At 44.4% G+C, this 234,943-nt stretch overlaps 5 protein-coding genes, 2 long non-coding RNA genes and 2 pseudogenes across 32 annotated transcripts in view; 4 read left to right on the forward strand and 5 right to left on the reverse strand.

Moving 5' to 3' along the window:
* Positions 1-2,174: 2,174 nt before the first annotated feature.
* sub1b (SUB1 regulator of transcription b) lies at positions 2,175-21,248 on the forward strand. Its single transcript, XM_085909690.1, has 5 exons — positions 2,175-2,375; positions 5,105-5,174; positions 5,336-5,455; positions 17,630-17,738; positions 20,767-21,248. The coding sequence occupies exons 2-5, from the start codon at positions 5,106-5,108 to the stop codon at positions 20,844-20,846; spliced, it is 378 nt and encodes a 125-aa protein (XP_085765816.1). The 5' UTR covers positions 2,175-2,375; position 5,105; the 3' UTR covers positions 20,847-21,248.
* Positions 6,977-11,059, reverse strand: LOC147057609 (E3 SUMO-protein ligase ZBED1-like; annotated as a pseudogene). The gene is made up of 3 exons (XR_015065832.1): positions 7,485-11,059; positions 7,115-7,313; positions 6,977-7,046 (listed from the first exon to the last, which is right to left on the reverse strand). The product of XR_015065832.1 is annotated as an E3 SUMO-protein ligase ZBED1-like (transcript).
* Positions 21,249-23,121: 1,873 nt separating the features above from the next.
* Positions 23,122-43,393, reverse strand: LOC147057610 (uncharacterized). Of its 4 annotated transcripts, none has more exons than XR_015065844.1 (5): positions 43,219-43,393; positions 40,856-40,975; positions 40,171-40,310; positions 26,037-26,115; positions 23,122-25,951 (listed from the first exon to the last, which is right to left on the reverse strand). It is a non-coding gene; the product is annotated as an uncharacterized LOC147057610 (long non-coding RNA). The 4 variants fall into 4 exon arrangements; XR_015065842.1 differs by having other exon boundaries at positions 40,856-40,979; XR_015065845.1 differs by having other exon boundaries at positions 23,122-25,975; positions 40,856-40,979.
* Positions 43,394-43,463: 70 nt separating this feature from the next.
* Positions 43,464-47,074, forward strand: LOC147057611 (uncharacterized). 9 transcript variants are annotated; one of them, XR_015065834.1, is made up of 4 exons: positions 43,484-43,847; positions 43,965-44,133; positions 44,704-44,821; positions 44,921-47,074. It is a non-coding gene; the product is annotated as an uncharacterized LOC147057611 (long non-coding RNA). The 9 variants fall into 9 exon arrangements; XR_015065841.1 differs by having other exon boundaries at positions 43,489-44,133; positions 44,921-45,108; positions 45,205-47,074; XR_015065836.1 differs by having other exon boundaries at positions 43,492-44,133; positions 44,921-46,077; positions 46,195-47,074.
* Positions 47,075-50,703: 3,629 nt separating this feature from the next.
* Positions 50,704-134,064, reverse strand: LOC147057612 (histone-lysine N-methyltransferase EHMT1-like). Of its 10 annotated transcripts, XM_085909674.1 has the most exons (24): positions 133,841-134,058; positions 133,514-133,665; positions 126,147-126,271; positions 125,733-125,815; positions 123,896-124,085; positions 123,656-123,792; positions 122,600-122,743; positions 119,644-119,726; positions 119,461-119,571; positions 119,298-119,363; positions 118,413-118,501; positions 118,187-118,293; positions 108,468-108,590; positions 104,106-104,207; positions 103,838-103,942; positions 87,421-87,575; positions 75,209-75,376; positions 61,140-61,284; positions 56,874-56,951; positions 56,656-56,771; positions 52,473-52,559; positions 52,304-52,382; positions 51,390-51,565; positions 50,704-51,226 (listed from the first exon to the last, which is right to left on the reverse strand). In XM_085909674.1, exons 2-24 carry the CDS (start codon positions 133,639-133,641, stop codon positions 51,133-51,135), a joined length of 2,691 nt encoding a protein of 896 aa, XP_085765800.1. In that variant the 5' UTR covers positions 133,642-133,665; positions 133,841-134,058; the 3' UTR covers positions 50,704-51,132. The 10 variants fall into 10 exon arrangements, 7 of the variants coding, with proteins under 7 accessions (XP_085765800.1, XP_085765798.1, XP_085765796.1 ...); XM_085909672.1 differs by having other exon boundaries at positions 119,461-119,726; positions 133,514-133,648; XM_085909670.1 differs by having other exon boundaries at positions 119,461-119,726.
* On the forward strand, positions 105,275-106,444 carry LOC147057613 (L-threonine 3-dehydrogenase, mitochondrial pseudogene; annotated as a pseudogene).
* A 7,753-nt stretch (positions 134,065-141,817) lies between the features above and the next one.
* arrdc1a (arrestin domain containing 1a) lies at positions 141,818-177,860 on the reverse strand. 4 transcript variants are annotated; one of them, XM_085909686.1, is made up of 9 exons: positions 177,633-177,860; positions 160,118-160,228; positions 157,194-157,265; positions 157,015-157,065; positions 155,214-155,368; positions 152,170-152,352; positions 148,811-148,987; positions 145,156-145,675; positions 141,818-142,415 (listed from the first exon to the last, which is right to left on the reverse strand). In XM_085909686.1, exons 1-9 carry the CDS (start codon positions 177,748-177,750, stop codon positions 142,378-142,380), a joined length of 1,425 nt encoding a protein of 474 aa, XP_085765812.1. In that variant the 5' UTR covers positions 177,751-177,860; the 3' UTR covers positions 141,818-142,377. The 4 variants fall into 4 exon arrangements, with proteins under 4 accessions (XP_085765812.1, XP_085765811.1, XP_085765813.1 ...); XM_085909685.1 differs by having other exon boundaries at positions 157,194-157,316; XM_085909687.1 differs by lacking the exon at positions 157,194-157,265 and having other exon boundaries at positions 177,633-177,859.
* A 7,038-nt stretch (positions 177,861-184,898) lies between these two features.
* On the reverse strand, positions 184,899-225,169 carry nelfb (negative elongation factor complex member B). Of its 2 annotated transcripts, XM_085909683.1 has the most exons (14): positions 224,832-225,169; positions 215,973-216,068; positions 200,028-200,188; positions 198,706-198,805; positions 195,187-195,417; positions 194,827-195,012; positions 194,545-194,657; positions 194,308-194,410; positions 192,179-192,274; positions 191,938-192,080; positions 190,872-190,978; positions 188,774-188,915; positions 188,526-188,634; positions 184,899-185,219 (listed from the first exon to the last, which is right to left on the reverse strand). In XM_085909683.1, the coding sequence occupies exons 1-14, from the start codon at positions 224,943-224,945 to the stop codon at positions 185,064-185,066; spliced, it is 1,857 nt and encodes a 618-aa protein (XP_085765809.1). In that variant the 5' UTR covers positions 224,946-225,169; the 3' UTR covers positions 184,899-185,063. The 2 variants fall into 2 exon arrangements, with proteins under 2 accessions (XP_085765809.1, XP_085765810.1); XM_085909684.1 differs by lacking the exon at positions 215,973-216,068 and having other exon boundaries at positions 224,832-225,162.
* Positions 225,170-231,818: 6,649 nt separating this feature from the next.
* The window catches only part of LOC147057616 (fibroblast growth factor 17-like), a 7,882-nt gene continuing 4,757 nt past the window's right edge, over positions 231,819-234,943 (forward strand). Inside the window, 3 exon segments of the mRNA XM_085908831.1 lie at positions 231,819-231,850; positions 231,947-231,983; positions 232,177-232,354. Coding sequence (XP_085764957.1) covers positions 231,819-231,850; positions 231,947-231,983; positions 232,177-232,354 — 247 coding nt within the window.

Consider the following 234,943-nt stretch of genomic DNA (forward strand, 5'->3'; position numbering starts at 1 on the left):
GGGCGTGGGAGGAGTTTGGCGAGGCCATGGAGAATGACTTCCGGACGGCTTCGAGGAAATTCTGGTCCACCATCCGGCGTCTCAGGAGGGGGAAGCAGTGCACGGTCAACACTGTTTGCAATGGAGATGGTGTGCTGCTGACCTCGACTCGGGATGTCGTGAGTCGGTGGGGGGAATACTTCGAAGACCTCCTCAATTCCACCGACACGCCTTCCATTGTGGAAGCAGGGCCTGAGGACTCTGAGGCGGACTCTCCAATCTCGGAGGTCGAAGTCACTGAGGTAGTTAAAAAACTCCTTGGTGGCAAGGCCCCGGGGGTGGATGAGATCCGCCCGGAGTTCTTAAAGGCTCTGGATGTTGTGGGGCTGTCATGGCTGACACGCCTCTACAGCATAACGTGGACATCGGGGACGGTGCCTCTGGATTGGCAGACTGGGGTGGTGGTTCCCCTCTTTAAGAAGGGGGACCGGAGGGTGTGTTCCAATTACAGGGGAATCACACTCCTCAGCCTCCCTGGTAAGGTCTATTCAGGGGTGCTGGAGAGGAGGATCCGTCGGGAGGTTGAACCTCGGATTCAGGAGGAGCAGTGTTGCTTTCGTCCTGGCCTTGGAACAGTGGACCAGCTCTACACCCTCGGCAGGATCCTCGAGGGTGCATGGGAGTTCGCCCAACCAGTCCACATGTGTTTTGTGGACTTGGAGAAGGCGTTCGACCGTGTCCCTCGGGAGGTTCTCTGGAGGGTGCTTCGGGAGTACGGGGTGCCGAGCCAACTGATAAGGGCGGTTCGGTCCCTGTATCACCAATGCCAGAGTTTGGTCCGCATTTCCGGCAGTAAGTCGGATTCGTTCCCAGTGAGGGTTGGACTCCGCCAAGGCTGCCCTTTGTCACCGATTCTGTTCATAATTTTTATGGACAGAATTTCTAGGCGCAGCCGAGGCGTTGAGGGGGTCCGATTTGGGGACCTCAGCATCACGTCACTACTTTTTGCAGATGACGTGGTGCTGTTGGCTTTTTCAGTCCATGATCTCCAGCTCTCACTGGAGCGGTTCGCAGCCGAGTGTGAAGCGGTCGGGATGAGGGTCAGCACCTCTAAATCCGAGTCCATGGTCGTCGGTCGGAAAAGGGTGGAATGCCCTCTCCGGATTGGGGATGAGATCCTGCCCCAAGTGGAGGAGTTCAAGTATCTTGGTGTCTTGTTCACGGGTGAGGGCAGGATGGAGCGCGAGATCGACAGGCGGATCGGTGCAGCGTCGGCAGTAATGCGGACGCTGTACCGGTCCGTCGTGGTGAAGAGAGAGCTGAGCCAAATGGCAAAGCTCTCGATTTACCGGTCGATCTACGCTTCTACCCTCACCTATGGTCACGAGCTATGGGTCGTGACCGAAAGAACGAGATTCAGGATACAAGTGACCGAAATGAGTTTCCTCCGCTGGGTGTCCGGGCTCTCCCTTAGAGATAGGGTGAGAAGCTCGGTCATCCGGGAGAGACTCGGAGTAGAGCCGCTGCTCCTCCACATTGAGAGGTGGCTCGGGCATCTCATCAGGATGCCTCCTGGACGCCTCCCTGGGGAGTTGTTCCGGGCATGTCCCACCGGTAGGAGACCCCGGGGACGACCCAGGACGCGCTTGAGAGACTATGTCTCTCGGCTGGCCTGGGAACGCCTTGGGATCCCCCGGGATGAGCTGGATGAAGTGGCTGGGGAAAGGGAGTCCCTCTTAAAGCTGCTGCCCCCACGACCCAGATAAGCAGAAGAAGATGGATGGATGGATGGATGGATGGATGGATGGATGGATGGATGGATGGATGGATGGATGGATGCATTTTTTGCAAGAGGGCAAACGGCACTTTTCATTTTGACCACTGTAGCATGTTTAGTCCTCTGCGTTATCTCTCTCTCTCTCTCTCTCGCTCTCTCTCTCTCTCACTCTCTCTCTCTCACTCTCTCACTCTCTCGCTTTCTCTTTCTCTCTCTCTCTCTCTCTCTCTCTCTCTCTCTCTCTCTCTCTCTCTCTCTCTCTCTCTCTCTCTCTCTCTCTCTCTTTTCTTTTTCTCTTTCTCACGCACCACACTGTGAATGTACGTAGGCGACCACAAGGTTTCTGTGCACGTTTTTGGACAAGGGCTATTTGTTGGTATCCAGTAAAATATTTAATGATCAGCATGCGTGATTTACCTTTTTACCGTGCGATACGACGTCCTGTACTATACTCCATCTCCATCCGTGGCGGTAATGAAGCAATGTCGATTTACCAAGGGCACGAGGAAGAACAACCGTTTGAAGACGAAGATTTGGAAGGCGAGGAAGATTTTGAAGAAGAAGCAACTTTGTACGTGACGAAGCATTGCAAACCCTAACTAATAATCTACAAAATCATGTGAGTATTTCCCATTTGAAATCGTTCGTTATGTTTTTATTCGTTTATAAGATTTGGCGTTTTGTCTCCGAAAGTACATGTGATTTACTGTTCGTGTATTTCATATTTATACAGTAATGCGAGGTAGTTGAATGCCGACAATCGTGGATAGGCCTGCACATGGTTTACTGCGGTGCATGTAGGGTTAAATATTGACCTACATGTTCAAGTATTATTTTAGGTTTTATATCTGTAGCGTCATATTGGTGAATTAACCAGTTGATCTCCACTCGTCTGTGCTCTTTTTACGAATTAGTAAATAGATTCCCAAAAATTGCAACAATTTGCACACACACGAATGCAATGATAACTGATTGATTTCACATCCGTAACGTAAAACGTTGCCTGTCTCTGTACCAATCCAACATTTCTTGCTGAGCTCTATAAACCCTTTCAAATGGTGACAAATCAAGATAAAATCAGATATTCGCAGTCTTTTGTTTGTTTGTTTGTTTGTTTGTTTTTTCAATTGCCATGACCTTCGACTTGTCTCCTAGCATCACGGAAACGTTTTTGGCACTGCCAAAGAGGCGTTCCTCTTGTATGCTTTAAATACACAGAATATTGTGTACATGCTGTATGTTGTTGTTTTTGGCCTCAATCTGATACAATGCATGGAATTACAGTTGTAAAAACAATGCTTATCATGTCCAGACAATGACACTGTTATTGTCCATCACTTTTGAGAATGAACATGCATGTGCAAAAATTAATATGGTAAAAAGAACTATCACAATTGCATAAAACAGCCTCAAAATTTCATTTATGTCCTGGCACGGGGAAATGCACCATTTTAAGAAGTGAAGCACACAGACTGCATTCACAACAGTTTTAACAGGACCAATTCGACTTTGTACTTAAATAAGAGTTTTAAAAAAAAACACAGGCTTGTAATGTACTCAAGTTTAAAAGTAAAAAAGTACAGTAATCCTTTGTTTTTCGTTGGGGTTTCATTCCGAAATGAATCGTGTCCCACGTTTATAGTAGGACAAATTGTGACTCAGGCATATTTCACTGCGACTCCGCTCTGTAGTATCTTTTTCTTCTGAAGCCATAACACAATGCACTGTGAGAAAAAATCCGTGAAGCTGTAGCTGGTAGCTGTGAGCCATGATATAGTGAGGGATTACTGTATTAAAATTAATTTTGAGTCACAAATAGGTCTAGTATATATTGTATTTGATATTCAATCTAAATTGACCTGCACCCTCAAAAATAGCAGTATTTACTTCGTACTTAGCATATCTCCATGGGAATTGACTGCACCAAAGTAAAAAGCTTTCAATAACTTTTCGTCCTTAACATGTAACATTCAAACTTTAAAACCAAAATTCAAACGATAAAATCTCTTGGAGGCGTTCGTTAAAATATCATTTTTGTAAATGTGCAAAAATGGACCACAAATCTACTTTCAAATACTTTATAACTCACTTCCTCTATATGTTAGGGGATAACTGCCAAAGACATCTTTGCATATCTGAGTTTGCCTCACGTGCCTCCCAGTTTTTGCAGTCATAGGGCAAACGCACTACAGGGCTCCGATGAACCACTCTCGTGGACACTACAAATCCTTTTTTTTTTTTACTCGTGGATGGTGACTTTAAAATATAATTATTATTTTTTTTATCAAGCCCAATGTTTGTGCAAAATTTGTTGCGTTTTCATTCATGTTCAGTTCCTCAAAAATGCGAGTCTCTATGGAGAATAATAATAACTAGAGCTGCGAGCAGCCATAAAGGGCCCTCGCAACCCTGGTCACCATGGAGTTCTTGTATGCTTATGGTACTTGCACTTAACACAATAACTCTTAAATTTGGCCCACGTTCAGACCCTCAAAAACAGCTTTTTTGTTTGTAAACAGCGCATTGCCACGACAACCTTGTGCGACAAAATAAAAAGCTTTCAATAATTTTAGTCCTCATCATGTTTAGATAAAGTTTGAAAACAATCTGTTAAAACCTTAGTAATAGTAGTTTTTTTTATTTATTAAATAGATAATAAAAAATAAAAAAAATAACCCCTGTAAAAGGCCCAAAATGCAGCCTAATTCCAAAGTTAAAATGGCAGATTTATTGGTAGCATATGGCTACACAGTACATTTTTGGAAGTCTTGGGCTGTTCCATATGTCTCCCAAATTTCACAGATTTAGATGAAATGTTGAACCGAGAATGCTAAGCTAAAAAGCCTTTTGTACGTCTTAGGGTACGCCACGTGCCTCCCAGTTTTCATAGTTGTAGGTCGAGCTGGCGTTCACCCACACCCATGTAGCGGCGCGGGAGAAGGGGTTTGTTATTGAGTGTTCTTGGTTTATGGTTGTTCCATGCGGCTAACTAGGAATCGAAGTTCAGCGCCAAACGAATCTGAAAGATTGCGGGAGAACCAGAATGATGGTCCCGGTTCTCAATCCCCAACCCTTATAATGACATGATTTTATTTTACACCTATGTATATGCAGAGTTTAATCACTCACTCTTTGCCTGAGCAACACCTCTGCATATTCTCTTACATTGGTCATTTCAATGTGATATACCTTGTATAATTAAAGTCATGGTTAACGGGATTGTATCTTTATGCATATTACATGTAGTTTTAGTCCTGTTTACATGTGTACTGCGTGTATATCCACGAAAGGTGAATGCTAGCTGTAGGTTCAAACATCTGTCTTAAATATTTATCATTTCCTCTGCAGAATGCCTAAATCAAAGGAAATGCTCTCCACCACATCTGGGAGTGACTCTGATGGTGACGTTGAAACAAAGGTTTGGGTTTATTTCGTTTTTTTTTGTTTTGTTTTTTTAACCATTTGGAATGTTTGAGTGGTCATTTTTTGCTCTTCTAAATGTAAACCCCTGTATACTCTACAAGTAATTTCCCATTGTGTCCCTATATATTGAAACTGTAAAATGTGACCATCTTTTAGGCAAAGAAAAAGAAGTCAAGTGCACCAGGAAAAATGGCTAAGAGGCCAAATTCAGGAGAGAGTGTCAAACCTGGCGGGTCTTCCAAAGGCAACAGTAACACTGGTGACAACATGTTCCAAGTGAGTGTGTTAAGCAGCCATAAACGTTGCATCCACAAAGGAAACAAAATTTTTTTAGGAGACCAAAAAGGAAAGTTTGTCTTTTATTTCTTTCCATACATCATCAACATTCAGTTATGCTGCTTGGGTCCTTCTGTCAGTGCACTCAAACACAAGCATAAGCACTAGGGATGGAAAGGCTTTTGAAACCCGTTTAAACAGTTTGGTTTTATTGTTTCAGTATGGGTTGCCTGTGTCCTTTCAGTCCATAGGCAGGTGCAAGTTGTATTTGTTTCATTTATTTATGAGGCGTAGCAGTGAACACGAGCGCTAATTAATCGCCCTAGGAATCTGCAATTTTACAATCGCAGTATTTACAGAGGAATTCAAAGCTCTCAGTAGAAATCAAAGCAGTCCGGAAATCCTGGTGAGACGCTGAAAATTACAGCACATGTAGTTTTCATCCCGGCAGCTCACACTGCAAGGCGCAATGTTAAATTTGGATTTTACGTGTGTTAAATCCGTTCTTTTCATGTTCTTGTTCACGTTCCAAAAACAAATATGACATCTGGTAACTGAATTCGTCCGTGATGTGACTCGCATGCGCATCAACCACAATGTCGAGTGACATGCACTATAAAAAACAGTGACATGTGGCAGTGGATACTAGGGGTGGGAATTTTGAGGCACCTCATGATTCGATTACGATTCAGAGGCTACGATGCGATTATAAAATGATTATTGATGCCTTTTTAATCTATGTATATGATGCACTTTTTCCACATTTTTTTTGTCTCACTGAATGAGCATTGATCACTTGCAGTTCAAAAAACACCATTTGTAATAAGAAACAGAGTTGAATTCATTTCCATTATATTTTATTAACCTTTATGGAAATATCCATTGGAATGGAAATGCATGAACATTTAAACTCTAGTGTACAGCTCAAGGTGCTTTTTGTGTTTCATGTGTTACAAATAATACAAAAGTGCTCTCAGGCTTAAATGAGCGACTACTTCGGTACCAACTGCTCAAAACAGTAAACAAAAAACTCAACTCATTTTGTATCAGCAGCTTAACAGTGAATTCAATTTTCAATAAAATAGATGGTAGCATTTTGTAGAAAAAATATTGTTTTTAGCAATTCAAAAGTGCTCTCAGCCTTAAATGAGCAACTACTTCAGTACCAACAGCTCAAAACAGTAAACAAAAAACTCAACTCTCATTTTGTATCAGCAGTTTAACAGTACATTCAATTTTCAATCAAATAAATGGTAGCATTTTGTAGAAAAATATTGTTTTTAACCACTCAAAAGTGCTCTCAGGCTTAAATGTACTATTACTTCAGTACAAACGGCTCATAAAAGTGCTTTTCTGCTTTTTAAGTTGTGTAAACATGAACTAGTTTCCCTGAGGTACAAATATAAAAACTCAAGTCCATTTGCAGCCGAACCTCAACAATATGTATGATAGGGCAAGTGTGCTAGTGAGAAAATTTTATGTTCTTGTATAAGAACAGGAGTTGATCCACATGCTCAGATGAGTGTGCTACGTTGTCCAGTGATGATGCCTCCTGCAGTCGAAAAAACTCGTTCTGCAGCAACACTGGTGCCTGGAATACACAGGTACCTCTTGGCAAGCCTAGAAATAAGAGGAAAATGTACTGCATTTCTTGCCCACCTGTCAAGAGGGTCCTCAGAGAGACGGAGAGCTGGAGTACTAGTACAGTACTTGTTAACTTCTTCTTGAGCCCTGGCGTAGGCAGATCGAGGCTGTGGCTGCCTTTCGGCAGATGCCTTCCTCAACAGATCCTCCAAAAAGGAAGATGACAAAGCTCTGTGTTCCTCTTCCATGTCTATGTTTGGTGGGTCCTCTTCCCCTCAAATGTTTATCACAACTTCATTGTTAAATTGACATTTGATACAAATGATTGAATTTGATATTTAATTATGTACAAAATAAATAAATGGTATATTATACAGAATTTGCACAGAGTAACACTTTACAGGGAATATTATATAATACAATATAATAAAAGTTGCAGAATTACCTGGAGTTGTGCAGCAGCCTCAACAGCCACTTTGTCATAGTCTGTCCTCCTGCGACAGAAAGGGCAGGCTTTTAAACTGAGGGTCAAGGGCAGCAGCTATCTGAAGAGTTTGCTTCTCCTGCTCGCTGCTGTATCTCTTGCTGAGGTCCTCGTGTATGGCTCTCTTCATTTCCCTGATCAATGGAGACATCCCAGGACCGTCCTTTGTCTCATTGAGGAGTTTAACTTGCAGAGGAGCAATTAGAGAAATGGTGGGGCTTCTCTCTGTGGACATTACGGTTGTTGCATCCCTCAGGGGCTTGAGGGCTGCTCTGATATCCTCAGCATTTGTGACATCAGCCTCACTGAGTGTACATAGATCTTTCTCTGATCTTCTCACCTGAGAGGAGAGGAGTGTGGCGGTGATAGCAGGCCGCTGTTCCAAAAACCTGCTCACCATTTCAAAGGCACTATTCCATCTAGTACAACAGTCCCCAGTTTTTGCTTGGGGATGTTAAGCAGCTTCTGGTTCTCTTCAAGCTGATGTGCACCGAATATTCTGCGGTGGAAAAAAGTGCCGATGCGTCTCACTCTTCCCAGCACTGGCCACACTTGGCACCTTCAGGGCATGTTGAGCCGCAGGGTTCAGCATGTGGGCGTAGCATTTCAGATGACTGAAGTTACTGACAACCATATTAGCTGCATTGTCTGTAACTAGAACAACTTCTTTATTTGCAATGTTCCATTCATTTAAAGCACTGCTTAGCAGCTCAGCCATATTAGCACCCGTGTGGCTTTCATGCATTGCTCTTGTTTGAAGCACGTGTGCTTTCAGCTCCCACTCATCGGTTATGAAATGCGCAGTTAGAGTAACAAATGACTCGCTGGCTACAGACGTCCACGCATCACATGTAACGGCGACTCGGTCTGCATTCAACAGCGATTATGTTATTTCTGCTTTAGTCTGCTTGTAGAGTGCCGGGACGGCCGTGTCGGTGAAATAGTGTCGGGGTGGGATGATGTACCTCGGCTCCGTTGCCTCCCTCATTCTCCGAAATCCCCAATTCTCTATAACCAAGTACGATTGCAAACCCATTGCAATGAATTTCGCGATGCCTTTTGTAATTTGCTTGGCCTTTTGCGATGTGTTAGGCAGCTTACTCAGAGCGTCCTCAATTGTTCTCTGGCTCCTAGTAGCGACAGCAGCAACCGGCTTTCCCATCTCCTCTGTAGGGTGCAATCGTGCTGTGTGACTTCTCATATTTGTTGTGTTGCCAAAGTATTTTATTTTAGCACCACAAATATTGCATACAACGTAGCTTTTGTCCAATTCATTTCCTCCGTCAACATTGTAGAATCCAAAATGATTCCACACGTCTGCTTTAAAACTTTTAGGAGCAGGTCGGATCTCTTGGCGAAGTGGGTTAAATATCTCAGGCTCAGCCATGTTTGTTTTTTTTTTTTTCTGGAGGAGTGTATTGCGGAAGTGTGCTGAGTGTGCCACTGTGCTCTCGGTTCGTTCCGCATAGCGTCTCGGAGAATGTGCTTACTGTATTTTAGTTCTGCTGTTCTTGGCATATTTAAATAATCGGAATTTGGATGTTTGCGAATTGTTCTCGATTCTTCCACGACCGAATCGCGATTAATCTAAGAATCGGACATTTCCCCCACCTCTAGTGGATACTGAAGTAAATATGATCCAACAAGGGCTCATTTGTTTTTTCATCTAATATCGAAACGGGAGTAATGCAGCAAGTGGTGGAATTATGTTGGGGAAATGAGGTGATGGCTTTCTTTCTCTTCAGTTCATGGAAACGTCCAGTGAAGATCATGTCACGTAAGGCCATAGACGACTAGCCATCTAAAGATGATATTGCGTCATTGCTGTGCATAATAAACAAACTGTGGTTGAATTACATTAATTATCACATACTCCATGCAGTGTAGTTAGTTTTCCAGGTCAAGTCGTTAGTTTACACTTAAAATCTTTCCTGTAATATCACATACTCTATGAAGTGTGCTAACAATAGTTTTCCAGGTCAAGTCGTTAGTTTACACTTAAAATCTTTCCTGTAATATCACATACTCTATGAAGTGTGCTAACAATAGTTATCCAGGTCAAGTCGTTAGTTTACACTTTAAATTTTTTCTTTAATGTCACTTGTTCTGCCTCTAATCCAACAGAACCTCGATTTAACACACGTTCTACGTGACTTTCTGTCTAACAGGGTTTGAATCATTTCGTTGCTACTTTCAGCAATCCTTGGGCAGTAGGCACTGTACACCCTGAACTGCTTGCCAGCCATTTGAAGGGCCCACATAGATAAACAAGTATTTACACCCACAATCACAACTATGGACAATTTGGAGTGGTCAATCAGCCTGCAACATGCATGTTTTGGGGAATGTGGGAGGAAACTGGAGCACCTGGGTAAAACCCACGCAGGCATGGGGAGAACATGCAAACTCAAGTCAAGTTTATGTGTAGCCCTAAATCACAAGCAATCACAAAGGGTTTCACATAGACAATCAATTGACAATTATTCTCAAAGCATCCCCTGATCTTGGGCGCCCAAAGGGGCAAGGAAAAACTCAAAAACCCCTACCAGGGGAAAAATGAGAAACCTTGAGAAGGGACCACAGATGGAAGGATCTCCCTTTCAGGATCACCAGGCTGCAATGGATGCAAAGAGGGCACATAAAATACATAATATGGAAATCAAAAAGTGGATGTCCAGGCCAAAGCGAAGAGCTGTCGGAGGTGCCTTCGATTGTCCTGGCAGTGTCCTCTAGGAGGGTAATCCGCTGCAGTTCCCTCATGCTGAATTGGTCCACGAGAATCTAGATAGCCGCCGTCAGCTTGGGTGTCACCTAACCACCTCCCCAGCCGGGGAGGGGTGGGGGGAGTGGGGTCGGGGAGAGGGAGCAAAAACAAACTCCAGCCGAATCGGCTACTACAGGTCAATTAAAGGCCATATCATAGAAATACGTCTTTAAACGTGTCTTAAAAGTTTCTACTGAGGTAGCAGTTCTAATATCCATTGGTAGAGCATTCCAGAGCTCTGGAGCCCGAATAGAAAATTAGCCCCTGCAGACATTTTCTTGGCCCTCGGTGTCACTAAAAGACTAGCATTTTGCGAACGAAGGTTACGAGACGGAACATAAGGAACAACTAAGTCGACGAGATATGAAGGCGCTAAGCCATGCGACGATTTATAGGTTAATAGAAGAACCTTGAAGTCACATCTTAAATGGACCGGGAGCCAGTGTAAATTGGCTAATATTGGGGTAATGTGATCAAATTTTCTTGTCCGTGAGAGCAGCCTTGCAGCAGCATTTTGTACTAACTGTAGACTTTTGATGCTGGACTTGGGAAGACCAGAGAATAATGCATTACAGTAGTCCAGGCGCGACGTGATAAATGCATGTATAATAATTTCCGCATCACCGGTCAAGAGGATTGGGCGAATCTTAGCAATATTACGAAGGTGAAAAAATGCTATTCTGGTTATATTCTTAATGTGCTTTTGAAAGGAGAGCGTTTGGTCAAATATTACCCCGAGATTAGTTACAGTATCACACTGAGTGATAGTACGGTTATCTATAGTTATAGTGGTTTCCTTAAATAAATGTTGATAACGAGCTGGACCAATTATCAACATCTCAGTTTTATCTGGGTTCAGAAGAAGGAAGTTGAGAGACATCCATTGCTTGATCTCCGCAAGGCATGCCTCAAGATTACAACAGTCCCGCGGATCTGTCATTGATAACGGCATATATAATTGGGTGTCATCCGCGTAACCTTGAAAACTAATATTATATTTACGTATTATGTCCCCAAGCGGGGTCATATAAATATTAAATAGAATTGGTCCTAGTACCGATCCCCGTGGGACACCACACGTAACTTTATAGAGCTCAGAGGACGCATTGCCATGGACCACTCGGTGCGTCATGTCTGATAGATACGAATGAAACCAGCCTAGTGCTGACCCCGAAATACCAACACAATCTTTAAGACGCTCTAATAAAATATCGAAGTCAACAGTGTCGAAGGCAGCACTAAGATCCAGTAGTAACAATACCGATGAAGTGTTTGAATCCATAGCTATGAGGAGATCATTGTCACTTTAGCAAGTGCTGTCTCAGTGGAATGATTAGCTCTAAAACCAGACTGAAAAGATTCATATCGATTATTAGCGACCATGTAATCAATAAGCCGTTGCGCTACTACCTTTTCAAGCAGTTTTGCTATGAATGGGAGATTTGAAACTGGCCTATAGTTACTGAGACAGTCCGGGTCAAGATTTGGTCGCTTAAGTAGCGGTTTAATGATAGCGGTTTTAAAGGCTGTTGGCACTATCCCAGAGGAGACAGACAGATTAATTATATTTAAAACAGACGGTCCAAGGATTTGAAATAATTCTTTAAATAGTTTAGCTGGAAGCGGGTCGAGTAAACATGTTGTTTGTTTAGCCGCACTAACTAATTGTGTAAGCCTTTCGAGGGACACGCTTTTAAAATTTGAAAGGGTTATTGCATGATCGTCAGCGCCGGTAATCGGCGGTCCCGACTGAGCGATCGGAATGGTCATCTTGATCTCATCCCTAATGGATTCAATCTTTCGAGCAAAGAATTTCATGAACTCGTCAGCCGAGTGAAAGGAGCTATTGGGGGTTGGCTGGCGTAGTGTTAGCTTTGCCACTGTATCAAATAGGTATTTAGGATTGTTCTTATTGAGATTAATGACCTGCGAAAAATAACGAGTTTTTGCTAAGATAAGCGCATCTTTATATTTCAGGAGGCTGTCGCGCCATGCCTGATGGAAAACCTCAAGTTTGGTTAAACGCCATTTGCGCTCATGCTTTCTACTTAATTGCTTAAGCGAACGTGTTTCATCTGTGAACCACTGAGTAGGCAATCTACGGCGAGTTTTCAGACGGAGCGGCGCCACAGAGTCAACGGCATTTAACAATGTAGCATTGAATTCATTTGTAAGATTATCAATAGAGCCGGTATATGAGGGAAATACGGCAGTTGCTGGTGGCAGTAGCCCAGATAGCGCAGTCGCAGTCATGGAGTTAATATTACGGCTGCTATAATTCTGATTGCTCTCTTATCTTTGACTAAGAACTAAAATTTCAAATTTTATTAAGTAGTGATCAGACAAAACAGTAGGGTATGGCAGTACTGTTATATTAGAGGTTGCCAGTCCTCAGGATAATACCAAATCTAAGGTATTACCATTGTTATGCGTTGCTACCTGTACGGCTTGCGTAAAACCAAACGTATCAATTAGAGTCAGAAACGCCAAAAGTGGCTCTGACGGTAAATTCATGTGGACGTTAAAATCGCCCATGATTATTATATTATCCGCTTTTGTCACTAGATCAGCCACGAATTCTGAAAATTCATCCAGGAAGCCAGAGTAAGCCCCAGGTGGACGGTAAATAACAGCAAGATAAAATGACGGTAAAGCAGTGGATCGGACAGTGAGAACTTCAAATGTTTTAAATATGTTAATCGAACGAGGCGTAAACCTAGATCGGAATTTGAGATGAGGGCAACACCCCCACCCTTTTTTCGAGGACGCGCCACATGCGAGCTCACAAAATTTGGAGGCAAGGCCTCATTAAGCGGTAGCAGTTCATTAGGTGTTAACCAGGTCTCGCAAAGACCAAATATATTTAGATTATGTTCCGTGATGAGGTCATTAACGAGAACTGCTTAAGCGGTAGCAGTTCATTAGGTTTTAACCAGGTCTCGCAAAGACCAAATACATTTAGATTATGTTCCGTGATGAGGTCATTAACGAGAACTGCTTTCGTATGAAGCGATCTAATATTCATAAAACCAAGTTTAAGTGTAATCGGTTGATCAAGGTTTGTATTTATCAAAGGATTTTTAAACAAAATGAAAATAAGATTGTGTTCTCTAGGCCTGACATCACCTCTCAATTGTTTATTAGCGCGGTGGGACGATACGACCGTAGGAATTTGATAGTAAATATTTGGTACACACGTAATATTATCTGAAACAGGCACCATATCATCAGCTATACCGGTCGGGGTAGAGCTGGCACCATTTGTCTGCCACCTCAGTAGAAAGTGTGTTCATGTGTACTGTAGCACTATTCAAACTGTGACGCTCTAGTCTACACAAGGAGCTATGTGCATGCTGGAAGTCTAGCCTAGCGCTAGTTAACTTTAACTTAACTGACTCCAAACCCATCCTGACAGGTGGTCTAGTCACCTGTGCTCCGGCCTGCTCTAAGGTGACCTGTCATGAGTGGCTCAAACAGTAATCTATATTCCTAGAAAGAGTGAAGGCGCCTTCACGGTTAGGATGAAGGCTGTCCTTCCTCAGCAGGTCGGGGCGGCCCCAGAAGGAGGAGCACTTATCTATGAAATACAGTCCCTGCTTTTTACAGAACCCAGCCATCCATCAATTAAGGGAGACTAATCTACTAAACCTCTCCCAGGCAGGGGGGCCAGAGACAAATACTCGATGCCGACTCATCTTTCTGGCGAGATCACAAGTCCTCGCTATGTTTCTCTTTGTGATCTCAGATTGCCTCATCCTAACATCATTGGCGCCGACGTGTATCACTATATCAGAGTAGCTAGTGTTGTTGGAACTACGCTGTTGACTAGTCCTATTGCGAGTCAGCTCCCTAGGATTAGCTTCTATGTCGGGTGCTCTGCCCCCAGGAATACACATTACCGTGGCTGGATTTTTAAGCGTGATATTTCGGGTGATGGAGTCACCTATGACCAAGGTGCGAGGGCCAGTAGACCGAGATGACTTTGGACGGCTATGTGTCTTACCTGGCTCATTGCGATTAGCAAGCCGCTTGGGGCGAATGCTAATGGGGCTAGTGGGCTGACTACAGTCCGCGACTGTGTCCGCCACATCTACTGTTATCGCACCTCTAGCAGGGACAACCTCTCTAACAGAAGGGTGCAGTTGGTGCACGAAGCAGTACAAACCTCTTGTTCCGCAGCCATACTTACGTGTCCGATGATCGACGATAGACAAATGGCCACCACAGTAGCACAGTAGCAACCCGGAAGTGAGATCTCCACACTTTCCACACAGGAAATCTGGAGACAGAATTGAACCCTGCACCTCTTCCGGGCCGCTGTAAAGAAATCAATAATTATCAATATTGACTGATTGAGAAACGTTTTTCGCATATATCACTCAACTCTACTAAGCACAGTATTTTTAAAAAGGCATTATATTGGCGAGTTTGATTTTTTCATAGCTGCATTGTATTACATATTAAAATAAAATGTAATACATTATCTAAACTCAGGCCTTCTAAAGGTCCTTATTTTTTAATCATTAAATTGAAAATAAATAGAATTCAATATAGATTGATAATGACCAATATGAAATACTGTATTTTCTGGACTATGAGTCACTTCGGAGTACAATTCGCACCAGCCATAAAATGCATTAAAGAAGAAAAAAAGCAAATACAAGTCGCACCGGAGTACAAGTCGCGTTTTTGGGGGGACTCTATTTGACGAAATCCAACACCAAGAACAGACATGAATAAGCAACCACAGGCTAAACGATACAGCATGCTAACGTTACATAAACAAACGAAGAACTGAGAATGTGCCTGGCGTAATATATTAACAGTTTTTCAAATAACTATAACACAAATAACATGTTTACCAAGCCATCTGTGTCACTAAAAATCATTAAATCTATCGAAATCTTCGTCCTCTGTAAGCGACTCCACTGCTTACTCCGGAAGTACATGTGGAGCTGAGGTCAGACTCATCGTCAGCTGCGGTTCTAATTATTCCACAGGCCTATATAACTATATATAAACTAGATATTAAATAACTATAACATAAATAACATTTTTATTTAACCATTCGTGTCATTCCCAATCATTAAATCCACTGAAATCTTCGTCCTCTGTGTCACCTAAAAACTCCGGAAGTACATGCTGCGCTGACGTCAGACTCGTCAGTTGCGGTTCCTGTTATTCCACAGGCCTACCGTATTTTCCGGACTATAAGGCGCACCTGAAAACCTAAAATTTTCTCAAAAGCCGACAGTGTGCCTTATAGTCCGGTGCGCCTTATATATGGATCAATTGATGAATTTGTTGATCCATACTAAATTTTCAGTACGTTTTAGTACAACTAGTAGATTACAAGGTCGCATCGCTTACCAGCATGACGGCAACCGTGGTAAGGGGGCGTCACTGAATAGCTGTTGTACCCGCGAGGCTATTTCATGTCAAAATAGGCTACTCTGTTAATGTTTTGAGTAAATTTACGGATTGATATGGAAGGGAAACATAGGTAAGCAGTACCAAGGTGTTAGATCGAACTTTAGTCAGTTCCGATCATTTTTTTAGCCCTCGTTTGAGAAACGCGATTGTTTACACTTTGCTGAGGCTCATGGGAGTCTGCGAGCTGAGGCTCATGGAAGTTTGCGGGTGGCTAATGCTATAGTGATAGCTGCTATATGCACGAGGCTATTTCATGTCAAAATAGGCTGCTCTTTTAATGTTTCAAGTACATTTACGGATCGATACGGAAGGGAAACACAGGTAAGCAGTACCAAGTTGTTAGATCGAACTTTAGTCAGTTCTGATCATTTCATAGGATAGTTTGAGAAACGTGATTGTTTACAGAGGGCTTATTGGTTATTGGCTAGTGGATGCATATTGCAACCCTAGTCAACCGCAGTTTGTTGCAGTATAGCTTCTATTTTGGGCGCCTTATAATCCGGTGCGCCTTTTATATGGACAAAGTTTTAAAATGCGACGTTCATTGAAGGTGTGCTTTATAATCCGGTGCGCCTCTTGGTCCGCAAAATACGGTATATAACTATATATAAACTATATGTCAAATGACTATAACCTAAATAACACTTATAAACAGCGCCGCTGGTAACTCCAGAAGTACACGCGGCACTGAGGTCAGATTCATTGTCAGTGGTGGCTCCAATTATTCCACAGGCCTCGTGCGCCTTTATGCTGTTTGAAGTTAAAATAACATGTGAAGTGATCAACTATATAATAGTAAGTAATGTGTTAACGATCAAGTAATAATGTATTAATAATTTCACATATAAGTCGCTCCTGATTATACGTTGCACCCTCGGCCAAACTATGAAAAAAACTGCAACTGGAAATAGTTGGATATAGTCCAATATATAGTCTGGAAAATACGATACTTGTATCTAGGAGTGGAACAGTTTACGAAATCCATGGTCTGATTCTCGGTTTTGTGGCCATGGTTTTTGGTTCAGTTCGATACACATTGACGCTTCAAAATATTATTAGTACTATAATTATTCTTATATTGTTATTTTCATTATTATAGGTTTGCAACCAACCTTTGTATTTATCTGTTGCCATTCATAAGAGAGAAAAGATGTGGTTCCATCTGGACACATCAGCTTTGTGTTCAATTGTACAAAGCTAAACTTCACAATACCAATAAACTGAGATAAGATAACATGACATTTTTTCTTACACAAAATATGTGCTTTTGTTCCACAGGTTGGAACACACTAATCTTATAATTACTGGACTCTTAAATCCCTTACTGTTCCTTTTTTTGCTCTTGCGCCTGTCTGATTTAAGTGCTCCCTGAGTCTGCAGATATTATTGTATCGTAAATTGGTGGCCATTCTCCAAGATTTTTTTTTTTATATATATATAATGGGTAACCACCTGACCGGGAAAGTAGCCACACACTTGAACTTTTCAGCTTCCCACATGCAGGACATGCTGTTTTGGATTCATCTGCTCTTTTGAGAAATGTCGGGCATAACATGGTTGATGGTTGTGTGTGAGTGAGAGGCACCCACAGTGTCTTTTTTTAGTTGATTATAAAATATATTATAAAATGGATGTACGTATGTATAGACGGATGGATGTATGGACAGATGAATGGATTTCAGCCTCAGTAGCTGCCAGTTTTATATTCAAACAAACATGTTTTCATCCAAAAACTCAACTCATTCCACTCCAGTTGTTTTAGTTTAGGTTTGTTGTCTACTTTTCATCCCAGGAATTGCATGAACTAACATATCTTTAAATATTCCTTTGCGTTTTCATCTTGATAATATTGTACGTTGTTATATTGTTACTAGACATACCTGATCAGTTTTTTTTCTTTTTTTAACAGATTGGAAGAATGCGATATGTCTCTGTCCGGGACTTTAAAGGGAAAGTTCTGATTGACATCAGAGAGTACTGGACGAATCCAGATGGTGATATGAAGCCTGGGAAGAAAGGTAAACCAATGATAAAATTGTCTTGTCTGTACAGTGAATGGTCATTGTGTAAAGTCATGTGACTTCAAACTAATGTTGAATGGGCGTCCGCACATACAGGCCACCATTTAAAGCAGTGGTCCCCAACATTTTTTATACAAGTCCATACCCTTGGGGTTTTTTTATGTTTCACCAATATTGAATAACCTTTTAGCATTAGCAATGCAGTTCGCCCCAAAGTATGACACTCTCAATAGATGCTTTGATCGATTAGTGACCAATCATCATCAACCAATCATGAATCATTCATGAAAATATGCGCCATCAGTATTTCTGACCAAAGACATCCACAGCCACTCATCGCAGCTTAAAGCTTAAACACTTGTGGTGGATGTCTTATGTCTTTCAAAAACAAAAAGGGTCTGTGGTACTTCTTAACCATGTTTGCGCTCGCTTCCACAACCTATCTTTGGTAGACCTGAAAGTCTTCTGGTTGATGCAATATTCCTTTTGTCTTCTGGCTGAGATAAAACCACAAACCAAGTACAACAATCCAGTCACACTCTTCAATGTTTGCTTCAGTGTGCTTTGAACGAGTCACTGCACACTGGCTGCAGTGCGCCAGTTGAACGTCACCACAGTTATTTTTATCAGGCGCCGTATGTGTATTTTCATGAAGCGGAAGAAATTACAACCTACAGACTTTCCATATCAGCTAACTACCTAGCTTAAGTATAAACCAATGCGACCTCGTGGGTGGAGACGTTCCAGAGACGTAACGTAGCCATTTGCAGCCGGTATGAAATGCAGTCGCGGGTCATCCGTGGGAAAAAAACGCACGCAGCCATTCCACAGCCAGTGGAAATTCAATCAATCAATCAATTAATCAATCAAATGTTATTTATATGGCCCTTTACAATCACCAACTAGTTCCCAAAGTGCTCTACAACAGGATAAAGAATGGGAAAAAAACTAAACGATTCAAAAGTGCTAAAAAGAGTGGTACAGTGTATTAAAAGCCTTCCACAAGTGCAATAAAATGAATTCAATAAAATTTGTATAAAATTGAGATAATTAAAAAGAAAATGATGGAGTGAGTATATAGTGGCGCCACTCAAAGTTCGAGTGTCAATCTCAACAAGTGGGTCTTGAGCTTCGTTTTAAAAAAGCCTGAGATCTCAAGTTCATTTCGCAGTTCAGGAGCAGCAATGGCGAAAGAACGATCGCCCCACTGTTTGGATCTCGACCTTGGGACCTACAAAAGAAACTGACCGACAAAAAAAGTGCAAGGTTCTGCCTTAATTGCGAGAAAATAGTTGACATGTTCGAAATAAGAGGGGCCAAAAAATTTTGGGCGTTGTTGAGGCGGCCAACGGGACATTTGGCCGTCACGTGGCGGGAATTACCGAGCCTGGTGGTGGACATCGGCGAAAGTGATGCAGTCAAACTGAAGAGTCCTATTGGGTCTTTTTGGCCTGTGGAACTCTAGAGACAGCTGACAGATACTTTTTGGGCAAGTAGAACGCAGCTTAAAAACACGAGTGTGGCAGGACTCTGCAAACCCATGGACAACGACTTTCTTCGAGGAAGTTCTGGTTTACAATCTGGCATCTCAGGAGGGGGGGAAAAGTGCACCGTGAGCATTGTGTTTGTGAACCTGACCTCATCTAGGTACGTTCTCTTGCATAGAAGTCGCCCAGGTGGTTTACAAACCTCCTCTGTGGCAAAGCCCCGAGAGGTGGATGAGATTCATCTAGAGTTTCTAAAGGCTGTAGATGTGGGGATTTCCTGGTTGACACAACTCTACAATATCACTTACACATCAGGGACAGTGCCTTCGAATTTTCAGGCCGTGGTAGTTGTCACTCCTTTTAAGAAAGGGTGTGTTCCAACTACAGAGGTGCTGGAGAGGAGGGTCTGTCGGGAGGTTGAATCTCAGATTCAGAAGTAGCAATATGGTCTTTGTCCTGGCCGTGCAACAGTTCAACTGCTCTATACCCACGGCAGGGTCCTCAAGGGTGCATGAGAGTTTGCCCAACCAGTCAGTGTACATGTGTTTTGTGGACTTAAAGAAGACGTTTGACTGTGTCCCTCGCAGAGTTCTAGAGGGGGCACTTTGTATGTTTATGGGGTACAAAACCCCTTGATAAGGATAGTTGGGTCCTCATACAGTATAATTCAGTTTGGCCAGCATTTCTGGTAATACATCAGATTCATTTCCGGTGAGGATTGTACCCTGCCAAGGTTGCCCTCTCTCTGATTAGGTTCATGACCTTTATGGACAGAATTTCTAGGTGTAGCCAAGGTTTTGAGGGGGTCCGGTTTGGTGGCCTTAGTATTAAATGTCCACTTTTTGCAGATTACTTACTTTTGGCTTCTTCAAGCCATGATCTTCAACTCTCACTGGAGCGGTTCGCAGCCGAGTGTGAAGCGGTTCAGATTAAAACCATCACCTCCAAATCTAAGACCATAGTCCTGAGTTGGAAAAGGGTGGAATGCCCTCTCTGGTTTGGGAATGAGATTTTGTAGGAGTTCAAGTCTTGTTCACAAGTGAGGGCAGGATTCAATGTGAGATCTTCAGGCGCATCAGTGCAGCGTCTGCTGTGATGCGGTCTTTGTACCAATCCGTTGCAGTGAAGAGAGACCTGAGCTGAAAGGCAAAGCTCTCGATTTACCGGTCAATCTAGTTTCACCTCACCCTCACAAGCTCTAGGATGAGCTAGATAAAATGGCTTGGGAAAGGGAAGTCTGGGCTTCCTTGCTTAAGTTGCTTCCCTGGCAACGCGACTCCAGAAGAGCATGAATGAATGTTAAAAAAAATCTAACCTTAAATCAAAGTTTTTATTCAGCAGGGGGGAAAAATCCTGCATTAAGTAATTATATTACATCAAATAATGTGTGCCACAATCAACACTTCTGATGGTAATCCTTTATATGTATGAGAGTGTGTGAGAGAGTGAGATATGTGGAAACATGTTTATTTTCTTATTAAATCTTGCTGAAATCACATACCTCTTTACCTTTTGTTGTGTTGTTTCAAATTTCACAGGCATCGCCCTGAATCCAGAGCAGTGGAACCAACTGAAGGACCAAATTTCAGAAATTGATGATGCCATTAAGAGTATATAAACAATCCTTGGAACCTTTGGAAACTTGGTTAATTCATTTTGTAAAAAGCCTGTGATTCTTTTGAAACTGACTTGGATGAAATAGTTCATTAGTTTGTTAGTTCCATGTCATTGTTTTTTTTTTTCTCTCCCCATGATAAGCTTATTTAGCCGTGTACCCCTTGAGGTTTTGTAATGATGAGAGTAAATAGGGGTTGCTCATCATAGTGCGGCACATCACTTTTCATAGCAAAACTAAGACGGTTAATTGCTTCCCTATTAAAGGTTTTACAGTTATATAAATTCATGTTTATAGTTTGACTTTCGCATTAATCAAAACTTGTTTTTAAAAGCTCTTTAAATTAGGGATGCTAGTTGATACTGTGTTTACTGGGTATTAATAAATTGAATTATTGAAAAAAAATGTGACTCATGAGAACAAGTGGTACAGATGATGAATGAATGAATGAATGAATGTTACTGACTCAACCTATTAGAGAGGCACAATAATGGCAAAATATGCAATATGGATTTCAAGCAGTGTAAAGCAAATTATTATGATTATGCGGTATGAGTAGGAGAATTGAGTATCTGGGTTCCAGTCCTAACAAAATTGCCAAAACTCCTGCCTGTCCCCAAATGAATATTTTTTTGCTATTGTGGGGGTGAGCATTGTCATCTTGGAGGGAAAAGTTTAATTTGGACCCAAACTGTGGAGATATGGACTGTGGAGGAGCCACTGCTTGAAGAATCTCACTTCAACATCTCCACATTGGGATTGCCTCTGATGGAGCCAAGCCTCATTTCAAGTGAAATGCCGACCCACGCCATGAACCCTGCCTTCTAGTAAAATGCGTGTTTCTCAACTCAATATTGTTCTTATTGCCAGTTAATATAAAGTTTTTTTTTTTCAAGTTAGACTAGAAATTTGAAAGTGCAACTAGCATTATTTACCACTATGATAATATATTTAGAAAAGGCAACCAAGGCAGATACGAAAGAGTTCATTAGATACTGGTGACGCACAGTGCATAAAAGCCAACCTGCACCTCACAGGAGCTGGCACATCATCATCTGGTGAGCTGGACTTTCACGGATCTTATAATCCTACTCATCCATAATATTTTGCAAACATTGTGTCCTGCCTGTCAATCTTATCAAATATTTCATTGTTTCACATTCATGTCAAATCACATCCATCGTATATTGTATTAATCATGCATTCTTTACCTGTTCAGGTCCAGGATATCAATTTTGAATGTTGACGCCTGCTGAAGCCTCCTCAGATTTTACTTATTTGCTAAAATATCTCTCTGTGCATTTGTACCAGTTGAATTTCTCTTTTGTGTTATTTTTAATCAAAATCATATTTTAAAAAGCAACAACAAAAAGTTAGCAGAAGTATAAATGAGCAGAATAACTGTTAAAACCTGTCTTTGTTAGCATATCCACAGAGCAAAGCACTTGTTTAAATTTTCATTGAGCTGATGGGCAAGTAAACAACAGTTTTCAGGATATAAAGTAGTAACACACATTTCAGTTAAGTACAGTGTTACAAATATAGTACACTTTAAATATCTGTAAAGTAGGTGTTTATTAACCCCAGAGGTGGCCAACCACTGGCATGCCTCACTCCTCGCAACTGTGGTACCTGTAAAAGATTCACTACCTCGGTCTCGTCGGACCCCACATGTGGCCAGCCTTCGGTGTGCCCAGCTTTGCCATGAGGATAGTGCCATCCACAGACCCATGAGTTGTTGGTTAGGGTAAAATCTTAACACCTGGAAGGGGGGTAGGAAAAAATTAGTTCAAGATTTAACTGGCTCTAAATAATTTGAAGCGCAGAACCCAAGTTGCTTTATATGAACATACCGTAATAAGTCTAACTATAACTATAAGTCGCTCGGGAGTATAAGTCGCACCAACCATAAAATGCACAATAAAGTGAAAAAAAAAACACATAAGTCGCACCGGAGTATAAGTCTCACTTTTGGGGCAAATTTATTTGTCAAAATCCAACATCATATGACAACAATATTATCAAACCATCTGTGTCACTCCTAATCATTAAATCCATCGATCAAATTCCTTGTCCTTTATGTCAACAACGCCGCGCGCGCGCGCGCGCAGATCTAGTATATAACTATATTGTAGCATTAACAAAGTACCAGGAAAGACGTGGGTTTGGTAAACGGCTCTTTATTTAACAAAACAAGAGTTCAACGAGCCAACAACTACTGAACTGTAACGATAAAAACATATACAAGTTGCTACATGAAATAAGATATATCAAATAACTATAACATAAATAAGTTTTTCAAACCTTGTGTCACTCCAAATCATTAAATCCTTCAAACGTGGGGCCCTTCGTCATCCCGTGATCGAATCCTTTGTCCTTTAAGTAAACAACCGCCGTGCGGCACCAGTGACGTCTTTTGCAGTTCAAATGACAGTAATCCCATGCTACATCGTGGTTCATTTATCGCGGTTTCACTACATCACGGATTTTTGAATTTTGAAAATTTGTGAATAAAATCACCTAAATCGCTCCTGAGTATAAGTCGCCCCCACCCAAACTACGAAAAAACCCGCGACTTATAGTCCGAAAATTACGGTACTTGATTGTTTTGTATCCCCATCATAGCCATTCATACTATCAGGGTTGCCAGACAAGCAGGACGACCAAATCCGTCACACTGTTTTATTGGATAGAGGGAAGTTGGGTCGGGCTGAGTCATCATGACACAGGCGTGGATCGAGGCAGGCAGCGTTGGCGCTTGGTTGTAATGCGGGCAATTGGTCAGGATGGGCGTCAATCGGGCTTGGTTGGTCGAAGCACGGAACAGGGTGGCAACGAGATCAGAGGGAAACAGCGCAAGGCACAGGATCGGACGGGTAACTCACATGGACGATCTACCAAAGAAGTGACTGGAGTGAGGCGTTTAAATAGTGGACCGGTGAGAGGCAGAAGCAGGTGTGGGCGATTGACTTGATGGAGGGGGCGTGGCTGTGAATGGTATCCATGGCGGTAAGGGGATAGATTATGGGGAAATAACAGGTGGCACAGTACGTGACACATACATGGAAAATGTCTTGAATCTCTCCTCTTTCATCTATAACCACTTCAAACAACAAGGCACATGGAGGGATACTGATTATTGTACTTTTGCCATTTTATTGTGATATGATCTATTGCATTACTATATTGTGTTTTGTAAAATGTGGTGAACTGGTTAACATGTCTACCTCACGATTCAGAGGCGTGGGGTTTGATTCTGACTCCATCCGATGGGGGGCATGTAACAAGTTTTGTATGACTACAGATCCAACTTATTGGATCAGTGTCAATGTTAATCTTGACATCTGTGATTGTTTTTGCCTTAATCTTGACATCTGTAATTATTTTTGCCTTAGCGCTATGTAATATTAACATGTAACAATGTTGCCGTCTTGGATACTTTTTCAAACAGGGCTCCGGCATTACTACCGATATTAACTGTGATGTTTTGCTGACATCAAACAAGTAAATGTGCAGGTTCCCAAAAACACGGTTTTAATATATCCTGAACGCAACTCCACATGCACTGACGGCCATTAACTATCACACTTCTCGTTGTCCAAACACGCCTTATACTCGCGAGAGTTAACTGTGTGTGAACTTTAGGTACCATAGAAATTTCCATACATTACATCTCCCCCTTTTAAAGTCATAACATGCTTTCAGTACAGACTGTACAACGAAAATCCCTCGACTTACCTCATGAATCAAAATCAATCCTATTCCTTATGTCGAGTTTACATTCAGAGCAGATAAATGTAACTATTTTCTTTTCATATTCTGGAAAAAATGTTTCAAAACAAATTTTCAATCACTCATCATACAACCAGTTTTGAATTTTTTTTTCCATTTTTTTTTTATTTTTTCCACATCAACAATCTTCTCATAAATCCAGTCTGTTGGCTGGTTTACTCACTCTTCTGGAACGAGTGATGGTGACTGTCTCCCGGGTGGGTGAAACAGATGATCCAGTGGCAGGTGTCTCTTCCTGGTTGGGATTCATACTCACATTTGTCCCAAAGTCACCAGTCCCTTCGGCTGTGAATTGTTGTGGAAGCCTGTCATTACCCGAATATAATGAGGCGCTTTCTGTAGATCAAGTCAAGTCAAGTTTATTTGTATAGCCCTAAATCACAAGCAGTCTCAAAGGGCTTCACATAGACAAACAATTGACAATTATTTTCAAAGCATCCCCTAATCTTGAGCTCCCAAAAGGGCAAGGAAAAACTCAAAAAAACCCTACCCGGGGAAAAATGAGAAACCTTGAGAAGGGACCAAAGATGGAAGGATCCCCCTTTCAGGATCACCAGGCTGCAATGGATACAAAGAGGGCACATAAAATACATAATATGGAAATCAAAAAGTGGATGTCCAGGCCAAAGCGAAGAGCTGTCGGAGGAGCCCTCGATCGTACTGGCAGTGTCTTCGAGGAGGGTAATCCGCTGCAGTTCCCTCATCCTGAATTTTGTCCACGAGAATCTAGATAGCCGCTGTCAGCTTGGGTGTCACCTAACCACCTCCCCAGCCGGGGAGGGGTGGGGAGAGTGGGGACGGGGAGAGGGGGGCAAAAACAAACTCCAGCCGAATCGGCCACTACAGGTTAATTAAAGGCCATATCATAGAAATATGTCTTTAAACGTGTCTTAAATGCTTCTATTGAGGTAGCAGTTCTAATATCCATTGGTAGGGTATTTCAGAGCTCTGGAGCCCGAATAGAAAATGCTCTAGACCCTGCAGACATTTTCTTGGCCCTCGGTGTCACTAAAAGACTAGCATTTTGCGAACAAAGGTTACGAGATGGAACATAAGATACAACTAGGTCGATGAGATATGAAGGCGCTAAGCCATGCAATGATTTATAGGTTAATAGAAGAACCTTGAAGTCACATCTTAAATGATGATGTCTGTTCCGTCCATACTGTCCTCCATCAGTAGACTCCATCAAGTAGGACCTTGGAGTCGAACTGGCTTATACCACCGTACCTGGGGTTGTCCATTGTCTCTCATCATCCTGTTTCATGAGAATCTTGTCCTCTGGACTCAGCTGCGAAAGATTCCTCACTCCATTCCTGCGATTGTAGTACCATATTGGCCTGCATATAAGATGATGTTTTTTGCATTGAAATGAGACTGAAAAAGTGGGGGTCGTCTTACATTTGGGGTCTAGACATTATACCCATTCAGAACGCTAGATGGCGCCAGATACCTTAACTCCCCAGGCCAAAGCGAACCCCTGTAACAAAAAATAAAAATAGCTGTTAGAAAGGTTCCTATGTTGATGTTAAAATGTTGGAAAGATACGTCACCGCGCCTTAAGTCTCGCGTGAGTTACCTCAGCTTATCACGATTGTTGGATCTTATGCGCACCGGTAAATTAAAGGTTGCTGGTATCGACTGAGTATGTTGCTGTGATCGTGTGCGTCTTTGACACAAAGTGAGTGTATACATTTCATTGTTACTACTGTCTACTGTTGTGCCATTTGTCTGATCGCGGTTTGTTTCGTGTGCGCATCGTTTGATTGATAGCTTTGGCGCGCTCCTTTAAGTTTGCCTCGCATCGTACGAGTAGCCGTTACGCAGCCGCACTGCGACTAACGGTCGCCAGCCAATGTATTTTGTTGTCTTGATGACTTGTTTAGTGTGTTGCAGAGAGTATTTCGTTTATGGTTATTTAGTGTAGCGGAAACGTTACGCGCAGTTAGTATGTATTGTGTGCCGTCTACGAGCGTTGTGTGATGTCAGACGTTGAGCGTTGACGTGCTGTATTTCTGTCTGTTGCAGAACCACACACACACAACTCACAAACCACACACACCCTTCACAGGCTTCACACAATACCCTTTTGCCAGTTCGCCTGTATGCCCCTATGAGCCACAGTGACTGTTACTTTTTTGCTAAGAATTCATTAAAGCAATCAAAACTTCCCTCCTGTGTTCTGACTGACACCCGGGGGCGAAAAGAGCATAACCATCCAATAACCATCCAAGCCAACCCCCAATACAGTCTTCAGGCTCCCCAACAATAGCGGTAGCTGTTGCGGCGACCTGGGAGGTGCGCACCTGTCTGTGGGTGCATGTGACCACAAGGGGTCACTGCAGGTGTACGACGTGAACGCGCAGCACGCAGTGGAGCTCCTCAGAGCGGCTCAACAGCTGAGCGCAATCTATCCTGATTGGGAGCACACACACACACACACACACACACACACACACACACACACACACATCTAATTGTTGATTGGTCTATGTGTTAAAGAACATTAAGCTGCATTGCTTTATTTGGAAAAACTCATCCTTTTTTTTATGTGTTTTAAAGGTTTTTCACCTTGATTGTTTCGCTCAATAAAAAACCTGAGCAAAGAACAAAATCCCAGTCTGATCAAGTCCTTCCTTTTCAAGTGTGGAAACCCATGATGTTAAAGTGCACTTGCCAGTTGCAGTTTACATTATTTTATTGCAATGTTTTTCCTTACTAAAGGGAAATGTGCTTTTAGCAGTTTGCAAACATATTTTTTAAGGTTGTGTGAAACATATAATCATATCAATATAATATCTAGTATTGGAGTGCTTGTGTGGAATGGTGGGGGTGAGGAATGTGCAGGCACACTGCATGAACTTGTTTTCTGAAAAGTGTTGTAAAACAGGCCCAGACAGGGAGTACGGGATGGTACGGGACGAAAGGAGTACCGGACGATAACACCTCAAGGTCGGTGAGGAACAAGAACAAAGAACAACACCACGTCCAGGTGGTTGGGCTTCGAGAGGAAAAAACCCAACCCCCTGACCACAGTGATGACACCTCGACGGGGAGGAGATGGCCATCGACCAATCATCACACAATATTTTGCACGCTTTAATATTCATATTGTGTTTCTTTAAAACTGGCCAACCCGGAAGAATGTGTCGTCTTTTGGTGGTCACAAAAACGCATGAGTTTTAGTGTGAGGGACCCGGGACCCAGGCCTGTATTAGTGCGCTTTGTTAGGAATAAACAATTGGTAAATTTGGTCCGATTGATCTACTGGTCTTCTCTTTGACAGAACGAACTCGCAAAATTGTTAGGTGCGCCAGTGTGTGGATTGGGACATAGAAACTTGTGTTAAGTGTTGATCGCAATTTGGAGTCAGATCAATAGCTAAAAATCCGTATCCTAACATTACTCAGATTTGTTTCAAGATTACAGTTACAGTTAGACTTGACTTTGATGGTGAATGCAGTCATTGCAATTTTGCTGTTTTATCACAGTATTTATTTACATTTCAAAAACCAGACACAAATGTGATTGCACTTTAGTTTACATATTTAAATGTTCAGATATTAAGATGTGATAGACAGTTTTTGCATGATTTGAATGAGGCAAAATAACATGCTTTTTCTCTCGAATATATTTTTATAATCATTTGTTTCAGATGTACTGTAATTATTTTCTGTATAAAAATTAAATGTGGTCTTCCAAAAGTATTTTTTCAAACTTGAGTCTTGAAAAAGAGGGGGTCATCTTATAATCAGGGTCATCTTATATTAGGGCCAATACGGTATTAAGCTTGCATTTGCTTTGCAATTGCATCCCTTCGTCGAAGTTTGTCTTTGGCCGGCCATCCTGGATCTAGGTTCTTGAACAAGGTTGGGAGAGTTGTTCTGATCTTTCAACCCATCAACAGCTCGGCACGACTCACTCCCGTGGATGATGATTGTCACTCTGTATGTCATCAAGGCCAGGAGAGGATCTTCCTTTTTAAGAATAGCTTTTGCTACCTGCAGATCCCTCTCTGCCTGTCCGTTACTTTTAGCATAATGTGGACTAAATGTCAAATGGATAAAGGCATATTCCTTACTGAACTACCTGAACTCCTCTGACACTAATTGACGTCCATTATTGCTGACTAACACTTCTGGAATACCATAACATGCAAATATGGCTTTCAGTTTACCAATGACTTGCTTGCTTGTGATCAACGGCACGGTAAGAATCTCAATGTACCTTGAATAGTTGTCAGTCAGTACCAAATATGACTGCTTCCTATGCACACACAGATCTATGGCTACATTTTGCCATGGGCTGGATGGTAACTCACTTGGCATTAAAGGTTCTTTTGAATCTTGAATCTTTTCTCTGTGTGGCTCTGTTTTCTCTGCAAAAGTTACATTGAGTTACTTTTGTCTTGATGTCCTGTGAGATTCTCGGCCACCATACTAACTGATGAGCTCTTTCTCTACAGTTTACCAAGCCTTGGTGCCCATCGTGAATCTTGTCCATTGTGTATTTTGGGCTAATCTAAGTTTCATAGTAAGGAACCTCCGGAAGTGGGATGGGTTACTTCTAGGCGGCATTCTGTGTTGTGCGCCCTGTTAACGCACTGCGATTAAGGAATAAACCAGTCAACCTTCACATCGCTGTCCGACCTATTCTTGCTAAATAAGGACCTGGAAAATAGTAAGGATACAACAAAACTGGCAATGAGGACGTCTGGACTGACGCGTGCACACGCAGCGGCCTCTCTCCGTCCCAACCGATCGGTGTTTTGTTCATTTAATAAGTGTTTGTCAGACAGTTTTATGTATTTATCTGATCGTACCACGTTGTGCTACAAGTAGAGCGGGCAGGTTCTGCTTGACATCGGCCAAAGCGAGTTTTGCGGCGTTTTGGACTTTGATACGGGAACATTAAAGTCACTGGGACTACTCCGGCCTGAATCAACGCCAGACTCGTCTGCTACTCGCGTCGGAAGCGGTGTGCGAGGAGGCAGAAGAGGGGAAAGCGCGGAGGCGTCCGGGCCAGGCTAGCGGCGAACCCCAGTCGCCCGGCCGTGCCTTCCATTCTTCTGGCGAATGTCCGGTCGCTGGACAACAAAATGGATTACATTCGTCTGCTGAGATCCACAAACCGGGCAGTGAGTAACTGCTGTGTGCTCGTGTTCACGGAAACCTGGCTGAATGTCAACATTCCGGACTCTGCTGTGCAACTGGAGCGGCTAGCGTGCTATCGAGCGGACCGGGCAATTGAAAAAGGAGGAAAATCGCGTGGAGGAGGTATATGTGTCTACATCCGCGACGAATGGTGCCGGGACTCTGTAGTGGTATGCAGACACTGCTCGCCACTGGCGGAGTTTGTGACCGTTAAGTGCCGTCCTTTTTACCTACCAAGGGAGTTTACTGCGATTCTGCTTGTCGCGGTCTACATCCCGCCTTCCAACGTTGGAAGTGACAGGATCACGGCCCTTAATGAACTGTATCAGCTGTCAGTGATCAGCAGACGGCGCACCCTGACGGTCTCATCATCTTTGCTGGTGATTTTAATCATGCTGACCTGAAGTCTGTCTTTCCAAAGCTTCACCAGCATGTTACTTTTCCAACGCGTGGTGGCAGCTTCCTGGACTTGGTCTACACTGCACATAAAGGAGCTTTCAAGGCCCCCCCCCCCCCCCCCAACATCGCGACTTTCTGACCACGTCACCGTTCTACTTACCCCCGCATACAGACAGAGAGTGAGAACTTCCAGGCCGGTTCGCAAACGAGTTAGGGTGTGGCCTGAGGGGGCCTCTGATGCTCTTTGGGACTGCTTTGGCACTACAGACTGGGAAATGTTTAAGCAGGCAGCCACTTGCGACAATCGGACAGACATTGAGGAGTATGCTGACTCTGTGACCTCTTACATCGCTAAGTGCATTGATGATGTGACCCTCACGAAGTACGTCGTCACTCGGGCTAACTGGAAGCCATGGCTGACAGGGGCTGTCCTCGGGCTGCTGAGGGCCAGGGACAAAGCCTACAGGGCTGGGGATGAAGCGGGCGTGAGATCCCGCACCACCAGACTCAGAGACAGCTTCGCGCTCCAAGCTGTCCGGATCCTGAATTCCCTCCACCCTCTGCTACATGACGTCCTGTTCTTTTGCGCTATGATCTGGCTGTCTGCTATTATCGCGTTTGCTCCATTTTGCTGCTCTTATTTGTCTATTTATTTATTTATTGTTTATTTATTTATTTGGGTTATTTGCTTATTACTTATTCGTTGCTCTTGTCTGTTCGTTTTTACTCTTTGTGCTATTTGATGTGAGTGTTGTGTACTGTGTCTAGTCACCGTGGGACGGTGGGAAACGTAATTTCGATCTCTTTGTGTGCCTTGACATGCGACGAAATTGACAATAAAGCGGACTTTGACTTTTGACTTTGTGTTGTCCGCACCGTGAAAAAGGGAAAGTTATTTCTCTTCCCTGCTGATGCCTCGCACTACTGCGGATGGTGGGCAAGTAGTCGCTGTCACCACGCCAGGTGTGCTTGAACCGGACAGCCAGCTTCAGCTCGAGGGGAGGAGTGGATCGGTGGACTATCGACAACGTCGTGCGTAGTGTGGTGAAGAGTGAAAAGGAGTAACCTAGCCGACTGGGGTGGGGGGACTTCTGTGAAGGGAAAGCAGCGGCATACAAACAGGACCTTAAAATGGCTGGAATAATTGGCTCAATTGGTCCCTTTGACTTAAGTGTTGAAGAATGGAGCTCCTATACCGAGCCTTTTGATGACTTCGCCGTGGCTAATGATATAGAGAAGTTAGTACCCACTTTTTTTAGTGTAATAGGGCTGAAAACATTTAACCTGCTGCGCGACCTACTACAACCAGCAAAACCAGGCAGTAAAACATACCAAGAAATAGTGGATGAACTGGCAAACCATCTTTCACCGAAACCCCTGGTAATCGCAGAAAGATTCCGATTTCACAGATGCAGCCAGGAGGAGGGTGAGTCGGTCACCCAGTTTGTAGCAGCACTACGTAAGCTAGCTGAACACTGTGAGTTCCAAGATGTGTTAAATGACGCTTTGAGAGACAGGCTGGTATGTAGACTCGGAAACGAAACAGCACAGAAGAGATTACTCACAGAAAGTAACTTGACTTTGGAAAAGGCCATTAATATCAGTGTAACAATGGAAATGGCAACACGGCAAGCCCAGCAACTAAGTGCCACAGGAAGAGTGCACCAACTCAACAGCGATAAACCAAACGTGCAGGGGACATGTTTTCGCTGTGGCATGATGTAAGGCTTACATCAACATGTTGGTGTAAAGAGATGGACTGTCGCAACTGTTGAAAAAGAGGGCACATAGAGCTGGCATGCAGAAGTAAACAGGGCACAGGCAAAAGCTCAAGGGCTGGAAACAACAGTGACAATGTGAAATATAAACAGAAAAGGGATGTTCGCACAGTTTACCATGATAATGAAAGAAATAGTGATTCTTCAGAGGAAGAAGTGCCTGTAAATACGATACGGGTAATGAGTGTAGGTGAGAACTCAGATGGCTACTGGGCTGAACCCAAGTTGGAGGGACATGTGGTGAAAACGCAGATAGACACGGGGTCAAAGGTATCACTAGTGTCACACAAGATCTATAGGAAGCACGAGGCACCTCCCACTACGTCCATCAGACACAGTGTTTAAGGCATATACGGAACATCGAGTGCACATGGAAGGGATAACAGATGTGATTGTTCAGTGCAACGGGCAAACCAAAAAGCTTCCCCTTTATGTGACCAAGGGAAATCATCCTGCTATAATGGGGCGTACATGGCTACAGGGAATCCGGCTGAACTCGCAAGCGATAAGGAAGCTGTCACACAGTTCTTCTCCGCTACAGGACATACTGGAGAAACATAAAGAGGTTTTCCGTGACGAATTAGACAGCATGAAAGAGGTTAAGTTGTTACATGTCAAACCTGATAGCAAGCCTGTGTTCATGAAAGCTAGACCAGTGCCATACGTAATCCGACCCAAGGTGGAAGCTGATTTGGACGCCCTGGTCAAGAATGGGGTTTTGGAATCAGTGACCATCAGTGAGTGGGCCACGCCCATCGTTCCAATACCAAAAAAAGATGAGTGAATCCGGACCTGTGGAGACTTCAAGGTAACACTTAACCCTGTGTTAGCAGCAGAGCAATATCCACTTCCCCCAATTGACAACTTGTTTGCTGGACTGAGTGGGGGACAAAAATTCAGTAAGATAGATCTCAGTCAGGCGTACCTACAAATGCATGTAGAAAAAGAGTCACATGAAATGTTGACCATTAACACACATAAGGGACTCCTTAGATACTGCAGACTGCCGTTCGGCATCACATCAGCCCCGGCACTGTTTCAGCGAGCAATGGATCAAATCCTTAGTGGGTTGCCTGAGGTACAGAACTACCTTGATGATATCCTGTGCACCGGATCAAACGATGACGAGCACCTGCGCAACTTGGATGCTACTGTTGGAATAATTTAGGTGAAGGCTTGGCCTGCCAGACCTGGGGGCCTCATCTTTTACGAGTTGAACTCCTTTCCGTTTAACTAAGTTCTCATCTAGTTCCAGGGATGTCCTTTGACCCCCGTCCGTTTTATGTATCCTTCCATTCCTTATCTTTCTGTAAGAGGTCTTCACTAGCAATCGGTCCCCCCAATGATCATCGTCACACACACATCTGGGTGTGGTGAAATTTGTCCTCTGCATTTAACTCATCCCCATGTGATTTTGGTCCATCCCCTGGGGGAGAGGGGAGCAGTGAGCAGCAGCGGTGCCGCGCTCGGGAATCATTTGGTGATCTAACCCCCCAATTCCAACCCTTAATGCTGAGTGCCAAGCAGGGAGGCAATGGGTTCCATTTTTATAGTCTTTGGTATGACCCGGCCGGGGTTTGAACCCACAACCTTCCAGTCTCAGGGTGGACACTCTACTACTAGGCCACTGAGCTTCTTTGCACAGATTGTTGTTGATCGAAACTGTTTTTCTTTGCTAAGTGTTATATACAGTTTGAAGTAGTTGCATATAAGTTATCCCATATTGACTCAATGTTTGTTTAAGCATACCAGTTACCTCACATTTACTTAATGTGTGTTGAAGTGTTTAGGGCTAGTTACTCATTATTGTGTGTTCTGTTAGTTTACCAAGAAGATAAACTTAGCAAAGGTTTAGTTGCATTGTTCCACAGGAAAGCGGCCTTCAACGTGCTTCAAGTTATCTGATCACAGTCGAGGACGAGTCAGCCAAACATGGAGAATACAGCTGGTTGAGGAAACAGGACAGACTCTGCAATTCCAGTGCTGGGGTCACGGGCCGACAATTAAATGCTGGATCACACCACACTACATTTCTTAGATAGGCAGTGTTGCTGCAGTTCCAAACCCCCTTCCTTTAGTGTAGCAACTTCTCTGTAGCCAGGGCAACCAAAACATTAAAAAGAGGAGTACGCAGAATAAGGACTCAGAATTGATGGAGATTGTAACTGAGTTTCCTTTCTCTATCGTTCTCCTCGCGAGTAAGCCTATCCTGATTGTCTTCTCTTTGTTCCAGTGTGTGATTTAATGTCTGATCATACTTAGACCTGACAGCTACCCTTCAAAGGCTGAAGGACTACGGCTTGAGAGTCCGTAAGGACAAATGTGACTTCTTCCAACCATCTGTGGAATATCTGGGGCATGTGATCGATTCAGAAGGGCTGCACACTGCACCATCAAAGGTGGCAGCTGTCGTGGATGCATCCCCACCACAAAACAACAGCCAACTGCGGTTCTTCTTAGGAATGTTGAACTACTACGGACACTTCATCCCCAATCTGTCATCAGTGCTACATCCGCTGCACGAACTGCTACGGCAAGACAAAACATGGAAGTGGACAGCCAGCTGTCAGGAGGCTTTTGAAAAGGCTAAAGGAGTGCTGACTACATCCAAGGTCCTCACTCACTTCAACCCATCACTTCCACTTCAGCTCGCCTGTAATGTCTTTCCTTACTAAGTTGGGGCGGTTCTCTCTCATGTCCTGCTGGGTGGTGAGGAAAAGCCAATCGTTTTTGCATCAAGGACATTGAACAAGGCAGTCTAACTATGCTCAGCTGGAACGAGAGGCACTGAGCATTGTTTTTGGAGTTAGGAATTTCCATCAATACTTGTATGGAAGGAAGTTTATGCTCCTAACCGACCATTGACCCCTCACAACCATCCTCGGTCCACACACTGGGATACCGTCTCTTGCTGCATCGCAACTGCAGAGGTGGGCTTTGTTGTTGTGGGCACATGCATATGACATCAAATATCGCAAATCAGACTTCCACTGCAATGCGGATGGCTTATCCAGACTGCCATTACCTGTCATGAAACCGGATTCAAATACGGTGGACATCTTCTACTTCAAGGAGGTGGAGAAATCACCTGTCTCAGATGTACAGGTGAAAAGGGAGACTCGAAATGACCCAGAGTTATCAGCGGTCATGGACGTCGTGGTCAGGGGTCAACTTGCTGGCGATAACGCAAACCTGAAGCCCTTCCTCGGGAGGAGGTTGAAACTGTCTGTCCATTCGGGGTGTTTGCTGTTGGGGAGGAGGGTGGTCATTCCACGGTCACTTCGCGCAAAAGTGCAACTGCATTCGGGACACAGCAGAATAGTACGAATGAAGGAAATAGCAAGAAGCTATTTTTGGTGGCCGAACATGGATAAACAGATTGAAGAGTTGGCCAAAAGCTGTCCATCATGCCACAAAGTCAGAAACAGTCCTCCACTAGCGCCTCCTCACCCCTGGGAATTTCTACAAGGACCATGGCACGGTGTGCACATTGATTTTGCAGGACCAGTGGAGGACAGAATGTTCCTTGTTGGTGTTGATGCACACAGTAAATGACCAGAGGTGGCTATCATGAGATCAACCACCGCAGAGAAGGCAATCAAAAAGTTAGGAGAACTGTTTAGTCGGTTTGGATCTCCTGCACAGCTAGTCTCTGACAATGGACCCCAATTTGTCTCACAGGAAATGGCAGGGTTTCTACAAGCTCACGGGCTTCAACACATTAAGTCAGCTCCCTACCACCCTGCAACAAATGAGCTTGCTGAGAGGTTTGTTCAAACCATGAAACATGCCTTGAAAACATCACAAGGACCAGGAACACTCCATCAGAGACTGCAAAACTTTCTACTAACCTACCGCAACAGTCCACATGCAACCACCAAGACATCTCCTGCTAGCCTGATGCTAAAGAGAGACCTGCGCACCACATTTGACCTCTTGAAGTCCTCAGCGGTGAAGGACATTGTCCAATGTCAACAGGAAAAACAGGTTAGGTGCAGAGAACAGAAGGGCAAAGAACGAGTTTTCAAACCAGGAGAATCTGTGCTGGCAAGGAACTACCGTGGCGAACCGAAGTGGATTCCTGCCACTGTTATTGCGCAAACTGGACCAGTATCCTACAAACTGTCCAAACGTCTGATAGTGTATGGAGGAGACATGTTGATCAACTCCTACAGACTCCGTCAGTGCCAGTGAAGCTGTCCCTCAAAGATTTCCCTGATGCCCCTGTCAGTGTCAACACACCGGTTCACATACCCTCACAAGTGCAGGACTCAACCGCACCAGAGCCAACAGTCCCAGCTGGGGATGTGACCGAAACAGGGACTGAGACATCTTCCTTTACAGAAACACCTGCAATGAGTTCACCATTGGACGACCATAGGGCTAATACTGTGCCTTCACATAGAAGATATCCTACCAGAAAGCGGCGAGCTCCTGCACGCCTGGACTTATAGGTTAGTGAATGACCCGAGTTATGGGGGTGCAGAATATCCCCGTGGTATAGTTCAAGGTAGTCCACCCTCACCCAAAGTTAAGGTTTCTTGGGAACATTCTTGTCATAATTAGTCTGAACCATATGATAATTGTTTTATGGTAGTTATTGATAGATCTTGGGGCATAAGACTGTTGTTCATGCATGTAGCACGTTCATTGTAAGAGGGGAGGAGATGTTGAGTATTTTGGGCTAACCTAAGTTCCGTAGTAAGGAACCCCCGGAAGTGGGATGGGTTACTTCTCGGCGGCATTCTGTGTTGTGTGTTGTGTGCCCTGTTAACGCACTGCGATTAAGGAATAAGCCAGTCAACCTTCACGTCGTTGTCCGACCTATTCTTGCTATATAAGAATGTGGAAAATAGTAAAGATATAACATCCATGATCTCATTCCTCATTGATTTGGGAATAACAATATGATTTCCTCTGGTGATCAGTCCTTCTACCAGTGACAGTTCCCCTCTCTCTTAGTAAAATTCCTTCAGTGACTCAGGTACCTGTTCTCACACTCAGGCCACCCCCTTTTAATAAACTCACCAGCTGAAGGTGGGAGTCCTCAGCAGTGTGTTCCTTTATCACCATTCTTTGTGGGGTAGCTGGGAGATGCCTCAAGATGGAGTCTGTATGCAGCAACATCATCATTGTACGTAGCATCACCCTCACCTTGAATAGGGCCTCTGAAAAGAGCATCTGCCACAGCTAGTGTCTTTCCCTGAGCATATACAGCTTCTGCATTAAATCGCAAATCGCATCATTGAAATGGTCCAATCCCAACAAGTATTTATCAAAATGTTTGCATGCCCACACACTGGCAAGGCATTCTTTCTCTATTTGTGCATATCGCGTTTCAGCAACTCAGAGTGTCCTGAAACAAATGCAACAGGTTTCCAATCCTCACCTTGTTGTTGAAGCAGAACTGCACTCAGCCCATATCTGCTGGCATCGGCTGACACCACTGTCGGTCTGGTTGCATCATACAAGGTGAGTATAGGTGCTGACGCTAAAGCCATCTTCAAATTTTGGAAGGTTGACTGTTGCGCGGGCCCCCACTGTCCCTTTGAGCAGCCCATACAGTGGTTGACCTCTGGTGGATAAGTCTGGGATGAACTTGGCCATGTAGTTCACCATTCCCAAGAACCTCTGGAGCTCTGACACATTTTGAGGTTGTGGAAAGTTATTAATGCCAGCTATCCTTTTCCTATCAGGTCTGACACCATTCTCGTTGAAAACGTGTCCCAGAAAACAAATCTGACGCTGTTTAAACTTGGACTTGGCTTTGTTTAATTTAAGACCTGATTCCTCAATTCTCTTCAGCACCTGCTCCAGGCGTCTGTCATGGACCTCCTCGGTTTCACCATGAACGAGCAGGTCATCCTTGTAGACTTCAGTTCCGTCTTACCCCTGCAGGGCCTCTGCCATTTTCCGTTGGAAAATTTCAGGAGAACTTGTTATCCCAAATGGGAATCTTCGAAAGGCATACCTCCCAAATGGCGTAATGAAGGTGGTCAGTTTGTGGCTTACTTCATGCAATGGGATCTGATAAAACCCACTTGCAGCATCCAATGACAAGAACATCTTTGAACCTGAGAGCCTTGGCATAATTTCCTTGACTGTTGGCAGCATGTACTTTTCACGCTTTACGGCTCGGTTCAATCTTCTCAAATCTGCACAACAACGAACCTCCTTTTTGTTTGGCTTTTGAACCATTATCAAGATGGCACTGCAGATGGCCGCCTCTGTGACTCGCTCTCTGCTACTTTGTCTTGTTTTGTGTGTTTTCTTCATCTTCTGCTACCCATCCCGGATCACATTGACCAGAGAAGAACTGTTGAAAATCTGACAGTCTTCTCCTGGTACTTGCTCTCCAGTTTTTTTCGGACCCAGACTGTTTGACAGAGATTTTAGCTCTACAAGCTAGCATGCCGAAGACGGCGGCGTGGCAACCACGCCGGAGCCCTCGTGAAGCTGAGGCAGAGATGGTTCTTTTCTCCCCTACCATCAATTCATATGGCGAATGTCCACTCCCTGGCGAACAAGATGGATGAACTGCTGCTTCTCATCCCATGGAACCCGGACGTTAGTGGTTCCGCCGCCCTGTGCTTCACTGAATCGTGGCGCTCCGAACTTGTTCCTGACCATGCCGTGCAGCTGCCTGGATTCAGGCTAGTCTGCGCCAATCACACCATCGAGCGCTCGGGAAAAGCAAAGGGAGGTGGTCTATGTTTCTATATTAATGTACGTTGTTAAGCTGATGTATATAATATCTAGTGTTTTTTGTCATCTGTCTGTAACATAGTGTTTCTTTACATGAACAAGATGGCTTTGAAAAGAGACTGTCACGGATCGAAATGGAGCAGGGCGACCATATGCATCTTGGACCAGGGTTTATTGAAGTGAAAAGGTAGTTGGGAGAGGGGATACGGGGAACGAGACAGCGAACAAACTAACATGACTTCCTAACCAAAACCAACAAGATGAGTGACCGACAGGGACGTTGTCGGGGCAGGCGGCGATCGAAGCATGGTCAAGGACGGGCAAATAGTCGGGGCAGGAGGCGATCGAAGCGTGGTCAAGGACGGGCAAGTAGTTGGGGCAGGCGGCGATCGAAGCGTGGTCGGTCAGTTTACAGAAGCGGTTGGCAACAGAGCAAAGGCGTAGGCTGATAGGTCTAAATAAAGCACAGGGAGCAATGGGTAACATACAGGAACGAACTGTCAAAGGAGTGACTGGTTGACAGGGTTTAAATAGAGAGACTGACAGGTGTGGGTGATTCAGCTGATTGGGGCGCGGCCGAGTGGCAGGTGACACAGGAACGTGACAGATTTTGGAGCTGTGCGCTCTGTTTTCGCTTCTTGTGAGTGTATTTTGAGTAGTTGCATCAGATAAATTGCATCGAAGGTGCTGTATTATTCTTGGGGAACACATCAATGTGTTAAATGCATTTGTTAGCTTCTCGCTAACGCTAGCGCTAGCATTAGCTTACTTCGTAGCTTGATGGCAGTGCTTGTTTACAAGATGTGTTCATAAAAATTGTGAGAGGATTTGTTTTGTTACGTATTATTTATGCATGGACAAGTCCTCTGCCGTTGATATCTTGTAATCAATCAAAAACTTTAAGTCAATCAAAAACGCAATCTCGGCTAAAAAACTACAAATATGTCCGACCAGAAAGGGAGGTGAACATCTTGGAGTGGGGTGTGAAGTATCTAATTTGCATTTAAAGAGACTGCACCAAAACGGCTTGCTCTGAGCTGCACCTCAGAACAAGTAGAAAAGAGGGACGAGGAAAACAACAAAAGCGAGGAATTCAGACAAAAACATCGCTGTTCCACTTTATATACGTAGACCACAACTGAATGAGTAAAACGTAAAATAGTAGAATTTGTTACTGTGATACTTACACCTAAACCCTAACATTTACCATTAACCCCTTACTCTAACCCTCATCCCGAACCTAACCCTTATCCTTGTTTGAAACCCTAATTTTAATTTGAAACAAATTTGAAACTGTAACCCTATGATACAACAACAAAACCCAGAAAAGTCTACAAAACAGAGAGTTTGCAAAGGCAATATAGCAAGATCTTGTCCCCAAAATTGATTAAATCTACAGTACCTTATGCCAGTGTCACATATGGATGGGGAAGCCAAATAACCTTGGTTGTCTATTTTTAGATTTCAACAGATAAAAACAAATGCAATACCATTTCTTACATGTTCAGCAAATATGACCAAGGCTTCTTGCTGAGCAGCCAATTCGCTTAGAAATCCAGAGTTTAAGGCAAACTCCCAGATGTCCTCCTCATTTCTGGTGTAGAAAAAAACTGGACCATATCCAATCTTCCAGTATTTATCTGCAGAGGGAAGCAGGACAGAAATAAAGAACCATTATTGGTTGTTTGAAAAGTGAAGAGGAAGCAACAGCAATGTGGACATGTTCTATTAGGGTGGACAATCTGTACAATATGATGCTCATATATGTACAATTCTTTTATTATTTTATGCAAACATAACTGCTCAATCAGAACACGAATACAACACACATAACTGTATGAACACACACACATTGGCAAACACAAACACACACACGCACACACAGGGGGGTGCCGCCCCCCCACACTCAGGTATGAAATGGTCATGTGACAAGTTTCCGCCTCAGGTACGAAATGGTCATGTGACAAGTTCCCGCCTTTCTGGACAGTATAAAACAAGCTGACCTGGAGACAGAAGTTGTTGTTTCATCTGCTGCCGTGCCGTGTGTATTGGCCGCCATTAAACAACCCAAGATCTTGCCAATAAAGAACCAACTCTAAACTCCACACCTTTGTTTTCCTGGCTCAACAACGGACATCCCGCACAACACGCAACAAAAGTAAAAATGTCATTTGTCAAAAGTTACCATTGATCAGGCATCGCAGAAGAAATGTCCCATTCCCCATAGAATTAAAATTGAAAAGGTCGAAGCTCTGGGCGAAATCTTTTTCTTTGAAAAGGGGTTGTGTCTGGTATGCATGTATTCCTGTCTAACAAAACACAGAACATTTTTTCATTGTTATGCGCCAATTTACACCAAAACAGTAATTGAATAATATGGTAATTGAGTAAAACAGTAATCAGTTAAAACAATAATCGAGTAGTACAGTAATCAAATAATACAGTAATCAAATAAAATAATCGAATAGTATAATGATCGTGAAATGGAGTACCGTAATTTCCGGACTATAAATCGCGGTTTTTGTCATAGTTTGAGTGGATTATACTCAGGAGTGACTTATATGTGATTTTTTTCACAAATTTTCTAAATTCAAAAATCTGCGATGTAGTGAAACTGCGATAAACGAACCGCGATGTACCAAGGGATTACTGTCATTTGAACTGCAAGTGACGTCACCCGTGCCGCGCGGCGGTTGTTTACATAAAGGGCAAAGGATTCGATCACGGGATGACGAAGATGACGAAGGGCCCCACGTACTACCGGCATCATTAGCGGCTTTGTTTGTAAGTGACACGGAGGACGAAGAGTTTGAAGGATTTAATGATTTGAAGTGACACAGAAGGTTTGAAAAACTATTATGGCTTTTACGCATGCCCGGTCCTTCTCGACGGGAGCTCTCTTTCACCTCCGTGGATGGAAGTCGGGGGCCAGCGCTCGGCCGGATGGCTGTCCGGGGACGGTGAATGGGGCTCGGACATGGCTTTTACGCACGCCGGGTCATACTCCACGGAGCTTTCTTTCACCTCCGTTGCTGGAAGTTCAGTAGTTGTTGGCTCGTTGAACTCTTGTTTTGTGAAATAAAGAGCCCTTTACCAAACCCACGTCTTTCCTGGTACTTTGTTAACGCTACAATATAGTTATATACTAGATCTCTGCAGCGCACACGCAGCGTTGTTGACAAAGGACAAGGAATTTGATCGATGGATTTTATGATTTGGAGTGACACAGATGGTGTGATAATATTGTTTTAATATGATAGTTATTTGAAATATACTTTATATATCGTTATATGGGTCTGTGGAATAATTAGAAATGCAACTTACAACGGGTCCGACGTGAGCATATGCGGCGATTACGCGGCATTGTTTACATAAAGCACGATCGATGGATTTAATGAATTGAAGTGACACAGATGGTTTGATAAACGTGTTATTTATGTAATACTTACTTGAATAACTCTGAATGTTACGTTAGGCCCGTTTTCAGCTCGTCGTTTGTGTATATGTCACGTTAGCATACCGTATCATTTAGCCTGTTGTTGCTGGTTTATGTTTGTTTTTGGTGTTGGATTTTGACAAATATATTTGCCCCAAAAGTGCGACTTATACTTCAGTGCGACTTTTATGGGTTTTTTTTCACTTTATTGTGCATTTTATGGCTGGTGGGATTTATACTCTGGGCGATTTATAGTCCAAAAATTACGGTATGTTCATATAAAGCAACCTAGGTTCTGTAATTGAGTATTACAGTAATCAAAGTAAAAAATAGCCCCCAAACAGATCATAAGTTTCAAGAGTTTTTATTCCCCATGTTTGAGCGTGCCAAACAAGGAATTTGACTTCGGTACATCACAGCCTCTGTTCAACATTTAGGTGACTAACAACACTCAGGACATGTGAAAAATGACAAATGTTCTCAAACATCCCCTGATCTAAATATATCTGCAACACCTGGAGGGGTAGATGACACTTTCCTACAATCTTTGAGACTCCAAGTGCACCATAAAATGAATATAAAAGAAAAAACGTGGATTTTCCATTTGGTGTAGTATGTATCTATGTGTCTCGAAGGTACAGTGACAATAAAACCCGCTTTTTTATAGATTATTTCTTTGTAATTTATTTCTTTTTACATGTCTCTGATATAATGCTTCTTTTTTTTTGCTATGTGTAATTATCTGCAGTATTTATTAAGGAGTTATTAGTGTGTTTCTTGTTTTGGGGCTAATTAAACGAATTACAGTGTATTCCTATGGGAATATTTGATCCAACATACTAGATTTCAACATATGAAGTAGGTACCGGTACAAATTAAATTCGTATGTAGAGGTTTGACTATATCTCGGTGGTTGTACTGGCCAAATCCCAACATTTGCTGTTGAACCCTGCCTCCATGAAATCAGGTTTCCGACGGCTGCTAAACCTCCAAGCATCAAATGAATGATGTAATTTCAGAAATAGCGCTACAGTTTCAAAGGTTGTAAGCAGGGACGATCAAATAAGCCTGTGCAAAAAGTGAAATAAAAACGACCGTGAAATTCATATTACCGTAGCACTGCTGTGTGACAGCGTTTGTATAAGATCTGCAGTTAACAACGTCAACGTTAATGCTACAAAAGCGGACTTCATGTTGGAGACAGACGCCGTTCCGTCCGTCTCATTTCGTTCTTGATGTTTTGTTGGTCACCGAACCGTGCTCCTTCACGTGTTACTATTAGTTATTACATAGAGAAGGCGACTACAGATGACACGCGTCACTGGCGCGTATCACGAGTCAACAGTCTTTCGTGCTAGAAACGTATTTACTTGACGTGACTAAATGCATTTGACAAATTTAAATGAATCTGTTGACTAATGTAATCACGGAATGACTGAAACAAAATTGAGTATTTAAAGAAAAGTGTTGAAAGAAAATCCACTTTTTTTTTTAGCTTTAAAAAAAAAAAACATTTTATTGTGCACTCTTCCGTATTTATATGCTTTTATAATCTGTTTCGGGGGATATTCTTCAATCCGTTCAATTTTATCTATTCTCTATTACGTATTTTGAATTATTCGTGTCAGTCTTTGAGGCGAGACTGCCAAACAAGGTGACGGGTGTGGCCAAACGGTTTCGCAAATTCGCCATCTTTATTACTCGAATGCACTTAAATTGCCCAAACTCCAGGATGCCGAAGGTACGCGTGGAGAAATCAAAATGTTCTGTAGTTGGATGCCTTAATCCACACATCTCATTACACCGCCACCCACCATTAGAACCTCAAAGAAGTGCCTGGTTGAATTTCATTTTTCAGGACGAAGTTCCCACATCTGTGGGCAAAGTCCTGTTTGTCTGCGCGAAACACTTCAAGGACGAGTGTTTCAGAAATCTCCGTCAATATAGAGAAGGATTTGCCGAAAGACTTCGTCTCATTGAGGGTTCAATTCCCTTCAATGTATGGAAACTACGGACACAGTAAAGCGGTGAGCTCGAGATGACTATAATGGTAAACTGTATTTTCCTCTTGCGTTTGTACGATGCCCTCGTTTTCATACATTAGCATCAGTCTTTCTGCTGATTTCAGCGCTGTGCGCTTTGTTTTCACTTGTGGATGTATTTTGAGTAGTTGTATCAGATGAACTGCGGTGGTGTTTTATTCTAGGAGAACACAGTAATATGTTCAACGCATTCGTTAGCTTCTTAATTCGTTTGTTTCTCACATACATTCACACCGTCATATGCGCGAATTGAACTCACGATGTCAGTGATCATCAGCGACTCCCGCATCAGTTTACTTCTTAACTTGACTGCAGTGCTTCTTTGTTGTTCATAAATATGAGGGGATTTTATTTTGTTACGTGGAATCTCAGATGTAGTTTGTGTTGTCAGCAATATCAAAAAGGAGTCTTTGTTGCTGCTATGTGTTATGCTCCTGTTGTGCTACATTTAGCACATTGCCAGGGTTATATTTTTTGTATATTCTTTTTGGTTATTATACTGCAATCGTTGATATTGTTTGTGGGGTGTTAGTTATTCACCGTTTTGTTTTTCAGAAGGCTACACCAAAGAAGCCCTCGTTTACTCACACAAGTTGTCAATCAAAACCCCAAATGTGCTCAGTTGGGACACAGCTTTCAATAAAAACCTTCCAGCCACATGTCAAAAGTACAGGTTAGGGCATCTACAATACTGTACATTGTACTACAATAGCCCATAGAAATCTGTTTTTGTATCATCTAGCCAGTGAATGTTTTATTTTTCTACCCAAAGGCGTACAAGTGGCATTGAGGAAGAAACACCAAAAAAGAAACCCCGTTTTGAGCACACCAGTGGTGGTGAAGACAGAAGAGGAGTGAAGCAGAAGGCACCTCTACAATGAACATACCAATCCCACAGGATACCAAATATCATCCCAAAGACTCAACAAGTACTACTATGTCAGAGGTGCCTGCCCATGTGTAAGCAAAGCTATCCCAGCAAGTATTTTATGCAAATACATGCAGAAATCAGTTGTCGATTGTGTATGTTAATTTTTCCCCATATTTCTGCAATAGAATGGACTCAACACTAGCCTACAGAATGGCTACGTACGTACTATATTGTCTATAAAAAAGTGCCTTTTGGGAAAAAATGTCAGTGTGCCATTGCAGACGGATCAGAAAAGTTGGAACTTTGTTTGTATAGAGCAGAAATGCCTGAACGGTGTTTACATTAGAAAATGGAATAGTCAGCCACTACTTGGAGGAACTCCAGCAGGGAATTTTCCAACTTTCAATCGCTGTGTATTCCAATGAGGGCTTATTTTTCACAGAAGAAAAAGTAACGAATTTACAATAAATGCTTCACATTTGTAACTGTGCATATTATAAAATGTCTTTTTGATCTTCCAGGCAATGAGGCTAGCAATAGCAATGTTCCAGCACAACACCTACAGAAGACATGCCAGAATTTTTATTGAGACAGATATTACATGTGGAAGTCAACACAGGCTGGAATAATAGAAATACTTAAAGCACAAAATGCCATACTTAGTTAGCGGTGACACGAGGGCTGATTCTCCAGGTATTATCACAATTTTATTTTTTATTTTTTGCTCAACTCTGAAGCTTCAGTAGTGTGCTTAAACGACACTCGGCAAAGTTTGGACGTTACATTATGATGGAGCTGAGGAGAAAGATAATTGATTTGCAACTCATTCAAGTAATAAAAAAATATATTAAACTGAGATTAAACATCTGATGTTTGTGTTGCACTTGCAGAGCAATGAAGTGGATGGGTGTTACGACATGGAGCTTGAAGGTTTGAAACGCAGCTTTGGGTTCTGGAATGGTCACAATTTGTCTTTGCACAGTACACTGATCCAGGTTTTGCGGGAGATGCGTTCCAGACCAACCTGAAAAAAAATGAAAATCTGCCAAGTAGATACGGTATATGCATTACTTAGAAATTTAAATACATATGTATTGAAATTTCCAACACAAATTGGGTTTTAAATGTTACATTGGACTGACTAAAATTTTGTTAAATCGTATTCTGTGTATAAGGCTTTACTTGGCTGCACTGCATTTTATTGAAAATGTCTGCAAGCTACAACTGCATCTGGAGAACCCATGTACCGAATGTCTTGTCCCAAGAACAAGAAGGGAGAAAGAACAGCCCAGCCGATAAAAACACCAGTTACCTTGAGTAAATCTAAATTGCATGTGTGCTGAGCTCATTTCAATAAATCAAATTTGTTCTCGTGGCTGACTATTATATAAATATGTATATTAAAAAATAATTATGTGAAAAATACCCTAAAATGACTAAATAAATACAAGTAATGCCACAAACAGCAGTGCAAAGGAACCTAGTTTAAAAAAAAGAAATTGTAAACAAAGTGATTATTTCTGCAGATTACATGAATGACATAATGGAGCTAATCTTTGAACAGGTTTACCATGACCCAGCTCCCTCACTTTAGATGGGGTTGATAAAATGGCCAGCCCATGAACTCTCAGCATCCACAACCTGGCAAGGCAACAGTGGTCTCTGAATACATCTCCCGCTTCAATCCAGGACAAGACAAAACAGGACTATGCGCATTCTACATCCTAGATAACCCGAGCGACAAGACACAAAGCACCTGTATGCACAGTACCGTTACAGGCTGGAATACAAAAAGGAGAAATTACTAAAAGCTTAATAAATACAATTATCATTAAAGTATTTATTGTTCAAATGTTATTTTTAACCGGTCCAGGGTGTCCCCCGCCTACTGCCGGGATAGGCTCCAGCACACCCGCGACCCCTGTGGGGACAAGCGATATAGACAATTGATGGATGTTATTTATAAAATGTTTATTCTTTGTATTTAAAAAAATGTGTGATGTAACTTTGTATTTAATATAAATATCTATTTAAATAAATAATGATAAAGAATCACTTATTGTACAATTCCACTTAGACGTCATGATCCACACTGCTTTATAAACATTGCATTCTGGAGTGAAAACCCATTGAGACAGATGCACTTGATCTGTTTTCTAGCTGTCTTGGCATAAAACATGCATGCATCTGGAAAGGATTCACACATTTTATGTTACAGCCGCATCCCATTTTTCTTCTTTTTTTTACACACATTCCATGATGTCAATGTGAATTGTATTTTTTGTGTGTGCAAATTTAGACATCACATGCCCATAAATATTTACAGGCTTTGCTCAATAATTTGGCACCATTTGCAGTAAATATAGCATCAAGATTTCTTTTATTTGATGCCACAATCTTGACACACCTTTCTTTGTACAGTTCTGTCCATTTCTTTGCAGCACCTCTCAAGCTCCATCAGGTTGGATGGGAAGCGTCGGTGAACAGTATTTCGAGATAGCTTCAGAGTGGTTCGATCAGATTCAGGTTTTGACTCTGGTTGTGCCACGCAAGAACATTAAGTTCTTATGAAGTCACTACTTTGTTGTCTTGGCTGTGTGCTTAGGGTCGCTCTTCTGTTGGAAGGTAAACCTTCACCTCAGTCTGAGGTCTTGAACACTCTTGAGTAGGGCTGCACAATATATCAAAGATATGTCAATATTGGTCTATGCAATATGTATTTGTCAAAGACATGCTTTAGGTTTCTTATGGAACTGTATACTTTTATCTGAATTTGACCAGTTTAGATTGGCAACCAGCTCTCAGAAGAGTACTGGTGGTCGGGAACTTGAACTATTTACAGAGGACGGAGGCCACTGCATTCAATGGAAGCTTCTCTACCCTTCCTCAGATTTGGGGCCGACCACTGAGGCTTCCAGATGCTTTAAAGATCAAGTGTGAAATAAACTTGAGCAACCATCTTTTTGGGTAATAACACCTAAAATTATTCTACACGCATTAATTAGTTGTTTAACTCAACCTACCCAGGCTCTTAATTAAACCCATAGTAACGCACTTAACAAAAAAATGCACTTGTACACCAATCTGGTAAACTTTGTTATTTAAATAACTAACTGGGAGGGGGCGGGGCATGACACTCAGGGGTGTTGGGTGCAGAATATTGGGGAAAAAAAACATTCTATTCAAGGTCCATTTAATGTGAAAAAAATGAAGTACTGAACACTTTCCTGCATGCTTATGTTTTCAAGACAATTGATCATGTCTCTAGCTAGAAAAGTCAAATATACATAAAAACATGGAACAAAAATGTTTTTAATAATAATAATAATACATTTTATTTATAAGGCGCCTTTCAAGGCACTCAAGGTCGCCGTTTATTATCCTAAACATTGCTGGCCTCTGGTAATATCCTGCATGATCAAAGAGAGCAAGTCATTTTCAACACTATACTGTAGGGCCTGAACTCAGCGGGGGTAGGGGTTTTTGGCTACGTATTTTCCGGATAATAAATAAAAAGTCCCAAATAGTAATTGCAGAGTTAGACAGTAATCCCTCGTTTTTGGAACCAATTATCGCGGATAATAAATGTAGGGATTGCTGTAATTTGAATTTCAAGTGATGTCAGCGGCGCAGCGGGTGGCTGTCCGGGGACGGTGGATTGGGCTCGGACATGGATTTTACGCACGCCCGGTCCTACTCTACGGAGCTCTCTTTCACCTCCGTGGATGGAAGTCGGGGGCCGGCGCTCAGCCAGGTGGCTGTCCGGGGACGGTGGTTGGGGCTCGGACATGGCTTTTACGCACGCCCGGTCCTATTCTATGGAGCTCTCTTCAACCTCCGTGGCTGGAAATGCCACCTCCGGGGATGGAAGTCCACGCCACCGCACCCCTGGAAGTCCACGCCGGTGCTTGAGGCCGTATGGCGGTGAACTATTTATCTTATAGTTACTTGATATATTTTATTTCGTGTAGCAACTTGTATATGTTTTTATCGTTACAGTTCAGTAGTTGTTGCCTCGTTGAACTCTTGTTTTGATAAATAAAGAGCCGTTCACCAGACCCACGTCTTTGCTTGTACTTTGTTAACGATACAATAGTTATATGCCAGATATGAGGAATAACGACGAGACTGACGTCAGGGCGCATGCGCGGCGTTGTTGACAAAGGACAAGGAATTTGATCGATGGATTTAATGATTTGGAGTGACACAGATGGTTTGATAAAATTGTTGTAATATACTTATTTGAAATATATCACTTTTTTGGTTCTTTTATCACAAACAGGGTATTCTGGTTGTCTTACCTGACATGTTTCGGCATGAACTTCCGCCTTCATCAGAGTGTCACTGTTGTAATCGTGACGCGTCTTTATCAGCTGATCGAAGAATGAAGGCGTGACTCACCTGTCAGATTTGACAGGTGAGTCACGCCCTCTGCTGTCCCTTCACCTCTCCAAAATGCTGCTCCAGGTGGTAGAGAGCATGTAGGCTCCCTCGTCTCTGTTGATGGTCCTCGGGCCTCGTTTACGGATCTCAATGGCCTCCCTGATCCAACACTGATGTTTATTTTCTTCGGTGCGGATGACAGCTGATAAAGACGCGTCACGATTACAACAGTGACACTCTGATGAAGGCGGAAGTTCATGCCGAAACATGTCAGGTAAGACAACCAGAATACCCTGTTTGTGATAAAAGAACCAAAAAAGTGATTGAAAAAAGGAAACAGAATGAACTTAGTACAACTATTTGAAATATACTTTATATATCATTATATGGGTCTGTGGAATAATCAGAAATGCAACTTACGAGTCCACGTCAGTGGCGCATAAAGCATTGTTGACATAAAGGACGATCGATGGGTTTAATGAATTGGAGTGACACAGATTGTTTTATAAACGTGTTATTTATGTAATAGCTATATGAATAACTGAATGTTACGTCAAGCCCGTTCTCAGCTCTTCTATCGGTTACCCTGTTGTTGCTCGTTCATGTCTCTTCCTGGTGTTGGATTTTGTCGAATAAATTTCCTCCAAAATGCGACTTATACTCCGGACCTATGTTTTTTTTCACGTTATTGTGCATTTTATGGCTAATGCGACCTATATTCCGGAGCGACTTTTAGTCCAAAAAATATGGTAATTTGGGGAAAAAAAATCCGCGATGTAGTGAAACCGCAATAAACGAACTGCGATGTAGCGAGGGATTATTGTATAGCACTTTATCCACACCATATGCTGCCCAAAAATAATTACAAAGCCAGACATTCAATTATTTGAAAAAATAATAGATAAGACAACAGCAAAAGTGTTTATGTTTGGCTTACTTCATCATAACTCATTGAATTCTTTAGCAATATTGACACGGATTGGGTTGTTATTTGTAACATCAGACACGTCGCTATGATACAGGCCACGTGTCCTTTTATAATCTCGACTTTAACAAAGACGCCATCGCAGGACTCCCTCTTCAACAGTGCAGTATAGGCTCAATCTACTGATGTCTATTCAGGCTGCCTGCCTGAATCATTCATGTTAAGTTTCCTTTTTCCTGTTTCTGTTAGCATTTTAGAATGTTTGGGGCAAATCGGCACCTTGTTGCGTTGTTGGCGTTTAGACTAACAACCAGGGTGGGGAATATGATCAACGCGCATTTGTTTACTTTACATTAAATCACCAGAGAAGACTTGCTGGGTGCCACAAAAATATTTATAGTAGATTAAATACAACATCAGGTATGATTTAATGTGTACAGTCTCTACACATCTTAAGATCTGTCAACTGGTGCTTTAAGTTTGTGTCATAAGTGGACTTGCAGTACAGAAACCTTGAAAACAAAATGCTGGTTCCAGTGACGACATCATATAAATTCCATTATCAATTTGCCGAACAGCTCTATTAATTTGTAAAAGAAAAATATATTTTTTAAAAGAAGCACGCATGCACGCACGCACGCACACCAATAGTATAGATTTGTGACAAAAATGTGAAGGTTTGCTAACTTGACATAGGAGGCTTAGGCCTGACGCCAGCAATATGGAAAATGGTACATTTCATATGTACAGAAAGGGACCAAAAAAAAAAAACCTCCTGTTATATTACAATGCCGTCGTCAATTTTTCATATTCCAGAATAGTACCGACACTTCGGTGAACCACACTCGCAGCTGAAATATTTACTCTTCACCATCCAGTAGTGTTCACCGTAGTCAAACCTGATGAAGAGAGGTAATGAGATATGTGATCTCAATTTTAACAGTCTAAAAAAAGTTGGCACAAAATTCTTTAAAAATGTTTTACATTGTTTTCTTCTGTACTGATTCAGCAATGTACACAATAATAGGTCATTAGGGCTCAACAGACTGTTTCATCACTCACCCGATCTGGTCACCAGCTTTAATGGTTCTGCTGGAGAAGAAAGCAATCCTTGGAAACCGCAAATCTTGATGCATGGTGAATACCTTCAGGGCCAATAGGTTGGGCTCACATAGATGGTTAATGAAGCGGCCAATGTTACCAAAAAGTCTTGCATCAATGCAATGTATGTCATCTACCTGTACAGAATGACAAGGACAACAAGCTTTACTTGATCTCAATGTGTTGATTCGGAAAAAATGCCAAATTAAGCCAAGGGCTGTAGGGTGCACCAATTGGGGTGCACATATTTCAGAATGGTACAGAAAAAAAATCTGAAACTGCACCATGCACAACCTGCTGATGGAGAACAGAAAAAAAGTCTCCTCAACTCTGGTAAAGCCTCACTTAATGAACATGCATAAAATGGTCTGAGCTAATCAAAAAGCCGGATGACCGGGACCCTCCTCAAATTGGCAAAGATGCAGATATTCTTATGCTTTTTTTAAAAAACTTTATTGAAGACTGAATGCGTGTAGCTGCACCTCCGTCATGCAGCAGGCAGCACAGACACAAAGCGCAGTGAAATAAAAACAATGTGTTACGATATCACTGCTCTATGGGACTATGAGGAATACAACACAACCAGTCTCAAATAGCTGCCAAAAATGAGCAACAAGGAAACATCTGTATCTATTTGACCACTAGTCTGGACATTCTTCCAGTAGGCTGCAGCAACAAGTTTCTAGCAAATCTTCAGCTCGTCCAAAATGCCGTGGGGTCCAGAGTGCAGACTAAAACAATGAAACGGGGTGCTCTCAATTGCAGCGCCTCAGACAACACTGACCTGATTACAGGCCACTAAATTGCCTAAGCCTAACTTGTAGAATATGCATTTTCTCTTCATCAGAGAACTATGCAGTTGGAAGTCAACCCACCTTATCGTTCAGTGTAAAGAGAAAAGAATCATTCTCTCTTGTGTCAGCTTCTGTGTCAGTTATGATCTCACCAACATACCTGCAAAAATTGAAAATGACAGTTTTATACAATTCATGTTAAAAACAAGTCACCAAATGTATTATGTGAATTAAGAAACATTTTCCTCACTCGCAAATAAATGTCCCCTGCGGGACATCCTGCATGAGTCTCACTCCCCAGCCCATTTTCTCTGTTTTGAAGAGCTGAAGTCGGACTCTAGGAACAAGGAGTTATTTAATCAATAATTGCATCAGACATTTTTTTTTCTGACTTAATATTCGGAAAAGGTCACCTACAAAAATAACTGAAAGGAATTCTGTGGTTGATATTATTCCACATGCTACGAGACACTTTGGTTGCTTCATTAAAACTTGTATAATGTCATGGTGCGGGCGATTATTTGACCCACATGCAGAACAAACTCAGAGAGACCAAAGTGATCGTTAAGGATTTATTGAGATACGGTCAGTAGTTGAGCCGGGTTTCGAAATGGGAGTGGCCGACCTGGTTCCTTGATGGGGGAGGGTGTGAAGCGTCGCCAGAGAGGAGTGGATCTTAGTGGAGATCTGCAGTGGGGTCCAGGAGCAGAGAGCCAGGAGTCGTGGCATAGGCGACCAGGGTGGGGAATGTGGTTTCAACAACTGTAGAGGTGACCAACAGCATCTAACACTCAGGCGCCAAGTTGTTGACAGCAAGCTCTTTAAGAGCCTCCCCTTGACGAGCCTGATCAGTGGCACCTGTGGATCCTCAGCCACCCTGCTCACAGATGCCACCTGTGGACAGAAAGGAAAAATCCCGGACCCTGACACCACCCCCCCCAACGGCCGCCACCTGGCTGCCCAGAAGAGGTAGACGGGAGTGATGACCAATAGTTTGAAATCAAGCAAGGGTCGCAGATGTAGGAACGGAGCACCCACTCGGGACCATAGCCTTCCCAGTCGACGAGATACTGCCAACCACGGCCCCACGGACGGGGGTCCACAATCCGTCGGACCGGGTGCCCCTCCAAGTCACTGGGGGGGACGTGCTGGACCGGACAGGCTTTATCTGGGAGACATGGAATGTGGGATGAATCCGAAGGGTAGGAGGAAAACGGGGACGGACTGCAGAGGGACTGATGACGGACACGATCTCGAACGGGCCAGTGACGTGCGGTCAGAGGAGGCAAAGGAGGTCGTGCCTCTCCTGCCATCATGAAAAGGGGCAAAAACAAATTCAATTGTATTTATTTTAAAGCCATTTTCCTTTTAATTTCAGTAGTTTTGTATCATTTTGAACCAAAATTGCTGATTTTATACAGTTATTTTAAAACCAAAGACGCTTGGAGGAGCCAACTTTCTGCCTTGCCTCCTCTGAGGATTGCGTAATCACACGGCTGCCTACGCTGACAGGCTATGCAGTTAGACTGAACTTCTGTCTGTCTCTATGTCGTTGTTAAAGTGTTCAAACACTGGCTATATTAACTAATTTCCGTAGTTAAGCTGATGTATATAATATCTAGTGTTTTTTGTCATCTGTCTCTAACGTCGTGTTTCTCTAGATGAACAAAACGGCTTTGAAAAGAGACCTTACGGAGGCAACAAAAAAAAGGTTCTCCAGCCTTATGGCAGGGGGTGCTAGTGATCCCGGGATGCTTCATGCGCCCACCTGTAGAATAAGTGATCTCCAGTTCAAATTTACAGTGAACAACTGAGGAGCAGTTGTCCATTTATTTTGTTTGACATTCTTTTTTTTTTTTTTTTCATTTTTACATTTCGTTTTACAATGGAGGATTACATATCCAAACGATTTTCAACTATGTGGGCCACAATCTGAGAGGATCTCTTGAGGTATCCCATGGAGACGGAAAACGTGTTTGACCAAGACTTGAGCAGTCTGGAGAGCAGAGGGGAGCTTTCTGAGGGGAACCAGATGACAGGACTTGGAGAAGCGGTCGATGATGGTGAGAATGGTGGTCATCCCCTGAGAAACGGGCAATCCAATGCGATATGGGACCAGGGGTGTTTGGGTGTGGCGAGGGGTTTTAGAAGTCCAGCAGGGGGTCTGTGAGTCGCCTTATTGCGTGCACAGATGGGACATGCGAGCACACACTCCCTAACGTCCCTATGGATGGATGGCTACCAGAAGCGTCTGGAAAGCAGACCGCCTGTGCGAATGGTTCCAGGATGGGCTGAAAACTTAGCCGAGTGAAACCAGCGAATAAGCCCGGAGCAGAGGAAGGGACGTAGGTTCTTCCTTGTGGACTGGTAACAGGATCGGGTTCATGGAGCTGAGCCTGTGAGACCAGTTCTTTGATGTGCCAGGAGAGGGAGCCTATGGTGCAACCGGGGGGAAGGATGGGAGCTGGTTCCTCTTCGGACTCGGGTGAGAATTGTCGGGACCGGGCATCTGGTTTGGTGTTCTTGGAGCCAGGGCGATAGGAGATGGACAAATTGAACCGGAAGAAGAACAAGGACCAGCGGGACTGTCGAGAATTCAGACGTATGGCGGACTGGAGGTTCTTGTGGTCGGTCCAGACCAGCACGGGTTGTTCAGTACACTCTAGCCAGTGGCACCACTCCTCGAGCGCCAGCTTAATTGCTCTCATAGTTTCTCTCTGCGGGTGAAAAATGCGCAAGGGTGAGGCTTCCCATCGGAGTCCATGAGTTGTGATAGTATCGCGCCTACTCCTGTGTTGGATGCGTCGACTTCAAGGGTGAACTGTTTGCAGGGGTCTGGGTGGATGAGTATTGGTGCCTGTGAGAACCTCTTATTTAACGCTGTGAATGCGGCATTGGCTTCTTGAGTCCAGGTGAATGTTGTTTTGGTTGAGGTCAGGGTTGCTAGGGGAGCCGCTGTTTGACTGTAATTGCGGATGAAACGGCGGTAGAAGTTGGCAAACCCAAAAAACAGTTGGACCTGGTTACGGGTTTCCAGGACAGGCCAGTACAGGGCTGCTTGGATCTTGTCAGGGTCCGGCCAAACCTGTCCACCCTCGAGAATGAATCCCAAAAAGGTGACGGATTGTTTGTGGAACTCGCATTTCTCGGCCTCGATGTACAATCGGTTCTCCAGGAGGCGCTATAGCACCAGGCAGACATGACGGCAGTGTTCAGAGGGGTTTTGCGAGTAAATGAGGATGTCATCCAGACAGACAAAAACGAATATATTGAGAAAGTCTCGGAGGACATCATTGACCAAGGCTTGAAAAACTGCGAAGGCGTTGCAAAGTTCAAAGGGCATGACGAGGTATTCAAAGTGGCCTAGCAGGGTCTTGAAAGCGGTCTTGCGCTCATCTCCCTGGCGGATCCTGACCAGATAATATGCATTTCGGAGGTCGAGCTTGGTGAAGATGGTTGCAGAGAGAGGGACCATTTCAATCTGGGCTGGGGAGATGAATTCCTGGTCGATGAGGTTCTGTTCACAGCCAGAGTCAACTAGGGCAGATAGTTTGAAAATGTTATTGTGGACTGACATTATGGCGGGTAGCGAGAAGCGAGGGGTCTTAATATCTGGACAATGGTCCCGCGGTCTACCCTTCACGACCGGCGGACCCTCTCTTTTGGGGCGGATCGGACAGAGGGCGACGAAATGATCTAGAGAATCACAGTGCAGGCATTGCCTTGACTCTCTGCGCCACTGCAGTTCCTCAGGGGAAAGTCGAGTCCGACCCACCTGCATAGCCTCGGGTTTTGGAGGGAAATGGTTAGGCAGCAGTTCTGATTATTTTTTAAGCCCTCATTTGAGAAACGCGATTGTTTCAATTTGCTGAGGCTCATGGGAGTTTGCGGGTGGCTAATGCTATAGTGATAGCTGCTATAAATCGGCTGCTCTGTTAATGTTTCGAGTAAATTTACGGATCGATATGGAAGGGAAACATAGGTAAGCAGTACCAAGGTGTTAGATCGAACTTTAGTCAGTTCTGATCATTTTATAGGATAGTTTGAGAAACGCGATTGTTTACAGAGGGCTCATTGGTTATTGGCTAGTGGATGCATATCCCAACCCTAGTCAACCACAGTTTGTTGCAGTATAGATTCTATTTTATGCGCCTTATAATCCTGTTATATGGACAAAGTTTTAAAATGGGCTGTTCATTGAAGGTGCGCCTTATAATCGGGTGCGCATTTTGGTCCGGAAAATACGGTACATGCGAACTGGAAATGACAATAATAACACATAGTGAAAGATAAATTGAGCAAATTGGCTATTTCAGAAGTGTATGTCAAACTGGTAGCCCTTTGCCTTAATCAGTACCCAGGAAGTAGCTCTCAGTTTAAGAAAGGTTGGTGACCCCTGCTATAAGCCAATTACTTGAAAACATTTGTCTCACCTCAGTCCATTTTGAACAACTCGGTTCTTGCAGGTCCTCCAACATGAGCAAGCATGGTTACACTCAAAGAGCACTGGAGGAACTTGCTGAGCAAAATCCAGTAACAGGTGGCCATCCTACATACAGACAAGTTTTGTAAAATTGCTACTAATGACAAAGTAGAATGTGGGATGTGCACTAAATAAAACTGAGGAAACATTTAGTTGTGTCAGACTTACACTATCATACCAAGATTGCTGACTGAGCTGACCACAAGTGCAGGTACTGGATGAGCAGTCATCTGTGCAACTGCAATGCTAAATGAGACAGTTAAAGAGCCGTTACATAACCTCCATAAATGATGAAATTGTAAATTGACTCTTGACTCAGGGATTTGAAAATAAGTGACTTTAGCTGCACCCAAGATTATAAAACTAACCAAAGATGTGGCATTACCACAAGTAGTAATAATCAGCACTAATGTCCATAAAAATATGGTCTGTCGGGTCATGTAAAAATGGAATTTAAAACTGTATACTATAGTGATAAAGCTAATTACATTTTTTTAAATATTGTAACGGGCATACATACATTACTTTTTGACTGAAGAGGATATTATGATTGGTAGAATTTCCAATCTGGATTGGTTCTCAGAATTTACTGGCAATTGCATAAATCTATTTTTCTCTACTTATCCAGAAGTGAGTCATGGGCGAAAAAATCTAATTAGGTATGGCCTGACTTCACTTTTTCAGGCCATCTATTCAAGGGGGACACCAAAGCGTTTTAAGGCCAGATGTGAGACATGCTTCTTAAGTGCGCCCTAACTCCTCCTGGCCCGACATGCATGGAACACTTTACCAGGATGAAAACTGTTGAAATGGGGATGGGGAGTGACTATATGATCTCGTACAAAAATGGCAATTCCGTGTCCAAACCAAATGACGGTATAATGGTGCAGTGCTGTGTCCTGTGTTGTATCCATCCATCTTCATCCATCCATCTTCTTCCGCTTATCCGGGGTCGGGTCGCAGGGGCAGCAGCTTTAGGAAGGACTCCCAGACTTTCTTCTCCCCAGCCACTTCATCCAGCCCATCCTGGGGGATCCCAAGGCGTTCCCAGGCCAGCTGAGAGACATAGTCTCTCCAGCGCGTCCTGGGTCGTCCCCAGGGTCTCCTACCGGTGGGACATGCCCGGAACACCTCCCCAGGGAGGCGTCCAGGAGGCATCCTGATGAGATGCCCAAGCCACCTCATCTGGCTCCTCTCAACGTGGAGGAGCAGCGGCTCTACTCCGAGTCTCTCCCGGATGACCGAGCCTCTCACCCTATCTCTAAGGGAGAGCCCGGACAACCTGCGGAGGAAACTCATTTCGTCCGCTTGTATTATGGATCTTGTTTTTTCGGTCACGACCCATAGCTCGTGACCATAGGTGAGGGTAGGAGCGTAGATCGAGCGGTAAATCGAGAGCTTTGCCATTTGGCTCAGCTCTCTCTTCACCACGACGGACCGTAACAGAGTCCGCATTACTGCCAACGCTGCACCGATCCGCCTCTCGATCTCGCGCTCCATCCTACCCTCACTCGTGAACAAGACCCCAAGATACTTGAACTCCTTCACTCGGGGCAGGATCTCATCCCCGATCCGGAGAGGGCATTCCACCCTTTTCCGACCGAAGGACCATGGACTCAGATTTGGAGGTGCTGACCCTCATCCTGACCGCTTCACACTCGGCTGCGAACCGCTCCAGTGAGAGCTGGAGATCACGGCCTGAAGAAGCCAACAGCACCACGTCATCTGCAAAAAGCAGTGTCGAGATGCTGAGGTCCCCAAACCTGACCCCCTCAACGCCTCGGCTGCGCCTAGAAATTCTGTCCATAAAAATTATGAACAGAATCGGTGATAAAGGGCAGCCTTGGCGGAGTCCAACCCTCACTGGGAACGAATCTGACTTACTGCCGGAAATGCGGACCAAACTCTGACGTCGGTGATACAGGGACCGAACCGCCCTTATCAGTTGGCTCGGCACCCGTACTCCCGAAGCACCCTCCACAGAACCTCCCGAGGGACACGGTTGAATACCTTCTCCAAGTCCTCAAAACACATGTGGACTGGTTGGGCGAACTCCCATGCACCCTCGAGGATCCTGCCGAAGATGTGGAGCTGGTCCACTGTTCCACGGCCAGGACGAAAGCCACACTGCTCCTCCTGAATCCGAGGCTCGATCTCCCGACGGAACCTCCTCTCCAGCACCCCTGAATAGACCTTACTAGGGAGGCTGAGGAGTATGATTCCCCTGTAATTGGAACACACCCTCCGGTCCCCCTTCTTAAAGAGGGGAACCACCACCCCAGTCTGCAAATCCAGAGGCACCGTCCCCGATGTCCATGCAATGCTGTAGAGGCGTGTCAGCCATGACAGCCCCACAACATCCAGAGCCTTTAAGAACTCCGGGTGTAGTTTTTTAACTACCTCAGTGAGTTCGACCCCAGAGATTGGAGAGTCCACCTCAGAGTCTCCAGGCCCTGCTTCCACAATGGAAGGCGTGCCGGTGGAATTGAGGAGGTCTTCGAAGTATTCTCCCCACCGAATCACGACGTCCCAAGTCGAGGTCAGCAGGACACCATCTCCACTGTAAACAGTGTTGACTGTGCACTGCTTCTCCCTCCTGGGACGCCGGATGGTGGACCAGAATTTCCTCGAAGCCATCCGGAAGTCATTCTCCGTGGCCTCGCCAAACTCCTCCCACGCCCGGGTTTTTGCCTCAGCAACCGCCAAAGCCGCGTTCTGCTTGGCCATCCGGTACATGTCAGATGCCTCCGGAGTCCCGCAGGCCAAAACGGCCCGATAGGACTCCTTCAGCTTGACGGCATCCCTTACCGCCGGTGTCCACCAGCGGGTTCGGGGATTGCCGCCACAACAGGCACCAACAACCTAACGGCCACAGCTCCGGTTGGCTGCCTCAACAATGGAGGCGCGGAACATGGTCCACTCGGACTCAATGTCCCCCGCCTCCCTCGGGACGTGGAAAAAGCTCTGCCGGAGGTGGGAGTTGAAGCTCTTCCTGACAGGGGATTCTGCCAGACGTTCCCAGCAGACCCTCACAGAGCGTTTGGACCTGCCAGGTCGGACCGGCATCTTCCCTCACCATCGGAGCCAACCCACCACCAGGTAGTGATCAGCTGACAGCTCCGCCCCTCTCTTCACCCGAGTGTCGAAAACATGCGGCCGCAAATCTGATGACACGACTACAAAGTCGATCATCGAACCGCGGCCTTGGGTGTCCTGGTGCCAAGTGCACACATGGACACCCTTATGTTTGAACATGGTGTTCATATAATCCGTGTTGAGCACAGAAGTCCAACACCGCTCGGGTTCAGATCGGGGGGGGGGGCGTTACTCCCAATCACTTCCTTCCAGGTCTCACTGTCATTGCCCATGTGAGCATTGAAGTCACCCAGTAGAACGATGGAGTCCCCAGAAGGAGCGCTCTCCAGCACTTCCTCCAGGGACTCCAAGAAGGGTGGGTACTCTGAGCTGCCATTCGGTGCATAGACACAAACAACAGAAAGGACCCGTCCCCCCACCCGAAGGCGGAGGGAGGCTACCCTCTTGCTCCCCGGGGTGAACCCCAATGTGCAGGCGCCCAGCCGGGGGGCAATAAGTATGCCAACACCTGCTCGACGCCTCTCACCATGGGCAACTCCAGAGTAGAAGGGAGTCCAGCCCCTCTCGAGAGGGCTTGTACCAGAGCCCAAACTATGTGTGGAGGCAAGTCCGACTATGTCTAGTCGGAACCTTTCTGCCTCACACACCAGCTTGGGCTCCTTTCCAGCCAGAGAGGTGACATTCCATGTCCCTAGAGCCAGCCTCTGCAGCCGGGGATCGGACTGCCAAGGTCCCCGCCTTTGGCCGCCGCCCAGCTCACTTTGCACCCGACCCCTTTGGCACTTCCTATAGGTGGTGAGCCCCATGGGCAAAGGCCCGGCCACCAGGCGCACGCCTTCAAGCCCCACCTCCAGGCCTGGCTCCAGAGGGGGGCCCCGGTGACCCCCATCCGGGCGAGGGAAAACTAAGTCCATTTTTGTTTGTCGTTATAAGGGGCTTTGGTGAGCCGTGCTATGTCTGGCCCCTTACCTAGGACCCTTTTGCCATGGGTGACCATACCATGGGCATGAAGCCCCAGACAACATGGCTCCCAGGATCATAGGGGCACGCAAACCCCTCCACCACGACAAGGTGACGACTCACGGAGTTGTAATAACATAAATTACATTGCTACAACTATATCTTGCTATTGCGTTCCTCTGAAAGAAAAGGAGTGCAGTAAATGGCTGGCACTGATCTGGTCAATTGGTTCACTAATCGTAATAAACATGTTTAAATGTGGGTTAGCACCAGCAGCTAACACTAGCTAGCTAGCGCTGTGCTCTTGTTCTGATAGTTCTGAAAGTTTCTTCATTTTTATTATTGTCATTTTTTCATTATTCAATGCTGAAATCTTACCCGCAGGTGAGTTATGTCCTTGCTGACATTTACTGGGGAAGTGACACAGTTGTCTGGTATGTATTTGAAGTTTCCAGGATATTGTTCATTGTCAATCCCGTTGACACAGTTTATGGGAACTGTCTCATACCCCCGAGAAATATCCCTAAAAGAGGGAAAGTTATACAGGTATCATGTTAAGAACAAACCTTAGTCATCTCAAATCTTTATTTAAATGTAAACTCCACAATTTCAGCCAAACATACTTTAACTGTAAACGTGTTCTTGTAATATCTATTATTTGCAAATATATTTGCTCACCTGCTAATTTCGTTAATTTGCCCACCTACAAGTTAACAGTGTAAAGGTACCTTTTAAGGTGAATGTAGTGAACCCCTGCGTTACCATCCAACTTAAAGGAGACATAGCCTAGCATGGAAAATTAACTTTTTTTGCTTTTAAATTCATTTTCTTGTGTATTTGGAGTCTCCAAGAGTGTAGAAAAGTGTCATCTACCCCTCCAGGTGCTGCAGAGATACTTTTATGATCTGCTTGAGGGCTATTTTTCACTCTGTTCAGTTTTCTCCATTTTTTATTACGTATTTTTGTCTATTACATCACATCCGTTGGAGCGGGACAAACCAAACAAGGTAATAGGTGTTGCCAAACGGTTTTGCAAGTCCATCATTTGTATTACTCGGAAAGACTTTTGGAGTCCTAACTCAATGTTCCGTTGTTGGAGGCATCAATCCACACAAATCATTGCACCGTCCCCCAACATCATAATCTCAAAGACGTGCCTGGTCAAATTTCATTTTTCAAGCAGTGTACCCACATTTGTGGGAAAAGTCCTGCTTGTTCAAGGACGGTGTTTCAGAACTCTTTAGTCAGTATAGAGAAGGTGTTCGTATCTTGAAAGGTTTGTAAGTATAGGCCTTTTTTAAGTAGAGGTACCACTGTAGCTTTAATTTATATACAGTGATCCCTCGGTACTTCGCGGTTCGCTTATCGCGGCTTCACTGCATCACGGATTTTTTTTTCCGCCAACAAAAAAAAGAGTTCTAAAAACAAATTTGCAGTGCTGTACTTTGTTGTAAAAGAAGTTGTTATAAGACTTCTGAAAACATATTTACAGTATTGTACCTTGTTATAAAAAGTTGTTTTATAATATAACAGTCCGAAAATCACATTTACATTACGTATACTTTAGCTACATCTCCACATACATCTACAAAATGTGCATAGTGCTCCTATGGTAACTTGTGACCACTAGAGGTCACTGTTTACCCAAGGTTAAAAACAGAACATCACATCTACATGTTACACACACACACACACACACACACACACACACACACACACACACACACACACACACACACACACATAATATTTATATTTTCAATATTTATACAAAATTTTCTGTATGTTAGTTATACTATTATTGTATTATTTACATTTTCAAACTATTATTTAATGTTCTAATAATAATATATGCACTTAAATGGTTCACTCTACAAACTGGATTCGGTTGAAATTGGGAAATTGTGTAAAATGTAAATAAAAAAAAAAATACAATGATTTGAAAATCCATATCAAACCATATTCAATTGAATACACTACAAAGACAACACATTTAATGTTCAAACTGATAAACTCGTTTTTTTCACCAAATAACAATTAACTTTGAATTTCACGGCTGCAACATGTCCAGTAGAAGTTGGGAAAGGTGGCAAAAAATACTGAGAAAGCTGAGAAAAGCTCAAACACCTATTTGGAACATCCCACATGTGACCAGGCTAATATGGAACAAGTAGGTACGATGATTTGGGTATAAAAGGAGCCTCCCCAGACATGCTCAGTCATTCACAAGCAAGGATGGGGTGAGGTTCATCACTTTGTCCACAACTGCGTGACAAAATAGTTGAACAGTTTAAGAACAACATTTCTCAAAGCAAAATTGCAAGGAATTTAGGGATTTCAACATCCACGGTCCATAATATCATCAAATGGGTCCCCTGCTTGACCCCCTCCAGTTTGCCTACTGGGCAAACAGGTCGGTGGATGATGCGGTCAACATGGGACTGCACTACATCCTGCACCACCTGGACACCCCAGGAACGTACGCCAGGATCCTGTTTGTGGATTTCGGCTCGGCGTTCAACACCATCGCTCCTGACATCCTCCAACAGAAGCTCATCCAGCTCGCAGTGCCTGCCTCCACCTGTCATTGGATCAGCAGCTTCCTGACCAACAGCGTGTGAGTCTGGGGAGCATCACATCTGGTTCCAGGACCGCCAGTACTGGCGCCCCCCAGGGGTGTGCTCTCTCCCCACTGCTCTTCTCTCTCTACACCAACGATTTCTCCTCAGGTGACTCTCCATTGAAGCTCCTGAAGTATGCAGACGACATGACTCTCATCGGACTGATCCGGGACGGTGATGAAACTGCGTACAGACAGGAGGTGGAGCGGCTGGTCCACTGGTGTAGCCAAAATCACCTTGAGCTGAACCCAGAAACAGCTTCTTCCCCCAGGCTGTTGCTCTGATGAACTCACACCACTCTAAGAGTCTCAGAGTCATTGCTGTGCAATAACATCCTGCTCTCCACACCCTTTTGGATTGTCTACACTGCTTGCACTATGTGTCTTCTCTGCATCCATTGCAGCCTGGTCATCCTGGAAGAGGGACCCTCCCATCTGTGGTCTCTTCTTAAGGTTTCTCACTTCCCCTAGTCGGAGATTTGAGTTTTTCCTTGCCCTCATGGGAGTTTAAGACCAGGGGATGGCTGAGAATATTGTCATTGTATTTTCATTTGTCATTTTCACATGTCCTGAGTGTTGTTAGTCACCTAAATGTTGAACAGAGACTGTGATGTAACAAAGTCAAATTCCTTGTTTGGCACGCTCAAACATGGCTAATAAATTCTTCTTGAATCTTGAACCTTGAAAAGGTTCAGAGAATCTGGTGAAATCACTGCACGTTACCACCACGGCCGGAAACCAAAACTGAATGACCGTGAACTTCAATCCCTCAGCAGGTGTGGGCATACTTATTGCCCCCCGGCTGGGCGCCTGTACGTTGGGGTTCACCCCCGTGAACGAGAGGGTAGCCTCCCTCCGCCTTCGGGTGGGGGGACAGGTCCTGACTGTTGTTTGTGTCTATGCACCGAATGGCAGCTCAGAGTACCCACAATTCTTGGAGTCCCTGGAGGAGGTGCTGAGAGCGCGCCTTCTGGGACTCCATCGTTCTACTGAGTGACTTCAATGCTCACGTGGGCAATGACAGTGAGACCTGGAAGGGCATGATTGGGCGGAACCCCCCCCGATCTGAACCCGAGCTGTTAGGGTTGAATAGATTAGGTTGATCATATTATGTTGGAATGTAATCAGTAATAATTAACCTAAGCTTGTCCTGTCTTAACAAAGTAGTAGAACAAAGTGCTAAGATCCTTTGCACTGATTGACCAACTGTAGAAAGACGCAATCAAAGTTGTTCTGTCTACTCAACATTGTAAAACAACCCCTGCTATGATGTGATCAGAGGCCAGGGGTTTCACCCCCACCTTGGCCACCACACATGTAAATTGTCACCCCCACCTTGGCCACTCTCACCCCCACCCTTCTTCTCTCAATAAATACTGTCTTGCATGAATGCAACGGCAGACTTTGTTCGGACATTGCTGTATCTACAGTAACGAACAAATTCTCCACTTGCAAGTGTTCAAAGGGCATACTGTCTCCCGTGTGGTTCTTGCAAAATAAGTTAGAGTCGGAACATCTCTAACATTTTGGTGCCGTGACCCGGATCCAACATACCCACTGCTGATCGACGGAGGACGACGTGCTGCATTGTCGACAAGCCAGCGTCCATTAGGAGGACCTGGTAAAGAAAAGACCTGGCAAGAAAATTCTTCGCTGGGCCAGCATCTTAGGTCTGCCTTCGTCGAACAACAGTGGATTGACGGGATCCGGCAGTGCAACGAACCAGGGGACAAGTAAGTTAAAGCCCTAAAATTGTGTGATTGTGTTGTTGTGAAACGCGTAAAAAGTTAAAGGTGCACAAGGTTGTGAAAGGTGCACAAGATATACGGCTTTGGTTTGTCCGAGCTATGAGGTTTACGGTTTGGTTTGTCCAGGCTAAGAAACAGCTGGGGTTCTAGACCCAGTGGATGGAACGGGTTAAAAAAGACAGAGATTATTTTTCTTAATTGGAGAAGGGCGTAGGTTCTTTTTTGTCCGTTTTTTTCCTAGCTGTTTGGAAGGGTTTTTGCACCCATCCGAGATAGGCCTAAAAGTTAAAAAGCGCTAAGTTGTGTGGTTGAGTGTGTGACTGGTACTGCTACTATCCTACTCCTACTTTTGGTTTAAAACATTTTTTTTAGGTTATTAGAACTCCTGTACATACAAGACGTATGACTGCGGATTGTATGCCCAACGTCAAATGACGAGGGGTCAAATTATGTGTGCACACTGAAGTTAAAATTTGCAAATCAAGTGGTAAAGTAATACAACTTGTTTCTAAAAGATAAATAGAAAAATTAGAATGTGCTGTCCTCGCGTGCGTGGGTGGGACCAGCTTCATGATCGACCGCGAGAAATGGCCAGCTTGTGACGAATCATTGATGCCAGGTCCCCTCCCCTCGCACCGAGAGCTGTGCATGTGTGTGCATATTTGTTAAACTGATAAAATTGGCTAAACCTGTGTACAAAAGAAATTTGTTAGACTGTGGTCTATTCAATTTGCGCCTCTTCAAAAGGCTCTCAGGGACAGACGGGATTTTTTTTTTCCTGGTCCGCCATGGCGTCCACCGAGAAAGAGTGATTTTGTGCGAGTTAAATGCTAAGAAAACAAAAACGAAAAACCCAAAGAAAATGTTGTTTTTGGATTGCTAATTACCAACGAAGCGGTGAGGAAGTGGTGTGGGTGTTTAGAAAGGCACGCGCTTATGCGCTTCCCTGGCTCATCAACGTTTGTTTGACTGATCAAAGGAACCATTTGTTACAGGACTTAACATCCAAATCCAACCGGGTTCAGAGAATCTACTTTAAACCAGGAGGCAATAAATGGGACAGCCCCTGTCATAAATGGTCTTTTGTCAGGAGGAATCTTTAGGAAGTGCTTGGATTCTCCTTGCAAGACTCCTGTTTTTCCAGTCCAAAAGGACCAATAAAATTGATTGGCGAATCTGCACCTAATGTGCCTGACCCACACACGCTTCTAAACACTTTTTAAGGCAGCAGCAATTGCGACACATGGGCCTTGCCATGTGTCGACAGGAGGGATGAGGTCAATTCACTGCCTTTGGTTTAGATGCTTACTTAAAAAAAAAATAAAAAAAATAAAAAAATAAAAAAAATTTTTTTTTGTAAAGCATGTCCTGTTTGTGTGAAACATAATCCACAAGGAAACATGAGACCTAAGAGAGGCTCCTTTCCAAAACCGTCTTACCCATTCCAAATCATGCATATAGATTTTATTGAACTCACACAAAGTGGACCTCACAAATACTGTCTAGTGATGATTGATGCATTTTCCAAATGGGTTGAAATAGTTCCATCTAAACGAGCAGATGCCTTAACAGTGGCAAAAGCCATTTGCAAAACCGTCATACCGGTTCATGGCATCCCGCAGATCATTTACAGTGACAATGGTCCACACTTTGTGAACCAAGTTGTACAAAACATGGCTGTACACCTTGGGATAACGTTAAAAAACTACTGTGCTTGGCACCCATCCAGTGCAGGCCTGGTTGAACGAGCAAACGCTACTATCAAAAGCAGGTTGAAAAAATGCATGGAATCAACAGGCAGAGCCTGGCCAGAGTGCCTAGACTTGGTGAAACTCTATATGAGAATCACCCCCAATTCAGAAGGGCTAACGCCTTTTGAAATTATACATGGGAGACCATATAGACTACCTGTGTTCCCTGCAGATTTGCAAAAAGCAGATGAAGAACAGACCTTGGCAGATTACATGATCAGAACGCTCAAAATGAAAGATGTGTTAAATGCAAATTTACTGCCGCCTGGTCTTCCTTCCCCACAGGTTGACAACCTCATCAAGCCAGGAGACTGGGTCTACATCAAGGTCATCAAAAGAAAGAACTGGGCCAGCCCACGGTGGGAATGACCATTCCAAGCCCTACTCGCCACACCCACTGCCGTTAAGATTGCAGAAAGACCCAGCTGGATACATCTCAGCCACTGTAAGCTGCAGAGAGTGCTTGGCTCCTAGGCCCTGGTCAGGGTGAAGTCTGGCTACAAAGGGGGTGTCAATTATAGTTTGGCATCAGTCTCAAACCAGTGAAACACTCAGAACCCTGGCCATTTAGCTCCCTAGGGGTTCAGGTGTCTTTGTGGAACTGAACAGAAAATGGCACTCAGAGGAGTGCTTGTCTGTGCTGTGGCTGTAGCATGCTTGCAAATAAGTGTCCAGGATCCCAAAGGGGAAAGTGGAACTCCCGCTTGAATCAAGAGAATGACGACCGAACTGTTGACAAAGTATATAAAACTAAACCCAGATATACCACATGCAGACAACATGTGGTACCAGTATGTGTCAATGTCGACCAAGGACAAAGATGGTCACATGATGAGAACTTTGAGGACTGGTCATGGGACCCCAGAAACCCATACAAAACCTACACTTGGTACCGGTGTGTAAAGTTCACTGTGAGAGCTCACACACAGGAGGAATGCTATGTGTGTGTTCCAAACTCCCCCCTTCCTCCACAAAAGTTTACCTGGAGGCCAGAACAATGACTGTCACTGAAGCAAATGCATGGCCTTTGTGGGAGGGGTTTGAATTTCAGCACCATGCTGTCACAGTCAGTGATGCTACCCCTACCGCCCTGGACTCACAGAAAAGCACCTGTGATCAAACTCTTTTGGATTAATGTCAACGCAACTGTTAAAGGACGAACGTTGCCGCAAGTGGCCTACACAGAGAGACCAGATGAAGTGAACTATACATGTTACATCCAAGGAAACAAGACCCACAAATGCATCAACGACGACTGCTCTCCAGGAAGACACTGGATGGGAGCTTTGGAGATCACCGCTGAGTGTCAGGATAAGAGAGCCATTTCAAGTGGTTGTCCGATGCTGCCCGCCAACTGGACAAGAGTGTGTGCACCAGTGTGGGTGACAGACCACACCTACAGAATACAACATCATCAGTTGACGACAGCACGCAACTCTTCTGGACGTCGACGCAGGGCTGTTGTGACCTTTGACTCTCATGATCCTGTCTGGGGTCAGTGATGGACAAAACTGAGCGATTCAGGCTATTAGGCTAATGGTCTTACAAAACAGGATGGTTCTGAACTTGATGACTGCAACACGACGGTTCCAGCAAGGAAGCAGATCCACCATCGACAGCGTCCCCGCCCCCAATTCAAATAGAGGCAGAATAATCCTCTTCCCCCTTGGTGGCCAGGTAGTCTATCCTGGCCACTGAAGACTGAAGACGACAACCGCGCGGCAGACACTTCCAAGTTCTCCCCCGACAAAGCAGTGCTGCAGAGGGGGTGAGAATTGTGCTCACCCTCCAACAGTGGGCGTGCCAAGCCTCCGACGGCTGAACAATCACGAGCAATTTTTGTCTTGACTGTTGTTATTGGTAACATTCTGGTCGCCTAAGGCAGAGGGACCGTGTGAGACTTTTCCTGCATTATAACATCTTGCCGCATGTTTTTCACTCACACACTAAAATTGATCTACGTAGATTGCGATGATGCTGTTTAGCCGTACATGTCTTACAGAAACTTAATGATTTGGCCATCGAAAATGCTTCGCAAGTGATGGGTACAATGATATGCTGTTTGTTTTTTTTTTAAATTGTTTTTCTTGACAACATCATATGATAAACAGGAGGGATATGTTAGGGTTGAATAGATTAGGTTGATCATATTATGTTGGAATGTAATCAGTAATAATTAACCTAAGCTTGTCCTGTCTTAACAAAGTAGTAGAACAAAATGCTAAGATCCTTTGCACTGATTGACCAACTGTAGAAAGACGCAATCAAAGTTGTTCTGTCTACTCAACATCGTAAAACAACCCCTGCTATGATGTGATCAGAGGCCAGGGGTTTCACCCCTACCTTGGCCACCACACATGTAAATTGTCACCCCCACCTTGGCCACTCTCACCCCCACCCTTCTTCTCTCAATAAATACTGTCTTGCATGAATGCAACGGCAGACTTTGTTCGGACATTGCTGTATCTACAGTAACGAACAAATTCTCCACTTGCAAGTGTTCAAAGGGCATACTGTCTCCCGTGTGGTTCTTGCAAAATAAGTTAGAGTCGGAACATCTCTAACACGAGCGGTGTTCTATTGTTGGACTGCAGTGCTCGACACGGATTTTCTACAATGAACACCATGTTCAAGCATAAGGGTGTCCATGTGTGCACTTGGCACCAGGACACCCGAGGCCGCGGTTCGATTATTGACTTTGTAGTCGTGTCATCGGATTTGCGGCCGTATGTTTTGGACACTCAGGTGAAGACAAGGGCGGAGCTGTCAACTGATCACCACCTGGTGGTGGGTTGGCTCCGATGGTGGGGGATGATGCCGATCCGACCTGGCAGACCCAAACGCTCTGTGAGGGTCTGCCGGGAACGTCTGGCAGAATCCCCTGTCAGGGAAAGCTTCAACTCCCACCTCCGGCAGAGCTTTTCCCACGTCCCGGGGGAGGAGGGGGACATTGACTCCGAGTGGACCATGTTTCGCGCCTCCGTTGTTGAGGCAGCCGACCGGAGTTGTGGCCGTAAGGTCGTTGGTGCCTGTCGTGGCGGCAATCCCCAAACCCGCTGGTGGGCATCGGCGGTAAGGGATGCCGTCAACCTGAAGAAGGAGTCCTATCGGGCTGTTTTGGCCTGCGGGAAAATCTGGTCCACCATCCGGCGTCTCAGGAGGGGAAAGCAGTGCACAGTCAACACTGTTTACAGTGGAGAAGGCGTGCTGCTGACCTCGACTTGGGTCGTCGTGAGTTGGTGTGAAAAATATTTCGAAGACCTCCTCAATTCCACTGAAACGCCTTCCATTGTGGAAGGGCCTGGAGACTGAGGCGGACTCTCCAATCTCTGGGGTCGAAGTCACTGAGGTAGTTAAAAAACTCCTCAGGTGGCAGGGCCCCGGGGGTGGATGAGATCTGCCCAGAGTTCTTAAAGGCTCTGGATGTTGTGGGGCTGTCATGGCTGACACGCCTTTACACCACTGCGTGGACATCGGGGACGGTGCCTCTGGATTGGCAGACTGGGGTGGTGGTTCCCCTCTTTAAGAAGGGGGACCGGAGGGTGTTCCAATTACAGGGGAATCACACTCCTCAGCCTCCCTGGTAAGGTCTATTCAGGGGCGCTGTAGAGGAGGGTCCGTCGGGAGGTCGAACCTCGGATTCAGGAGAAGCAGTGTGGCTTTCGTCCTGGCCGTGGAACAGTGGACCAGCTCTACACCCTCGGCAGGATCCTCGAGGGTGCATGAGACTTCGCCCAACCAGTCCACATGTGTTTTGTGGACTTGGAGAAGGCGTTCGACCGTGTCCCTCGGGAGGTTCTGTGGAGGGTGCTTCGGGAGTACGGGGTGCCGAGCCAACTGATAAGGGCGGTTCGGTCCCTGTATCACCGATGCCAGAGTTTGGTCCGCATTTCCGGCAGTAACTCGGATTCGTTCCCAATGAGGGTTGGACTCCGCCAAGGCTGCCCTTTGTCACAGATTCTGTTCATAATTTTTATGGACAGAATTTCTAGGCGCAGCCGAGGCGTTGAGGGGGTCAGGTTTAGGGACCTCAGCATTGCGTCTCTACTTTTTACAGATTTACTCTACTTTGCGGATTTCACTTATCGCGGGGTGGTTTTGGAACCAATTATCCGTGATAAACGAGGGATTCTGCCGGAGACAACGGCGTAGCAAGCGCGCTGGAGCCCTCGTGAAATTGAGGCAGAGAAGGTTCCGTGCTCTCCTACCATCAACTCATCTGGCAAACATCCTCTCCCTGGCAAACAAGATGGACGAACTGCTACTTCTAATACCAAGGAACCTAGACGTTAGCAGATCTGCTGCCCTGTGCTTCACCAAAACGTGGCTCAACGACCACATCCCTGACTACGCCGTACAGCTGCGTGGATTTTGGCCCCTACGCGCGTATCACGGCACGGCGCGGCGCGCACAGGAAAAACATAGGGAGGTGGTCTATGTTTCTATAATAATGATGGTTGGTGTACTGATGTCAGAGTGTTGAAAGAGTCTTGCAGCCCTCTCCTGGAGAAATTTTTCATAAACTGACGGCTGTTTTATTCACCACGGGAGTTCTCCTCAATCGTAATGGCGGCTGTTTACATTCCACCACACGCACGTGCAATCGAAGCCACGCAGCTGCTGGCTGACATGGAAAAAAGACTACCAAACTCACTGATCATTGTTTTCGGTGATTTTAACATAGCGAACCTTACACACAAACTCCCCAAATACAGACAGCACATAACGTATCCACCAGAGGGACACAGACACTGGACCACTGCTACTCCGTAATAAAGGACGCATACCGCTCTGTGCCCCGTGCAGCTTTAGGCCTCTCGGACCACTGTCTAGTTCATCTGATCCCTGCCGACAAGCGGAAATTAAAAACTTCTAAGCCTGCGGTGAGGACTGTGAGGAAATGGACAGTGGAGTCAAAGCAGGACTTCCAAGCCTGCTTTGACTGCACCGATTGGGGTGTTTTTGAAGCTGCAACTTCAGACCTGCATGAACTCACCGACACTGTGACATCATACATCAGCTTTTGGTGAGGACTTGTGCATGCAAACTAAGACCTTCTGCACGTACAACAACAAACCGTGGTTTACACCAAACCTCAGGATGCTGCGCAAAGCCAAGGAGGAGGCCTACAGGAGTGGGGGCCGTGACCTGTTCAGGCAGGCCAGGAACACACTGACCCAAGAGATCCGGAAAGCTAAGAGGAGCTATGGGCAGAGCTTGGAGAGACGCCTCTTTGCCAATCCTGATCCCTCATCAGTGTGGAAAGGCCTGCCGAGCATCACGGGCTTCAAGAGGCTTGCAAACCAGCTAAACAGGTTTTACTGCAGGTTTGAACGGTCCAACCACACAATGGGACCGCCTGCATCACAATCAACATTCACACCTCCCCACAAATTATCACCTACAGTATCTCACAAACGTGATTACACCCCTCTCATTTCTGCAATATTTTAATTATATATTGTCATGGGACAACACTGAAGAAATGGCACTTTGAGACAATGTTAAGTAGTCACTGTAGAGCTTGGATAGCAAAGTAAATTTATTGTTACTTCGAAGTAACTCAAAATACAACAATGAATGTGTAAAATGCTGGCAACAAAAAAAAGAGTACACCCCAACTGAAAATGTCAAAATTGGACCCAAATGTCAATATTTTGTGTGGCCACCATTATTTTCCAGCAGCGCCGTAACCCTTTGAGGCATGGAGTTCACCAAAGCTTCACAGGTCACCACTGGAATCCTCTTCCACTCTTCCATGATGACATCACGGAGCTGATGGATGTTGGAGACCTTGTGGTCCTCCACCTTCTGTTTGAGGATTCCTCACAGATTTGCAATAGGGTTTAGATCTGGGGACATGCTTAGCCTGTCCATCACCTTCACCCTCAGCTTCTTTAGGAAGGCAGTGGTCGTCTTGGAGGTGTGTTTGGGGTTATCGTGTTGGAATACTGCTCCGTGGCCCAGTTTACGGAGGGATGGAATCATGCTCTGCTTCAGTATTCCACAGTACATGTTGGCATTCATTGTTCCCTCAATGAACTGTAGCTCCCCAGTGCCAGCAGCACTCATACAGCCCCAGACCATGACGCTCCCACCTCCATGCTTGACTGTTGGCAAGACACACTTGTCTTTGTACTCTTCACCTGGTTTCCGCCACACACGCTGGACACCATCTGAACCAAATATGTTAGTCTGCTTGTCTTCAGGATATGGATATGGGTTACTGGAACCATGTCCTGTGGTCTAATGAGAACGAGATAAACATATCTGTTCAAACTACTCCCTTCCAGACAGCGTTACAGAGCGCTGTACGCCTCAACCAGCGGACACAGACACAGCTTCTTCCCCCAGGCTGTCGCTCTGATAAACTTGCACCACCCATAGAGACTCAGAGACATCGCTGTGCAATCCAGCTCTCGCCATTTAAATGTTGTTAGTTACACCTGAATGTTGTCACTCATTTAAATGTTGTACAGAGGCTGGGATCAACCGGAGTCAAATTCCCTGTTTGGCATGCACAAACTTGGTCAATAAAGCTGAATCTGATTCTGATTGCAAATGAGAATCTGTTCTCAATTGCACTACCAGAAAAGTTAAAGATTAAAATAATAAATTAAATACAAATGAACAATTTTATGAAAGTTGAATTAATTTTTTATCCGATATATTAAGTTTGCTTTATTATTGTTTTTGTTGTATTAATATTTTTAATCCAAATTAAATAATTCTCCATTTTATCTTTTATTTCAAATTCATACGCAACAAATTACTTCATAATCACAAAATAATAATCCATAGTCTTTTTGTTGTTTGCGATCACTGAGTGGGCGGCGCGGACGCGTAGTAGTGTGTAGAGTTAACACAAAGTAGACAGCTCTCACCAGTAGTCCGTGTTTTTTTTTTTTTTTTTTTTGCCTTTCCCTGTGCAGCGTCACTTGCAGCGTCTCTGATTTTAGCGTCGCCTTAGTCCTTGGTGTGTGGACATTTGAATGAGGAAGTGTCTGTGTCACTGATTATCTTGCAAACGGACACTTGTGTGCGCGTGAACTGGGAAGGGACGGAGGAGACACAATCACAAACGATCATGAGCGCTGGCTCGTGCGCATTCCTGTTAGGACGAGTTTCATTTCTGTGCCTCGCTCTGGGGCACGCAAGTCCCCGCGACAGTGCCAGCGGGTCACTTGTTATTGATTTCATGACACAATGCTTCGGGCCGGTTTAAATTTAGACGCGGGCCGTTTTTGGCCCGCGGGCTGGACTTTGGATATGGCTACGTTAAACACAAGTGGCGGAAAAATGGTCTTCTTGGGTCAGACGTATCCATTCAAACTGTGAAAGCGCACCCAGTGAGGAGTATAATGCAAATAAATTTTCTTTTAGCACCAATGACATGAACTTGCTGATCCTTCCTTGTCTGTTATCTATCCCCTCATGTCTATTCAAGTCGGCAAAACTCTCTCCTTCTCTGAGCTGCAACGAAGCTAGATGCTAAGGCTCGTTTGGCTAATGCTCGCTAGCGGTTATGTTCCCGTAGCCAATGCATGTGCTTTGAAAATAGGGCATAGCTTGCTGCTTTTAGAAAAAGGAAACTACCAATCCGGAGACACTGTCCGCAATGTCCATGTGATGTTGCAGAGGCATGTCAACCAGGAAACACCCACACAATACTGAGCCTTAAAAAACTCCAGAAGGATCTCATGGCAGATGGATTTCACCTACCGATGTGTCAAATATCAGACTGATAATTCTTTTTTCAATTTTAACCTGACTTTTCAAGACAATCAATTTTACTAACACTCAATGTAGAGTGATCCCTCGCTACTTCGCGTTTTGTTTATCGCGGCTTCACTACATTGCGGATTTTTTTCCAAATTAAAAAAACATTTAAAAGCCAAAATAAAACTTCTAAATTTAGGATACGTGTCTACCCTTTAGGACAATGTAGTATTGCTCCAAATGTTCATTTACATTCCTTTAGAAATCCGTTTTCACGTGTTAGCACGATCACGAATAAGCATTTTTCAGCTAACTCGTTAGCCTGCCCAGTACTTCTTGTTGGTGACTGTACTTCGTGGATTTTACTTATCGCGGGTGGTTTTTGGAACCAATTATCCGCGATAAATGGGGGATTACTGTATACTGAACCAAATTCCATGACCACAAAATGCGATAAAAACTGTGTATTTCGGGAATCATTCCACCACTAAGAACAGAGGTGGCAAATACAGGTCAAACAAAACTTGTCACACAATTCACGGTTACTTCTCCTTCCATTACTTGTTACTAAAATCTGAATTTCATTTGTGCGTACACATGAGAACTCACCTTAAGAGTATCTGCTCTCCAAGACAGTCCTGGTTCATCCTGGTATCAATCATATTTTTGCTTGCATTAATGGCCACCCATACGTTTGAGCCATTAATGCAACACTCCAAAGCAGTTTGTCCTTCTTTGTTCTTGTGATTCATGACAACTCCATAAGACAAAAACAACCTGCAAATTAAACTGAAATCTGAGAGCTATACAGATTTTGACGCTCTCAATCTGAAAGCCACAAAACTCCAGTGTGAAAATATATTGAAATCGGCTGAAAATGAGTAAAACCTTGATTTTAGGCAGATTTTGGCGTCCAGAGGGAGTCGCTTTAACCCCAAAAGCATGTTATTTAGAAAATCTTGAAAGCAAGTTTTTAGGCAACCTCTGTCACGTTAATTTACGTCAGGCATCTTGTTGGGCAGCTAAGAGGTCCGTTCGCCATTCGTCACTATGAATGCTTCTCCTACATCGACATTTGTTGACATTTATATTAAAAGAGAAGCAATATGCAGATAACAACATCAAGCAGATTGAGTAAGTCACTCTGATATATGAATTGGATGGAACAGAGATTAAAGCAGCCACTTCTACATTCTACTACATGGACTACAGGGGAAATGTAAGTCAAATGAACCCTTACCAATTTTAATTGACTGTCTAACGACGTGTCAACAATTCATATAAACAGATTACTGTAATTTTCGGACTATAAATCGCAGTTTTTGTCATAGTTTGGGTGGGGGGGGGCGACTTATACTCAGGAGCGACTTATATGTGATTGTTTACAAAAAAATTCAAAAATCTGCGATGTAGTGAAACCGCGAAAAACGAACGAATTTGAACTGCAAGTGACGTCACCCGTGCCGCATGGGGGTTGTTTACATAAAAGACAAAGGATTTGATCACGGGATGACGAAGAGCCCCACGTACTACCGGCATCATTAACGGCTTTGTTTGTAAGTGACAGGAGGACAAAGAGTTTGAAGGATTTAATGATTTGGAGTGACACAGAAGGTTTGAAAAACTATTATGGCTTTTACGCACGCCCTGTCCTTCTCGACGGGAGCTCTCTTTCACTTTCGTGGATGAAAGTCGGGGGCCGGCGCTCGGCCGGGTGGCTGTCCGGGGACGGTGGATGGGGCTCGGACATGGCTTTTATGCACGCCCGGTCATACTCTCCGGAGCTGTCTTTCACCTCCATGGATGGAAGTCGGGGGCCGGCGCTCGGCCGGGTGGCTGTCCGGGGACGGTGGATGGGGCTCGGACATGGCTTTTACGCACACCCGGTCCGATTTATGGAGCTCTCTTCCACCTCCGTGGCTGAATGTTCAGTAGTTGTTGGCTCGTTGAACTCTTGTTTTGTTAAATAAAGAGCCGTTTACCAAACCCACGTCTTTCTTGGTACTTTGTTAACGCTACAACATAGTTAGTTATATACTAGATCGCTGCAGCCCACCCGCGCTGTTGTTGACATGAAGAACGAGGAATTTGATCGATGGATTTAATGATTTGGAGTGACACAGATGGTTTGATAATGTTGTTGTAATATGATAGTTATTTAAAATATACTATATATACCGTTATATGGGTCTGTGGTATAATAAGAAATACAATTTGCAACGGGTCCGACGTCAGCATATGCGGCGCATACGCAGCATTGTTTACATGAAGCACGATCGATAGATTTAATGAATTGGAGCGACACATATGGTTTGATAATATTGTTACTATATGATAGTTATTTAAAATATACTTTATATATCGTTATATGGGTCTGTGAAATAATTAGAAATGCAAATCACGACGAATCCGAGGGCGAGCGTACTCTGCATTGTTTACCTAATAGACGATCGATGGATTTAATGATATGGAGTGACACAGATAATTTGATAATGTTGTTGTGATATGATAGTTATTCGAAATATACTTTATATATTGTTATATCAAAGTCAAAGTCCGCTTTATTGTCAATTTCTTCACATGCCAGGCACACAAAGAGATCGAAATTACGTTTCCCACCGTCCCACTAGTACACAACACTCACATCAAATAGCACAAAGTAAGCAGAACGGTGACATGGTTATCTTGTTGTCCAGCGACCGGACATTCGCCAGAAGAATGGAAGGCACGGCCGGGCGAGTTGGGTTCGCCGCTAGCCTGGCCCGGACGCCTCCGCGCTTTCCCCTCTTCTGCCTCCTCGCACACCGCTTCCGACACTGCTTGTCCGGGGAAGGAGTAGCAGACGAGTCCGGCGATGATTCAGGCCGGAGTAGTCCCAATGACTTTAATGTCCCCGCATCAAAGTCCGAAACGCCGCAAAACTCGCTCTCGCCGATGTCAAGCAGAACCTGCCTGCTGTACTTGCAGCGCAACGTGGTACGATCAGACAAACACATAAAACTGTCTGACAAACACTTATTAAATGAACAAAACACCGATCGGTTGGGACGGAGAGAGGCCGCTGCGTGTGCACGCGCCGCCATCTTGATCCAATGAAATGAATTATATGGATCTGTGGTATAATTAGAAATGCAAACAAATAGTCCGACGTCAGCATATGCAGCGCATACGCGTACTGCAGCATTGTTTACATAAAGCAGATCGATGGATTTCATGAATTGGAGTGACACAGACGGTTTGATAAACGTGTTTTTTATGTAATACTTACTTGAATAACTTTGAATGTTACGTCAGGCCCGTTCTCAGCTCCTCGTTTGTGTATATATTACGTTAGCATACCGTATCGTTTAGCCTGTTGTTGCTGGTTCATGTCTGTTTTCGGTGTTGGATTTTGACAAATACATTCGCAGAATTCAACGAGCCAACAACTACTAAACTGTAATGATACAAACATATACAAGTTGCTACACAAAATAAAATATCACAAATAACTATAACATAAATAAGTTTCTCAAACCTTGTGTCACTCCAAATGATTAAATCCTTCAAACGTGGGGCCCTTCGTCATCTTCGTCATCCCGTGATCGCATCCTTTTGTCCTTTATGTAAACAACCGCCGTGCCGCTGACGTCACTTGCAGTTCAAATTACAGTAATCCCTTGCTACATCGCGGTTCGTTTATCGCGGTTTCACTAGATCACGGATTTTTGAATTTTGAAAATTTGTGAAAAAATTCACATATAAGTTGCTCCTGAGTATAAGTCGCCCCCCCACCCAAACTATGAAAAAAAACGCGACTTATAGTCCGAAAAATACGGGACAATGATTTTCAATGGGGAAGTTGTGATCGCTTCCTTCCATGACATAGTCAGGATAATGTGTCAAATCAAGCAGACTCCACCCAAATAGTGGGTGTTAGTAAATCCACCATCAATCTGTTCCAAAATACCATTAAATCTCTTCTGAGTTTTTTTCTAAGGGTGTAATTGGAGTACTGAGATAATTTTTTTAATACTGTATTGGCCCGAATATAAGACGACCCTGATTATAAAACGACCCCGTTTTTCAAGACTCAAGATTGAAAAAATTATTTTTGAACACCAAATTTTTTATTTTATACAGAAAATGATTACATTTGAAACAATATATATTCGAGAGAAAAAGCATGTTATTTTGCCTCATTCAAACCATGCAAAAACTGTCTATCATATCTTAATATCTGAACATTGGATATGTAAACTAAAGTGCAATATCGTTTGTAAATGAATGGCTTCTGGTTTTTGAAATGTAAATATATACTACAATAAAACAACAAAATTGCAATAACTGCATTAACCATCAAAGGGAAGTCTAACTAATGGAATCAGGAAAAACATTGCAATAAAATGATTTAAACTGCTATCGCTATTAAACAATTAAGTAGAAAGCATGAGCGCAAATGGCGTTTAACCAAACTTGAGGTTTTCCATCAGGCATGGCGTGACAGCCTCCTGAAATATAAAGATGCGCTTACCTTAGCAAAAACTCTTTATTTTTCGCAGGTCATTAATCTCAATAAGAACAATCCTAAATACCTATTTGATACGGTGGCAAAGCTAACACTACGCCAGCCAACCCCCGATAGCTCCTTTCACTCGGCTGACGAGTTCATGAAATTTTTTGCTCGAAAGATTGAATCCATTAGGGATGAGATCAAGATGACCATTCCAATCACTCAGTCGGGACCGCCGATTACCGGCGCCGATGATCATGTGTCCCTCGAAAGGCTTACACAATTAGTTAGTGCGGCTAAACAAACAACATGTTTACTTGACCCGCTTCCAACCAAACTACTTAAAGAATTATTTCAAATCTTAGGACCGTCCGTTCTAAATATAATTAATCTGTCTATCTCCTCTGGGATAGTGCCTACAGCCTTTAAAACCGCTATCATTAAACCGCTACTTAATCGACCAAATCTTGACCCGGACTGTCTCAGTAACTATAGGCCAGTTTCAAATCTCCCATTCATAGCAAAACTGCTTGAAAAAGTAGTAGCGCAGCAGCTTATTGATTACATGGTCGCTAATAATCGATATGAATCTTTTCAGTCTGGGTTTAGAGCTAATCATTCCACTGAGACAGCACTTGCTAAAGTGACTAATGATCTCCTCTTAGCTATGGATTCAAATACTTCATCGGTATTGTTACTACTCGATCTTAGTGCTGCCTTTGACACTGTTGACTTCAATATTTTATTAGAGCGTCTTAAAGGTTGTGTTGGTATTTCGGGGTCAGCACTAGGCTGGTTTCATTCGTATCTATCAGACAGGACGCACCGAGTGGTCCATGGCAATGCGTCCTCTGAGCTCTATAAAGTTACGTGTGGTGTCCCACAGGGATCGGTACTAGGACCAATTCTATTTAATATTTATATGACTCCGCTTGGGAACATAATACGTAAATATAATATTAGTTTTCAATGTTATGCGGATGACACCCAATTATATATGCCATTATCAATGACAGATCCGCGGGACTGTTGTAATCTTGAGGCATGCCTTGCAGAGATCAAGCAATGGATGTCTCTCAACTTCCTTCGTCTGAACCCAGATAAAACTGAGATGTTGATAATTGGTCCAGCTCGTTATCAACATTTATTTAAGGAAACCGCTATAGCTCTAGATAGCCGTACTATCACTCAGAGTGATACTGTAACTAATCTCGGGGTAATATTTGACCAAACACTCTCCTTTCAAAAGCATATTAAAAATATAACCAGAATAGCATTTTTTCACCTTCGTAATATTGCTAAGATTCGCCCAATCCTCTCGACCGGTGATGCCGAAATTATTATACATGCATTTATCACGTCGCGCCTGGACTACTGTAATGCATTATTCTCTGGTCTTCCCAAGTCCAGCATCAAAAGTCTACAGTTAGTACAAAATGCTGCTGCAAGGCTGCTCTCACGGACAAGAAAATTTGATCACATTACCCCAATATTAGCCAATTTACATCGGCTCCCGGTCCATTTAAGATGTGACTTCAAGGTTCTTCTATTAACCTATAAATCATTGCATGGCTTAGCGCCTTCATATCTCGTCGACTTAGTTGTTCCTTATGTTCTGTCTCGTAACCTTCGTTCGCAAAACGCTAGCCTTTTAGTGACACCGAGGGCCAAGAAAATGTCTGCAGGGGCTAGAGCATTTTCCATTCGGGCTCCAGAGCTCTGGAATGCCCTGCCAATGGATATTAGAACTGCTACCTCAGTAGAAACATTTAAGACACGTTTAAAGACGTATTTCTATGATATGGCCTTTAATTAACCTCTCCCCGACCCCACTCCCCCCACCCCTCCCCGGCTGGGGAGGTGGTTAGGTGACACCCAAGCTGACGATGGCTATCTAGATTCTCGTGGACCAATTCAGCATGAGGGAACTGCAGCGGAATACCCTCCTAGAGGACACTGCCAGGACAATCGAAGGCACCTCCGACAGCTCTTGGCTTTGGCCTGGACATCCACTTTTTGATTTCCATATTATGTATTTTATGTGCCCTCTTTGCATCCATTGCAGCCTGGTGATCCTGAAAGGGGGATCCTTCCATCTGTGGTCCCTTCTCAAGGTTTCTCATTTTTCCCCTGGTAGGGGTTTTTGAGTTTTTCCTTGCCCTTTTGGGAGCCTAAGATCAGGGGATGCTTTGAGAATTATTGTCAATTGATTGTCTATGTGAAGCCCTTTGAGACTGCTTGTGATTTAGGGCTATACAAATAAACTTGACTTGACTTGACTATTGTTGGGGAGCCTGAGAACTGTATAGGGCAGGCATGTCCAAAGTCCGGCCCGCGGGCCAATTGCGGCCCGTGGTCAAATTTCATCAGGCCCGCAGCCTCTGTGATAAAATCTTTAGTATGTGGCCCGCCGCCATTGTTGACCAGCGCTTTAATACACACGTACCAAAGCTATTTTATATTTATGCCGCAGAAATGTAATCTCGCGCGACCCGCCGTGATTTCACAGCGAGAACATGACTCCAGCTGTCCTGCTATGCGGAGCATGCACAAGTCAAATGCGGAAATAAACCCGATGTAAAAAGGGTACGCGCGAACCGGCTGCGTGAACCCTGTGTGAAATGTTCACGAGGCGAAAATAATTTTAAACTCATGTAAATTTAAGGTATTTCATACAGTTTGTTCAATGTTATCGTATTTTATGTATTACTTATAACTCCTGTTTAAAATGTTCATGAGGCGAAAATAATTTTAAACTCATGTAAATTTAAGGTATTTCATAGTTTGTTCAATGTTATCGGACTCTTCAGATATGAATGAAAGGCAGAATTTGTGTTTTTAGAGTTGTTCACATCTGCCTGAGTGGCTTATATTTGGTTATTTTGTCATTTAAAAAATAAAGACAATTGGGAGAATGAAATTTGTTTCATAACAGTGTTTATTTGGATGAAATTGTAGTTTAAAAAATGTCCGAAAAAACTACTAGCCCCCGGGCCCCTTCACTTTATCAAATCTGGCCCTCCTTGCAAAAAGTTTGGACACCCCTGGTATAGGGGGTTGGCTCAGATGGTTATGCTCTTTTCGCCTCCGGTTTTCGGTCAGAACACAGGAGGGAAGACGTGGTTCAGTGTAATTGCTTTACTGAATTATTGGCAAAAAAGTACCTGGCACTGTGGCTCATAGGGGCATACAGGCAAACTGGCAAAAGGGTATTGTGTGAAGCGTGTGAAGGGTGTGTGGTTTGTGGGGTGTGTGTGTGGTTCTGCAACAGACAGAAATACAGCACGCAAGTCAACGCTCAACTTTTGACGTCACAACTAGTAGATGGCACACAATACTTAACTAACTGCGCGTAACGGTTTCACTATACGAAATAACCATAAATGAAATACGTACTCTCGGCAACACACCAAACATAAGTCATCGAGACAACAAAATACATTTGCGTAACAGCCACTCGTACGATGCGAGGCAAATTTAAAGGAGCGTGCCGGAGTCAAGTCAAGTCAAGTCAAGTTTATTTGTATAGCCCTAAATCACAAGCAGTCTCAAAGGGCTTCACATAGACAATCAATTGACAATTATTCTCAAAGCATCCCCTGATCTTGGGCTCCCAAAAGGGCAAGGAAAAACTCAAAAACCCCTACCAGGGGAAAAATGAGAAACCTTGAGAAGGGACCACAGATGGAAGGATCCCCCTTTCAGGATCACCAGGCTGCAATAGATGCAAAGAGGGCACATAAAATACATCATATGGAAATCAAAAAGTGGATGTCCAGGCCAAAGCGAAGAGCTGTCAATCAAACGGCGCACACACGAAGCAAACCGCGATCGGACAAACGGCACAACAGTGGACAGTAGTAACAATGAAATGTATATACTCACTTTGTGTCAAAGACATATGATCACAGCAACATACTCAGTTGATACCAGCAACCTTTAACCTACCGCTGCGCAGGAGTGAATGGGTCTCATATCTAGTACCCGAATGTAAGACAACCCCCACTTTTTTTTTCTTATTTCAATGCAAAAAACATTGTCTTATATTCGCGCCAATACGGTACAGTCCTATCACATAAGTGCCAATGTTGGGCTCGCTTTACTGTCTCTTTAAAACAGGCTTAATAGGGGCTCTTGAGGAGTCTAAGTCCTTTAGGCACCGCTGCTCTAAACAATTTTTTTTTTCAACCTTTATTTACCCAGGCAAACAATTAAGAACAAGTTCTTATTTACAACTGCGACCTGACCCAAAGAACAATGGCACTTTGAGGGGGATGGGGGATAGAGTGCTAAAAAATAAATAAATACGTAAAACAAGGTTATATAAATACACAATCAAAAATAAAGAACAACCAAGAACAATAAAAGTATGCAATATAACAACATATCTAAACTAACAGCTGCAAGAGTCGGTTAAAACTTGTCCCAATTTTTGTTTGAAAACTGTAAATGATGTGATGACACAATGAAATTTAAGGGTATTTTGCATAGTATTCCAGTCATAAACTCCAGAGAAATGGAATGAGTTTCGACCGAAAACTGTACGTACTTTGGGTATGGTGAATTTAATAAGATTACTGGACCTTAGATTGTGGGAACAATGATGCCGGTGCAGGAGGGAAGAGAGATAGGGAGGGGACATCCCAAGTATAGATTTGTAAATGAGGTGAAACCAATGGTGAAGTCGTCGCGCATGAAGTGACGTCCAATCAATTCAAGAAGAATTTATTCGCTATGTTTGAGCGTGCCAAACAAGGAATTCGTTCGTTACATCACAGTCTGTTAAACATTTAGGTGACTAACAACACTCAGGACATGTGAAAATGACAAATGACAATATTCTCAGCCATCCCCTGATCTGCTGGTTTTGGCGTACAGAGCTCTATAACGCCTGGTCCTGGACAGGTACAAGTCTTGGATAGATGGGAGGTTGATTCGAATGATCTTTTCTGCAGTCCTGATTGTCCGTTGCAGTCTGTGCTTGTCTTGTTTGGAGGCCGATCCAAACCAGACAGTGATGGAGGTGCAGAGGACAGACTGGATAATGGCAGTGTAGAAGGTCTTCAGCAGCTAATTTATACAAATCACAGTGGTGAGTGGAGAAGTGCGCACCTGTGGCAAAGCGGATAGCAGAGTGGTGAAGAGGGTCCAGCTTTTTGAGAGTAGAGTGGGATGCCATCTTATGGTGTCGCCATAATCAAAAATGGGCAGGATGGTCATTTTGACAGAGTGTCTAGCTGCACGGGCAAAGGAGGCCTTATTGCGATATAATAAGCTATAGGAAGCTAAGACGAGATTTGACTTTTGACTGTAGGTGTTTTATGTGGGTAGTGAAGGAGAGGGACGAGTCCAACCATAAGCCAAGATATTTGTAACAGTTTACAAACTCGAGTTCAGTACCATCTTCACAAAGTATTTTAGGGGTATTGTTGGGAGCACGAGACCGGTTAAAAATTATGCATTTGGTTTTCTTAGTGTTAAGAAGGAGACGAAGATTATGGAAATATTGTTCAATGGAGGTGAGGCTAAGTTGTAATGAGGATGCTGCAGAATGTAGAAAAGGACCTTCAGAGTATAAGATGCTGATGATACTTCAGCATAAAGTTGGATATTTGAACTGCTGACATACTTGACTACATCTTTAATGTAAATGGAGTACAACAATGGGCCTAGGATCGAGCCTTGAAGAACCCCTTTGGAGATGGTGAGAGGGTCAGAAAGAATATTTTCCCATTTAATTTGCTGGAGTCAATTATTTAGGTAGCTAGCAAACCAATCACATGCGTGCGATGACAGGCCAATAATAGAGAGCCTCTGCAGGAGGATGGAATGGATGACCGAGTCAAAGGCTTTAGTCAGGTCAATGAAGGCAGCAACATAAATCTGCTTGGAATCCAGGGAAATAATGATATTGTCTAGGATCTTCAAGTAGCTGTCGTGCATCCATAGCCAGGCCGAAACCCAAACTGCATTTCGGACAAGATGTTATTTGAGGCCAAAAAAAAAGACTGAGCTGTTTATGGACCAGTTTTTCGAAGACCTTAGCCAAGCAGGGCAGGATGGAAAAGGTCTATAACAGTTGGGGTCAGAGCCAGAACCTCCTTTAAAAAGTGAAGTAATCAATGCGGATTTCCAGTCTGGAGGAAAGAAAGACAACTTCAGGGACATATTAAAAAGCCGTGAGATTGGGGCACTAATAATGGGAGCAGCGATTTTTAAAAATCTTGGGTCGAACTTGTCATAACCCGCCGACTTATTAGTGTCCATCTTAGAGAGTTGCTCAAAAACCTCTGAGGCCAGGATGGGTCTAAAGAAGAACCTCACCAGGCTAGAACACATAGATGAATGTAAAATGGCAGGGGTGGGGGGTATGACTGGGAGGTTAATAGCTGAATTAACAAAATGTTGATTTAAAAGAGAGGCCATAAGAAATGTATTGGTAACAACAGTGTCACCAAAAGTCATAGCACTGGGAAATAGGGGAGGTGTCAATTTATTTTCCATGGATTTGACTGTTTTCCAAAATGTTTTGGCATCAGAGGAACAGGATGCAAATTTATCCAGAAAATAGGTGACTGGTTTTTCTAATTGTCTGTGTACATTTGTTTCTACATTGCCGAAAAGCAAGCCAATCACATGGAGACTGGGAGGAACGGGCTTTCCGCCATAAGGTGTTCTTTTGATGGATGAACACAGCCAGATCTTGGGAAAACCAGGGATTGCAACAGTCTTTGATTTGCAGTTTAATGAGCGGAGCATGTTTATTTATGATCGGTCCAAACGTCGATTTGATATAGGACCAGGCAGCATCTACAGTAGAAAAAGTGTTAATTTTTTTCCCAGCACACTGCAGCAATGTCCTGGAGAAAGGCGTCTAGGTTAAACTTCAGGGAGTGTTTATAGACCATCATAGGTGGGCGTTTAACCGAAGAACCAGAGCGTATGCAAGAATAGCACAATGATCACTCAGATCTTGGCTAAAAACACCAGACTTGTAATTAGAGGGAGCGTTTGTAAGGATAACATCTAGCAGTGTGGCAGAAGAAGGAGATTTCAGGTTATTTCTAATGGGGACAGATATTATTTGAAAGAGGTTTAGGGCATCAAATTGTTGCACAACCAGTTCTGGTGGGTTAATCATATCCCAATTTAGATCACCTAAAAGAATGAACTCAGAGGAGATATGTGGGGCCAAGAGTTCACTGAGGGTAGTTAAAGATGAAACGGGGCAGAAGGTGGTCTGTAGCAGACAGCAACAGAAAGGGAGAAGTTATAAGACAGTTTTATCTTTACCACTAATAATTCTAATTGCTTGGGGACAGACTTTGATAGGGAAACAGTACATTGCAGATGGTCTTTCATATATAAAGCAACACCACTCCCTTTGGTGGCTCTGTCCTGACGGAAAACAGTGTAACCTGGTATATAAATTACAGAATTGACACTACATTTTCAAAGCCATGATTCTGAAATAGCAAGAACATCAGGAGTAGCAGTTTGATTCCATGATTTCAACAAATCAAATCTGGGTAACAGGCTGCGAATGTTAATATGTAAAAAAAAACATAGATGTGCAATCACAAAAATCAGCAAATGAAAAAATAGAAACATTCTGTTTAAGAATAACGGGACCTGGGTTTGGATGTATATTGCCTGAGATAAGCAGCATGAGAATGACTAAATTGTGCCTGAGCCCAAAGATAAAAGGTTTTTTAGGAGTATTGCAGTTTTCTTTCAATGAGGTTTTAACATATAATAGAAAGGGAGAGTCAATGAATTTCTGCAATAGAAAAAAGGAATACAGTGGAGATTGTAGCCCAGACAGAGTAGGAAGTCCTGTAGTTCTAGTGATCCAGAAAGTGAGAATGTCTCTGGACAATAGCCTGTAGTCTATCGTGCCACCACCATAGTAGACTATGGCTGGCCTGTGCTGCCAGTGGTCCTTCCGGATTGATCCAGAACGCTCAGGTAGATAATAGTCAATATAGGCCAAAAGACCATAGGCAATCGACTGTAATAAAACATGTTGAAAAGCGCACAAAGTACCAAGGCACTGAGAATAGTGTTCACCCTTTGGGGGGGGGGGGGGGGGGTGCCCCCCGGTACCCCAGCAACAGGGGTCCCGACGCTGCCGTGGGTCCCGAAACGGCGGTCGCGAAGGGAAGCGACGAGGGAGGAGAGGCCCGACTTGAGACTCGCTCTCCGGACCTCTGTCGCCAACTCACCGGCTCAATTATTAAAATAATGGTTGAATAATCGATTCATTTTGACAGCTCTTATTCCAGTTATGGTCACGCATAGCCAAGTAAAGCTTTAATAGTATACTCACATTACACATTCGAGATGGTTTTCTCTGGCAGCAACATGAATTGGCAGGTCTCCATGAGCATTGGCAGCATTTTGGTCACAATGTGCATCCAGCAAAGCCTGGGTGATATTAGCACACCCCGACAAAGCTGCCCAATGCAAGCAGACGTTCTGTTCCTATAAAAGAGACAGTATTTACATAATCTGTCCATAGTAACCAAGATAGGAACATAAATGATTCTATAGTTAATAAATATACAACAGGGCTCAAGAGTGTGTGCAGTGTGTTAGCAAATGAAGGCAACTTTTCAGTGTGCATGTAAAAATGTTATTCAGTTGCTCTAATGTGAATGTGTATTTTAATGCTGCGACTATTACTTGGGGAGGAAAAAAATAATGCAAAACTGCACATACAAGGAGGAAGCCAGTCTGTGAGCTGCATCATGTTAAATAGTTCCAGTATAAAGTAAATAAATAAATATCAGCATCTGGGTGTGTACTTTTGCGATTTTCCTAATTTAAAGGCATGACAGACGATCTTTCAGACGGCTCAGACACCAGAGCCTATTTGTCTGTTTTTGATAGATAGATAGATAGATAGATAGATAGATAGATAGATAGATAGATAGATAGATAGATAGATAGATAGATAGATAGATAGATAACAGGACATTCAGGCGATAACAGAACAAATGTCTGCCTTATGTGGATATGTTTTTTTTTCTTTTCCCCTCTCTTTTCTTCTCTTCCTTATTCCTGCTGGTGGACACTATTAAGCCTTCTGACCGAAACTATAACATTGTTTCATCTGCTGAAGTGCATTGTGTACTGACTGTCGTAAAACAACTGTTACTCCACATCTTTGTTTTCCTTGCTCGACGACGGATATCTTGAACAAAACGCAACAGAACTTTCTTCATCATGACATTCATCAGCCTTTTTCACTCAGCAGTCAAGCAGGGAACACAACAACAAAGTCAGAGTGTCCAAAATTTGCTGAATTTTAATCACAATACGCGCATGCGCAGTACTTGGCGCAGTGACGGGACCAAGCATGGATAGATAAAACTTTTTGCCTTTTATTGCAGCTAACACAGCCTTCAAAGGCTGTGCTGGAGAGCGCTTCTGCTGGGCAATGACAGTGAGATCTGGGAGGGCGTGATTGGACTGTCCATAACAAACACCATGCGCAAACATAGTCCATATGTGCACTAGGCTCCTGGACACCCGAGGCTGCAGTTTGATGATCAACTTTGTAGTTGTGTCCTCTAAGTTGCGGCCGCATGTTTTGGACACTTGGGTGAAGAGTGGGGCAGAGCTTTCAAATGATAACCACCTGGTGGTGTGTTGGCTCTGATGGTGGGGGAAGATGCCAGTCTGACCTGGCAGACCCAAACATACTATAAGGGATTGCTGGGAATGTCAGAATCCACTGTCAGAAGTAGTTTCAACTCCCACCTCTGGTATAACTTTGCCCATTTCCGAGGAAGGCGGGTACAGTGAGTCTGAGTGGACTCCATTGTTGAGACAGCCGATCGAAGCTGCCGCCATAAGTAAATGTTTCCTGTCGTGATGGCAATCCCCGAACCCGCTGTTGACCAGCAGTCAGGGATGCTGTAAAGTTAAATAAGAAGTCTTATCAGAACTTTTTGGCCTGTGAGACTCTGCAGGCAGTCGACATGTACCTGGGTTTGGAGTCAGTTAAGTTAAAGTTAACTAGCGCTAGGCTAGACTTCCAGCATGCACATAGCTCCTTGTGTAGACTAGAGCGTCACAGTTTGAATAGTGCTACAGTACACATGAACACACTTTCTACTGAGGTGGCAGATAAATCCAAACGCTCCACCCCGACCGGTATAGCTGATGATATGGTGACTGTTTCAGATAATATTACGTGTGTACCAAATATTTACTATCAAATTCCTACGGTCGTATCGTCCCACCGCGCGAATAAACAATTGAGAGGTGATGTCAGGCCTAGAGAACACAACCTTTTATTTCGTTCAAAACTCCTCTGATAAACACAAACCCTGACCAACCGATTACACTTAAACTTGGTTTTATGAATATTAGATCGCTTCATACAAAAGCGGTTCTCGTTAATGACCTCATCACGGAACATAATCTAAATATATTTGGTCTTTGCGAGACCTGGTTAAAACCTAATGAACTGCTACCGCTTAATGAGGCCTCGCCTCCAAATTTTGTGAGCTCGCATGTGGCGCGTCCTCGAAAAAAGGGTGGGGGTGTTGCCCTCATCTCAAATTCCGATCTTAGATTTACGCCTCGTTCGATTAACATATTTAAAACATTTGAAGTTCTCACTGTCCGATCCACCGCTTTACCGTCATTTTATCTTGCTGTTATTTACCGTCCACCTGGGCCTTACGCTAGCTTCCTGGATGAATTTTCAGAATTCGTGGCTGATCTAGTGACAAACGCGGATAATATAATAATCATGGCCGATTTTAACGTCCACATGAATTTACCGTCAGAGCCACTTACTTCGGCGTTTCAGACTCTAATTGATACGTTTGGTTTTCCGCAAGCCGTACAGGTAGCAACGCATAAGAATGGTAATACCTTAGATTTGGTATTATCCCGAGGACTGGCAACCTCTAATATAACAGTACTGCCTTACACTACTGTTTTGTCTGATCACTACTTAATAAAATTTGAAATTTTAGTTTTTAGTCAAAGACAAGAGAGCAATCAGAATTATAGCAGCCGTAATATTAACTCCATGACTGCGACTGCGCTATCTGGGCGACTGCCACCAGCAACTGCCGTATTGCCCTCATATACCGGCTCTATTGATAATCTTACAAATGAATTCAATGCTACATTGTTAAATGCCATTGATTCTGTGGCGCCGCTACGTCTAAAAACTCGCCGTAGACTGCCTACTCCGTGGTTCACAGATGAAACACGTTCGCTTAAACAATTAAGTAGAAAGCATGAGCGCAAATGGCGTTTAACCAAACTTGAGGTTTTCCATCAGGCATGGCGCGACAGCCTCCTGAAATATAAAGATGCGCTTATCTTAGCAAAAACTCGTTATTTTTCGCAGGTCATTAATCTCAATAAGAACAATCCTAAATATCTATTTGATACGGTGGCAAAGCTAACACTACGCCAGCCAACGCCCGATAGCTCTTTTCACTCGGCTGACGAGTTCATGAAATTTTTTGCTCGAAAGATTGAATCCATTAGGGATGAGATCAAGATGACCATTCCGATCATTCAGTCGGGACCGCCGATTACCGGCGCCGACGATCATGCAATAACCCTTTCAAATTTTAAAAGCGTGTCCCTCGAAAGCCTTACACAATTAGTTAGTGCGGCTAAACAAACAACATGTTTACTTGACCCGCTTCCAACCAAACTATTTAAAGAATTATTTCAAATCTTAGGACCTTCTTCACCTTCATCTTCTTCCGCTTATCCGGGGTCGGGTCGCGGGGGCAGCAGCTTTAGGAGGGACTCCCAGACCTCCCTCTCCCCAGCCACTTCCTCCAGCTCATCCCGGGGGATCCGAAGGCGTTCCCAGGCCAGCCGAGAGACGTAGTCTCTCCAGCGCGTCCTGGGTCGACCCCGGGGTCTCCTACCGGTGGGACATGCCCGGAACACCTCCCCAGGGAGGCGTCCAGGAGGCATCCTGATGAGATGCCCGAGCCACCTCATCTGGCTCCTCTCAACGTGGAGGAGCAGCGGCTCTACTCCGAGTCTCTCCCGGATTACCGAGCTTCTCACCCTATCTCTAAGGGAGAGCCCGGACACCCTGCGGAGGAAACTCATTTCAGCCGCTTGTATCCTGGATCTCAATCTTTCGGTCACGACCCATAGCTCGTGACCATAGGTGAGGGTAGGAGCGTAGATCGACCGGTAAATCGAGAGCTTTGCCATTTGGCTCAGCTCTCTCTTCACCACGACGGACCGGTACAGAGTCCGCATTACTGCCGACGCTGCACCGATCCGCCTGTCGATCTCGCGCTCCCTCCTGCCCTCACTCGTGAACAAGACCCCAAGATACTTGAACTCATCCACTTGGGACAGGATCTCATCCACGATCCGGAGAGGGCATTCCACCCTTTTCCGACCGAGGACCATGGACTCGGATTTGGAGGTGCTGACCCTCATCCCGACCGCTTCACACTCTGCTGCGAACCGCTCCAGTGAGAGCTGGAGATCACGGACTGAAGAAGCCAACAGCACCACGTCATCTGCAAAAAGCAGTGACGCGATGCTGAGGTCCCCAAACCGGACCCCGTCAACGCCTCGGCTGCGCCTAGAAATTCTGTCCATAAAAATTATGAACAGAATCGGTGACAAAGGGCAGCCTTGGCGGAGTCCAACCCTCACTGGGAACGAATCCGACTTACTGCCGGAAATGCGGACCAAACTCTGGCATCGGTGATACAGGTACCGAACCGCCCTTATCAGTTGGCTCGGCACCCCGTACTCCCGAAGCACCCCCCAGAGAACCTCCCGAGGGACACGGTCGAACGCCTTCTCCAAGTCCACAAAACACATGTGGACTGGTTGGGCGAACTCCCATGCACCCTCGAGGATCCTGCCAAGGGTGTAGAGCTGGTCCACTGTTCCACGGCCAGGACGAAAGCCACACTGCTCCTCCTGAATCCGAGGTTCGACCTCCCGACGGATCCTCCTCTCCAGCACCCCTGAATAGGTTCTTATCTTAGGACCGTCCGTTTTAAATATAATTAATCTGTCTATCTCCTCTGGGATAGTGCCAACAGCCTTTAAAACCGCTATTATTAAACCGCTACTTAAGCGACCAAATCTTGACCCGGACTGTCTCAGTAACTATAGGCCAGTTTCAAATCTCCCATTCATAGCAAAACTGCTTGAAAAAGTAGTAGCGCAGCAGCTTATTGATTACATGGTCGCTAATAATCGATATGAATCTGTTCAGTCTGGGTTTAGAGCTAATCATTCCACTGAGACAGCACTTGCTAAAGTGACTAATGATCTCCTCTTAGCTATGGATTCAAATACTTCATCGGTATTGTTACTACTCGATCTTAGTGCTGCCTTCGACACTGTTGACTTCAATATTTTATTAGAGCGTCTTAAAGGTTGTGTTGGTATTTCGGGGTCAGCACTAGGCTGGTTTCATTCGTATCTATCAGACAGGACGCACCGAGTGGTCCATGGCAATGCGTCCTCTGAGCTCTATAAAGTTACGTGTGGTGTCCCACAGGGATCGGTACTAGGACCAATTCTATTTAATATTTATATGACTCCGCTTGGGAACATAATACGTAAATATAATATTAGTTTTCAATGTTACGCGGATGACACCCAATTATATATGCCATTATCAATGACAGATCCGCGGGACTGTTGTAATCTTGAGGCATGCCTTGCGGAGATCAAGCAATGGATGTCTCTCAACTTCCTTCGTCTGAACCCAGATAAAACTGAGATGTTGATAATTGGTCCAGCTCGTTATCAACATTTATTTAAGGAAACCGCTATAACTCTAGATAACCGTACTATCACTCAGAGTGATACTGTAACTAATCTCGGGGTAATATTTGACCAAACGCTCTCCTTTCAAAAGCACATTAAGAATAAAACCAGAATACCATTTTTTCACCTTCGTAATATTGCTAAGATTCGCCCAATCCTCTCGACCGGTGATGCCGAAATTATTATACATGCATTTATTACGTCGCGCCTGGACTACTGTAATGCATTATTCTCTGGTCTTCCCAAGTCCAGCATCAAAAGTCTACAGTTAGTACAAAATGCTGCTGCAAGGCTGCTCTCACGGACAAGAACATTTTATCACATTACCCCAATATTAGCCAATTTACACTGGCTCCCGGTCCATTTAAGATGTGACTTCAAGGTTCTTCTATTAACCTATAAATCATTGCATGGCTTAGCGCCTTCATATCTCGTCGACTTAGTTTTTCCTTATGTTCCGTCTCGTAACCTTCGTTCGCAAAACCCTAGTCTTTTAGTGACACCGAGGGCCAAGAAAATGTCTGCAGGGGCTAGAGCATTTTCTATTCGGGCTCCAGAGCTCTGGAATGCCCTGCCAATTGATATTAGAACTGCTACCTCAGTAGAAACATTTAAGACACGTTTAAAGACGTATTTCTATGATATGGCCTTTAATTAACCTGTAGTAGCCGATTCGGCTGGAGTTTGTTTTTGCTCCCTCTCCCCGACCCCACTCCACCCACCCCTCCCCGGCTGGGGAGGTGGTTAGGTGACACCCAAGCTGACGATGGCTATCTAGATTCTCGTGGACCAATTCAGCATGAGGGAACTGCAGCGGAATACCCTCCTAGAGGACACTGCCAGGACAATCGAAGGCACCTCCGACAGCTCTTCGCTTTGGCCTGGACATCCACTTTTTGATTTCCATATTATGTATTTTATGTGCCCTCTTTGCATCCATTGCAGTCTGGTGATCCTGAAAGGGGGATCCTTCCATCTGTGGTCCCTTCTCAAGGTTTCTCATTTTTCCCCTGGTAGGGGTTTTTGAGTTTTTCCTTGCCCTTTTGGGAGCCTAAGATCAGGGGATGCTTTGAGAATTATTGTCAATTGATTGTCTATGTGAAGCCCTTTGAGACTGCTTGTGATTTAGGGCTATACAAATAAACTTGACTTGACCAGCTGGCCAAGCGGAACGCAGCTTTGGCAGTCGTGGCAAAAACCTGGGCACGAGAAGAGTTTGGCGAAGACATGAAAAATGACTCCAGGAATGCTTCAAGGCTATTCTGATCCACCGTCTGGCGTCTAATGTGGAGGAAGCAGTTCACGTTATCACCAACTAGAGGAATCACATGCCTCAGCCACCCTGGTAAGTTCTATTCAAGGATGCTGGAGAGGGGGGGTCCATCGAGAGGTCGAATCTCAGATTCATGGGGAGAGGTTTTTGTTTTTTTATTCTGGTCATGGAACAGTAGACTAGTTCAACACCCTGAGCAGGGTTCTTGAGGGTGCATGGGAGAGGTGGGCTTCCAACCCCTTGATAAGGGCAGTTTGGTCTATATAAAACCGATATAAGAGTTTGGTCCGCAGGAAATCGAATTTGTTTCCAGTGAGGATTTGACTCTGCCAAGACTGCCCTTTGTCACTGATTCAGTTCATGACCTTTCTGGACAGAATGCCTGGGCACAGCCAAGACGTTCAGGGTATCCGGTTTTGCTGTTGAAATATTTTTGCAGATGATGTGGTACTATTGGCTTCTGCAAGCTGTGATCTCCCCCTCCGTGAGTCGTCACCTTATCGTGGTGGAGGGGTTTGTGTGCCCTTATGATCCATGTTGTCTGGGGCTTCATGCCGCTGGTAGGGTCACCCATGGCAAAAGGGTCCTCCTAGGTGAGGGGCCAGACAAAGCACGGCTCACCCAAGCCACTTATGATAAACGCAAATGGACCTCATTTTTAATCGCCCAGACGCAGGTCACCGGGGCCCCCCTCTGGAGCCAGGCCTGGAGGTGAGGCTCAAAGGTGAGCGCTTGGTTGCCGGGCCTTCGCCCATGGATCTCGGCCAACCATAGCCCGAAAAGAAAACATGGGTCCCCCTTACCATGGGCTCACCACCTGTAGCAGGGGCCAAAGGGGTCAGGTGCAAAGCGAGCTGGGCGGCGGCGAAAGGCGGGGACCTTGGCAGTCCAATCCCCGACTGCAGTGGCTGGCTCTAGGCACATGGAATGTCACCTCTCTGGCTGGAAAGGAGCCCGAGCTGGTGTGTGAGGAGGAAAAGTTACGACTAGAAATAGTCGGACTTGCCTCCACACATAGTTTGGGCTCTGGTACAAGCGCTCTTGAGAGGGGCTGGACTCTCTTCCAGTCTGGAGTATCCCACGGTGAGAGGCGTCGACCAGGTGTGGGAATACTTATTGCCCCCCGGCTGGGCGCCTGAACATTGGGGTTCACCCCGGTGAGCGAGAGGGTAGCCTCCCTCCGCCTTCGGGTGGGGGGAAGGGTCCTGACTGTTGTTTGTGTCTATGCACCAAACGGCAGCTCAGAGTACCCACTCTCCTTCTGGGGAGTCCATCGTTCTACTGGGTGACTTCAATGCTCACGTGGGCAATGACAGTGAGACCTGGAAGGGCGTGATTGGGAGGAACGCCCCGCTCCCCCCAATCTGAACCCGAGCGGTGTTCTATTATTATTATTATTAGTGCTTGACACGAATTTTCTATAATGAACACCATGTTCAAACATAAGGGTGTCCATGTGTGCACTTGGTACCAGGACACCCTAGGTCACGTTTCGAGGATCGACTTTGTAGTCGTGTCATCGGATTTGCGACTGCATGTTTTGGACACTCGGGTGAAGAGAAGGGCGGAGCTGTCAAATGATCACCACCTGGTGGTGAGTTGGCTCTGATGGTGGGGGAAGATGCCGGTCCGACCTGGCAGACCCAAATGCTCTGTGAGGGTCTGCTGGGAACGTCTGGCAGAATCCCCTGTCAGGAAGAGCTTCAACTCCCACCTCCGGCAGAGCTTTTCCCACGTCCTGGGGGAGGCAGGGGACATTGAGTCCGAGTGGACCATGTTTCGCGCCTCCATTGTTGAGGCAGCCAACCGGAGCTGTGGCCGTAAAGTCGTTGGTGCCTGTCGTGGCGGCAATCCCCGAACCCGCTGGTGGACACCGGCGGTAAGGGATGCCGTCAAGCTGAAGGAGTCCTATCGGGCCGTTTTGGCCTGCGGGACTCCGGAGGCAGTTGACAGGTACCGGATGACCAAGTGGAACGCGGCTTCGGCGGTTGCTGAGGCAAAAACCCGGGCGTGGGAGGAGTTCGGCGAGGCCACGGAGAATGACTTCCGGACGGCTTCGAGGAAATTCTGGTCCACCATCCGGCGTCTCAGGGGGGGGAACCAGTGCACAATATACACTGTTTACAGTGGAGACGGTGTGCTGCTGACCTCGACTCGGGACGTCGTGAGTCGGTGGGGAGAATACTTCGAAGACCTCCTCAATTCCACCGGCACGCCTTCCATTGTGGAAGCAGGGCCTGGAGACTCTGAGGCGGACTCTCCAATCTCTGGGGTCGAAGTCACTGAGGTAGTTAAAAAACTCCTTGGTGGCAGGGCCCCGGAGATGGATGAGATCTGCCCAGAGTTCTTAAAGGCTCTGGATGTTGTGGGGCTGTCATGGCTGACACGCCTCTACAACATTGCGTGCACATCAGGGACGGTGCCTCTGGATTGGCAGACTGGGGTGGTGGTTCCCCTCTTTAAGAAGGGGGACCGGAGGGTGTGTTCCAATTACAGGGGAATCACACTCCTCAGCCTCCCTGGTAAGGTCTATTCAGGGGTGCTGTAGAGGAGGGTCCGTTGGGAGGTCGAACCTCGGATTCAGGAGAAGCAGTGTGGCTTTCGTCCTGGCCGTGGAACAGTGGACCAGCTCTACACCCTCGGCAGGATCCTCGAGGGTGCATGGGAGTCCGCCAAACCAGTCCACATGTGTTTTGTGGACTTGGAGAAGGCGTTCGACCGTGTCCCTCGGGACGTTCTGTGGAGGGTGCTTCGGGAGTACGGGGTGCCGAGCCAACTGATAAGTGTGGTTCGGTCCCTTTATCACCGATGCCAGAGTTTGGTCCGCATTTCCGGCAGTAAGTCGGATTCATTCCCAATGAGGGTTGGACTCCGCCAAGGCTGCCCTTTGTCACTGATTCTGTTCATAATTTTTATGGACAGAATTTCTTGGCGCAGCCGAGGCGTTGAGGGGGTCCGGTTTGGGGACCTCAACATTGCGTCTCTGCTTTTTGCAGATGACGGGGTGCTGTTGGCTTCTTCAGGCCGTGATCTCCAGCTCTCATTGGAGCATTTCACAGGCGAGTGTGAAGCGGTCGGGATGAGGGTCAGCACCTCCGAGTTCATGGTCCTCGGTCGGAAAAAGGCGGAATGCCCTCTCCGGATCGGGGATGAGATCCTGCCCCAAGTGGAGGAGTTCAAGTATCTTGGGGTCTTGCTCACGAGTGAGGGCAGGATGGAGCGCGAGATCGACAGGCTGATCGTCGGCAATAATGCAGACTCTGTATTGGTCCCTCATGGTGACGAGAGAGCTGAGCCAAAAGACAAAGCTCTCGATTTACTGGGTGATCTATGCTCCTACCCTCACCTATGGTCACGACCTATGGGTTGTGACCAAAAGAACGAGATCCAGGATACAAGCGGCCGAAATGAGTTTCTTTCGCAGGGTGTCCGGGCTCTCCCTTAGAGATAAGGTGAGGAGCGCGGTCATCCGGGAGAGACTCGGAGTGGAGCTTCTGCTCCTCCACGTTAAGAGGAGCCAGATGAGGTGGCTCGGGCAGCTCATCGGGATGCCTTCTGGACGCCTCCCTGGGGAGGTGTTCTGGGCATGTCTCACCGGTAGGAGACCCCGGGGACGAGCCAGGATGCGCTGGAGAGAGACTATGTCTCTCAGCCGGCCTGGGAACGCCTTGGGATCCCCCGGGATGACCTGGATGAAGTGGCTGGGAAGAGGAAAGTCTGGGAGTCCTTCCCTAAGATGCTGCCCCCGCGACCCGACCCCTCCTTAAGATGCTGCCCCTGCGACCCGACCCTGGATAAGCGGAAGAAGATGGATGGATGGATGGATGGATGGATGGATGGCTGGATGGATGGATGGAAGCTGTTATCTCCAACTGAGTGGAGTGATTCGCAGTAGAGTGAACCAGTTGGGATGAAAAGTAGCACCTCCAAATCTGAGACCAGGATGCCTTGTCCGGGTTGGGGATTAGATCCTGCCCCAAGTGGAGAGATCTTGGTGTCTTGTTCACGAGTGAGGCCAAGATGGAGCGGAAAATTGACAAGCAGATCTTGCGGTTTCTTTGCATTAGAGCCGCGACTGCAATTTACACCCGCGGCGAAGAGCTGCGTTGCGTCTCTGGAAATCTCCACCCACTAGACCATAAGATCAAGGGGGTTCACGCGATCAAGAGTTGAGTTTACACAATAACAACCATGTAAAGAAGAGCTATTTGTGAATAGCCATCCTTTTGTTCATATTGATATGCTTTTGGAACATCATTTGCGCGACTTTGGCTCTTCTACCATGAGTAAGTATGTTTTGTGTTTATATAGTGTTATTTTGTTTAATTTATTTTTAAGTTCATGTTAAATTTATTTCGAGCTGTGTTTTTACATTTTAAATGTTCGACTCATGTAGATATGATATATGTTTTCATGAATTTAAAGAAAAATAAAAGTTCGCAGAATTTTTTTTTTGTTTTGTTTTAATATATCGGATCTACCTTATACGCCGACAGATGATTTCTTGTCTGAGCTGTGTAAATTCTTCACCCAAGCGGCATCCGATAGAAATAGAAGGCTTGGGGAACGCTAATGAACGATGGCCACGTTCTGGTGACGTACTGCAGCAAGTGTGAATTGACTCCTCGACTCCATTTTTTTCTATTTCTTGCGGCATTCCGAAGAAGACCACAGCCATTCCACACCCAGTAGGAAATAGGCATTACCCTCACCTATGGTCATGAGCTCTGAGTCATGGCCAAAAGGACAAGATCTCGGATACAAGTTGCCAAGATGAGTTTCCTGTGCATGTCTCTCCCTTACAGATAATCTCAATCATCCAGGAGGGACACTCAGTTGAGCAGCTGCGCCTCTGCATTGAGGGTAAACTGATGAAGTTTCGGGGGGGATCTTCTTACGATGCCCCCCTGGATATCTCCCGAGTGACACACTTAACTTGCTGTCACATCCATGAGCTTCTGTACTGTTGAGAATGTAATTGACAGTTAACAAAACCACGCCCCCAAACAGTTGAGGTCCATCAAGCTCCTATCCGGTAAATAGATTTACACTAACATTGATCCATATATTTTCTGTCAGCAGCCATAAAACATGATATGCTAACCTGTGTTTTCAAGCGAGCGAACTGGATATTTCTGCCTCCATCTTAGCTACACCCCCAAAATGATGCCACATTGTTCCCAAACTCTAAAGGGAAGAGTTAATGAGGCAATGCTTCACTATCTAGTTAGAAAGAGTTACCAACTCAGCAGTAAAAGAGCTGATTGAGCTAGAAGGCTTTGCTGGTTGTATTTGAGATATTTGTCATTTGGTTTTCTCAGACTAATCTTGTAGCTTCAAGATGGCGGCGCGTGCACACGCAGCGGCCTCTCTCCGTCCCAACCGATCGGTGTTTTGTTCATCTAATAAGTGTTTGTCAGACAGTTTTATGTGTTTGTCTGATCGTACCATGTTGCGCTACAAGTACAGCAGGCAGGTTCTGCTCGACATCGGCGAAAGCGAGTTTTGCGGCGTTTCGGACTTTGATACGGGGACATTAAAGTCTCTGGGACTGCTCTGGCCTGAATCATCGCCGGACTCGTCTGCTACTCCTTCCCCGGACAAGCAGCGTCGGAAGCGGTGTGCGAGAAGGCAGAAGAGGGGAAAGCGCGCAGGCGTCCGGGCCAGGCTAGCGGCGAACCCAACTCGCCCGGCCGTGCCTTCCATTCTTCTGGCGAATGTCCGGTCGCTGGACAACAAGATGGATTACATTCGTCTGCTGAGATCCACGAACCGGGCAGTGAGCAACTGCTGCGTGTTCGTGTTCACTGAAACTTGGCTGAATGTCAACATTCCGGACTCTGCTGTGCAACTGGAGCGGCTGGCGTGCTTTCGAGCGGACCGGGCAATTGAAGAAGGAGGGAAATCGCGTGGAGGTATATGTGTCTACATCCGCGACGAATGGTGCCGGGACTCTGTAGTGGTATGCAGGCACTGCTCGCCACTGGCGGAGTTTGTGATCGTTAAGTGCCGTCCTTTTTACCTACCAAGGGAGTTTGCTGCGATTCTGCTTGTCGCGGTCTACATCCCGCCTTCCAACGTTGGAAGTGACAGGATCACGGCCCTTAATGAACTGTATCGGGCTGTCAGTGATCAGCAGACGGCGCACCCTGACGGTCTCATCATCTTCGCTGGTGATTTTAATCATGCTGACCTGAAGTCTGTCTTTCCAAAGCTTCACCAGCATGTTACTTTTCCAACGCGTGGTGGCAGCTTCCTGGACTTGGTCTACACTGCACATATAGGAGCTTTCAAGGCCACCCCCCCTCCCCAAAATCGGACTTTCTGACCACGTCACCGTTCTGCTTACCCCCGCGTACAGACAGAGAGTGAGAACTTCCAGGCCGGTTCGCAAACGTGTTAGGGTGTGGCCTGAGGGGGCCTCTGATGCTCTTCGGGACTGCTTTGGCACTACAGACTGGGAAATGTTTAAGCAGGCAGCCACTTGCGACAATCGGACGGACATTGAGGAGTATGCTGACTCTGTGACCTCTTACATCGCTAAGTGCATTGATGATGTGACCCTCACAAAGTACGTCGTCACTCGGGCTAACTGGAAGCCATGGCTGACAGGGGCTGTCCTTGGGCTCCTGAGGGCCAGAGACAAAGCCTACAGGGCTGGGGATGCAGCGAGCGTGAGATCAGCAAGGGCGAAACTGTCCCGGGGCATCAAGGATGCCAAAAAGGCGTTCTCTTCCAAGAAGACTGCTCACTTCAAAGACAGCAAGGATGCTCGGAGCCTGTGGCGAGGCATACAGACAATCACGGGCTACAAGCCCGCGCCGCAGAGCTGTGAGGGCGACGTCCCTCTGCTCAATGAACTGAACCGCTTCTTTGCTCGCTTCGACGCTCAGAATGACACTTGCCCGCTGAAGACCCCTCCCCATCCGGACGAGCAGCCTCTGTGCCTCTCTGCCGTTAGCGTGAGGAGGACGCTTGCTGCTATCAACACCCGTAAGGTGGCGGGCCCGGACAACATCCCGGGACGGGCGCTGAAGGACTGCGCTGAGGAGCTGATGGATGTCTTCACGGACATCTTTAACATTTCCCTGCGGCAGGCTGTCGTCCCGTCTTGCTTCAAGGCTGCCACCATCATACCTGTGCCGAAAAATCCTGCTCCCTCCTGCTTCAATGACTACCGCCCTGTGGCACTGACCCCCATCGTCATGAAATGCTTTGAGAGGCTGGTCTTGGCGCACGTCAGATCTGTTCTTCCCCCCACCGTGGACCCCTTCCAGTTTGCCTTCCGACCCAATCGGTCCTCTGAGGATGCCATCTGCTCTGCCCTCCACTCTGCCCTCACCCACCTGGAGAACAGGGACTCGTATGTGAGATTGCTGTTTGTGGACTTCAGTTGTGCATTCAACACCATTGTTCCACAGCGTCTCATTTGCAAACTTGTCAAGATGGGCCTCAGTACCTCCCTTTGCAACTGGCTACTGGACTTCCTCTGTCAGAGGCCTCAAGTAGTGCGTGTGGGCGACAGTGTCTCCGGCAGCATCACGCTGAGCACGGGGGCCCCTCAAGGCTGCGTGCTCAGTCCGCTGCTCTTCACCCTGCTGACGCATGACTGCACTGCGACCTACGGCAGCAACCGCGTGCTGAAATATGCCGACGACACGACTGTGGTGGGTCTGATCACCGGTGGCGACGAGACTCACTACAGATCGGAGGTCGACCTTTTGGCCGCTTGGTGCAGGGACAACAACCTTCTGCTGAACGTCAACAAGACCAAGGAGATTATCATTGACTTCCGGAAGGGTCACGCCCACCACCTGCCGCTGACCGTCGACGGAGCTGTGGTGGAGAGAGTGAGTAGCACCAGATTCCTGGGGGTGCACATCAGTGAGGACCTCTCCTGGACCACCAACACTGCGTCGCTGGCGAAGAAGGCCCAGCGCCTCCTGTACTTTCTGCGGAAACTCAGGCGGGCAAGTGCTCCTCCCGCCGTCATGACCACATTCTACCGTGGCACCATTGAGAGCGTCCTCTCCAGCTGCATCGCTGTGTGGGGTGGTGGCTGCTCTGAGTACAACATGAAGGCCCTGCAGCACATAGTGACCACTGCGAGTAAAATCATCGGGGCTCCACTCCCCTCCCTGAAGGAAGTTTACGCCTCCCGTCTCACCCGCAAAGCGGCTGCGATTGTGTGTGATGAGAGTCACCCCGCTCACTCTTTGTTTGTACTTCTGCCCTCTAGGAAGAGATACAGATGCCTGCGCTCCCGCACCACCAGACTCAGGGACAGCTTCGTGCTCCAAGCTGTCCGGATCCTGAATTCCCTCCCCCCTCTGCTACATGACGTCCTGTTCTTTTGCGCTATGATCTGGCTGTCTGCTATTAGCGCGCTTGCTCCATTTTGCTGCTCTTATTTGTCTATTTATTTATTTATTGTTTATTATTTGGGTTATTTGCTTATTACTTATTTGTTGCTTTTGTCTGTTCGTTTTTACTCTTTGTGCTGTTTGATGTGAGTGTTGTGTACTGTCTAGTCACCGTGGGACGGTGGGAAACGTAATTTTGATCTCTTTATGTGCCTGGCATGTGAAGAAATTGACAATAAAGCGGACTTTGACTTTGACCTGGAAGCTTTTCCCTCAATACTTGTAAAATAAGCTTTTCTGTATATTTTAATGTTAAGAATAATTCTTTCCACTGCGTATTATACCATTTGTCTCAATCTAGAAGCACTTGAATTGGTCCACAAACATTCCATTACATAATCTGGTATGTTCCTATCATTGTAAAGTCCCAATGATCATCGTCTGGGTGTAGTGAAATTTGTCCTCTGCATTTAACCCATCCCCATGTGATTTTGATCCATCCCCTGGGGGAGAGGGGAGCAGTGAGCAGCAGCGGTGCCGCACTCGGGAATCATTTGGTGATCTAACCCCCCAATTCCAACTCTTAATGCTGAGTAGGGAGGCAATGGGTCCCAATATCATAGTCTTTGGTATGATGGTTTGAACCCATAACCTTCCAGTCTCAGGACGGACACTCTACCACTAGGCCACTGAGCTGGTAAGTGTCCAGAAAAAAAGTCAGACCAAGAAGAGTCAACTGAGGAGGGGTGGGGCTTCCGTAAAAGGTCAACTGTGCCTAGATCTTGAACGCTAAATGAAGGCAAGGTTTCATTGAGACTCACAATTTCACATAAAAGGGGAAAAAAAATGTAAAAACCCAAAAATTATATCCCATTTGTGTTTATGTATTGTTTGGAATAAGTCATAGTTCACTGTAAGTTAAGTCAAGTCAAGTTTTTATATAGCCCTAAATCACAAGCAGTCTCAAAGGGCTCTGTCCTCTGCATTTAACCCATCCCCATGTGATTTTGATCCATCCCCTGGGGGAGAGGGGAGCAGTGAGCAGCAGCGGCGCCGCGCTCGGGAATCATTTTTGGTGATCTAACCCCCCAATTCCAACCCTTAATGCTGAGTGCCAAGCAGGGAGGCAATGGGTTCCATTTTTATAGTCTTTGGTATGACCCGGCCGGGGTTTGAACCCACAACCTTCCAGTCTCAGGGCGGACACTCTACTACTAGGCCACTGAGCTGGTTGTAAGCTGGTTACAAGTTATTTGTTATATGACAAATGTGGAAAAACTACAAAGATAAACACTGTCCAAAATTACCTTATCTCTGATGTTAATGTCTGCCCCGTTTTCGAGCAACAGGTAGAATACCTTCTTGTGCTTGTGCTCAATTGCCCAGGTGATGGGTGTCCATCCTCCATCATCCTGTTCAAGCACAAGTTACACTATGAATGTAAAACTGAACAGATTCATACTCATACAATTACTTGATTTCATTATCATTGGGATGGATAGACGATAGCATGCAGAGCTGAGTATTTTAAGTGGTTTTTGGGAGCTGTTATTAAATGTAGTACAATTTGTCTACCTGACAGTTGATAAACTTGGATGACCTGGTGAGCAGATGTTGCACAATGCCATAATGTCCCAGTTTAGAAGCCAGATGCAGACAGGTGAAACCCATTACATCCTGATGTAAGATACGAATAAACAAAATGGGACAACTAAAAGGATATTTCCTCACATTAAAGACAATTCATTGAAAATGGTGTCAAAAATATAAATCACTCACTCTCACTCTTCCTCTCTCTCCCTCCTTCCCCCTTCCTCCCTCACACTCTCACTTTCTCTCCCTCTCCGTCTCGCACACTCTCTCCCTCTCAACTCTCTTTTCCTCCCTCTCGCCTAAACCTCTTGCGCTCTCTCCCTCTCTGTTTCCCCCTCTCCCCGCCCCCAACTGAAAGACCATTTCCTCACATTAAAGAAAAATTGAAAATAGTGACAATATCCCGTATTTTCCGGACTATAAGGCGCACCGAAAAACCAAAAATTTTCTCAAAAGGCGACAGTGTGCCTTATAGTCCGGTGCGCCTTATATATGGATCAATTGATGAATTTGTTGATCCATACTGGTTGTACACAGTGCTTTGGCAAAATGTTTCAGTACGTTTTAGTACAACTAGTAAATTACAAGGTCGCATCGCTTCCCAGCATTACGGCAACCGTGGTCAGGGGGCCTTCACTGAATAGCTGTTATACCGGTGAGGCTATTTCATTTCAAAATAGGCTGCTCCGTTCATGTTTCGAGTCAATTTACGGATCGATATGGAAGAGAAACATAGTTAAGCAGTACCAATGTGTTAGATCGAACTTTAGCCAGTTCCGATCATTTTATAGGAGCTCGTTTGAGAAACGCGATTGTTTACACTTTGCTGAGGGTCATGGGAGTCTGCGAGCTGAGGCTCATGGGAGTTTGCGGGTGGCTAATGCTATAATGATAGCTGCTATACGCACAAGGCTATTTCATGTCAAAATAGGCGGCTCTGTTAATGTTTCGAGTAAATTTACGGATTGATATGGAAGGGAAACACAGGTAAGCAGTACCAATGTGCTAGATCGAACTTTAGTTGGTTCCGATCATTTTATAGGATAGTTTGAGAAACGCGATTGTTTACAGAGGGCTCATTGGTTATTGGCTAGTGGATGCATATCGCAACCCTAGTCAACCGCAGTTTGTTGCAGTATAGTTTCTATTTTATGCGCCTTTTACTCCGGTGTGCCCTATATATAAAATAATTTCTAAAATAAAAGATTCAATGAGGGTGCGCCTTTTGGTGCAAAAAATACGGTACTAAATTACCGTATTTTTCGGACTAAAGGTCGCTCCAGAATACAGGTCGCATTAGCCATAAAATTCACAATAACATGAAAAAAGACATATAAGTCGCTCCGGAGTATAGGTCGCATTTTAGGGGGAATTTATCCGACAAAATCCAACACCAAGAACAGACATGAACGGGCAACAACAGGCTAAACGATAGGTATGCTAACGTGATATAAACACAAACGAAGAGCTGAGAACGGGCCTGACGTAACATTCAGAATTATTCTAATAACTATTACATAAATACCACGTTTATAAAACCATCTGTGTCACTCCAATTCATTAAATCCATCGATCGTCCTTTATGTTAGCTTAGTTTTAGTCCTTTTCTTTCTTAACTTTTTAGATCATTAAAGTTATTTTTAAGTTAGTATTTTAGCGTGTTTTTTGATGCTTTTTGGCGGCCCTCTGCAGCTCCCTGCGTCTTTTGGCTGCCAGTGGTGGCGGTAGCCTCAACTGCCAGCTGCTGGCTGCGAGCAGCCCCTGCCACCGCATCCTGGCTGGCCTGGTTGGTGACGCTCTCGGGAGGGGCAGGTTTGGGTGCTTCCTACGGCCCGACACGTGGCTTCCCGTGGTGTGTGTCGACGACTGCTTGAGCGCCACCCTTGGGGTGCTGGAGGCAACTGCCGACACGCTGGGCATACTCGGCATGCTGCATCGGCGCCATGAGCCTCTCACCCGAAGAGCGAGTGCGGGAGCTGCAGAGGCACGTGCCCGAGCTGGAGGTCCCGTACAACGTGGACCCCCCCCCCATCCGGCAGGCCATCGCCGACTCCTGGCCGATGGACTTTGACGACTCCAACGCCAAACGCAACTGGGCCTGGAAGCACGACTACGACCTGCCCAAGCTGGTGCAGACCATGCTCAACTTCCTCAGCGACGACACGCGCATGGCCTACGCCAACTAGCCCCGCGACGCCTGAGCTAAGCTAACGCAGCTTTTTGTACATGGGTGTATAAATTGGTCACGTTTATTATCTTGATAATCTGTTGTAATTGTGTATGTAAAGCGACTTTGAGTGTCTAGAAAAGCGCTATATAAAGCCGATCTATTATTAGTGTGAAGGTGAAGACCTTCACACTATTGTTATTAGTGTGAAGGTGAAGACCTTCACACTATTGTTCATCCTGTCCTTTATTAGTGTGAAGGCGAAGGCCTTCACACTATTGTTATTCTACTTTATTTATTTTTTTCTTCTTATTAGTGTGAAGATGAAGACCGAAAGAATTTCTCGTCCTTTGTCAACAAAGAGGTCAGCCTTGTCGTTATTCCACAGATCTAGTATATAACTACCGTATTTTCCGGACCAAAAGGCGCACCGGATTATAAGGCGCACCTTCAATGAACGGCCCATTCTAAAACTTTGTCCATATATAAGGCGCACCGGATTATAAAGCGCATAAAAAGCTATACTGCAACAAACTGCGGTTGACTAGGGTTGCGATATGCATCCACTAGCCAATAACCAATGAGCCCTCTGTAAACAATCGCATTTCTCAAACTATCCTATAAAATGATCAGAACAGACTAAAGTTTGTTCTAACACCTTGGTACTGCTTACCTGTTTCCCTTCCATATCGATCTGTAAATTTACTCGAAACATCAACAGAGCAGCCGATTTTGACATGAAATAGCCTCGTGCGTATAGCAGCTATCACTTTAGCATTAGCCACCCGTAAACTCCCATGAGCCTCAGCAAAGTGTAAACAATCGCGTTTCTCAAACGAGGGCTTAAAAAATGATCAGAAATGACTAAAGTTCAATCTAATACCTTGGTACTGCTTACCTATGTTTCCCTTCCGTATCGATCCGTAAATGTACTCGAAACATTAACAGAGCAGCCTATTTTGACATAAAATAGCCTCACGGGTTCAACAGCTATTCAGTGACGCCCCCTGACCACGGTTGCCGTAATGCTGGTAAGCGATGCGACCTTGTAATTTACTAGTTGTACTAAAACGTACTGAAAATTTTGGCAGAGCACTGTGTACAACCAGTATGTTTCAACAAATTCATAAATTTATCCATATATAAGGCACACCTTAAGGCGCACTGTTGGCTTTTGAGAAAATGTTAGGTTTTTAGGTGCGCCTTATTGTCCGGAAAATACGGTATATTGTAGCGTTAACAAAGTCGACTTCCAGGCGTGCGGCGGTGTGGACTTCTATCCCCAGAGGTGGCATTTCCAGCCACGGAGGTGGAAGAGAGCTCCATAGAATAGGACCGGGCGTGCGTAAAAGCCATGTCCGAGCCCCATCCATCGTCCCCGGACAGCCACCCGGCCGAGCCCCGGCCCCCGACTTCCATCCACGGAGGTGGAAGAGAGCTCCATAGAATAGGAGCGTGAATGCGTAAAAGCCATGTCCGAGCCCCATCCACCGTCCCCGGACAGCCACCCGGCCGAGCGCCGGCCCCCGACTTCCATCCACGGAGGTGAAAGAGAGCTCCCGTCGAGTAGGACCAGGCGTGCGTAAAAGCCATAATAGTTTTCAAACCTTAAGTGTCACTCCAAATCATTAAATCCTTCAAACTCTTCGTCCTCCGAGTCACTTACAAACAAAGCCCCTAATGATGCCGGTAGTATGTGGGGCCCTTCGTCATCTTCGTCGTCCCGTGATCGAATCTTTGTCCTTTATGTAAACAACCGCCACGCCACTGACGTCACTTGAAATTCAAATTACAGCAATCCCTTACTACATCGCGGTTCGTTTATCGCGGTTTCCTTTTTTTTTTTTTTTTTTTTTTTTTATATTTTGAAAATTTGTGAAAAAATTCACATATAAGTCGCTCCTCAGTATAAGTCGCCCCCCCATCCAAACTAAGAAAAAAACGCGACTTATAGTCTGAAAATTATAGTATTCACTTTCACTTTCTCCTTTCTTCTCCCTCCCTTCCTCACACTTTCTCTGCTCCCCTTCTCTCTCGCTCTCTCACGCTCTCTCACAAGTACACAGACAATTATATATAATAAGATAAAATAATTATATCTACACATACTGTATAGATGGATACTATAAGCATGTGTGCAATGTACAGTGTAAGTACAGTACATTTTAAGTACCAACCTTGTGGTTTGTAGATGCTCCAGCCCTAATCAGGTACTTTACTGTCTCTAAATTGTTATTTTCACAAGCTGCCATCAGGGGTGTTCTCTGCGCTTCATCAAGCATCTCCAGGTTGGCTCCAGCCTCCAAACACACACAAAGTTTTAAACCCAAACAACATGTGCTAAAACTTTAGAACCACAGAATAAAGATGAACATCTTTGATTTGATGAGGTGTATACATTTCTTTATGATGGAACCAATGCAAATTCTTTACTCATCATGTAATTGCCGTGTAGTTTGGCGACAGACTGAACACAAAACAAAAAAATGTGGGGGGACTGCTTTGTATAACACAAATATTTGTGTCATTTTAAACAGAAGAACCCAATTTGGAGGGATTTTTCTTAGAAGACATAGACACCCCTCTGTGAGTAATCACCTTATTGTGGTGGGGTTTGTGTCCTAATGATCCTAGCAGGGTCACCCATGGCAAAAGGGTCCTCGGTGAGGGACCAGACAAAGCACGGCTCACAGATCCCTGATGATGATTAATAAAAATGGATTCCGTTCTCCCTTTGTAGGTCACTGGGGCCCTCCCTCTGAAGCTAGGACTAGAGTTGGGGCTCGAAGGCGTGCATCTGACCAGCTTCTTGACCCTGAAGCAATCTGAGGAGAGGACGCTGGCACTGATTGTTCGCCGCTTCTCCACCAGAATTAGTTTAGTTTTAGTGTTTTTAGTGTTGTATTTAATTACTCCAGTACTCCAGGTGGCCTGAAAAACATGGTGTGGAGTCCACTCTTACACGGAGCGGGCTCCGACTCAAGACAGACACCAGGTTGCCGGGAAAACACGGAATGGATATCTCTCTGGCACGGAACGGACTTCAACACGGAGCAGCCCCGGGGTGGCCAGGACAAAACGAACTGGATTTCACTCCAACACACAGTGGACTGCACTTCATGTGGCACAGAAGACGTGGAGTGGATTTCTCTCTTCACCCTACCTAAACGCAGCCCCACATCCACAATAAAAATGGATCTCCTCAACATCCAAGCACTCACCCGTAAATCATCATTTATTCACAACCTCATCCTGGACAAAGGCTTAGACATAATGTGCCTGACTGAGACCTGGCAACCACCGGATGTCTATCAATTCCTCAATGAAGCCTGTCGCTCTGGTTATAAATACATAACTAAACCCCGCAGCACTGGCCGTAGCGGTGGCCTTGCTGTATTCCATCGTCTTGATCTAGATCTGTCCCCCCTCCCTCTAGCTGATCACTCCTCATTCGAATCCCTTGCATTAAAATGTAAACCTCCATATCCTGTCACAGTTTTACTGATTTACCGCCCTCCTAAACCAAACTCATCAAACTTCATTCCAGAACTATACGATCTACTCACTACCCTCTGTACCTCCACTTCCTCTAATTTAATCATATTAGGTGATGTTAACATCCATGTCGACACCCCCTCCCGCCCCCTGCCTCTGACCTGTTGCAACTATTGGACTGTTTACACCTCACTCAACATGTAAATGTCCCCACCCATGACAAAGGGCATACACTTGACCTTGTCATTTCCTCATCGGCCATAAGCAACCTGCAAGTTCACGAGGTTGGTGTGTCTGACCACAAACTTATTCAAATGGAACTGCCTTTCCCACGCCCCCTCTCCAAACCCAAGCAGCAAATCTCTTTCAGAAATTTCAAATACATCAACCAAGACACTTTAGCACAGGACCTCCTGCTTCTCTCCTCCTCCTCCGCGACCTTTCCATCAGTCAGCAAGGCAGTGGACCATTACAATAACTCTTTGGCCAAACTTCTAGGTTTCCACGCCCCCATAAAAAACAAAACAGTCACTTTTTCACGCTCAGCTCTGTGGCTGATGAAGTCAACTGGACGCATCCTGGAGCGTCGTCTCAATGCCTCAGGTCTGACCGTGCACAAACAGGCCTATAAAGAACATCAGAAGGCCTACTCAAAAGCCCTTGGGATTGCACGTGCCCAGTTCTACTCCAACATCATAAACAATACCCCTGGAAACTCAAAACAGCTATTTTCAACCATCAACCACTTTCTCAAACCCCAACCCACCACTCCAACGGAATCCTCAGAGGTAGTGTGCAATAACTTTATGACCTTCTTTACCGCTAAGGTTGACAACATCCGCACCCAGCTCCTCTCCTCTTCTGGCCCCTCCACTTCACCTCCACTCCCCTTCCTTCCACCTGGTTCAGTCCAGCCTCTCCGCTGTTTCTCCCCTATCTTGCAGTCGGAGGTAGAGGACATCATCAAAAAGATGAAACCCTCCACATGTGCCCTGGACCCTTTCCCCACAGCCCTCATTAAACATCAAAGCTCAGCCATCAGTCCCCTAATAACCAATGTCATCAACCTCTCACTCCAGTCTGGCTCTGTACCCCCTGCATTGAAGACAGCCATTATTACCCCCCTGCTCAAAAAACCCTCGCTTGACCCGGACAACCTTTCCAACTACAGGCCAATATCAAACCTCCCATTTCTCTCCAAGGTTCTGGAAAAAGAGGTAGCTGCCCAACTTCACGCCCATCTCACCCGCAATAACATCGCTGAGAAATTTCAATCCGGTTTTCGCTCTGGCCACAGCACTGAAACAGCCCTTGTTAGGGTCACCAACGACCTTTTCATGGCTGCCGATCCAGGCTCCTCATCACTCCTCATTTTGTTGGATCTGTCCGCTGCATTTGACACTGTCCACCACAACATCCTCCTTAACCAACTTCACTCCACTGGATTCTCTGGCACTGTTCTAACCTGGCTTCAGTCCTACCTCTCGAACCGAACCGAGTACGTTTCCCTGGGAGGGAAAAAAATCAGACACACACACAGTCACCTCCGGTGTCCCCCAGGGATCTGTACTCGGTCCTACCCTCTTCATTTTCTACATGCTACCCCTTGGCAATATAATCAGGAAGTTCGGCATCTCATATCATTGTTACGCGGACGACACCCAGCTATACCTCAAACTCAACCCCCCACCCTCTGCAATCCAGCCAAGTCAAGTCAAGTCAAGTCAAGTTTATTTGTATAGCCCTAAATCACAAGCAGTCTCAAAGGGCTTCACATAGACAATCAATTGACAATTATTCTCAAAGCATCCCCTGATCTTGGGCTCCCAAAAGGGCAAGGAAAAACTCAAAAACCCCTACCAGGGGAAAAATGAGAAACCTTGAGAAGGGACCACAGATGGAAGGATCCCCCTTTCAGGATCACCAGGCTGCAATGGATGCAAAGAGGGCACATAAAATACATAATATGGAAATCAAAAAGTGGATGTCCAGGCCAAAGCGAAGAGCTGTCGGAGGTGCCTTTGATTGTCCTGGCAGTGTCCTCTAGGAGGGTATTCCGCTGCAGTTCCCTCATGCTGAATTGGTCCACGAGAATCTAGATAGCCGTCGTCAGCTTGGGTGTCACCTAACCACCTCCCCAGCCGGGGAGGTGTGGGGGGAGTGGGGTCGGGGAGAGGGAGCAAAAACAAACTCCAGCCGAATCGGCTACTACAGGTTAAAGGCCATATCATAGAAATACGTCTTTAAACGTGTCTTAAATGTTTCTACTGAGGTAGCAGTTCTAATATCCATTGGCAGGGCATTCCAGAGCTCTGGAGCCCGAATAGAAAATGCTCTAGCCCCTGCAGACATTTTCTTGGCCCTCAGTGTCACTAAAAGACTAGCGTTTTGCAAACGAAGGTTACGAGACGGAACATAAGGAAAAACTAAGTCGACGAGATATGAAGGCGCTGCGCCATGCAATGATTTATAGGTTAGTAGAAGAACCTTGAAGTCACATCTTAAATGGACCGGGAGCCCGTGTAAATTGGCTAATATTGGGGTAATGTGATCAAATTTTCTTGTCCGTGAGAGCAGCCTTGCAGCAGCATTTTGTACTAACTGTAGACTTTTGATGCTGCACTTGGGAAGACCAGAGAATAATGCATTACAGTAGTCCAGGCGCGACGTAATAAATGCATGTATAATAATTTCGGCATCACCGGTCGAGAGGATTGGGCGAATCTTAGCAATATTACGAAGGTGAAAAAATGCTATTCTGGTTATATTCTTAATGTGCTTTTGAAAGGAGAGCGTTTGGTCAAATATTACCCCGAGATTAGTTACAGTATCACTCTGAGTGATAGTACGGTTATCTAGAGTTATAGCGGTTTCCTTAAATAAATGTTGATAACGAGCTGGACCAATTATCAACATCTCAGTTTTATCTGGGTTCAGACGAAGGAAGTTGAGAGACATCCATTGCTTGATCTCCGCAAGGCATGCCTCAAGATTACAACAGTCCCGCGGATCTGTCATTGATAATGGCATATATAATTGGGTGTCATCCGCGTAACATTGAAAACTAATATTATATTTACGTATTATGTTCCCAAGCGGAGTCATATAAATATTAAATAGAATTGGTCCTAGTACCGATCCCTGTGGGACACCACACGTAACTTTATAGAGCTCAGAGGACGCATTGCCATGGACCACTCGGTGCGTCCTGTCTGATAGATACAAATGAAACCAGCCTAGTGCTGACCCCAAAATACCAACACTACCTTTAAGACGCTCTAGTAAAATATTGAAGTCAACAGTGTCGAAGGCAGCACTAAGATCGAGTAGTAACAATACCGATGAAGTATTTGAATCCATAGCTAAGAGGAGATCATTAGTCACTTTAGCAAGTGCTGTCTCAGTAGAATGATTAGCTCTAAACCCAGACTGAAAAGATTCATATCGATTATTAGCGACCATGTAATCAATAAGCTGCTGCGCTACTACTTTTTCAAGCAGTTTTGCTATGAATGGGAGATTTGAAACTGGCCTATAGTTACTGAGACAGTCCGGGTCAAGATTTGGTCGCTTAAGTAGCGGTTTAATAATAGCGGTTTTAAAGGCTGTTGGCACTATCCCAGAGGAGATAGACAGATTAATTATATTTGAAACGGACAGTAGTGTAAGGCAGTACTGTTATATTAGAGGTTGCCAGTCCTCGGGATAATACCAAATCTAAGTAGCGGTTTAATAATAGCGGTTTTAAAGGCTGTTGGCACTATCCCAGAGGAGATAGACAGATTAATTATATTTGAAACGGACGGTCCTAAGACGGTCCTAAGAACTCGTCAGCCGAGTGAAAGGAGCTATCGGGGGTTGGCTGGCGTGGTGTTAGCTTTGCCACCGTATCAAATAAGTATTTAGGATTGTTCTTATTGAGATTAATGACCTGCGAAAAATAACGAGTTTTTGCTAAAATAAGCGCATCTTTATATTTCAGGAGGCTGTCGCGCCATGCCTGATGGAAAACCTCAAGTTTGGTTAAACGGCATTTGCGCTCATGCTTTCTACTTAATTGTTTAAGCGAACGTGTTTCATCTGTGAACCACGGAGTAGGCAGTCTACGGCGAGTTTTTAGACGTAGCGGCGCCACAGAATCAATGGCATTTAACAATGTAGCATTGAATTCATTTGTAAGATTATCAATAGAGCCGGTATATGAGGGCAATACGGCAGTTGCTGGTGGCAGTAGCCCAGATAGCGCAGTCGCAGTCATGGAGTTAATATTACGGCTGCTATAATTCTGATTGCTCTCTTGTCTTTGACTAAGAACTAAAATTTCAAATTTTATTAAGTAGTGATCAGACAAAACAGTAGTGTAAGGCAGTACTGTTATATTAGAGGTTGCCAGTCCTCGGGATAATACCAAATCTAAGTAGCGGTTTAATAATAGCGGTTTTAAAGGCTGTTGGCACTATCCCAGAGGAGATAGACAGATTAATTATATTTGAAACGGACGGTCCTAAGATTTGAAATAATTCTTTAAATAGTTTGGTTGGAAGCGGGTCAAGTAAACATGTTGTTTGTTTAGCCGCACTAACTAATTGTGAAAGCCTTTTGAGGGACACGCTTTTAAAATTTGAAAGGGTTATTGCATGATCGTCGGCGCCGGTAATCGGCGGTCCCGACTGAATGATCGGAATGGTCATCTTGATCTCATCCCTAATGGATTCAATCTTTCGAGCAAAAAATTTCATGAACTCGTCAGCCGAGTGAAAGGAGCTATCGGGGGTTGGCTGGCGTAGTGTTAGCTTTGCCACCGTATCAAATAAGTATTTAGGATTGTTTTTATTGAGATTAATGACCTGCGAAAAATAACGAGTTTTTGCTAAAATAAGCGCATCTTTATATTTCAGGAGGCTGTCGCGCCATGCCTGATGGAAAACCTCAAGTTTGGTTAAACGCCATTTGCGCTCATGCTTTCTACTTAATTGTTTAAGCGAACGTGTTTCATCTGTGAACCACGGAGTAGGCAGTCTACGGCGAGTTTTTAGACGTAGCCGCGCCACAGAATCAATGGCATTTAACAATGTAGCATTGAATTCATTTGTAAGATTATCAATAGAGCCGGTATATGAGGGCAATACGGCAGTTGCTGGTGGCAGTAGCCCAGATAGCGCAGTCGCAGTCATGGAGTTAATATTACGGCTGCTATAATTCTGATTGCTCTCTTGTCTTTGACTAAGAACTAAAATTTCAAATTTTATTAAGTAGTGATCAGACAAAACAGTAGTGTAAGGCAGTACTGTTATATTAGAGGTTGCCAGTCCTCGGGATAATACCAAATCTAAGGTATTACCATTCTTATGCGTTGCTACCTGTACGGCTTGCGTAAAACCAAACGTATCAATTAGAGTCTGAAACGCCGAAGTAAGTGGCTCTGACGGTAAATTCATGTGGACGTTAAAATCGGCCATGATTATTATATTATCCGCGTTTGTCACTAGATCAGCCACGAATTCTGAAAATTCATCCAGGAAGCTAGCGTAAGCCCCAGCCTCATCCATCTCCCTCATCCATCCTCTCACTGTGTCTGGAGGAGATAAAGGCGTGGATGAATCTCAGCTTCCTACAAGTCAACAGCGATAAAACCCAAGCCATGTTATTTGGCACTCCCCATCAGATCCATACCTGCCCAATCACAAGCATCTCATTCGCCGGTCACACAATCCCCTTCTCAGCCACTGTCACCCACCTGGGTGTAATACTGGACTCTCAACTCAACCTAGAGTCACACATAAAATACATCTGCAAAACCTCCTTCTTCCACCTCAGGAACATTTCCAAACTCCGCCCCACACTTACCCTGACAGATGCTGAAAAACTTGTCCACGCCTTTGTCTCCTCCAGGCTAGACTACTGTAACGCACTCCTCATCGGGATCCCTAGCAAGAGCCTCCAGAGGCTCCAGTACATGCAAAACAGCGCTGCTAGGATCCTGATGAGGGTGCGGAAAAGCGACCACATCACACCCATCCTCCGTTCTCTACACTGGCTCCCCATCAAATTTCGAATAAATTATAAGATCACCCTCCTCACTCACCAGTGCATCCTCGGACATGCTCCCCCATACCTCAAAGAACTCCTTGCCCCAAAATCTGCCACCCGAAGCCTCCGCTCATCCAATTCTCATCTTCTCCATGTCCCCAACACTAAGCTGCGCACCATGGGCGACCGGGCCTTCTGCCATGCAGCCCCCACACTGTGGAACTCCCTCCCCGACCACCTAAGAGCACCCCAATCCACTGACTCTTTCAAAACCGGACTTAAAACTCACCTCTTTACTTTGGCATTTCTGTAATTCCTGTTTTTATATCCTGGTTGTCGTCCAGTTGTTTTATACTTGTCCTTGCTTTTTATTCTTGTTTTTACTTGCCATGTAGCACTTTAAGATTCCTCCGAATATAAAGTGCGTTATAAATATAATTTATTATTATTATTATTATTATTATTATCTGGTGGCTGGGCCTTCACCCATGGGGCCAGGCAGGGCACAGCCCGAAAAGGCAACATGGCCTAACCCCTTCCTATCGGCTCACCACCTGTGGGACCGGCAAAAGGCGCCGGTTGCAGAGTGAGCTGGGCAGGGGCCAAAGGTGGGGACCTTGGCAGTCCGATCCCCGGCTACAGAAGCTGGCTCTTGGGATTGTATGTCATCTCTCTGGCAAGAAAGGAGCCCGAGCTGGTGTGCGAGGCAGAAAGGTTCCGACATGGCTCTGAGGTGGACTGAGGTCGTGTTTTTGGCTTCTTTAAGCCGTGATCTCCACCTCTCACTGGAGCAGTTCACAGCCGAGTGAGAAGCGGTCAGCATGAAAGTCAGCACCTCCAAATCTGAGACCATGGTCCTCAGTCAGAAAAGGGTGAAATGCCCTCTCCAAATCGGGGATGAAATCCTGCCCCAAGTGAAGGAGTTCAAGAATCTTGGTGTCTTGTTCACGAGCGAGAGTAGGATGGAGCGTGAGATCGACAGGCGGATCGATGCAGCATCTGCTGTGATGCGGATTCTACCGGCCCGTCGTGGTGAAGATAGAGCTGAGCCGAAAGGCAAATGATCTACCTTTCGATAGTAACAAAGATTACCATTAGTAACATACTATGTCGCCAGGGACTTAAACCCTAGAGTACCAGACGCGTCCCCCTGCTTAAGCCAGTGCATGTCCAGGCCCGTCTGAAGTTTGCTAGAGAGCATTTGAATGATCCAGAAGAGGATTGGGAGATTGTCATATGGAATGTCAAACTTTGGTCCCAGCTCACTGCAGGTCATTCATTAGGTCTCGCCGTGTGGTTCTGGAATTTTTGTTCACTGTTCTTGTGATCGGGCGGCTCGGTGGAGCACTGTGTAGCACGTCCGCCTCACAGTTAGGAGGGTGCGGGTTCGATTCCACCTCCGGCCTATGTGGAGTTTGCATGTTCTCCCCGTGTCAGCGTGGGTTTTCTCCGGGCACTCCGTTTTCCTCCCACATCCCAAAAACATGTTTGATAGGCCGATTGAGCACTCCAAATTGTCCCCAGGTGTGAGTGCGAGTGCGAATGGTTATTCGTCTCTGTGTGCCCTGCGATTGGTTGGCAACCAGTTCAGGGTGTCAGGGTGCCTCCTGCCCGATGGCGGCTGGGATAGGCTCCAGCATGCCCGCGACCCCCGTGGGGACTATGCGGTTCAGAAAATGGATGGATGGATGTTCTTGTGATCATTTTGACCCCGAAGGGTGAGATCTTGCATGGAGCCCAGATCGAGGCCATTATTGACCAAATACTTATTTTCCACCACAATTTGCAAATAAATTCTTTAAAAACCACCCAATGTAATTTTCTGGATTTTTTTTATTTTGTCGCTCATAGTTGATGAAAATTACAGGCATCGCTCATCTTTCAAGTGGGAGATCTTGCACAATTGGTGGCTGACTAAATACTTTTTAGCCCCACTGTACGTATGTACGTACGTACGGACTGACGGACAGGTGGACTGATGGACGGGCGGACTGACGGACAGGCGGATGCATGGACACATGAAATGTTAAAACTGCGACAAGTTTGAGCTGCATCTTTCATGCATGAAAATGTTAGATGTGTGTCATATGCACAGCAAAAACAATGCGACAGTAGCCACTTATGAATGCTTTGGCTTCTGTGATATCACATCTCCAGAAATGCCAAGATGAGAGGGTGCTAGATTCAAACAGCAGATGGCATATTCTGAATTGTACAAAGTATTCAGTGATTAAAGTGCTGTATACCTATGATCTTATCACTTTTTAACAATAGTTACTCATTGAAAGGGATTCAAGAAGCCTCAAGAACTTTTCAATGTTTGTTGCCTGACCTTTAAGAAACCGAGGAAAGCAGTGAGACTCCTCCTCACCTGAATTAGCATATGGCAAATTTCTTCATGCCCTTCAGTCGCAGCAGCATGTAAGGGTGTTCGTTTGTTTTGGTTATCCATCAGACAGTTGGGATCCTTTCCATCAACTGCAATAGACAAATTTAGTAGTTGACACTATGCATAATGGCACTAAAACATTCCGTGAAGTCAGACAGCTTGTGTCGCTCATAAGATGGAAAAAAATAGAAAACAATATTGAAGTTACCTAATAGATGAATGACCCTCTGGAGCTTTCCTTCTTCTGCAGAAATGTAGAGCTGTCCAGTAGGGTAATTTACTTTTGTTGATTTCAGGCTACAAAAACATGAAGCTCAATAGATTGTCTATAAATTGTCTATAAATTGTCAAGTGCAAATAGTTTCCAAGGCAGTGCACGTTTCCAAAATACAGTAATCCCTCGTTTACCGCGGTTAATTGGTTCCACGCCCACCCACAATAGGTGAAAATCCGCGAAGTATGTACATGTATTATTACAATATCCACACAAGGATTTTATGACCTTTTATTTCATTTTTAAATACTTTTATGTGCACTTGCAAAGACTTTTAAAGTCAAGAAACATTATAGTTTACTAACTATTTAGTAAACATGTTTGTGAAAATTTTAAAGAGAAACTGACTTTCAGAGACATTCTTATTTACTAACTACTTAAACACTATTGTAAACATTTTCACTAAAGTCTCAAAGTAAAAAAGACTTCCGTGATGAAGCTCAAGTCTGATATGTTGACACAGGTAGGCTGAGCTAAATTGTAGTTAGAACTGCTAAGCTGCAAGGACACAGCAGCCATTAGTGTCATATGGTCAGACAAAGCCGCGCACTCCAGGCTCCAAGTGACGCCCAATGTCGCTGATGGTGGAGGGGTGCACTTGCCTGGCTTGTTGCCTTTCTTGTGTGCTTCACTCCTGCATATGACTAAGTGAGTGTGTGTGAGATATAAAAGAAATAAATAAAAAATCTGCGATGCACCGAATCTATCCACAATATTTGTGTCGAAAAAAATCCGCGATAGAGCGAGGCCGCGATAGGTGAAGAGCGAAGTAGCGAGGGATTACTGTAATCAAATGCTGTAAATCAAATGTAACCTTACTTTTCATCATCTAGTCCCATCAGTATACGCTCTAGTGATATGTTAGAACTTCTGCCTGCAGAAACACTGTAGCAAATGAACAAATCCAAAGAAAATTAGATCTTATTGCCTTCTTGATAGTTTTTTGATTAGATGATTAAAAAGAAAACAAATTAAATTTTACCTGCCGAAGTTCAGCTCCCTGCTCTTTTGTGGCTCGCAAGTCTTTTTAGCCCTGAGCATCTGTGTAGCAGGTCTTGGCAGAGGAGATGTAGGTGATGGTTCCTTGTTTGACCTTTGAAGGGAGAATGAGGGCATTGTGACCTCTTTCGCCCGACTGGCATCCTCTCCACAGTGAGGACAAAACCTGCGATTCTTCAAAACGGAGGCACAATCTCTGTGAAAGCGGTGTGAAATGCTACCATGAGCCTGGCACTCCATGAAGGTACCCTATGGGAAAATCAGCACAACAAATGAATAGAAATCTACAAGACCGCCAACAAAATATTCATTTTAATTTCTGTATAAAGTGGAACATTCCAAACTGGAGCCCCGCGACTTTTTTGCATCTACTTACGTACCAATTTTTGACTTCCAAACCGACGCCGCAGCCACCCACCCCCGGTCTCCTTTGCTTTTCCATTCCCTGTTTGTCTTGGCATGTTAGCAATGTAAAAATCGAATAGAATATGTCTACTAAGACTACTGATATGAAACTCTAAACCATAAAGGAGTATGGCGAATACATACGTATTGTTGAGCTTGCGACAGAGTATGGCTGGTGTTGCGCCAAAGTAGATACTCTCTGCTGCAGGAGCACGCAAGTATTGAGTCAAAGGCAGAGGTTGTTGCCGTGCGGCAGACAGTACCAGCTTGTTTTCAATGAAAACATTAACACACTTTTGTGTTTGTCAATTTCCATCTTTAGAAGCTAGGTTCCTTTACTTTTATTTTCTTTTTTTAAGTTTTCACTTGTGTTAGGGTTTATAAACTATCTTGATCGTATGATTATGTTGGGATGTAGACTAGAATGAACTTTGTTTGAACCTTTTACCTTCCCGTGATTCTGAACAGTTGAACCATTCAGTTGTTGAAGCTCTCCAGGTGGTGTGGAGGCGTCCTTGTTTTGCTCCACTAGAATTTATGTCCACGGCCTCGTGGAGAGATAGACTGGGACCCTCCCAAGTGGTTAATCATTTGTTGAGGTGCCCACTACACATGTCAAATGTCACCCCCACCTTGGCTGACTCTCACCCCCACCCTTCTTCTCTCAATAAAGACTCTCTTGCATGACTGCAACGGCAGACTTTGTTCGGACATTGCTGTATCTACAGTAACGAACAAATTCTCCACTTGCAAGTGTTCAAAGGGCATACTGTCTCCCGTGTGGTTCTTGCAAATTAAGTTAGAGTTAGAACATCTCTAACAACTTGCATTCTGTGCAAGGTGCGTTCAATGACAGTCGGAAAGCTCACTAATTGTGCCAAAAAGTAATGAGTATGTGTGCACATTGCAAGCGGTTCGTGGAAGCATACAATAATTTATTAGCCTGACTTGTTCTGTGTCTTGTCAGGGGTATATTTAGCAAGTGTAGAATTTTAGAACTGGTTCCCCCCTCCCCAAGCAAACCTAGGAGCTCAAGAATAAAGTGACAATAGCGAAAATAAAACTGTTGTTTTGATTTTCTGTGTTTTACAGAGCAATAGGTTCAAAATTGTGACTTTTGGGATAGTCCAGCACGCATTATTTGCTTTTACATTGATTCCTTAGGGCAGGCTTGTCCAAAGTCCGGCCCGCGGGCCAAATCAAGTCCCCGGTCAGATTACATACGGCCCGCAGCTTTGGTTTTATATTGTATTATTTATGGCCCGCCTGTACTGTCAAACTGAATAAAAAACTTGAAACTGTAATTCCTCCTATTACCAAAAGGTGGCAGCACCACCCCTCTCCGCTCATTTCTGCCATGGCGACTGCAAAGAAAACGAGGAAAGTTCACATTGAGGGCCATCGCTTTCAAGAGAAACGGGAATTATGATACGTCACTGAAAATAAAGGTGAAGGTGTTTGCCTACCGTATTTTCCGGACTATAAGGCGCACCTAAAAAACCTAAAATGTTCTCAAAAGCCAACAGTGCCCCTTATAGTCCAGTGCGCCTTATATATGGACCAAATTCCTAAATTTAAACTGGCCCGAAGCATTGTGTCATGAAATCAATCACAAGTGGCCCGATGAAGACTATGAATCATGAATCAAAAAGACTATGTTGTGACATTATTTTGTGATTATAAAATAATTATAATCACCTTAAGTTGAACTAAAAAAGATAAAATGGAGAATGATTTGATTTGGATTAAAAATCTGACACGATGCATTAATGGTGCGCCTAATAGTCCGGTGCGCCTTATATAAGGACAAGGTTTTAAAATGGGCCATTCATTGAAGGTGCGCCTTATAGTCCGGTGCGCCTTATAGTCCGGAATATACGGTAAATTGAAAGGAGACGGTTGCCTTGTTTAAGGATTTCAACCTAAAGAGACGCTATCAGACTAAAAATGCTAACATTTACGACAAGTTAACAGGGAGTTAATAAAGTGAAGCAGCTCCAAGCTGAACTGGCATCACAACAATGATTCTTCACGCAGAACTGTGAGTCAAAAGTAAATATTACTAAAGCAAGCTACGAAGTGGCCATGTTAATACTGTTGATGTTATGAACCTGTAGAAGTGACACAAACTATTACTTTCTGAAAGATATTGTAAATGACAAGAGCAAAATTCACTTGTTCTAAGTTTTAATATTAACAGACACCTTTGTATTGCTTATAACTCCTGTTTAAAATGTTCATGAGGCAAAAATATGTTTAAACTCATGTAAATTTAAGGGATTTCATACAGTTTGTTCAACGTTATCTGACTCTTCAGATATGAATGAAAGGCAGAATTTGTGTTTTTAGAGTTGTTCACATCTGCCTGAGTGGCTTATATTTGGTTATTTTGTCATTTGAAAAATAAAGACAATTGTGACAATGAAATTTGTTTAATAACAGTGTGTATTTGTATGAATATATTTGCAGTTAAAAAAAATCCAAAAAAATGATTGGCCCACGGGGCCCTTTACTTTATCCAATCTGGCCCTCCTTGCAAAACGTTTGGACACCCCTGCCTTAGGGAAACGTTGCTTCTATTTAAAAACGTTTCTACTTACAGACCCGATCGCGGAACCAGTTAAGTTTGTTAACAGAGGTACCACTGTATTCAGTTTTCATGCAGTTAGATGGGCGAAAATTAAAGTATATTTGTAACGCTTTGGGATTCTCCTCACCACACTACAGAAGAGTCCGCAGCCGGGGCAGCATTGGTGTTTAACCATGCTGGCCCTGTGATTCTCACACAAAACCAGCAAATGGACTAAATTGGAAGGCCTCATCTTTTCACGCTTCATCACATGTCTCTGACAACGATTCAGCTGAGGAGAGAAAACAAGATGCTGTTCATGATCAAAATTGTTTAAAGTTATCATACACTTGAATATTAGCATAAAAATTGATTTTGAAAAATAAAGATTACATTCACAGCCACCCACACACCCTGATGTAGTGTTCTGTTATTGGACAATTGTGCTGTACTGTTGAAGATAATGAAAAAAACTGCAAACATAAAGGCTTGCATCCATTCATTTGGCACAAAGAGACCTTTGCCACTGGATACAGGTGGTGAGGAACGCCAACAAGTAGTATTATGAATTTTGTTTCAGGAGGAACAGTGTGGTTTTTATCCTGGCTGGCTCTACTTTCTCAGCAGTGTCCTCAAGGGTACATGAAGGTTTGCTCAACCAGTCTTCTTGTGTACTGTGGACTTGCTCTGAGAGTCGTGTGTGTGTGCGTGGGAGGGGGGGGGGGGTTATGCAGCTTCTGCAGAGCTTGCTAATTATCTGATCATTTGAATCAGCTGTGTTGCAACAGGGAGACGTAGAAAACATGCAGGACGCCGGCCTTCGAGGCCCGGAGTTGCCTACCCATGTTTTAAGCGATAGTCTGTACAATGATTTCTAATGGGGAAATTGTGATCGCTTCCTTCCGGGATGTCATCAACCAATACATGGAGGAGAGGGGTGTGTGGCCCTATTCCTCATTAAAAGTGGGCATTTTTAAAGGTATTCGATGTTTCATTTATTTCTCCAAAATGAATGGTTAAAATAGAAAATGCTAACTTTTAGCATTTCACTGACAAAAAAATAATAATACATACACCAGGCTTGTTAGTGAAAAATGAACCATCTTCACTTATGTGTCTCTTTAAGGAATAAAATAATTGGCACATTTGTTGTAGGCAGTGTGGAAATGTCACTCCAAGTGTTTTGCTCATGTTGTGTTTTTACCATTCCGTCTATGCTCTCCACGGCCATACAGGTCTGATCCTGTTCGGACAATCTGCCTCCCCAGGGAGGGGTCTCCATACGACAGCAGCACAATGGTAACTCCTCAGCCAGGTCTAAGTCTGTCACCTCAGCAAGGTCTGGTCAAAATACAAAGATATAGTTTACATCTATACAAAATCGTTTTTCAGTATTGATGGAACACGAATGCAGTAAAATACTGAGGTCTGGCCGTTACAGTACCTGTTGAGTGTGGTAAAAGCAGCTCTTCCTGACTTTTCAGATCAAGACTGTCTAAATTCAGCTCTGTGTATTCAAAATGGTTTGCTTCCCCAGATTGGGCTTCAGTCAAAGATTCACGTCTCATACTTGAGGTGTGTCCTGATTTTGTAATCCCATCTTCTTCAAAATGGCTTATCTGCACAGCATTGTACTAATAATACAAAAACAAAAATGTGTGTTGATAAGCATATGGGGGTTGGATTTAATTTCCATCCACCAATATTCAATAAGCAACGCTTATTCTATTCAGCGTCACAGGTAACTGGAGCCAATCTCATTTGACATTGGGCAAAAGGCAAGATGACATCCTTTACTGGTCACCGGCCAACCGATCACAGGGCACAAATAGACAACCATTCATGGTCACATTTACACAATTATTGAAGGAAACTGAACAGACGCTGCCTACACTGAAGTCCAGCAAGTGAACCCCTATACCGGAGCAAATGACATGAAGTATTCCTATTTAATGTATTCATAACGACTGTCCAGGTCTTTGATGATGTAAAGTTTGACTTGCCTTCCATCCATAGGAGCAGTGTTACTTCAGTTCCCACTCAGTGACTGTCTGAAACTGAGGTGTAAATGGCTGTTTTTCCTATGCTGTATGTGCCCCGTGACTGACTGCCAAGCAGTCCCGATGTCACCTGGGACCTCATGTGCCTAGCAGTTGAGTCTTTCAATTTGTGAAAGAAACAGCTAAACCTGGTTATGTCAAGTTACTTTCCATCTAGTTCATCAGAATTCAGAAATAAGAATAGAATTCCAAAAGTATTGAAAGGTAGAATTTTTATCAATCAAGAAGGTGTCAGGGTCCGGGAGGTTTTCTCTCTTATCCACAGGGGGCAGTCATGAGCAGAGTGGCCGAGGTGTGGCTCGTTGGGGTAGGCTTTTAAGGAGCGTGCTGCTAGCGGCTCGTCGCCTGAGTGTCCTGCCTATGTGATCTCCTCTACGGCTATTCCTCAAGCAATTATCAAGTCAACCCTACTCGTCTACGCTGCGTCTCCTGAGTCTCCGCTCTTGGATCTCCTTCTACGGACCTCCGACTGGCTCCACTCTGCTCAGACCGAACCGCTCACGCTCTACCATCACAGCTCCAATTCCGTACCCCTGGCTCGGGCCCTCCAGTGCTATTGCTACCTCACTCCCTTCAATAAAACCTCCACATTCATCTGGGACTCCTGAGTTGGTTTCTGCATGTGGGTCAAACAATCGCTAAAACCATGACAGAAGGCCTGTGGAGAAATTGAGCGGTTTGACTGATCACAATGCAAAACATTCTAGGCAACACAATGTTGTGCAGCTTTGATCTTGTAAACACAATCTGAGAAGAAAAATCTGTTTGGGACACAAAAAACCTTCATACTATTTTTCAGTGTACACAAACGGTTAGGGTTGATAGATTAGTTTGATCCTATGATTGTGTTGGAATGTAACCTGGAACAATTAACCAAGCTTGTCCTGTCTTAAAGTAGTAGCACAAAGTGCTAAGATCCTTTGAACTGATTGACCAGCTGCAGAGGAAGCAATCAAAGTTGTTCTGTTTACACGACATCGTAAAACACCCCCTGCTATGATTTGACTAGAGGCCAGGGGTTCACCCCCACCCTGTCCACTCTCACCCCCACCCTGCTTCTCTCAATAAATATGCTCTTGCAAGAGGCCTAAGTCAGACTTCGTTCGAACATCGCTGTGTGCACAGTGACAAACGACCTCTCGACTTACAAGTGTTCAAAAGGCATTCCCGTGTGGTTCTTGCAAAGAAGTTAGAGTGAGCACCACTCTAACACAAACTTACATTTTTCAGGTGTTTCAAAGGCTTTGCTTTCTTTTTGGAGACAAAGTTGTAGAGTCCCATCTTCCTTTTCTTCTTCTTCATAGCTATGAAGAAAAAATTTATAAATAAGCAGCCATTGGAAAAAACAGTGGTGATTTATTACCCAAAATGTTCAGTCAGCTACTATGACTCCAGAAATGCAGTGATGGACTCAGGTGCCCAGCTCGGTAGTGTGTAAAATTGCAAGTTAAAAACAATGGCTAATAAGACATGTTTTTGATATATGTAATGTCATGTATTTTATATAATACATATGATATATATGATGATAAATGATGACATATGACATGATGTATATGATATGATATATGATATATGATATGAAACAATATAAAGTATTACTGATTAACCAGAGAACATTGGATGAAACAAAACCTGAGTGAGGTTTAGCGGAGATGACGACTGCTCTCTTTTCATCTTTAACACAAATCTCTGTGACCTCAGGTGACACTGAAGTGTCCATGTCTGTCAAGACCAAATTGGTTCTCTTTCCAGCAGACCTTTGACAGAAGATAGCAATGAACATACATTAGTGCATATACAAATTTCCCCAAAAAACAAAAGTAGGTCAAATTTAACCAAGTTAAAAGATCAAACTCAAAAGATCAAGGAAGAAGCAGCTAGATGAAAAAAGTGAAAAACAAGTCGAGTGCCCCTAATGCCGACGTCAGACTGCACAGATGTCGCACGATAATGAGCCGACAGACATCTCGCAGACAAACTGTTGGGTCTTCAACATTTACAAAGAATTTCACAGAGGCAGAGAGTTGTCTTCAATGGCCGCAAAGCTTCTTTTGCAAAAGGACGGTTATTAAACAACAGCAAGTGTTGCTCAAAAACCGTGCCCTTCTTCAGGCTGGCCGCTTTTTATTGAGTAAATACAATGGGTGGGGTTTACACAAATGCACAGCTTCTCATTTGTTCACAGCAGTCAGTTTAACACATGAGACAGAAAATACAGATGTTATTACTTAAGGGGAGCAGTATAGACCTCTCAACGGTGTCATCATTCAAATCCAGTTCTTGCTTAACGACTCAGGACTGTAAACATATATATCTCGACTCATGGCTCCAGACATGACTGTAAACATATATATCTCGACTCATGGCTCCAAACATGTACATCCCAACTCACGGAAGAGCAAACCCAGATGTTTTTGCTTAACGGTTGGAAGCTCCCTGGTCACAAGGTCAAACTGCCATACAGCGAACATTTTGCATTAAACCCATGGAATCTAATGATAATGTAGAACATTTTTCCCAACACAAACAAAGCTTTTCTTGACGGTTTTTGAGTAGTCTTGACGTGTCAAAGCCTGTGTAGTGTGACAATTACAGCTCAATTACTATGTTAATTGTGGTAACGCTGTTAGTGTTACTAACAGTACAATGTGGCACATTATGATGATACTTGGGACACGTTGACGCACAACACTAAAACCCTTCTGGCTTTCCAAGAACTAACTTTTGACTTACGACGCCTTGCGTCAGCCAATCAGCTTCGGGAATGTGTTCTGCGCCACGGAGGGCCGAAAACATAAACAATCAGAGGAGTTTTGCCGTAAAAACTTTTTAAAAGTGTGCGGTGTGCGCGACCGGCTGATGTGAACAATTATCTGGAAGTTGTGTCACAATTGATTATTTATTTTATGCTTATTTTATTTTACATTGTTCAATAAGTATTAAGTTAAATGAAGGTATATGTTGTTCTATATGCAACTGTATAATAAAGGGAAATGTGCTTTCAGCGGTTAGCAAACATATTTTTTAAGGTTGTGTGAAACATATAATCATATCAATATAATATCTAGTATTGGAGTGCTTGTGTGGATTGGTGGGGGGTGAAGAATGTGTAGGCACACTGCATGAACTTGTTTTCTTCTAAGAGTTATGGAACAGGCCCAGGAAGGGAGTACGGGACGGTACGGAACGAAGGGAGTACCGGACGATAACACCTCAAGGTCGGTGAGGAACGAGAACAAAGAACAATACCACGTCCAGGTGGTTGGGCTTCGAGAGGAAAACAACCAACCCCCTGACCACAGTGATGACACCTCGACGGGGAGGAGATGACCATCGACCAATCATCACACAATATTTTGCATGCTTTAACATTCATATTGTGTTTCTTTAAAACTGGGCAACCCGGAAGAATGTGTCGTCTTTTGGTGGTCACAAAAACGCACGAGTTTTAGTGTGAGGGACCCGGGACCCAGGCCTGTATTAGTGCGCTTTGTTAGGAATAAACATTTAGTAAATTTGGTCTGATTGATCTACTGGTCTTCTCTTTGACAGAACGAACTCGCAAAATTGTTAGGTGCGCCAGTGTGTGGATTAGGACATAGAAACTTGTGTTAAGTGTTGATCGTAATTTGGAGTCAGATCAATAGCTAAAATCCGTATCCTAACAATTGACATGCTCAAAAATCTGAATTAGTTTACATAATCAAACCTAATGCAATAATTACTTTCCCTATTAACGAGTTACATTTGTGAAGGAGTAAGTGAATTGTTTTATTTTTGAAAGATGACTAGTAACTGTAACTAATTACATTTAGGAAGTAATTTGCCCAACCAACACTGTTTATTGGTGGTTCTCTCTATCACAGAAGCACAGACAACCTTAGCCTAAAAATATGGCATTACATTTTCCCGAGGTATAACATGGGGCCGGCGTTTGACAGTGAGATAAGTTAGAAAAACAGTGTGTTTCGAGCATGTATTGTATTCTGTTATATTTGTGATTTATTCTTAGTTCACTCTCTTACGCGTGAAAATACACTTTGTGACAGATCCTCTGCTCTCGCATATCCTAGGAATTCTGAAACATAATATCTTGAAGTCATACAGTCATACTCTAAAACCCGAATGTGTGTGTCGATCTGTTTTTTCTTTGAACATATATTGGGACTTTCACCGAACATGAGGACGAGCAGTCTAGCTTTATTGACACTCTAGTATCCATGGATGGATGGATATATATATATATATATATATATATATATATATCCATCCATATATATATATATATATATATATCCATCCATCCATATATATATATATATATATATATATATATATATATATATATATATATATATATATATACCCCTCCGTGAGTCGTCACCTTATCGTGGTGGAGGGGGGTTTGCGTGCCCCTATGATCCTAGGAGCCATGTTGTCTGGGGCTTCATGCCCCTGGTAGGGTCACCCATGGCAAAAGGGTCCTAGGTGAGGGGCCAGACAAAGCACGGCTCAGAAGACCCCTTATGATGGAAAAGATAAATGGATGCCGTTTTCCCTCGCCCGGACGCGGGTCACCGGGGCCCCTCTCTGGAGCCAGGCCTGGAGGTGGGGCTCGAAGGCGAGCGCCTGGTGGCCGGGCCTTCGCTCATGGGGTCCGGTCGGGCATAGCCCGAAAAGAAGACGTGGGTCCCCCTTCCAATGGGCTCACCACCTATAGGAGGGGCCAAAGGGGTCGGGTGCATAGTGACCTGGGCGGGAGCCAAAGGCGGGGACCTTGGCGGTCCGATCCCCGGCTGCAGAGGCTGGCTCTAGGGACATGGAATGTCACCTCTCTGGCTGGAAAGGAGCCCGAGCTGGTATGTGAGGCAGAAAGGTTCCGACTAGACATAGTCGGACTTGCCTCCACACATAGTTTGGGCTCTGGTACAAGCCCTCTCGAGAGGGGCTGGACTCTCTTCCACTCTGGAGTTGCCCACGGTGAGAGGCGTCGAGCAGGTGTTGGCATACTTATTGCCCCCCGGCTGGGCGCCTGCACATTGGGGTTCACCCCGGTGAGCGAGAGGGTAGCCTCCCTCCGCCTTCGGGTGGGGGGAAGGGTCCTGACTGTTGTTTGTGTCTATGCACCAAACGGCAGCTCAGAGTACCCACTCTCCTTCTGGGGAGTCCATCGTTCTACTGGGTGACTTCAATGCTCACGTGGGCAATGACAGTGAGACCTGGAAGGGCGTGATTGGGAGGAACGCCCCGCTCCCCCCAATCTGAACCCGAGCGGTGTTCTATTATTGGACTTCTGTGCTCGACACGGATTTTCTATAATGAACACCATGTTCAAGCATAAGGGTGTCCATGTGTGCACTTGGCACCAGGACACCCTAGGCCGCAGTTCGTTGATCGACCTTGTAGTCGTGTCATCGGATTTGCGGCCGCATGTTTTGGACACTCGGGTAAAGAGAGGGGCGGAGCTGTCAACTGATCACCACCTGGTGGTGGGTTGGCTCCGATGGTGGGGGAAGATGCCGGTCCGACCTGGCAGACCCAAACGCTCTGTGAGGGTCTGCTGGGAACGTCTGGCAGAATCCCCTGTCAGGAAGAGCTTCAACTCCCACCTCCGGCAGAGCTTTTCCCACGTCCCGGGGGAGGCGGGGGACATTGAGTCCGAGTGGACCTTGTTCCGCGCCTCCATTGTTGAGGCAGCCGACCGGAGCTGTGGCCGTAAGGTTGTTGGTGCCTGTCGTGGCGGCAATCCCCGAACCCGCTGGTGGACACCGGCGGGTAAGGGATGCCGTCAAGCTGAAGAAGGAGTCCTATAGGGCCTTTTTGGCCTGCGGGACTCCGGAGGCAGCTGACAGGTACCGGATGGCCAAGCGGAACGCGGCTTCGGCGGTTGCTGAGGCAAAAACTCGGGCGTGGGAGGAGTTTGGCGAGGCCATGGAGAATGACTTCCGGACGGCCTCGAGGAAATTCTGGTCCACCATCCGGCGTCTCAGGAGGGGGAAGCAGTGCACAGTCAACACTGTTTACAGTGGAGATGGTGTGCTGCTGACCTCGACTCGGGATGTCGTGAGTCGGTGGGGGGAATACTTCGAAGACCTCCTCAATTCCACCAACACGCCTTCCTTTGTGGAAGCAGGGCCTGGGGACTCTGAGGCGGACTCTCCGATCTCGGAGGTCGAAGTCAAGTCAAGTCAAGTTTTTATATAGCCCTAAATCACAAGCAGTCTCAAAGGGCTCTGTCCTCTGCATTTAACCCATCCCCATGTGATTTTGATCCATCCCCTGGGGGAGAGGGGAGCAGTGAGCAGCAGCAGCGCCGCGCTCGGGAATCATTTTTGGTGATCTAACCCCCCAATTCCAACCCTTAATGCTGAGTGCCAAGCAGGGAGGCAATGGGTTCCATTTTTATAGTCTTTGGTATGACCCGGCCGGGGTTTGAACCCACAACCTTCCAGTCTCAGGGCGGACACTCTACTACTAGGCCACTGAGCTGGTTTAGTCACTGAGGTAGTTAAAAAACTCCTTGGTGGCAAGGCCCCGGGGGTGGATGAGATCCGTCCGGAGTTCTTAAAGGCTCTGGATGTTGTGGGGCTGTCTTGGCTGACACGCCTCTACAGCATTGCGTGGACATCGGGGACGGTGCCTCTGGATTGGCAGACTGGGGTGGTGGTTCCCCTCTTTAAGAAGGGGGACCGGAGGGTGTGTTCCAATTACAGGGGAATCACACTCCTCAGCCTCCCTGGTAAGGTCTATTCAGGGGTGCTGGAGAGGAGGATCCGTCGGGAGGTCGAATCTCGGATTCAGGAGGAGCAGTGTGGCTTTCGTCCTGGCCGTGGAACAGTGGACCAGCTCTACACCCTCGGCAGGATCCTCGAGGGTGCATGGGAGTTCGCCCAACCAGTACACATGTGCTTTGTGGACTTGGAGAAGGCGTTCGACCGTGTCCCTCGGGAGGTTCTCTGGAGGGTGCTTCGGGAGTACGGGGTGCCGAGCCAACTGATAAGGGCGGTTCGGTCCCTGTATCACCGATGCCAGAGTTTGGTCCGCATTTCCGGCAGTAAGTCGGATTCGTTCCCAGTGAGGGTTGGACTCCGCCAAGGCTGCCCTTTGTCACCGATTCTGTTCATAATTTTTATGGACAGAATTTCTAGGCGCAGCCGAGGCGTTGAGGGGGTCCGGTTTGGGGACTTCAGCATCGCGTCACTGCTTTTTGCAGATGACGTGGTGCTGTTGGCTTCTTCAGTCCGTGATCTCCAGCTCTCACTGGAGCGGTTCGCAGCCGAGTGTGAAGCGGTCGGGATGAGGGTCAGCACCTCCAAATCCGAGTCCATGGTCCTCGGTCGGAAAAGGGTGGAATGCCCTCTCCGGATCGGGGATGAGATCCTGCCCCAAGTGGAGGAGTTCAAGTATCTTGGGGTCTTGTTCACGAGTGAGGGCAGGATGGAGCGTGAGATCGACAGGCAGATCGGTGCAGCGTCGGCAGTAATGCGGACTATGTACCGTTCCGTCGTGGTGAAGAGAGAGCTGAGCCAAATGGCAAAGCTCTCGATTTACCGGTCGATCTACACTCCTACCCTCACCTATGGTCACGAGCTATGGGTCGTGACCGAAAGAACGAGGTCCAGGATACAAGCGGCTGAAATGAGTTTCCTCCGCAGGATGTCCGGGCTCTCCCTTAGAGATAGGGTGAGAAGCTCGGTCATCCGGGAGAGACTCGGAGTAGAGCCGCTGCTCCTCCACGTTGAGAGGAGCCAGATGAGGTGGCTCGGGCATCTCATCAGGATGCCTCCTGGACGCCTCCCCGGGGAGGTGTTCCGGGCATGTCCCACCGGTAGGGGACCCCGGGGACGACCCAGGACGCGCTGGAGAGACTACGTCTCTCGGCTGGCCTGGGAACGCCTTGGGTTCCCCCGGGATGAGCTGGAGGAAGTGGCTGGGGAGAGGGAGGTCTGGGAGTCCCTCCTAAAGCTGCTGCCCCCGCGACCCGACCCCGGATAAGCGGAAGAAGATGAAGGTATATATATATATATATATATATATATATATATATATATATATATATATATATATGTACACACAATTTATTTAATTTATAATATATAAATTATCCATCCATCCATTTTCGAACCGTCATCGGGCAGTAGGCGGGGAACACCCTGAACTGGTTGCCAGCCAATCGCAGGGCACACAGAGACGAAAAACCATTCGCACTCTCACCTAGGGACAATTTGGAGTGCTCAATCAGCTTATCAAGCATGTTTTTGGGATGTGGGAGGAAACCGGAGTGCCCGGAGAAATATATAATTCGATGTAAATAATATATATATAATTAAAACTTATTGTGATAATAATCGAGACCAAAAGATATGGGAAAAACTAAACCATGATGAAAATGTTTGCCATATTTCCCAGCCTTCCCGCAAGGACAGAGGTCTGAAAATCGCTTATTGGTTAACGGAACTTTTTTCTGCCAAATATGGAATCTGCATCGGCCTGAAAAATATCCAGATGGTCTCGAGAGCACAGTTTAGCAAAGTCTATTGCGAAGCATTTTATAAGTGTGATAGTACCAGGATGTCTTTTCACTTTGCATGTCAATAATATTAAATTCACTCACGCAATTATTTATTTATTGAACATTGCACACCATGTCTTTAGGACTCAGTCGGTTGAAATGATCATGGGGCACAAAGGGCAAGGTCAGATCAATTCATCAGATATCTATGGAAGTTGGAATTCTGCTACACTTTCTTCAAAAGCACATTAGTAGGTTCTTACCTCATCTCCACGTGTTCTTGTATGCGTATTTTCAAATGACGTGACGTGAGGATGTTTTGTATTGGTTGTGTGCGCGTCTGAAGTTCCGACGGATGCTGCAAGATGCACATCCGTCGTGCAGCATCCGTCGGAAGTTGAGTCGTGACTTGTCCAGTAGTGCTAAGTAACAAGATGCCGGAATATCCAAACCTTCTTAGAGGGGAGCCAGCAGGCCTTGTGCTGACCTGTGGAACAGAGTTGCTTTTACTCTTGACCTGTCATCATCCTTGACACTGGTTCCCATGCCTGTCCCCAAATTATTGAAGGGTCCTCCGTCTGGCCGATGACCCTCCGCTGCTCCATTACGGTCCATGAGTGTTCTGAAGAAACTCAACTGCTGTTCAAATAAATATTAATCTACTATGTTACTATAACTACACAAACATTTGCAGCAGGGTGTTCAGCAAATGGGCGGACTCTGAACTGACTTCCTCATGAACCGAACTGTATGGGAAGTATGGACAACGCGTCTCTCTAGCTACCTAACAAGCGTAACCCTGAAGTATTCTCACCGGTCTGTGGAGGTTGTGGTATGGCGGGTAACGGTTATGATGTAGTTGCGATATTCCCCGATGTCTTCCAAAATTATCCTGAACAGATCTTGTTCAACAGCGTTTGTAGTTCACTTTTTTTTATACATGCGCAGTTCTGTGATATTTTTCTTCTTCTTGTGTAGTTTATTTGGTAGTTGTCAAACCACCGTTTAGGTCCATTACCGCCATCCATCGGACTGGAGGTGAAACTCTAAAGTAGGGCTGAAGTTCACTTTTTCATACATGCGCAGTTCTGTGATATTTTTCTTCTTCTTGTGTAGTTTATTTGGTAGTTGTCGGCCCATTACCGCCATCCATCGGACTGGAGCTGAAACTCTAAAGTAGGGCAGCACATTAACGTGTACGTAAATACTCATATTGTTCTCATTCACCCTGTTTCCTTAATAAATTACACATTCACTGTTTCTGAATTTTGGTCATTGTCCCAAGAAAATATTTTTTTTACCTAGACCTATTCCGTAAATGTATATTGAGGTAGAGGTAAGAAACATGACTTTAATCCGCTGACTGCCAACAAGTGAATGAAGACTCAGGTAAACAAGGGACCAAAGAATACAAAGTATAAACATGCTTAATAGCTAATTCACTCAGAATTTTGGTTATTGCTTCATTCCCAAGAAAAGCAAGTTTATTTTCCTTTTCCACAATTGTTAATGTAGTACGATGTCAATGGACTTGTCTCTTTTTTTATCATAAGCTCTGCATTCCATCAGCACATCTCAACTGCCATAAGGGTGTTTTCCATTTTATAAAATGTGCAGTTCAATGTAGTTTGCCTGCTCCAAAGAGAAGTGACAAGATTATTGGTCAATTGGTAATTCACACCCTTCCAATGTCACCAGGAGATGGTGCTAAAGCTTGACTGAGGGACCTAAGGGGGCCTAAGTAAGAGTTACGGTATTGGCCCGAATATAAGACGGCCCCGATTATAAAACGTCCGATCTTTTTCAAGACTGAAGTTTGAAAAAAATACTTTTTGAACACCAAATTTAATATTTCTACAGAAAGTAATTACATCTGAAACAAATGATTATAACAATATATTCGAGAGAAAAGGCCTGTTATTTTGCCTCATTCAAATCATGCAAAAACTCTCTATCACATCTTAGTATCTGAACATTTAAGTATGTAAACTAAAGCGCAATCAACATTTGTAATTGAATGGCTTCTGGTTTTTGAAATGTAAATAAACCAATCTACTGTGATAAAACAACAAAATTGCAATACTGCATTAATCATCAAAGTGAAGTCTAACTGTAGTCTTGAAACAAATCTGAATAACCACTCGTACGATGAGAGGCAAACTTAAAGGAGCGCACCGGAGCTGTCACTCAAAATGCGCGCACACGAAGCAAACCGTGATCGGACAAACGGCCCAACAGTGGACAGTAGTAACAATGAAATGTATATACTCACTTTGTGTCAAAGACGCACACGATCACAGCAACATAGTCCATTATGAGCGCGCCAGAGCTGTCACTCAAACGACGTGCACACGAAGCAAACCGCAATGGGACAAACGGCTCAACAGTGGACAGGCGTAACAATGAAATGTATATACTCACTTTGTGTCAAAGATGCACACGATCACACCAACATACTCAGTCGATACCAGCAGCCTATCACTTAACAAGTGAAAAATGGGTATAATGTCTAGACCCCAAATATAAGACGACCCCCACTTTTTCCGTCATATTTCAATGCAAAAAATCTCATCTTATATTCGGACCAATACGGTACTTTCACATGCTATCCTAAGACATCTAGTAATTCCAAATGTCACCAGGAGATGGTGACAAAGCTTGACATAGGGGTGACCTGTTTTGAGCCTAGTAAAGATTACCTTGAAGTTAGTTCCTCAAAATTAATTTTTGTTAAACTTGTAAAAGGTTGATTTAGTCAACCTCTGTTGCAGTTCCAAAATTTCACCAGAAAATGCCAAAGTCAGATTGACCTGACCTGACATAGTAAAATAATAGTTTGAGTTATTGACTAAATAAACATGTTCTGAGTGACACAGCGACACACAATTTTGGATTATTTTATATTATTTAGTTTTTCTATAATATACTTTGAAAAAGTCTGAGTATTTTAATTTGCTAACTAGGAGAACCCATGATCATAGTAATGGATATGTGTTAAGTTGGTCATTACTCAACAAGATGTATGTGTTATTATTGATATTATGTAATGATGCAATGTTTAATCGATATCAAACATGTATCTAATATTGATGTTCCATTTACACATGAATGTATAAATGTGAACAGAGACAGGAAGGGACAACAAGGGTTAATGGTGATGCTACTTGGTGGAGGACTGCGGATGACTCATGAGCCTGACCCAGAGCTTACCTCATCCGGTCGAGGCCGGACCAGTTGCACCTGCAGTCTATTCTAGAAGCATTTTAGGTTGTATGAGGACAACATCAATCATGATTGATTGATTGATAGAAGCATTTTAGGTTGTATGAGGACAACATATGACCTAATGGAAAAAAACTGGTATGTGACTTAACGCACGTAGGGCAAGGTATATATGGTTCGTTCCGAACGAGAGCAGGACTCTTCCTCCCCCGTCAGGGCTTTGCCCTGCGGGCTGCCCGTGAGCCAAGAACGCCATTTAGACGAAGATGGATTTTTCATTCTTTTTGAGATTAAACCAAAATCTACTAAAATGAATTTCTAATGTCTTCGAATTGGACTTTGTCAAATTTTCAGCTTCGAAATAGTCGAGGAGTAAGCTGCTCCGGTGGCAGTAGGAGGGGGATGCCATATTAGGGTGTTGGTTTCCTTCTCAAGACCGGGCTATCTTTTTGAACAGAATTCGGATTTTTGGAACAAGGAGAACTGATCACTTGACTTTTCCACCAAATAGCATTTTATACCTTGTCTTTTTCCTCTTTTTGCTATATTTTTTGAGAGTTGCAATCAAGAGAACTTCGAGACTGAATAGTTTTGCTTTTTGAAATTAATGAGTGGAATTATTGTTGTTTGTTCAAACAATTGACACTTGTAATTCTTTTTCTTATTCATTAAATTTCTACTTTATAATCATTTAATTTCGATTAATGATTATTATGGTCTTTTAAACTTTAAATCTCTCTTGTTTCTCTATCATAGTCATACTGTAAACCATTCAGTTCTTTTTAAAGTGAAGACAGCTTTAATCCTTAACATCAGGAAGTGTCAGATCTGGTTCCAAATAGTTATCTTAAGCTCAGCTACATGCAGGTGTGCGCTAGTGTAAATTAACAAATCCCTTTTGTCTTAACAAAGACCGCTAAATATATCCGAGTTTTAACAAAAGCGCCGAATCAACGAAGAGAACCGTTTTGAACGCGATCATTCTGACGCTGTATCTTAGAATAACTCTCGTCTCCCCACGAATGCTGCGTTAGAGCAGCGGCGGGCCTTAACGGAGAGTTTTAACCGTTTAGACGGAGAGCCGGTCGCTTACGTTTGATAAGTGCAGGATTTGTGCATGCGTACGCGTAAAGGGTCCAATGTACAGATATTTGGATAGAAATGGAAACCAAATTACAAAGCAGGCCAAAAATAACTACCGGTGTGAACCCCAGCAGAGCTGCAGGCCCCGACAAAATACCAGGAAAGGTACTCACAGGATGCGCCAACTAGCTGTCAGGGGTCCTCACCAAAATATTCAACCACTCACTATCACAGGCCACTGTCCCTCCCTGTCTAAAAACATCAACAATCATCCCAGTCCCCAAAAAGCCATCCGTGGACAAGCTGAAAACGCTCTAACACCCATTATCACAAAATGCTTTGAGAAAGTGGTTGCTCAGCACATCAAAACAAACCTACCACACAACCCCCACTGGTTTGCATACAGAGCAAATATATCCACCGAAGACGCCATCGCCATAACCCTCCACTCAGCACTAAGCCACCTGGATCGCCAAGGAAACTATGTGAGGATGCTATTTGTCGACTACAATTAAGCATTCAACACCATCATCCTGGACATCCTCATCAACAAACTGATCCTCCTTGGCCAGCCCATCTCTATCTGCAGATGGCTAAAACATTTCCTAACAGACCGCCAACAAACAGTCAAATTTGGGCCTCACCACTCACCCACCATAGCAATCAGAACTGGATCCCCACAAGGATGTGTACTGAGTCCCTTACTATATTCACTGTACACCCACAACTACACTCCATTTCATCCCTCAAACTCCGTCATCAAATTTGCAGATGACACTACCGTAGTCGGGCTCATCTCAGGAGGACACCAGTCTGCCTACAGGGATGAGGTTGAGAGACTGTCAGTGTGGAGCCAAGAGCACAACCTTACTCTGAACACCACAAACACAAAAGAACTTATCCTGGGCTTCCCCAACACAGTACAGACATGGCCCCACTCATTATCAACGGCACTTGTGTTGAAAGAGTCCACTCATTTAACCTCCTGGGCGTGCACATCTCCTGTACTGTCAACACAACGGCGGTAGTTAAGAAACCACAACAGCAACTCCACTTCCTGAGAGTGGTCAGTAAAAACCATCTTGAGAAGCAGCTACTAGCGACCTTCTACCAAACAACCATCAAGAGCATCCTAGCGTACTGCATCATGGTGTGGTACGCTGGGCACACTGTCGCAAAGAGGACAGCGATGCAGAAAGTGATTAACACCGCTCAGACAATCTCGGGCTGCCCTCTTCCTCTATATATTTGATTGGTGCCCATCATGAATCATGTCTATGACCTATCTCTTTTTTTTTTTTTTTTCAGTGAACTTGGAATAGCAATATGATTACCTCTGGTAATCAACCCCTTTACCAATGACAGCTCTCCTCTCATTTGGTAAAAGTCTTTAATTGACATAGGTATCTGTTTTTCATACTCAGGCCATCCTGACTGAACAAACTTCCTCACTAACTGAAGCTGGGGGTCCTCAGTAGTGCGTTCCTTTATTTTTTTCGATTGTTTGCGGGGTAGCTGGAAAATGCCTCAAGATGGAGTCAATGTGTGTAGCGACGTTATTACTGTACATGTCATCCCACACCCCTTGAGTAGGACCTCTGGAAAGAGCATCTGCCACAGCTAGTGTCTTTCAGGGAGAATATACAGCCTTTGTGTTAAATAGCATCAACCTCATGAGAGGGAACATTATCCAAGTCTTGTTGTTCGTCAGTGGTACTTAGGGCTTGTGGTGTGTGAGAAGCTTGAAATGTTCCAATCCAAGCAAGTATTTTTCAGTTTTCCCATGCCCAGACACATTTTGAGGTCGTGGAGAGTCATTTATGACAGCTACCCTCTTCTCATCAGGTCTGACGCCATTCTTATTTAAAAACATGTCCCAGGAAACAAATCTGCCGCTGTTTAGATTTACATTTGGCTTTGTTTAATTTTAGACCTGACGCTTAAATCACCTTCAGAACCTTCTCCAGGCGTTTCTCTTCAGTTTTGCCATGAACAAGGATGTCATCCACGTAGACTTCTGTTCCCTCTAGTCCATAGGTGTCAAAGTCAAGGCCTGGGGCCAGATACGGCCTACCACATCATTTTATGTGGCCCCCGAAGACAAATTGTGCATCAACTCCGTCAATACTAAAGTTACAAATTGTCTTCACTTTTAGAAAATACTGATATTGCTAGCAATTTTTTGTTACCATGGATCTTTTAAAAATATTTGAACAATTTTTAGTAGTTTCTGGTTTCATTATTTATCAGTTTGTTGACGGTCGTAACGGCCCTCTGAAGGAAACTATGACTATGATGTGGTGTTAGATGGTCGGCCTGACCAAGGGCCTCATAATTTACGAGTTGGAGTCCCTTAGTTCAACAAAGCCAGCTCCAAAGAATTCCTTTAACTCCCTTCCTTTCTTATCTCACTAGCTATGAGGACAGCTCCTTCGCACCTGAAAAAGTACTCTGTTTATTTCAAAGGAATTTTGTAGCTTTTATCTATGGATTGTTGTTGATCGAGACTGTCTCTAAGTGTTACAGAAAAGACATATCTGTTGAAGTAGTTGCATATAAGTTATCCCATATTTAGTCAATATTAGTATTGTGTGAAACTTAGCAAGAAAGTTTAGTTGCATTGTTCCACAGGAAAACGACACAACACGCTTTGAGATATCTAATTAAAGGACAAGTCAGCCAACATTCTGCCAACCAGCTGAGGAGTAACAGGACAGACTCTGCACTGTCATGAATCGGCCAAGGCCTCGCACCACATAACATTCATTAGCTAATCAGCGTTGCTTCAGCCACAATCTCCCCTCCCTTTAGTGTAGCAACACCTTTGTAACCAGGGCAACCAAAACATTAAAAAGAGGAGACCGCAGAATAAGAACCCAGAATTGGTGGAAGACTGTAACTGGGCCTTCTGCGTAATTCTCCTCGCAAGTAAAACAATACTGGTTGTCTTCTCCTCTTTCAGTGTGTGAATTAATGTCTAATGGTATTTAGACCTGGCATGTGGCCCGTGCCAAAAATAAGTTTGACACCCCTGCTCTAGCGCTCAAGTCAAGGGTTTCTGCCATTTTCCTTTGGGAAATTTCAGGAGCACTTGTTATCCCAAAGGCATACATCCCAAAAGGGGTAATGAAGGTGGTCAGTTTGCATCTTTCTTCGTTCAATGGGATCTGATAAAATCCACTTGCTGCATCCAATGATGAGAATACTTTTGAACCCGAGAACTTTGGCATAATTTCCTCGACTACTGGCAATACGCACTTTTCGCGTTTTACAGCTCTATTCAATCTTCTTAAGTCTGTGTAACATCGAACCTCTTTTGTTGTTTGGCTTTAGGAATGCAACCATGGCAGCACACCACTCTGTTGGCTGTGTTACCTTCACTATGATGCCTTCTATTTTGAGTTGCGTCAGCTCCTTCTTCACTAGTACTAGTGGCAGTGGTACTCTTCTAGCACAGGGGACTGCATATGGCTGGGTATTCTCGTTTAGAATGATTTTGACAGGTTCTATCTTTAAAAGACCACTTGTTCCAAAAAACGCCCTTACTTTGTCTAATCTCTGGACAAGACCCATTTTCACAGTTTCTGGTCAGCTGAGCAGACAACTGCAGTTACTCTCCATTACATACACAAGAAAAGTGTATTCTTTACCCTGTATACTGTGTTGGTTGTGAACCACCCCCTACATCTGGACCGACAAAGGGTCTTTTTACTTGACTTAATTTATGGGATGTAGAGAGCCTCTTGAAAGTTCTTTCATTTACAACAGCCACATAAGCCCCTGTATCAAATTTAAATGTGAGTGGCACCTTCTCCATTTCAAGTGTGACAGTCCAATTATATGAGTTGGCCTGCTTGCTGACTTCGCCCAGAAACTGTCCCTCGTTCTCAGTAACTTCATTCACTGTTTTAGTATGACACCCAATGTCCTCTTTTGTTACACTTTTTACATGTACTTTTTTAAGCAGGACATTTACCCTTTTCCTGGCACTGAGCGGCACACCTGCCACAGCTTCAGTTTTTCTGTCTGTCTGTGGCTTTACCTCGTGGCTCATTTTATTTTCTCCCATTATAGTTCATTTTTTTGTGCGGACATCATTTTTAAGTCCATAAATTTTCCATTACTACCAATTTGGCAAATTACTAAATGAACGTTTGCTGCCATGGCGTGTAGACTTCTTTTGAGCTTTCATAGCTTTACTTGGAAATTTTAAAGCAAGTCGTCAAATATAATATTTTACAGAAAAGTGCAAATGAAAAATGCTGCAATAATTAAATCTACACCTCAGTTACCATTTCTGCACTGTTTGCATAGTGCATTTAAGTCATTTTGGTTTTCTTCCAAATTTGTATTTTTCACAAAGTTACCCTATGTGTCTTAATTTGCTAACAAGCTGCTCAGAATAGTTTTTTTTTTTTTTTTTAGATCAAGTTCATGAGAAAAAAACAAGTACATTTGGTTTTGTCAACAGTGCAAAACATCCACATTGTGTTGATCTCTGTCACAGATCAAGCCAATCCTTTATTCATGGAAGCATAATCTGTTTATGTGGTGAAATACATTGAAGAGATGTTAATCATGAAGTGCTCACAATTATGAGTAAAATATGTGACAGTGTTTGTGGAAGCATATTTTATTTTTTCAATTTTGGTGAAAACAATTTCATTTCACTTCATGATTTAACTGTTAAAAGATTATGCTCTCCTATGAATCAACTTTCCTACACTGAGTATTTATTAGTTCACAACAATTACAATTGGCTAAGATGAATTTTCCAAGACATTGAACAAGGGCACCGCATGCAAACAATCATCTGACCTTATAGACTTTGATTCCAATTTAAAAATAAATTAAATGTGTGCTGACCTGTTCTAGTTTAAAATGTATGTACATATTAGAAGGGAAAAAGGCAAAGTACACAAGTACATTAAAAATACCAATTTCTTTGATCAGAAAACAAATCTGACCCAACTGTAAACATGTATTGCCAATACATCTATCAATTGATGTAGTCACGCTAGTGTGGTTCCTGTTCCTCCACTCAGTTTAGGTGTTACAACTTTCGTCATAGGAAGGAGGAGCTTCTGAAAAACAAAACACGACATAGGCTGTTAATTTGTAAAAAAAACATTCTTGTGTACCCCACTATTAGAAGGATTAGATAAAATCGTTCCTATTGAGGGAATCAATTCAATCAGTTTTCTTTTCTCCTTATAAAATGTTTCCCGTGCCACTGGCTGCCCATACAATCACAAAGCATGATTGATCCTTCCTCATGCTTAACAGTTGGACACAGGTTCTTCGCATTAAAATCTGTGCCCTTTTTTCTCCAAACATACACATACACAAACAACCATTTGCACTCACACTCGCATCTACGGGCAATTTGGAGTAGTCAATTGAAACCGGAGTACCCGGAGAAAAAACACGCATGCATGCGGAAAACATGCAAACTCCACACAGGAAGGTTGGAGCCGGAATTGAACCCTCCACCTCTGAACTGTAGATACACATGTAGGTAGACATGATAACCAGTACTCCACCATGTTGCCCAATTATTATGAGTTTATTTATCAGTCATCTAAATACAGTTACTTTTAAACATCTCATCATATTAGTTTGTATCCCCCCAAAGCTGGGTCAAAATATTACAGTATTACTTTGTATTCCCCCAAAGCTGGATCACAATTGATGATATGGATTTTGATACTGTGATTTACTCTCTATCTACCGTACACACATTCTTTATAGTTGGTTTAAATTTGCTATTATCAGTCTTGAAAATACAATTCATATGAACTATTTCTGAATGTGGTAGACTCTTGCACACATCGTTCACCAGAATGCAGCATTGAGTTAAATTTAGCCAAGCAGCCCTTCAAGACTTGCTTGTGATTTAGGGCTATATAAATAAACTTGACTTGAATTCAACTAAAGCAGACATGTCCAAAGTACGGTCGATGGGCCAAATCCGGCCCGTGTCTTAAATTAAGCATCGTGTCATAAAATCAATATGTGGCCCGCTGGCACAGTCGCAGGGACCTGCACACCCCAAAGCGTGCCACAGAAATGAAACGCGTACGAACGGGAACGCGCACATGAGCGCGCGCTCATGATCGGTGTAATCGCGTTCTTCTCTATCCCTTCCCAGTTCACGCACACACAAGTGTCCGTTTGCAATATCAACAGTGACACAGATACTTTCTCGTTCAAATATCTGCACACCAAAGACTAAAGCGACGCTAAGATCAGAGACGCTGCCACTGACTCTACTCAGGGAAACGTAAAATAACCCGCCGACCACTGGTGAGAGCTCGGTCTACTTACTACTAATTCTACAAACACTTCTGTGCATTTACGCCGCCCACTCACAGTCATTGCAAACAACAAAAAGACTATGGATCATTATTTTGTGATTATAAAGTATTTTGTTGTGTATGAAGTTAAAATAAAAAAGATAAAACGGAGAATGATTTAATTTGGCATGATCTGGCCTGTTTACTGCAGTCGAAACACCAATATTAACCTTCTTATTAATACAATGATAAAACAAACTCAATACATGTAATAAAGAAATCATTCAACTTTCATAAAATCGTTCATTTGTATTTATCCATCCATTTTCTGAAACGCTTTGTCCCCACGGGGGTCGCGGGCGTGCTGGAGCCTATCCCAGCCGTCGTCGGGCAGTAGGCGGGGGACACCCTGAACCGGTTGCCAGCCAATCGCAGGGCAGACAGAGACGAACAACGTTCCGCACTTGCACTTACACCTAGGGACAATTTAGAGTCCTCAATTGGCCACCGTCCCCGGGCAGCCACGCAGCCGAGCGCCGGCCCCCGACTTCCATCCACGGAGGTGAAAGAGAGCTCCCGTCGAGAAGGACCGGGCGTGCGTAAAAGCCATAATAGTTTTTCAAACCTTCTGTGTCACTCCAAATCATTAAATCCTTCAAACTCTTCGTCCTCCGTGTCACTGACAAACAAAGCCGCTAATGATGCCGGTAGTACGTGGGGCCCTTCGTCATCTTCGTCATCCCGTGATCGAATCCTTTGTCCTTTATGTAAACAACCGCCGCGCGGCACGGGTGACGTCACTTGCAGTTCAAATGACAGTAATCCCTTGCTACATCGCGGTTCGTTTATCGCGGTTTCAATACATCGCGGATTTTTGAATTTTGAAAATTTGTGAAAAAAAAATCTCATATAAGTCGCTCCTGAGTACAAGTCGCCCCTCACACCCAAACTATGACAAAAATCGCGACTTATCGTCCGAAAATTACGGTAATTGGGATCAAATTCATCATTTGAATGTACTGAATGCTGCTTTTGTTCACAAGCTTTTGCAGTTTTATTTCTAAGTATTGCTCTAAAACACAATGTACAATATATAGCTACAGGGATATTGTAGCGATGGTGAAGCCGCATACCCTCGGTCATGATTTGATTTTGGCGTGTTGCCGCTGGGTGGAGGTGAGCCACGGCAATGGGGGAGTCCTCTGCTCGACGCTTGGCTGAAACATGCTATAATCTATGTAATTCATAAAACGTATTTGTTTGGCTTGCTTCCAGACTTGGGAATGTACTTTCAGCATTTGTGATGGGCTGTATGAGTGCATGGTGTCATTACGCCTGCGTGCGTACACTGCTGCGTTCATCACGTCGTGGAAAATTAACAACTACCGCACAGTCACAACATATTAAGACATGTTTTGTATCTCCATTGTTATTTTAACGTACAAACAAAATAAGAACCCAAATTCAACCAACCACTTCACTTAATCCTGTGTGCACAGCCTAAAAAAAATAAAAAAATAAAACTAACCTTGTGGGTAGGCTGAGCTCCTGTAGTCGGGGGGCACGCTAACAGGCGTTAACGCTGGGCTAATAGTGTTCTCATTAAAAGGACGAGCTGGGGTCCTGGTGGAACCAATGATTAGAATTCCTTCAGGGTCTGTGCTTGCCCGGTTCTGATGACTGTCAGAGAAAGAGAGGCCAGGCGCATAACTAAATCCACTTGGTGACACAAGTTGGGCGTGCCGCTGGTTTGTGACGCTGCCCCTCATAGGTGTACCACCTTCAGCGCCTTGGTGACATTCAGTCGGGAGAGCAGTTGGAGTATTGGCATACAAAATTCTGGACCGAGGAGCAGGACGAAGAGTTGGTTTTGGGGCAAGAAGCGGTGGAAACATTGTAGTAACAGAAGGTGAGGCAGATGATGTGACTTCAACGTCGGTAGAAGAGAGACGAGCTTCATTTTTGGATGGGTGATACTTCTTGTCCAAAGAGACATTTCCTATGTAGAGGGGTAACGTCAGGAGGACATTCGGAGACTTTAAGTTGACCTGGTTAAACAGAAATGAATCAATGTCAAGTCACCTGAAATTACTTTCTCGGTGATAAATTATATGGAAAAAATACTGGTGGGATACATCACCATAGAAAACACAATTTAAGAAAATACAAAGCCTCTGGATTACTCTGTTTGGAAAATGCACAAGATAAACGTTATATGAATTAAACCAGCACGTGCAGTGGGGAGGTCCTCTCGGTGTCCGAGCACAGGCCCTTTGGGCACTGATACGCTAAGTGCCCTTTTGTCCCATTTTTTTGTGCATGTGTGAAAGCCAATTCATCCATCCATCCATTTTCTGTACCGCTTGTCCTCACGGGGGTCGCAAGCGTGCTGGAGCCCATCCGAGCTGTCATCAGGCAGTAGGTGGGGGACACCCTGAACCAGTTGCCAGCCAATCGCAGGGCATACAGAGACGAAGAACCATCCGCACTCTCACTCACACCTATGGGCAATTTGGAGTGGTCACTCGGCATACCAACCATGTTTTTGGGATGTGGGAGGAAAACCCACACAAGTACTGTAATTTTCTGACTATAAGTCGCGGCTTTTGTCATAGTTTGGGTGGGGGGGCGACTTATACTCAGGAGCGACATATATGTGATTTTTTTTTTTACAAATTTTCGAAATTTAAAAATCCACGATGTAGTGAAACCGCGAAAAACGAACCGCGATGTAGCAAGGGATTACTGTCATTTGAACTGCAAGTGATGTCACCCGTGCCGCGCGGCGGTTGTTTACATAAAGGACAAAGGATTTGATCATGGGATGACGAAGATGACGAAGGGCCCCACGTACTACCGGCATCATTAGCGGCTTTGTTTGTAAGTGACACAAAGGACGAAGAGTTTGAAGGATTTAATGATTTGGAGTGACACAGAAGGTTTGAAAAACTATTATGGCTTCTACGCACGCCCGGTCCTTCTTGACGGGAGCTCTCTTTCACCTCCGTGGATGGAAGTTGGGGGCCGGTGCTCGGCCGGGTGGCTGTCCGGGGACGGTGGGTGGGGCTTGGACATGGCTTTTACGCACGCCCGGTCATACTCTAAGGAGCTCTCTTCAACCTCTGTGGCTGGAAGTTCAGTAGTTGTTGGCTCGTTGAACTCTTGTTTTGTTAAATAAAGAGACGTTTACCAAACCCACGTCTTTGCTGGTACTTTGTTGACGCCACAATATAGTTATATACTAGATCTGTGGAATAACGACGAGGCTAACGTCAAGGCACACGCGCGGCTTTGTTGACAAAGGACGAGGAATTTGATCGATGGATTTAATGATTTGGAGTGACACAGTTGGTTTGATAATAATGTTTTAATATGATAGTTATTTTAAATATACTTTATATATATCGTTATATGGGTCTGTGGAATAATTAGAAATGCAAGTTACAACGGGTCCGACATCAGCATATGCGGCGCATACGCGGCGTTGTTTACATAAAGCAAGATCGATGGATTTAATGAATTGGAGTGACACAGATGGTTTTATAAACGTGTTATTTATGTGATACTTACCTGAATAACTCTGAATGTTACGTCAAGCCCGTTCTCGGCTCCTTGTTTGTGTATATGTCACGTTAGCATACCGTATCGTTTAGCCTGTCGTTGCTGGTTCATGTCTGTTTTTGGTGTTGGATTTTGACAAATGAATTTGCCCCCAAAAGTGCGACTTATACTCCAGTGCGACACAAATATATATATATATATATATATATATATATATATATATATATATATATATATATATATATGGTTTTTTTCACTTTAATGTGCATTTTATGGCTGGTGCGACTTATACTCCGGAGCGACTTATAGTCCGAAAATTACGGTACTAGGAGAACATGCTAACTCCACACAGGAAGGGCCGGAGGTGGAATCAAACCCGCACCCACTGAACTGTGAGGCGGACGTGCTAACTATTGCGTCATCATGCCGCCTGCCATTCTTTTCTTATAAAAAAAAAACCTTCAACAAAATCATTCAAATACCTTCGATCATAAGATCTACGCAGACAACATAATACTAAGAGACGCTACGCTCTTTCAAAGATGAGCTGCCACTGCACCTGCCGTCGGTAAGTCGGTCGCTACTCGCTTGTTTAGTAGTCGCACAGAAGACCCACACAAAATTCCAAGTGTTTAATGTAGACAACTCATTAAACTGTATCGTAATTTAATAGTACACATTTGCACAATCTTATTGTGAAAGCTAACTCCAATTAAAATCTAGTGACAAGATGCGGTAGGGATTTTGGAACTGTGGGGCTAGAAACCTTTTTAAGACATGCATTTTTTGTCCCTCTCTCGCTCACTTTCACATTTTCCTTTAGTGAGAGCAGTGCAAATTCTTCCATTTCTGGTAGAACTTATAAACATCACCCATTGCAGCACAACATGCACTTTGCCTATGAACACACGTGTCTTGTTCTTTTATTCAACTTTGAATGGGTTTTACCATCTTCTAAAATTGACATTGTATTGATTGAACTACCACACAAACTGGACTTACTATATAGGGAAATGCACCAACAGAAATGGTTAGCCTGCATTTGGTCTGATCGCAGCATTAGAATGCTAAATTTCAGAATGACTCACAGAAACCTACTTTGAAATGTCGCAGCAAACAGAACTCTTCTCAGTCTGCAATTTCACAATAGATATGAAGCCAAATCAGGGACCCAACTATTTATGTGCAAGCAATTAGAAAGAACATGTCTGGTACTACGTCATATAATTTCTAAATCTAGGGTAAAAACAGGTAACATACGAATATAGCCTCTGCACAGAAATGCTACCTTATTTTGCCAACTCTTGCAAATGCCAGGCCAGAGTCCCTGTCAGACATTGTAATGTTGAGGTAATTGATGTGGGGCTGTTGAGTATTATTTAGCACGTTTTCTTATTTTTCTTCTGAGATCAAGATTATGCAACCACTTTATATTGGTCAGTCCCATAAAATCCCATAAATACTTTGGGGACTGTACTGTGACAAAATGTAGAAACCTTTAGGGTACGAATGGCTGAAATGGCCTTTGAAAACCACTGTAAAGTCTTTGTGTTGGGGGAGTCAAAAATAACGAAACCAGTGGCTTTGTGGGGAAGCAAAATTAAAAAAAAATGTTCTCTTACTTTAACATAGTATTCAATCTTTATGAGGTCAGAGCCAACAAGAGATGACTGAGGAAGAGGAGGAACAATGATCTGCTCCTTCCACTCTATCTCCTTGCCAGCCTTAACTTGTCCCCCCTCCAACTCTGCAATGACCCTCACGTCATGGGTGGGTTTTTTTGTCTGATAGGTCACTCTCTGAAACAAAAGGACATAGTGATTTACAAACTTAACTTACTGAATAATAGTGATTTCAAACCATCATGTTTTAATTTATCACATTACTGAAACTTTATGTTCCTTATTAAAAGTGAATGAATGAAACTTTATTTTTTCACACCATCATTAGTATTTATTTCATATACAGTGGCGCCTCGGTTTTCGAACACAATCCGTTCCAGAAGGCTGTCCGAGAAGTGAATCGTTAGAATTCCGAATCATGTTTTTCCGTTACAAATAATGGAAAAACATTTTTTAATCCGTTCCACGCAAAAAAAAAAAAAAAAACCCCGCAAATGAAAGCGCATTGATCGCGCAACTGCAGCGCACCGCCGAACGCGCAACCATAACTGCACCGGGCTAGTCGCATTATTGTGACAGAGCGGCCGCTGAAATTTAAAAAATGTTTTTAAAGTCCTGATCTACTTTCTAAAATTTAAGTGGACCTCAGTGCGCAGGAAGTTTAATTTTGTCCGATCGCGCAACTGCAGCCCACCGCCGAACGCGCAACCCTAGCGCGTCACCGACTGCGCAACTGCTCCGCGCTGGTCGCATTATTGTGACAGAGCCGTCGCTGAAATCTAGAAAATATTTTTAAAGTCCTAATGGACTTTCCAAAATTTAAGTGGACCTCAGTGCGTAGGGAGCTTAATTTGGTCCGATCGCGCAACCGTAGCGCGCGGGGTGCTCACTGTCGCATTGCTTTAGGAGCATCTTTGTGTTTTAGGATGGCTTGACTGCTCCCACTTGCTTCATTTGGAGGCATGATTAGAGTTGATGCAATCCTCAGAGTAACGAGAGTGTGATAACGAATGGAGTCAGTTGGCATGCGGGTCTTCTCGGCTCATCTCGTGAGGTTCGACAACCGAATTTCGTCCGACATCCGAAACAAATAAAAAAAAACGTTTTTGTTCGAATACCGAATTGTTCGAGAACCGGGACGTTCGAAAACCGAGGCTTCACTGTACATATAACATGACATTTTAATAGCATGAGGAAAAGGGTCCCCGAGCGAAGCTAAGTATAGGGAGAGTGGGGTAATTTGTACCAATGGGCAAGTAGTGCCACCCCTGTTTTCCAGAAAATCATAGAAGTTGGTCATGTGACCACCTATTTTTGAAGGGGCATCCATTTCACTCATCCTGCAGAGAAGGGCGACACATGGCTTTAGAGGTAAGCAAATTTAAGTTCAAAAAACATGTTTTGCCCTCAAAAGTAAAATTTCTATGATTAAGCTTTTTTGATTGCTGTGTTTGAACAATTATAAACAATTTGGAAAACAGTTCATACGTGTTTTAGTGCTTTAGTAAGCTACAGCATGAGTCCATACAGTTAGCATGATGCTTGCTCAAAACAGCAGGGGGATACATTTTTTTCAAAATGGTGGGTCTGGGGTAATTTGTGCCAAAGGGCCTGGGGTAAGTTGTGCCACTGGCACAACTTACCCCAACTTATTAAAATTTTTTTTTTTACTATATATTACTTAATGGTATTTTATAGTTATTGTACATTGTATTCTTACATTTGATCACTAAAACTATAATATTCTAAATTTTAGACCATCATGCCACGCAACTACAAACAAGACAGACAGGGTTTCAACTCCTCTTGAGGAGTTGGAAAGAGCAGTGAAAGAGGTGCAAGAGGGAAAGACCATACGTCAGGTTGGAAAAGGAGATGAAGATCTGCAGGATGACCATATGGACAAGAAAAAAAGTAGGCGCAGTAACAAAGCCAGGATATGAAAGAACAGCAGCTGCCAAATCTCTCTTTACTGAGACCATGGAGAAAGAGCTTGTTGACCATATTAAAACCCTAGAAGCAATGTTTCATGGCATAGATGCCATGAAATGCCATGAACTGGCTTTTGAATTTGCTCAAAGGAATCACATTGACATGCCTGCCAGCTGGACCAGAGACAAAAAAGTAGGTTGGATGAAGTATAGGTTATGTGATAGTTATTTGCAGTGGATCGTTTCAATTTAGCCTAAATCTGAATGTAAACTAAAACCTTTAACCTTCTCTTGGACCTTCAGTGCCTTTAAAGCACAATACCATTTGGCATGCCGTATTTCTGAAGCAACCTCTCTTGGAAGAGCTACTGCCTTTAATAAGCACAATGTGTGGGAGTTCTTTGATAACCTCTAAAGTGATGGACAGGTAACTTAATCATTATCTGGTTTTGACATGCTGAGTAGCCTGAGTTCACACCACACTACAAAACTTGGTGGTATAGCCAGAAAGGAGCAGAAGTTAAAGTAAATAAAAGTAATTTGTATTGAATTTGTCTTTCTTTTATATAGCATTATCATTTGTGAGATTAAAATGATCTGTTTTACTTCAACTATCAAGGACAAAATTTACCCCAGTGTATTTTCTGTAATGTCCCAAGAGCCAGCTTCTGCAGGCGGGAAGCGGACCGCCAAGGTCCCCATTTTTAGCCGCTGCCCAGCTCGCTTTGCACCCGACCCCTTTGGCCCCTCCTACAGGTGGTGAGCCCATGGGAAGGGGGACCCACGTTTTCTTTTCGGGCTGTGCCCGGCCGGGCCCCATGGGCGAAGGGCCGGACTGGGAGATTTTTTCAGGCCAGGAGTCAGTTATGTAACCATGACACGTATAGCTCCAGAGTAGACGTGACCGGGAAATAAAGAAAAGGGTAACCCTAACCCTAACCCCAACACACACACACACACACACACACACACACACACACACACACACACACACACACACACACACACACACACACACACACACACACACACACACACACAGATATATTATATATATATATATATATATATATATATATATACACGCACGCGCACGCACGTACGTACGTACGTATGTATATATGTATACATACATACACACACACACACACACACACACACACACACACACACACACACACACACACACACACACACACACACACACACACACACACACACACACACACACACACACACATACATACATACATATATATATATATATATACATATATATATGACCTTACACATGTCACATTATTGACATACAACGATGAAAACACTTGTGTAACTCTGCTCAACTGCTTCATGGCAAATAAAATATAACAGTACTGAGTGGTGAAAATTTGGCAGGAGAGTATTTGATGTAAGTAGAGGGAGTTTTACCTGCACGAGAGAGGCCTTTATATTGCTTGTTCTCTTCTCTGATTTATTGTGGATGACAGCGGACAGTTGAATAATCTGGCCTGGTGTGTAACCCTTTTTGTCAATCTGGGCTTTCAGTGTCACTGTGCCAGTTTTTAATAGCATGTAGCTGAATTCCTGGATGACTGAAGAGGAGCAGGGACCCTGCAAAGAGCGAGGCATTACATCACATTGGTGGCATATTTGTTAAACTACGTTTGTGTCCATATCTCTAAATTCTGCACTATATGGATGGGCCTGTACTGTCCATGCTGAAACCTTCAAACAACACATCTCATCCTACCGTGAAGCTCTTCTTGCTCCCAAATCTACTTACTTCTCATCTCTCATTAATGACACAAACCGGAACCCCCGCTTACTGTTATCCACCGTCAACAAATTTCTCCAGCCACCGGCCACCACCACTTTCCCACTGTCTATAGGCTTGCAGCCATCACCATCGTCCTCAAAAAGCCCACCTTGGACCCAGTCAACCTCTCTAACTACCGTCCCATCTCCAACCTTTCATTCCTTTCCAAAACCCTCGAACACATTGTCTCCACCCAACTACACACCCATCTCCAGTCCAACAACCTCTATGAACTGTTCCAGTCCGGATTCCCCCCACTTCACAGGACCGAAACAACTCTTGTTAAAGTCACCAACGATCTCCTCATTTCTGCAGACTCTGGTGCCCTCAACATCCTGGTACTACCCGACCTTAGCGCAGCCTTTGACACTGTGAACCACTCCATCCTCCTTCAAAGGCTGCGCCAACTAGGTGTTGAGGGCATTGCACTCGACTGGCTCACCTGCTATCTCACCAACAGAAACCAGTTCATCTCTCTCTCTGGCCTCACATCCATCCTCTCCCCAGTTACACAGGGGGTCTTCATCTCTCTCTCTGGCCTCACATCCATCCTCTCCCCAGTTACACAGGGGGTCCCCAAGGCTCAGTTCTTTCCCCCTTCTATTCATCTGTTACCTCTTTCCCCTTGGTAATGTCATCCGCAAACTCAATCAGGACTTCCACTGCTACGTTGATGACACCCAGATCTACATACGCACCACACCAACCCAAAACCCTCCCCTCACCTACTTTGAAACCTGCATCTCTACGATAAAAACATGGGTGACCCACAACTTTCTCAAACTCAACAGTGACAAAACAGAGCTCCTCCTCATAGGCACTAAATTCTCCCTCAATAAAACTGGATCCATCACACTCACCATTGACTTCTCAACCATCACTCCCTCCCCTCTGGCACGCAACCTTGGTGTTATTTTCGACCCTACACTGTCCTTCCACCCTTATGTTCGCTCAGTTGTTAAGCCCTCCTACTTCCACCTCCGGCGCATCGCCAAAATCCGACACTGCCTCTCCCTCTCCCTCCGCTGAATCCCTCATCCACGCCTCCATCTCATCCCGGTTTGACTACTGCAACTCCCTTCTCACTAGAATCACTGCTCACTCACTCCATAGACTTCAACTCGTCCAAAACTCTGCTACCCACCTCCTTACCCACACCAGGACCTCTCCTGGACCACCAACACTGCGTCGCTGGCGAAGAAGGCCCAGCGCCGCCTGTACTTTCTGCGGAAACTCAGGCGGGCAAGTGCTCCTCCCGCCGTCATGACCACATTCTACCGTGGCACCATTGAGAGCGTCCTCTCCAGCTGCATTGCTGTGTGGGGTGGTGGCTGCTCTGAGTACAACATGAAGGCCCTGCAGCGCATAGTGACCACTGCGAGTAAAATCATCGGGGCTCCACTCCCCTCCCTGAAGGAAGTTTACGCCTCCCGTCTCACCCGCAAAGCGGCTGCGATTGTGTGTGATGAGAGTCACCCCGCTCACTCTTTGTTTGTACTTCTGCCCTCTAGGAAGAGATACAGATGCTTGCGCTCCCGCACCACCAGACTCGGGGACAGCTTCGTGCTCCAAGCTGTCCGGATCCTGAATTCCCTCCCCCCTCTGCTACATGACGTCCTGTTCTTTTGCGCTATGATCTGGCTGTCTGCTGTTAGCGCGCTTGCTCCATTTTGCTGCTCTTATTTGTCTATTTATTTACTTATTGTTTATTATTTGGGTTATTTGCTTATTACTTATTTGTTGCTCTTGTCTGTTCATTTTTACTCTTTGTGCTGTTTGATGTGCGTGTTGTGTACTGTCTAGTCACCGTGGGACGGTGGGAAACGTAATTTCGATCTCTTTGTGTGCCTGGCATGTGAAGAAATTGACAATAAAGCGGACTTTGACTTTTGACCCCATCCAGTGAACACATCACTCCTGTTCTCCACTCTCTTCACTGGCTCCCCATTAAGGATCGTATCATCTTCAAGATACTTCTCCTCACCTTCAAAGCCCTTCACCACCTGGCTCCCACTTACCTATCCGACCTCCTTATCCCCTACAGCCCTAACCATCCCCTCAGATCCTCCAATACTTCACGTCTGACAGTCTCAAAATCTAAACTCATTTCCTTCGATGACAGAGCCTTCTCCTGCACAGCACCCTCTGGAACTCTCTCCCTCAGTCTGTCCGTGATTCACCCACACTCCCCATATTAAAGTCCCGTCTAAAAACGTACCTCTTTTCTCAAGCCTATGACCTCCCCTACCCATAACTGGTGTCCTCTTCTTAACTTTATCCCATTGTCTCACCCCAACATGTCCTTGCCTTGTTCCCTGTTCTTTGGGTTTTTGAAAAGCACTATACAAATTTAATGAATCATTATTATCATTACGTTCTTGCTTCAAAAACAGATTTTAATTTCAATTACACTATTTTTTTTCACCTGGCTATATAAAGGATAAGAAACTCAAGTCTCTAAACTGCACTATGTGACTAAGTGTCTGAACTTTTTTTTGTGACTATACTTGGGACAATTGATTCAAGGAACACCCTTGACACTGTGGGCGATACAGAGCTCAATATCTGCAGTCGTCTCAATGAAAGCTAAATTGTCCAACACCTTTGCCCAAACTGTGTATTCTTAAAGCAAAAATAAATAGAATTCATGGCTCACCCATATGTCTGAAATTTTGTTTAAGTTGAGAGGGTCCAATAGATAGAAGTCTTTCACTGTGCTGTAATCTTTGGAAAAGCGTGGCGTGTAAACAAAAGCTCTTATTCTGTAAACTATTCTACCATAGTTGCCCTCGAACGATGTTGGAGCAGATTCTGTGGATAAAAATAAACAGAGAAAGGCACTGTGATTATTAAAACTATTATATATTGAAGGTAGTAACTTCAACTACAGTAATTTGGGTTGAGTAATTCTCCAATACTGAGCACAACACAAAACTAACGTTTGAAATGGCAAATGGCTCACATGGGTGGAGGGATGAACATCTACATATGCAGTCAAAGTGGCTACTTTGACTGCATATGGGATGAAGTCTAAAGAGTCTCCAAAAGTTTACAAGTCAAGTCAAGTCAAGTTTATTTGTATAGCCCTAAATCACAAGCAGTCTCAAAGGGCTTCACATAGACAATCAATTGACAATAATTCTCAAAGCATCCCCTGATCTTAGGCTCCCAAAAGGGCAAGGAAAAACTCAAAAAACCCCTACAAGGGGAAAAATGAGAAACCTTGAGAAGGGACCACAGATGGAAGGATCCCCCTTTCAGGATCACAAGAACACAATAAGTAGCTAGATTTGTCACTAGTCACTGTTTTGGGTAGTCACTAGAGGTGTATGACTAGTCACTAAATACTATAGCGACAGTTGCTAATTTTATAACACTAGTCAATTGTTCTGGCTCTGTTCAGAATTATTCACACATTCCCTCCCTGTTCACGAAAGGAATTTTCGTATACGACGACAGAGCTCATTCATTAGTCAACCAAAAACTAGTTTTTGAGTGCACTGTTAATTACGTCATTGCTGTTGAGTAATTACAGCATACAAAATCAATATCAGCTGGTGGATCTTGTGTAATAGCCATTGAACATTTTATTTTTCAAAGTTGTCTGTTTTGCAGAATACTACTACTCAAAAATTACTTTGTGAAAAACAGTGTTTGATGCCATGAATGCAACACTCGCATAGCATAACCACATTGGTGACAGTGTTGTTTTGAAGTGTAGCTAGTGGTGCTAAAAACAGGAGTAGTGGCATCTTTGAAATGTAAAATGAAATAAAATGAATGAAAACCATGTATTTAACGCTGTCTGGACTGATAAAATGCTCATTTTACCATCAAGTTACTATATAGTACAAGAGGCACTGGAGGAAAGGTGGGTGAAATGTCTTGCCCTAGGACACGACAACACATGACTTAGACAAAACAGGATTCGAACCACCGACCCTCTAGTTACAGAGCAACTGCTCTACCTCTGAGCCACAGCCGTACCATGATAATGGGACCCCACATTGACTGCCTGAAATTATTTACAGCATTAGCACATGCGAATGCATTGGTTTTACAGTTCCTTGGGGTTGTTCACTTTTTTTCAAGATCTATAGTTCTTATAGATCAGGGGTGTCAAACATTTTTTTCATGGGCCGCATTGTAGTCATAGCTTCTTTCGGAGGGCCATTACGACTGTCGACCCAAATAAATGTATGAGCTCATATTATATACAGTAAAAGCTACAAAACAAACTGACAACTTGTTTTCAAATCAGACAAGTTAAAACTGGTCAAATATATAAAAAAAAAAAAAAGATATTATTAAAAGTGATGACAATTTGCAATTCTATTAATGACACAAGAATTTGATGCACAATTTGTCTTCACGGGCCACATAAAATGATGTGGCGGGCGGTATCTGGCCTCCGGGCCTTGAGTTTGACACCTGTGTTATAGATGTAGAGCTCTTACCTGGAATAAGAAACTTGAACGGAAAAGTGTGAAGTCCTTGTTTCAGAGTTCCTGTATGCAACAGAAAGGAAGACAGCATCAAAATAAAAACTAAATATTAATAGATTCTGGGCTGTGGAATTTGGAAACCAAGTGAAAACCATTAATTTAGTTAATTTGGCTGCGAGCTAAATTCTCACCGTATTGTGAATTCAAAAAACCCTGAGATTCCAGCTTGTCCCCAGCACGCTGATTTTCTCTGAGCCAAAACACTGGTGGTGCGAACCAAACAAAGCAACACTGTTGGGGGGCGGTATGTGAGGCTGTGACAAAAACAAGAATCACCGAGGCCAGGGGAAATGAACAAACCAAACATGGGGACAAATGCATGGACGTTGCAATTAATTATATTCTCGCTGTTTTCAAAAGGCCCTTTCTCGACATATTTACATGAGAAAAATGACAACTATCACAAAATGCCATGATGTCAGAACTCTAAAGACATTAGCTGGTCAAAACAAGGCTCATGCCGGTGACAATATAGTCATCTTTTGTTGTGATTATTTTAGAATAGGCCTCTTTGGCACTCGTGATGAGCTCGGTAGCGTGAGCTATGCCGTTATCCTGCTGTGACCCTTCTCTTGCTTTCCTTTTACCATGAAAGTCTTTGCACATACATACATACATACATACATACACTGCTAAAAAAAATTAAAGGAACACTTTGAAAACACATCAGATTTCAATGGTGAAAAAAAAAAAGTTGGATATCTATACTGATACGGACAGTTTCATGTCTCAGGAACAAAAGGATGCCACATCTTTTGATGGAAATATAAGTTTTCAGCCTACAGAGGGCTCAGTATATAGACACCCCAAAAATCTAAGTGAAAAAATGATGTGGCAGGCTCGTCCATTTTGCCTAAATTCAATTTCTGCAATTCAAAATTCTTTTCAATATCTTGTGTAGCCCCCACATGCTTGTATGCATGCTTGACAACGTCGCGGCATGCTCCTAATGAGACGATGGATGGTGTCTTGTGGGATGTCCTCCCAGATCTGTCTAAGGGCATCAGTGAGCTCCTGCAAAGTCTAACAAGCAACCTGGCGGCGTCTGATGGACCGAAACATTATGTCCCAAAGGTGTTCTATTGGGTTTAGATCAGGCGATCGTGAGGGCCATTCAATTGTGTCAATTCCTTCATCCTCCAGATACTGTCTGCATACTTTTGCCACATGAGGCCGGGAATGTCGTGGATCAGGAGGAACCCAGGACCTACTGCACCAGCGTAGGGTCTGACCATGGGTGCAAGGACTTTATCCCGATACCTAATGGCAGTCAGACCGCCGTTCTCTAGCCTGTAGAGGTCTGTTCGTCCCTCCATGGAAATGCCTCCCCAGACCATCACTGACCCACCACCGAACTGGTCATGCTGAATGATGTTGCAGGCAGCATAGCGCTCTCTTGGCTTCTCCAGACCCTTTCACGTCTATCACAGGTGCTCAGGGTAAACCTGCTCTCATCTGTGAAAAGCACAGGGCGCCAGTGGCGGACTTACCGATTCTGGTGTTCTATGACAAATGCCAATCGAGCTCCACGGTGCTGAGTAGTGAGCATAGGGAACACTACAGGACGTCGTTTGGGCTAAAACATTCACACCAGTACCCTGCTGAAGGTCATTCTGTAGGGCTCGGGCAGTGCTCAACCTGTTCCTCCTTGCACAAAGCAGCAGATATCGGTCCTGCTGATGGGATGAGGACCGTCTACGGCCCTGTGCAGCTCTCCTAGAGTAACTGCCTGTCTCCTGGAATCTCCTCCATGCTCTGGAAATTGTACTGGGAGACACATCAAATCTTCTTGCAACAGCACGCATAGATGTGTCATCCTGGAGGAGTTGGACAATCTGCGCAACTTCAGGAGGGTTAAGAAATCGCCTCATGCTTCCAGTCGTGATAATGACTCTTGCTAAAGCCAACACTTGTGGTAAAACAGTTAAGAAGCTCAAGAGGGAGGAGCTTGAAATGGCCTCCACCTGCAAAACCAGTCCTGTTTTGGGGACCATCTCGTTGTTGCCCCTCTAGTCTACCTGTTATTAATTCCATCAACACCAATGCAGCTGAAAGTGATTAACAACCCTCTCTGCCACGTGCCTGACCAAAACCTTATCAGAAAAGTGTAATTGAATTCATGCTATACCCTGATAAAAAACTGTTCCTTTAATTTTTTTGAGCAGTGTATTAGTTGATTTCAGGTTAGACTGGAAGGTCACACATTATTACACAGAGTAGACAGAGTAAGTGTAGCCTTGTAGGTGGGTGGCCAAGATGTGTGTGTGTGTGTGTGTGTGTGTGTGTGTGTGTGTGTGTGTGTGTGTGTGTGTGTGTGTGTGTGTGTGTGTGTGTGTGTGTGTGTGTGTGTGTGTGTGTGTGTGTGTGTGTGTGTGTGTGGTGGGTTCAAACCCCAGCCGGGTCATACCAAAAACTATAAATATGGGACCCATTGCCTCCCTGCTTGACACTCAGGATTTAAGGGTTGGAATTGGGGGGTTAGATCACCATAAATGATTCCTGAGCGCGGCATCGCTGCTGCTCACTGCTCCCCTCTCCACCAGGGGATGAATCAAAATCACACGGGGATGGGTTAAATGCAGAGGACAGATTTCCTCAGAGGGGACAATAAAGGTTTCAATTAATAAATCAATAAAGGTAGGAATCCTCGAGGTGGGGGTTAGACCTTCTTCGGCAATCTTGCAGAAAAGGCTCCACAGCTGTGTCTTGGCATACATTAAATAGTTCAACTGAGAAGGCAGCCACCTGGTAATTGTAATTATAGAATAGCGAGCATTAAAAATAAAGAACTGGAAAAATGTAATAATCAGTCAAAGCAATAGTTTGTAGATGTGCGCAAATTGCCGTATCGCACAAACATCTCGAGGTATTGTACTGTATGTTTTGCCTTTCCTGAGCAGATCACAGTGGAGCGGTCCTGGACTGATAATTTGAAGATTTTGCGATTTACAGATTAAGATGGTATACCTACAAATAATGTCTACAAAACACTTGCACAAAAACTAAATAAAAAGTATTAAAAAATGATGTGTTATCTGAGGGCAGGCTGCCATACCTTTGTCTGCCACAGACACTGTGTTGTTGAAGTACTGTTCCTCTTCTGTCCATGTTGTTTCGTTTACTTCATTGGTGATGCCACAAAAACCATTGCAGTTCACCTTAACAGCTGAAAATGACAAATTACATGATAGAGATTGAGCGATAGCCAGACAGATAGATATCGTATTTCCCGGACTATAAATCGCTCCGGAGTACAAGTCGCACCAGCCATAAAATGCATAATAAAGAAAAAAATCGAATACAGTAATCCCTCGCTACATTGCGGTTCAATTATCGCGGCTTCAGTGCATCGCGGATTCCCTCCCCCCCCAGAAGGCAGGGAGTGTCCACACAATTGCAGTACATACACTTGTACCATTTTATAAAAAAAAAGTTGTTATAATAAGAGTTCTAAAAACGTATTTAATTAAGTACACTTGTGATAAAAAGTTGTTATAATAATAAGATTTCTAAAAACATAAGTATGTATACTTTAGCTACATATACATCTGTCACACACACACACACACACACACACACACACACACACACACACACACACACACACACACACACACACACACACACACACACACACACACACACACACACACACACACAATGCACTTATATGGTTTAATATACACTTACTGATACACAGACAATGTACGTACGTTAAAAAACGGGTGACACTACTTCGCATAATTTCACATATCGTGGGTGGTCTTGGAACCAATTATCTGCGATAAACGAGGGATTGCTGTATAAATATGCACTTTCGGGAGAAATTTATTTGACAAAATCCAACATCAAGAACAGACACGAATAGGCAACAACAAGCTGAACGATATGGTATGCTAACGTTACATCAACACATAAACGAGTAACTGAGAACGTGCCTGACATAACATATTAAATGTTATTCAAATAACTATAATATAGAAATCAACTTTATCAAACCATTCGTCAAATCATTAGATGCATCAAAATCTTCGTCCTCTGTCACTTATAAACAACGCCGCTGCTGACTCCGGAGGTACATGCGGCGCTGACGTCAGACTCATCGTCAGTTGCGGCTCCAATTATTCCATAAACTATATATCAAATAACTATAACATGAATAACAATTTTATCGAACCTTTCGTGTCACTCCAAATCATTAAATCTATCGAAATCTTCGTCCTCTGTGTCAAAAAAAAAAAAAAATGCTGACTCCAGAAGTACATAGAATAGAATACCCTTAATTGTCATTTTACAATGCAATTGTACAACAAAATTGGAGCGCTTCTCCCTTTCCAGTACAATAAGAATGAAGAAAAGAAATCCCAAAAAATAAACATTACAAAAATTAAGAAGTATAAAGGAAGTATAAAGAATAAAAGTTAAAGAATCTTATTTACAATATATACAATGTGGCTATTTATATTAACATGAATGAGGTATGTACAGGAAGTAAAAAATAGTTATTGCACGTAGTGTTAACAGCAACAGTGAAATTGTAAGTATAAAGGTGCATTGGTGTTGTATTATAGCTGGTGTTGTTTCCTCTCAGAGTTCAGTGTGGTGATGACTCTTGGGAAGAAACAGTTTTTCAGTCTGGTATTCCTGGTACTGATGCATCTATAGCGCTTCCCAGAAGGAAGCAGCTCAAACAGCTGGTAGGCGGGATGTGTGTTGTCTTTGATGATATTGCGAGCTCTGCTGACGCACCAGGTGGGGAGAGGGCAGCCAACGATCCTCTGCGCTGCTTTGACTGTTCTCTGTAGCCCCCCTCTATCTGCAGCAGGGCAGCTCCCGTACCAGGTGGTCGGGTAGTACATCAGCAGGCTCTCAATGGAGGAGCGGTAGAAGGCCAGCAGAAGCTTCCAGTCCATACTGTTCTTCCTGAGGACTCTCAGGAAGCGTAGACACTGCTGAGCCTTCTTGATGACAGCTGAGGTGTTATGTGTCCAGGAGAGATCATCAGAGACCTGGACTCCCAGGAATCTGATGTCATGGACCCTCTCCACACTCTCGCAGTTGATGTAGATGGGAGGCGGATCCCTTTTCTTCCTCCTGAAGTCCACGATGATCTCCTTTGCCTTCGTGGTGTTCAGAGCCAGGTTATTTGCGGAGCACCAGGTCGGCAGCTTCTGGACCTCCTCCCTATCGGCTGTCTCATCACCATTGGCGATCAGCCTGACCACTGTGGTGTCATCAACAAATGTGACAATCATGTTGTCGCCGTGGGCCGGACTGCAGTCGTAGGTATAGAGACAGTAGAGGAGGGGGCTCAGCATGCAACCCTGTGTGAACCAGTGCTCAGTGTGCATGTAGAGGAAAGGTGGGGGCCCAGTCTCACAGTCTGGAGCCTGTTGGTCAAGAAGTCCTTAATCCAGATGCATGTGAGAGGGGGAGGCCCAGAGTGTCCAGTTTTGTGACCAGAATGTTTGGGATGATTGTGTTGAAAGCCGAGCTGTAGTCTACAAAGAGCATTCTCGCATAGCTCTGCTGCTATTCCAGGTGACTCAACACAGCATGCAGAGCTATGGTGATGGCGTCCTCCGTGGATCTGTTCGCCTGGTTGAAGATCCTGCAGAATATCTGGGACAGCTGGTGGGCGCAGGCTCTGAGCACTTTGCCAGGTACTCCCTCTGGACCGGGAGCCTTCGTGGGGTTTACTGCCTGGAGCACATGCCTCACTTCCTGCTCCTCTACAGTGAGATAAGGGGTGACAGGATCTGATGTCAAAGTCAAAGTCCGCTTTATTGTCAATTTCTTCACATGTTAAGGCACACATGTGAGGGTGGGGGCAGGGCCAGAGTAGGTGAGTGAGTCTGTGGTGATTCAAAGCGGGCAAAGAAGCAATTAAGCTTCTCTGCCAGCGACTCTTGGGTCTGACGTCACATCACAGCCCCTGAAGTTGGTGATGGTCTGGATGCCCTGCCACACCTCTCGTGGTCTGTTGCTGGCGAGGTGGGACTCCATCTTCCTCATGTAGTCCACTTTGGCTTTTTTAATTCCTTTCTTCGGGTCAGCCTGAGTTGAGCTGTAAAGGGCTCTGTGGCCTGACCTGAAGGCAGAGTCGTGGGCCCTGAGGAGTGAGCGGACCTGGCTGGTCATCCAGGGTTTCTGGTTGGGAAAGACCTGGATAGTTTTGTCCACGGATACAGTTCCCATACAGTACTTGATGTAGTCCAGAACTGTCCCTGTGATCATCGCTAGGTCTTGTTGGTGAAATAGGACCCAGTTGTTTTGAAGGCAATCCTGGAGTTGGCATGGAGTGCATTTCCAGGCCAAGTTGTTACAGTCCTTGTGGCGCGCCTGGATCTGCATCTGCGAGGCGCTGATGTCATTTGCGGCTCCAATTATTCCACAGGCCTATACATAACTATATATAAACAATATATCAAACTAGAATTTGCAATTTCTGGAGAAATTGCGTGTGAAGGCGAAATGGTTGAATAACTTTTTGGGGAATACTGCGGAAGGATTTTGAATCTTCCGGTTCAAAGATATCACTTCAGGGTTTAGCTGAGGTCACTTCCGGTTTATTTGGGTCACTTCCGGTTCAATTTAGGCCACTTCTGGTTTAGCTGAGGTCACTTCCGGTTCAAATTAGGCCACTTCCGGTTTATTTGGGTCACTTCCGGTTTATTTGGGTCACTTCCGGTTTATTTTGGGTCACTTCCGGTTCATTTTGGGTCACTTCCGGTTTGCCTGAGGTCACTTCTGGTCTATTTGGGGTCACTTCCGGTTTGCCTTAGGTCACTTTCGGTTCATTGGGGGTCACTTCCGGCTCATTGGGGGTCACTTGCGGTCTATTTGGGTCGCCTGAGGTCACTTCCGGTTCATTGGGGGTCACTTCCGGTTCATTGGGGGTCACTTCCGGGTTACCTGGGGTCACTTCCGGTCCAATCAGGGCTCATTGAGGTCAGTTTAGGGTCAATCCAAGATGTAGGGATCAAGGGGGTGAATATGGGAAGCATAAGGTGAATAAAGTTGGAATGGGTTGAATCGGTTGAAAAATGTGGAATTTAGAGGGAAAAAACGGAATTTTGTAGAATTTGGTGGAATTTTGGAGAATTTGGTGGAATATCTAATTTGAGAATGTGGACTTTATGGTAAGTGGGAATTTGGGGAACAGGGAGGAATAATATGAAGAGTTGAAAGTTGGAATGGGTTGAAAAACATGGAATTTAGAGGTGAAAAATGGAATTTTTGAGAATTTTTGAGAATTTTTGAGAATTTCAAATTTGAAAATGTGGAATTTATGGTAAGTGGGAATTTGGGGAATAGGGAGGAAGAATATGAAGAGTTGAAAGCTGGAATGGGTTGAATCGGTTGAAAAATGTGGAAACTAGAGGTGAAAAAGGGAATTTTGGGGAATTTGGTGGAATTTCAAATTTGAAAATCCGGAGTTTTTGGGAAGTGGGAAGTTGGGGAATGTTGAGAATCTTTCCCAATGTGATGTGAATGTGCTGAATGATGTGAATTTCAAACTGGAACGACGTGAATGTGAAATGTTGAATGTGCCATTGAGAATGAATGGGGAAAAATTTGTTGGAAATTTGGGAATTTTGCGGAATCTGAGAATTTTCGGAATAAGAAAAATGGACCGCGAATTAGCATCTTTCCGCTAACTCGTTAGCCTGCCCAGTACTTAACATGTTACACTCACACACACGCGTATATTTATATTTTCAATATTTATACAAAATTTCCTGTATGTTATTTATACTATTAATGTATTATTTGTTGTTGTTGATGATGATAATAATAAATAATAATAAATTATATTTATAACGCACTTTATATTCGGAGGAATCTCAAAGTGCTACATGGCAAGTAAAAACAAGAATAAAAAGCAAGGACAAGTATAAAACAACTGGACGACAACCAGGATATAAAAACAGGAATTACAGAAATGCCAAAGTAAAGAGGTGAGTTTTAAGTCCGGTTTTGAAAGAGTCAGTGGATTGGGGTGCTCTTAGGTGGTCGGGGAGGGAGTTCCACAGTGTGGGGGCTGCATGGCAGAAGGCCCGGTCGCCCATGGTGCGCAGCTTGGTGTTGGGGACATGGAGAAGATGAGAATTGGATGAGCGGATGTTCCTGAGGTGGAAGAAGGAGGTTTTGCAGATGTATTTTATGTGTGACTCTAGGTTGAGTTGAGAGTCCAGTATCACACCCAGGTCGGTGACAGTGGCTGAGAGGGAGATTGTGTGACCGGCGAATGAGATGCTTGTGATTGGGCAGGTATGGATCTGATGGGGAGTGCCAAATAACATGGCTTGGGTTTTATCGCTGTTGACTTGTAGGAAGCTGAGATTCATCCACGCCTTTATCTCCTCCAGACACAGTGAGAGGATGGATGAGGGAGATGGATGAGGCTGGATTGCAGAGGGTGGGGGGTTGAGTTTGAGGTATAGCTGGGTGTCGTCCGCGTAACAATGATATGAGATGCCGAACTTCCTGATTATATTGCCAAGGGGTAGCATGTAGAAAATGAAGAGGGTAGGACCGAGTACAGATCCCTGGGGGACACCGGAGGTGACTGTGTGTGTGTCTGATTTTTTCCCTCCCAGGGAAACGTACTCGGTTCGGTTCGAGAGGTAGGACTGAAGCCAGGTTAGAGCAGTGCCAGAGAATCCAGTGGAGTGAAGTTGGTTAAGGAGGATGTTGTGGTGGACAGTGTCAAATGCAGCGGACAGATCCAACAAAATGAGTAGTGACGAGGAGCCTGCATCGGCAACCATGAGAAGGTCGTTGGTGACCCTAACAAGGGCTGTTTCATGATGATGATAGAGTGAGTCGTCCCCCCCCTCCGTGAGTCGTCCCCCCCCTCCGTGAGTCGTCACCCCCTCCGTGAGTCGTCACCCCCCTCCATGAGTCGTCACCCCCCTCCATGAGTCGTCACCCCCTCCGTGAGTCGTCACCCCCTCCGAGAGTCATCACCTTATCGTGGTGGAGGGGTTTGCGTGCCCTTATGATCCTAGGAGCCATGTTGTCTGGGGCTTCATGCCCCTGGTAGGGTCACCCATGGCAAAAAGGTCCTAGGTGAGGGGCCAGACAAAGCACGGCTCAGAAGACCCCTTATGATGAAAAAGATATATGGATTTCGTTTTCCCTCGCCCGGACGCGGGTCACCGGGGCCCCTCTCTGGAGCCAGGCCTGGAGGTGGGGCTCGAAGGCGAGCGCCTGGTGGCCGGGCCTTCGCTCATGGGGTCCGGTCGGGCATAGCCCGAAAAGAAGACGTGGGTCCCCCTTCCAATGGGCTCACCACCTATAGGAGGGGCCAAAGGGGTCGGGTGCATAGTGAGCTGGGCGGCGGCCAAAGGCGGGGACCTTGGCGGTTCGATCCCCGGCTGCAGAGGCTGGCTCTAGGGACATGGAATGTCACCTCTCTGGCTGGAAAGGAGCCCGAGCTGGTGTGTGAGGCAGAAAGGTTCCGACTAGACATAGTCGGACTTGCCTCCACACATAGTTTGGGCTCTGGTACAAGCCCTCTCGAGAGGGGCTGGACTCTCTTCCACTCTGGAGTTGCCCACGGTGAGAGGCGTCGAGCAGGTGTTGGCATACTTATTGCCCCCCGGCTGGGCGCCTGCACATTAGGGTTCACCCCGGTGAGCGAGAGGGTGGCCTCCCTCCGCCTTTGGGTGGGGGGACGGGTCCTGACTGTTGTTTGTGTCTATGCACCGAACGGCAGCTCAGAGTACCCACCCTTCTTAGAGTCCCTGGAGGAAGTGCTGGAGAGCGCTCCTTCTGGGGACTCCATCGTTCTACTGGGTGACTTCAATGCTCACGTGGGCAATGACAGTGAGACCTGGAAGGGCGTGATTGGGAGGAACAGCCCGGGTCCCCCCGATCTGAACCCGAGCGGTGTTCTATTATTGGACTTCTGTGCTCGACACGGATTTTCTATAATGAACACCATGTTCAAGCATAAGGGTGTCCATGTGTGCACTTTGCACCAGGACACCCTAGGCCCCAGTTCGTTGATCGACCTTGTGTCATCGGATTTGCGGCCGCATGTTTTGGACACTCGGGTAAAGAGAGGGGCGGAGCTGTCAACTGATCACCACCTGGTGGTGGGTTGGCTCCGATGGTGGGGGAAGATGCCGGTCCGACCGGGCAGACCCAAACGCTCTGTGAGGGTCTGCTGGGAACGTCTGGCAGAATCCCCTGTCAGGAGGAGCTTCAACTCCCACCTCTGGCAGAGCTTTTCCCACGTCCCGGGGGAGGCGGGGGACATTGAGTCCGAGTGGACCTTGTTCCGCGCCTCCATTGTTGAGGCAGCCGAGCGGAGCTGTGGCCGTAAGGTTGTTGGTGCCTGTCGTGGCGGCAATCCCCGTACCCGCTGGTGGACACCGGTGGTAAGGGATGCCGTCAAGCTGAAGAAGGAGTCCTATAGGGCCTTTTTGGCCTGCGGGACTCCGGAGGCAGCTGACAGGTACCGGATGGCCAAGCGGAACGCGGCTTCGGCGGTTGCTGAGGCAAAAACTCGGGCGTGGGAGGAGTTTGGCGAGGCCATGGAGAATGACTTCCGGACGGCTTCGAGGTAATTCTGGTCCACCATCCGGCGTCTCAGGAGGGGGAAGCAGTGCACGGTCAACACTGTTTACAGTGGAGATGGTGTGCTGCTGACCTCGACTCGGGATGTCGTGAGTCGGTGGGGGGAATACTTCGAAGACCTCCTCAATTCCACCAACACGCCTTCCTTTGTGGAAGCAGGGCCTCCAATCTCGGAGGTCGAAGTCACTGAGGTAGTTAAAAAACTCCTTGGTGGCAAGGCCCCGCGGGTGGATGAGATCCGCCCGGAGTTCTTAAAGGCTCTGGATGTTGTGGGGCTGTCTTGGCTGACACGCCTCTACAGCATTGCGTGGACATCGGGGACGGTGCCTCTGGATTGGCAGAGTGGGGTGGTGGTTTCCCTCTTTAAGAAGGGGGACCGGAGGGTGTGTTCCAATTACAGGGGAATCACACTCCTCAAGCCTCCCTGGTAAGGTCTATTCAGGGGTGCTGGAGAGGAGGATCCGTCGGGAGGTCGAACCTCGGATTCAGGAGGAGCAGTGTGGCCTTCGTCCTGGCCGTGGAACAGTGGACCAGCTCTACACCCTCGGCAGGATCCTCGAGGGTGCATGGGAGTTCGCCCAACCAGTCCACATGTGCTTTGTGGATTTGGAGAAGGCGTTCGACCGTGTCCCTCGGGAGGTTCTCTGGAGGGTGCTTCGGGAGTACAGGGTGCCGAGCCAACTGATAAGGGCAGTTCGGTCCCTGTATCACCGATGCCAGAGTTTGGTCCGCATTTCCGGCAGTAAGTCGGATTCGTTCCCAGTGAGGGTTGGCCTCCGCCAAGGCTGCCCTTTGTCACCGATTCTGTTCATAATTTTTATGGACAGAATTTCTAGGCGCAGCCGAGGCGTTGAGGGGGTCCGGTTTGGGGACCTCAGCATCGCGTCACTGCTTTTTACAGATGACGTGGTGCTGTTGGCTTCTTCAGTCCGTGATCTCAAGCTCTCACTGGAGCGGTTCGCAGCCGAGTGTGAAGCGGTCGGGATGAGGGTCAGCACCTCCAAATCCGAGTCCATGGTCGGAAAAGGGTGGAATGCCCTCTCCGGATCGGGGATGAGATCCTGCCCCAAGTGGAGGAGTTCAAGTATCTTGGGGTCTTGTTCACGAGTGAGGGCAGGATGGAGCGTGAGATCGACAGGCGGATCGGTGCAGCGTCGGCAGTAATGCGGACTCTGTACCTGTCCGTCGTGGTGAAGAGAGAACTGAGCCAAATGGCAAAGCTCTCGATTTACCGGTCAATCTACGATCCTACCCTCACCTATGGTCACGAGCTATGGGTTGTGACCGAAAGAACGAGGTCCAGGATACAAGCGGCTGAAATGAGTTTCCTCCGCAGGATGTCCGGGCTCTCCCTTAGAGATAGGGTGAGAAGCTCGGTCATCCGGGAGAGACTCGGAGTAGAGCCGCTGCTCCTCCACGTTGAGAGGAGCCAGATGAGGTGGCTCGGGCATCTCATCAGGATGCCTCCTGGACGCCTCCCCGGGGAGGTTTTCCGGGCATGTCCCACCGGTAGGAGACCCCGGGGACGACCCAGGACGCGCTGGAGAGACTACGTCTCTTGGATGGCCTGGGAACGCCTTGGGATACCCCGGGATGAGCTGGAGGAAGTGGCTGGGGAGAGGGAGGTCTGGGAGTCCCTCCTAAAGCTGCTGCCCCCGCGACCCGACCCCGGATAAGCGGAAGAAGATGAAGATGATGAAGATAGAACTTTATTCATCCCACAGCGGGGAAATTTATTTGTCACAGCAGCGTACAAGAGTGCAAGAATAGGGACAAGTGCCAAATGTAAAAATGTATAAATAACAGACAAGAACAAAGACAAGCGCCACTCGTAGCGGTAGAGACGAAACACATGATCAGGTGCCGCCGCGCATGTTGTAGAGTCTGACATTAGTGGGAATGAAGGACCTGCAGAATCGCTCCTTCCTACACCATGGGTGTAATAGTCTGCTGCTGAAGGAGTTACTCAGGGACCACACAGTGTCTTAGAGGGGGTGAAAGGTGTTGTCCAAGATGGATTTCAGTTTAATTAACGTCTTCCTCTCACCCACAACCTCTATGGAGTCCAGGGGACAGCCCAGGACAGAGCTTGCTCTCCTGAACATCTTATTTACTCTCCCCCTGTCCGGTCCGTACTGCCCCCCACCCCAGCAGACCACAGCGTAGAGGATGGCTGAGGCCACCACAGAGTCATAGAAGGTTCTGAGGAGAGCCCTGCACACACCGAAGGACCTCAGTCTCCTCAGTAGGTGGAGGCGACTTTGGCCCTTCTTGTACAGGGCATGAGTGTGATCAGTCCAGTCCAGTTTGTTGTTAAGGCGAACACCCAGGAATTTGTAGTTCTCCACTACCTCAATGTCCGATCCCTGGATGTTCACCGGAGTGAAGTTGGGTGCTGTCCTCCCAAAGCTCACGATCATCTCCTTTGTCTTGTTGGTGTTCAGCTGAAGCTGGTTGAGCTCACACCAGCTGACAAAATCCTTGATGACCATCCTGTATTCCAGATCATTCCCCTCAGAAACATATCCAACAATGACCGTATGGTCAGAGAACTTCTGGATGTGGCAGCGTGTGGTGTCGTGGGTGAAGTCCGAAGTGTACAGGGTGAAAAAGAAAGGAGAGAGCACTGTACCCTGGGGACCTTCGGTAAGGGGACCACGCAGGAGGTCTTCCACAGGGCTGGAACTTTGTTCAGCCTCAGGCTGAACAGGTACATGACCACGCCACTCAGCTGGTCCGCACAGTCCCTGAGCAATCTCGGACAGATGCCGTCTGGGCCCGGGGCCTTCCCTGCCTTGATCTTTCTGAGGTGACTCCTCACCTGAAGATTTGTAAAAGAGAGAGGGGTGTTGGAAGATCGGGGTGGGGGAGTTGAAGGTGTTGAAGGTGGCAGGCTGAGGTGCGGGGGGAGGGGGGCAGGCCGGGAAAGATGAAGGGTGAAGGGGCGGGGGGAGACAGAATCAAATCTGTTGAAGAACAGATTGAGTTCATCCACCCAGTGCTTGTCCCCACAAGTTGGTTTCCGATCAACCCCTTTACCATGGCCTGAGATGGATTGCAGACCCCTCCAGATGTTCCTGGAGTTGTTAAACTCCATTTGCTTCTCCAGCCTCCTTTTGTAGTTCTCCTTTCCCTTCCTGATCTTCAGCCAAAGTTCCTAAAGACTCATCTTCTCATTAAGCAGAGCCTTTATCTCGGAGGACACCCAGGGTTGTTGGGAAAACAGTGGACCAACTTGGAGGGCACAGTGTTCTCCACACAGAAATTAATGTAGTCTGTAATGCAGTGGCTCAGTCTGTATTCTCAAAGCAGTCTCTGAGCCTGGCAGTTGATTCCTCAGACCACCACATCACAGACCTCCTCTCAGGTGGACGCTGTTTCACCACTGGGGTGTAGTCTGCGACTAGATGGATGAGGTTGTGATCCGAGCGACCTAGTGGAGGAAGGGGGGGTGAGGTGTATGCATCCTTGACATTAGCATACAACAGGTCCAAAGTTCTACTGTTTCTGGTGTGGTAATTTACATATTGCATAAAGGTGGAGAGTGAAGAGGCCAGGGAGGCATGATTGAAGTCCCCGGAGATGAGGAGGAGGGATTGGGGATGTTGAGTTTGAAGCTTAGAACCGATAGTGTGGATCCAGTTCGTAGCGGTAGCAGCAACAGCCGAGGGAGGGATGTACACAGTGTTGGAGATGTTCTGACTCTAACTTATTTTGCAAGAACCACACGGGAGACAGTATGCCCTTTGAACACTTGCAAGTGGAGTGTTTGTTCGTTACTGTAGGTACAGCAATGTTCGAACAAAGTCTGCCGTTGGATTCATGCAAGAGAGTATTTATTGAGAGAAGAAGGGTGGGGGTGAGAGTGGCCAAGGTGGGGGTGACATCTGGCATGTTTGGTGGTCAACTCAGCAACTGGTCAATCAGTGCAGAGGGTCCCAGTTTATTGTTTTACGAGGTTGTGGAAATAAAACCTAGTGGAGCATTTTAGATGACTATCTAAACAAGGATGTTTCCACACCATTTGGAAAGTCTCAAAAACTGAATGGTTAAACTTTTCAGGGTCAAGGAAAGATAAAAGGTTCAAACAAAGTTCATCATTCTAGTCTACATCCCAACATAATCATACGATCAAGATAGTTTATATACCCTAACATATAGTTATAGCAATAACGTGAAAACTCCCTCGGGAGGTAGTGTGGTCGCATGCTAACCACCAACAGCTCCAAGTCTCTGGAGCAGAGATGCTCCTTAACACTGACGTGTCTCGGATGGCACCATCTATTGCTCACAAACACAGTGAGTCCCCCTCCCTTTACCGCTCTCCGTAGCTCTCCTGTGAGCGCGTACCACTTGAAATCTGTCCAGGGAGAAGTGTGAGTCGGGCGGGAGATTGTTCAGCCACGTCTCAGTGAAGCACATGAGACTGCATCGCGATATTCCCTCTAAATCCGGGTTAGCGCTGTTAGCTCTTCCATCTTGCTTTGAAAAGATCTTACGTTCCCCATGATGACGGACGGCAATCACGGCTTAAACCGTCTCTTCCGCTGCCTGCACTTTACTCTCGCTCGGCATCCTCTCCTCCGTGGCCGTATCTCCTTGGGGGTCTCCGGCCGTACCGCGCAGGGAAGGGGCGTGTAGCGCCAAGCTAACAGCTGATCGCGGGTGGAGACAACGGAGCCAAGTATGGATGGCTCACCCGACGCGGCATCAAAAAGTTCCAAAAGCAGTAAGGAGCAAACTACGAATGTTACAACGTGAACATCCATAGCCGCACACTAGCCTAATCAACAACGTGAAAAGGAGAAAACAACAAAAACCTCACTAGAACACAGAAAAACACTAAAAGAAGGGAAGAAGGGTCAGAGCTGCTGTAACAGGCTGCCACTTAAGCGGCGCCATCAAAGGAAAAAAAAAGAATATTACTCCCTCCTTGCCATGGGCTCACCACCTGTAGGAGGGGCCAAAGGGGTCGGGTGCAAAGTGAGCTGGGCGGCGGCCAAAGGCGGGGACCTTGGAGGTCCGATCCCCGGCTGCAGAGGCTGGCTCTAGGGACATGGAATGTCACCTCTCTGGCTGGAAAGGAGCCTGAGCTGGTGTGTGAGGCAGAACAATTTCGACTAGAAATAGTCGGACTTGCCTCCACACATAGTTTGGGCTCTGGTACAAGCCCTCTTGAGAGGGGCTGGACTCTCTTCCACTCTGGAGTATCCCACGGTGAGAGGCGTCGAGCAGGTGTTGGCATACTTATTGCCCCCCGGCTGGGCGCCTGCACATTGGGGTTCACCGGTGGTTCTACTGGATGACTTCAATGCTCACGTGGGCAATGACAGTGAGACCTGGAAGGGCGTGATTGGGAGGAACCGGATCTGGACCCGAGCGGTGGTCTATTGTTGGACTTCTGTGCTCGACACGGATTTTCTATAATGAACACCATGTTCAAGCATAAGGGTGTCCATGTGTGCACTTGGCACCAGGACACCCTAGCCCGCAGTTCGTTGATCGATTTTGTAGTCGTGTCATCGGATTTGCGGCTGCATGTTTTGGACACTCGGGTGAAGAGAGGGGCGGAGCTGTCAACTGATCACCACCTGGTGGTGGGTTGGCTCCGATGGTGGGGAAAGATGCCACTCCGACCTGGGAGACCCAAACGCTCTGTGAGGGTCTGCTGGGAACGTCTGGCAGAATCCCCTGTCAGGAAGAGCTTCAACTCCCACCTCCGGCAGAGGTTTTCCCACGTCCCAGGGGAACACGGTCCACTCAGTCTCAATGTCCCCCGCCATTGAGACTGAGTGGACCGTGTTCCGCGCCTCCATTGTTGAGGCAGCCGACCGGAGCTGTGGTTGTTGGTGCCTGTCGTGGCGGCAATCTCCGAACCCGTTGGTGGACACCGGCAGTAAGGGATGCCGTCAAGTTGAATAAGGAGTCCTATCGGGCCGTTTTGGCCTGCGGGACTCCGGAGACAGCTGACGGGTAACGGATGGCCAAGCGGAATGCGGCTTCTGAGTTGCTGAGGCAAAAACCCGGGCGTGGGAGGAGTTTGGCGAGGCCATGGAGAATGACTTCCGAACGGCTTCGAAATTCTGGTCCACCATTCGGCGTCTCAGGAGGGGGAAGCAGTGCCCGGTCAACACTGTTTACAGTGGAGATGGTGTGCTGCTGACCTCGACTCGGGACGTCGTGAGTCGGTGGGGGGAATACTTCGAAGACCTCCTCAATTCCACCGACACACCTTCCATTGTGGAAGCAGGGCCTGAAGACTCTGAAGCGGACTCTCCAATCTCAGAGGTCAAAGTCACTGAGGTAGTTAAAAAACTCCTCGATGGCAGGGCCCCGAGGGTGGATGAGATCCGCCCGGATTTCTTAAAGCCTCTGGATGTTGTGGGGCTGTCATGGCCGACACGCCTCTACAGCATTGCGTGGACATCGGAGACGGTGCCTCTGGATTGGCAGACTGGGGTGGTGGTTCCCCTTTTTAAGAAGGGGGATCGGAGGGTGTGTTCCAACTACAGAGGAATCACACTCCTCAGCCTCCCTGGTAAGGTCTATTCAGGGGTGCTGGAGAGGAAGATCCGTCGGGAGGTCGAGCCTCTGATTCAGGAGGAGCAGTGTGGCTTTCGTCCTGGCCGTGGAAAAGTGGACCAGCTCTACACCCTCGGCAGGATCCTCGAGGGTGCATGGGAGTTCGCCCAACCAGTCCACGTGTTTTGTGGACTTGGAGAAGGCGTACGACCGTGTCCCTCGGGAGGTTCTGTGGAGGGTGCTTCAGGAGTACGGGGTGCCGAGCCAACTGATAAGGGCGGTTAGGTCCCTGTATCACCGATGCCAGAGTTTGGTCCGCATTTCCCGCAGTAAGTCGGATTCGTTGTCAGTGAGGGTTGGACTACGCCAAGGCTGCCCTTTGTCACCGATTCTGTTCATAATTTTTTGGGACAGAATTTCTAGGCGCAGCCAAGGCATTGAGGGCGTCCGGTTTGGAGACCTCAGCATCGCGTCACTACTTTTTGCAGATGACATGGTGCTGTTGGCTTCTTCAGGCCGTGATCTCCAGCTCTCACTGGAGCGGTTCGCAGCCGAGTGTGAAGCGGTCGGGATGAGGGTCAGCACCTCCAAATCAGAGTTCATGGTCCTCGGTCGGAAAAGGGTGGAATGCCCTCTCCGGATCGGGGATCAGGTCCTGCCCCAAGTGGAAGAGTTCAAGTATCTTGGGGTCTTGTTCACGAGTGAGGGCAGGATGGAGCGCGAGATCGACAGGCGGATCGGTGCAGCGTCGGCAGTAATGCGGACTCTGTACCGGTCCGTTGTGGTGAAGAGAGAGCTGAGCCAAATGGCAAAGCTCTCGATTTACCGGTCGATCTACGCTCCTACCCTCACCTATGGTCACGAGCAATGGGGCGTGACCGAAAGAACGAGATTCAGAATACAAGAGGCCGAAATGAGTTTCCTCCGCAGGGTGTCCGGGCTCTCCCTTAGAGATAGGGTGAGAAGCTCGGTCATCCGGGAGAGACTCGGAGTAGAGCCGCTGCTCCTCCACGTTGAGAGGAGCCAGAGGAGGTGGCTCGGGCATCTCATCAGGATGCCTCCTGGACGCCTCCCTGGGGAGGTGTTCCGGGCATGTCCCACCGGTAGGAGACCCCGGGGACGACCCAGGACGCGCTGGAGAGACTATGTCTTTCAGCTGGCCTGGGAACGCCTTGGGATCCCCCGGGATGAGCTGGATGAAGTGGCTGGGGAGAGGGAAGTCTGGGAGTCCCTCCTAAAGCTGCTGCCCCTGCGACCCGACCCCGGATAAGCGGAAGAAGATGGGTGGATAAATGGAATGTAATCCCTTATTTATCGTGGATAATTGGTTCCAAGACAACCCCCGATATGTGAAACTCCGCGAAGTAGTGTCACAGCTCAGTGGCCTAGTAGTAGAGTGTCCGCCCTGAGACTGGAAGGTTGTGGGTTCAAACCCCGGCCAGGTCATACCAAAGACTATAAAAATGGAACCCATTGCCTCCCTGCTTGGCACTCAGCATTAAGGGTTGGAATTGGGGGGTTAGATCACCAAATGATTCCTGAGCGCGGCACCGCTGCTGCTCACTGCTCCCCTCTCCCCCAGGGGATGGATCAAAATCACATGGGGATGGGTTAAATGCAGAGGACAAATTTCACCACACCCAGATGTGTGTGTGACGATGATCATTGGGACTTTAACTTTAACTTTTTTTTTTAACATACATACATTGTTTGTGTATCAATAAGTGTATACTAAACCATATAAGTGCATACGTTATCATTAGAACATTAAATAATAGTTTTAAACATGTAAATACTACATTAATACGCAGAATAAATGACATACAGAAAATAATGTATAAGTAATATAAATATGATACGTACACACACACACACACACACAGTAATCCCTCGCTACTTCGCGCTTCACCGCAGGTTTTTATGAAAACAAATATTACGGATATATTTGATGCATCGGGGCTGTTTGGGGCGTCACCTGGAGCGCGGGGCTTTCTCTGCCCATATGACTTTACAGCACACTATTGGCCGATAGAGGAGACGAGACAAATGGGGACATGTTGATCTGTATCCTTGCCGCTGATTGGCTTAGAAATGTAAGGGCAGTTTTAACCACGCTTTATCTCAGCCCCCTGCAGTCGCGCTACGTATCCACTCTTCCACTTCGGTCGCATCAGCAAAATCTCTGATTGGCACTTCCTTTTGTCATGAACAAGGCAGGACAACCAAATGCAACACAGCTCACACAAAGTTTCAAGGAGACAAGGAGGGCTGGAAATAGTCACAGAAATGTTCACTGAAAATTTTCATAATCTCAAATAATTGTCTCTTGCTGCAAAGAAAATTTGATGGTAACAAGAACTGTTCACAATCATTAAAACTGTTTCTGATTGTCTGGCTGTGTTGTAATAGAGTGAGAAAGAGGTAGAATTTTACGACTAGTGTACAATATCCTGTCACACTATTGTGTGTTCACCAGGCTACAACTGGTAATTATACTTAATTCCACTATTGCAGGGGTGTCAAACTCATTTTTTTCTCGAGCCGCAGTGTAGTCATAGCTTCTTTCGGAGGGCCATTATGACTGTTAACCCAAATAAATGTATGAGCACCTCATGTATACAGTAAGAGCTACAAAACAAACTGACAAATAACTTTTTTTCAAATCATACGAGTAAAAACTGGTCAAATATTTAAATAAAAAAAACACATTAAAAGTGAAGACAATTTGCAATTCTAGTAATGACACACGAATTTGATGCAAAATTTGTCTTTGCGGGCCATATAAAATGATGTGGGGGGCCGTATCTATTCACTCAATAGTTGTTGTTTTTTTAAAACCAAATCACCAGCAGGGAAATATTCAAATAAGAATAAACTGTTGTTACAAATAAGTAACCTTGAGTTTGGGCCTTGAGTTTGATACCTGTGCACTATTGTGACAAGTTGGAGGTTTTGTTTTTTAATTTGAGATTCCCCACTTTTACTAGAAAGAGGTTAAAACAGTTCTTCATTTCTTGAGGAGATGTATTTCATACACGCACGCGCACCACTGTATGTACATGTATGTACAGACATATGTACACTGTATAGCTGTTAAGGTGAACTGCAATGGTGCACACTTACACAAAATACTCCTTTTGAATATTAAAATGACCATTAGCTAATTAGCTACAAATTGTTAATGCCCTTTATTCGGTAAACCTGTAGTGTTTTTCCCAACAGGGACGCATCATTTTGAATAAATAAAAAATAATAGTTTCTATTTTAAATACAGTACTCCCAATAGTAATTCTAAAAATAAAAATCAATCCATGCATATCATTAGGAGTAAAGCAGTCAAGCCAGCCGTCTTTTGTTTCACAGTAAATTCAACTGAGGTTTAACTTCCTTGTTTTGTGACGCATTATTTTCCCCTCTCGATGACAAGAAAAACCTGAGTAACCTGTGAACTGACTTACCTTTACATAGAAGCTTTTGGCCCACCTTGATCGTCACGGCTCCCGTGATAGACTGACCAGGAGTGTAAAGTTCTTTACTGTTGTCAAATGTGATCTGAAATAATTCAATTTTGCCCATGTTCGTCCCGATCCGATAAGACGGCGACAGTCACCTGTGCGATCCAACCCTTCCAAGACCGCCCCTTTGGTCACGTCACGACATTCCCAAGGTGGCTTGAGTCACTACCACTCAATCCAACATGTCTTGATAAGGTAACTGTGTTTTACAAGTCGCTAGAGGGTGACAAATATGGTAAGTGGATTCAACATGTAAAACCTGAGGCAATTTCAGGTTAGATTGTATGGTTCAAGGACGTCTTTTTGAGTTGGCATAATTTTAAATAGTTGGTATCAGTTTTGTTATTGATGTGTATGGGGTTTTCTGGCAATTCTTTTTAACATTCAAAAATTCAACTAAGATTTAATGAAGATATCAGCAACATCTTTCTGAGACATCATAATTTAACATACGAGTTGAAATAATTGCATTTTCATTAACTATTGAGTCGGCAGCTACAGGCAATCCTTGACATTTTAAAAGGCAAGTTTTGACGATCTGGAATTAACATTGTAGATACCGCTAAAATAAACTAAATACGATTTTAATGATTGAAATATATATTCTTATACGTAATTGTGACTAGTCAAATCGACATTTAATTCAGTTTGTCCTATTGTCTCGCCTCGGACAAATGACATTCATTCTTTTTTAAATTGATGTGTATAGAATTTCTCATTCTTCCCATGAATACATTTTTAAGCCAAAATGCAATGGAGATTTTACTTGTATTTTACTGTATCCACAAATTTGTTTGTCTATTTAATTGGTGCAATTGTGCAATTATTGGAATCTTGTACACCAGAAATATATCTCAGCAAGAAATGATTAACCGTTTTAACCTCTTTCTAGTAAAAGAGGGGATTCTCAAATTATAAAACAAAACCTTTAACTTGTCACAATAGTGGAATTAAGTATAATTACCAATTGTAGCCTAGTGAACAGACAATAGTGTGACAGGATATTGTACACTAGTTGTAAAATTCTACCTCTTTTCACTCCATCACAACACAGCAAGACAATCAGAAAGAGTTTTAATGATCGTGAACAGTTCTTGTCACCATCAAAATTTTTTTGCAGTGAGACAATTGTTCGAGATTATGAAATCAGTGAACATTTCTTCGACTAACGTATTGGCCCGAATATAAAACAACCCGGATTATAAGACGACCCCCTCGTTTTCAAGACTCAAGTTTGAAAAAATACTTTTTGAACACCAAATTTAATTTTATACAGAAAATAATCACAGTACATCTGAAACAACGGATGAAAACAATATATTCGAGAGAACAAGCATGTCACACTGCTCGAAAAAATTAAAGGAACAGTTTTTTATCAGGGTATAGCATGAATTCAATTAAACTTTTCTGATACAGTTATGGTCAGGCACGTGGCAGAGGGGGTTGTTAATCACTTTCAGTTGCATTGGTGTTGATGGAATTAAGAAAAGGAACACTAGAGGGGCAACAACGAGATGGTCCCAAAAACAGGACTGGTTTTGCAGGTGGAGGCCATTTCAAGGTCCTACCTCTTGATCTTTTTTAACTGTTTTTCCACAAGTGTTGGCTTTAGCAAGAGTCATTATTGCGACTGGAAGCATGAGGCAATTTCTTCACCCTCCTGAAGTTGCGCAGATTGTCCAACTCCACCAGGATGACACATCCATGCGTGCTGTTGCAAGAAGATTTGATGTGTCTCCCGGTACAATCTCCAGAGCATGGAGGAGATTCCAGGAGACAGGCAGTTATTCTAGGAGAGCTGCACAGGGCCGTAGACGGTCCTCATCCCATCAGCAGGACTGATATCCGCTGCTTTGTGCAAGCCCTACAGAATGACCTTCAGCAGGCTACTGGTGTGAATGTTTTTGCCCAAACAGTCAGAAACAGACTTCACGAGGGTGGCCTCAGGGCACGACGTCCTGTAGTATGCCCTATGATCACTACTCAGCACCGTGGAGCTGGATTGGCATTCGCCATAGAACACCGGAATCCGCAAGTCCGCCACTGGCGCCTTGTGCTTTTCACAGATGAGAGCAGGTTTACTCTGAGCAACCCCCCCCCGGTTGTGTAGTTGTTTTGTTTGATGTGTATGGATTGTTTCAATGTATAAAAAAAAAAAGAGAAATTGGATCAGTCCCCGGGTGAAGACTATTCATTGAATGATTCGTTTGAATGAATCTTTTGAGTGAACTGATTCTAAAGATTCAGTTGACCTGAAAATAACTGGAATTCCCATCACTACACTGAATCCAACTTAAATGGAAAGTATATTCGGTAAAGTCCCTCCTCTATCTAACGCTCGCTGCTGATTGGTCGTTCGTGAAGATTTACAAGTGAGTGACAGACAGCTTTGCTGTTATCCCACCCGACACACAAGTCAGTGTCAAGTCAAGTTTATTTGTATACCCCTAAATCACAAGCAGTTTCAAAGGGCTTCACATAGACAAACAATTGACAATTATTCTCAAAGCATCCCCTGATCTTGAACTCCCAAAAGGGCAAGGGAAAACTCAAAAAAACCCTACCGGGGGAAAAATGAGAAACCTTGAGAAGGGACCACAGATGGAAGGATTCCCCCTTTCAGGATAACCAGGCTGCAATGGATGCAAAGAGGGCACATAAAATACATAATATGGAAATCAAAAAGTGAATGTCCAGGCCAAAGCGAAGAGCTGTCGGAGGAGCCCTCGATCGTCCTGGCAGTGTCTTCAAGGAGGGTAATCCACTGCAGTTCCCTCATTCTGAATTGGTCCACGAGAATCTAGACAGCCGCTGTCAGCTTGGGTGTCACCTCACCACCTAACCACCTCCCCAGCCGGGGAGGGGTGGGGGGAGTGGGGTCGGGGAGAGGGGGCAAAAACAAACTCCAGCCGAATCGGCCACTACAGGTTAATTGAAGGCCATATCATAGAAATATGTCTTTAAACGTGTCTTAAATGCTTCTACTGAGGTAGCACGTTTGTGAGCTAAAATTACCTGAGAAAAGATTATGCATTTTTTTATATAATCGCTTGTCAAGAATGTGTATTTGACTACTTGCTGTTTATTTAGGTTTATTGCACAATGCACACAAATATAAACAATAATAAAATACAAAAATAAATAAAAAGATAATGAAACAAAGACATTGGGCCATTAGGTGACCTCATTACACAATATACCTACATTTTTTTATTTTGGGGGACACACCAACACAACACTTAACGTATAACACATATACATATTGTCATATAAAGCTGTTAACCAAATGTCAGATTTTTCTGTTTTTATGCGCAAAAATAAAAACAAGGAATAAAACATACAAACACCAGACAAGTTTTAAAATAAGAGTTTATGAAAATAATAATAAAAGTACATTTCAAACCACTAATCTAATGTGAAATCGCAGTAGATAGATTGGATAACAATATTTATGTGTAGAAATGCATACACATGTTATTTAAAAACTACTATATGTATTATAAAATAAAGATTTCCCAAAGAAAAGCGTAATGTCCCCGCTGTTGCATACTCAGGTTATATCAGAGTTCAAACTAGGCTTGCAGTTTCCGAATGCCATACGTTAGGGTGACCAGATCTCCTCTTGTCCTACTTTTGAGCCCTAACAAAATGTCTGGAGGGAATTTCAAAGATCGTCCGGGATTTTGTTGGACTGCCTCAAACATGATACATGTACAGTACATTGTCAATAAAATTGCCACTCCGTTCAATTTTACTCAAGTGCGAAGGCCCATTCATTTACAGTATTGGCCTGAATATAAAACGACTCAGATTATAAAACGACCCGCTTTTATAAAGACTAAAGTTTGAAAAAAGACTTTTTGAACAGCAAATGTAATTTTTTATACAGAAAATAATCACAGTACATCTGAAACAAACGATTGTAACAATATATTCGAGAGAAAAAGTATGTTATTTTGCCATATTCAAATCATGCAAAAACTGTCTATCACATCTTAATATCTGAACATTTAAATATGTAAACTAAAATGCAATCACATTTGTAAATGAATGGCTTCTGGTTTTTGAAATGTAAATAAACCAATCTACTGTGATAAAACAACAAAATTGCAATGACTGCATTAACCATCAAAGTGAAGTCTAACTGTAACTGTAGTCTTGAAACAAATCTGAATAAGGAAAAACATTGCAATAAAATAATGCAAACTGCTACTGCTATTTTTATTTTTCTTCTTCGTGACAGGGGTTCGCTTTGGCCTAGGGAGTTAAGTTCAGCATTCAGTTTGAAGATAGCTGGCGTCATCTAGCGTTGTGAATGGGTATAATGTCTAGACCCCGAATATAAGACGACCCCCACTTTTTCAGTCTTATTTCAATGCTAAAAACACCGTCTTATATTCGGGCCAATACAGTAGTTGCGATTTTGGGCCAACGCTGAAGAAAACATGCACTATGTGCGCACACCCTAAACTTTGCAGTTCAGTGAGATATGCGCTTAAAGTTTCAAAACTGATTTTACAGTATGCATTACAATGCATGCAAATGAAGTATTGAAGAAAGTACGTGGTTATTACAGATTGTGTGGAGTTTGCATGTTCTCCCCGTGTCCGCGTGGGTTTTCTCCGGGCACTCTGGTTTCCTCCCACATCGCAAAAACATGCTGGGTAGGCCGATTGAGCACTCCAAATTGCCCCTCGGTGTGAGTGCGAGTGCGGATGGTTGTTCGTCTCTGTGTGCCCTGCGATTGGCTGGCAACCAGTTCAGGGTGTCCCCCGCCTGCTGCCCGATGACGGCTGGGATAGACTCCAGCACGCGCGCGACCCCTGTGGGGACTAAGCGGTTCAGAAAATGGATGGATGGATAGATAGTTTATATCCATGGTGCATACAGTAGCTAAATCTGGATGTTGGCGAACGAGCAATGTTATGCTGGAGTCGCCAGATGCTTTTGTCGCAAAGAAGTTTTGAACATGTTAAAAGTCACTGCAATAAGAAAAACAGTTTGCAACCTTTTAGGAACCTTGACAAGAAAACAACATTCATTAAGTTCACAAAAAGTGTCTTAAACTGGAACGAGAGGTACTACTTGAGCTTGCTTCCGTTTCGACATGAAGCTGACAGAGTGAGGTGTGTTAAGTGTCGCATTTTAAAATGGGTAAATTATTTTATGTCATTTCATTTTGGAATAAGGCTTTAAAAATAAAATTTGGAAAACACGAAATGCTGTGAATACCTTTTGGATGCATTATATATCAAAAATTATTTGCAACACTGCATACTGTTGGCAGTGCTTTACTTTGAGATAATTCGTCAAGAGACATTGTTTATTGTCTACTCTGACAATGTAATTGTATCAATAACACTGCTCACTCAAAACTGTTGCAAATTATTCACATTTTTAACACTGGTTGAGTGGTAACTCTACTGAAACGCATAAATACAAAATATGAAAATATCAGAATCAGCTTATATCATTTGAGATGGGGTAGGATAGCCAGCTCAGTGGCCTAGTAGTAGAGTGTTCGCCCTGAGACTGGAAGGTTGTGGGTTCAAACCCCGGCCGGGTCATACCAAAGACTATAAAAATAGAACCCATTGCCTCCCTGCTTGGCACTCAACATTAAGGGTTGGAATTGGGAGGTTAGATCACCAAATGATTCCCGAGCGCAGCACCGCTGGGGATGGACCAAAATCCCATGGGGATGAGTTAAATGCAGAAGACAAATTTCACCTCACCCAGATGTGTGTGTGATGATGATCATTGGGACTTTAACTTTATAAGGGTAGGATGCAAAGAGTTCTGATTTCCCCCTTGGTTTCCCACATTCTACCATGGCACCATTGAGAGCGTCCTCTCCAGTTGTGTGGGGTGGTGGCTGCTCTGAGTACAACATGAAGGCCCTGCAGCGCATAGTGACCACTGAGAGTAAAATCATCGGGGCTCCACTCCCCTCCCTGAAGGAAGTTTACGCCTCCTGTCTCACCCGCAAAGCGCAAAGCGGCCGCGATTGTGTGTGATGCGAGTCACCCCGCTCACTCTTTGTTTGTACTTCTGCCCTCTAGGAAGTGGTACAGATGCCTGCGCTCCCGCACCACCAGACTCAGAGACAGCTTCGTGCTCCAAGCTGTCCGGATCCTGAATTCCCTCCCCCCTCTCTCTGTTAGAGATGTTCCAACTCTAACTTATTTTGCAAGAACCACACGGGAGACAGTATGCCCTTTGAACACTTGCAAGTGGAGAATTTGTTCGTTACTGTAGATACAGCAATGTCCGAACAAAGTCTGCCGTTGGAGTCATGCAAGAGGCTATTTATTGAGAGAAGAAGGGTGGGGGTGAGAGTGGCCAAGGTGGGGTTGACAATTTACATGTGTGGTGGCCAAGGTGGGGGTGACAATTTACATGTGTGGTGTGTGGTGGTCACCTCAGCAAATGGTTAAAACAAAGTTCATCATTCTAGTCTACATCCCAACATAATCATACGATCAAGATAGTTCATAAACCCTAACACCCTCTGCTACATGACGTCCTGTTCTTTTGCGCTATGATCTGGCTGTCTGCTATTAGCGCGCTTGCTCCCTTTTGCTGCTCTTATTTGTCTATTTATTCATTCATTCATTCATTTTCTGAACCGCTTAGTCCCCACGGGGGTCGCGGGCATGCTGGAGCCTATCCCAGCCGTCATCGGGCAGTAGGCGGGGGACACCCTGAACTGGTTGCCAACCAATCGCAGGGCACACAGAGACGAACAACCATTCGCACTCATACCTAGGGACAATTTGGAGTGCTCAATCGGCCTATCAAGCATGTTTTGGGGATGTGGGAGGAAACCGGAGTGCCCGGCGAAAACCCACGCGGACACGGGGAGAACATGCAAACTCCACACAGGGAGGGCCGGAGGTGGAATCGAACCCGCACCCTCCTAACTGTGAGGCGGACGTGCTACCCACTGCCCCACCGAGCCGCCCTTATTTATTTATTTATTGTTTATTTATTTGGGTTATTTGCTTATTACTTATTCGTTGCTCTTGTCTGTTCGTTTTTACTCTTGGTGCTATTTGATGTGAGTGTTGTGTACTGTATCTAGTCACCGTGGGACGGTGGGAAGTGTAATTTCGATCTCTTTGTGTGCCTTGACGTGAAGAAATTGACAATAAAGCGGACTTTGACTTTGAATACAAAAATAGCTAGAGACAATAAAGCAGAAATTCAAAAGCTGAAAAAACCTTTATGAAACATTCATACAATGAAATCTTAATAGAAATTATTATACAAATACACATTTAAAACTCCAAAGCTTAAATGTATATTTCCAAGTTAACATGTCGCTATAATTACATTCAGTCTCAATTGAAATGCTTCTATGCGTCTCCTATGTCACAAAAGTGTAGTCGGAGTAGAGGCAGTGGTGGGAACATTGACGGGATGCAGGCTGAGATCCAGGGATGGAGTTTCCTCTGGCACAGGAGAACTCTTCTGGGCCTCAAGCTTCTCGATGATTTGGCTGTGTAGCTCCTTCACTGGATCGCTGCTCTATAATTATCAACCAATATTAGAATAATAAATGTTAATTAGCCAATTTAATGGCTCTTATATTTTGTTTCCATTCCGAGGTAGATTAAAAAACGTTTGCCAAACAAGCACATTTCGATGAAACAAAGTTCAGCTGAACATGTTTGATAATCATGTTTCTTTTGATAATTTATCTGAGAAGACAAAAAAAAAAAAGAAGTCAAGTACTTTCTGGACTATAAGCTACTTTTTGCACATGCTTTGAACCCTGCGGCTTGTAGTCCGGTGCAGCATATCTATGGAGTTTTCGTGATGTCGAATACACTTGTTAGTAAAAAGGTTGTGGACCGCTATTGTGCGGCACCACTTGGCTTGGTGGAGGGATATGTGACCAGACACACGGTCACTGGGGAGAAGAGTGGTGCCGCCAGGCAAATAGTGCCGCATAATTGACACGAACAAGAGACAGAACGAGATCAAAACGGATATCATTGGAGAAAGGAAGCTTTTATACACAAACCCTCATTATGGGGGACAAAAGATAAGTTAGCGGAGAGCGCTGTTACGGATTTCTACCTTTAAAGTCAGGAAAGCGGATGCGTCTTTTTGGATTTCTCTTTGGAATTGTTGATCTTATAGACCAGCAGTCCCCAACCACCGGACCGCGGACCGGTACCGGTCCGTGGGTCACTTGGCACCGGTCCGCCAAGCCGCACAGAATTATATATATTTTTTTATCGAAGATCTATTAATTCAGGTCATGCTCGTCCCGGTCACGTGACATGTTTCCACAGTCGAGCCCGCAAAGCTAGCAAAAACAAGTAAGAATTTATTTTGAAAAATATTGGCGATTCTCTCCCAATTACATCCGTCGGTTCAGGTCAAGACACTCGTCTCGGTCACGTGACATGTCACCTCAGTCGAGCCCGCGAAGCAAGCAACAATGAGCAAGAAACAGAGATGTTTGTAAAGCTTCTTCGGAAAGGGAAAAAGGCCCATTGAGGAGACGGATGAAGAAGAGGCAAAGATTTCCAAGAAAAGGAAAGCTGCATTGAAAAGAACATTTCTGGAGTCCTACTTAAAATATGGATTTATCGCCACAGGTGACTGACGCGCCAAGCCCACTCCGCATATGTGGCGACAGGCTAGCTAACGAGGCAATGAAGCCTCCAAAACTGCTTCGGCACATGGAGACCAAGCATCCTGCATTAAAAGATAAACCTTAACCACTTGGGGTGTCATTGTCTCCGATTACACCTAGATGGGACCGGCTCGTTTGTGATAAACAACCTCAGTGCTCTCACTAATTCAACATAATCCGGAAGGGTCACACCCACCACCTGCCGCTGACCGTCGACGGAGCTGTGGTGGAGAGAGTGAGTAGCACCAGATTCCTGGGGGTGCACATCAGTGAGGACCTCTCCTGGACCACCAACACTGCGTCGCTGGCGAAGAAGGCCCAGCGCCGCCTGTACTTTCTGCGGAAACTCAGGCGGGCAAGTGCTCCTCCCGCCGTCATGACCACATTCTACCGTGGCACCATTGAGAACGTCCTCTCCAGCTGCATCGCTGTGTGGGGTGCTGGCTGCTCTGAGTACAACATGAAGGCCCTGCAGCGCATAGTGACCACTGCGAGTAAAATCATCGGGGCTCCACTCCCCTCCCTGAAGGAAGTTTACGCCTCCCGTCTCACCCGCAAAGCGGCTGCGATTGTGTGTGATGAGAGTCACCCCGCTCACTCTTTGTTTGTACTTCTGACCTCTAGGAAGAGATACAGATGCCTGCGCTCCCGCACCACCAGACTCAGGGACAGCTTCGTGCTCCAAGCTGTCCGGATCCTGAATTCCCTCCCCCCTCCACCCTCTGCTACATGACGTCCTGTTCTTTTGCGCTATGATTTGGCTGTCTGCTATTAGCGCGCTTGCTCCATTTTGCTGCTCTTATTTGTCTCTTTATTTATTTATTGTTTATTATTTGGGTTATTTGCTTATTACTTATTTGTTGCTCTTGTCTGTTCGTTTTTACTCTTTGTGCTGTTTGATGTGCGTGTTGTGTACTGTCTAGTCACCGTGGGACGGTGGGAAACGTAATTTCGATCTCTTTGTGTGCCTGGCATGTGAAGAAATTGACAATAAAGCGGACTTTGACTTTGATAATGGTGAGTTTTAATTTTATGTCGTTTATACTTGTTTTTATGCCAGTCGTATCATTCTATTTCATCGTATTTATATATTACAAATGTATTATTTGTTGACATAATTGTATTATTTATTTACATAAAGGCCGGTCCGCGAAAATATTTCTGACACGTAACCGGTCCGTGGCGCAAAAAAAGGTTGTTATAGACCACACGCACATACCACACTGCCGACTGCAAGCTAGATTGCTTGGCAGCGGCGACAGCAGCAACAAGCTGCGCAGTGCAGATTCAATCCTCCGTGGTGGCGAATAAATTACGGTTTGAGAGGCTTGTGGAATTGAGCCGGGGGAAGCTCCACTGAGAGGCTGGAGAAACAATTTTTGATGTGTGCGCATCGTGTGTTGCAGACTGGTCGCAGAGGTTCTGCGCGACCCAATACGTTGGTCACGTGATGCAACGCGGCAATTGTCTTCGCGCGCCCGCACAATATAAATAAGCCTCAATTTTGCACATATGGTCTACTTGTGCATAGAGTACCTATGCATTTATTTGTAAGCATTGGCCAATGTTTCTATCATCGATTGCTGTTGATTAACTTTGCCAACCTGTTCGATAGTATACGTCGCTAAGTACACCTGTAAATTCTCTTTTTCAGGACATACCAAACTGTATTTATTGACTGCACCATGTGAGTTTAATAGCTGTGATTGATTGTCCCTCTTTCCTCAGTTTCAAAATAGGTTTCTTTGCTTACATAGGCTCTCTGGCCTTCATTTGTTGATCAACAGCAAATGCAGTTTTCACAGGTGAAACCCAAAGCCAAAAACAAGCACAATCTAATGTTTAAGCGATCAATCTAAAAGGCCAATCTAAAACACCTGAATTAGAAATACCCATCAGTTATGTGTTCCAATCATTTAGCTCACTTGAAAAATAAAAGTTGTTTAACACAAATTCAGAATTTTTGTCTTACTTTCGCCTGAAATGTCTTCAGTGTACAAGAAAAACAAAGGAATTGATCTTGCGATTCCAATACTTTTGGCGATGACTATACATCTAAATTGGACAAAGCTATTAAAAGAATGAATGATTCTGTATTAAAGATGGATATTAGTATTTCAATCTCATGGACCAAACTCAAAATGGCCCCTACATAACTCAGAAATTGATTGAAAACGTAAACTAACCTGTTTAGGCGGTTCCAGTGTTTTCATCAGCGTTTCCATATATGAAGGCAACACCTTGTGATGCAGGTGCAGCAGCATACGTAGACTATGTCTGTGAACATTCTCTTTACTGTTAAATGCAAGAAAAAAACAACTTTAATTCAAATGTCAAGAAATGTACTAGAACAGGTAACAAGTTAATTTTTGCAATTGTTCAATGGGAAATTCAAGACAGGACAACATTCTATTATCGGTTAAGAAAAGCAAACCTGGAAAAAGTCGTCAATAGGAAGCCATCAAAAACAACTGAACAAAATTCTTCTCCTCCAAACTCATCTGAGAGCAATGTGAGGTGTCCGGTAAGCAAGTGAAGGAAAATGTCACCAAAAGCCATGTCATTGTAAGTCTCCACTGAAGGGAAAGAAGACAAAGAAATGTTATGACAAGGTTTGTTTGATACCACTTTTTTTGTTTTTTTTAGACCAAACCCAGTACAAGTACTCAATTCTCGAGTAGTCACTGACACTAAGTACCGATGTCACTAGTACATTTGACATACATTTCCCCCAAAAAACAGTGACAGATAATTTTAAATGAAAACTTATGTATTACAACACAGCGACTTACATTTGAATTTTTTCAAAAGTTTTCTAAATTAAAAAAAAAAAAAAAAAAAAAAAAAGGGAAACCGCGATAAACGAACTGCGATGTAGCAAGGGATTGCTGTCATTTTAATTTCAAGTGACGTCAGCAGCGCGGCGGTTGTTTACATAAAGGACAAAGATTCGATCACGGGATGACGAAGGGCCCCACGTACTACCGGCATCATTAGCGGCTTTGTTTGTAGGTGACACGGAGGACAAAGAGTTTGAAGGATTTAATGATTTTGAGTGACACAGAAGGTTTGAAAAACTATTATGGCTTTTACGCACGCCCGGTCCAACTCGACGGAGCTCTCACCTCCGTGGATGGAAGTCGGGGGCCGGCGCTCGGCCGGGTGGCTGTCCGGGGACGGTGGATGGGGCTCGGACATGGCTTTTACGCACGCCCGGTCATACTCTACGGAGCTTTCTTTCACCTCCGTGGATGGAAGTCTGGGGAAGGCGCACGGCCGGGTGGCTGTCCGGGGACGGTGGATGGGGCTCGGACATGGCTTTTACGCACGCCCGGGCCTATTCTATGGAGCTCTCTTACACCTCCGTGGCTGGAAGTTCAGTAGTTGTAGCCTCGTTGAACTCTTGTTTTGTTAAATAAAGAGCCGTTTACCAAACCCACGTCTTTGCTTGTACTTTGTTAACGCTACAATATAGTTATATGCTAGATCTGTGGAATAACGACGAGGCTGACGTCAGGGCCCACGCGCGGCGTTGTTGACAAAGGCAGAGGAATTTGATCGATGGATTTAATGATTTGGAGTGACACAGACGGTTTGATAATGTTGCTGTAATATGATAGTTATTTTAAATATACTTTATATATCGTTATATGGGTCTGTGGAATAATTAGAAATGCAAATCACGACGAGTCCGACGGCGCGCGTACGCGGCATTGTTTACATAAAGGACGATCGATGGGTTTAATGAATTGGAGTGACACAGATGGTTTTATAAACGTGTTATTTATGTAATAGTTATTATAATAACTCTGAATGTTACGTCAGGGCCGTTCTCAGCTCTTCGTTTGTGTTTATGTGACGTTAGCATACCTATTGTTTAGCCTGTTGTTGCTCGTTCATGTCTGTTCTTGGTGGTGGATTTTGACGAATAAATTTTCCCCAAAAGTGCGATTTATACTCCGGTGCGACTTAAATATGTTTTTTTTTTCACTTTATTGTGCATCCATCCTCCGTCTGTCCGCCCGTTCAGCCATTGTACCTCTTGTCCCCACGGGACATCTGAACGTGGCATCTTTGAGCCGGGTTAATTTAATTATCTATGCTTTATTTTGTCCTCTGACAAACATGACAACTAGACTCTGATTTATTGATTTCAATGTGGGGCTGATTATTCATGTGCTGCAACTGCTCATCTGACACAGAATTCAAAGAGTGACACAGAACTTGTCCTCAGTAACAGATTGACAGACTTTCCGTCAGTATTGACGCAAGAAAATTGCAATAATTTCCATCCATAGGCAAGGAATCTGATATAACACTCAATAGCAAACGATGGGTTTAAGGGACAGTCCAGTCAATAACTTGTCGTCACATCCGTTCCAACATGGCACTGTAGATTAAATTGACACGTGACAGAGATTTGCACACTGTAAGCGTTGTATTTTTTAACTGATATTTGTATCTTCAGGGAATCAATGAGCAATGGTGTGTGTTCTGGTTCTCTACTTTGAAAAAACATCGTGGATTCTCACCTAGGGCAGGTAGCAACCTTTGTAAGGCATTCTTGTTTCTCAGCTTGGCAATGTGAAGAATGTAATAGAGACCCATTTCACAGGCCACTCTGTTCTCCTGCAGGTATCTGAGACAGATCCAACCAAAAATGTGACAAAGTCAAAATTTTAAAAACAAACGTTTAAATCAAGTGTGCTAGGCAGTATAAGTTAGACATAAATTGGGGAAAGTTAAATAGCTCTTGGTATTGTTTTACGCTTTTTTTTTTTTTTTACCTTCTGACAAAACCAATTTATTCAGCACCAAATAATTTGTTGAGGGCTTGGTACAAGAGCCGACTTTAAGAGATCCACTAAAATGAAAATGCCTGGCAGAAACCGAAAACAGGGAAACAAAAGCTGAAAAATAAAACACCTGAAGAAATTATAATACCTAAAGAAAATAAATCTCGGCTGGATCATTTTCTGCACTTTGTCAAATTTGTCTTCAGTGGAAGCCCTCTGGTTCCTTCTAGGCAATACACATGCTTTCACGGTCAAATAATTTTGGGCTCATTGCCCCACTGTCCACATCCACTCAGTTCAATGGGCCGTCGGTGAAACACTGCTGACCAATGTTCCCCTTTAATTTTCTATCTGACTGAAGACTCACACATAGTACCTACTCACTGATATATATATATATATATATATATATATATATATATAGTTTAGGATCACAAACGGTCTCAAAGACATTTGTCAACAGTTTTAATGGTCGTCAGCCAGTTTTCTTTTCGAAGAGAAATTTTGAACTGAAAAATTGTAATCTTTTACAATTATTTGCAACCTTTTAGGAAGCCTGACACAAAAAAGCATTCACTATGTGCGCAAATACTCCAAGTTCAGTAAGATACGGGTTTTACACTTAAAAATTACTAAATACAATAGAAGAATAAATACAGTTATATTGTGGTTGTAAATGTGACAAAATGTACAAGAGTCAAAATGTATATGAATACTTCTGCAAGGCAATGTATGTATATCTTTCAGAATTAAATTAGTAAAGTATTGAATTTTGTAGAAGATGGGTGATTTTTTTTTTTACCTGGTAAAGGCATCTGGCAAAGTGGTAGGATAGGAAAGTGACGTCTTTTCTTCACTGGGAAGTTTCTGCTCCACACTATAAGTGTGGTCATCCACGACCACTGACATCATGGCAGGCAGAAAGCGGGTCATTAGCTCCAAATCCTACATGCGAGAGTGTGCACAGGAAGGAAAAAAAACACAATATGTCTACCAGAACCAAACAAATCAAGTGTTGCTAATAAGGTGACAATCGTATGTACCAAACGAGGTTCTTTGAACACTTGACTGTCAATCATATCCCACGCTCCTTGACCAAGAGACAGCATCCTCAAAAGCAACATCAGATCGGGACTATCCTGATGACAAATACAGCAGCATGAGTTAAGATTGTTTCATACAATATTTAAGAAAAAGTTGTTTTCGGAAAGGACATTACAACATAGACATACACTGATCCCTCGTTTATTGCTGATAATTGGTTCCAAGAGCAATAAGTGAATATTGAATACGTAGGTGATAATCCGCGATGTGGCGTCAATATTTTTACGATATCAACACAAGACCTTTATAATGGTATTTTTAAACACTTTATTGTATTTTTAAAACCTTTATTGTATTTGTGCTGCTTTTTAAACATTTTAAAGTTAAACTGACTTTTAAAAACGTTCTTTAGGGCTTCACGAAAACTCAAAGTCACAAAAAAAGCGTAAACGTGTCATAGATTTGCTCTGCTTTCGCCATGCTGGCCGGTTGACGCGCCTTTGCGGTGCACAGCAGGGGCACGCATATCCAATGCGGAGCTGCGCGCGCTTATCAGTGCTGATCGCTGTCAACTGTGCCTTTGATACCGGCTGATTAGGGCGTGTATTTAAACCCCGCAAGGCCGACAATCTGCGGTGGTTCGTCTGATACACGTATGCCTGCCACCTGGTTCTGCGGTGGTTCGTCTGATACACGTATGCCTGCCACCTGGTTCTGCTATCCCACCTGATTCCCGTTTGTCTGATCCGCTGTGGAGTGCGCTGTTTCCTCATTCGCTGTTTAGCGAAAGCCCGTTTTTATGATCTGCTCTGGACCGCGTTTGGCTCGACCTTCTGTCTGTCCCTGACCACAAGCTTGCTATGCCGTCTGCTTCAATGACGGAAGCTCGTTAGCTTGCCTCGTCGTTCTGTTCTACAATCATTCCAGCCCACCCTGTCCCATTTAAATTTTGTGAGAGCCTGTGTTGCATTTAGTTGTCCTGCCTTGTTCGTGACAAAAAGAAGTGCCAATCAGAGATGCTGCTGATTCTGCTGACACAAACATAAGTGGAAGAGCGGATACGTAGCACGACTGCGGAAGACTGAGATAAAGAGTGGCTAGAAGTTCTTACTGCTCTAAGCCAATCAGCGGCAAGAATACAGATCAACATGTTCCCATTGGTCTCGTCTCCTCTACCGGCTAATAGTGCGCTATAAAGTCATATGGGCAGACAAAGCCCCGTGCTCCAAGTGACGACGCAAAAAGCCGCGATGCACCGGAATATTCGCAATATTTAATATTCTTAAAAACCCGTGAGGGATTACTGTATACTGTACATCAAAGGCCTACAATTCAGGTAAAGAGTCTATTTCTAGAGATGTTGAACTTGATGTCAACATAAATAAGCCAACATTAACTGAAGAATGATGAAACTATCCCAGCCTTTCTGCAGTTGAGGAAAGTTAAATTAAAGACAAGGACTTTTTAGTTCCATTTTAAATTAAATTTTAGGCCAACTTCACAAAGTTCCTATTGTCCCATATTGTCCAAAGTTGCTACAGTATATAAACAACAACCATCTGCTCTTATCAGTCCCAAGTAAAATCATCGCGTTTTGTTGGTTCCGCTGCCACGATTGTGTGATTTTATTACATAAGGTTACCTTTTTAAGAACGTTAATTTATTTTGAGATTCGAGACCTTTTACAGGCAGAAAATCCCATTAATTCCATGTTGACAATTTTTAGACTTTTGAAAGATTGGTTTAAGAAATCTTAATAGTAATTAAGGCCTTGTTTTTAGGTTCATGGATTGATTGCCCTTTAAGGCCTTAACGCATAGTCATTGATCTAATAATGTAATACTAAAGCCTACTAATCCAGAGGTTTATTTACAGGATTGAAGCGACAAAGGTTTGACAAAAGTATGAAAAGACTTGCATAAATATACACAACGGCAGGTGCGGCAACAATTAAGGAGAGCAATGTGACTTATTGAACAAGCAATGGTTTCCTTCATCCAAAACAGTGCCGGATTTTATGATGGTTGGCCCAAAAATAAAAGAGGGTTTCATAACCATGTTGCAGAAACTTGAACAAAAAGTGCTACCAATTAAGCACTTAGAAAAATATGTGTAATGGCTTTCTCACCCTGGGTAAAGCATCCTGGCTGAGAAGCTCCTGCAGGTTCCTCATGATGGTCAGCACCAGGGTGTTGGAAGCAAATGGGTCACATAGGATCATGGACAGGTCCCTAAAAAGTACAGAAGGCCAATGAATATCCGGTCACATAGGATCATGGACAGGTCTCTAAAAAGTACAGAAGGCCAATGAATATCCCAAAGATCAGAAAAGCTATGCCTAGCCCAATTCCTGTTTTTTTTTTACCCAAGAACTTGCTCTTGTCCTTTCTTGACTCCATCTAAAAATCCTTGCAACTCTCTGGCCCGCTTTCCATCCACAAACTTCTCTCGGATGCAGGCATCTAAGCACCATGTGAACTGTTGCAATTCACAAAATGAAATCATTAAAAACAGTATTAATTTAAACAACCTCCAAAGCATGCAATGTCTGCCTATATGACTATAAAAACTTACATTGCCTTAACTAATAAAGAAATTCAGAACCATATTATTAAAAAAACAACAACAATGTGCTATCCCTTCTTACCTTGTGGCACGGGTCGACAGAACAAATCTCACTTATGTCTAAGTCATGGAGAGACATTAGCAATTCTGCTCGAAGAGTACAGTAGTGGACATTCCGTGTCCGTAGAAACAGTGTTCGCAAAAACTGCAACACCATATCATAAAGCTTTACGTTCTTCCCAATCATCTGGGTCAGCTTCAGGACCACCTACACACGCGCACACACACACGCACGCACGCACAGACACACACACATACACACACACACATACACACACACAAACACAACACAAACACAACACACACACAACACACAGGACAGTTAAACACTTGTGCAGGATCCTGTGTTTATGTGATTCAGTTGATTGCTATTAACACCTACTTCGCCTTGGCGTCGCATTTTTGGCGATGGGCTGAAGAAATTGTGCAGAATAGAAAGATCACTGCTGAAGAGAGCTGCTTCTTTTTCCACAATATACTGCTTTAGGAGCGGTGAAACCTCATCCCCAAATAGGGCTTGGTTGTCCTGCCAGATCTGCCTTTTCACCTCCACAGCACACACCTTGTACAGCTCCTTATCAGCCATGACCATCTTCAGTTTCTTCTCAGGTACCTAGAGGGTTTGACAGTTTACGTGCAGATTTTTTTAACTATCATGTAAACAGGGGTCATCAGCTTTGGTCATATGTGACTCCATTACCCGAAACATCGCACTTAAAAATCCAGCCACGGTAATGTGTATCCCTGGAGCCAGAGCACCCGACATAGAAGCTAATCTTCGGGAGCTGGCTCGCAATGGGTCTAGTCAACAGCGTAGGTCCAACAACAGTAGTTACTCGGATATAGTGATATACGTTGGCTCCAATGATTCTAGGATGAGGCAATCAGAGATCACAAAGAAAGACATAGTGAGGACGTGATCTTGCCAGAAAGATGAGTGGGCATCGAATAATTGTCTCTGGCCCCTTGCCTGTGAGAGGCAATGATGAGAGGTTTAGTAGAGTAGTATCGCTTAATCAGTGGATGGCTGGTTTCTGCAAGAATCAGGGACTGTAGTTTATAGATAAGTGGGCCTCCTTCGGGGACCGCCCTGACCTGCTGAGGAATGACAACCTTCATCCTAACCGTGAAGGCGCAACCACTCTTTCTACAAACTGGATTCGGTTGAAGTTGGGAAATTGCGTAAAATGTAAATAAAAACAAAATACGATTTGAAAATCCTTCTCAACCCATATTCAATTGAATATATACATATTTAATGTTCAACTGATAAATTTCATTATTTTTTGCCAAATAATAATTAACTTAGAATTTCATGGCTGCAGCACGTCCAGTAGAAGTTGGAAAGCTGAGAAAAGCTAATCACCTATTTGGAACATCCCACACGTGATCAGGGTAATTGGGAACAAAACATGATTAGGTATAAAAGGAGCATGCTCAGTCATTCACAAGCAAGGATGGGGCGAGGTTCACCACTTTGTCCACAACTGCGTGAGAAAATAGTTGAACAGTTGAAGAACAACATTTCTCAAGGCAAAATCGCAAGGAATTTAGGGATTTCAACATCTATGGTCCATAATATCAAAAGTTCAAAAGCCAGCATTTGTGATGGTATGGGGTGCATTAGTTCCCATGGCATGGGTGACTTACATTTCTGTGAAGGCAACATAAATGCTGAAAAGTACATACAGATTTTGGAGCAACATATGCTGCCATCTAAGCAACGTATTTTTCATGGTCGCCGCTGCTTATTTCAGCAAGATAATGCCAAGCCACATTCTGCACGTGTTACAACAGAACAGGCTTCGAAGTAAAAAAGTCCAGGTTCTCCCCTGGCCCGCTTGCAGTCCAGACCTGTCTCCCATTGAAAATGTGTGGCGCATTATGAAGCGTAAAATACGACAGGGAAGACAACTGAAGCGGTTCATCAAGCAAGAATGGGAAAGAATTCCACATGAGAAGCTAAAATAATTAGTCTCCTCTCTTCCAAAATGTTTATTGAGTGTTATTAAAAGGAAAGGTGATGTAACAAAGTGGTAAACAAGCCCTTTCCCAACTTATACGGTATGTGTTGCAGCCATGAAATTCTAAGCTAATTATTATTTGAAAAATAAAGTTTGAGCATTAAATATGTTGTCTTTGTAGTGTATTCAATTGAATATAGGTTGAAAAGGATTTTCAAATCATTGTATTTTGTTTTTATTTACCGTAATTTTCAGACTATAAGTCACGTTTTTTGTCATAGTTTGGGTGGGGGGAGCGACTTATACTCAGGAGCGACTTATGTGATTTTTTTTCACAAATTTTCAAAAATTTGCAATGTAGTGAAACCGCGATAAACGAACCGCGATGTAGCAAGGGATTACTGTCATTTGAACTGCAAGTGATGTCACCCCTGCCACGCGGGGGTTGTTTACATAAAGGGCAAAGGATTTGATCAGGGATGACAAAGATGACGAAGGGCCCCATGTACAACCGGCATCATTAGCGGCTTTGTTTGTAAGTGACACGGAGGACGAAGAGTTTGAAAGATTTAATGATTTGGAGTGACACAGAAGGTTTGAAAAACTATTATGGCTTTTACGCACGCCCGATCCTTTTCGACAGGAGCTCTCTTTCACTTTCGTGGATGAAAGTCGGGGGCCGGCGCTCGGCCGGGTGGCTGCGCGGGGACGGTGGATGGGGCTCGGACATGGTTTTTACGCACGCCCGGTCATACTCTGCGGAGCTGTCTTTCACCTCCGTGGATTGAAGTCGGGGGCCGGCGCTCGGCCAGGTGGCTGTCCAGAGACGGTGGATGGGGCTCGGACATGGCTTTTACGCACACCCGGTCCTATTTATGGAGCTCTCTTCCACCTCCGTGGCTGGATGTTCAGTAGTTGTTAGCTCGTTGAACTCTTGTTTTGTTAAATAAAGAGCCGTTTACCAAACCCACGTCTTTCTTGTTATTTTGTTAACGCTACAACATAGTTATGTACTAGATCACTGCAGCCCACGCGCGCCGTTGTTGAGATGGACCATAGATGTTGAAATCCCTAAATTCCTTGCGATTTTGCTTTGAGAAATGTTGTTCTTCAACTGTTCAACTATTTTCTCACGCAGTTGTGGACAAAGTGGTGAACCTCGCCCCATCCTTGCTTGTGAATGACTGAGCATGTTTGGGGAGGCTCCTTTTATACCTAATCATGTTTTGTTCCCAATTACCCTGATCACGTGTGGGATGTTCCAAATAGGTGATGAGCTTTTCTCAACTTTCTCAGTATTATTTGCTACCTTTCCCAACTTCTACTGGATGTGCTGCAGCCATGAAATTCTAAGTTAATTATTATTTGGCAAAAAACAATTAAGTTTATCACTTTGAACATTAAATATGTTGTCTTTGTAGTGTATTCAATTGAATATGGGTTGAGAAGGATTTTCAAATCGTTGTATTTTGTTTTTATTTACATTTTACACAATTTCCCAACTTCAACCGAGTCCGGTTTGTAAAAATAAAACACTATACCTATATAAAAAGGCACTCTTATCCAGATCCTTGCCGAGGAGTAATGAGATATATTGTGCTGTTAATTGAAATTCGATTGTTTTTTCTTCACACTCCATTCCTATAGTTTTGTGTATTAATTTCTGTAAATCTGATGTGCCTTATTATTTCATATTTTACAAGTCATAATAACGACTGCTAATTAAAAGGGCTCATGAAGAAAAACCCAGCGGTGGCCTGAAATACAGGAATGTATTATACTCATTACAAATGCTGACTTCTGCCTTTGGTTGAATTGTATTGTTTAACCCGTTTTTTTTCTAACATTTCATACAAAAAATAAAGCATGTATCAGTTACTTCTGATATTGTATCAATCAAAATCGGTAATATGTAGAATTTCCTTTCCCACACATACCTTGGGTAAATGTTTAAGCACCTGCATCACCACCGGTTGAATGGATGACATTTTGACCAGTGGAAAGCTTTTCTCCAACAACTCTTCAAGCTTCCCATACCTGTATATGTGTGAAAAACAACAAACACGTTGGGACTGGCACCATCAGAAACTTAATTTAATACCATAAATATCGTTCGTGTTATTCCTGTTACTCTATTATTCTGCTCTAACAAGTGAGTTGATTATGCTGTCATTCCTCACTAGAGCTGGGGAACCACCAAAGGCAAACACTAAAAAAGTCGATCCAAAATTCTTGGCCCGTGGGACTTTGTTGACAAATTGTACCCCATGCCCCAAACAAACAATTACAGTCTACATAAACGTCTGTGTCCAGCCTAGGCCCTTTCCAATGATGGTGGCAGACATTTTTTCCACCTACATCCTCCTGGACCCAAAAGCTGCTTTTGACAGATGTTCCTCACAAACTCTTTCTCCATCGCCAGCAATACCACTGAACCTTCAAAAAAAATATTCAACCGGTTCACTTCATAGCTGGCTGATAAATTGAAGAACACATTATTTTATGCTAGTTGCATACACTATTTCTTTAGTGTATTCTTGCGCACGAGTCAGCAGGATTTGAATGATGAATGTGTGTGTGCGCGCTTTTTTTTTTTTTAAATGACAAGTCGATTTAAAGATTTGGAGTGACATGGATGGTTTGATAAAATTGTTGTTTATATTATTGTTATTTCATACATAGTTTCTATATTGTTATATGGGCCTGTGGAAAAATTTGAACTGCAATGCGCCGCTAACGTTGGACTTGAATGGGGAGATTTGATTTGGAATGACACAGATGGTTTGCTAATATTGTTGTAATATGATAGTTATTTGAAATATACTTTATATATCGTTGTATAGGTCTGTGGAATAATTAGAATTGCAACTTACAATCGGTCCGACATCAGCATATGCGGCGCACACGCGGCATTGTTTACATAAAGCAAGATCCATGGATTTAATGAATTGGAGTGACACAGATGGTTTGGTAAACATGTTATTTATGTAATACTTGAATAACTCTGAATGTTACGTCAGGCCCGTTCTCAGCTCCTTGTTTGTGTATATGTCACGTTAGCATACCGTATCGTTTAGCCTGTTGTTGCTGGTTCATGTCTGTTTTTGGTGTTGGATTTTGACAAATAAATTTGCCCCAAAAGTGCAACTTATACTCCGGTGCGACTTATATATGCTTTTTTTCACTTTATTGTGCATTTTATGGCTGGTGCAACTTATACTCCGGAGCGACTTATAGTCTGAAAATTACGGTATCATACCTGTCCTCCTCCTTGCCCTCAGCAATCGTAGCCACTCGCTCCATCAGCTTTTCTCTGAGTTCATCAAAGACTGACTGGTGGAACTCCAATCTGGGTGTTCCGTGGAGATCCAGAAAAGGAAGGGCAGACTGGAGAGTTGGCAACAAAATGCCATTTTCCATCTGTGGTCATAAGATACATCAAATTGTTATTAGTATCTTATCTTAGTATCTGTTATTAGTAATGTCTAAACATGAACACGAACTTTAAATCTTTTGAGACTGCCTTTTTTAATCATTGAGAATGAATATTTTAGTAACATGGCTATGATTCAGACTGAATCTTTAAATCGCTTTTTTTTTTAATTGGGAAAAAAAGACCCCAGCATAATTATTTGGGTCAATAACTACATCTCTAACACTGATCTGACAGAACAAGCCGTTTAAAAATATGTTGTGTTGCGCAATCTACAGTAGTTTTAAAGTCAGTGCTCTATTAAGTGTAAATGTTCTGCGTAATCAATCAGCCCTGACCCAAAATGTGCCCTGTGGCAATGTCGTGTATGAACCATCTAGTGTCTACATTGATCAATGATGACAATAACAAAACATTGATTGAGGCAACTACTGGGTTGAATCTTTGTATGTATAGGAGACATATCATGGAAAAGCCAGTCTTTTTGCTTTTATATTCATTTTATTGTGCAGTCGGAGTCTCCAAGATTGTAGAAAAGTGTAATCTATCCCTCCAGGTGTTGCAGGTGTTACTCGATTCAGTTTTCTCCATTTTCTATTACGTATATTTGTCTATTACGTCACATCCTTTTGGGCAGGACTACCAAACAAGGAAATGGGTGTGGCCAAACGGCTTTGCAAATCCGCCATCTTTATTACTCGAAGAGACTTGTCGTTTAAACCAGGGGTCCCCAACCCTCGGTCCGTGGATCAACAAAATGTGCCGCCAAGCCGCACAGGGGGAAAAATGATACATATACATATATATAAAATACACATATACATATATATAAAATACACACACATATATATATATATATATATATATATATATATATATATATATATATATATATATATATATATATACACACACACACACACACACATATACACATGAGTAAGAATTTATTCTGAAAAATATAAAGATTTGGCAATTTTCTCCTAATTACACCTGTCGCTGTGTCTCTTGACAGAAGATGCTCATCTCGGTCACGTGACATGTCACCCCAGTCGAGCCAGCGAGGCAAGCCAAAATGGGCAAGAAACAGAGAAGTTTGGAATGCTTCTTCGGAAAGGGAAAAAAGCCCAATGAGACTTAAGAAGAGGCTACTACTTCTAAGAAAAGGAAAACTGCATTTAAAAGAACATTTCTGGAGTCCTACTTAAAATATGGATTTCTCCGGGCCCAGACAGTGTGTTACCTTCCTGCTTGAAAGTCTGTGCTGAGCAGCTGGCACCCACCTTTGCACGGATCTTCAACCGCTCCCTGGTGCTTCAAAAGCTCTACCATCGTTCCAGTGGCCAAGAAGCCGGCTATCACAGGATTGAATGACTATAGACCTGTCGCTCTGACATCTGTGGTCATGAAATCTTTCGAGAGGTTGGTGCTGAACCACCTGAAGGATGTCACGGGCCCTCTTTAGTTTGCCTACCAGGCAAACAGGTCGGTGGATGATGCGGTCAACATGGGACTGCACTACATCCCGCACCACCTGGACACCCCAGGAACGTACGCCAGGATTCCTGTTTGTGGATTTCAGCTCGGCGTTCAACACCATTGTTCCTGACATCCTCCAACAGAAGCTCATCCAGCTCGCAGTGCCTGCCTCCACCTGTCAGTGGATCACCAGCTTCCTGACCAACAGGAGACAGCGTGTGAGGCTGGGGAGCATCACATCTGACACCTGGACCACCAATACTGGCACCCCTCAGGGGTGCGTCCTCTCCCTAATGCTCTTCTCTCTCTACACCAACGATTTCTCCTCAGGTGACTCTCCTGTGAAGGTCCTGAAGTATGCAGATGACACCACTCTCATCGTACTGATCCGGGATGGTGATGAGACTGCGTACAGACAAGAGGTGGAGCAGCTGGTCCACTGGTGCAGCCAAAACCACCTGGAGCTGAACCCTCTCAAGACCGTGGCGATGACAGTGGACTTCAGGCGAGACCCTTCACCACTTTCACCCCTCACTATCCGCAGTAATACTATTTTCTCCTCAGACACCTTCAAGTTCCTGGGAACCACAATCTCTCGGGACCTGTAATGGACCGGCCACATAGACTCTGTCCAGAAGAACGCCCAGAAGAGGCCTGAGACAGCTCAAGAAGTTCAAACTTCCGCGGGAGCTGCTGAAGACCTTCTACACTGCCATCATCCAGTCTGTCCTCTGCACCTCCATCACTGTCTGGTTTGGATCGGCCTCCAAACAAGACAAGCACAGACTGCAATGGACAATCAGGACTGCAGAAAAGATCATTGGAATCAATCAATCAATCAATCAAGTCAAGTTTATATAGCCCTAAATCACAAGCAGTCTCAAAGGGCTCTGTCCTCTGCATTTAACCCATCCCCATGTGATTTTGATCCATCCCCTGGGGGAGAGGGGAGCAGTGAGCAGCAGCGGCGCCGCGCTCGGGAATCATTTTTGGTGATTTAACCCCCCAATTCCAACCCTTAATGCTGAGTGCCAAGCAGGGAGGCAATGGGTTCCATTTTTATAGTCTTTGGTATGACCCGGCCGGGGTTTGAACCCACAACCTTCCAGTCTCAGGGCGGACACTCTACTACTAGGCCACTGAGCTGGTAATAATCAACCTCCCATCTATCCAAGACTTGTACCTGTCCAGGATCAGGAAACGTGCAAGCAACATCTCTACAGACCCTTCTCACCCAGGTTACAGTCTGTTTAACTACCTCCCACCGGACGGCGTTATAGAGCTCTGTGCGCAAAACCACCAGACACAGAAACAGCTTCTTCCCCCAGGCTGTTGCTCTGATTAACTCACACCACTCTTAAAGTCTTAAAGTCATTGCTGTGTAATAACATCCTGCTCTCCACACCTTTTTTGAATTTTCTACACTGTTTGTACTGTGTCCTCTCTGCATCCATTGCAGCCTGGTCATCCTGGAAGAGGAACCCTCCCATCTGTGGTCTCTTCTCAAGGTTACTCATTTCCCCTAGTTGGAGTTTTGAGTTTTTCCTTGCCCTCCTGGGAGTTTAAGATCAGGGGATGTTTGAGAATATTTGTCATTTGTCATTTTACACATGTCCTGAGTGTTGTTAGTCACCTAAATGTTGAACAGAGACTGTGATGTACCGCAGTCAAATTTCTTGTTTGGCACGCTCAACCATGGCGAATAAAAACTCTTGAACCTCTTATCGCTACAGCTGACTGATGCGCCAAGCGCATTCGGCACATGTGGCGACAGGCTAGCTAACGAGGCAATGAAGCCTTCAAAACTGCTTCGGCACATGGAGACCAAGCATCCTGCATTAAAAGACAAATCTTAACCACTTCGGGTGTCATTGTTACCAATTACTCCTAGATGGGACCGGCTCGTTTCTGAGAAACAAGCTCGGCGCTCCCAATAATTCAACGTAATGGTGAGTTTTATTTTGATGTGGTTTGTATTTGTTTAAATGCCAACGGTATCATTTTATTTCATCATATTTATACACTTATTAGTGTGAAGGTGAAGACCTTCACACTATTGTTAGTGTGAAGGTGAAGACCTTCACACTATCGTTATTTTACTTTTTTGTTGTGCCCGTTTTTTCGTCCCTTAACTACTTCCACATACTTAGACCGATTCACTCCGTTCCACTTTTCACTTATTCCAAATATTCAGGAATCGACTGCTTACATTTTTTTCATTCCAAAAATTTTCCGTTTTCACAAAATTCACAAATCTCCGGCAATTTTTGCCCCATTCATTCTTAATGGCAGATTCAACATTTCACATTTACGTTGTTCCAGTTTGAAATTCACATAATTCAACACATTCAAATCACATTGGGGACATTCACGAACTTGCCAAATTCAAAAATTTCACGTTTTCACGTTTCAAATTTTCACAAAATTTCATTTTTCACTTCTAATTTCTACATACTTCAACCGATTCAACTCGTTCCAACTTTCAACTGTTCATCTTTTGCCTACCTATTCCACACCTTCCCATTTAGCAAAAATTTTACATTTTTCAGATTCGAAATTCAACCAAATTTTCCAAAATTTCCTTTTTCCACTCTAATTTCTACATTTTTCAACCGATTCAACCCATTCCAACTTTCAACTCTTCATATTCTTCCTACCTATTCCCTAAATTCACACTTACCATAATTTCCACATTTTCAAATTTGAAATTCAACCAAATTTTCCAAAATGTCCTTTTTCCACTCTAATTTCTACATTTTTCAACCGATTCAACTCGTTTCAACATCATTCTTCAGCATTACCCGAGTATTTATTCAACTTCTTCACCTTCACACGCAATTTCTTCAGGAATTGCAAATTCTAGTTATAAATGTATTATTTATTTATTTATACAAAGGCCGGTCCGCAAAAATCTTTCTGGCGCGTAACGAGTCCGTGGCGCAAAAAAGGTTGTGGACCACTGTTTAAACAACTCAAGGATGCTGAAGTGGACTTATTTATCACTTATTCACGATCGGACTCTGGACAACTAGATTGGGTTTTTAATAGTTTTGTGTGTTTTTGTCATTTTTAAATGGTAGCTGTTTTTGGAATGCTAACAGGAAGCTTCTGTCATGTACCACTGATGATGTTTGCCGTTTGGAAATATTTTTACTGAGAAACCGGAAACAGTGCAACTGTGACTTGAATGTGTTGAGCATTTTGTGTGGCATAAAGGATAGAGCTGTGTTTAACACAACTAATTTAAAACCCAATTCCAAAGTCGTTGGGATGTTAAACATGAATAAAAACTGAATACAATGATTTGCAAATCATGTTCAACCTATTTTTAATTGAATACACTACAAAGACAAAATATTTCATGTTCAAACTGATAAACTATTGTTTTTAGCAAAGGAGGAAGTGCGCCAGGTGTTCCGGACTCAAAAGATCAGGAAGGCACCGGGCCCAGACGGCGTGTCACCCTACTGCTTGAAAGTCTGTGCTGAGCAGCTGGCACCCACCTTTGCACGGATCTTCAACCGAGGCCAAGAAGCCCGCCATCACAGGATTGAATGACTACAGACCTGTCGCTCTGACATCTGTGGTCATGAAATATTTCGAGAGGTTGGTGCTGAACCACCTGAAGCATGTCATGGGTCCCCTGCTTGAGCCCTTCCAGTTTGCCTACCGAGCTAACAGGTCAGTGGATGATGCGGTCAACGTGGGACTGCACTACATCCTGCACCATCTGGACACCCCAGGAACGTACGGCAGGATCCTGTTTGTGGATTTCTGCTCGGCATTCAACACCATCGCTCCTGTCATCCTCCAACAGAAGCTCATCCAGCTCGCGGTGCCTGCCTCCACCTGTCAGTGGATCACCAGCTTCCTGACCAACAGGAAACAGCGTGTGAGGCTGGGGAGCATCACATCTGATACCAAGACCACCAGTACTGGCGTCCCTCAGGGGTGCGTCCTCTCCCCACTGCTCTTCTCTCTCTACACCAACGATTTCTCCTCAGGTGACTCTCCTGTGAAGCTCCTGAAGTATGCAGATGACAGGTTACAGTCTGTTTGAACTACTCCCCTCCGGACGGCGTTATAGAACTCTGTACGCCAAAACCAGCAGACACAGAGACAGCTTCTTCCCCCAGGCTGTTGCTCTGATGAACTCACACCACTCTTAGAGTCTCAGAGTCAGTGCTGTGCAATAACATCCTGCTCTCCACACCTTTTTGGATTGTCTACACTGTTTGTACTATGTGTCTTCTCTGCATCCATTGCAGCCTGGTCATCCTGGAAGAGGGACTCTCCCATCTGTGGTTTCTTCTCAAGGTTTCTCATTTCCCCTCGTCTGAGTTTTGAGTTTTTCCTTGCCCTCATGAGAGTTAAAGATCAGGGAATGGCTGAGAATATTGTAATTTGTCATTTTCACATGTCCTGAGTGTTGTTAGTCACCTAAATGTTGAACAGAGACTGTGATGTAACGAAGTCAAATTCCTTGTTTGGCACGCTCAAACATGGCGAATAAATTTTTCTTGAATCTTGAATCTTAATATTATGGCTGCAACAATTTATTATTATACTTATTATGTTTTATTTACACTTAATGTAAACACAATATGTAAAATTCAATAAAAATCACACATTTTCAAAATTCAAAAGTCCGCAATGTAGTGAAACCGCGATAAACGAACCGCGAATGTAGCAAGGGATTACTGTCATTTAAACTGCAAGTGATGTCACCGGCACCGCGCGGCAGTTGTTTTCATAAAGGACAAAGGATTCGATCATGGGATGACGAAGATGACGAAGGGCCCCACGTTTGAAGGATTTACTGATTTGGAGTGACACAAGGTTTGACAAACTTATTTATGTTATAGTTATATGATATATTTTATTTCATGTAACAACTTGTATAAGTTTTTATCGTTACAGTTCAGTAGTTGTTGGCTCGTCGAACTCTTGTTTTGTTAAATAAAGAGCCGTTTACCAAACCCACATATTTCCTGGTACTTTGTTAATGCTACAATATAGTTATATACTAGATCTGTGCGGCGCGCACGCGGCGTTGTTGACAAAGGACGAGGAATTTGATCGATGGATTTAATGATTAGGAGTGACACAGATGGTTTGATAATATTATTGTTATCTGAAATATACTTTATCGTTATATGGGTCTGTGGAATAATTAGAAATGCAACTTACAACGAGTCCGACGTCAGCGGCGCATATGCGGCGCATACGCGGCATTGTTTACATGAAGGACGATTGATGGATTTTATGAATTGGAGTGACAGATGGTTTGATAAACGTGTTATTTATGTAATACTTATTTGAATAACTGAATGTTACGTCAGGCCCGTTCTCAGCTCCTCGTTTGTGTATATGTCACATTAGCATACCGTATCGTTTAGCCTGTTGTTGCTGGTTTATGTCTGTTCTTGGTGATGGATTTTGACAAATAAATTTGCCCCAAAAGTGCGAGTTATACTCCGACTTATATATGTTTTTTTTCCACTTTGTGCATTTTATGGCTGCTGCGACTTATAGTCCAGAGCGACTTATAGTCCGAAAATTACGGTATATGTAATGAATACTTGTGAGACTGCTGGTTTTAACTGCTGAAGGGAAATGTGCTTTTAGCAGTTTGCAAACACATTTTTAGGGTTGTGTGAAACATATAATCATATCAATATAATATCTAGTATTGGAGTGCTTGTGTGGATTGGTGGGGGGTGAGGAATGTGGAGGCACACTGCATGAACTTGTTTTCTTCTAAGAGTTGTGGAACAGGGAGGCCCAGGAAGGGAGTACCAGACAGGGAGTACGGGATGAAGGGAGTACCGGACGATAACACCTCAAGGTCGGTGAGGAACGAGAACAAAGAACAACACCACGTCCAGGTGGTCGGGCTTCGAGAGGAAAATCCCCAACTCCTGACCACAGTGATGACACCTCGACGGGGAGGAGATGACCATCGACCAATCATCACACAATATTTTGCATGCTTTAATATTCATATTGTGTTTCTTTAAAACTGGGCAACCCGGAAGAATGTGTCGTCTTTTGGTGGTCACAAAAACGCACGAGTTTTAGTGTGAGGGACCCGGGACCCAGGCCTGTATTAGTGCGCTTTGTTAGGAATAAACATTTAGTAAATTTGGTCTGATTGATCTACTGGTCTTCTCTTTGACAGAACGAACTCGCAAAATTGTTAGGTGCGCCAGTGTGTGGATTAGGACATAGAAACTTGTGTTAAGTGTTGATCGTAATTTGGAGTCAGATCAATAGCTAAAATCCGTATCCTAACACTGCCTTGTTCAGGGTTAAAAATTAAGTGGATAAAAACATTTTTGTGCTATCGCTCATCTATTTGGAACCTTATGCCTGATTATATATTTTCTCAATTTTGAGGTCTTTGTACTTTTATGTGACAACAAAGTAGAAAAATTTACTTTTGGCTTTATGTAATTTCCAAACCAATGATTGTGGATTGGTCCTTGATATAGTATCATGATCACTCCCCAAAAATGCTTTACTTTGAATAGCTGTGGTTCAAAATATCATTATTTTGGTCAGCCAATACATCAGTTGTAAAGCTTGGCGTTCAAACTACATAGATTTCTTTTTTTTAAACAAATTTCACATATCTGTTACACCAAAAGAGTTTCCGACAGCCATGGATGCGATTCCCTCTAGAATTTTGATGATTTTGAAAGGGGTGGAAAGAACAGCCTGCTTGTCAAAAGTGGACCCTAAGATGACTTTGGATATGTTTACTTACTACATCAGTAGATAATATACACTGGGTAATAAAAAATCTGGTAAATTCCATACAAATAACCTGTTAATTAAGTTGACTCTGATTTTACTCTTTCTGGAAAAATATACTGTTTGGTATAAACTAAACAAGTCTTGATCGCTTTTTTGGTTCCTTTATCACAAACAATTTATTTTAGGTTAGATTACCTGACATGTTTCGACGTGTACTTCCGCCTTCAAGTATACGCCGAAATATGTCAGGTAATGCAACCTAAAATAAATTGTTTGTAATAAAAACCCAAAAAGCGATTGACAAGTGAAACAAAAGGAACTTAGTACAACTAAACAAGTCTTGAGCAAAATTCCGAAACCCCAAATACATATTTACTCCTGCTCTCTCTCAGGATAACAAAAATATTAACAAAGACTAAAAATTACCTGAGAGAAAGGGAACCGTTTGTAAAATTGGGTAATCACTGCTCTGGATATTTCGACATAGCTTGTGGTTTCCCACAAGGGTCAGTAATATGCCCTAAATTGTTAATTTTGTATATAAAATATATGTGCAAAGTCTCTAAAGAATTAAAACTCATCTATTTTGCAGATGAGACCAATATCTTTTGTTCAGGTAATTTTTTTTTTTCAAAGTCAAAGTCCGCTTTATTGTCAATTTCTTCACATGCCAGGCACACAAAGAGATCGAAATTACGTTTCCCACCGTCCCACGGTGACTAGACAGTACACAACACGCACATCAAACAGCACAAAGAGTAAAAACGAACAGACAAGAGCAACAAATAAGTAATAAGCAAATAACCCAAATAATAAACAATAAATAAATAAAGAGACAAATAAGAGCAGCAAAATGGAGCAAGCGCGCTAATAGCAGACAGCCAGATCATAGCGCAAAAGAACAGGACGTCATGTAGCAGAGGGGGGAGGGAATTCAGGATCCGGACAGCTTGGAGCACGAAGCTGTCCCCGAGTCTGGTGGTGCGGGAGCGCAGGCATCTGTATCTCTTCCTAGAGGGCAGAAGTACAAACAAAGAGTGAGCGGGTTGACTCTCATCACACACAATCGCAGCCGCTTTGCGGGTGAGACGGGAGGCGTAAACTTCCTTCAGGGAGGGGAGTGGAGCCCCGATGATTTTACTCGCAGTGGTCACTATGCGCTGCAGGGCCTTCATGTTGTACTCCGAGCAGCCACCACCCCACACAGCGATGCAGCTGGAGAGGACGCTCTCAATGGTGCCACGGTAGAATGTGGTCATGACGGCGGGAGGAGCACTTGCCCGGCTGAGTTTCCGCAGAAAGTACAGGCGGCGCTGGGCCTTCTTCGCCAGCGACGCAGTGTTGGTGGTCCAGGAGAGGTCCTCACTGATGTGCACCCCCAGGAATCTGGTGCTACTCACTCTCTCCACCACAGCTCCGTCGACGGTCAGCGGCAGGTGGTGGGTGTGACCCTTCCGGAAGTCAATGATAATCTCCTTGGTCTTGTTGACGTTCAGCAGAAGGTTGTTGTCCCTGCACCAAGCGGCCAAAAGGTCGACCTCCGATCTGTAGTGAGTCTCGTCGCCACCGGTGATCAGACCCACCACAGTCGTGTCGTCGGCATATTTCAGCACGCGGTTGCTGCCGTAGGTCGCAGTGCAGTCATGCGTCAGCAGGGTGAAGAGCAGCGGACTGAGCACGCAGCCTTGAGGGGCCCCCGTGCTCAGCGTGATGCTGCCGGAGACATTGTCGCCCACACGCACTACTTGAGGCCTCTGACAGAGGAAGTCCAGTAGCCAGTTGCAAAGGGAGGAACTGAGGCCCAGCTTGACAAGTTTGCAAATGAGACGCTGTGGAACAATGGTGTTGAATGCAGAACTGAAGTCCACAAACAGCAATCTCACATACGAGTCCCTGTTCTCCAGGTGGGTGAGGGCAGAGTGGAGGGCAGAGCAGATGGCATCCTCAGAGGACCGATTGGGTCGGAAGGCAAACTGGAAGGGGTCCACGGTGGGGGGAAGAACAGATCTGACGTGCGCCAAGACAAGCCTCTCAAAGCACTTCATGACGATGGGGGTCAGTGCCACAGAACGGTAGTCATTGAAGCAGGAGGGAGCAGGATTTTTCGGCACAGGTATGATGGTGGCAGCCTTGAAGCAAGACGGGACGACGGCCTGCCGCAGGGAAATGTTAAAGATGTCCGTGAAGACATCCATCAGCTCCTCAGCGCAGTCCTTCAGCGCCCGTCCCGGGATGTTGTCCGGGCCCGCCGCCTTACGGGTGTTGATAGCAGCAAGCGTCTTCCTCACGCTAACGGCAGAGAGGCACAGAGGCTGCTCGTCCGGATGGGGAGGGGTCTTCAGCGGGCAAGTGTCGTTCTGAGCGTCGAAGCGAGCAAAGAAGCGGTTCAGTTCGTTGAGCAGAGGGACGTCGCCCTCACAGCTCTGCGGCGCGGGCTTGTAGTCCGTGATTGTCTGTATGCCTCGCCACAGGCTCCGAGCATCCTTGCGGTCTTTGAAGTGAGCAGTAATCTTGGAAGAGAACACCTTTTTCGCATCCTTGATGCCCCGGGACAGTTTCACCCTTGCTGATCGCACGCTCGCTGCATCCCCAGCCCTGTAGGCTTTGTCTCTGGCCCTCAGGAGCCCAAGGACAGCCCCTGTCAGCCATGGCTTCCAGTTAGCCCGAGTGACGACGTACTTTGTAAGGGTCACATCATCAATGCACTTAGCGATGTAAGAGGTCACAGAGTCAGCATACTCCTCAATGTCCGTCCGATTGTCGCAAGTGGCTGCCTGCTTAAACATTTCCCAGTCTGTAGTGCCAAAGCAGTCCCGAAGAGCATCAGAGGCCCCCTCAGGCCACACCCTAACACGTTTGCGAACCGGCCTGGAAGTTCTCTCACTCTGTCTGTACGCGGGGGTAAGCAGAACGGTGACGTGGTCAGAAAGTCCGATGTTGGGGAGGGGGTGGCCTTGAAAGCTCCTTTATGTGCAGTGTAGACCAAGTCCAGGAAGCTGCCACCACGCGTTGGAAAAGTAACATGCTGGTGAAGCTTTGGAAAGACAGACTTCAGGTCAGCATGATTAAAATCACCAGCGAAGATGATGAGACCGTCAGGGTGCGCCGTCTGCTGATCACTGACAGCCCGATACAGTTCAGTAAGGGCCGTGATCCTGTCACTTCCAACGTTGGAAGGCGGGATGTAGACCGCGACAAGCAGAATCGCAGCAAACTCCCTTGGTAGGTAAAAAGGACGGCACTTAACGATCACAAACTCCGCCAGTGGCGAGCAGTGCCTGCATACCACTACAGAGTCCCGGCACCATTCGTCGCGGATGTAGATACATATACCTCCTCCACGCGATTTCCCTCCTTCTTCAATTGCCCGGTCCGCTCGAAAGCATGCCAGCCGCTCCAGTTGCACAGCAGAGTCCGGAATGTTGACATTCAGCCAAGTTTCAGTGAACACGAACACGCAGCAGTTGCTCACTGCCCGGTTCGTGGATCTCAGCAGACGAATGTAATCCATCTTGTTGTCCAGCGACCGGACATTCGCCAGAAGAATGGAAGGCACGGCCGGGCGAGTTGGGTTCACCGCTAGCCTGGCCCGGACTCCTCCGCGCTTTCCCCTCTTCTGCCTCCTCGCACACCGCTTCCGACGCTGCTTGTCCGGGGAAGGAGTAGCAGACGAGTCCGGCGATTATTCAGGCCGGAGCAGTCCCAGTGACTTTAATGTCCCCGTATCAAAGTCCGAAACGCCGCAAAACTCGCTTTCGCCGATGTCGAGCAGAACCTGCCTGCTGTACTTGTAGCGCAACATGGTACGATCAGACAAACACATAAAACTGTCTGACAAACACTTATTAGATGAACAAAACACCGATCGGTTGGGACGGAGAGAGGCCGCTGCGTGTGCACGCGCCGCCATCTTAATGAATAACATCCAACAAGCGGAATCAGTGTTAAATGAGGAAATGAAAACAATAAAAATATGGTTTGACTGGAACACACTATCATTAAATGTATGTAAGACCAAGTTTATGTTATTTGGCAAAGGCACAGCAAACATAAAGGTATGAATAGAGATAGATGGGACTGAAATTGAAAGGGTGCAGGAAAATAAATTTTTGGGAGTTATAATAGATGACATGATGAGTTGGAAGCCACACCTCAAACACGTACGGTCCAAAATTTCAAGAAGCATTGCAGTTATATACAGAGCAAAAGAATGACTGGATTCGGGCACAGCACCAAAAGGAAACGTGGGTCCCCCTTCCAATGGGCTCACCACATGTGGGAGGGCCCAAAGGGGTCGGGTGCAGTGTAAGCTGGGCAGTGGCTAAAGGCAGGGACCTTGGCAGTCCAATCCCTGGCTGCAGAAGCTGGCTCTTGGGACATGGAATGTCACCTCTCTGACTGGAAAGGAGCCCGAGCTGGTGTGCAAGGCAGAAAAGTTCAGACGAGACATAGTCGGACTTGCCTCCACACACAGTTTGGGTTCCGGTACAAGCCCTTTCGAGAGGGGCCGGACTCTCTTCCACTCTGGAGTTGCTCACGGTGAGAGACGTCGAGCAGGTGTGGGTATACCTATTGCCCCCGACTGGGTGCCTGCACATTGCGGTTCACCCCAGTGAATGAGAGGATAGCCTCCCTCCACCTTCGGGTGGGTGTACGAGTCCTGACTGTTGTTTGTGACTATGCACCAAACAGCAGCTCAGAGTACCCAAACTTTTTGGAGTCCTTGGAAGAAATGCTGGAGAGCGCTCCTTCTGTGGACTCCATCGTTCTACTGGGTGACTTCAATGCTCACGTGGGCAATGACAGTGAGACCGTGTTTGTGAGGAACAGCCCCCCCCCAATCTGAACCCGAGCGGTGTTCTATTGTTGGACTTCTGTGCTCGACACGGATTTTCTGTAATGAACACCATGTTCAAAAATAAGGGAGTCCATGTGTGCACTTGGCACCAGGACACCCTAGGCCGCAGTTCGATGATCGACTTTGTAGTCATGTCATCGGATTTGCGGCTGCATGTTTTGGACACTCGGGTGAAGAGAGAGGCGGAGCTGTCAACTGATAACCACCTGGAGGTGGGTTTGCTCCGATGGTGGGGGAAGATGCCAGTCCAACCTGGCAAGCCCAAACGCACGCATGGCAGATTCCCCTGTCAGGAAGAGCTTCAACTCCCACCTCCGGCAGAGCTTTTCCCACGTTCCGGAGGTGGCAGGGGACATTGAGTCCAAGTGGACCATGTTCCGTTCCCATTGATGAGGCAGTCGACCGGAACTGTGGCCGTAAGGTAGTTGGTGCCTGTCGTGGCAGCAATCCCCGAACTCGCTGGTGGACACCGGCGGTAAGGGATGCTGTGAAGCTGAAGACGGAGTCCTATCGGGCTGTTTTGGCCTGCGGGTTTCCGGAGGCAGCTGACAGGTACCGGATGACCAAGTGGAACGCGGCTTCTGCGGTTGCTGAGGTAAAAACCCGGGCGTGGAAGGAGTTTGGCGAGGCCATGGAAAACGACTTCCAGAGGGCTTTGAGGAAATGCTGGGCCACCATCCGGCGTCTCAGGAGGGGGAAGCAGTGCACAGTCACCACTGTTTACAGTGAAGATGGCATCTGCTGACCTCGACTCGGGGCGTCGTGAGTCGGTGGGGAGAGTACTTCAAAGACCTCCTCAATTCCACCGATAGGCCTTCCATTGCGGAAGCAGGGCCTGGAGACTCTGAGGTGGACTCTCCAATCTCTGGGATCGAAGTCACTGAGGTAGTTAAAAAACTCCTCGGGGGCAAGGTCCCGGGGTGGATGAGATCTGCCCAGAGTTTTTAAAGGCTCTGGATGTTGTGGGGCTGTCATGGCTGACACGCCTCTACAGCACTGCGTGAACATCGGGGTGCCTCTGGATTGGTAGACTGGGGTGGTGGTTCCCCTATTTAAGAAGGGGGACTGGATGGTGTGTTCCAACTGTGGGGGAATCACATTACTAAGCCTCCCTGGTCAGGTCTATTCAGGGGTGCTGGAGAGGAAGGTCCGTCGGGAGGTCGAACCTCAGATCCAGGTGGAGCAGTGTAGCTTTCGTCCTGGCCGTGGAACAGTGGACCAGCTCTACACCTTCGGCAGGATCCTCGAGGGGGCATGGGAGTTCGCTCAATCAGTTCACGGGTGTTTTGTGGACTTTGAGAAGGTGTTCAACCATGTCCCTTGGGAAGTTCTGTGGAAGGTGCTTCGGGAGTACGAGGTGCCGAGCCAACTGATAAGGGCGTGGTGCTGTTGGCTTCTTCAGGCCGTGATCTCCAGCTCTCACTGGGGCGGTTCGCAGCAGAGTGTGAAGCGGTTGGGATGAGGGTCAGCACCTCCAAATCAGAGGCCATGGTCCTTGGTCGGAAAAGGGTGGAATGCCCTCTCCGGATCGGGGATGAGATCCTGCCCCAAGTGGAGGAGTTCAAGTATCTTGGGGTCTTGTTCACAAGTGAGGGCAGGAGCGCGAGATCGACAGGCAAATCGGTGCAGCGTCAGCAGTAATGCGGACTCTGTACCGGTCTGTCGTGGTGAAGAGAGAGCTGAGCCAAAAGGCAAAGCTCTCAATTTATTGGTCGATCTACGCTCATACCCTCACCTATGGTCATGAGCTATGGGCCGTGACCGAAAGAATGAGATCCTGGATACAAGCGGCCGTAATGAGTTTCCTCCGCAGGGTGTCCGGGCTCTCCCTTAGCGATAAGGTGAGAAGCTTGGTCATCCGGGAGGGACTCTGAATAGAACCGCTGCTCCTCCACGTTGAGAGGAGCCAGTTGAGGTGGCTCTGGCATCTCATCAGGATGCCTCCTGGACACCTCCCTGGGGAGGTGTTCCGATCATGTCCCACCGGTAGGAGACCTCGCGGGAGACCCAGGATGCGCTGGAGAGACTATATCTCTCGGCTGGCCTGGGAACGCCTTGGCATCCCTCGGGATGAGCTGGATGAAGTGGCTGGGGAGAGGGAAGTCTGAGAGTCCCTCCTAAAGCTGCTGCCCCTGCGACCCGATCCCGGATTAGCGGAAGAGGATGAATGTATGGATGGATGAGGGTGCAGGAAAACAATTTTTTGGGGATTTTAATAGGTGACAGGATGAGTTGGAAGCCACACATAAAACACATACAGTCCAAAATTTCAAGAAGCATTGCAGTCATATACAGAGCAAAAGAATGACTGGATTATTATTCACTTCGGACACTTTATTGTTCAATTGTCTTGCCCTATATGCATTACTGTGCTGAAGTTTGGGGGAACGCTTACAAAACTTTACTCCAGCCACTTATCCTGTAGAAAAGAGCAATAAGGACTATTCATAAAGTAAACTACTTGGAACACACAAATCCACTTTTCAAACAATCCAAACTATTGAAATTCAATGACATAGTATCTTATGAAACAGCAATCATCAAGTATAGGGCAAAAGCAAAACAACTACCAGAAAATATCCAGAACTTTGTTGTTGTTGTACTAAATTCATTTTGTTTCACTTGTCAATCACTTTTTTGGTTCTTTTATCACACACTATTTTAGGTTGCATTACCTGACATGTTTTGGCGTGTACTTCCGCCTTCATCAGAGTGTCACTGGTGTGGTTGTGACGCGTCTTTATCAGCTGATGGATGAAGGCGTGACTCACCTGTCAGATTTGACAGATAAACATCAGCGTAGAATCAGGGAGGCCATTGAGATCCGTAAACGGGGCCCGAGGACCATCAAGAGGGACAAGGGAGCCTACATGCTCTCCACCACCTGGAGCAGCATTTTGGAGAGGTGAACGGACAGCGGAGGGCGTGACTCATCCGTCAAATCTGACAGGTGAGTCACACCTTCATCCATCAGCTGATAAAGACGCGTCACAACCACACCAGTGACACTCTGATGAAGGCGAAAATACACGCCGAAACATGTCAGGTAATGCAACCTAAAATAAATTGTTTGTGATAAAAGAACCAAAAAAGTGATATCCAGAACTTATTTGGGAATTGGGAGGGTGGTTATCAGTTAAGGGGGAATCACAACTTCAAAATCTTAAATATAAGAACAACCTCAAAAAGGTTCTGTATAACTATAACCAGAGTCAAACTATGGAACAGTCTAAGTGAGGAACTTGAGCAAAGTCCAAATATCCACCAGTTGAAAATAAATGTACAAAAACATGTTGTTTAGCGGGTACAAGGACTACAAAACACCAAAAGACAACACAAAAGCAAAATGAAACAGAAAAAAATGAATTGAAAGGGTATTTACTTGTATTCTGTTGTAGATTTATGTGTTGAATCATTAGTTTAATGGCCAAAATGAGAAAGTCTTAAAAGCTATGCTTCCACCTTCTCCTTTTCGAACATTCTTTGTTATTGATTTTTTTCAGTTTGTTGGTTTCTTGTTTGTTCGTTTGTTGTATGAAGTTGCATATGGCACTTAACCGCTTCTTTGCTCGCTTCGACGCTCAGAACGACACTTGCCCGCTGAAGACCCCTCCCCATCCGGACGAGCAGCCTCTGTGCCTCTCTGCCGTTAGCGTGAGGAAGACGCTTGCTGCTATCAACACCCGTAAGGCGGCGGGCCCGGACAACATCCCGGGACGGGCGCTGAAGGACTGCGCTGAGGAGCTGATGGATGTCTTCACGGACATCTTTAACATTTCCCTGCGGCAGGCCGTCGTCCCGTCTTGCTTCAAGGCTGCCACCATCATACCTGTGCCGAAAAATCCTGCTCCCTCCTGCTTCAATGACTACCGTTCTGTGGCACTGACCCCCATCGTCATGAAGTGCTTTGAGAGGCTTGTCTTGGCGCACGTCAGATCTGTTCTTCCCCCCACCGTGGACCCCTTCCAGTTTGCCTTCCGACCCAATCGGTCCTCTGAGGATGCCATCTGCTCTGCCCTCCACTCTGCCCTCACCCACCTGGAGAACAGGGACTCGTATGTGAGATTGCTGTTTGTGGACTTCAGTTCTGCATTCAACACCATTGTTCCACAGCGTCTCATTTGCAAACTTGTCAAGCTGGGCCTCAGTTCCTCCCTTTGCAACTGGCTACTGGACTTCCTCTGTCAGAGGCCTCAAGTAGTGCGTGTGGGCGACAGTGTCTCCGGCAGCATCACGCTGAGCACGGGGGCCCCTCAAGGCTGCGTGCTCAGTCCGCTGCTCTTCACCCTGCTGACGCATGACTGCACTGCGACCTACGGCAGCAACCGCGTGCTGAAATATGCCGACGACACGACTGTGGTGGGTCTGATCACCGGTGGCGACGAGACTCACTACAGATCGGAGGTCGACCTTTTGGCCGCTTGGTGCAGGGACAACAACCTTCTGCTGAACGTCAACAAGACCAAGGAGATTATCATTGACTTCCGGAAGGGTCACACCCACCACCTGCCGCTGACCGTCGACGGAGCTGTGGTGGAGAGAGTGAGTAGCACCAGATTCCTGGGGGTGCACATCAGTGAGGACCTCTCCTGGACCACCAACACTGCGTCGCTGGCGAAGAAGGCCCAGCGCCACCTGTACTTTCTGCGGAAACTCAGGCGGGCAAGTGCTCCTCCCGCCGTCATGACCACATTCTACCGTGGCACCATTGAGAGCGTCCTCTCCAGCTGCATCGCTGTGTGGGGTGGTGGCTGCTCGGAGTACAACATGAAGGCCCTGCAGCGCATGGTGACCACTGCGAGTAAAATCATCGGGGCTCCACTCCCCTCCCTGAAGGAAGTTTACGCCTCCCGTCTCACCCGCAAAGCGGCTGCGATTGTGTGTGATGAGAGTCAACCCGCTCACTCTTTGTTTGTACTTCTGCCCTCTAGGAAGAGATACAGATGCCTGCGCTCCCGCACCACCAGACTCGGGGACAGCTTCGTGCTCCAAGCTGTCCGGATCCTGAATTCCCTCCCCCCTCTGCTACATGACGTCCTGTTCTTTTGCGCTATGATCTGGCTGTCTGCTATTAGCGCGCTTGCTCCATTTTGCTGCTCTTATTTGTCTCTTTATTTATTTATTGTTTATTATTTGGGTTATTTGCTTATTACTTATTTGTTGCTCTTGTCTGTTCGTTTTTACTCTTTGTGCTGTTTGATGTGCGTGTTGTGTACTGTCTAGTCACCGTGGGACGGTGGGAAACGTAATTTCGATCTCTTTGTGTGCCTGGCATGTGAAGAAATTGACAATAAAGCGGACTTTGACTTTTGACTTAAGTGTTTTTTTATTTTTTTTTAATCTTTTAAAGTTTTAAATATGTTCGAAATAAAGACGTAATTTATTTATTCATTCATTCATTCATTCATTCATTCAAAACCTTCGACGGCATGTCAGGTTCAGGAGAACTTCCGGGTCGCAGTGCGAATCCTCGGGGTAACCTAAATTAACTGTCAAAATGCCGTCTGTGAACACATGCAAAACCTCGATTAGTAAACTAGAATTTGCAATTTCTGGAGAAATTGCGTGTGAAGGCGAAGAAGCTGAATATTTTTTTGGGTGGAATACTGTGGAATGATTTTGGAATGAGTTTAATTTCTCGAGAAACGTAGAATTTAGAGGTGAAAAACTAAATTTTTGAGAATTTGGTGGAATTTCAAATTTGAAAATGTGAAATCTATGGGAAGTGGGAATTTGCGGAATAGGGAGGAAAAAGATGAAGAGTTGAAAGTCAGAATGGGTTGAATCGGTGGAAAAATGTGGAAATTAGAGATGAAAAACGGAATTTTGGAGAATTTGGTGGAATTTCAAAATGTGGAATTTATGCGAAATGGGAATTTGGGGAATAGGAAAGAAAAAGACGAAGAGTTGAAGCTTGGAATGGGTTGAATCAGTTGAAAAATATGGAAAATAGAGGTGAAAAACGGTATTTTGGAGAATTTGGTGGAATTTCGAATAAATATAAATATTTTGGTTAAATTTGGGTCACTTCCGGTTTATTTGGGTCACTTTCGGTTCAATTTAGGCCACTTCCGGTTCAATTTAGGCCACTCCCGGTTTAGCTGAGGTCACTTCCGGTTTATTTGGGTCGCCTCCGGTTCAATTTAGGCCACTTCCGGTTTAGCTGAGGTCACTTCCGTTGTATTTGGGTCACTTCCGGTTCAACGTAGGCCACTTCCGGTTTATTTGGGTCACTTCAGGTTCATTTTGGGTCACTTCCGGTTTGCCTGAGGTCACTTCCTGTCACGGTTGGAATGGAGCAGGGCGACCAAGTGCAGCTTGGACCAGGGTTTATTGGAGGAACCAAAGACAGACTCTGCAAACTGACATGACTTAACAAAACGATAACATGACTGACTAACCGAAAACAGACTTGAAAACGACAGGGACCAAAAAAGACATGAAGACGACTTCAGTTCCGGCGGCGTGGATCCAGCGGCCGTCACCCAGTCGGCCTTCGGCGGCGTGTGACGTGCGGCCACAACCCGACCCAGTTCCAGCGCCGCAAGACACACGGCCGCCCCCCGACACAGTTCCGACGGCGCAGATGCTACGGCCGCCACCAGTTCCGGCGGCGTGGATCCAGCGGCCGTCACCCAGTCGGCGGCGTGTGGCGTGCGGCCACCACCTGAACTAGTTACGACGGCGCGGATGCTGCGGCCGTCACCGGTTCCGGCGGCGCGGATCCAACGGCCGTCACCCAGTCGGTTTTCATCGGCGCAAGACGCACGGCCGCCCCCCGACACAGTTCCGACGGCGCGGATGCTGCGGCCGCCACCAGTTTCGGCGGCTTGGATCCAGCGGCCGTCACCCAGTCAGCCTTCGGCGGCGTGCGACGTGCGGTCCCATCCCGACAAACCTGGCAAGTCGCCAGGTGGCTCCCATGGAACGGGGGGTACTGTCACGTCTCGTACCCAGCCGTTCCACCATGTGTCTGTTGTCATGGTTTCGGTCTGTGTGCTCGCCCCTCCCCTCCTGTGTGCCCCTGATTAGTTTGATTATTCTCACCTGCCTCTTGTTACCTGTCATGTATATAAGTCCTGTCTGCCCCTCATTCCCCGTTGGATCATTGTCTTTTTGTTGCGGTTGCTGTTGTTTTGTTGTCGTGTCGTCTTCATGTCTTTTTTTGGTCCCTGTCGTTTTCAAGTCTGTTTTCGGTTAGTCAGTCATGTTATCGTTTTGTTAAGTCATGTCAGTTTGCAGAGTCTGTCTTTGGTTCCTCCAATAAACCCTGGTCCAAGCTGCACTTGGTCGCCCTGCTCCATTCCAACCGTGACACTTCCGGTCTATTCGGGGTCACTTCTGGTTTTCCTTAGGTCACTTCCGGTTCATTGGGGGTCACTTCCGGTTCATTGGGGGTCACTTCCGGTCTATTTGGGGTCACTTCCGGTCTATTTGGGGCCACTTCCGGTTTGCCTGAGGTCACTTCCGGTTCATTGGGGGTCACTTCCGGTTCATTGGGGGTCACTTCCGGGGTCCCTGGGGTCACTGCCGGTCCAATCAGGGCTCATTGGGGTCACTTTAGGGTCAATCCAAGATGGCCGCCACATAGTGGAAGTGGGGGTTAAGGGGGTGAATATGGGAAGCATAAGGTGAATAAAGTTGGAATGGGTTGAATGGGTTGAAAAATGTGGAATTTAGAGGGAAAAAAATGAATTTTGTAAAATTTGGTGGAATTTTTGAGAATTTGGTGGAATTTCTCATTTGAAAATGCGGAATTTTGGGGAAGTGGTAATTTGGGGAATAGCGTGGAAGAATATGAAGAGTTGAAGGCTGGAATGGGTTGAAAAATGTGGAATTTAGAGGTGAAAAAACGGAATTTGGTGGAATTTGGTGGAATTTCTAATTTGAAAATGCGGAATTTTTGGGAAGTGGGAATAGCGTGGAAGAATATGAAGAGTTGAAAGCTGGAATGGGTTGAATCGGTTGAAAAATGTGGAAACTAGAGGTGAAAAACGGAATTTTGGGGAATTTGGTTGAATTTCAAAATTGAAAATGCGGATTTTTTGGGAAGTGGGAAGTTGGGGAATGTTGAGAATCTTTCCCAATGTGATGTGAATGTGCTGAATGGTGTGAATTTCAAACTGGAACGACGTGAATGTGAAATGTTGAATGTACCATTGAGAATGAATGGGGAAAAATTTGTCGGAAATTTGGGAATTTTGCGGAATCTGAGAATTTGCGGAATAAGAAAAATGGAAGCGCTCATCTCGGGAATATTTGGAATGCGTGAAAAGTGGAATGGAGTGAATGGGTTGAATTGTGTGGAAGAAGAAGGACAGAAATCGCGGAGAATAAAATAGACGAACTAGAATTTGCAATTTCTGGAGAAATTGCGTGTGAAGGCGAAGAAGCTGAATATATATTTGGGGGGAATACTGTGGAATGATTTTGGAATGAGTTGAATTTCTCGAGAAACGTAGAATTTAGAGGTGAAAAACTGAATTTTTGAGAATTTGGTGGAATTTCGAATTTGAAAATGTGGAATCTATGGGAAATGGGAATTTGCGGAATAGGGAGGAAAAAGATGAAGAGTTGAAAGTCGGAATAGGTTGAATCGGTGGAAAAATGTGGAAATTAGACGTGAATAATGGAATTTTGGAGAATTTGGTGGAATTTCAAATTTGGAAATGTGGAATTTATGCGAAATGGGTATTTGGTGAATAGGAAAGAAAAAGATGACGAGTTGAAAGTTGGAATGGGTTGAATCAGTTGAAAAATATGGAAAATAGAGGTGAAAAACGGAAATTCTGAGAATTTGGTGGAATTTCGAATAAATATAAATATTTCGGTTCAATTTGGGTCACTTCCGGTTTATTTGGGTCACTTCCGGTTCAATTTAGGCGACTTCCGGTTTAGCTGAGGTCACTTCGGTTCAATTTAGGCAACTTCCGGTTTAGCTGAGGTCACTTCCGGTTTATTTGGGTCACTTCCGGTTCAATATAGGCCACTTCCGGTTTAGCTGAGGTCACTTCCGGTTTATTTGGTCTCACTTCCGGTTCAATGAAGGCCACTTCCGGTTTATTTGGGTCACTTCCGGTTCATTTTGGGTCACTTCCGGTTTGCCTGAGGTCACTTCCGGTCTATTTGGGGTCACTTCTGGTTTGCCTGAGGTCACTTCCGGTTTATTTGGGTCACTCCCGGTTTAGCTGAGGTCACTTCCGGTTTATTTGGGTCACTTCCGGTTCAATGTGGGCCACTTCCGGTTTAGTTGAGGTCACTTCCGGTTCAATGTAGGCCACTTCCGGTTTAGCTGAGGTCACTTCCGGTTTATTTGGGTCACTTCCGGTTCAATTCCAGTCACTTCCGGTTCATTTTGGGTCACTTCCGGTCTATTTGGGGTCACTTCCGGTTCATTGGGTGTCACTTCCGGGGTCCCTGGGGTCACTTCCAGTCCAATCAGGGCTCATTGGGGTCACTTTAGGGTTAATCCAAGATGGCCGCCACATAGTGGAAGTGGGGGTCAAGGGGTTGAATATGGGAAGCATAGTGGAAGTAGGGTTGAAGGGGCTGAATATGGTAAGCATAAGTTGAACAAAGTGAATAAAATTGGAATGGGTTGAATCGGTTGAAGAATGTTGAAATTAGAGTGGAAAGAGGAAATTTTGGAAAATTTCGTTGAATTTCAAATTTGACAAATGTGGAATTTTTGCTAAGTGGGAAGCTTTGCAATAGGTAGGCAAAAGATGAACAGTTGAAAGTTGGAACGAGTTGAATCGGTTGAAGAATGTAGAAATTAGAGTGGAAAAAGGAAATTTGGAAAATTTGGTTGAATTTCAAATTTGACAAATGTGGAATTTTTGCTAAGTGGGAAGCTTTGCAATAGGTAGGCAAAAGATGAACAGTTGAAAGTTGGAACGAGTTGAATCGGTTGAAGAATGTAGAAATTAGAGTGGAAAAAGGAAATTTGAAAAATTTGGTTGAATTTCAAATTTGAAAAATGTGAAATTTTTGCTAAATGGGAAGGTGTGGAATAGGTAGGCAAAAGATGAACAGTTGAAAGTTGGAACGAGTTGAATCGGTTGAAGTATGTAGAAATTAGAGTGGAAAAAGGAAATTTTGGAATATTTGGTTGAATTTCAAATTTGAAAATGTGGAATTTATGGTAAGTGTGAATTTGGGGAATAGGGAGGAAGAATATGAAGAGTTGAAAGTTGGAATGGGTTGAATCGGTTAAAAAAAATGTAGAAACTAGAGTGGAAAAAGGAAATTTTGGAAAATTTGGTTGAATTTCAAATTTGAACATGTGGAATTTATGGTAAGTGTGAATTTGGGGAATAGGGAGGAAGAATATGAAGAGTTGAAAGTTGGAATGGGTTGAATCGGTTGAAAAATGTAGAAATTAGAGTGGAAAAAGGAAATTTTGGAAAATTTGGTTGAATTTCAAATTTGAAAATGTGGAATTTATGGTAAGTGTGAATTTGGGGAATAGGAAGGAAGAATATGAAGAGTTGAAAGTTGGAATGGGTTGAATCGGTTAAAAATTTAGAAATTAGAGTGGAAAAGGGAAATTTGGGAAAATTTGGTTGAATTTCAAATTTGAAAATGTGGAATTTATGGTAAGTGTGAATTTGGGGAATAGGGAGAAAGAATATGAAGAGTTGAAAGTTGGAATGGGTTGAATCGGTTGAAAAATGTAGAAATTAGAGTGGAAAAGGGAAATTTTGGTTGAATTGCGAATTTGAAAAATGTAACATTTTTGCTAAATGGGAAGGTGTGGAATAGGTAGGCAAAAGATGAAGTTGAAAGTTGGAACGAGTTGAATCGGTTGAAGTATGTAGAAATTAGAAGTGAAAAACGAAATTTTGTGAAATTTTGCGAAATTTTGTGAAAATTTGAAACGTGAAAACGTGACATTTTTGAATTTGGCAAGTTCGTGAATGTCCCCAATGTGATTTGAATGTGTTGAATTATGTGAATTTCAAACTGGAACGTAAATGTGAAATGTTGAATCTGCCATAAAGAATGAATGGGGCAAAAATTGCCGGAAATTTGTGAATTTTGAGAAAACTGAAATTTTTTTGAATGAAAAAACTGTGAGCACCCATGTCATGAATATTTGGAATAAGTGAAAAGTGGACCGGAGTGAATCAGTTGAAGTATGTGGAAGTAGTTAAGCGTCAAAAAAGTGGGCACAACAAAAAAGTAGAATAACAATAGTGTGAAGGTCTTCACCTTCAAACTAATAACAATAGTGGGAAGGTCTTCACCTTCACACTAATAAGTGTGAAGGCCTTTGCCTTCACACAATAATAATAAAGTAAAAGGAGTAGAATAACATAAGACATAAAACGGACTGCAGCAATTTTGCATTTATACCTGCGGGCAGCTGTTGTAAATTGTGTGACGGATGTATTTTTGTCCTGTAAAAGTCCACGGTAAAGATACATTATATTGTATAGTCCGGCTATGAACACATCGGACACTACTGGGTTCATAAAGTCTTACAAAATAAAATGAATAATCTTAACGGCACTGTGAAACACTGTCGTTACCTGAAACTGATCAATGGCTTTCAGAGGTTCTGTGCAGTTCGTGAGAGTTTCTTTCAGGTCCTCGCCATTCGATATCCCCAGCTCAGACAAACCCCCAAACATTTTTGTTTCCATTTTTACATCGACTTAGTGATGCAGAATCCTAATGACTGCAAGGATTTATGGAATTGATAACCGCCCAAGACACACGAAAGGTTTCAGCCACAATTTGACGAGAGTGGTTACTTTATCAACCGTTCGTCAGAAACGCAGCTTAGCATTAGTTCCGCATTTCATTCATTCGTTTTAATGTGCATATTGACAAAAAAGAAAAGAAAGAAATGCTGTTTCATTTCATAATACGTAAGGACGTTGTTTGAAAATTATTACTTGGGTGCGTAATTGTGTGCCTTTCCGTTCATTCTATTTTCAATTTTGACACAAATCAAAAAGAGCCTGGAGGGTGGGGTGCGAACGGCGGTGGGGGGTGGGTGGCTGAGTTCAGTAATCGTCAACGAACGGTGGGGGGGGGGGGGGGACCTTGGCTGAGATAATAGTCGTCACGCGCCCAAAATTAGTAGGCGGGGATCGTAGTGGGTAGTTGGGGGAGGGGACCTAAATGCATGTGTGTGTACGTAATAAAACATCCATCCATCCATCAATTTTCTGAACCGCTTAGTCCCCACGGGGGTCGCGCGCGTGCTGTAGTCTATCCCAGTCGTCATCGGGCAGCAGGCGGGGGACACCCTGAACTGGTTGCCAGCTAATCGCAGAGCACACAGAGACGAACAACCATCCGCACTCACACCTAGGGACAATTTGGAGTGCTCAATCGGCCTATCAAGCATGTTTTGGGGATGTGGGAGGAATACGGAGTGCCCGGAGAAAACCCACGCGGGCTCGGGGAGAACATGCAAACTCCACACAGGGAGGGTCGGAGGTGGAATCGAACCCGCACCCTCCTAACTGTGAGTTCTACCTAGTGCGCCACCGGGCGGCCTCGTACTGAAACTGTTAAAATACTATATTGTAGAACAATAAGAACATAATTTCGATCACAGCGTATTCTGTGTCTGAAACATAATATTCTGACATACTGAGTGAAAGCATTTGTAAAAAACATGTTTTAAAGTCAATTGTTTTGGCCTCAGTAGGGCTTCCTGTAAAATAAGTTAAAAAAAAATTCTAAATGTGTTCACCTTTTGCAGTTGGTGTCAAACAAACAAGAAATGTATCGATTGTATAGTCCATCTTTTGCATATTGTGTGGAGTTTTGGAAAGCTGTCAGAGGTATAAGAATTTGTATTATGACATCAAATAAATAAATATCTGGCTTTTAAAAGTTTTGAGCATCGTATGCTGCAGATTATTTATTTATTAATACACGCACACACACACCCACACACACCCACATACACACACACACGCACACACACACAAACATATTTTTATCTATAGGGTATCTCACAAAATTGAGTACACCCCTCTCATTTCTGCAATGTTTTAATTATATCTTGTCATGGGACTTCAAAGTAACTCAAAATACAACAATGAATATGTAAAATGCTGGCAACAAAAGTGAGAACACTCCAACATCCACCAGCTCTGTGATGTCATCATGGAAGAGTGGAAGAGGATTCCAGCGGCGACCTGTGAAGCTCTGGTGAACTCCATGCCTAAAAAAGTTACAGTGGTGCTGGAAAATAATGGTGACCACACAAAATATTGACATTTGGGTCCAATTTTGACATTTTCAGTCGGGGTGTACTCGTTTTTGTTGCCAGCATTTTACACATTCATTGTTGTATTTCAAGTTACTTTGAAGTAACAATACATTTACTTACATACATTGTCTCAAAGTGTCATTTCTTCAGTGTTGTCCCATTCCAAGATATAAATAATTAAAACATTGCAGAAATGAGAGGGGTTTACTCACTTTTGTGAGATACTGTATATAAAATGCATGTGTGTATATGTGTGTTTAAAAATGTGTGCGTGTGTGTGTGTGTGTGTGCGCCTGGTTGTGTCTGTGTTTGCGTGTGTGCGCATGTGTGGGTGTGCGTGTGCATGTGTGCGTGATTACACAAACAGAACTTGAATGTCCTGTGTGGCTATTATTGAAATTCCATCTATTTTTATTGTATGCATAGTCTGCTTTTGATTATTAGTGACAACAATGTGCATTGCTAAAATAATGCAATAATTGTTAGGTTTTCATAAAACATTAAAATGACTTTTCCTTCCTCCCTAGTTAGTGACATCCAACCCACAACTGACAAAATATAATTATTTTTTCCTTTCCTCACTAAGTTGTGAATTTTAAGTGATTTGTTTATTCTTTCACTAACAGTAGGCCAATGAGCTGATTAATATATTGCCATGGGCATTCAGCATTTCTTGATATCACTCCCCCTGAAAAAAAAAATCAATTGTAGCTTTAATTTCAAAGCTCAGCCCAGTTGGGAGGATAAACTCTTTCCGCTGCAGACTTTGCTTTCTTGAACCGAGATAGTCATCCTGACATTGTGAGAGAATTCCCATCCCCCCAAAATGCGGTGCAAAATTATCCATGGACTGGCCGAGTCTGCATACTGAAAGTCACAGGGCACACAGAAGGCAGACTTAACACCTTGTTAAGTTTTACAACTGGCACATTTGTTAGTTCCACGCAGCGATTGCCCCAATGAGCTTTGAAGTGACCTTCCCTCCCAAATACGACTCTGGGTGCATACCAACAGCATGTAAGCACATAAAATTGTTTTCAGTGACAAGTACAGTTAATCTGATCACAAAATCTTTTAACCAATTTTAAATCCTGAATTATTTTTTAACTAGTATTGCTGCTTCACAAGGACATAGTTAAAGCACAATTTGGGGTTATTACAGAATGGTTATTTTGTACACCCGATGTACTTAACTCCATTTAAAGTATGCAATAATTTCCACAGACAATCTCCAGCATTTTGAAAATATTATTTCAAGAAGAGTAGAGAGTTGTTTGGGAAAAGGAGACAAACTCCACATTGACTGTTCCTATTGGTGGAATGATATGGTGTCATTTAAAGTAGTCACTGAAAATGTCCCTATTGTTTGACACTACAGCATGAGGTATGTGACCAGAATTATTAAACTCAAGCTTTAGAATCACAACAAAAAACATGCTACATTTACAATAGATACATTTTAAAAAGATCCAACAGAAACCAAAATGACCCATGTCGTTGGAAAGCACTCATACAAATTAACAAAAGAGTGGCTTCACCAAAAGTGGCTGAATGTTGTTGTTGAGTGATATACCTGAAATTTGGCAAAGTTGGTGAGGAGTGATGTTGCTTGGTTTAGATAAAGCACACTGATTCCTTCCCAAAATACATAAATCAATGTGTATGTTAAAATACAAGTGACAAAGAATACAAGGTGTTTCCTCAAAATATTTGTGTGTGTACACAAATGCTACCACCGTAGCATCTATCAGTAATAATAACAATAATAATAATAATAATACATTTGAACAGTGCTAGCATCTATCAATAACAATAATAATAATAAAACAGAACAGATATGGTATCCCTTCATACATGAAATTACTTATGTCAAGTTAATATTTATTTATTTATTTATTATTTAATATATGAGGTGGCTCGGGCATCTCATCAGGATGCCTCCTGGACGCCTCCCTGGGGAGGTGTTCCGGGCATGTCCCACCGGTAGGAGACCCCGGGGTCGACCCAGGACGCGCAGGAGAGACTACGTCTCTCGGCTGGCCTGGGAACGCCTTGGGATCCCCCGGGATAAGCTGGAGGAAGGTGCTGGGGAGAGGGAGGTCTGGGAGTCCCTCCTAAAGCTGCTGCCCCCGCGACCCGACCCCGGATAAGCGGAAGAAGATGAATGAAGTTAATATTTATAGAGCCTTAAATCACAGAAAGGTCTCAAAGAGCTTCACATACCCACAGGTGACAAATATTAATGGCGTCCCTGATCTCATGAATGACTATTCAATTTAACAGGCATTAGAAGCATGGTTAAATCAAGTTGTGATGTTTTGCTCCACAGACTGTTTTAGGATACTCGAAAGCACAGTCTAACATTCTAAAATATTTGAAGGCTCCTTTTCTCAGACCGATCGCTTTACTGTGTCTATGCCATTATATTTTTACACTATTTTTCTCACTGCTAGCGTTACATTTCTCCACAATGACTGCAAATTGTCATGTAAATTTCCAAACTGCTTTATTATAAAAATGCCACAACTAGTCACCACCTAGATTGCTGGAAAATTAGCTTGTGCCAGTACAACCATGCCAGATTTTCTTTTACAAGCTGCTGTACTTCCTGTTGGGTACTGTGAATGGAAAGAAAATCATGTTTAGGTCCATTCAAACCGGAAGCTTCAGGTGACTTGAGAAGAGCCCACAGTGAATCCTCAAGTTCTTTACTTTTGGTTTGCTCGTTCATAAAATGGACCACCCAGTCCTGAATCTTAGCCTCTATTTTTGCAGGGTCAGAATAAGGAGGCCAGTTGCTCTTTATGGTTGAGGTTTTTACGACGAGGTCAGAGCTGATTGGAGACCACCACTTGTTACTACAGTTGTAGGAGCCCCATGCCATAAAAGGGGCTTGGAGTTTACATGTTCAAGCTGGGTCCTCAAACTTGCTTCCACTGTCCAAAAACATGTGAATGTTTTAATGGTTGTTTGTCCTCTTTGTGGTAAAGCTAAATTTTTGGGTCATTTTAAATGTTACAATCAAACACGTGCCATGCGAGACTTTATGTCAACGGATTTGTTTTAGCTGAGTGAGATGCCAGCCAATCAATCTGTTCTGGCACACTGGCCAACGTCAAATTTGTTCTATATTTGTTTCCATTCCATAGTTAAACTGTTGTCACCTAAAAAATTGTCTGTACAGGCAGTGCTTTTTAACATTCTTAACTGTCATACAAATGTAAATAAAATGTAATTGTTGAAACTGTCTTAGAGCCTGGTGGTACAATCTTAATCTTAGATCTGCAGTTCTAATGAAAACATTCGTTGTGAAATAATCAGTGAGCTCAGGTTCTCCAGTGTTGAGTTTGTATGTTCTCAACATGCATGCATGGGTTTACTTCCACTTACTACCACATTCCAAAACCATACTTCCCAGGCTAATCAAAAACACTAATTTGCTCATACAGTAGCTGTCAAGTTTGTTCCCATCATATGTACCGTAAAATTAACTGCCGACAAATCTAATCACCTTATCCCCCATAAGTGGATGGATAATAATACTCTTAGTGAAACAGTAGTCGCCTGAAGAAGTGTCAAACTCATTTTTGTTGTGGGTTAGTGTGGTCAAAGTGGTTAACAGTGTCTTCCTCAAAGTCCCTGGTTCAGAACTTGGTGCAGACCCTTCTGTATGGAGTTTGCATATTCTTCCAATGCTTTCTCTACGCGTTATCTGGCCTGTTTGTTCCAAAATCATGCATTTTAAGTTAATTAACGACTCTAAATTGCTCATAGATAGATAAGTGTGCTATATTAGCCAATGACCAGTCCTCTTCTTGACACAAACTTAGCTGAGATTGGCTCCAGCTCACCTATTTCAGGTGGGTTACAAAATGTATGAATATGAAGTTAACAAATTCGAAACAACTACAATACATTTAAATTGGTGAAATTATATTTGGTATTAGTCCTTAATGGGGTAGTGGAACAGTTGCCTTACTTTGCCTCAAGCTATCTGGTTCCCACTCAATCATTTTGAACAGTTGTCTTCATCTACGTACGTATACTTGCCCTGTGAGTGACTGGCAACCAAGCCTGAGTGTATTTTGACGACTCAAAATCAACTGGGATGGGCTCCAGATCACCGTGTCCCTGAATACGTTAAGCAAGAAAGTAAATGGATAGATGGGTAGATAATTTGAGTCAGTCAATGTCCGACTTGAAGGTAACTTTTTTTCAGTTGTGTTTGGTTTAGTAGGTCTATCTTATATGGCACGTCAACATTGCACACGAGGGCCCGATCTGAGATTGCAACCCATGTCTCTGCATTTATGCTTATCACTAGGTCTGTCTTGTACTGTTTTTAAGGTAATGAACATTAGGATACCAAGTTATACTGCTCACATATTTAGATATTTAGAGTGATGACACGATCGTATCTTTTCTATTTCTTCATAAATGGCCTTCATGGATCAATAAACTACTGCAATTATGATAATCTTCTTCTGAGTTTCTCATCAGTTCCCTTTGCCTATTGGCAGGGGGAATGACTATGTCCTATTCGTCTTTGGATGTTGATTGCATATTATGCAAGGATGAACCAGGCCTTTTGTCGACATGATTTGTTTTAATGTGAACTGGAAGTGTAACCGACCTGTTAACATAAGATGAAAGGGAAGTGTGGTGGTAGTAGTAGGAGGAGTCTGCTTGCCACACCCATGACTCATGCTTTTCAAATACAACGCAATAGAAATGAGCGTGAAAGCTTGATGGGAGGGACAGTTTGCGCTTGTATTTGAGGAACTTAATGTGCAATTAATGCAATTGTTAACTTTCAAGCTTTTACAGTCTCACTTTCATTTTAGGAAAATGTGACTTTTCTGAGCATCCACAAAATAAAGTTTTCAGGGCAGGACTTTACCTTTCAACATAAAAACAAGAAGAAAACAATTCCTACAGAGTGAAGCATTTCAATGCATGGGATTTACCTACACAGGTCTCTACTAGAATCAGTTTTATTTTATTTGACACTTAGCCAATGTGAAATTTCACCTTATCTGGACTAAAATGGATGTAGTTGGATGGACCTTTGAGGAGTTAGATGGATTTTTGGAAGAGGACTCCAACACTCCATCAACCGGATCAGGTTTTTGACACATCTGAAGGGAAATCACAGTTCCGATTGCAGACTCCGATGGTGTGAATGGACTGGTGTGGACTGCTTTTCTGTGTTAAACCTCCGGCATCCATTTAGGACATATCTTCCTCAGAATCCACTTCTTTATTGTTTTCAACAAGGGGGAGAATGTATGGAATAAATGAGCGTTGTATTTACATGTAAGTATACCGTAAACCTCCTTATAATTCTTTGGTTTTAGTCTTGGCTGTCAGTAAATTAGAATATTTTAACTTTCTTTAAAATATTTTCTGCAGATCATTTCAGTTTGTCATGCTTTGGAGCTATGTTAAGGTAAGAATCTAGACTCTAGCCTTTCATTACTCTTTTTTTACATCATCTAGACAAATATTTCATTTGATAAATTAGACAGTTCAGTTTCAAATATATATTAACACAATTTGAATAACCTCAGAGATTGACTAATCCCAATTTAGACAGAAAAAAAACACAGATTTTATTTTTCCTTTTGCAAAAAAAAAAAAAGGGGGAGAATCATCCATCTCCTAATTTTAACCAGTACATGAGGACAAAGGGCGCAGTGACGGACCAGGTCAGCCGCAGACAGATCAGGATTTACCAACTCTACAGCCGCACCAGTGCAAAACACATCCAGATTCAAGGTAAAAGGGTCACCGCCACAGCTGAGGATGGAAATGTCTATGGTAAGAGCTCTTTCACTCTCTGACTTTATCCTGCTAGACCTATACACGACATTTTACATTGAGCAACAGAACATTATTAACCCAGAGGCATTAATTCATGACATTGTTGACAAAAACATTGTTTTAAACGTTTGTATTTCATGCTTAATATGTACTACTGTAAAACTAACTATACAGCGAAAGTATACAGTCTATAAATTTGGAAGCTAACATAACAAATATGACATAACAATTATGGAGTCGAGGGATTTATGACTTGAGGAACATTATGACGATACAACATTTTTGTTTAATTGTGTGAAGGCGAAGGCCTTCACACAATTGTTATTGCACAATTTTATTAGTGTGAAGGTGAAGACCTTCACACTTGTTATTCCTGTCCTTTATTATTCTACTTATTCTGCTCACTTTTTACTCTTTTACTTTTTACTCTTAACTAGTTCCACATACTTCAACCGATTCACTCCGTTCCACTTTTCACGTATTCCAAATATTCACGAGATGGATGCTTACATTTATTTCATTCAAAAAAAATTCCGTTTTCACAAAATTCACAAATTTCCGGCAATTTTTTCCCAATTGATTCTTAATGGCAGATTCAACATTTCACATTTATGATGTTCCAGTTTGAATTCCACATAATTCAACACATTCAAATTACATTAGGGACATTGGCAAATTCAAAAATTTCACTTTTTCACATTTAAAATGTTAACTAAATTTCACAAAATTTCACAAAATTTCGTTTTTCACTGCTAATTTCTACATAATTGAACTGATTCAACTCGTTCCAACTTTCAACTGTTCATCTTTTGCCTACCTATTCCACACCTTCCCACTTAGCAAAAATTCCACATTTTTCAAAGTTGAAATTTAACCAAATTCTCCCAAATTGTGTTTTTCTACTCTAATTTCTACATTTTTCAACCGATTCAACTCATTCCAACTTTCAATTGTTCATCTCTTTTCTACCCATTTCACAACTTCCAATTTAGCAAAAATTTCGAATTTAAAATTCAACCAAATTCTCCAAAATTTCATCTTTCTACTCTAATTTCTACATTTCTCGACCGATTCAACCCATTCCAACTTTCATCTGTTCATCTTTTGCCTACCTATTCCACAATGTCCCACTTACCCAAATATTCCATACTTTCAAATTTAAAACTCAACCATATTCTCCAAAATTCCGTTTATCACGTCTAATTTCAAAATTTTTCAACCGATTCAACCCATTCTAATTTTCAATTGTAATTCCAAATTTTCAAATTTGAAATTCGACCAAATTCCAAAATTTTGTTTTTCTACTCTAATTTCTGCATTTCTCTACCGATTCAACACATTCCAACTTTCAACTGTTCATCTTTTTCCTACCTATTCCCCAACTTCTCACTTACCATAAATTCCACATTTTCAAATTTGGAATTCCACCAAATTCTCCAAACTTCAATTTTCACCTCTAATTTCTACCTTTCTCAAGTAATTCAACTCGTTTCATCATCATTCGGCAGCATTCCCCAAGAAATTATTCAAAGTCTTCGCCTTCTCATGCAATTTCTCCTGAAATTGCAAATTGTAGTTATTTCTACATTTCCCCATTCATTCTTAAAGGCAGATTCAACCCATTCCAAAGCATTTACATCCTTCCAGTTTGAAATTCACATCATTCAGCACATTCAAATCACATTGGGGCATTCCCAAAATTTCCAAATTCAAAAATTTCGCATTTTCACGTTTAAAATTTGAACATAATTTCACAAAATTTCATTTTTCACTTCCAATTTCTTCATTTTACAACTGATTCAACTCGTTCCAACTTTCAACTGTTCATCTTTTGCCTACCAATTCCACACCTTCCCACTTACCAAAAATTCAAAATTTTCAATTTTGAAATTCACACCAAATTTTTCAAAATTTAGTTTTTTCCCTTCTGATTTTTACATTTTTCAACCGATTCAACCCATTCCAACTTTATTCGCTTTGTTCACCTTATGCCTAGTATATTCACCCCCACTTCCACTTTGCTTACACAATTCAACTCTTGACCCCCACTTCCATTGTGGCAGCCGTCTTGGATTGACCCTGAAGTGCCCCCGAATGAACTCAAAATGAATCGCCATTGCCCGAAATCAAACTGGAAGTGACCCCAAATAAACCGGATGTGACCCCAGGTAAACCGGAAATGACCCCTAATAAACCGGAAGTGACCACAGCTAAACCGAAAGTGACTTAAATTAAACCGGAAGTGCCCCAACTAAATCGGAAGTGACCTAAATGAAAGCGGAAGTGCCCCAAATCAAACCAGAAGTGACCCAAATGAACCGGAAGTGACTTTTTTAAATTGGAGGTGACCTCAGCTAAACCGAAGGTACCCTAAATTAAACCAGATGTGTCTCATATAAACTGGAAGTGACCTTTTTTCAACAAGAAGTGCCCTAAATAGAACCAGAAGTGACCTAAATTAAACATTTGCTCTAACTTATACAATTTTTGTCCGATTCAACCCGTTTCAATATTTGAACCCTAAAAGTGATCCTCTTGAACCCGTCTATTTCGTTTCGTTCCAAATTTCTATAATTTATGGCGCAA

This window comes from Syngnathus leptorhynchus, chromosome 4 (assembly GCF_054491065.1).
Source record: "Syngnathus leptorhynchus isolate UIUO chromosome 4, UIUO_Slep, whole genome shotgun sequence".
In the NCBI taxonomy this organism is placed as follows: Eukaryota; Metazoa; Chordata; class Actinopteri; order Syngnathiformes; family Syngnathidae; genus Syngnathus; species Syngnathus leptorhynchus.

Bases quoted from the DNA above. Each gene is read 5' to 3' on its own strand.
- nelfb (XM_085909683.1), bottom strand. From the start codon at position 224,945: ATGGAAACAAAAATGTTTGGGGGTTTGTCTGAGCTGGGGATATCGAAT. The intron at 194,411-194,544 runs GTAAAAAAAAAA...TGTACTTTTTAG, and splicing joins GGACAAGAGCAAGTTCTTGG to GGACCTGTCCATGATCCTAT. The intron at 188,635-188,773 runs GTTTGCTTTTCT...TGCATTTAACAG, and splicing joins CTATTGACGACTTTTTCCAG to TAAAGAGAATGTTCACAGAC.
- sub1b (XM_085909690.1), top strand. From the start codon at position 5,106: ATGCCTAAATCAAAGGAAATGCTCTCCACCACATCTGGGAGTGACTCT. The intron at 5,456-17,629 runs GTGAGTGTGTTA...TTTTTTTAACAG, and splicing joins CTGGTGACAACATGTTCCAA to ATTGGAAGAATGCGATATGT. The intron at 17,739-20,766 runs GTAAACCAATGA...CAAATTTCACAG, and splicing joins TATGAAGCCTGGGAAGAAAG to GCATCGCCCTGAATCCAGAG.
- arrdc1a (XM_085909685.1), bottom strand. From the start codon at position 177,750: ATGGGCAAAATTGAATTATTTCAGATCACATTTGACAACAGTAAAGAA. The intron at 160,229-177,632 runs GTAAGTCAGTTC...TGTCATTTTCAG, and splicing joins CCAAAAGCTTCTATGTAAAG to CTGTTAAGGTGAACTGCAAT. The intron at 155,369-157,014 runs GTAAGAGCTCTA...TTTTATCCACAG, and splicing joins GTTCAAGTTTCTTATTCCAG to AATCTGCTCCAACATCGTTC.
- LOC147057612 (XM_085909672.1), bottom strand. From the start codon at position 133,641: ATGGACCGTAATGGAGCAGCGGAGGGTCATCGGCCAGACGGAGGACCC. The intron at 124,086-125,732 runs GTAAGTTTGTGT...TTGTATTATTAG, and splicing joins CTTTGAAACACCTGAAAAAT to TACAATGCTGTGCAGATAAG. The intron at 119,727-122,599 runs GTGAGGAGAATC...ATTTTCCCATAG, and splicing joins GCGGACTCTTCTGTAGTGTG to GGTACCTTCATGGAGTGCCA.